At 44.5% G+C, this 288,358-nt stretch overlaps 8 protein-coding genes across 11 annotated transcripts; 2 read left to right on the top strand and 6 right to left on the bottom strand.

The window, feature by feature from the left end:
• Positions 1-6,585: 6,585 nt before the first annotated feature.
• LOC311503520 (rho GTPase-activating protein 12-like) lies at positions 6,586-72,203 on the bottom strand. Of its 2 annotated transcripts, none has more exons than XM_084566282.1 (18): positions 72,103-72,203; positions 68,482-69,263; positions 21,779-22,054; positions 19,966-20,106; positions 19,775-19,855; positions 19,052-19,174; positions 15,922-15,996; positions 15,545-15,606; positions 15,377-15,458; positions 13,172-13,276; positions 12,983-13,081; positions 12,775-12,877; positions 12,576-12,695; positions 12,357-12,455; positions 10,933-11,010; positions 10,693-10,827; positions 9,730-9,835; positions 6,586-8,284 (listed from the first exon to the last, which is right to left on the bottom strand). In XM_084566282.1, exons 2-18 carry the CDS (start codon positions 69,169-69,171, stop codon positions 8,110-8,112), a joined length of 2,550 nt encoding a protein of 849 aa, XP_084422408.1. In that variant the 5' UTR covers positions 69,172-69,263; positions 72,103-72,203; the 3' UTR covers positions 6,586-8,109. The 2 variants fall into 2 exon arrangements, with proteins under 2 accessions (XP_084422408.1, XP_084422409.1); XM_084566283.1 differs by having other exon boundaries at positions 13,172-13,273.
• Positions 69,211-94,133, bottom strand: LOC311503698 (kinesin-1 heavy chain-like; the record flags this gene model as incomplete). Its single annotated transcript, XM_084566562.1, has 27 exons — positions 93,604-94,133; positions 88,140-88,227; positions 87,978-88,051; positions 87,797-87,901; positions 87,665-87,713; positions 87,530-87,585; positions 87,084-87,171; positions 85,473-85,597; positions 85,127-85,231; positions 84,494-84,639; positions 82,244-82,392; positions 81,648-81,847; positions 81,247-81,315; positions 80,767-80,973; positions 80,532-80,675; positions 79,920-80,108; positions 79,690-79,807; positions 79,047-79,102; positions 77,830-77,939; positions 77,643-77,744; positions 77,483-77,543; positions 77,068-77,139; positions 76,338-76,442; positions 76,051-76,258; positions 75,222-75,339; positions 69,851-69,960; positions 69,211-69,263 (listed from the first exon to the last, which is right to left on the bottom strand). Exons 1-27 carry the CDS (start codon positions 93,727-93,729, stop codon positions 69,211-69,213), a joined length of 3,033 nt encoding a protein of 1,010 aa, XP_084422688.1. The 5' UTR covers positions 93,730-94,133.
• Positions 94,134-102,812: 8,679 nt separating this feature from the next.
• gfod1 (glucose-fructose oxidoreductase domain containing 1) lies at positions 102,813-133,852 on the bottom strand. Its single transcript, XM_084566034.1, has 3 exons — positions 132,912-133,852; positions 104,831-105,024; positions 102,813-104,748 (listed from the first exon to the last, which is right to left on the bottom strand). Exons 1-3 carry the CDS (start codon positions 133,162-133,164, stop codon positions 104,008-104,010), a joined length of 1,188 nt encoding a protein of 395 aa, XP_084422160.1. The 5' UTR covers positions 133,165-133,852; the 3' UTR covers positions 102,813-104,007.
• Positions 133,853-139,229: 5,377 nt separating this feature from the next.
• Positions 139,230-194,098, bottom strand: slc12a7b (solute carrier family 12 member 7b). Of its 3 annotated transcripts, none has more exons than XM_084566756.1 (25): positions 193,817-194,098; positions 160,678-160,772; positions 159,901-160,032; positions 158,661-158,807; positions 154,515-154,569; positions 154,250-154,380; positions 153,836-154,077; positions 153,461-153,672; positions 151,344-151,511; positions 151,128-151,226; positions 150,819-150,876; positions 150,391-150,565; positions 150,170-150,288; positions 149,900-149,998; positions 149,384-149,503; positions 149,179-149,283; positions 148,610-148,778; positions 147,971-148,166; positions 147,654-147,823; positions 147,370-147,501; positions 146,890-146,997; positions 144,100-144,275; positions 143,290-143,304; positions 141,609-141,742; positions 139,230-141,302 (listed from the first exon to the last, which is right to left on the bottom strand). In XM_084566756.1, the coding sequence occupies exons 1-25, from the start codon at positions 194,073-194,075 to the stop codon at positions 141,211-141,213; spliced, it is 3,408 nt and encodes a 1,135-aa protein (XP_084422882.1). In that variant the 5' UTR covers positions 194,076-194,098; the 3' UTR covers positions 139,230-141,210. The 3 variants fall into 3 exon arrangements, with proteins under 3 accessions (XP_084422882.1, XP_084422884.1, XP_084422883.1); XM_084566758.1 differs by lacking the exon at positions 193,817-194,098 and adding an exon at positions 180,415-180,810; XM_084566757.1 differs by lacking the exon at positions 143,290-143,304.
• Positions 194,099-200,701: 6,603 nt separating this feature from the next.
• Positions 200,702-202,654, bottom strand: LOC311503860 (uncharacterized protein). The gene has a single exon (XM_084566759.1). The coding sequence runs from the start codon at positions 202,490-202,492 to the stop codon at positions 201,053-201,055; it is 1,440 nt and encodes a 479-aa protein (XP_084422885.1). The 5' UTR covers positions 202,493-202,654; the 3' UTR covers positions 200,702-201,052.
• A 3,738-nt stretch (positions 202,655-206,392) lies between these two features.
• LOC311503697 (serine/threonine-protein kinase pim-2-like) lies at positions 206,393-207,260 on the top strand. Its single transcript, XM_084566561.1, has 3 exons — positions 206,393-206,651; positions 206,723-206,888; positions 206,924-207,260. Exons 1-3 carry the CDS (start codon positions 206,403-206,405, stop codon positions 207,223-207,225), a joined length of 717 nt encoding a protein of 238 aa, XP_084422687.1. The 5' UTR covers positions 206,393-206,402; the 3' UTR covers positions 207,226-207,260.
• Positions 207,261-209,669: 2,409 nt separating this feature from the next.
• aoc1 (amine oxidase copper containing 1) lies at positions 209,670-216,383 on the bottom strand. Its single transcript, XM_084566215.1, has 5 exons — positions 216,216-216,383; positions 214,136-215,674; positions 212,436-212,724; positions 211,264-211,396; positions 209,670-210,753 (listed from the first exon to the last, which is right to left on the bottom strand). The coding sequence occupies exons 1-5, from the start codon at positions 216,220-216,222 to the stop codon at positions 210,484-210,486; spliced, it is 2,238 nt and encodes a 745-aa protein (XP_084422341.1). The 5' UTR covers positions 216,223-216,383; the 3' UTR covers positions 209,670-210,483.
• A 2,694-nt stretch (positions 216,384-219,077) lies between these two features.
• sspo (SCO-spondin) lies at positions 219,078-286,140 on the top strand (the record flags this gene model as incomplete). The annotated part of the gene is made up of 115 exons (XM_084566560.1): positions 219,078-219,130; positions 219,683-219,892; positions 220,724-220,806; positions 222,429-222,599; positions 222,686-222,909; positions 223,037-223,139; positions 223,535-223,693; positions 223,809-223,894; positions 224,086-224,211; positions 224,668-224,824; positions 225,037-225,286; positions 225,368-225,509; positions 225,594-225,735; positions 225,810-225,982; positions 226,608-226,826; positions 226,916-227,081; positions 227,296-227,560; positions 229,190-229,400; positions 229,638-229,732; positions 229,808-230,064; positions 230,263-230,397; positions 230,647-230,849; positions 230,949-231,076; positions 231,347-231,456; positions 231,559-231,708; positions 231,916-232,009; positions 232,101-232,310; positions 232,616-232,821; positions 232,980-233,094; positions 233,282-233,403; positions 233,530-233,685; positions 233,831-234,064; positions 234,306-234,428; positions 234,684-234,781; positions 234,958-235,189; positions 235,351-235,503; positions 235,590-236,003; positions 236,154-236,304; positions 236,710-236,869; positions 238,301-238,349; positions 239,156-239,263; positions 239,385-239,512; positions 239,740-239,860; positions 239,963-240,090; positions 240,172-240,313; positions 240,407-240,577; positions 240,705-240,882; positions 240,967-241,030; positions 241,306-241,327; positions 241,439-241,559; positions 241,866-242,079; positions 242,157-242,298; positions 242,393-242,569; positions 242,652-242,846; positions 242,945-243,010; positions 243,097-243,246; positions 243,506-243,664; positions 243,747-243,911; positions 244,000-244,191; positions 244,283-244,405; positions 244,545-244,674; positions 244,827-244,952; positions 246,294-246,385; positions 246,600-246,797; positions 246,885-247,055; positions 247,151-247,406; positions 247,508-247,554; positions 247,638-247,808; positions 247,892-248,026; positions 248,309-248,445; positions 248,526-248,620; positions 248,739-248,788; positions 248,998-249,168; positions 249,285-249,455; positions 249,544-249,623; positions 249,722-249,891; positions 249,971-250,017; positions 250,188-250,388; positions 250,922-251,092; positions 251,581-251,803; positions 251,942-252,025; positions 252,170-252,390; positions 252,972-253,124; positions 253,205-253,371; positions 253,462-253,607; positions 253,763-253,983; positions 254,215-254,250; positions 254,912-255,076; positions 255,411-255,617; positions 255,802-255,969; positions 256,234-256,368; positions 257,037-257,274; positions 258,919-259,071; positions 259,162-259,208; positions 259,341-259,511; positions 259,607-259,783; positions 260,672-260,827; positions 261,026-261,150; positions 261,951-262,090; positions 262,718-262,764; positions 262,851-263,093; positions 264,828-264,989; positions 265,220-265,336; positions 265,411-265,549; positions 265,701-265,897; positions 265,997-266,167; positions 267,140-267,267; positions 267,487-267,641; positions 269,049-269,095; positions 270,878-271,042; positions 271,695-271,906; positions 272,850-272,945; positions 280,290-280,350; positions 280,921-281,051; positions 285,002-286,140. The coding sequence occupies 115 exons, from the start codon at positions 219,078-219,080 to the stop codon at positions 285,206-285,208; spliced, it is 17,331 nt and encodes a 5,776-aa protein (XP_084422686.1). The 3' UTR covers positions 285,209-286,140.
• Between the last annotated feature and the right edge of the window lie 2,218 nt (positions 286,141-288,358).

The following is a 288,358-nucleotide window of genomic DNA, read 5'->3' as shown; positions in this document are numbered from 1 at the left end:
CCCTGACGAAGGGGAAGGTGGGAGGCGAGAGAGGGATGTGTGGGTGCCCTCCTGGCTCGGCTCGAGCCCCGCGCCGTCCCGCCCCCCTTTACTCATCCGATCTGGGGGCAGCGACGAGGAAGAAAAGAGCGAGCTGATGCCGAGACCCCTGGGGAGAGATTAGCGCTGACAGCACAACAAAGAAGAATTACGCCCGGGGCCCCCTCAAGCCTCTTCGACAAATTCAAATGTAATGTATGGCTCTGACTGCGCCAGAGGAGGATCAGCGTAATATATGATCGACCCACTTTGCGGGTGCGCTCCGTTGGCAGTGATGTAAAAGCGATTTATGCCCGTAAAAAATGTGCAGGCTAATTAAGTAAGACGTTGGCACGGCAGCAAATCCAATGAGCTTATATGAGAGCGCTGGCAAAGGAGTCAGCGGCCCTCCCCCCTGAAAGGTCTACCTGCACCGGGAGAGAAAACTTCTACGAGATCTCAAAGGTTCAGACGGAGAGAAAAAAGGAAAGAGACGTCCGCCGCGTGTCAGGCTGTTGATCCTTTAATTGAATTCTTGTTTGTGATTTGTTTAGGGTCCCCCCCCAACCCCTCCATCCATCCCGGCAGAGTCGAGGGGTAAGGGTCTCTGTAATTACGCACGGCCTTTTCTGCCAATCAGACAGCTGTGCTGAAAAACACCGTGGATGAAATGTCCTAATTACGGCCTCGGTGGAGAACCGGCTCCAGACGTGGGGGAATACATGCGCTGTTAGCGAACAGATTCCAGAGCCAACAGTGTTAATGAGACCCCCCCCCCCCCCCTTCTCCCCTACACCCCCCTCCTCCCTTCACCTCCTTCTTCTTCCAGATTAATCAGAGCACCTAGTTCTTCCTTTGTCTCACTGTCAATACTTACCTCACATCTCCATCCAGGTTGGAAGATCACCTCAGTTCCTTCATCGCCAGACTCACACATAATAATAATAATAATAAAGTCTCCAAAGAGGAAGAGCATGCTCTGAGGAAGGAGGACGGGATGGAGGACGGGACATGTCTCTAATGAGCTGCTGAGGAGGCCGTGTCACAGACCTACAGAGGCTAACAACCACCTCGGTTCACCGAGACGTCGCTCGGCGTCTCCGACAATAACGCCGGAGCCCAGAGGAAGAGACGCTTTAACCACTAGTTGACAGAGAACAAAGTCGGTTGATTTAAGCGCCGCCGCTCCGCCTCCGCATCCACACCAACTAACACCACCACCACCGGCGCGCCACTATTGTCTTTGTCTCCTCGCTCTCTCTCCACCTGCAGTTAATTTCCCTAGACCCTCGTAACAGCTGCTCGCAGGTAGACCTCGGAGAGATGTAACGCCCGGGCCTCGGCTCAATCCTCCAACTCCCCTTCTTTACCCCCTTTCGACGGCGCCTGACAGCGGGAGAAAAATACTGCTGCAGGAGATGCTGTCAGGTCGTCCCCAGGAAGAGGAAGAGGGAAAGGAGGTTGGAGGTGCAGCAGCAGCAGCAGCTGTAACTGTCCAAGGGTAAATAAATAGATATTCTGGAGAGAGGCTATTATCTGTCACGCAGCGCTGATACAGTCTTGCCTTGTATTTATTGCCTACTTAATGGATTTGATTGTATTACTGAAGGTAAGGAGGGGAGGGGAGGGAGGAGGGGTAAGAAAAAAGAAATCCATTGCTAGCTAGAAGGTGCTTTCAGCATCCTGCAATTACCTTATGTAAATCCTGGCCTGGAATGTTGATCCACTGCTATTTAAAATGCATTGAATTTCCATGGAAAATGATCCACTCCCGCCGCCTGAAGCTCATTAATAACGGCGACGAGCCGCGCTGACATTTGGAATACTTACACGCTTACTTAGCGTCGCCGTGCATGCAGGAACACGAGAGCAGGGAGCTGCAGCTATGACAGAAGAAAAAAGGGGGACGGCGCCGAGTCGGAGAGCGACGGCAAATGAGCCGTTCCTGCGACAGGAAGTGGTTCTTCTTCTTCTCGCGCATGATGTTAAGCTTGTTAAGTGTTTTTTTTTTTTCTTTCGTGCTGTCTCTGATCAAGAAGAAAGAGGAGAGCAAGAAGTGTGAAGGCTTCCATGAGTTAGCTGAAGGAAAAAACCTGTTTTACAGCGAGTCAAACACGTAGTACGATGGCTTTAGATCGTTAGTCCTCACAGCTTCGAAGCATTTAAAGGCCTGGAAAGAATTCCGACGAGGAAAGACACCAGTTAGTGAGTTAGCCTCAGAATACGAGGTGTGTTTTAACCAGTCGGACCAAAGAGAAGTCAACTCTTCTGTCCGTCACCACATAAAAAAACACCCAAACCATTTGATTGACCCTGCAGGCAGGTCGTTGCAGGAGCGTAATCAGCTCCCAAGGGCGTGACTCCAGACCAACTTTCCTCCACAGATAATTTGTGGACGGGCTAGAAGCCATAGTTTCTACTTCACTTCTACTTCTACTGTGCAGACTATACTTTCCCGAATTGGTCATCGCCACAGTCTCAGGTTTTCTACTCAGCTGAACCACGTAAACACGGCGTCTGTTGCCTGTAGAGTTAGCGGCATCCTCCATGAGAGGGAGGGGGAGCCGTCGTCAAATGGATGGGAGAAAACGTTCTCTCGTCCTGGGTCTTAAAGTCCTCACGGAGGAGCCTGGAAGTTTACATGGAGTGAAGTGTACTACGAGAACTGCCCTGATGGTTAGCACTGATGCCTCACACTGATGCCAGGTTCTAATCCATGTTCCGACTGGTTCCTTTCTGTGTGTAGTCTGCATGTTCTCCCTGTGTCTGCGTGGGTTCTCTCCAGGTTCTCCAGCTCCCTCCCACCGTCCAAAGACATTCTGGTTAGATTCATTGGTGATTCTAAATTGGCCGTAGGTGTGAGTGTCTCTCTGTGTTAGCCCTGTGATAGACTGGAGACCTGTCCAGGGTGGACCCCACCTCTCGCCCGATGACAGCTGGGATAGGCTCCAGCAGACCCCGCGACCCTTAACAGGAATAAGCGGTTACAGAAGATGAATGAATGAATGAATGAATGAATGATTCCATTCGTCTGAAACATAAGAACTTTAGACAAACGAGAGAATGTTTTGTTGCTTTGCTCTGACAAACACGGCGGATCGTTGCAGGCGGGCTAGAAGCCATAGTTTCTATTTGACTTCTACTTCTACTGTGTGGACTACAGGGGTGTAACGGTATTTGTATTCGTCCCACAGTGTCAAGGTACGGTGCACGCAGTCATACGGCAAAGAGGTCTGAGTGAGTAGCCTTTTTAAAAAAAAAAAGAAAAAGTCGAGTCCTCACTTCAATCCAGGTGGCGGTAACGAGCTAAAAGCTGCCAGCAAACATTATTAGAATAAGAAGAAAAGTAATGGAGAGTGTGGAGTTTCATTTAAATCACCAGTGTGGGAACACTTTGGTTTCCCGGTGCAACATAACGGCGATGGGACGTGAGTGGTGGACCGGACAAAGACTGGAGGTGGTTTTTAGTTTTTTTTTTTTTTTCAGTCTATTGGTGTCTGTTCAAAATAAATGAAAACACCTAGTCTTATATATATGTGAGTTTTTGTTGCTTTTTTTCCCATTGAACCAAACCGTGACCCCACACACTGAGGTACGTACCGAACTGTGACTTGTGTGTACCGTTACACCCCTAGTAGACTATTCAAAATCAGATTTTCTCAGAAATTCAGCAACTTTCCAGAAACAGTCATCAGCCACAGTCTCTATAATCTACAATTTCCTCCTCATTCAGCAGGTTTTCTTCTCAGCTGAACCACGTAAACACGACATCTGTTGCCCATAAAGTCGACTGCACGTCAGCTCTGGTGAGCTTGTAAAGGGACAGAGGCCCAGTTGTCACCAGAGGAACCACAACAGAGGGTCAGTGCTGTGCTACTGTGCAGCATCGCTCCTCTGTATGCGCTGATGGATGGACGCATGTGTCCTCCTGCCGGCGCTGGAGCTAAGGTGTCATCTGTTAGCATCTAAGATTGAATGTGGTTAATGTGGGGGCCTTTGAGGGGAGGGGCCTCTGTGGATCATCCCACAGATACTTGATCAGTTTAGGATCTAGTGAATTTGGAGGCCAGGTCAACACCTTGTGCTGTTCTTCACAGTTCTTACGTGAGCTTAAGATGGCTGGAGACACGTTTGGGGACGGATGACAACTAAAAGCTGTCCTGTTTCCGTTTAATAATCACGATCTTCCAGCGTCTTGGCCTGTCAGACACTTCCTCCACCGTGCTCCCGGTGAAACAGCTAAAGTGTGGAGGTCTTCACCACAGAGCGGCAAAAACCTCCCTGTTCCTCGTTCAGCCACTTACACCGACAGCCCACCTGCAGGAGAAGCCGGTGGAAGCGCCGAGGACCCATCAATGTTTCATGCTCCATAATGGCTTGTTCACATTACCTGCCCACACCTCGGCCTCCACGGAGCGGGCCGGGCCAGCGCCGAGCAGATCAGAGCAGATCAGGGCCTGGAAAAAAAAAATTAGAAAAAAAACAACACTGCGAGCATATGGAGCACTTCAAACACTCAAAGCCTCCTCGGGTCTGAGCCGTGGTCGCGCCCATGAATTATAGAAATGATCTAATTGTTTTCTCATTTGGAAATACTGGGGGCCCTCCTCTCTGCGTCTCAGTTTTAACGGCCTGTGGTTTCCAAGCGGGGCACATGATTCAGTGCTGCCTACCGACCAACACTTTTTTTTTTTCTTTTTTGAATCCAAGGTGGTCTGTGAAGTCAAAACAGAGCCAGGGCTGAGGTAGAAGCTGAACCTGTTGATGTAAATTAACATGTAGGCAAAAAGAGAAGGGGTTGAAATCAGAGGAGCAGAGCACATGTGGTAAATTATTAAAGAAGAAGTTTAGACTAATGTTATGTGGCACCCACTGAGTCATAAGTTGGACTTCTTCAGTATCATTACAACTAAAACAAACACAGATCATAACCTAATATTTCTAACATTGTGCAGGTCTCCCTTGTGGTGACTCATCAGAGAATGGACATGGGCCTTCTGAGGGTGTCCTGTTGTTAGTGGGGGGGGGCCTTTGAGGGGAGGGGCCTCTGTGGATCATCCCACAGATACTTGATCAGTTTGGGATCTAGTGAATTTGGAGGCCAGGTCAACACCTTGTGCTGTTCTTCATGTTTTTTTGAGTTGTTCCTAAAGAGTTTTTGTGTTGGGACGGCTGCTGCCATCAAGGAGTGTCATTGCTATGGGGTGGGGGTGCCTGGTCTGGTCTAGGTGGGTGCTACATGTCTAAGTAACATCCACACCAATGAATGCCAGGTCCAGAAGTTTCCCAGCAGAACACTGAATCGTCACAAGATGGTTTTAATGTTATTTACCTCTCCTGTCAGTGGTTTTAATGTTGTGGCTGATCGGTGTACCATAAAGCCCAATAATCAAGAGCCAGGACTTGTAATCTTAATAATGTTGATGGTTTTCCAGACATGCTGCCGTTAAATAATGTGGAATTATGATTCAAACCGAGACGAGCTTTTCTGCAGCATCATCGATAAACCGTTAATCACCGTAGATCAATATTAGAAGTGCTGATAACGCTGGATCGGTTCGCTGCACCAGATTCCTTCAGAGGTGGAGAATCAGAATGATTGTCCAGCAGATCAAGTTGTCACTTAGCTTTTAAAGCGATAATTGATCCAAATCCACAGAAACACCGGAGGAGGACGTCAGACCTTGAAAACATGGATGTAAAAACGAGAAATGTTAAATGAAAGGCAGGCATTAAATAAATAAAGTTGTGATTAGCAGGTGGATGAGATCAAAATGCTCGACTCTGAGGAAACCAAAGGATGAGGCGCTCACAAAAACAATTCATTCCTGTCATTAGATTAAAGTAAATGCTTATTTTTCAGTCAGACTAGTGACAGAATGTGAATTTAACCTGAAAATGAACTTTTATTCCACAAAATGTTGAAGTTTTCTCTAAAAATAACCTTAAAAACGCATTAAACCTGCATGAAAAACATATTTAAGACTTCTCTTCAGCTTAAACAGCTTTAAGTTCCTATGTTATGATGATATTTCCAAACCTTTTGCACATGTTCCACCCTGTAACGGTAGATATGGATCCTGCAGAAGCAGACCTGCAGGAAAATGAAGCTGGATGCAAACCTCAGCTCTGCAGCTCTGCAGCTCAGCACTCGCTCCGCCTCGTGCTTCTTAATCAAAACTGGCACTGTGGCAATTAGCTAATTAGACATCAATTAATCCACACCCTTCAGGTCTGCAGCCGGGTTTGACCCGAGGAGCAGCGACAGAACCGCCCTCCACACAACGGGCAAATCAGATTAATGGGAGTGGAGCGGCAGAGGTTGAGGCGCGCTGGAGAAATCTCCAGAAACGCGCCGCGGTTCATTTCATAATTAACAGGTAGGGATATAATTGATTGAGACGTGAGAGCTTAATCACTCAATTCAACGAGCAGGATATCGGCGTAGGGCAGATTAATTCAATTATGTAATTAAAGCCGAGGGAGAGGGGGAAGCTTTAGAGCTGATTGAAGGTTAAACTCGGGAGCATTTCATTTCATGAAGACGCACCAGTGTTCACTTCTTTGTCCTTTTTTTATTTTAATTTTTATTATTAGACATAGCAATTTCACAAACAGCAGTTAGCCTGAAAATTACATTCAAAATGTGCAGCTGACCATGCGCAAACACTCCAGATACACCTGCAAACAAAGGTAACAGTCGATCATGTGTGTTGTTTTTGTTTTTTTTAAAGTTTTTGTTTTTAACCCCACAGTCTGTGTATTTTCTTTTAATTCAAATGTACAAAAATCAAAAAATCTTTCACCGGTTCACCGTCAAATCATACACACCTCAGTCACCTAGGTTTCAACAGCTAGTTTCTGTACATATAATGCTCTGAATTTATTTTTTAAAGGCTCTTCTTTGCACCCATTCACTCCCACACAATGACAACAACAACAAACAGCTGATTTACTCTCGCTTCCCTTCTCTGAATACTCTTCAACGTTAGCCGAGGCGAGGGAGGAGCGAACGAACGCCGCTTCGTTTTCCAGTAAACGCTGGGACGTCCCGACGACCACAAAAAAAAAAAGAGGGGGAGAGGGGGAGAGGAAGGGGGGGGCCTCCACCGGCAGCTCAACGGAAACTTTTACTAAAATAAAAAGCACGTTAGACTACAAGACACACAGTTTGCACAAAGTGGCGCACAAACAGACGGAGGGGCTCGTCCTGCAGGGTTCAAGTCACACGGGACGCTTGTGTGTGTGTGTGTGTGTGTGAGATGGGGTTAATGGTTAACACTGGTTAAAAAGGAGGGGTGAGGGGTGGAGTATTTGATGGAGGTTGAGCGGGAAGTCGAGGATTTGTAACTCCACTTCATCCAAGTGCCAAAAGAAAGTCCGTTAACACTGATTATTATTATTATTTATCATTAATATTATTTTCATCTTTTCCACCCGTCCCAGAAGCACGGAGGGGCTCACACATCACAGACGAGGCTCCACGACACAGAAAACGCATCCAGTTCAGATTCAGAGAGGCGAGGAGGAGGCTGTCGGGCCTTTAACGCCTTCGCAGGAGCAGCACGACGCCGGCCGCCGTCCCACCAGAGACCAGGAGGAGGAGGAGGAGGAGGAGGTGGAGGAGGAGGAGGAGGGGAGACGCTGCGACCCGGCTCCGTTTTTATCTATTTATCTTATTTTTATAATCTACTGGCCACAGGGATCCAGTGTATGTAAAAACACCTGAATGCTCAAATCCACGAAATCAAAACGGACGCCCGCACATCGACACGGCACCAAAATAATAATAATAATAATAAACCGTCCCGTCCTGTCGTCCGGCCCAGCCCGGCCCGGCCCGCTACTTGCAGCAGGAATGGCAACTGAAAACAAAAGCGTGTGAGGTCTTATTATACAACTCTTTTTAAGTTCATCTCCAAATCTTCAGTAAGTGCAACACCTTTCGTAAACTGCCAGCGGATGTTTTTGTTTTTTGTCTCCAAACTGCTTGGTCCACAGCAATGTTCAGTTCAGTTCAGTCAAAGAAATGGCGGAAATGGAGAGAAAGTCCACGTGTGACGGAGCGCTCTTCCTCCTCCTCCTCCTCCTCTACCTACCGAAGACGCTCTCGTACTCGAGCAGTATGTGCTCCACGATCTGGTTCTGGTAGACCATGTGGACCGCGATGTTGCCCGTCTCCGTCTCGGGCCGCAGCAGCGTGGGCCCGAACACGATGGCCACGCTCTGGGTCGTCATCCGGTTGGCCTCCCCGTGGTCGATCACCCTGCAGGGGAGAAGAGATTTAGAGATGAGGGGGGAAACGGCTTTGTTCTGACAATCATCTGGTTTGAGAGCAGCCTCAGAGGTTCGTTCTGGACAAACAAAACCAACAACTACACACACACACGCGTCTTTATTGCTGCAGATTGAGCGTAGAGGCACTCGACACGCGCTCCAGCACCGCAGAGCGCTCCAGGCAAGAGCATAATAGCCTTTTTAAATAGAATCTACATCCTCGCATGCAGATGCACAAAACAATAACATATTCATGGAAGAGAGAGAGAGAGAGAGAGAGAGAGGAAGGGAAAAAAAGAGGAAGATAAATCCGCCTGCTGATATATATACACGTAGACCTCCATACACTGAATGTCACGCTATAAATTTCCCCCAAGAAACACCACTTCATAGGTGCTGAATTACAGCGAACACGGCGCCATATAAATGCAAATTGGGGAAAAAAAACCTGCGGAAAATGTCACCGTGAACGTATGACGCTGCCGCCGCCGCCGGTGCCGTTAAGTTTGTGCCGATCGCTCCGAGACAGAGAGAGAGAGTAAAAAAAACTCCTGAACGACGAAGAGAGCGAAGCTGCATTCAGCAATAAAGCGTCAAAAGAGTTTAAACAGAGTTATTTTACTCTAACGGGCTCGTCAGCTGAGCAGTAACACGTCTACTTGTGTTTACTGTAGGTTTATAGTGTAGATAAATATCTTGGTTCATGTTTATCCTTGAAAAATAAAGCAGTTACTGTCAGTTTGTGTTGGTAGAAGCACAAAAAAGACTAAATGTTGGTGTTATTGTTCAGTTTGAGAATAAAAAACTCATCAACTCTTATTTCTTTCTTTAATCATGCTACATGACCTCATGGCTTTAAATTAAAATTAAATAAAAGTTCCTTATTGACTTCAGGGCAGAAACCAGAGCGTCTGACTGTTTAAACATTTGATCAGGCATAACATTATGACCACTTTGTGCCTCCAAATCGGTTGTGACTCATCAGAGAATGGACATGGGCCTTCTGAGGGTGTCCTGTTGTTAGTTGGGGGGGGGCCTTTGAGGGGAGGGTCCTCTGTGGATCATCCCACAGATACTTGATCAGTTTGGGATCTAGTGAATGTGGAGGCCAGGTCAACACCTTGTGCTGTTCTTCATGTTTTATTTTTAGTTGTTCCTAAAGTGTTTTTGTGGCTGCATCCTGCTGGGGATGGCTGTTGCCATCAAGGAGTGTCATTGCTATGGGGTGGGGGTGCCTGGTCTGGTCTAGGTGGGTGCTACATGTCTAAGTAACATCCACACCAATGAATGCCAGGTCCAGAAGTTTCCCAGCAGAACACTGAACTGTCACAAGATGGTTTAAATGTCATCCACTTCTGCTGTCAGTGGTCATAATGTTGTGGCTGATCGGTGTACAGCTTTTACGTTTCACGTTTCTCTGGACGTCTCTCTTACCTGCGCAGGTGTTTGAAGAGGACCTGCATTGTGTCGTGGTTTGGTTTTGGCAACTTCTTGATCAAGTCTTTGATTGAATTCACTCGCTGCTTGTAGTCGGAGGATTCTGCAGCAGAGAAACGAGAAGGTCAGTGAATGAGCGTGAGCATGGCGCCATCTCATGGACGGATTAGGAACAACAACAACAACAAAAAAAAAAGAAAAATACTGCGACTAGTTTTACCTGGGGACCTCTAATAATTTGTCATAACTGCAGAGGTTGTGTCTGGTGTGACTTCACCTGCTACAAAGGTGCATGGAGGAGGTAAAGAAACTGTAAAAAGGTCATGACTAAAGGACGTGTAGTAAATGGAACAACTTTATTAGTTTCAGTTTAGGGTCAAAGGTCGTCTGTGGTTTGAATCCTGTGCAAAATAAAGTAAAAATGACTACCCAAATTAACATAGAGGTCCTGAGATTAAACTACTCCAGCTCGAACTGGTGTCTCCGTGATTTAGAGTTGTATTTTAAGAGTTTCATTTGATGCAGATCCTTTTTTCTGCCTCTTTTCACTTAACAATTATTCAGGATGTGTCATAAATCAAAGTTTGGACGGATGTTAGAGTGTAGAAGTCAAGATGTCGCTGCACAGCGTGGAGAAAAACAAATCAAGCTCAGAACCAAGGATCACGTGTGTGGCAGCATATTTTTTTAGTGTTGGATTTTATTTAGTGAATTGCAAAGTAACTAAAGCTCTCAAATAGTGTAGAGGTATTAAATGTATAATATTAACTGTAGCAGAGGGGAAGGTAGCAGAGATAACCAGCGATTAATGTTGGTAAATTTGAGTAAAACACAGAGTTTACAGACGTAGGAGGTCATTTCTAAGTCACATGACGTTCCCAGGTCAAACTAGTCCCCTGTTTTTGTGTATTTTCATCACGCCAGGCTCTGTGACGGTGACTGAGCGCCGTGGTTACTCACTGATGGCGTTCACGAAGTCATTGAAGGATCCGTATGTGAAGAGCGGCTCTGGAAGCTCCCTGAAGAACATCTTGAGGGCTCCGGTGGTGACGTGGATGTCCTCCCACTTACTGTCGTTCAGATCCACCTTCTCATCTGACGGAGGGACAAGACATGGAGACAGAGAGAGAGAGGACGGGTGAGTCAGGTGACCTATCACATCACATACAGTAGAGCTGCTGTACAGTCCAGTGATTGTACCGTGATTCACAGCAAAGCGGAGCTTCTGGATCACCGCCAGGTTCCCGCTCACTCGGTACAAGCCGTCAACGCTGAGACCTGCGGGAGGAGACAAGGTGGACGGACAAAGAGCGGTGATTGGAGACGACAGGGTGTGTGTTTGAGCTTCCTGACACGCTGAGCTGATCTCAAAGAGACAAACACTCTTCACCCCACATCAGCTTCTAACGTCTGTAGCTCCTGAAGGCGTCGCTGATGCAGATGGAAGGAAATTATAACCGTGGTTCAATCAGCTGAACTGTTATTTGTAAGAGCTGAATAGAGTTAGTGATGCTGCAGAGCCCAGGGGTGCAGAGGTGGTTTTAGAGAGATGGTTATTAAACTCTATGTTTCTTGGAGGATTTAGTTTGTGGAACTTCACGCTTGAGGCTCATTTAAAGTGATGCAGGATGTGGGCACCGTAACCTACGTACGTTGAGCCATTTATACTTGTGCACTCATCAGTCTGTCTCGCTCTGTAACAACGCCACCCAAACACTAGTCGGCGCTGTGTCTTTTATGCTCGTTTCTACTTCCTGCTTCACTTTCAACAATGGAGACTGAAACTTTCGCCAAAATTTCGCCAAATACAAGTCGTATAAATGTTTGAACCTCCTCAGTTAACCTTTCCTCCATGTGTTCCATCTTTATTGATCCAAAACAATCGATTTGACGGACCAATCACAGCTCTGCATCACCGTGGCGCGTAGTTCAATTTCTGGGGAGGTGCACGTCACGTTTAGGGTCTTCGTTGTAGCCGTAGCCTCTAGTGTCAACTAAACGCAGAAGTCTAAACCTCCCATAGATGACGTGCACATCCCCAGAAATGTAAGTGTGCGCCACGGTGATGCAGAGCTGTGACTGGTCCACTTGGTAGTCCACTTGTTTCCGCTTTAGTATTTCTGGCTGCTTCTCCATTTCCACAATTTTCGAATCGATTGTGAATCTGTAAGGTTAACTGAGGAGGTTCGGAGATACAAACATTTGTATGACTTGTATTCGGCGAAATTTCGGCGAAAGTTTCAGACGCCATTGTTAAAATTGAAGCAGGAAGTAGAAGCAAACCCGACTGGCAGTAAAGTGTTGTTACAGAGCAGCCAGACTGACAAATGCACAAGTATAAATGACTCTCACCGGCGTAGGCTACGTACGTAGGTTACGGCGTCCATGTCCTGCAGGGGTATAAACTCCATTTTACGGTGATAGCCTCTGGACAGAAGTCTAAACCGCCGATTATAATACCACTGGGCTTTTAATTTGAAGTGATTACAGGAAGTGTTGTGTACTTCTGACAGGCAAAAGTTATTATTTAAGAGAGGGACTTAGAAATAATAACTGCCTTCTTCAACTAAAACCCGTCACCTACGATGATTAAAGTGGAGCACGCTGATGGCTGCAGCTCTTACCTGTGTTCTCGACGTGGTCGATGCACATTCTGACAAAGTTGGGCACCGACGTGTTCTCCCGCTGGCACAGACTGGTCAGGCTGCAGCCGAACACCTGATCTGTGAAGAAGAAGAAGATCCAGCCGTCACTCCGACTACACGTTCAAACTTTAGCTTGTGCTAACACGAAGCAGGAAACCCTCATGAGCTAGAGGCTAGAGCTGGATAACGTCCCACTACCTTTGATGTACCCTTTGTCCCGGACGGCCTGATACGTGGGTCGGCGCGTCAAGAACTTCTTTAGCTTCAGTCTGGTTTTCTTCTGGTCTGAGGAGTCCATGCTCACAGAGGTCTTCATCACTGGAGGGAACACAGGCGTGATGTGAGCGCTTTTAGTTAAGACGGTGATGCAAACTGCAGCGGCCTGAGCTCGTCTCACCTCTGTTCTTCTTGGAGTCTCGGTGGTCCTTCTCCTTGTCCTGCTTCTCAGCCCCTGGAGACTCAGGCATGTCCTCCTCAATGGCCTCGTCCGACTCCCACGCCTGGACAGGAGAAGACACATATATAACCTCAGGTGTTAGCTTCAGCTCTCATGTTAAATAGAGATTAAAAGTCAGATTAAATGGATAAGGAATATAAAGACTCACGTGTGTGTTGATGGCCTCTGTGAGCGCCCGGTACCAGTCGTTGATGACGCTGTCGATCTCCGACTGGATCAGCAGCTCCGTGCCCTGACGCGTCTTCAGCTGAGGAAGGAAAACATCAAAACGTCAGCGCTGCACGAAATGTTTGGAGACTTTTTATCGGTCCAAAACACTTGAAATCAGGTGCGATACCTCGATGACGTGCTTCTTGCTCGACTTGTCCTTGGAGGCCCAGTCAACCGAACCCCCGCGCAGATCTACGGTGAACTCCGGCTTCGACTGAGTGCTGCCGAACTTCTGGATCAAGGGCGGAGATACGGAGTTAGAGAGAAATACAGAGAGAGAGAGAAGGTCTGACAAAAATATAACTGTTGTTTTAGGACGATCTGTGAGTGAATGAGAGGATGCAGTCACGTCAAAAAGCAGAAATCGGAATAGAAGTTTCTGGGATGCAAATTTCTGCCTGATGTTCCACAAAAGGGTAAAAGCTCTAGAGAAGTAGTAGACGAGGGCGTGAGGAATGAGCTTCAGAGCAGGTTTCACATCCTGGAGTTAATAAATTAACTTGGAACCTCTTTTGTACACACACACATCATTAGTACTGAGTTACAAGAACGGCAAAAACACTGTTACTCCTTGTTAATAACGTCATGTGCATTTTAATAAACACAGCCTTTAGGCTTCTTTTCATTTGTAGAATTCGCTAGCAGTTTAAATACAGTTCGCCTAAAGAGAACGTTTCTAAAGATGTGTAAGTTTTGTTCACTTTAGCTTCTCCCTTTAAAGTCTAGAATAGAATTTAAAATCCTCCTCCTTACATACAAGGCCCTTAAAGGCCTAGCTCCATCGTCCAAGACCTCATTGTACCATATCATCCCAGCAGATCACTTCGGTCTGAAAGTGCAGGCCTACTTGTGGTTCCTAGAATTTCAAAAAGTAAAATGGGAGGCAGAGCTTTCAGCTATCAGGCTCCTCTCCTGTGGAACCAGCTCCCAGTTTGGGTTCAGGAGGCAGACACCCTCTCTATTTTTAAGGTCAGGCTTAAGACTTTCCTTTTTGATCAAGCTTATAGTCATGGCTGGACTGAACCATCCCTTAGTTATGCTGCTATAGGCCTAGGCTGCTGGGGGACGATGCACCACATGTCCTCCTTCTTTCTTCTCTCTCCTCTCTCGCATCCTCCACTTTCTTTTCTCTGGTACAGAGCTCTTGCTCTCTAATTTCCTATCTACTACTAGTCATGCAATTCTGTGCTATTACTGTATAGAATGTTTACTGCTGTGTGTCCCTCCCCTCCCGTGTCCTTGTTGAGATGACGCCACATCATCCGTCGGCTCATTTGAGTCCTTTTATTTCTTGAACACGGCAGATATGGTTCCTTGTTTTGTGCTCTTGTTCTGTGTTGTTGTGTTTTTCTCCCCACTGTGGATGTACAGGACCATCTCTCCTGACTTATGTGCTGACTGTGCGTTTTATAAACTCCCTGTCAACATTTTATACCTGTACCTTATATTTGTGTAAAGATTCAAAAAAAATATCTACATCCTGCCAGTAAAGTTAGATTTAATTTCTCGTCTTTAAATCTGCAGCAATAATTCCAATCACTCTGGTTTCTATGCTCCTAAGGTGACTTCTGCAACACATTTAAACTTCAATGTCCTTCCACTGAAGGTGTTATAATCCTTCTGCATGTGGAAAAATACAGACTCAAGAATTTAGTTTATACATTTTTGTTCAGAAAGATACTTTTCCACTTAATTCCCTCATTTGTTTGAACTCGTGCTTCTTGCATGAGGCTTTGATTGTGTTGCACATGCGTTCCCCACTGTGGGATAAATGATCGTATTATCAAAAACATCATTCTTAGTAATAAGACGTTTGCTAGAACAGAGCTTTCACTTCTTTCGTCAAGTAAAACAGCTCATTTTCAGTTTGAAGGCCTCATTTCATCCGTCTATTCGGATTTTCTCCAGAGTTAAGTTTCCGTCACAAACACAAGAGTCAGTCTCCGGGTCAGTTCAAACTCAAGGGGTAAATAAAAGAGTTGGAGACGGGCAGGAGAAGCAACACATGCACAGATAGTGGAGGGAATAGGGTTGGAGGGGGGGACATACAGCGGCAGCCTGCACAGGCCTATAGTTCACATAGGAGACAGCGGGACGGGGCTTGACTGGGCGCTTCCAGCTGCTAAGAAGAGTGAGGAGCAGCTCTGGGATAGAGCCGCTGCGGTAGTACGACTTCAAGGAGGAGAAGAGAAATAAAACAGAGGATGACAAAACTTCACAGCACAGGTGGCGTGAAGACATAAAGACGGGCGACTATGCAGAAATAAAGAGAGAAATTGTGTAGGAGCATGAGTCTCATGGGGCGGATGGGTGTGTGTGAGGGGGTACGTACCCAGCTGGTGCTGCCCCCCTGACCCTTTGCAAAGAGCAGCGAGAAGCCCTGCAGCACGGTCCATGACGAGGTCCAGCTCTTCCTGTCGGTCAAAATAAAACATGTTAAAGATAATCTGCGTGTGAGAGGTCAGAGAAAAGTTTAAAATAAAATAAAATAAAAACCAACCTGACTTTCTTTCCATTCTCTGTGATTTTGGTGACATTGAGGACTCCACACTTCTCTGAAGGCTGAGGAGAAACAGTGGAAGATAAAACAACCTGCTGCAGCGTAAAGTCAAACTCTGAAGCTCAACAAGCAGATGAGACTAAAAGCTGCTGTGTCGCCTTTATGTCGTGTCCAGTGTCACCAGCAGATGGCGCCATAATGCTACTGTAAAATGTTGACTTGCTTCTTGTATGAGCAGTAAGGGTTCTGTCGTGGTGTTAGGTTGGATGCAGTTAGATGTGGGCATGCAACAGATTTATAAAAGTGTGGTGTCTGTGGATGCAGGAGGATGAGGGGTGCAGTGGCGGTGTGCAAGTGCTGCAAGCTGGAATACTAACGGTCGAGGGGTGCTTAGGAGATGAGGGACAGGAGTCAGAGTCTGGAGAGCTCAGCTTGGGCGCCGGAGCACTCTCCTACCAACAAGAGGCACAACATGATGAGAGGCTGAAAAACTACGGCTGAAGTTAGTGAGGAAGAGGAGGAGGAGGAGAAAATGGATTAAAGGGAATCACAGGACGGTGTTAGAGTGAAGTCAGATCATTAAAACATAAAGATTTGAGTATAAAGAGTTAATTCACAGACATTTAGAGGATTGATGACACATCTCACGTTAACAACAATAAGACAGATAATAAATCAGACATCTTTGATTGGTTGAACTCCTGTCCTGACCGACTCTCGCTACAGGACACGTTGACATTAATCAGAACGGATCTTGATTGGAAAAGAACAGCGGCTCCGGGAGGGGAGGGGAGGGGAGGGGGGGCGGTACCAACTTTATCACGGTAAAAAGAGAGACGCGATCTCTTCTTGCGCGGGTCGGAAGAAAACCGCCGGAGTTTGAAGGAGAGCTGCAACAGAACCGCCACGAGTTAGACTCTGATGTGGCCTTTAAATCATTGAAGGTGAGAATATCTGGATATTTATGAGGATGAAATAACTTCAGTTAAGGCAAAAGATGCTTGTTTTTTGTCCTTTGAACAAATGTACTTGGTTTTTATAGCATATAATCTTATTTAAAGATGATTTATGCTGAATTTAAGCACATTTTCCTACATTATAAGAGAATAAATCTACAAATCTACTTGTTTTTAGTCAACAAACACATTTTTGGAGGTACACTATATTGCCAAAAGTATTCGCTCATCTGCTTTTACATGATATGAACTTAAGTGACATTCTGTTCTTAATCCCTAGGGTTTAATACGACGTTGGCCCACTCATTGATGTTGGACCAGAAGGCCTGGCTCTCAGTCTTCACTCTTATTCATCCCAAAGGTGTTCTATCAGGTTGAGGTCAGGACTCTGTGCAGGCCAGTCATGTTCTTCCACACCAAACTCTCTCATCCATGTCTTTATGGACCTTGCTTTGTGCACTGGTGCTCAGTCGTGTTGGAACAGGAAGGGGCCATCCCCAAACTGTTGCCACAAAGTTGGGAGCATGGAATTGTCCAAAACCTCTTGATATGCTGAAGCATTCATGTATGTATGGCTTGGATGCAGCTGCTCGGCCATGGAAACCCATTCCATGAAGCTCTCTACTGTTCTTGAGCTAATCTGAAGACCACATGAAGTTTGGAGGTCTGTAGAGATTGACTCTGCAGAAAGTTGGCGTCTCAGCATCCACTGACTCTGCTCTGCCATTTTGCTGCAGTTGCTGTCGTTCCCAATCTCTTCCACTTTGTTATAATACCACTGACTCTGACTCTGGAAATTTCATGACTGGACTTGTTGCACAGGTGTCATTCTATCACAGTACCACGCTGGAGTCCACTGAGCTCCTGAGAGCGACCCATTCTTTCACAAATGTTTGTAGAAGCAGTCTGCATGCCTAGGTGCTTGATTTTATACACCTGTGGCCATGGAAGTGATTGGAACACCTGAATTCAATTATGTAAGTGGTTGAGTGAATACTTTTGACAATATAGTGTAGATGTTGGTTCTTTGAGGCTAGATACTTGTTTAAGAAATCTATTGTCAGAAAGATTTCTCTTTTTCTTGTTTTTAAAGCTGGGTTTTTGCAGTGTGATGTCTAATGCTGATCAACATGTCCTTGTTTTACTTTCTATTACTAAACTATGTACAGCAAGTTAACAGCAAAAAACACTGAAAATAAAACAGGACAATAAAGTTATGTTTTTGATAAGGATGCAAACATTGAACCTGGGCAAATGAGGCATAAAACAGTAACATGTCTTTTTTGAAACCTAAGAAACCAGCTTCCTGCAGAACATCAGATGTAAAACACGGAGCCTGTGCTACTTGGGACGTGAACTTTGAAAAATACGAGGAGCATGGGACGGTACCAGTCTTCAGTTCTGAGTACCTGACTAAAAATCTAAACCGAACCACATTAAACTTCTGCCTGCATTTAATATCAGGTTACTGCAGCAGCAGGACTGAATTCATTCATTCATTCATTCTCTGTAACCGTTTATCTTCTCGAACACAGAACCTTCTTCCTGGTTGGCTGCATATAAACAGGAAGGATTTAACATAAAAGAAGTGACGTGTTGCATCGTGGGAAGTGTAGGAACGAGTGTTTTTGGAGCTTTAGTAACTATCTAGGACATCCCAGTCATCCCAGGCTGCTCCAGCTTACCCAGACTGTTTCCTGTTTGTGAGTCACATAACAAACCGAACGCGCCAAGAAGAGCTCAGGAACTGTTGACGAACACAAACCAATTACACGCGTATTAAAGTCAGAAGTCGTGCTGAGAGGTCCCAGTGCTGCCGTTTGACTCTGGACCTTTAAAGAGCATTTAGAGTTTTAAGTGTTGACCAACTTTCAGGACACACTGACATGTCTAACAACATGTATCAGTGTATGTACACAATAGGCACCAGCTTTAGTTAAAAGCGTGTTTTAATATAAAATATACACCAATCAGCCACAACATTAAGATCACTGACAGGAGAAGTGAATAAAATCGGCCATGTTCTTTTGGACCTGACATTCATTCATGTGTGGGACATGTAGCACCCACCTAGACCAGACCAGGCACCCCCACCCCATAGCAATGACACTCCTTGATGGCAGCAGCCATCCCCAGCAGGATGCAGCCACAAAAACACTTTAGGAACAACTAAAAATAAAACACGAAGAACAGCACAAGGTGTTGACCTGGCCTCCAAATTCACTAGATCCCAAACTGATCAAGTATCTGTGGGATGATCCACAGAGGCCCCTCCCCTCAAAGGCCCCCCCACTGACAACATCCTGTTACCAGACACCACAGGACACCCTCAGAAGGCCCATGTCCATTCTCTGATGAGTCAAAATTGTTCTGGAGGCACAAGGTGGTCATAATGTTATGCCCGATCGGTGTATATAATTCACCAGCCTTTATAAAAAATAAAAAGAGACCGATTTAGACTTTTCCTCTGCACAAGGATTAAACTCAGAGCTCGTTTCCGTTGTCAGATTTTAACTTCAGTATCAGACGTCTCCGCTGGGCTCCACCTCACCTTGTCGTTGAGGTCTAAGACGTAGGTGCTGTGCCTCCACTTTGTGAGGACGATGGGATCCTGGTGCTTCCTCTCCAGACTGCGACTCTTAGGAACCTCACCGGACTGAGGGGAGATATTATACTGAAGAGAAACAAAGAGAGAGAGAACAGATTTAAAGCTCACCGTCTACAGAGGTCATCCTAGCAGACCCTTCAGACTCCTACCTCTCCTCTAACTCTCCACAGAACCATTGGACCTTTCCTCACTCCGCAGGCATTGTTTCTCCACTGTCCTCCTAACGTGTCCGTTTATTCCCTCTGAGGACGGAGACGTTCTATTCTGATCTGCACTAACGCCTCCAGATTATGGGGTAAAGAGAGCAACTAATAGGCAGTCAGCCAGAGTTCAGCGCAAACATGGCTCCTCCGTGAGCTCCTCCGACACTCATCCACTTACGGCGGCCTCGAGAAAACACGCCATGACGAGGAGGAGGAGGAGGAGGAGGAGGAGGTAAATTAAAGTGTACTACAGGCTACACTGCAAGAACTAAAGATTAAATACCTTAAGTGTTACCTTTGACCCTCATTTAACTCTCTTTAAGCATTTTGTTCCTTAATCATCAATTGTAACTCATTAATTAGATTTTCTTCCCTGTTCTTGGTTCAGGTGAAAATGAGAACCAGCACAACTCTAAAGGTTTTAGATGAACACAAAAGGAGACTGTTTGACTTCTCATCTCACCTTGGGCAGCTCCCACTCTGACCTGGATCCATCAGCGCTGTAGTAGTAAGGTCGGCCTTGCTCGTCCACGTGTTTGATCCACTGTTAATACAAACAAAAATAATAAAATGAGTATTTAGAGCCACTAGGAGCTGTGGCAGGATGAGAGAGAGAGAGAGAGAGAGAGAGAGAGAGAAACAAACGGCTTCCACCTTCTCCTGGGTGATTTCGGACACGTAGAGGGTGTGTCCGTGTTCATCCAGCTCCTCGGACCAGCCTCTAGGGGGCGACCCGTACTGGCTGTCGGACTGACTGGAGTGGGTGCTGTGGCAGTTTTCCTCCGAGGACAGCGGCTGTGGAGGAGGAGGAAGACGATGAGGACGGTGAGGAAGCCTACACAAAGCCTTCTCCAGCACATCCCAAAGATTCTCAATGGGGTTAAGGTCTGGACTCTGTGGTGGCCAATCCATGTGTGAAAATGATGTCTCATGCTCCCTGAACCACTCTTTCACAATCTGAGCCCCATGAATCCTGGCATTGTCATCTTGGAACATGATCCATTGATGGAATAACCTGGTCATTCAGTATATTCAGGTAGTCAGCTGACCTCATTCTTTGGACACATAATGTTGCTGAACCTAGACCTGAGCAACTGCAGCAACCCCAGATCATAGCACTGTCCCCACAGACTTGTACAGTAGACACTAGGCATGATGGGTGCATCACTTCATCTGCCTCTCTTCTTACCCTGATGGCTCTCCACTATCCTTCCAGTTTTTAATAATGCCTTGGACAGTTCTTAACCCAGTTTTAGTAGTTTCTTCAATCTCCTTAGATGTTTTCTCTGCTTGATGAATGCCAATGATTTGACCCTTCTCAAACAGACTAACATCTTTTCCACGACCACAGGATGTGTCTTTAGACATGGTTGTTGAAGAAATGAGAAGCTACTCATTGCATCAGTTGGGATTAAATAACTAAAGATAATCACCCATGCAGTAATTATCCAACAGGAGGCTCATACCTATTTGGCCAGACAGTGTATGAAGCTATAGCTTATAACTTGTTAGCCTAGCTTAGCACAAAAGGACTGCCAACAGCGAATCTGTTCCTGCAAACTGAAAGACACTAGACTCAGAGTAAAAGGTTAGTAGCTAGCTTGCAGCCTTTATGCTAAGCTAACCAGTTGCCTGACACGACAGATGTAGGCGTGCTATCAATCTTCTGTTTATGTAGCTCAAAACGATAGTTGCAAAAATGAAAAACCTTAAGAATTTACATTTATTCCTGTAGCTGCTATTCCTTTAAAAGTCTAACATTTCTCAAACCACTTTAGTCCAATTACAAGAATCGACAATAAGAGAAAAACAAAGAAAATCCTCCCACTTCAGAAGCAGGAACCGTAAATATTTGACATATTTGAATCATAGTTAGATTCAAATATCAAAATCCATGTTCATTCATTTTATCCAAACACCTCTGACTATATTCCTTTAATATTTTATCCTACAAGCCGTCCTTCTTCAATGATTCACCTCTCTCCTCAACCATCAGTGCAGCCAATCACATGTAATTTGGTAATATCCAGTTAATTCTTATGGTTTAGCATAAATACATTAAATAATATTTGCCTTCACAGGTAAAACAAAGTGGTACTAACTGCTCTCTCTCTGCTGAGCTGAGCCAAATTAACCAGGATGTCTAATAGAGAGATATCTGACATCACCACAGGGGGGCGGTGTTGGATAGTCAGACAGGAAACGACAACCTGACAGGAAACCCTGACTTCCCCATATCAAAGGCACCCTTGTTTCCCTACCTTCAGTAACCACAACAACATTTTAAAAGTCATTTGAGGTGCACCACACCTTCACCGCAGCCTGCTTATTTAACATGCACCGACTGCCTGAGAGTTCATTTAAAGTCACAGACTTCTCCTCAACTTCATGCAGGCTGCTTCTTCACAATCAGTCTAAGTCACGTGCTCTGTGGTGGGTACAGCAGCCTGCCCTGGACACCCCTTACCTCGCTCTCCGCCGTGCCCTGGCTGTCTCCTCGGATGCTGCTGGTGGTGCTGCTGCTGGTGTCCCTGGTGCGCGGCGGCTTCCAGGTGCGCTCCCCCGTGGCCCGGTTGTAGTAGAAGTGTCTGCCGCTCAGGTCTTTGTGGGTCTCCCAGTCGCCGAGGACGTGGAGCGGGGAGCCCGAGGGGACGGGCGGCAGGCTGGACTGGGAGATCTTAAGCTCCTGGAGGTTGGTGTAGACCGGCGAGTCGGAACGGCCCTGACCTGTGGGCGATGTTGTCTGAGGGAGGAGGAGGAGGAAGAGGGGGAGACATATGAGAAACTGATATACTAACTCATTCATACACTTTCTGATTTTTTGTGCCCTGACTTTCTTCAGGAAATTCAATAATATTCCAGGAATTCCATTAAAAGCACCTCCGCGAGATCCAAGCATGTGTTGGCACGGAAAGCGGGAACGCGACCGGCTGAGGTGTTTTCTTGCAGCAAAGTTAACGCCACAAACGTATTAAGCTGCAGAGGCATAAAACTTCACCAACTTCCCTCGCGTCAGATAATAAAAACGAGACGTGGGGAGGGAGGGCAGGGGGGGAGGGCAGCAGTCTCTGCATGGCAGGATGCAGCTGCTGACCAAATCGGATTCTGCATGTGGCTCGCAGACACCATATCGGTCTGATTTGAACGGCAGGAAGCGACCGCGAAAAAAACCTCAGATGGACTCACACAAATTGGGCAATAAATTTATCTGTCGTCTGCAAATCATTTGATTTAATTTGAGATAATGGAAAAAACTGAAGTTGCAGGAGTCCATCTTGACGTCCCAGAAGGGCTCGGCAACATATGCACATCTCAACCTGTGCAGAACCAGCAACTTAGCAAACATACAGCTAAAGACGTTGCTTAAAATTGCGCAACATCTTCCAACTCTGACTGTTTCCCACTGAGCCCTCCTGAATCTCTGCTTGAAACAATTTTGAAATCTAAAGTCAACATAAAAAAAATAATAGGCAGAATTTATACATTACTCAATACACACAACATGAACAGTCTGGGCGGCCTTAGAGTAAAGTGGGAAACCGACTTAGATCAAACAATTTCAGAGGAAACATGGCAAAAAATTATTCAGCGAATTTACTCTTCCTCTATATGCCTCAGACACACTGTGGTTCAATTCAAAATAGTCCACCGTCTTCATTGGACCAAAGATAGATTGTCTAGGATTAAGGCAGGTTTTGACCCTACATGTGATCGTTGCAGACAAGCTCCTGCTACACTACTGCACATGTTTTGGTCATGCCCTATGTTATACAGTTTTTGGCATTCTATCTTTGAGGCATTCTCCAGAATTTGTGGGAAAACAGTGCACCCATCTCCTTTGATTTCACTATTTGGTGTGGCTCCGGTGGGTGCTGCTTTTTCTGGGAACCACTTAAGTATGATGGCCTTCTGCTCTTTGTTGGCCAGGAGACTTATCCTGTTTAAATGGAAAGATGCTTCCCCCCCAACATATGGCCAATGGATAAGGGAAGTTATGAGTTATGTTCATTTAGAAAAAATTAGATATACTGTAAGAGGGACCACTAGAAAATTCTATGTCATATGGCAGCCATTTATCTCCTTTGTGGAAGGCACGGCAGCTATTAACATATCTATGTAACCCAAATGTATGTTTTTTTTTTTGTTTTTTTTTTCTTTTTTTTTTCTTCAGTTTCACTTCGTTATAGTCTTCCTTTTTATTCACCTAGTCTGTGTATGTGTCAATCTGGATGTATTGAAATTTTCTTGGGTTCCAGTACAAGTGGGTGGGGGGCACGGGAAGTTTGTTTGTTTGGACAGGAACTAATCTTGTTTGTTCCATGTGTGAATTGTATTTCTTGTATTTGTTATATTTGAAAAATAAAAAAGACCTTGATCAAAAAAAAAATTGCGCAACGACGAGTTGTTCAAAGCATGAAAAGATGGGGAAGCTCAACATGTCGCACAGGAAAGATAAGAGGAAATAGAAAAGGAGATAAGATCCAGAGCGGCTGCAGAGCGTCGATAAAAGGAGCACGAGGACAATAAGAAGGTTACTAAACATCTTCAGTTTCACTTTCTTTTCCAAGTAACAACTTATCAGATCAAGAAGTACGCGGCCCTGCAGAGCGGTGACTTGGCAGCATCTGAAGGTCACACAAAAAAAAAAGCTTCGTTACCATGGCTACCGCTCAGAGAATTGAATGTAATGCATGCTCTGAAAGATATTTAGGGGGGAGGGGAGGGGGGTTGGAGCGCAGCTGATACCGAGATCAATGCCAAGATTCAGCAAAGAGCAAAAGAAAATATATAAATAATTGAATATCAGAGGCTGTGCCAGCACCACACCCCTCCCCTCATCGCTCCCCCCTCACCCCTCGGTGTTACAGGTGAGGAATGTGGAGGGAAACGCGCTTCAGTTAGGACACAGATGGGACTTCCTGCCGGGTTTTGGAATAACAGGAATATTTTTCACATAAATTATTATTTAATATCCTGCGCACATGTCGGAGCAGAGCAAAGGGTCTGGTGGCGTCCCGCCGGTTTCGGTTAGGCTCACCCTGCTGCTCCTCGATACCGGGCCAACGCACAGCGAGAGGCCCGGGCAACGAGGCAGACCGCAGGGAGACGGACGGTGGTGGAGGTTTGACTGAACTTGGCTTCAAACTCATCCGGAGACAGTGAGCTGCAGCTTTAATTGGCTTTTCTTTTTGGTTTTTTTTAAGGGAATTACGCCGTAATGATGTAGTCTAAATGCACATGATTGAGTGTGGCCTGAGAGCGAGCGCCGGGGTCAAGTCCATTTAGATTCCCACCCACCGCAACTTGTGGAGAAGTAATTAACGTCCACTTTAACGCAAGTTCAGCCAAAACAGTTTTCAGCCGCTCTCCGCTTTTCGGACAGAGTAATTTAACAATCATCTCTGACAGAGTGGAGGGCGCACACAGCTCATTACCGCTCGCAGAAACACGGGTCCACTGTTGATATGCATACCACACATGTCACAATCATTAAGTCTCTTATTAATCACGCCGCCGTTTACAGGCAGGGCTTTTCTGAGCTGCCTTAAAAAGGTGCTTTTGGCCATTTTGTCTTGCGGCGCCGTGAAATTACTGGATTACTGTGTTTAAAAAGAATGTGGAAAAGTAAAGCAGCGGAGGCTTCGCAGGCTGTAAAGGTTGAGCTTAGCGTAGCCAAGCTGCAAGACTTCACAAAGCTCCTGCGCTGTTTCAACAAGCCGAGCGTTTGAAATCTCACCTTACCCACAACTAATGAAGTTCCTCTTAGCAGCAGCTGCACTTACTTCAGTGTAGCAGCATGCTATCAGTTGCTAATAAACACTAAGATGCTAATATAAGGATTTTAGGGCTGCAGCGTAAAGTGTGCAACAGATTTTTCCATTTTTACAACTGAAAAACGACATTTAAAATAATCACACACTAAATATAGTCTTTGCATATTTGTGTTACTCAACAACTACAGTCTGAGAACTTTGCGTCAGCGCTCTCTGGAGGTATAAACCAAACCAGAACCATCTGAAGCCGGTGACGCGGTCCCCCCGTGTCAGCGAGGCCGAAGCATTTCTATTAAAAGAAAACGAGTTCACTGTAAAAGCTAAACCAAAATGAAATAACAGAAGACGCAACATTTGTCCTCTTATAGATAAATGGGCTGTTTCAAAACAGAAAGATGCACCATATGCTGCACAGATAGACGTCTAACACATGTCCAGCTCTTTCTAAATGTTTCATTGAACTCGACATGAAGCGTTTCTCTGGCCGTCACAGGATATCTGCTAATTACGGCCGAGCAAAGTTTTTGTTAGAAACTCATCAGTGTTACCTGGAATCCAATTTAACAGTTTAAATAGAACAAAGGGCAAAGAAATGAAGCGCTGAGGGACATGATGTCCATCTGTCCTGGTCTATATTAACCTAAAAGACGCAGTGCATGTTGAAAACAACCAAAATGTTCAGAGCAGCAGTGGAGCAGAGTTCATGAGTCGCTCATCGTGTCGTGCATGTCACCTTGCACCCGGGGCCGGGCACAAACACCTCGTCGTCATCCTCCCCAGCTCTCCTGTAGCCTCTGAACACACTGAACGCTCGACGCATGGCGATGCACGGCGGCCATCAAGTGTGACGGGACGCTGGCTGGTGTGGTTTCATCTCGCACCCAGCCCCGACCGAGCGCCCACGCACTAAAAACAAAAAAATGAAACTCCCTCTTTCTGTCTGCAACGTTTCGGTCGAATCAGGAGGAAATATGAGAGCCGACTGTGACAGGAGGCAGAGGGGAACAAGATCTTTCTACTTCACACGCATAGACACACACACACACACACATAGACACCACAGCGCACAAAGCCGTCTGACACAACAGGAAGCGCTACTGAAGCTTCCCCTATCAGTGTTTCTGTGCGTTTGTGTCAAACTTTGTGGTGACAGACAAAACTGCTATATATCTATATTTAACCCGACTAGAGCCGAGAGAGAGAGAGAGAGAGTGTGTGTGTGTGTGTGTGTGTGTGTGTGTGGGTGTGTGTGTGGGTAGGAAAGGTGACACCACTGGTCACCAATATGCAGCCCTGCGCTCGTCTTTCACCTCAACAAATAGCTGCTAGAAAACCAACAACTTAAGAATGGATTCAAAAATACTGCAGTGAGTGACAGACGACAGAAGATTGTAGTGATAAGTAAAAATAGAGATATATATATATTTCACTTCATTCACCTGCAGCAGAAGGAGTTAAAATAGTGAAGTGTCAATCATGCTGCGAAGTTCCCTAAACGTTTTGCAACACGTGTCGAAACGCAACGAAGCTCTTTCAACATGGAATTTATCTTTGAAACAACCAGAAGGTCTTTCTGATTTTGTTTTGGTTATATTGCGTAAATTTATCTATAATAATTGCTCAGAGAAAGTTTTACAACTACTTTCTACACTGAAACATTAATTTCTCATCTATTGCTAGTCATGCAACTCTGTGCTACTACTGTATAGCATGTTAACTGCTGTGTGCTCCTCCTCCTCCTCCTCCTCCTCCTCCATCTTCTTGTCAGTGTCTCTGACCTGTAGAGCTCCATACTACATCTGTTGTCATGGTCTCTCTCCCTCCCCTCCTGCAGTTCACCACTCCTGCCTGAATGAACAGTTCTCCAACCTGCCTGTGATTCTCAAACATGTACGCTAGTGTTGTAGTCAAGACCACCTAACCCGAGACCGAGTCAAGACCAAGACCAGAGCATACCAAGACCAAGACAAGACCAAGACTGAGTCAAGACCAAGACCGGACTGAATAAACAGAAGCATTAGTCTATTTGTCATATTGAAAAGTAAATTTATTTCAAACTGTTGGTAAGGACAACTGGCCAATCTTCAAACCCACTTCAGCCTCGCCCCCGTTAAAAAACAAACAAAAAGAAAGTCTCCAAGCTAAGTTCATAACTTGAGAGCCGTGGGTATAACCAAGTTTTTCAGATGGTTATACACACACACATAGGCCTATACATTGGTGGAACAATTTGAATTATTTTTATGTTATCGCTTTATATTAGGCATGTACCGAAATGAAAATTCTAGGCCGAAAACCGAAAAACAAAACACAGAAAGAAACTATTATGCCAACAAAATCCCACGTCTTCTACGACAGAGAGCGGCTGATCATCTAAGGCAGGGATCCCCAAAGTGTGGTGGGGGTGCGCGAGATGAAAAATGTAATGGCGGCGAAGAAGTTATCTTCTTCTACGTACTGTATTTTTTCTTTACGTTTTTGCTCACGTCATTACGAAAATCACTTGGTCTCGACTGGTCCAGAAGTCCAGCTCGACCGAGACCGAGACAAGACCAAGACCTTGAAAATGCGGTCTCGAGACCAAGACCGGTCTCGAGTACTACAACACTAATGTACACTTTAGTCAGATGTATGTTTATCTCCTTCTCCTTATCTCCTATCTTCATCTCTTCTCTGCCTCTACCCGGCCGGCCTCAGGCAGATGTTTCCCTCCATATGAGCTCAAGGTTCTGCTCAAGGTTTCTTCCTGTTAAAAGGGAGTTTTTCCTGACACCGTCGTCTTCAGTCTCTCTCTAGGCACATCAGGCCTGGATGTTGTAAAGCATCTTGAGACAATTTGTATTGTTATTGACGCTATGTAAATAAAATTGAACTGAACTGAACTGAAATGAAAAATCCATCCAGGCTGCAGAGAGTAAATGTCACTTGAGGCATTTCTTCTTTTTTTTTTTTTTCCACCACTTTCATTGTTTACCTTCCAGTACGTTCATTCAGTACATCTCATAAACTTTATAATTAATTCTTTAATGCGGCTTTTGAGCAGAGTAATAGGCGGTTCAGGCTTCTGCGTCAATTTGCCTGCCGTGCACGTGGAGGAACGGTTAACTGAGGAGGTTCGAACGTTTGCACAACTTGTCTTTAACCAAATTTCTGCGAAAGTCTCAGTCGCCGTTGTTAAAAGTGGAAGTAGAAAGAAAAATGAACTGCACTGACAGTTGTCTGCACCGTTTGCTCCTCGAGCTGCAGCCGCACATTGAACTGTTGTATACAGGGTGACTAGTTTTCTATATCCAGATCTGTATATTCTTGGAGAGAGAGAAACGTTTTTTTCTAGGCTACGTGTGAAGGTTACGCCGTCTACGTCCTGCAGAGGCGTAAACTCCGCTCTGCTCTTCTCCAGCTGTTCACATCTTTCTCAGTCCAGTTGCAGTTTAAATCCACGTTTGTTCAGACTCTTTTGCTGTGATTAGCGTACTGAATCACTGAGTTAAAGGCTGAATTGCGTCGCGTGAGATCATTGACCTTTGACCGACAAAATGTACGACCTGAAGCGAAACGTCTTTTCTGGAGGAAACGTTTGTCTGGAGTCTGATTACACTCCTGCAAATCATTTTATGCGACGATGGACTGGAGAGTAACGGCGACGTCATCTGAACGCTGCAGAGTTGAATTAGTTTACAACTGACTGTCTCTGATTGGTTGGAGGACTATATGATGCAGAGGTATTTGTTTTTTATGATTTAATGAAATCAAAATGGACGGAAGAAACTCCTTGAAGCCGTTCCAGAGACTTTCATAGGAACAGGACGTAGAGACGAGCTGAAAACACTGCTACTACTACTACCGCATATAGCCAGAGGCCATGACTGTGGCTGCATTGGGAGATTTTAACACGCGCTTCGCTTTAATGCAACAACTAATAACACATGTCACATAAATATATGTATTTATTCAAAGCCTGCATCCAGTCAAGACCAAAACATAACAGAGAAGTCAATCCTGGACTAAATACAGACTAATGTCGCTCTGTGATGCTGGATTCAATAAAGAGAATAAGTGTGGCGGCTGTATGAGGTGAAAATATATCAGAGCTGCAGCTTATTGTTTTATTATTAGATCAGATTTTCTGTGCTGTCGTGCAACAGGGCTGCATTTAATATCAAAGTGTTGGATTTCAATTTGCAGTCTATAACCGTGTGCTGTCATTTCTTTAAGAAGATAAATTATGACGGGAGGATCCTCAGTGACTATAAATCTGCTCATGCTCTCATAGGCAGATTCCCAGCTGAATGAGATGAGATAGACAGTGAGGGGATCCAGTCCTGGGGTCTCTGACAGGTAATTAAAAATAGAAAGGACCTGCGGAGGGGCGGGGGGAGTTGTAAATCAGGGATGGATGGAGTGAGAGGAGAGAAGAAGAGATGTGCTGTTGAATACAGATCGGCCTCCTTCTATCTGCACGGGAGTGATGAATGAGCGTCAGACCACGGGACGGTACAGTAGCGGCACTGTAGCCACGGTCAGGAGGCATTATGCAGGTCGGACAGCGCGTGGGCGCACCCAGCGTGGCGTTAATTCAGCTCAGACGTCTAATGGAGAATGTGGAGGCGCATAAACGCGGCGTAAACAAAACAACAGAGGAGAACTGTACGATGCAGCCCCTTGAATTTATCACCCTGCCGGGAATACTGCTCCCATGCCTCCTCTCCCTCTCTCCAAGTCTACCCAGCCTCCCTGTCCCGGTGCGCTTGTACAATCGCTAGAAAACGACTGTGCCCGGCAGCGCGCTGTAAATTAAACCATAAATAATTCCAAAGAAGAAGCGTGGGTCAGGGCGAGGGCAGAGAGGACGCAGCGCCGCAGCGGCACATTCAGTCCACTAGGCGTCTCTGTCGAGTCGAGGGAGGTGAGTGGGTGGGAGCCTCCATCAAATGCATGAGGGGAGTAGCGTGAGGGGGAGGGGTTTCTATCGGTGCGCACATGGCAACCCACTCTGCAGCATTTCCATCATTGGTGGCTGCTCCTCACACTCTAAACTCCAGGGCTCGGTCACCTCTCTGCACCAGACGCAGGGCGACAAACCTGACAAACTGCTCTGTGCATAAAGGATTACACCGAGAAATCAAAGAAGAAGACGACCCAGACATGTGTAGAAATGTGTAAACTGTGCAATGTGGATGTTTGGTGACGAGGTAGTAGGAGATTCAATAAAATAAAAATCACAGAACAGACTATGTCCACTCAGGTTAAAGGCTGCAGCCAAACAACAACAACAAACACTGAATGTTTAAAAGAAAAGTTTCCTGGAGACGGCGTCAAGGGAGTTTATGTCAGCGTTGGATGACCAGAACATTTCTGGAGTAGAGAACACAAGGTACCAGCTACCCTCTCCACACTACATTAACTTTGACAGAAAGATTTATTGGACTGAATCCAGTCGACTCTAGGAGAAGACAAGGAAAGACTTTAGGAATCTTTAGAGGAGCAAACTTTATTGAGCAAAGATCGGACTGGGACTCCGATCGGTTGATACAGAATATTTAAAGATCGGCATCGGATCGGGAGGTCGGACATCCCTAGGTAAAAGCCTGCAGAGAGTCTGTATGTCATCAAACGGCACACACTGTCGAACCGTCTCCCCTTGAAAGACGTTCACAGAGTTCAAGTTGGACGCACAAGCGAAGAAAACGGAAGTGGCCGTGTAAAGATGAAAGTAGACGGCTTCAGGGGAAAGTTCAAGCTCTACTTTCACAACCTGACGACTCTTCTTTGCTAACTTGAGCCTGGCAGCAGCCTCATGCCACTTGTACTACTTCGGATAAGTAAAATGCACCACACAGGAGGCGTTTCTAATATTCTGTCCACCAGACATTGACTCAGCACTGCTGTTAAACTAATTATTCCGTCTCCTCCGCCACAGATGTTGAACGAGGTGAAGTCACACCTCAGAGCGTGTCCACATCGCGTCCCTCTAACAGCGTTGCGTAACGTGATTGTGTAATTGAATTAGACGAAAGCAGGTTAAAGGAAGTGTTGCAGGGCGGCGACTGAACGGGACGCATCTGTGTCCATGGCGACGCTCGGGCCAATCAGGCGGTAACGCACGGGGAGCGTTTGAAGCCGGGGCCGCGAGGGGTTAGGAGTGGGGGGGAGAGAAGACGCACCACCTCAGAACCGATGCGTCAATCTACTCCCTCTGTTCTTTTGTCCCCCGTCCTCCCTCTCTAGTCCACTTTCCCTCCGCTGCATCTCTCTCTGGCCATTCTTCCCCTGTTTTCTCTCTCACTCAGCCAACGCCCCACTGCCTCCTCCCCTCCTCCCCCCTGCCTCCGTCTCCCTGCAATCACCTCCTCTCCCTCTGCTCCAGGAGCTATGATGCTGATGATGATGATGGCTGCGTCCATATGACCAGATTAACCTACATTTCCGCATCGCCGCCCGCCAGTCGGACAGCATTTGCCCGCTCCCCCCGTCACATCACATCTGAGGCACTTCACGAGCAGACACCGAAATGCATCAACGTGCACATGAACACCAGAAAAAGATGCTTACACACACACATCCTGCACCTCGCAACCTAGCAACCGGCTCCAGCCTCACGCAGCATCCTGTTAGAAAATTATTAATTGGAACTCGAGTACTGACTCCAGCGTCACATTCGCAGGTCAGCAAAACATGACCAGGGTCCGTGAGGAGGAGTGAAAAATAATCTGAGGAACCCTGAGATGAAAGTGAGTCAGCATCTTCTTCTTTTTTTTTTTTTTTCTTCTTTTCCCCCAGTCGCCGGGATGACGACAGCTTCTTTCATTTCACGGATCAGAGGATTCGTCGAGGCTCACAACCTGACAGCCCCGCCAGCAATTAACCTTTTGGTACTGAGCTGATAACGCTCGGCTAAAATGTCAGTTTGTGTCTGTGCAAAGACGTACAACCCCCCCCCCCCAACACCACCACCACCACCACCACCTCCGGTTCTGATAAAGAGCTGGAAACTTGTTGGAGAATAACTGGTCTAATAGACACGCTGCTGCTGCTGCTGCTGCCTGGATACCAGACAAAGGAAGCTTCAAGGATGCAAACAGAGTTTTAGAGCATCAAACGGTTCAATTCTGCAGAAAACAAGCAGCGATCACAAAATGATTGAGTCTTTGTGTTCAAATGATCCGTTTAACGTCATTTCAGTCAATTTTTCAAATATAATCTCTGCAGGTTTCAGAGCTTCAGTGTGAGGAACGGGAACGGTTTATATTGTGCCGCCGCGCTCTGCCTCTCAAACCAAATTCTCCTCTTGAAATGTTAATGAGCGAGGATTTTGAGGACGGGGGGTGGGGGCGGAGGGGGGGAAGCCTGCGGCCATGTTCGGTCTCGTGTGCACACGTGGGAGACGCCGTCGTTGGCCGAGAAACAAGTCTGCAGCACTGCGCCACGGCACATGCCACAGGAGAAGTGTCACCGTGAATCAAGCGGTTCAAACGTGGGACGGCGCAACCAGAGGCAAACGACAGATCCGGGGGGGGTTTGGCTTCTGTTTGGGGTTAAAGGCGAGTCGGAGCATGAAAGCAAACTAGTCAGACGTTTCGTTTTTAGTCTTTTCTGTTTTAAGAACGTGTCTGGGTGCGTCTCAAATATCACCAGGTCAGTAGATACAGCTGCTACAGAGTGAGGGTGTGCATGTGTTTAAGAGGATGCACGCTTGCAAGGCGGCGAATCGGAGACCATGTTTCTTCACCCTGCTACTTACTGTCAGCGTGTTTGATATGATTTGTGTAACAAGCTGCTTCAGGTGGGCGCCACCTGCGTCCCTGCAGCACCTGGACGTGCTTTTTATCTCTGCGTCCTCTGGTGTGTGGTTCTTTGTCTTTTTTGTTTTTTTAGATGCACAGTTTATTATGGCCTACAAAATATTTGGTTCATGCAACGATAGCACTCACAGGTTGATGCAGCTGGCAAGTTAGCCTCTATAAGTCTTAAAACTTCCTTTTCTGTTCAATAAATCCCAGTTGTTCATTTAAGAAGACGCTGAAATAAGTTCCCAGAAGACAACTTTATGTAAAGGATGAATCTGCGACTCTGACAGAGGAGCTGAAATCAAAGTGAAAGCTGCAGCACAGCTAATCAGGCCCGCTAGCCTCCTCCTCCTCCGTTTCGGACCCTCTAGCTCGCCGCTCCGTTAAAGGTCAGCTCAGTCGAGACAGCCTGCCGTTGGTCACCCTTGCAAATTCGCGGGTCAGAGTTCTCCAGTTGCACTTTAAGTTAAGAACTCATGTGGATTTACTTCTTCAACCCCTGCGAGCTTAAGCAGCTACTTCCATCCAGAAACCCACTGCAAAATGTTCCCGCTTCAAACGCTGCCGTGACCTGGCCTTTACTCTGAGAAGCCCTGAGAGAAAAGGGACGGTGTGGGCGACGGGGTGGGACAAAGAGACGGCATGTCCACATGTGCATGCTGCGCAGAAGCTCCTCTGTTTCTGTTCCCTTTGGGGAGTCAAGGGGCACAGATCTGCACAGCAGGGGTGCATCGACTCCAAGACCCCCGGCAGTCTGTCCAGCCTGTGTGCTACTCTCCCTCCCATCCTCCTCCTCCTCCTCCTCCTTCTTTTCATTTTACTCCAAATCTGGACACAGACACACTCCTTTAAAAAAAAAGCTGCGCCTGTGCTCCCCGATCAAAGTGTGAGACTCGCAGCCAGACTTGTGGGACGGGGTGACAGAAGCCCCGCTGCAATCTGTTACCCGCACAAGCGTCCAATAAAATATATATATATATATATATATATATATATATATATAAAAAAAAAGGAAGAACAGGATGTGATGGATTCTGCGTTCGCTCCTGAGAGGGAACACAGACCGGGAAGGGGACTGATAAATGAATTCTGGCTGCAGAAGTCAAACGACCTGCCAGCGCTCTGACAGCTTCAATTTGTTCTGTTTAGTTGCGGAGAGGTTTCGGAAGAAGGGGAAAAAATATATCGATGACGTGCCGAAGGAAAATTCAATTTCTTTAATAGAACTGGTTTTTGCCAAATCTCACTCTTATTACTCATTCCGAGCGGCCGTCACGGCACAAAGACTCTCTGTGCTCGAAGCGGTCGCCATCAGGTTTTTCCTCCTAACGCAGAGCCAAAACAAACAGAGGGTCTGTTCTGGGCCGACCCCGCTAAACATTCTGACACTTCAGACGATGAAAACTTCATTAATGCAAACGTGTGTGCGCCTGTTTCCGGGTCAGTTTTCCCGGCGTCCGTTACGCAGCACCACAGCCTGGATTACCACCGTTACATGTGACGTGAAACTAGCAGCGCCCAGGCTGCACATGAAACAGATATTTACAGCTGCTGCCTGATCCTTCCACCCGTGCCTCTGGCTATTAACAGACCGGAGCAGCAGCAGACAGCGCCACTGTATTTTAAGAATTTTCTTCCACAATTTTATTTTCTCTCTCTCTTTATTTCCTGGTGGCAGGGAGCAGAGGGCTGGAGCAGAGGGTTTAGCAGCATTCCTCCGTGGCTGACAGCTGACAGCTAAGCCCCCAGTTAATGACTAATCCTGGCCTAATGCCTTCAGCGTGATTGGTTCAAGCTAATTACACTAGCTCCCTTCCCTGGGTGCTGAATGGCTGGACGGGCAGGGCGGGGCGGGGCAGGGCGGGGTGGAGGTACAAGCTGCGTGGACCTGTAGAGCAGAGGTCCTGACGGCAGATGTTTTTAGTCGTTTAAAAGTATTTGCACCACTCAAGAGTTTCTGCAGCGCCGCGAGCAATTAACCTTTTGGTACCGGGCTGACAGCGCTCGGTTAAAATGTCAGTTTGTGTCTGTGAGAGGCGGTTCTGATAAAGAGCGAGAAACTTGTTGGAGAATAACTGGTCTATTAGACACGCTGCCGCCGCTGCCTGGATACAGCAGACAAAGAGGCTCCAAGGATGCAAACAGAGTGTTAGAGCGTCAAACAGTTCAATTCTGCAGAAAACAAGCAGCGATCAGAACGTGATTTAGAGTCTTTGTGTTCAAAGTGATCTGAGAGACGATATTTCTGCAGAAAAATGACTCTAAATTTAATCATTTATTCATATCTGTGAGGTGAACCCTTGTCTTCAGTATCTTGTGCAGCAGCTAAGCATCTGATCAGTCCAGCTCAGAGATCATCCACTTCCACAAACCTGTGTTGTGAAGATGAGACTGAGACAAAACCCTGATTTATTTTAAACATAACAAGGCCCCGAACCACACCTGAGTTTGTGATCCTAGAGGTGCACGCCTCAGATATGTAATATTGGCTCACTTTCCTGAATTAACAAACACAAAAGCAGAATATTTCTGTTTTATTTACTGATGTTTATGGTGATTTTTATGCAGAAATGTAGAAAAAAAATGATTTTAAGCAGCCATGCATTGTCATATATCTTTTAGTCATAGTTTCTCAAATGCGACCACTTTCTATTTTCCTTGTTTTACACCGTAGTAGCTGATATTTGTTGCAATCACATGATGCTACAGCTGCAGCCTATTTGGATCTTCATTCGTTTTTATTCAGTTACTATATTGGCGAGAAGTTTGTTCTCGCTCCTCGGGCTGCGAGAAGTTCTCCCAGCTTCTTCTCGACCCATCAAACGAGCAGAACTTTTTTCTGCCTACGATTGGTCAGAAATTGGAAGTGGGCGTGGTTAATGCGGGAAAAGCGGAAATGCTAGCGGCCGCGCCGTGAGCTCCCAGATGCTAATGTTCGCAACGTGACTGCTCATCTCTCCGGAGTTTCTCATCGAGTATAAATGACCTGGCCAAAACGAGAAGCGAGAAGCAAGAACAAATTTCTCGCTTCTCGCAGTGTATGCAACAAGTTTCAGATGCAGAAGTCCTGAGCTGTGAGGGAGCACTCAACAACAAGACAAAGGCAGTGTGTCAAAGTCTGGTTTCAGTAGCACTGTTTTCATTTCCTGTCCAGTCACGACGATGCAGCTGCAGAAAGTTTCCTTCTACTTTCTTTAACTTTCTCTTCTTTAAACATGCATCTGATTTATGGTTTGTGGTTTATGAGAGCAACCAGCCAAGCCTTGTGGTTACTCTGCTGCACCGTGTACCATGTTGATCATGCTGATCAGACTATTTTTGTGGTCTGGTTAATGAAACATGGATTAAACTGGCGAGTACTGAACAAATAATCATGACACACACACAAAATAAATAAATGCTGAAGGTCAGGTTGTGTCCTCGCCCTGCAGGCCGCTCGTGCTGATGTGCACTCTCCAGCTCTTGAAATTCAGGGATGGGCAAGATATGAATTTGCTAGTCGGCAATTCTAGAGAGACAACAGGAAGCGTTGGAGCTAGAGTTGCAACTGAGGTGCCAAGTCAAACCCAACTGGGGGAGGGCTGCAGCTAAACGTTAGCATCTTATCTCCTTACCCTACACTCTGTTACAGGTTGGATCTGTGAAGACCTCAACTGCGCTGGTATGCAGTAGGGGGTCACCGCTACACCATGTCAGCTCAGATAGCCATTAAAAACAGACACGTTTCAACTTGATGGTCTCGTTTGGAGCAAACACAAGCAAGAAAAAGTCGTCTTTCACGTGACACAGAGCGTAAGTGGATCCTCAGCAGAAGCCTGCACGGGTCAACTCAGACGGGGTATTCTGTTGGTCGCTAATTCGGCGTGAAAGGTCCATTAGCTTCCCGTATCGGTTCTCAAAAACAACACAGAGAGCACCAAGCTCCTCGAAAACATTTTAGTCTTCAGCCCGCACTGTTTCTCTTAGCATAGCATTACCTCACACTGGACACAATACATCTTATTGTACCTCGGTGAACACACTACCAGGCAGCTACATCATAAAAGCACATAATCACTATGTGACAGCTCATTATGCTTTGGAACCGGCTCGTATAATTTAATAAAGAACTCACTCCACCTCCGTCTTTAGCGCTGGACCGGGAGGCAGCAGGCTTGTGGTTTAAAGTAGGTTATTAATATTCCCTCAAATCTTCCTGCTAATCTGCTCTGTTTATGTGGAAACAGATAGAGGGACTCAGAGGGCTTCCCAGGAGGAGAGAGGAGAGAGGGTGGGGGGAAAGTAATCCCTAAAGCTCCAGGAGAAAGTTTTCAAACAAGACGATAACATCTAGAATAATTACGAAGGAAAATATATGAAACGGAGGAGATTACAGAACATCTTTAAACATATTATACTGTCTTTGAGTTTATACGTACAATTAAGGAAGGACTGTGGGTACATGGATAAGGGCTGGACGTCTAATGGGTCACTACTATCGTTTCAGAACCAAGAACAGTGCTGTTTTATGTGTGTCCATCGTGACTTAAGTTACTGTTTATTAATCTCAGCCCTGACGTTAGTTATGTTAGAGGCCGGCACATAATTCAGATTATAACTCCAACCCTGGAAGCTTCTGTCTGTGAAGGTTCTCAGTCATCCAGGTCATGGTATATCCAAAAAAATGTTAACTTGAGATGTTTTGAAGACCTGTTTGACTTGCTTCCGTTAACTTAAAGCGCTAGAACTGAAGAAGCTGCTCGGATGATGGGGAAACGTCTTCACAAAAGTCCAGTTGCCTTTCTACAACGTTTTTTCTTCTTGTTTAGATTTATTTCTTAGTTAACAACTACGAGGAAAGAATACTTTAAAAGGCTCTCATTACAAATGTGAATGTACAAGGCTAAACTCCACTGATGCAAGACCAGCCCTGTTGAGTAGGAGGTCTTTAAAGATCCTTGAGAAATTATCTCTCAAAAATGTGCCCTCAATGTGTCCTGGGAGTGTTCACACCTGGATTATAAACTGGACACTTCAGATTCCACAGGACAGATGTTAACGAACAATCTGAACGTTCAGAAACCAAAATCAACTGACCGTCCTGTCTATGTAAACAGACTTTTACTTCATTCACAACTAAATAAATCTAAAAAAAATAAAAAAAATAAAATAACTGAACAGAAGCCGGCTCTGTGTAATTCCATCAAGTGCTCTGCTAATTAGCCATGTGGCGTAACCATGCTTGCCTGCTGTTGGTAAAAGTCAGATCTGTTCATAATATTTTTCTGTCTCACAGCTGTGATGTTGCTGTAACGGTTTCCAATTAAAGCAATTATTCCAAATTAAGCAATTTTCCCTTTGTGGGTGAATGAAGTCAAATGAGATACGAGTTTATTTTCATGCAGAGGACAGAACTGAGATCTGATCGCAAATGGCCACTATGCTGCAGTCAAACCTAGGACCCTTTACGATGCTACGTGACGGTTCATTTAAACACACGTTGTTATTTCTAAAGAGCCTGAACAGAGCCTGAAGCAGAAGTCACCTCCATCCTGCAGCAGAACAAAGCTGAAACATTCTTCAACGCCGTCGCCACTAAACCAAGTATCTGTTGTCTCCACTCATCTGTAAAGACTTCCCTAAAGGTGTTTGTGGTCGTGAGAGACGAGAAGAACGTAGGCACGTCCACGTATCCCGTTTTAAAACATGTCCAACAGAATATTCTTATAAAAAAATATATACACACTGCACACAAAGGCCTAAAAATGTAAGGGAAAAGGAAATAAATGCATTCGAATATAACTCTCCTGCACTAAATCTATGCGTATTGACTGGTATAATGTTAATTTTTTTTAAATAAAACAGCATCGAAGAGGTGGTAATTCAACTGTGTGATCATTCTGGAGGATGCAGTTTGCGGGGTTTCTGTTATTTAGCCTTTTTATTTAGACTAAAACATCAAAATAATAGGAACACGTGTCAATAGCACTACCACATGAAAACACAGCGCTTTCAGTTATTAGGATCACATTTTGAAGACCGCGACCTTTATGGACAGAAGATTTAGAGCAGGATTGTTATTTTGGGATGCATTCGTTTTCACTAGCGTACCTGATTATCTGCAATTGAGTGTATATCACGAATACTGGAACAATCTGTCCGTACTGAGTAGATTAGGTTTAGAAAAACTAGTGGAGTGTCTGTGTCGGCTCTGTGCATAAATGCCACAGGAAACATGTTGCTGCATTATCATCTCTTACACCAGTGCCTGTTTGAGTGTCGTTAACATCTGAGGTGATTTAAGATCAGATTAATCAAGTTTCTAGGACGCTTCAGCAGATGAGATGAAAATAACAGATCATGTCCTGCAGCTCTCTGCAAGCTCCTCAGCTGAAGCTAATGTCATGTGTGTTAAGCAGCTAGAAACGCTTAAACACATAAAGACTGAAATAAACTAGAAGAGACAACTCAACAGATGCAAGGGAAAAAAATAAATGCATGCATGCACGAGACGCTGTTGCTCATCTTGTCTGGGTCCGGAAAGCTTTCCCAGTGCAGAAACGTGAGCACATCAAGCTGTGACTGTGACAAAAACAGATCGAGTTACTGTGTTCACAGTACAGATGCCAAATATATCAAGAGTCAGCTGCGGCAGAGCAGAGATATCAACCTGTTAGATAACAGGGACACGCCACTAACGTTTCCTCAGCGCTGATAAACGCTTGGCAGATTACTGAAGCCTACATTTCTGCTGATACCGCAGTGATACAACATATATTCCTTTATCGGAACATTTAGTCAAACAGCTAAAAGATTTTCCCATCTGTCTACGATGGAACAAATGTCTCTCTGCTGCCAAACTCAGCAGGAGGTTCAGAGGCGACAGACTTTGTTGCATTCACGACCTCGTCAGTGGAAATCTCCGTCAACGTCCAATGTCCAAACCGTGAGCACACGAGCTGAAGGCAGGAGTAAATATAGATCTATAGCAAGGATAAAAACAGATCAGCTTCATATTTAGACATCGGATTGTAAATTCTCCACCCGACAGCGGGGGCTGGGCTAAAAAAAAATACGCTGCACAAATAGTGTTAAGCACCTGTTGTAAACTGCGATGTGTGTTGGCACACTATTAATAATGTAGCCTGGGGAGAAGCACCACGTTGAAACTCATCAATATACACCGATCAGGCATAACATTATGATCACCCTCCTAATATTGTGCAGTTCTCCAAAACAGTTGTGACTCATCAGAGAATGGACATGGGCCTTCTGAGGGTGTCCTCATCCAAATAGACTGAGGACAAATGAGTTCCTCAGTCTATTTGTCCTGCACCTTGGGAGGAGCAGCCTCTCGCTGAAAGTGTTTCTCTGGCTACTGATGGTCAGAGGGTGGCTGGCATTGTCCAGGATACCCGTTAGTTTTTTAAGCGTCCTTCTCTCCGCTACATTAGCCAGAGGGTCCAGCCTCGTGCCAACCACCGAGCCAGCCCGCCTGATCAGCTTCTCCAACCTGGAGAGGTCTGCTGCCCTTGAGGTGCTCCCACCCCAGCATACTACAGCGTAGGACAGAACGCTGGGGACCACAGACTGGTAGAAGATCCCCAGGAGCTTCTTACAGATGTTGAAGGATCTTAACCTCCTCAGGAAGTACATCCTGCTCTGGGCCTTCTTGTACACCTGCCCCGTGTTGCTTGTCCAGTCCAGCTTGTTGTCTAGCCACAGCCCAAGATATTTATAGGTCTGCACGACCTCCACCTCCGCCGCTCCTATCAGAACTGGTCTGGGGTTGGGTCTGTCCCTCCCAAAGTCAATGACCAGTTCCTTAGTCTTTGAGGTGTTGAGCTGTAGGTTGTTCGTGTGGCTCCAGACAACAAAATCCCTCACCAGGCTCCCGTACTCCTCCTCTTCGTCGTCTCCGATACACCCCATGATGGCCGTGTCATCTGCGAACTTCAACTACTTGATCAGTTTGAGATCTAGTGAATTTGGAGGCCAGGTCAACACCTTGTGCTGTTCTGAAACCATTTTTGTGGCTGCATCCTGCTGGGGATGGCTGCTGCCATCAAGGAGTGTCATTGCTATGGGGTGGGGGTGCCTGGTCTGGTCTAGGTGGGTGCTACATGTCTAAGTAACATCCACACCAATGAATGCCAGGTCCAGAAGTTTCCCAGAAGAACACTGAATTGTCACAAGATGCTCAACGTTGCTTAGTTCTCCTGTCAGTGGTCATAATGTTGCGGCTGATCGGTGTATACAGCTGTGGTGGGAGTCACAGTGTAATCACGACACACTACCCGCAGTAATAAAAGGTGTATTACATCTATCTGACGTTAGAAATAAGTGCAGCTAATCACATTTTTAATGGCTGCATTGTGTTTACGCCTGCCACTTCCGTATAATCCCGCTTACCGCAGACATTTTGAAATGTCACAATAGAGAAAGCCCAGGTGTTACTAATAACATTAATGATGGCTCCGTCCCAGCGAACCGTGACAGCGAGACAATGAGCAGACGCCACAGACGTTTCTCATTTGACATGCCGCAGCAAGGGAAGCACGAGTGAAATTAAACAACGTTGGAATAATATTAATGGTGGCTGCATTCCACTTAGGAAAAGGTCCTGACTCACTAATACAGAGGGACACTTAATGGACCTGGGCCACTGTTCAGATTAATAATTCCAGCTGTGACAAGTCAAAATGTCTGCCGTGAAAAAAACAACTGAAGCAGCTAAATGGAATTCATTCAGTCATCAGTTATATTATTTGCACATGTAGTTTTCCTACTGGGGTAAAAAAGAAAACTCTCTCCCTACTTTGAATATAGTGTAATATATTGACAGTCCAGCATATTTGTCAGAGTGAATAAAAATAAGTCCAGATCTTGTACACTTTGTTCTAACAGTTTCACGACGCTGGGCGTCAGATCTCACAGATGAAAAACTCGCTACTATCACCACAGATGTCAGTAATTCCCAGATGTACAAGATTTCCACAATTGTTTTTACAGGGTGATGTACTGAGAGGAGGGAGCAGTAAACTATATTAACCTGGAAGCCAGCTCTAACTTCCCCCGCCAACGAAATATTTGTGTAGGTAAAAACACTGGTTTGGATTCTTTCTGTTGGGAAATGATTAAGTCCGGCAAAGATCTACAGGCTTCATGTGGTATAATCACACACGTCATCTGAGTTTAACTTGTTTACAACCAAATGGCTCCGACTGGATGTAGGACTATTTGTTTTTTGTTTTTTTCTGTACTACTGAAACATGTCCTATAATTAAAGGAGCATTACCGGACTTTGATGAGAACTGAGAGTCTGGCTGTCAAAACGTCTTGTTCCTCTTCTGTTTCAGTGGAAGAAGAAGACGTAGAAAAATAACAACACCAGAAGAAGATCGCCAGAAAAATAAGAAGACCACTAGAAGAAGATCGCCAGAAGAAGAAGAAGATCGGTGGAAGAAGAAGAAGATCGACAGAAGAAGAAGACGCAAAAGAAGAAGATCAGCAGAAGAAGAGGAGAAAGAAGATCAGCAGAAGAAGAATGGCAGAAGAAGAAGATTAAAAGAAGAAGATGAAGAATGCCAGAAGAACAAGAAGAAGAAGCAGTAGATGCCCAGAAGAAGATCGTTAGAAAAAGAAGTGGAAGAAGAAGACTGGCAGACGAAGAAGAAAAAGATCGGCAGAAGAAGAAGAAGAAGATCGGCAGAAGAAGAAGAAGAGGAAGAAGAAGATCTTCTTCTTCCACGGCTTCTTCTTCTTCTGCTGAGAAGACGAAGACTGCTAGAAGAAGATCGCCAAAAGAAGAAGAAGAAGCGGAAGAAGAAGAGGAAGATCGGCAGAAGAAGAAGAAGATAGGTAGAAGAAGAAGAAGGCCAGAAGAAGGTGACGGCCAGAAAAAGAAGAAGATGACGAAGTAAACTTGTGTAAAATTCTCCACAAACTAACACGAGGCTGACCAACCAGATGGAAACTAAACTGCTGTAATAGAAACACCAGTATCACCTGAGAACCGATGTGGGTGTCATGACAATGATATAAGCGTCAATATGCGTCATTCAACACTTCCATATTAAATTATAAGGATGGGACGTAATAATCCAGTGATGTACATGTTAATTGTCTACTGTAACCTGCAGGCTAATTACAGTCCAGGTAAGAGGACGTTTTAAATGACAGTTGTCCAGCCATTGTCTTTATGTGAATCTTGGCCGACGTGCAGATTGTGAGGGGGCGTTGACGGGGAATGATGGAGCAGAACCCCGCCTGGAGGCAGTAGGTCTCGGGTCTATTGATGCTGCGCCACATGAAGTGCAGAGACAGCGCGGGACACAAGGGGCTCTTGGTACAGAGGGAGACAATGGCAAGTCAGCCTTCAGTCAGAACGGCCCGAGCAGCTGACAATGACGGGAGGATAGGGGAGGTGGCGGGTAAGGGACGGGAATGAAGGGGGCTTGTTGAGGAGAGGTGTGAAGTGTCACACGGGTTGTTCTGCTCCACCGGGAGGGCGGGAACGGGCAGGAGAATAGAGAATAATGAAGACACAGTAGGTGGATAACCGTGGTTACCGTGGAGAAGCGGAAGGAGAGGATGCTGTCATTAAAGAACATTGTTGTAGCTCGTTCTTTTCTGCCCATGCAGCTTCAGGAGGATGGCGAGCACTTCAGCCGTCTTGAAATACAAACGCCTCACGCAAACCTGAAGGCCACCGTCACATCTCACATTATCAGCTCTGCTCAGTGACAGAGTCCATCCTCGTCAGCTGAGCGTTCAAGTTGAACTGCATTTGCCCTGCAGTTAAGAGAAGGTCACATCTGCTTTATACTCTTTGACTCAGTTATAGACTCCGTTTGATGCTGGAAGAAGATCAGGAGTACAACCATGAGTACAACCCTCCTCTCTCTCTCTCTCTCGCTTACGTAACACAAGTCTTTAACTTTGTTAGTTCTCCTAAGGACACTCTACTCTCACCCATCCACAATCCAAAATACGTCAAAACTAGCTTTAGATAAAGTAGAAGACAATTAAACATATATTTCATTTGTATCTCAAGAAATGTTTTTTAAGCCAAGAATAGAGATGTACCAAAAATAAGTCACTGATTTGTATACGGTCAGATAATAGCCCAGAGCCAAGTTTCCTCATTGATTTAATATCTTCTCATCCATCTAAGACCCAACGACAAGAAGCTATTGATCCAAAATACACCAAACAGCTAGCTTTAGTTAAAGTAGAAGCCAATTAAACATATATGTCTCAAGTATTTCACGCCTAATGTTTGTGTTGTTATAGAATCGTGTTAACACAATGCAGAAGAAGCTAACAGGTGGATTTAAGCACGTATTAGCAGCTAAATATATTCTGTAACTGGTCCATGTGGAGCTAATACGATGTGCCATGAATCGCAAAATAAATATGCAAAACAAATAAATAGAAATGTTCCAAAATCCTTAAATTGACGTGTGAAATTGTCCGTAAGGGTTCTTCCGCGTAAGTAGTATATACAACAACTGAAAAAGCTACTTAGATGAGTGGTAAAACGTCCTTAGGAAACACTACAAGTCCAGTTTTCCTTGTTTCTGCCTTTTTGTTTTTGGATATTCACGTGAAATACAAAAGATAAAATCACAATCAGAGTCTGCCGTCGCTGCGCTGCCATCATTAAAGACCACGACAGGAACCAAGACCCATTAACACCTGCTCCACTTTTCTCTCGGCCAAGTAGCCTAAGCCTCGACACATTCGCTAAGCCTCGTTACAGACCAGAACAACAGCTACTCACGATGTAGTGTGGGCTCTTCAGGTATGAAAACATGGTCCAGAAGACGAGAGACGGGTCCGGCTGTTGGGCTGAGGAGGGGTCCTGAACGGTATGTGGACGTGGCAGCTATTGTGACAGCCTCATCGCATCCAGACTGTCGTCACACGGTGCAACAGAGGCCTCGGCGGCCGATTAAAGGATCTTAACAGATCTATTTAGGGCCCCGGTGCTCGCCTCAAATAGGAGCACTCATTAGCTGAACGACCTGAGCCTCTCAGAGACGCAGGGAGGGAGGGAGGAAAGAGTGAGAGAAAATAAAAGAGGAAGGTGAAGGAGAAGAAAGACAGAAAAAGATAGATTGGATTGCTTGACGGGTGGCCGTGCTCAAAGGCCATAAAAAGGTCAGGGTTCGTAACCCTGGGGTCGTGAAGTCGGCGGTTCACACGCTCCACTTAAACCGTGCTGCAAAACTGTTCCCAATGTAGCCGAGAACTAAGAGAAACACGTCTCTGGATCTAATCTCAGCAGCACAAAAACAACAAAAGCCGCGTAAAACTTAACAAATAACATCCAACACGCAACAATCAACAAATTGGCAAAATTCACTATGTTCGCTTAAGAAGATTATCGAGATTAGATTATGGAGCTGTGGCGGAGTCGGACGCCAGCTGTGTGCCAAAACAAAGTGATCACAGCTGATGCCCGGGCGCCTCTTCCAGCGTTTCCGCACCGAGTCCGTCAACGGAAACGTCGGCCAAAACAGATGAGGATGATGACGGATTAGGGGCCATTATCTACATCGTTAGTTTGGGCGGCAGATTGGTGGGAGGAGCTATCCGTCAAGCGAACGTTACGGCTTTGTTGTGATGAGCCAGGTGACGGCCAGTGAGAGTGTTTGTGTTGTGGTGCTTAGTCGGGGGTAAAGAGCCCAAACAGGGTGAAACTGAAACACAGACACAGCTGCAACAAGTGCACAAACACACACAAAAACACACACAATGTAATTACTAGTGCAGAAAATAGAGTGTGCAGTGTGGCCTTATGTTAACAAATGATAACTAAAGCTGTATGTATATTATAATAAGTATATTATTTTATAGTTATATGGGAGATTAGTCTTGAATCTGTCAATCCATTAGTTCACCGACTTTCCAAATATGTTCTGAAATTCACTGCCCTTTTTGTTTTAAAGAGTAAAGATTAGGTCTGTTATTATTATTTGCTCCTTTACTCAACTTTAGCTTAATTTCTTTAAATGCTTGTTTTTCTACATAGACTGTATAAAGACGGACGGTGGAACAGCTCCTCTAAAGTAAAGCCTAGGCAAGTAGAGCTCCCCCTGGTGGCTGGCTGCAGTATAGGTCATAAGCTCCACCCCCTCCATGTTAGTGGGCGGGACTTGGGTCAAACTAAAACACTAAAATACATGTCAAATATTTTTATTTCAAGGATGTTTCAGTCGTTATAGGTAGTTAATACAAAATAAAGTTTCTTTTTAGTTGATTATTTGACGCGACAGAAACAGGATGTGACAAAACTGGCAACCACCAGTTGCCACGCCAACCGTTCCGTAAAGCAGTCCCGTAGGGCCATGACAATTGGAAAAAATAAGTGTATAATCCAACATTTCCTTAGCTAGTAGCTGGTAACTGGAGGTGGAGCAGAGCGTAGTATTAATTAAACTAAAACGTAAGTGAGTCTGGAGGAAGTGTGGGCGGGGCATCGATATCCTGCCTCCACGTGGCTCTCTCCACCCTCAGACCGTACTGATCAGACTCTGACTTCAAAGTCACAAGATGGCGCCGCCCGTATCCCCTGGAAAATAGCGTCAGTTTGGCCAATGAGAGGAAGTGGAGTCCATATTTCTATACAGTCTATGCTTTTTCAGCCATATTGAATGGCAGCGCTTCTTTTACCACAATATTAGAAGTCAAGCTCACCAAGACAGATGACTGATTTTTTTCCTCAGATGCACTTGAATCATAGAAGAAGAACGGGGCGCAATAAGATTTAAAACAAATAGTGGAAATAGTGTAAAGTTTCATCCGGCTGTTCTGGTGAATCAACAGTTATCCAAAATGACAGCGGTCAGCTCAAATAGTTGTGATCAGGGTCAGGTCAGGTCTACATGACAGGTCAACTTGAACTAAAGTAAGGCAAACATTTCCCTTCCAGGTCGGTCTCAGCCCGAATGCTTTCTCTTAGTGAAGGGCCAATACAACCACCTTATAATTATATAACCAAGTATTTTATCTGATGCATCTTTGGATGAGGTGTCTGGCAGCAGCAGTGCACCTCATCATATATCCTAGATGCTTCATCAAACTGAAAATGTACAGAACACTCACTGCTGGTGCTCCATTTTCAATTTGAAATCGCAGTATTCCCGCTAAATTATGACCAATCACAAAAACGTTTCCAGGAATGTAGTGTTTCGGTCATTTTCGACTATTCTCAGCAGGATTTTATATTCAAAAACATCAACAATCAAGACAATAACTCACATCTAGAACCGTAACTGCAGTCCTGCTCAACATGAACAGACTAAATGGTGAATTTCCCGTCACAAAGGTACGGTTTTCTTTCAGCGCCTCAGCTCTGAACCTGACAACAAAGCCAAGTCTGTTTCACAGCTCAGTTTTCATTATGTTCATGTTTGTTCTTTGGTTCCTGCTTTATTTCTTTAGAGAACACTCATTCCCGGGCCTGTGTGCCTGCCTGTGCTCAAACACATGATGAGTCATTAGTGGTAAGAACAGAGTGGGAGCGCCTTGGAGCCGCCGCCGCCGCCGCCGAGCACGCAGGTTGCGGCGCATCAGGGTATTAACCCCGGTGAATCAGGTTAATTGAAAATCAAACACCCTGCGATGAGTGCTTTTATCACACAGCGCCATATCAGGTTTCGGTGCAGATGAAAAATAAGCAGCGGGATGGCGGGCGGTGGTGTGAGTCGTGGGTTGTGTCTGCACCATGCATATGCATCAGCGTGTTCGCGCTCGTGTTGCTGATTTCTAACGCTCCAGATTTAACGATCTGTCTCTCCAGAATGTGACCCAGATAGGCGCTACCCTGCTGCCCTGGAGGTTCAAGTGGCATAATTGCACACACATCTCTCACCCCGTCTCTTCCTCTGCTTCCACACACCGACGTGGCCCTTTGAGGAGTGCCGCAGGGCGCCTTCGCAGCAGGTGAGAGAGTACGGAGGCGTGAGCATTAGCATGTGACCACGGGCTCAATTATTATCACGATCGCCGTCTCCAGAGCTCTGACAGAATCCACGGTGATGGTGATGTGCCACTTAAACACGCGACGGTCACCCACAAGGGAAATGGAAACTTCCTCCGAGACGAAATCCTCGAACAACCAGCCTGTGGTTAACACAAACACACACAAACACATGCACACACACTGCAGACAAACAGGAAGTGTGTCGTGCTTCTGGTTGAGGTGGAAGAAAGACTTCTTCTATTGTCTTCAGGACTGGAAGGTGAGGACAACCTCCAAACAAATATCAATGCATCTAGACACACTGATCAGCCACAACATTATGACCACTGACAGGAGAAGAAAATATCATTGACCATCTTGTGACAATTCGATGTTCTGCAGGGAAACTTCTGGACCTGGCATTCATTGGTGTGGATGTTACTTAGACATGTAGCACCCACCTAGACCAGACCAGGCACCCCCACAAACAATATTCTGTTGCCAGACACCACAGGACACCCTCAGAAGGCCCATGTCCATTCTCTGATGAGTCATGGGCAGGAGCAGTGAGAGACTAGTGCTAAGAGACGAAAGACGGAGGGAATAGGAAAACGAACAGAGGAGAGAAGTGATGGAGGTAGGATGGAGGGAGTGGGTTGTTTTTGGGGGCCAGTAGACAGTAACGACACATCCGAGCTGGGAGAGGCTGACAGCAGGAACTCCCCCCTCCCCACATCAGTAGACTGCTGCACTCACATCTCGTCTACAAAGAGGAAATGGAATTACCTCAGCAGAGCGAGGAAAAAAAAAATCCCCCAAAGCACAGCAGGTGGTCGGGACAGCTCATTCTATTCCTCGGCCTCGGGCGCAGCACAGGAGGAGGCTTCGAGGAAAAATAATAACACAATTGTACATTTACAACACTAATCTGTTTTCTTCTAGTCCTCATAAAAAGACCGTCTAACACTCAGATACACGTAGAGTTTAGAAGCGTCTGCTAATTGAAGTCCTGCAGAACAGATGATGTGGACGGGTGCAGTTCTCGCTGGCAAAGGGTGTGAAACTTACAGAATCATAATGAAAGAAATAAAGAGTTAAAGCTAAGAGAAGCATAGAGATATGAACCATTTTATAGAGATGTACGAAGACAATAAGACAATGCTTCAGATACTAAGGCTTTGTTATGATATTAGAGACGTCTCCTTGGCCATTTTAAGTGAATGTGAACAGTGACGCTCATGCAGCATATATTTTTAATGCTTCTCCACTGACGAAAGCACGAGGGAAAAGAAGAAAATACAAATGTAAAGAATGCATGTATATATACACCGATCAGCCACAACATTAAAACCACAGAAAGGAGAAGTAAATAACATCGACCATTTTGTGACAATTCAATGTTCTGCTGGGAAACTTCTGGACCTGGATGTTACTTAGACATGTAGCACCCACCTAGACCAGACCAGGCACCCCCCACCCCATAGCAATGACACTCCTTGATGGCAGCAGCCATCCCCAGCAGGATGCAGCCACAAAAACACTTCAGGAACAACTAAAAAAATATTAAGAACAGCACAAGGTGTTGACCTGGCCTCCAAATCCACTAGATCCCAAACCGATCAAGCATCTGTGAGATGATCCACAGAGGCCCCTCCCCTCGAACGCCCCCCCCCCCCAACAATATTCTGCTGCCAAACACCACAGGAAACCCTCTGAAGGCCAAGGTCCATTCTCCGATGAGTCACAACTGTTTTGGACACAACACAATACACAAAACTAAAACTGTGCTCTGTTTTCATCAGACAGACACTGGAAAGCAGCAGAACTTCAACTAATCATTAACCTAAACGTACATATTATTTAATAACACTTATAAATTGCAAACCTCAGCGAACATTAGCTTTGCTCGCAGATGTTTAAGCATTTTCCTTTTTCTTTTGTACCAACACGGTTCGCGTCTGCTTTGCCAATTCTCACCATCTGTTACCTCGCTCGCGATCACGATGAAAGAGTCACAGAGAATGAATATCAAACATCTGTCACAGCTGCTCGAATGTGAAGATACACTTGTTGTTTTTTTGTTCTTGTTCATGATCATGTGAACATGTTGATTACTCTGGTTAATGATCAGATGCAGACACTGGGTTGTGTGTAATAATGATTATCGCTGCCTGTTGTGTTGGGGAAAGTGGGCTAGTAGGCTACGCTCATTTAAATCTCCGGCCCCTCTACCCATTAGCCCACATACCATGACTCAGGGTGTTCAGCTGTGTGTGTGTGTGTGTGTGTGTTATGGGTGGAGACGCAGTGATAGAAGGATGCATTGTGTTGCCTTCGTGCAGGTCATGGGTCACTCAGCCCACAGCCTGGAGAGACTGCCAAGCCAGGCGGCCCTCTCCTCTCCATGCCCCCGGTCCCGCTGTATACGCATCCAGAGAAAAAGTTCCAGCAGGAGACCAGCCACTGTAAAAAGCCATTGTTGTGTGCAGGCCATGCCACAGAGAGGGCTGCCTTGTCATCTATACTGCCCAGTCACATGCTCGGGGTCTTTAGAAAAATGACTTGCATCATCAGCTGGCCACTGGCCCGCAAGTCACATTGAAAACATGACCACACGCTGAACCCTGTGCTGCCTGCAGACGGACTTATTCCCCTCATCTGAGAGAAACCTGCAGTCGACATTTAGGTGCAGCTTGAAAAATAAAACTGAACATCGTATGCTTTCGTTATTTTGAGGAGGGCGCACATACACTATATTACCAAAAGTATTCGCTCACCTGCCTTTACTCATTCTATGAACTGAAGTGCCATCCCATTCCTAACTCATAGAATTCAATATGATGTCGGTCCACCTTTTGCAGCTATTACAGCTTCAACTCTTCTGGGAAGACTGTCCACAAGGTTGAGGAGAGTGTTTATAGGAATTTTTGACCATTCTTCCAAAAGCGCATTGGTGAGGTCACACACTGATGTTGGTCGAGAAGGCCTGGCTCTCAGTCTCCGCTCTAATTCATCCCAAAGGTGTTCTATCGGGTTCAGGTCAGGACTCTGTGCAGGCCAGTCAAGTTCATCCACACCAGACTCTGTCATCCACGTCTTTATGGACCTTGCTTTGTGCACTGGTGCACAGTCATGTTGGAAGAGGAAGGGGCCCGCTCCAAACTGTTCCCACAAGGTTGGGAGCATGGAATTGTCCAAAATGTTTTGGTATCCTGAAGCATTCAATGTTCCTTTCACTGGAACTAAGGGGCCAAGCCCAGCTCCTGAAAAACAACCCCATACCATAATTCCTCCTCCACCAAATTTCACAGTTGGCACAATGCAATCTGAAATGTACCGTTCTCCTGGCAACCTCCAAACCCAGACTCGTCCATCAGATTGCCAGATGGAAAAGCGTGATTCATCACTCCAGAGAACGCGTCTCCACTGCTCTAGAGGCCAGTGGCGGCGTGCTTTACACCATTGCATCCGACGCCTTGCATTGCACTTGGTGATGTGTGGCTTGGCTGCAGCTGCTCGGCCATGGAAACCCATTCCATGAAGCTCTCTGCGTACTGTACTTGGGCTAATCTGAAGGTCACATGAAGTTTGTAGCTCTGTAGCAATTGACTGTGCAGAAAGTCGGCGACCTCTTTGCACTATGCGCTTCAGCATCCGCTGACCCCTCTCCGTCACTTTACGTGGCCTACCACTTCGTGGCTGAGTTGCTGTTTTTCCCAAACGCTTCCATTTTGTTATAATAGAGCTGACAGTTGACTGTGGAATATTTAGGAGCGAGGAAATTTCACGACTGGATTTGTTGCACAAGTGGCATCCTATGACAGTTCCACGCTGGAATTCACTGAGCTCCTGAGAGCGGCCCATTCTTTCACAAATGTCTTGTTTCACAGTCTGCATGCCTGAGTGCTTGAATTTATACACCTGGGGCCAGGCCAAGTGATTAGAACACCTGATTCTGATCATTTGAATGGGTGAGCGAATACTTTTGGTAATATAGTGTATATGAGATAACGGTCTAAAATACAATCTGAGGCCGAACTGTCACGTTTAGTCGCTCTTTCCCAGGCTCTAACATCTCCAAGCAGACAGCGGACTTTTCTCTCTCGTCCTCTGGGTGACCCATAAAAGAGCCTTGGTCGGGTAATTGATTATCACAGAGCTGCTTCTGTAGAAAGCAATTCAATTTCCACCGGGCATGTTTTGCCACATTAACGAGAATGCCGCCATTGTTTGGTCGAGCCAGGCGATGGCACGTAAAGGCAACTCCGCGAGCCAAATCCTCCGCGGGTCGCCGAGAGAATCTGAACCGAGGACGGGACAGGAACTGGGGCGGTCGGTAACCCTGAGCCGTGAGGAGGTCCTCCTCTCCCGCTGAGCGGTGCTGACAGGGAGCTGGAGCGTGGACGACCCAACGGGGTCAGTGGGTTTGATTCAGAGCAACAAAGGGACGTTGGAAATGGGCCCTCGTGAACTGATGGGACGGTTCAGAGGAGCTGTTACTGTGGTCAGTGCAGGGACTGGGATTACAGCAGAAAGGTTACGAGCACAAGACTTAGTATTAGTCGGGCAGTTGCTGAAACAAGAGTATGTTGGGTTGTAGTTATTTTACATGTCCCGGTTCAAACCTAGTTTTAACATCCATCCTGGGCAATCTGATCAAAAGTGGCCAGCTATAAGTACCTGTGGTGTTACCTAGCATTAAAATGTACATATAATATTATATATAGCTGTTACCTCTGACGGATTGCTACCGCCATGACTTGGGGAAATTACACTTATTTTGGAACAAGCTGTAAAGTTTCTCTCTTTCACTGAAACACACGCGTTATGTTTTAAAGTATGTATATATCTCTGCCCTAACATTAGTCATTTTAGAGACCTGCACAAAACTCAGATTATAACCCTTAAAACCTCCATAATTTCACTGCTGTGCTGTTTGAAGCAGGGACAGAAAAATCTCGGGTAATAAAGGTACATAAAGATGCCTATTAAGGAAATAGACTTAAAGGGGAACTACTGTTTTTTTTACAACCTGGACCTTATTTCTGGCATAAAATACGATCGTTTACTCATCCATATAACTTTGGTGTTATTTGGAGTCGTTCAGAAGATATTTAAATATCCATATCCACCGTATATCCATATAGTGGGAGTGACTGGGGCACCGAAAAGCAGCCTCTAAATAACACATTATCTGCCGTGAAACTCGTTCATTTCACCAATATTTTGTTATGATACACTAGTGCTATTCCCCATTGAGTCCGGAGTTACCTGTTATCATCATCATGGCTGAATATTTTTCCGACTCTGAGGTTGTGTATACTGAGTATACGGATGAGAAGCCCGTTGAACGGAGGTTGCGGAGGCAGAGAGAGGAACAGCTGGTCAAAGAACAACAAAGCGCTGCACGTCCGCGAATAGATAACAGGTAACTCCAGACTCAACGGGGAATAGCACTAGTGTATCATAACAAAATATTGGTGAAATGAACGAGTTTCACGGCAGATAATGTGTTATATATATTCTATATTTCGGTGCCCCAGTCACTCCCACTATATGGATATATGCGGATCTAAATATCTGACGAACGACTCCAAATGGCACCAAAGTTATATGGGTGAGTAAACGATCGTATTTTATGTCAGAAATAAGGTCCAGGTTGTAAAAAAACAGTAGTTCCCCTTTAACTGCACTCACACTAACATAATGCATTAAAATAATTTCTTGTTTCATATATTTATAAGGACAGAAAAGACATCACGTATGGTAGGCAGTTTTTAAACAAGACCCAGAATGCAATGTGTGTTCACGCTAAGAAACGCAGTCAAATGTGGTCTGGGATCGAATCCCAAACACACACCTACTACATACTAAAAGCTGGTCACTTGTGATCGGATGGACCAGAACGGATGTTAATGCCCGGTCAAAACGGGGCCTTAGTTTTTAGTTCTAAGGTCGTATGTAACTTTCTGCAGCTGCAATCAAATAATCTTCCATGATTTCTGGGTCTGGGTGAGTGCTGGGTGTAAATTTGGCAACTGGACCACAATATTTTCATCCCAACTGCAACAACGAAAACATTTTTAATTTAATAAAGCTTTGATTCGCTTTTATTCTTTTATGGGGGCAGTCTGTGAAGGTTTTATCTAAGGGGCAGCCACTTGGCTCATTTCACTTTGGCGTTGTGAGGAATACCACATGCCAAACACACCAAACTGAATAAAACATCATTCACAGAAATTGCGTTGATCAAATTAAAGCTTAAGGACTAAAATACTGTCACTAAAATACCACAAAATCCTAAGAAATCATGAATTACTTGTGTCTTAAACCTCAGAGATCTTAGTGGAACTGGTTTTAATTACTCCTTAGTTTTATTATCTCTGTGGGAGGTGTCTTTTCTATTGACATCAGCATCTTAAACAGAGAATGCTAAACATATCCAAGGCACTGCAGCCCAGTGAGCGCAGGAGAGTCTGTCGGCTGATTTGAATATGTCACCATGGTTGCAAACACCCACTCATTTCAGATCAATAGTGTCTCAAGAGCCTGGGGATTGGTTGGCAGCTCAACAACAAACCTCTCTACTGGCCACCGGGAGGGGGTCCTTGCCCCGTCCACACAGCGGCCATACAACACCCCCACCCCCACACACACAAGCTAAGAAAGACGGATTACTCGCCTTTCAATTACCACCAAGGGTTTCGAGCGAGAGACACGAGTAAGGAGAATGAATTTTGTGAATTAAGCAACAACAGAGACATGGAACTAAGCAGCCAGTACCCCGGCCATGCCCCTAAAAGCTGTAGGGGACCGACGGTAGGGCACACTCGATGCTGGACGAGGTGTTGTTTTTGTCATTTGCTGCAGCACAATAAAGGGTAAAGAGCAAAAGAACAAGAGCACATAATCACATCGTTCCACAAGATGAGAAATGCTGGGACACGTCGGACGGGGGATGAACAGGAGTTTGAGGGGGGAGCGGTGGGCGGGGGTGGTGGTGGATGGGGTTTAACCCAGGAATGTTCTGTACACAACCCCTTAATCCAGATATGTAAGAAGATTGCATTCTAGTATGTGTGTGGAGGTGGGGGCCGTGTGTCCGGGCCGGGCTGACCTGTAAGCCCCTCTGTCTCCACGGTTGCTGGAGCATGAAGCTTAACCAGCGAAGCCTGTAACACTTATCAGATGATTATGGCACTCTGTCCCTGCTCCGTCTTCGTGGTTTAATCTATGCACAACAATGTTCTGGTAGCCGCCTTCCTACTGGGGCAAAAAAAACAAACAAGACAATTCTAAAATGATCAGATCAGTATCAGGCTTCAGCCAAGGCCGATCTTTTGTAGTTATTTATTTTAGGTCTGACATAAATCAAAAACACGTCCCTGTAGCATAAAAACATCTTCTGTTTTAATGGTGGTTGGAGATGAAGAAGAAGCAGGTGGAGAAGAAAGAGGTAGAAGAAGAAAAAGAAGAAGTACTAGCAGTAGAAGAGGTAGAAGAAGAAGTAGAAGAGGTAGATGAGGCAGATGGGGTAGAAAAAGTAGAATTAGAAGAAGAAGAAGCGGTAGACGAAGAAGAAGAAGCGGTAGAAGAAGTAGAAGAAGAGGTACAAGAAGAAGAAGAAGACGTACAAGAAGAAGAGGTAGAAGAAGAAGTAGAAGAACAGATAGAAAAAGAAGTAGAAGAAGTAGAGGTAGATGAGGTAGAAAAAGATGAAGAAGAAGGGGTAGAAGAATAATAAGAGGAAGAAGTAGAAGAAGTAGCAGAAGAGGTACAAGAAGTAGTAGAAGAAAAAGAGGTAGAAGAAGAAGTGGTAGAAGAAAAAGAAGTGGTAGAAGAAGTAGAAGAAGAAGAAGAGGTAGAAGAAGAAGAGCAAGTACAAGAAGCAGAGGAAGACGTCCTGGGACGTCCCTACTACTGCTACCCTGCTGCACCCAGACTGTCATACAGAAAGCAGAGTAGAGGGAAGTAAATCTGTTGCACTAGCTGATCTTTGCCATAAATAAAAGTTGCACATCACAATACATTCCTTTATAACCGTTGTACTATAAATAAACTTGGGCATAAATCATTTTTTAGTTTCCAATTCTAAAGTCCTCACATGGGACAGTCTGGTTGGGCCCAGTGTTGGCAGCATCTATTCACTACTAATATCAGGGAAATGAAGCATTAATGAGGTGAATCTGTGCGAGCAGATGGTCAGCAGACCTGAGGTCACCGGAGCTCCGCTATCAGATACCCCTTCACTGTGGAGACACGCAGAATAGATTTAGTCTCCATTAGTGGAAAACAATAAAACGCACCCCCCAGGGTGACAGGACGGGAAAGAAAAACCGCAGGGGGAAGTGAAAGAGGCTTAACCAAACATTTTATTATTATAACGGTATTAATTAATTATGGAATTTGGTCCGATTTATGACTTCCTGGTTTTGGAAAAGTGGTGTATTAAAGCGTTAGGAGACATTAAAAGTAGACTGAAATAAACACCCCCATATATGTCTCCACTTTCTTGCATTGGGAAAAACTGACACTACTTTCCTGGGGATACAGGCGGCGCCATTTTGTGTCTTTGGAGCCAGAGTCTGATCAGTACGATCCGATTATTATATAATGCATCAACATTATACTAACTAACTAAAATGACAGAAACCATCCTTGAAAAAAATTTATTTGACGTGTATTTTAGTGTTTTAGTTTGACCCAAGTCCCGCCCACTAATGTGGAGGGGGTGGAGCTTATGACCTATACTGCAGCCAGCCACCAGGGGGCGCTCTACTTGCTTTGGCTTCACTTCTGAGTAGCAGTCTTTGACCCAAACACACATTTGTTTAGCTTCAGATCAGATAATGCATCACCAAAAAAAAAAACAATATGTCAGGAACTTAGGGAGTGGTGGGGGAGAAAAATAAAACTAAGCCGGCTTCTGAGAACTAAATCCTTGCATTTCTTTTAACCAGACTAAACATGGGACCTGCTTTCATAGAACCACAGTTCCCTGAGGTTTGCTTTAAGCACTAGCTGGTGTATATGTTTATGACTGGACCTCTGACAGAATAATCAACGAGCCGTCAATCGACTACACAAAGAGGTGAGCGCGCCGGGCCAATGGCGTTGCAGAGCCCGGCGGAGCGTGGAGGCAACACTGAGACATCCGTTACCGCTGGCATATCCATTTCATTAATGGACACTGGGAGCGCCTCTCTGCCAATCAAACACAAGGGCACTGACAGGGCTGCCGGCCTTGGAAGCTTCCACCATGTGTCTGCGTTTTTATCTGTGAGCTATTTGTGGCCGGCTCTGAGGGAAATGTACAGAGACCGTATGCATCTCCAGAAAAGGTTCGGCGGGACAACACCCCACTGAGATTTAAACCCGTCGGACTTGTGTTGACGCTGTGTTAAAACTGGATTTGCTCTTTGTAATGACTGTTTGGGTACAGAGCTGTAAAGCTGGCAGAAGGATCCAGACTGGTCCACAGTGGTGCAGTGTGCTCGCTCTGTGTCCCCTTTGTTTGGCTCTGTAGCATCTCTGTTCAGCAACAGCTGCTGGTGGAAAGTTCCGAGGACAAAAACACAGTTTCTGGAAAGTCAATTCAGCGTTGCACGACTGGAGCAACACGTCCTCAACTGATACTGCACAAGACTGACAACACAACACGGCCAGAAACAAAACAAAACAAAAAAGAAACCGAGCAGCACAGCGTGATGTGTCAGGTTAATTACACGCTACCACACCTCGGTAACTCCTCAACACCCTTCCACAAGCCTGTACAAAAACCAGCAGCTGTTAGATGACGGTGACAGACCAATTCCAGTTCTCCCCTTAACAGTAAATGGCCTTTGGCGAGACGGCCGCGGGCAGGACTATTTCAGCGCCGATCGATTCGCAGCTCATCCTCTGTGTCTTTGGCAGCCACGCCACGTAATTAATGATAGCGGCGGCACATGACAGAGACAATACGTGGCCCGTGATGCATCCAGACTCCTACGCTCCGGCGCTTTCTCCAGTCCTCCCACGCGCTGGCAACCAGCTGCACCTCCCCTGAGGAAAGTTGTGAGAGCAGTGGAAGCAGAGGATGGCTCACGGACTTTATATATCGCCTGTGATCTGCTGCAGTTAGTCGTAGCGTTTACCGTAATCTGTGAGAAACAAAAGCTGTTACGCATAAAGAACGCAACATGTCGAAGGGCAGCCAAAAACACAAGAGAGGTGGCACCTTAATTATTTTATTGATCTCTGATGGGCAAATAACTTTTGCTATTTTAGGATAAAAGGTAAAACAAAAGTAGGGATTAGGGACGTACCGAATATTCAGCCACCGGAAATTATCGCAGCCAGCACGGGCTTGCCTGGAATGGCCAACATGTCTGCGGTGTGGACATATTTCAATATATCTGAGAAAGACCCAAAATGTGTAATACTGACATTTCAAGAGGGCGTGCATCTGCAAAGAATTTCTCGGGTTTAATTTATCACCTGAAATCCAAACATCCCGATCGCTATGCTGAATATAAGAGGGATGTGGCCGCGGCACAGAAAAGGAAAATCCCTCCGAGCACGCCCACGGACGTTTCTGAAAAGGCAAAGTTTTTTTTTCAGCCGCATTAAACAAAACTTGCAGCAGCTTTAAATGACCATGGAGCTAACGGCGTCATCATCACACAGCGGTTATGGAAATAAAATTAGGACGCCAGTCATTTGAATTAAATTAATAAGATCCATCTGAGGATTTTCAAGAGCAGCGCAGGTGGCTCAGCTAGATGCGCATATACGGTGTGTAGAAGAAGATAACTTCTAGATAAGATAACATTTTTCATCTCGCACGCCCCCTAGAGGCAGCTTGCGCACCCCCACCACACTTTGAGAATCCCTGCCTTAGATGATCAGCTGTTCTCTGTCGTATAGATGTGGGATTTCGTTGGTGCAATAATTGCTTTCGGTGTTTCAGTTTTCTCATTTTCGGTTTTCGGTTTCAGCCAAGAATTTTCATTTTGGTACATCCCTAGCAGGGATCCAGTCATTTTTAAAATGATCGCCTCGGTATCTGGCTTCGGCAAAGCCTAATGTTTAGTAGATATTTATTCTACGTCTACCACGAACTGAAACCACGTCCCTGTAGCGTCTCTTTCTTCTGTTTTAGTCTCGGTTGGCTAGCGTCAAAGCTGCCAAAAATCCAAGAAGACAAAGAGGAACCAAAAATCACGTGTCTGCTGTGTGGAAGAAGTTTAGTCTGGAAAATGAAGTCAGTCAGACAGAAACTTGTACATTTGGTGAGGTGGTAGTAGGTGATCATTACTGAGTACTACCAACTTCATCAACAAACACTGAACGTTTAAAAGAAGAGGAAAGTTTCCTGGAGACAGCGTCAAGGAGAAACATCTTCCAGAGAGGGTTAGGGAGTTTATGGCAGCGTTGGATGACCAGAACATTTCTGGAGTAGAGAACACAAGGTACCAGCTACCCTCTCCACACTACATTAACTTTGACTGAAAGATTTATTGGACTGAATCCAGTCGACTCTAGGAGAAGACAAGGAAGACAAGGAAAGACTTTAGGAAGCTACAGGAGAGGAACTTTATGCAAGATCGGATCGGCTGATTCTGAATATTAAAAAAATCGATAACTTGATAACAAAAGACATGTCTTAGACTGAAGCGTTTTTTTATTAGGATTTTCCTCAAAAGACAAATTCCAGTCCTGAGTATTTTACCTCTGATACAGGTAAAACAGTAGCGTGGGTGAGAGGAAGAAGTCTGGGAAATAAGCTCAAAGACGCACCACCTCAGCGATACGCTGATTGCCATCCCCGAGGCAGATTCCTGTGTAACAGGAGAGAGCGGAAACAGAGCTCAGAGAAAACTCCACTTAAAGCAGCCGTGGCCAGAAACACTTTTATAGGTGGAAAGCGATCTCTAAACGACTTTACCGCTGTTGTGCTCGTGGCCACATACATCTAACTCAGACAGCACTCAAAGACATAAAAAGGCACACAGTTCCCCCGACACCAGAGTGTAAGCACAGCTTGACCTGTCCGCTCAACCAAAGCAGGAGGCCGCTGGGAGGGGAATGACTAGCAGCTGTTTAAAAGGCTCTGGACGCAGCCTGCATCAGTTATGTAACCGTGCACCGAGAGCCCGGCGCCCTGAGCATCATCACTTGTATGCAAACACAGACCTCTGTGGATAACAAAGCAGAGGGGGGTGGTCAAGTTACTTGCTAAATAAATCCGACGCAAGGACACCCACACGTGCTCAACACCATCGAGAACATATAACGCTGCACACGGCAGTTGGTGCCGTCAGTCTGAACAGGCAGAAGGAATCACACGAGAGCTGGTGGTGTATAAACAGCCAGGTGCACCGCGAGGCATTCTTACCTTCTCTGGGTACATGCTGTCCCAGTCCACGAGCTGCAGCATTGACAAAGGCCCAGACAGAGGAACAGAGAGCGACGGGAGTGAGCAGAGGAGTGAGGAGGAGGAGGAGGAGAAGAGGGTGAGAGCGGTAGCGCGCAAATTAAATAGGTGATGCACCCCCGTCATCTGCTGTGTGAATAAACGCCGCGCTGCATCACATTCTGACAGGCAGAGCAGCTTACAGAGCTGCAGCTAACAGGGTAGACCGAGGCAGAGAGGACGCCGTGCAGCAAATATGTGCCATACGTGCACTTCAACGACTTGAACGCTCACGCAGTTTGTAGGCAATTATATCCTCATAATTCATATTTATCGCCACGCCTCAGGCAGCTGGAGTCATGTGATGGGCTTTCCCGCCTCAATTGTGCTTGTGCTCTAACAAAGTTAGTGTCTAGACATGTAAGAAACGGATAAATGGGTGGTGCAGGGCGTACGAGGAGAACATATCTAGCCTCACAAACAAACCGAATGAACTGCTGTAACCCAACTTCTGTCATTTAGCTTGTTTTTTAGTTTTAAAAGGTGCTTTCTTTGTCCTAATTTAATTTATTTCAGGACAAAGTCATTGATTTCTTTGTAGGTCTGGAAGATAATCAATCGATAAATAAAATCTTGTGGTATATATATAAAAAGCATTTTGCAGACAGGAACGTTTGGATTCATTTGCTTGCTGCAAAAAACATAGAGTGCATGTAAGAGTGAAACTGAAACCGAATGATTTTCCGCTGCAGTTGTGTTTTAGGTGAAGCCCTTCCAAAGAATTTCCTTTTTACTAAAACGTATAAGGTCAATAAACTAGTGTTGCTGTTCTTTGTGGCAACACAGACAGAAGGAAGTCAGAAGTACGGGAGTAGTTTTGATTCTTCTCTCAGTTTGCTTCCACACCTCTTCTAGCTCATCGTCCGAGTCTTTTTTTAAAGACGCCGATTCTGCTCTCACTTTCCCAGTTATCCAGGATAATCATTGTAGTTTAATCAGCAACCTAACTGACAGAGCGTTAAAGCAACGCCATGCAACTTTTGCTGAGCAGCGTCAACAGCGGCCTCTGTGGCCACAACTGGTAATTACAGGATTCTTGGTGCTCTAAGTTCAAATGGTGAACGTACTGAAATACAGATCTCAGTACAAACTCGTAATCGTACAATGAACAGCAACAGACAGCTTAGATCAGTGGTTCCCAAAGTGGGGGGCGCACCTCCTAGGTGGGTCGCAGAGCCATTGTAGGGGGGGCGCAGGGCGCGTATTGAATTAGAGGGTGACAATTTTTCGGGTCGCCCGCGAGTCACGGTATTCCAGCAGTATTTTCACTGTTGGTAACGTGATAGGGACGAGATAGAGCAAATAATCAACGGGAGCGAGCGGGTGGGACCGGGACGGAGGACGGAGGACGGAGATTAAATTAAAAAATGACTGAGTGCGCCCAACTTTAGACAACAACATAGGGAGCAGGAAGGGATTTAGGAGTCTTTCTCTCGGGATTTGGCGGGACAGCATTTCTTTGGGGGGGCAGTTACGTGATCAGGATATGACGGGAGTCAGGCTCGGGATGGGAGCGATGAGATGGACAAGTTTTGTACCAAAGGGGGTCCCAGCAGAGAAAGTTTGGGAACCACTGGCTTAGATTAACACAAATTCCTTTTAACGTCCGATTAACAAAGAAACATTCTGTTATTGTGGCCTCGGCCCAAGCGGTAGTCAGGGAAATCAGAAAGGATCGCTGTGGAAAGCAAACAAAATCTAAAGTGCAGTCTTAGTAAATATTTTCAACCTGTGCAGGGCCGTGACACACCCCGCCAAAAATACAAAATAAGCAGAAAGTAGAAAGGAATGAGCGGTAATTGATAAAAGAATCTAGTCCTGAGAGGGTTCTCTAGATAAAAACAAAATTATCTGCATTTACTGTTCAATGTGAACTGAGTTATGAACTGAGCACGAGCTTTATGAGCAGCTTTGATGTTGATACTTTGTGCTTTGATGGAAATTACGTGATTCATCACAACTGAGCATTTGAATCTACTGAAAGCCCTAACTTTAGGATAAATCCCACACCACAGTCTACCACTATACAGACGGTATTAAAAGATAGTGGAGTGAGCATGTGTAGCTGGCAGCTAAACTTCAGATTAACTTGGCTTATGATTAAAAACCACAGACACGACAACTTAACTAAACAGAGCCAAACATCCAGCAAGTGCAACAACACAAGACGTCACAAGCCAGCTAATGTTGTAGCTTAACAGCAAGAAGACTGGACTGTCTTGTACTTTGTGAACGATGAGGCTCTTTTAGAGTATGACAGGACGTTGACGCCGTAACCTACGCCGGTGTGAGACATTTATACTTGTACGCTCATCATTGTGGCTGGCTCTGCAACAGTGCTAGTCGGGTTCATTTTTGTTTCTACTTCCTGCTTCACTTTCAACAACGGCGACTGAAACTTTCGCCAAAGACGAGTCATACAAATGTTTGCATCTCTGAACCTCCTCAGTTAACCTTTCCTCCATGTGTTTCATCTTTATTGATGCAAAACAATCAATTAGAAAATTGCGGAGATGGAGAAGCAGCTGGAAATACTAAAGCAGAAACATGCTGCTACCAAGCGGACCAATCACAGCTCTTGCGGTCTGCGTCGCCACGGCACGTAGTTACATTTCTGGGGAGGTGGACGTCAGGCTACAGCGCTAGGGCCCCTAACGATCCTTTATCAGCCAAGATGTCTATAGACTTATGCTACCACGCTGAGTATCTGATCATATTTTGTCGCCCTCTGTGGCTGCTTTCATCCAAAGTCACTGCTCTTAAAAATACAAATAAATCCAAACTATGAAAAGAAACAAAAAGCTGGAAAGCTGCACCTTGCACGACAGACACGATACTCCTTAACCCCCCGCCCCGAGCCCGATGTCAACATCAGCTCTCGTGGTTGTCTGGGGGCTTTGCAGGTTTAATCCTCTTGTTGTATCACAGAGGCACGTATCAGGATGGGACGAGGGGAAAAAAATGAAACAAATAGTGGTCAAAGGTTAAAGTGTGAAACCACATCTGAGCTCCAGAGACCGCCGGTGTGCACGGTGGGGGGGGAATAGGACGTGGACGGTAGAAGAGAAAGCAAGAAAACAGAAAGAGAGAGAGAGAAAAGTTGAAGAGAAACTTAAAAAAAGAGGAAAGGGAAGAGAATCAGAAGGAATGCAGACAGAAGAGTGAGGAAGCCTCTCGCACGAACACAGCAGATGCACAATTTGCTCGAGTTTAATATTAGATTACAGAACGGCTTCACTTTGGAGGGGAAAGCAGACCTTCATTGACTTAGCTCGCCTGTTGCTGCACTGTATGTGTGTGTGTGTGTGTGTGTGTGAAAGCACTGAAGGCTGGAATGCCAAGTATGCGCTGGAAAACAAGCAGAGGCCTCCTTTTTTTCAGCCGGTCCCGGGAGTAAGACTCTGGCCCGGCTCCAGATGACGCGGTGGAATCGGACAGGAGACGGCGGTGGCGGCGTTGGTGGCAGCGCTCGCAATCGTACGTGGCGTTTTACGAGATGCTAACGTAATAAAGAGCACGCTCCCCCGCGCTCACTTCAAAAGGATTGTTTGGAAATTGGCTGTGAAGAGCCTCGGCCGCAAATCCGAGGCTCCTCTGGGCGAAGGATCCGTTTAGAAAAACATGTAATTAGCAGGTTATTGCGGCGCTGCATGGGTGTTTAGGAACAGGTCGTTTCTCTACAGTAAACTGAACCGATTCCCAGGACAAGCGAGACAGAAAGGCTTTCATCATCATCATTGTCCTTTGCATGAACAATACACGCATTCTGCTTCACGTGGGAGAAACTCCACGTCACTGGAGAATAATGATCCGATTCACTGCGCCAAAATAGCTGCGGTGAATTGATCAAACCTTTTTTTTTCTTCTCTGGGAGTGAATCTGTTTTTAACTTTGCCGAGCCCCAGATAGATACACGTCCTCGGCCTTTTGCTCCGTTGCACAAGTCGGCAAACATACAACTTGGCAGGGGCGAGCCACGTGCTCCCACCAAAGAAAACAACTCCGTCTACAACCCAGCAGATCAGCTCAGACGGCTCCACGGCATCCACTTTTAATGCTCTCCTCCATCTTTAATGCCGACCCTGTAGTGTTGCTCTTTCGCGTCACGGCTCACGGGCCGCGGCTAATCTGCAGATTCACCCAAACATGAAAACACATCCGTCTGGCCTCCTGTCCCCGGATCTCTGCCTATCCCAGCGGGGCCGACGAGCAGCTCTGCAGCAACCCTCCACCACCACCTCCTCCTCCTCTTCCTCCTCGTCCTCTGCGTTCAGACCACACAGCGGGCTGAACGCAGACAGACCTCGGCCTCAACTCAGCTGTTTCCTTTTGTTTTTTAAACCCCTTTGTGAATCTGATGCATTTACGAGCCGGTTATGTCACTGTGGCTGCAGACGTCCCTAGAGCGGACCTTCCTGGAGATTTCTCTGAAACGAGACGTGCGGCTTATTCTGAGGGTAGTGACTGATCCGGTTTGTAATCTCCGGGAATTGCTGGTTTCATTATTGACATGCAGCGCACAGACTACCAGGAGTTACTTAACAGCTTGGCATTATGAAAGACAGGGAGGGTCCGGTAGTGGCTGATACCTTGTCTTGTGTGAAATGGTGTAAAAGCTGTGGTGGTGGTGGTGGGGGGCGGGTTGGGGATCTCCAAGTCTTTTAAATCGGACGGTGAGTGAGTGCAGGGCAGCCCTCTGGCTCCACGATACAAAGCCACAGACACAAACACTTCCAGGGCCACCGCATCGTGCCCTTTAGTGACACATCCCTCCAGAAAGAAAACAACAATCCGGCCTCTAGCTCGATCCCACGGAGCTGCTTCATCCGCTCACTAACCGTTTAAAATAGCCATGTCTCATCAAAAGGACACAACTCAACTTTCCCCAATTTCTAAGAGGATGTGAGTAAAAGTAGGACTCATAAAATAACTCCCCTTGTGTTATTTGTTTTCTGTAGACCTTTAAAATAGTGGAGGAATCCAATATGTTTACGTGAACGCGGCTTTAAATCGTGTGGCTTGTCGCATTCTTTCAAGATAATAAACACTCCATCCACTGGCTACGCTCCTGCAAAGTGAGGAAAAGAGGTTTATTTTGCCAATCCCTTAAGAGCATATTAGCTTTTAGAGGAGAGGGTTGAGGGGAGGAGGAGGGGGAGGTTGGTAACTAGGGTAACTAGGTGGAGGATGGGGCAGCGTGGCCACCGACACAGGAAACTCCTCAAGGAGGACAGGAGCGGACCGTCAGCTGCTGCCACCACCACCGCCGCCGCCGTCAGCGCCTCAGATCAGAGATAAGCAAATTACACATGGAAAGCGTGGAGAGACGCGGAGGCATTAGTCGCCTCCCGCACATCAAATCAAATCAATTAGAGGCGGCCACCTGGCGCTTGAATGGAGGCGTGTCAGTGACAAATCCCTCAGATGGATCCATCTATCGGGGCCCGGTGGCTACTTCAGAGGGAGCGTGGAAAGGAGAGGAGGAGCAGCTGGATGAAACTTATCAGGGACGTCCCGATCGGGAAAAATCACAAAGTTTACTCTGAGGTCGGATCAGGACTCGGATCGGCAGGCACTGCTGTATATTAAAAGACAGTCCTGATGTTATCCTATAGAGTTCTACCTGTAGTTTTTACATATGCATATCTTATATATTTTGCTTATACTGTTGTATTTTTTTTACTATTACCATTATTTTATTCTTTATTTATTTCTACTTTCATTTTATTTATTATTTATATCTGATTTGTATTTATTTTATTATTTTTATTATTATTACTACTATTATTTTATTTCTTCTTATTATTTTAAATATTTTGTTATTATTCCTTTTATAAATTCTTATTTTTTAATTATTTTATTATATCTTATTTTATTTATTATTTATATCTTATTTTTATTTATTTATTATTATTATATATATATATTTTTTTTCATTTTATTATTTCATTTTATTTCTTCTTATTATTTTTCTATTTTGTTATTATTCCTTTTATTATTTTTTATTATTTTTATTATTTTATCATATCTTATTTTATTTTATTTATTATTTATATCTTGTTTTTTATTATTTTATTATTATTATTATATTTCTTTCTGATTCTATTATTTCATTTTATTTCTTCTTATTTTTTATAATTATTTCTTTTATTATTTCATTATTTTGTTTATATCTTATTTTATTTTATTTATTTATTTAACTATCTTACACCTATTTGTCTTTTTACTAGAGCTTTTTAAAAGTGTTTTTATGTGCAATTTCCCTTGTGGATCAATAAAGTCTATCTAAGCCTAATTGTAGTAATTTACTCCCAGTGATATCATGTTGTATAATTCAATTGTTAAATTCTCATATCTTGACCAGATTTTTTTAATAACCACACAGGAGAGATGAAAACAAATATCTGGCGAGTCAGTTGCATATTTTGTTGTAACTCAAATAAGCACCAGCCTCAGTAATCTCGCCCCCACAGTCGGTCTAGACCCCAGCCAGTTCGTCTGCACCGGAGCAATGACAGGAAGCGGCGGAAGTGGGGAACTTTAAAGAATTGGGTTTTTCTGCGGGGGTCACTCACTCCTGGTCGCCTGGCAACCGGCCAAACAGGAGAAAACTAACACGACATCACAAAAGGCACAGAGAGAAGGGGGAGTGGGTTCCACCTGCCCCGGCGACCGCAGACGGCCCAGACCCTGACGGGGGGCTCTGGCCGAATCCTGTCTGCTGTCTGTTCCTTATCCGCCTCACCAGCTCTCACTGTAGCCTGACAACAAAGAGCTGCCCATGCAAATGTAAACGTCTCGGAGTGAAATGTTTATTTTGGCCCGTGTGATTTGACAAGCGTGAAATTAATTCCACGAGAAACCCTCTTCTTGGCTTGACGGAGGCCTTTGGAGCCGTGTCAGCTCTGACCCACAAACCGTTTAACGTCCTTCATGTCTCTGCCTCTGAAGTCCTAAACTGTGCCGGGGTGTGCAACCGTTCTCACTTTCCCTTCCTTCTCACGGCGCGTCGCACATGGAGCGTTCACACTCGCGCAGAGAGAGAGGTCCCCACGGCGGGGCGACCGGGGGCTACAGACTGATCCTCCTCAGATATGACCTAGTTTTCTATTCAAGCCCGTCTCTCTTTGTTCGCTCGGCGGTGGAGGAGGCTGCAGCCTGTGGAACAAAGAACAGAAAGCAGCACTCGGAGCCTTGGAACAAGCAGGCCCTGCCTAGATACAGCCGCCCCAAAAATGGCTCACGAAAGGCAGGGCTTGCTTGGATGCTGCCCGGACTCCCACCGTCTCGAAAATCTCCTCTTTCTACTTTGATCTACCTCCGCTGCTGACGAGGGAGGATAAGCCCCGGTTCCTGCAGTCTTGGAGCCATTCTCCTGGCTCGGGGTGGTGGTGGTGGTGGCGGGGGGGGGAGTGAGACAGATAAAACGGTATCACGGGTGCGGGAGGAGGCCTCGAGTTATCGGTCTGGAGACTGGAAGGTCAGGAAGAGGGAGGAAATTAATTTTATGTTTTCACTGGGGGGGCATCAGGAAGTCTGGATCCCTGCAGATACCGAACCCCCTCGCAGAGATAATCTCTCTCAAAGCATTAGCTGCGGGTGTGACGACACCTTCGCACACCTTCGGCGGCAGCAGCGAAAACAGAAGTGGCAACCTTCACGAAACACAAGCAGCCCTTGTGTTAAATTTACCTGAGGACGCTCAATTACAGAAGCCTCCATTTAACAGACCATTTAGCTTTAATCACCCAACTGCAACAGCTGCCACGCTCCAGAAAAGAAAAACACCCATTTGTACAAGACGGGACAAATTACGCTTCAAGGGCAACAGTGGAATATTTAAAAAAAAAAAAAAAAAAGCAGCAACTGTTGGTGCTTTTGTCAGAGCTGGCTAATGATGCATGAAAGAGTCGGAGCTGAGGAGACGGCGTAGAACGAAGAAATCTCTGAAGAATGTAACTGGGACAAGGGCGGTGATATGCAGCAGGGCCGCAGAGACGAAACTGAGCAGAGGGTGAGAAATAAACCAGAAATAGATGCAAAGAAAGAACGATGCATGAGAAGGGTGAGTGTTTTCTGTTTGGTTAGCAGCAGAGATACACCCAGGGGTGCTACCTCGCTTGGTGCCCTCATAAACTTTGGCGCTGCGACTGATTTTCATGAAAACTGAAGCAGATCCTCGAAGGACGGACGGCCACGTACCTGCATGTGTTCGGTGGAGCTGCTGCTCAGCTCGTCCCCAGACTCCGAGTCGTTGCGCAGCTTCCCGAGCGCCTCCCCCGGCGGCTCAGACGGAGGCGAGGCCTTCTCGCCGTCCGGACTCCTGCTGCCGTGGTCGTTCGCCACCTTGATCGGAGGCGAGTCGGCCCGAGTCCGCGGCAGCGTGGAATTGTTGCCGTGGTGGTGGATGTGGTGGTTGTTGTTGTTGTGAAGAAGCACCAGCTCGGCCACCAGCTTGCAGTGATGCGGGCTCCCCACGTTCTGGTTAGCATCCTTGGGCAGCGCGGGCGGCGTGACGCGGTCGGAGGACGGCGAGGGCGTGGAGGACGGCGACGGGCGCCCAAAGCTGGACATCTCCGGCTGAGGCCTGTTGAGGTTCTCGTCGGACGCCCGGCGGATATCCAAAACGGTGGGCTTGGCCCTCAGGGCGGGTTTCTGCGGCGGCAGGAGCGCCCGCCGCACCTCCTTGACGTACTGCGCCGGCACGTAAAACGCCTTGGTGCCTTCCTCCTTCTTCACCTGCCACCAGTCCTCGTTGGTCTTCTTCACCAGCATGTAGCACTCGCCCTGGCGGATCGTCACCGTCTTGTCTTTGGCCTTGTACTCGTAGTCGTACTCCACCTCGATGTAGACCTGGCCCGGGGCGATGGGCAGCCCCTCCCTGTCAGCCATGACTCCCGGAACGAGGGCTTGAACTCTGACCTCAGCTGCTCAGCGTCCCAGGCCTGGAGGGCTCCTCATGTCTGAGCAGGAGAACGGCTGGACTGCAGGAGAGAACACAGACAAGAGGTAAAAAAAAAAAAACTTCAGGAAGCTTCAAAACATGAACACAAACACTCCTGATTCACGCTCCAAACCTCCCAGACCGTCACACCCCTCCTTGTTACTCACTTTTCTACCACAACCACTAAGTGCTCCTGCTGTAACACACTCACGTTGACATACTCTAATGCTGACTCAAGTAACACCTCTTTCTGATCGCCAAAAACCACAACAGACCCTGATTGCTCCGGTAACCGATGCGGCCGCTGAGGATATCCAGCCCCGTAACCCGATCAGCCTCTGCAGAGCTAAAGGTGATGACAACATGACCCCGGCACACTGATCCTGCGTGCGATCCGGTGACTCCCCGGAGCCCGCGTCCAAAAATAAAGTGTGTGTTGTTTTATTATAGTCCTGCAGTGGCATCGTTACTCATTAATGCAGCCACGGGACGCTTGAGGTGATCCTCTCGCTGGAGCGAACGCAGTCAGAAGACAGCTGGGCCCTCGCCGTCGTCCCTGCCCGGTTTGTTTTGGGACGAGGCCTGTCATTGATCCGTCTGTCAGAGAGCACGCCTTCCTCAGTTAACCTAAATGAACGCCGGGGCCGCCGAGCCGCTTCTCCCCCCTCATATCAGATTCTCCCTCTTCCCTGAAATAGCAGCCGCTGCCACTACCGCCGCCGCCGAGGACCGACATCCTGGAAGAGCAGGTGCTTTTAGAGAGGGCGTGAGAACATGCTGCTCCCCGTCCTTACGCAAAAGAACACATACATGCACCGTGCAGCTCAGACTGACAGCTACACACCCAGAATAGATTTAAGAGAGGCGCCCGGTCCAGAGCGGGAGCCCATGAGAGGTGTTCATAATGAGCTTTAATAGTTCTACTTTATCTGTCTCAACACTATGCAGCGCACACACGCTCAGTGTTACATCATATCAGGGGTTTCTGTCTGTGTGTGTGTCTGACAGTAGCAGCCCAGTCTGGGCCTGTCCCAGAACAAGCTGCAGCCATGATGTCAGCGCACACATGCCTTTATGAATGAGTGTCTGAATGAGTGGGGGACGCGGGGGGAGAGGGGGGACAGCCTCCGTCTGTTTTAACTCGTGTTTAAACCGGCTCACACCATCGGCCGAGGTGCCAGAGATGCAGTCAGGACTCGTCGTCCGGAGGCTCCAGTCACGTACATGATAACAGACCTCTATCAACGCTGCAGCGACAGTCCTCCTCACACACTCATCTCCCGGCGCTGCTGGGATACAGTTTGTGTTCACCGTGTTCTCCCGTCAAGGATGCAAGACGTGACATGACACTGGTGCTGTCCCGTCACAGATAGCTCTATCCGTCTGATAACCGGGACATGTTTGCATCTGGAGCTGGAGACAAAAGATTAATACGGCTCCCAGACGTAGACCAGTACAACTAATGTGAAACAGCTGAGCCAGAAAACAGGAGAACCTAAAAATTTATATCATCAAATATAGAGTCAAGGAGCCAAAAGGAGCCAGACTCCTCTGCTGTCACCCATGAATTAAAACTGACTCCTCAGACACAATACACCAGAATAGAAAAACAACAAAAAGCATACACCTCTGTGATGTCTCAGGGTTCTGGCAGAGGAGCCGGGGGATAGTAAATTTTTGCCGGGAATGAATCCTTGTCACCGCGTGGAGTCAGAGCACGCTGGGAGTCTCAGAGCGAGCCGGCCAACTTGTTGCTCTATGGAGATTTAAAGGATGTTACGCAACCGCAGTCCATCTGTTGATTCAGACCTTGAGAACCACACAAAAAAAAAAACCTGCTGCTCCTTTTCAACATGTGGTTCTTAAATTTGAGCTGCTTTGTATCAGGTATGTTATTCTATAGAAACCCTCACCTGATCCCCAGAAAAATAGAAATCAAGTCTGCTGTTTTTTTTATTTTATATTGTTATATTTAAATGCACTTGCATGTGTGGTGTTGTGGTAAATGACTAGCTGTGATCCTGGCAGAGCATCAAGCCAGAGATCACGACCAGAGCTTTCTGTCTGCACACATCTGCAGCCCAGCCACTGTAGCAGCAAAAACACCCCGAGACTCGGACTGCCTTTGTCCCTGCGCCTCATTCAAAACAGATGTGGCCGAGCAGCATCCACTCCAACATGTGCTGCTGCTGCTGCTGCTGCTGCTGCATTTCGATCCATCCACAATCTATGCGGCTGATTTGCTGCATGTGTGGACGTTAAAGAGCTGGCACGGTCATTTCCTCGACAGACAGAGAGAGAGAGAGAGAGAGAGAGACCTGCAGGAGCCGAAAAACAAGCCCAGCCTGGGTCTATAAACTGCAGGGGCCGAGCGGCCAGAGCATGCATGCGTTCATGCCTGGGAGAGGGGAGAGGGGAGGGGGGGGTGAGGGTGGCATATAGATGGGGGGGCAGGGTCCCTTCCAGCCTGCAGAAATACAACACAAAGGAGTTTAATCCATGTGCACTGGCGACAAAAGAGCCCCGACTCGACATCACCCATGCAGGATTCTCCCAGGAGCGAAGGGGCAGGGTTGGGACCTGAACCGGGGCAAATAGAGCCTGAACGCACCGCGAGGGGAATCACGCACTGATGCTATCACGTGGAATATTTAATTAACCCACCCGGGATGATATTAAAACTAATACTTAATGCATGGGGTTTTTTTTCACAGAAGAGACATTTCTGTGACAATTTCCCCGCAGGTTCACTCGGATACAGCTCCCTCCTCTGCAACAGCGTGCATAGCAACAAAGTAACTCCGACACAAGCCAATCCTCTCACTGACCGAGGCGCACCAGCAGAGAGAAAATAAGAAATACATTAAAAACGTGCCTACCGTAGTGATAATGATAAGAATTAAAAGAAATCCTCCTGTGGTGATTCTCCGTGCTCCGTGTTGTCGCAGAGGTAGTGAGGAGGAACTTTTATTTTTGTCTGTCCTCCACCTATTTCAGCGTCGGCTGCTCCGACTGTGCCCGCAGCAGACCTCCAGTCAGTCGGTTTGTTCGCATTCCCCCGCCTCTCTGCAGGTTGTCAAGCGCCGTGGCAACAGAGCAAAGCACTTCCGGTCACAGATGTCAGAATAAAACTTTTTTAATTTATTAGGGTTAGCTTTGTAAGACAGGGGAAAATCAAAATACAACTCTTGATGTTTCTTCATTATTATTATTATTATTATTATGTTATTTTATTTAGACGACCTATTTCCCCACATGAAGACTTGGCAGTTTATTTTCATTCTTAGATCAAAAAAATAACATTGAAGAACTTGTATTTATTTTATAACTTATATAAATGTATCTTACCTGTTGCCATGCTGTGCAAAATGGAAAATGTTGTCTCCGTGTGAAACTGCAGTTTTCTTTCGGCTCTTATTTTGAAGAGCACATATACCCACTTCCGGTTTCGGTGTGCGTGCTTCCTTCCAGCTTGACGCCTCGTCGTGGTCTTCAACACACCAGCAGACGCTCTTATGGACTGAGTGTCGCTCCCCACCCCGCCCCGTTTGTCAGCGCTGATAGACGGCGTCCAGACCTCCGAGGTCGGCCTGCCCCCTCCCGGTTCAACGCCTCACTGTCCGGTGCTTCCCAACCCCTGGCCCGCGGACACCCAGGAGGTCCCCGAATTATTTTGAGGGACTTCTCCAATAAATTTAGTTATTTTTTTCAATTTCACTTTAAGAGAAAGTCTCTAGAAAATATTATAGAATATTTTATGAATGACAGTGAGCTCATCATATAGGCTAACATAATAAAATGTAATTGGATAAACACACATGTGAACCCCCCCTCTGCTCAGCTGAGCTCTATCTGGCAATCACAGCGGGACGTCTCACCATCTGAGCAGGATCATGAATGATTTAGTGCCCCGATGATCCAGGAACACGGCGCCCAGACTATAGCGGCACTGAAATTAGCCTCAGGCAATGAGACTGCAAGTTTACATTATTTCAGAATTATGCATGAACGTCTCCGCTGTAATTTAATCACGCCAGTTTTTCCTTGTGTTTCAGCATGTGGTCTTACGTCTGCACACGTAAGCAGTGAACGAGGAATTTTAAAGTCTTTGTATCTGTTATTATACCAATTTATACTAATTAAAACCCCTAAAATTCTCCAGTTGCTAATCAAACTAGTGCCTAGCATTCTGTTCGTGCAATACTTTCCACAAAAAATTTAATGTTTTTCATGGCAGGAAATAAATTCACCAAAAACGTGCTTTCAAGTTTCAATTTATTATGTCTAGAATAAAAATTTGGGGACCCAGTCTACAGAAAACCGTAAGTGGAAGAGCGCCACGGCAACGGGCTAATTTCAGCACGACATGAAAAGTGCCTTCAGTCGAAGTGACAAGAACATCTGCCTTGCTGGACCCGAAAATGCGAGAGTGCTGTTCCAGCGTCAAACAGTCCGAGGGAAGCCGAGGAGTTAGTGGCTTTTTAAGATTATTTAAATAAAGGAAAATGTTACCGGGGAAACCAGAGCATGCAGGGAGTGACAAGTCGTTTGAGGTCGAAGTGACGCCACAGCTCTTATTCATGTAAAGATAGAAAAAACTGCAGCTTCATTTTGAGAAATTAAATAGATTGCAGACAGATATTTACAACTGTCTGCACAAAATCAGACTCTTTGTCCTGTGATGCATGTTCAAACAGTATGGCCACAAACTTAACGCAATAAAACTAATTAGATTTAAATGATTAAATCTTTCATTTAGGTTCCTGATTGAAGTGTGTTACTTGCAACTGCTGCATAAAAATGTGTTTTTGTAATAATCATATTTTGACCGGTCAACAAGAGATAAAACTTAGAGGAACGACGCCACTGTTCAGCCCATAGACTGCATATAAATATGGACGTGGAAGCAAGTAGAGCTCCCCCTGGTGGCTGGCTGCAGTATAGGTCATAAGCTCCACCCCCTCCATGTTAGTGGGCGGGACTTGTGTCAAACTAAAACACTAAAACACACGTCAAATAATGTTTTTCGAGGATGACTTCTGTCATTTTAGGTAATGTATATATACGCTATAGAAACAGGTTGCGACATAACCGTGAGAGTTGTAAAAGCAGTTTTTAAAAATAAGTACAGTGTATAATCCAACGTTTCCTTGTAGCTGGTGGAGGTAGAGCAGAGCGTGGTATTGATTAAATGAAAACGTGAGTGAGTCTGGACGGAGTGTGGGCAGGGCATCGATATCGCTTCATTCTCGTACCGTACTGATCAGACTCTGGCTGCAAAGTCGCAAGATGGCGCCGCCTGTACCCCCGGGAAAATAGCGTCAGTTTGGACCGATGCAACGAAGTGGAGACGTGTAGTCCATATTTATATACAGTCTATGGTTCAGCCTTTTTTTTTAGCGCTTGAAAAGAAAAACACAGCAACAACTTGTCATGTTCTGTGCAGATGTTGCAGGGAGGGCAGCACAGTGGTGTGGTGGTTAGCACTGATGCCTCACAGCAAGAAGGTTCTGGGTTCGAGTTGTTCTCCCTGTGTCTGCGTGGGTTCTCTCCAGGTTCTCCAGCTTCCTCCCACCGTCCAAAGACATGCTGTTGTTGCAGGGAATGTTGCAGGGAAAGCTTAAAGCTTAAAAGCTGCACAACCTCGGCTGTACTTATATACAGTATGTACACATTTTGAGACGCCACTAGATGAATGGTGCTGTGGTTCCTGGTGAAAGTTTAGTGTTGGGGTTTGGCTTCATGTTTGGGCTTCTATCAGCATCATCAGAAGCTGTAAAAGACAAGAAATATAAATTACATCTACAGGTTGCCTCTCTGTCTGTCTGTCAATCTGTCTGTCTGTCTATCTGTCTGTCCTATCTGGAGAAAATGTGAAATAAAGGAAGGGAAAATTAAATCTCTCGGGATGTCTGGTTTGGCCAAAGCAGAACTGAGCAATCAATTAAAGTAGAGTGAAGCAGGGGCTATTATGGAACATGGTGTATTCTGCTCTTGCCTGTTATTGCTTCCTCCCTTAATGCCAGGAGGCTGGTTGTTCTGGATGAGGTTGTACCTGTTGACGCTGGAGTTCAAGAGAGAGGCTCCCTGCAGCTGGCCTGGGCGGATGGGCTTGGCTGGGTCAGACACAACAAGGGAAAGAGGGTCACTCACAGAGCAAAGGCTGTCAAACAGCTGATGGCTTTTATATTTTGTTTTACTCAAGGAAAGACAGATATTTGTTTTCTTCTTAAGAGTTGGATGAGGCGATTAATGCCACGCTCAGATCAATCTGCTCAGGTCTCTTCCTCAGTTCAAAAATTGGGCATGAATGTGTGAGTTTTGTTTCAGAGGCTGCAGCCCATGAAATTAGTTTATCATTAAATATAAAAGTTTGAGAGGTAGCCGTGTGTTATTTCTTGATTCACGACATTTCAGAATCTAACACGGCTGGGGTTAAAAATGGGACAGTACATGTTAGTCAGACTTAAAACGTATTACTTTTGTGTTTTATTAACATTTAAAACATTTGTTTCCTTCCATTTCTGATAATTTATGATAAACTTGATGCCTTCTTACACCATCTACATTTAAAAAGCAGCATGTTGGTGTAAAAGCATGAAGGTTTTGGGTTTGAACCCACTGTGAGTTTGTGAGTGCATGAGTTTTCTGCAGGTGCGTCCTCCCACATTCCAGAGACATACACGTGAATGATTGTTTAACTAGCGACCTGTTCAGGGACTTCAACCCCCTGCAGCCCCTCCAAAGATAAGCAGTAGATAATGGTTGGATGATCCAGGAACATGTTAGTGCAAGACGTAGCTCTCTGTCTGCATGAGTCCACCTACCTATGGAGGCTCTCCTGCCCATGTTTTTGGGCTTGGCGGTGTCCTTGATGCGCTCCATCTCCTGCTGGTAGCGCTTACGGTCGCGTGCCGCGTTCTCTTTAGCCTCCTTCAGTGCGGTCTCCAGGGCTTTGACCCGCTCAGCGGTGGCCCGCAGGCGCTTCTCCATTTTAGGGATCTCACAACGAAGGTCAGCGTTGTCCCGCACCAGCTATAAGAGCAGAAACACATAAGACTCCTGTCGCGTGTTGCTGTTGCTGTGTTATTGGTGCGTTTTCACATATTTTTACCTGCTTGTGAACTTTAGTTAACTGCTCCAGGTTGCTCTCCAAGAAGCGGATCTTCTGTTTCTGGGCAGCGCTGCCGTCCGGGTCGTCTGAGTCCATGTGTGCATTCTGTCCAAGCACAGACAAGAGCTTTATCTGACGTGTTTTACTTCAGCATTCATTCATCAGCTTGATTTCTTTCAGCTTTTTATTCAAATCACCGTCTAAAAAGAACCCTGTAACTAACAAGCGTGTTCTAAAGGATCTAATTTGTTGATAAACGAGGCGATAAGCAGCAGATCTTGGACGAGTGCAACAACACAACATACTGTGTGTGTTTCCCAGGAACGCCTGGTCCGCCTGTGTTTATCTCATCAAGCTGCAGCCCGAAGGCTGGAGACGGGGGTCCCGGGTCCCTCATTTACAGCTGCTACCTTTGAAGAATCAGATGGCCTACTTATCGCAGACACTTTCTGTTGTGCTCCCTGGATTCATTAAAATTTCATCACGGTGCAAATTAAATGAAGTGCAGCCGGCGCGTGTATAGCGGAATATGGAGCGGCTCGTCTTCTCCCAGGTAAGTGTCGAGGTCGGGACGACACGGGCTTGTGTTGATGTCGTGTCGGACGAGAGATTAAAGCGCACGCGAAGCCAGACCACAGGATAACGAGTACACGGGCGATTCACCATGGCAACATTCAGAGAACAGGAGGATACAGACCTTCAGCTGAAAGGAACGCTGTGAGGATTTTACCTTTTTCACTCTTGCGGACAGGTCCTGGACAAAGAGCCTCCTCAGGTTGTGGAGTGTCTGCAGCTCTCGGGCCTGAAATACGGCAAGAAAACTCAGCTCAATACGTCCTTCCACCACAAATCAAGGGCAGTAAATTTTGTGATTTTGTATTATTTGTGATTTACACCAAACAGGAGAAGAAAATAACATCGACCATCTTGTGACAGTTCAATATTCTGCTGGGAAACTTCTGGACCTGGCATTCATTGGTGTGGATGTTACTTAGACATGTAGCACCCACCTAGACCAGACCAGGCACCCCCACCCCATAGCAATGACCCTCTTTGATGGCAGCAGCCATCCCCAGCAGGACTTTTTGGGTGAACTCACCCTTTTTGATAAATACACACGTTAAATACTCATGCCAATAACTGACCACAGTCTCCTCCAGTCCCTTCAGGTCCTGTCTGGCCAGCTCCTGTCTGTCCTGCATCGCCCTGCAGCACATTAAAGTCTTAATATGAGCATTTGTAACTGAACACGAGTCATATGTATTATATATTTTTTTTCCTGTTGACTAAACGTGGAGGGTTTACGTGAGCTCCTGCAGCTGGCGGCTCTTCTCCTGGTCAGATGCCTTGAGTTTTTCGTGCTCCACTCTCAGCCTCTCCTGCTCCAGCATGATCTTCTGGTTCAGACTGCACAGAGGTCAGAGACAGAATCAGCGCAGGGCTGTGAACTAAATTTAAAGACAGAAGGTGTTTGGTTGTTGTCTCGTCTTACTCCTGCAGCTCTGTGATGAGCTTCTCCTTGTTGTCCAGCTCATCTCTCAGGCTGCTGATCTGCCTCTGATGGGTCTCTCTGTGAGACTGGATCTGCTTCTCCACTGCCTCCTGAAGACATGAGAGGACACAGCTAGTCACAGATATGAGCTGCCAGAAAGACGTTGCAGCTTACGCACACACAAGAAACAGCTGTTCAGAGCCCTGAGACAAGGTAGTGTGGCCGAGCGGTCTAAGGCGCTGGATTAAGGCTCCAGTCTCTTCGGGGGCGTGGGTTCGAATCCCACCACTGCCAGAACACTTTCTTTAGGTTCCCCATGGGGATAAATGAAGTCTTATCTTATAAAGCAGCAGGTAGACAGCAAGTGTAAACTCTACTGCATTGTTTCACTAAGCTTCTCTAATGTCACCAGATTTATTTCCATCCAGTGTTGCATTCATTTTCCACCAAGATCTTGTATTGATGATGGGAGAGTCTGACCACTGAGCAAAGCCTTCTCCAGCACATCCCAAAGATTCTCAATGGGGTTAAGGTCTGGACTCTGTGGTGGCCAATCCATGTGTGAAAATGATGTCTCATGCTCCCTGAACCACTCTTTCACAATCTGAGCCCCATGAATCCTGACATTGTCATCTTGGAATATGATCCATTGATGGAATAACCTGGTCATTCAGTGTATTCAGGTAGTCAGCTGACCTCATTCTTTGGGCAACATAATGTTGCTGAACCTAAACCTGAGCAACTGCAGCAACCCCAGATCATAGCACTGCCCCCACAGGCTTGTACAGTAGACACTAGGCATGATGGGTGCATCACTTCATCTGCCTCTCTTCTTACCCTGATGCTTCTCCACTATCCTTCCAGTTTTTAATAATGCCTTGGACAGTTCTTAACCCAGTTTTGGTAGTTTCTTCAATCTCCTTAGATGTTTTCTCTGCTTGCAGACTAACATCTTCTCCACGACCACAGGATGTGTCTTTAGACATGGTTGTTGAAGAAATGAGAAGCTACTCATTGCATCAGTTGGTGTTAAATAACTTGTTGCCAGCTGAAAGATAATCACCCATGCTGTAATTATGCAGGTGGAGACTTTTTTATGTTGGTGTCTCTTTGCAAACGTGGAGATATATTTTAATGGCATGTACTTGATGGCCACTCATGATGAGATTACCCAGGTTTGAGGTTAATTCAAGGTGTGAACGAGCCTGATACTGTACCTTTACTTCATTGGCAGACTGAATCTCATTCTCCTTCTCCATGGTGTTAACTTTCTCTGGAATTAGACAAACTACAGCTCTTAATAAAGACATCCATATCTTCACTTATTTACACATTATTCAGAAGCTTTACACTTTAGATTTGCAATCGTTTGACCAACAAAGTGAAGTGGGGGCAATGTTCTCTCACCAGAAATGCCACGTATACCAATCTTGTTGACATCATCTTTTAGAATATCTATCCTATAGCCAAACTCTGGAGATACTTTACAGGGATAAATATGTAAAGAGAGAGGCCAATATTAGTTTAAGAAGGAGGAAAAGTTTGAATCCAGTATAAAACAATGTATAGAATAGATTAACAAATATGACAAATATAACATTACACCGTATATATTAGGAAGAAGATTGGAGCATCGGTCTTCCATTAGAAAACACATCATGTTGGTTGTGTGTGGATGAGGATGCATGTCCTTATAATAATAAAATACTATTATTTTTAGAGCCGTGACGTTGTAGGTCCATTAATATTTAAACTAATCATAAGACAGCAGGCCTTCATCCGTATAGAGGTTTTGTTCTGGGCCTAACACATGTTCCCTTAAGGCCTTTGTTACACAGCAGGAGACACGCTCACGCTCACCCTGGGCTTTGATCCGAACTATTTCCTCATTGAGAGAATCCACATTCTCCTCCAGCTGTCTTTTCTTCTGCTCCACATTCTGGAGGCAGTCTGTCAGGGACTTGATTTTAGCTTCATACTGGGACAAGAGACAAGAGAAGAGAAGAGAAGAAGCAACAGCACGTTAACTGAGCTCTAAGCTTTTACCACTGTGTCGATGGGATCAGTTACCTGTGTTAAGGGGCAGTTACCTGGGAGATGCGGAGCTGGCAGGCGGTCAGCTCCATGTCGGTCTCGTCCAGCTTCTGGGAGCTCTCGGCGTGGATGCTCTCTAGCTGTTTGTTGCGCTTCACCATCGTCTTCACCTCCGATTTCATCTTACTGATGTAGAGCCGGGCCATGGTGAACTCTTCGTCTATGAGGCCGCTGCTCTCTTGTTGCTGAGGGGTCAGAAAAAAAATGACTGGTTAGAGGTTTACTCCTGTGACGATATATTTCTATCCATTTGTTTTACATATTTATACCAAGAAACGCTCTAAAGGGGCATGGTCCACTGTGTTTACCAGATTTTTTGAACTGTCTGAATGTTGGATTAAATAACAGATGAAAGTTTTGTTTTCTGCCGCCCAGTGCAATCCATCTCAATCTGAGCGAGCACGAGCAGACCGTAAGGAATGACATTTTAGATTAAAGGAGACAATAAACCCAAAGGCCGTGGCCCAAAGGACGAGTGTAGCGCAGCGAGAAAAGGTTTCAGATGTTACTGTGAACAAGGCATTAATGTCGCAGTTTGTTCCAACAACAAAACAGAATAAACTTAATTTGTTTCCAACATATTTCTGATTTGAGTGAAAACTGGTAACCTTAATGTCGTTGCTTCCCACAGCGATGCCTATCTCAGCCAGGTCTTTGAGCAGAGACGACAGCATCTCAGTCACCCTCTTCTTCTGGTGGTTGGTCATCTCCTTCAGTTTCTGGAGCTCACAGTCGATGGAGGCCAAGGAGCTCTGGCGGCGCACGATAACACGCTACGTTAGGAACGACCGACACCAATCACCTCCAACAGATTCATGACCCCCGAAGCTTTGACCTGCTTACAGATTTCTGATTCAGCTCCTCGCTCAGAGCCTCAAACTCCTTCGTCTTGTCCTCAACCTCCTGACTCTTCTGGTCGTAGTTGACGGCCAGCTCCTCCAGGGCCTGCAGCACCTCCTTCACCTCCTCCTTGGAGGCCTCGTTCTCCGCCAGGAGCCTGTTTAGCTCGGTCTGCAGGACATCATGGTCACGGCGAGAGGAGGATAACAGCTAAAAGAGGATCAGAAAGTGATGCTCAGTCTCAATAAAGTCTGGAAAGACATTTACAACACGAGATACAAAATCCATTTCTGTACCAGCTGGTCGGTTCCTGTGTTCACTAAGGGTGAGTTAGAGTCTGACCCTGTCCTGCAGGGCTAATTACAGTCTGCTATCAGCTGGCAGACTGGGGTTGTGCAAACAGGAGAGGTTGGAGGGCTGTGGCACAGCGGGAGGGGAGGAAATGGAAGGGGAAGGGGTGAGGGTGGGGGGTTGTAGAGTCACCTCCTCCTGGTCCAACATCTGCTGGTTCAGCTTCTCCACCAACTGAGACTGCTGGTTGATCTCATCATCCTGGGAAAGAAAAATAATAAAACATCACTAATTTATTTCTAACCAACCACGCCACCTGCTGGCGAAAAGAAAGACTACACATGAAAACATGACAGGTAGCAGTTTGTGAGTTAATTTAGTTAGGACAAGCAATATTAGCAATAAAAAAGCATAATAATTCTCTTAGAAGCAACTCAGAAAGAACAAAAGTATAGAAAAAAAACATTACTGGTAAGTGCATCAAAGTCATTATGTGTTGGTGCTTCTATTTCCACAAATGGAAATAAATAAATTAATAAATGTCCTATTTTCTGGTGTTTTCTTGGTGCATTTACACGTCCGGTCATAAACACCTTGTCATCCAGCTCCTTGTACAGCTTGGCCATCTCCGCCTCGTACTTCGCTCTCTCTGCATCTGTGAGCTGGACTCCAGGCAGGCTGCTCAGGGCGGGTTTGGGAGCCGGCTTGTCGTTGTTGAGTGCGGTGTCCAGGGCCTGCACCTCCTCTTTGGCCTTCTCTTTGTCAAACTGCTCCTCCGTCGGCACACTCTCTCCTGCAGGGAGCAGCAGAAAGACGACAAAGCGTGAGAAGATCAGTTGCGGTTCATGTGGAGGCGTGGGATCTATTCCTTCCACTACTCCCTTTATTTTGCAATAGAACATAATTAACGTGTTGATGTCTAACATAAATGTCAGATGCATGATCATGCACATTGCTTGAAGGCGACTACAGAAATATTATTCACGGCCTCACTAATATGGAAACAAAGGATTCTTTCTTTGGTAAAGCCATGGGTGACTCAGCTCTAATGAAGAGCATGACTGAATAAGTGTTTTTGTTTTATGTCATTAAACCCTTTCAAACCAATGCTACAAACATCTGTTGAACCCCATTACAATCTCCAGTCTGTTATCAACAGTGGTAAGGTTTTCTTTTCTACGCAGCGTACCCTTCCTCCAGCGGTTGAGCTCATTCTCCAGCCAGGTGACCGTGGTTTTCAGCGTTTTGTTCTTCTCCTTCTCCTTTTCCCACTTTTTCTTCCACTGCTCTGCGGTCAGCTCCACGTTCAGACACACCGTGTTCTTGATGGTCTTGGCTCTGATGAGACAGAGAACGGTGAGAAAATGGAAGTAGAAGCTTTAGGCTGGTTTCACAGGAGGTTTCATTGTTTCTGTTGTCAGTTATCTTGTATGTAGTTTCAGATTCAGTTGATTTTTATGACTGACTGTTTCATTTACACAATATTTTGAATATTCTGAACATGCTCCCTGAAACACTCTTTCACAATCTGAGCCCCATGAATCCTGACATTGTCATCTTGGAATGTGCCCGTGAACATCAGGGAAGAAAAAATCCACTGATGGAATAACCTGGTCATTCAGTATAGCGGATTCTGGCCGCCACAGCTGGATCCAAAAAGCGCAACTGCAAACACTGCACACAGTCGACAAGTATAGTGTGTCTGCTGAAAGTCGGAGTGTGTCTGGCGCCACCAGATGTTAAACACCAGTTGTCGTGGCCGAGTGGTTAAGGCGATGGACTAGAAATCCATTGGGGTCTCCCCGCGCAGGTTCGAATCCTGCCGACAACGACAAACTATTTTGAACCGTGGAATAACTTTGGAGCACTGTCTTTTATGTGATTAGGTTATATTAAACCTGCATCTTCAGTGAAGTATTTCCACACACTTGATAAACCGCTGCTTGTTTGCTGCAACGACCCACTAGACTCCTCATCTGTCTTCTAGGAGGCGTCCGTGTTCAGTTCCAGCTCCTCTGTCCAGAGATTCCAGAAGTTTTCTAATTTCACATAGATGTTTTCCTTTACTACTTCCTCTTTCAAACCATCTGTCTTCTTCGAGCTAAAATGTTCTCAGAGGAGTGTCCTTGTCCTTCATAATGTCTATTTGATCTAGTAAGAAGTCTAGTAGCAGACTTATATACTAAGCCATTTAAAGTTCTGTATTGACAATGATTTTAAAAGCTTTAAAAAAAAAAACGTAAAGAGCAGCAAATATCCAATGAAGTTTCAATAAAAAAAATTCTTGCGTTGGCCGGGAATCGAACCCGGGTCAACTGCTTGGAAGGCAGCTATGCTCACCACTATACCACCAACGCATGCCTTACACTGAATCTATAAGGAAAGTTGAGCTCAGCCCCAGACTAAGGCATCCATGTTGGTTGGTGATTTGTTTTTTCAACGATCAGGAGAAAACTGCTCTGAATCATCACTCGTCCTCTTTTTACGCATGTTCTGATCTGGAGCTTTAACTAAAAGGTTTTCTTTCCTCTATGTCCAACTCACTGCTGAGCATTTAAAAGTAAAATACCAGCTGCATCCAGCAGATGGTGTTCTCACTCAGCTAAAATATTGAACACAGGCTCTCACTGATGATGTGGCCCAAGACTAGAGTTAACTCTTGTTAGACTTTTGTTTTGACTCACTCATTCAGTATATTCAGGCAGTCAGCTGACCTCATTCTTTGGACACATAATGTTGCTGAACCTAGACCTGAGCAACTGCAGCAACCCCAGATCATAGCACTGCCCCCACAGGCTTGTAAAGTAGACACTAGGCATGATGGGTGCATCACTTCATCTGCCTCTCTTCTTACCCTGATGCTTCTCCACTATCCTTCCAGTTTTTAATAATGCGTTGGACAGTTCTTAACCCAGTTTTAGTAGTTTCTTCAATCTCCTTAGATGTTCTCTGCTTGATGCATGCCAATGATTTGACCCTTCTCAAACAGACTAACATCTTTTCCACGACCACAGGATGTGTCTTTAGACATGGTTGTTGAAGAAATGAGAAGCTACTCATTGCATCAGTTGGGGTTAAATAACTTGTTGCCAGCTGAAAGATAATCACCCATGCAGTAATTATCCAATAGGAGGCTCCTACCTATTTGATTAGTTAAATCCAGGTGAAGACTTTTTCTTTTTGGCCTGCTAAATCTCCAACAATATGACACAATATCCAGTATTAGACTTGAGCTATGTGTGCCCACCATCCACCCCAATCTCCTCTGTGTGATCCTGGTGCATAAGCCAGATGTAGCTTCCCATTCACCCATAAAAAGTTGCGTCTGAACATGAAGACGGCAGTGTTTACATTTGCAACGAGGTAATTTGGAAAAATTCATGCGTATAAATGTAATTTGTGAGAGTGACGCGACGAGGTTTTGTGTGTTCGTGCGCACCTCTGTCCAAACAGCAACGTAGACCTGGTCTCGGCGTCGTTGAACGAGGACGGGGAGCAGCAGATGACCATGGTTGTCCGACAGTTTCCTCCCAGGGAGTCCTGCAGGATCCTGGTCATCTTACTGTCTCTGTACGGAACGTAAGCCTGACGGAGAAAAGACGACGACATGAATCACAGCCGAGGAACGTTACGTCACAAAGCAGCATTTATAACAGTGAGTGTGGTTTGGGTTAACAACAGCTTAGAGGAGCTCGTAATGTGGCTCTGTCACGGCCACATGAACAACCAATAGCTAAAATAAACATGTGCTTTTGGGTGAAACTGAGAAACCACCAGTAGCCCCCCTGTATTAAAGCATGATGTTTTGCTGACCCATCAATCCTCACTGACCTCCTCCCTTCATTGCTCCCTTGTTACTTTGGGCTACTTGTTGATCCATCTCATGTTCTCTAGCACTGCCGCTAGATTTCATCCTCCAGTTAATCACGACAGATTCATTAAATCATCCCTCGTTTTATCCTTTTTGTATTCCTCATTATAAGCTTTGAATCACATTTAATTAGCTATGTAGTGAGAACAACTATAACGGGAGCACACCCCACCCCTTTACTGTTCCCAACATTCGTCTCACCGAACCCTCTGCCAGAGCTGAGATGACATTTCCCAGCGCAGACAACGACTTGTTGATCATCTTGGCCTCGTCCAGCACCGTGCCTTCTGCTCCTGTTTTGCCCACCTTTGAAAAAACACGCAAGGAAAATGAAGCTGAATCCATACTGTATGATTAAAAACAAAAATGAGCTTCTATCCACTGATGCAAGATTACTGCCCTGCTGAAAGGAAGCAGCAGCAGCAGCAGGAGTGTAGAAACAGGCCTCTGAATAATAGGTTTGTAATGGAAAGAAATACATTTGCAGAAACTAGACAGATTACAATAAAAGGGGTTGGGGGGGGGGCAACCACAGTATGAATCGTACTTTTTCACTCCCAGCCAGGTCGACGAGGTAGAGCTTGCCGGTGAGTTTCTGATCAGTCTGACTGTTTTCCTGCTTGATGTTGATGAGGAAGATGCTGTGACTCCGGGAGCTGTGCTCGTTCATGTCTGAGATGCACGGAAAAATAAAACACAGAAATGTTAATAAACACGATGCACTGACTGGTTTTTCACGGCTTTCAATGTAAAAATGAAAAAAAAAGTCTCTTGAGCTTAATACAAATCAACACTGTTAAAGAATCTTTTAGAAATAACAGAGTGCATGACAGGTGCTAGAATAAATAAACTCCAAGTGCTGAAATATTAATTCTGCACTGGTTCGGTTTGTCTTTAAAGATCTTTCAGGAAGAGCAATTATGAACAATTACTTCATAACAAATGGATTCTTTGAACAGGATAAGTAAAGTGTTAATGTTCTGTTTAAATATGCAATAGCTGCCTCTTTGCCACTTGGGGGAAGCACAAACAAGCTGTCGACACAAGCAGTGACATTCTACCACCGGCAGCAAATCTTTTTTATCTCTGCAGACCTCTGAGGGAAATATCCGTCTTTTCTGGTGCTAAATGCGTCCACTGTGTTTGCCGGCTAGTCTCTGTCTCTGTCTGTCTTTGTCTGTGTGCTGTGGAGGGTTTATCTGAGCCGCCTGTTTAGACGCAGAGCAGTGAGAGCGCCAAAGAATTGCAAAACGAAACGAAGATATTGAAGCACCCTGTAAAGATGTAGAGTCGTGCGTGTGATGATTCTCTGTGGGTTTATCACCACCTGCGACATCCTTCACATAAATAGTTTGATTATAGGCAATAAAGGTATCAGGAGGTTGTGTTGCGTAGGTTATAAACTACTATAAACTGAAATGTGTAACAGGGTCACACAGGGAATTGTTATTTATACAAAATATGTTGTACTAACTGTATGTTTCTATACGTAGCTTTCAAAAAGTGTCACTTTTGGCTCAGAGCCCCCTCCTGCTCATGGTTTCTTCTTCTGTGATACCACCTACAGTATATATATTGTTTTCACTCCTCTAGCCTCCTCCCTTTTCAGCTGAGTTACATGGTTCTTGTTGTTTAAAGTCACTTGAATAAATAGAGAAGACCTCAGAGAGCTAGCGGTGTGTCACAGCATCATTAATCCACAACACAACGCAGAAGCCCACCGGCTACAGTAGCATTTTCCTGGTACTCTCCTTATCATCCAACAAAATCATCCAGTTGAGGAAAGCCAAGAACAATCGTTGATGGAGCATCTACTTGTGCAAGAACACATAATAATTACGCATGTGGTCAATTTGGACATTATTAAAATCAGAGAGAAGATCTAAAAATGATGCATTTAATGCCCAAAGAGACCAACACTTTTATTGTTTTGTTAAAACTAGCACTATTTTTAATTTCAGGAAATATTACTTGCATAACGGTGAACGATCGTCAGTTTAAGCCCAGTGTCCATGATTAGAACAACTTTCCTGTCTAGCTTGGTGGTGTCTTTAGCACAGACTGCGTCCCCGGATGATGGGACTGTGAGTCAGGAGACCCTGTGAGGTTGAACCCATGAGAGGCTGCAGCACTGAAGGCGCTCAGTGTACCGACTCACTTGTGACAGCCACGTGTCGGTTGTTTTTGCCTTCGTCTATGGAGTCCATGACCTCCTCAGGACTGCACACAAAACGCTCGGTACACCCCTGGGGACACATGCACACACATCACAAAGTAACGCTGTGTTCGACTTCACAGAGGCACGATTATTAGCAGGGGAGACCGTGACATACTGTATCCATCTAAAACGGAGATTCACAGAGCGAGAGAGAGTGACTTCATTACCTTCTTACTATTTTTAAGATCTGTCCCGATTTCCTCATCTCGTTATTTAAAACTTACATGTAAGGTATACATGTGTCATTGTTTTTCCCATGTTCCTGCATGTCATTCATAACTAATGCATTACAAATGGCTGCACAAACTTGTGACTGCTTGCTTGTGGAGCTTGGGGAAACTATGCTGTGCTTCAAATAAATCAACCAACGTCTCCCCATGTCTCACCTTGACATAGGGCACCCTGTTCTTGTCCTCGTGCACAGAAAGGTTCTTCTTTGTCACTGTGGAAGAGAACGAAACTAAAGCTCCACAGCTGCAATCGAGGAAATATCTGAAACGGCGAGAAACCCACATACATACCGTCCAACAAGTCCCTAATTTTGTCCAGATAGACTTCAAAATACGAAACCTGCAAGACAGATGCTCACCGTGAGACTTCTTGGCATTTTTACAAGCACTATGAGCAGATAATGAGGCGGCCGGGTTACGTACTTTGATGTGAAACTCCAGGTTCTCGTCCATGGAGTAAATGTAGTTGAAGATGTCCTCCACAATCCTCGGAATGATTCCCATCATGTCTGGGTCGTGAAGTTTCCCCTTGAAAATATGACAATTAGAAAAACAGACTCTTCAGGCCTGTCCAGAAAAGGCAGCAGCTGATGCTTCATATTACCTCCATTGTGTGTGTTTTGCCAGAAGATGTCTGCCCGTAGGCAAATATTGTCCCGTTGTATCCGTCCAGAACATCTGGCCAGAGAAGAAGCACATTTGGTATAAAGGTTCGGCATCGTGTTTCCAGGGTTTTGAAACTGCGTTACGCCGTGTTACCGCTTACCTTTGACAATCTTCTGGGCGACGGCGTTGTAGAATTGTACCTGAGTTGTGTTGGACTGGAACACACGGTCAAAGTGGTACGGTTTACCCTGTGAAGAAGAGGCAGCAGCAGTGAGCAACCATGACAAGAATGCGTAGGTACACTGCAGTAGACCTGAAGTTTGGAGGCCACATAACTCCACAGCATGTTTGGAAGTCAACAGCTTGAAACCAAGACAAACAAAAGTTGATCTGGAGTCTCTCCGTTGGGAATTATGCTCCAGGAAAGATCTGCAGGGCCAATCAGATTGTGTGGCCGGGGTTAATCTGGTGATGGACAGAAGACTGTCATCTGAGCCCCATGATGAAATCAAAGTTACCAGACTCATATTCTGAATCTGGCTGACTACAGCCTGTTGAACGTCAGAATAAAGACAGTGACATGTACATGGCTAACATGTCATGATTTTGTGTTTTGACACCTTTCATTATCCCGGTTTGGTTTCCTGTTTTATTCTGTAATCGGCTTTCTCTTTGCATTTATGTTTTACTTCCTGTCTTTTGTCAACAACAAACACAATGTGAAGCGCCCAGACAGTTTTATCCAGGTTTTTTTCTTCAAATGCAGCTGAATGCGCCAACAGATTATACTGGTTGTCATTATCACGCTGAACCAAGGACGAAATTTTGATTTCAGAAGTGGGGGGGACACAAGTATTTTTTAATAAAACTCTAATCTTTCAGTTTGTTCGATTCCAACACAAGCCTCCTCATTCTACTTACTGAGACACTGATCACCTGAACCAAATCTTATTTTATGAGGAAGATTATAAAAAAAACACTGCTGTGATTAAAGATTGAGATTATCCCACCAATAATGATTTCTAAACTCTTCCTAAGTTAAAATATTAGTTTTGTGTTGTTTAAGAAATGTTTTCTTTGCATTATTTGAGGTTTGAAAACACTGCATCTTTTTTGTTATTTTGACCAGTTGTCGTTTTCTGCCAATAAATGCTCTAAATGGCAATATTTTAATTTCAAATTTGAGAGAAATGTTGTCAGCACTTTATAGAATGAAACAAAAATGTTCATTTTAATAAATACATAGCAAAACCAGCAAAACTGAAGATTTTGCAGTGGTCTCATTTTTTTCCCAGAGCTGTATATACATAGACGCCTCATTGGGCGCTGGACCGTACGTCAGCGTCGCCGCCATATTGGAGGAGGCAGCTCTGTCCCGCGAACCAATACGAGTCAATGGAATGAACTTTATTAAGCGTCTTCTGCAAAGTACTTTAAGCATTTACACATTCACACACGAACGTATATATTCTGGAAACCAATAGGAACCAAAAACAACGTCTGATTACATTCTGAGTAGTTAAAGTTACAGACGTCGTTTTTGGTTCCCATCGGCTCCCTGAATATATACGTTCGTGTGTGAATATGTAAATGAGAGGAATTAACTTACAGCACTTTGTAGAAGATGCTTAATAAAATTCACTTCATTGACTCGTACTGGTTCGCGGGACAGAGCTGCCTCCTCCAAAATGGCGGCGACGTTGACGCATCGCAACAACGGCCCAACCCGCCAATTCGGCGTCTGTGGGTGTGACAGCAAGGTGGAGTGACAGCGAGGACGGCCAATCACACAAGAAACGGCAGAGCCAATCGAGGAGCTTGTGGGCGGGGCTAAACTAAGGGAAGCAGTCTTCAGCTTGAGCGGCCGTTTTCCGCTTGGTCCTAGTGCTTGACAAGTCTCCGTTTATATAGCGTAACATTGTTTTTTGACGGTAAAAAAAAATGCAGGGGCCCAAAACGGCCTTTTGAAAAAGTGCAGGGGACATGTCCCCCCCCCCAAAAAAAATAAAAATTACGTCCGTGCGCTGAACATAAACACACAAACAGACCCATCTTTAGCAAATGAGTCATGGTATTGGAGAAACGCAATCTGCTGTTACACATCTGCACAGTCCGATTATTACACTACTACTTGATAATGATATAAAATAACTACACTGTGAACTGAGTGACAGTTTTGGGGGACTCGTTATCTTGTATGTAATGTTATAGAAGTTTACAGTAAGAATTTACAAGCTGATTGATGACGTATGAGACAATACTATAAAGTGGAAAAAGGATAAATAAGAATAACTGATTCCCTGACGTGTTGGTATGGTGCATGGATAAAGCAGAACTATTTAACAAGATAATGTTATTTTAAATCCTAAGAAAAGAAGCTTACATTTATACATAGACATAGAGCATGTGGGGAGAGATACGTACGAAATACAGGATATTAATACTATTTTCATTAAGAACATGGCAGCTAAGATTCAGCGCCGTCCACTGGAAGCAACCATTGTGACCCTTTGGCCCTAAGCTGCTACACCGCAGAGCCAAGAAAAAATAAAATTTCGTCACGAACAGGATTCGAACCTGTGCGGGGAAACCCCATTGGATTTCGAGTCCAACGCCTTAACCTCTCGGCCACCGTGACTGGTGTGCCTATCTGTTCTTTTTCTACTTATATTTCTTTCTCCACCACCTCTGAGTGACATGTCTTCTTTACACATGTTACTTCATCGGCGAGATCATTGTTCTCCAGTGTGACCAGGCTAAGCTACTTTTCAAGCTTATCCTGCAGCAACTGAGACTTGGCAGCTACCTCTTCCTGTCTCACAAACCACTGGTTCTCCAGGTCTTTGTTTGCGGCCATTTTTAATCACCTCCTCCCAGATCTTGATGAATTTGTCATCCTCTTTCTAGAACACAGCGACCAGGTCGTGCTATAGCTGCAGTTTGGTCTTTTTTGCTGGTCCTCTACGGCAGTGGTTCCCAACCTGGGGTCCACGCCCCCCACTGGGGGGCGCCAGAAATCGCAGGTTGTCTGCTCTGAGGTTGTGAGGTTACCAAAATTAAATTTGTGCACATTAAATTTATAAAAAATTAAAAATAAAATAAAAAACACACCCAACTGGATAATCAAAACTCTGTATAATCCAAATTGAAATATATTTTTGGTCCACATTTTTATCAACAGAGCTCTGCTTTTTACACCGATCAACAAGCGGTCGAGCGATCTTCAATGTACGTTCTGCAATGAACGAGCACACACGTATTTTAAAGTCACAAACACGATCGGTTGTTCTGTGACCGGGGTCTCCTTCGTGACGCCGTAGAACCTTTTTTTTTGCCGCGAGTAGCGTAAATTAGCTTCTTCAAGCACAACACACAAAAACAAGCACCTGGCTCTCTTAATTTCTGCCACCTTTGCCGTCTCTGCCCCTTTCTTCTATCATCGCCCAACGCCATTTATTTTTAAGTCATTTATCAGGTCGGACGTCTTGCCCTGGCTTCATGAATTTATTCTCCATCTTTCGACTACTGCGTTGTGTCTGCTGCGTTCCAAGACAACTCGAAAGTAACTGATAAGTCAGCGTTCAAGCTACAGGTCAACTCGGAGGAGAAAAAATAAGTTTGGGATATTGTCACTATTTGCTGAACACTAAAAACATATGCAGAAGCAATTTATGCTTATTTACAAGGAGAATAAGAGCAAAAACCTACAACTGTTGTTTATTTTAGCAAATAAAAGTTTGTAATTAATCACTTTATTCTTTTAGTGCGTGTAGGGGTTGGGGGGGCCTGGCTTGTCTTGGACACAGGCAAGGGGGGCTTCAAGGAAAAAAGGTTGGGAACCACTGCTCTACGGGACGTACAGGTGTTGTTTAAGGCAACAGGATTCCTCCTCCTTTCCTTTCAGCTATTTGTCAGCTAAACAGTTCCTGCACTGGTCACTTTCTCCTCTCTGGCCCCTAGCTGAGCTCCTTGCCTGCTAACTAGCCATCTACAATTGCTCCGTCAGGGAGGCAAATCTTGAGGCACTTGATGCTACTTGTATTCAGCGTATGCACCCTTGTGCATGTGTGTGGCCTCTGAAGAACCTCTTCGTCAGCAGCAACTTACATGTTCAGATGTGTTCATTTCATTTAAACTGGTCTTACTTAACACTTAATTAAGTTGAACTGTCAGTTTGGTGGGAATTTCTTTTAGTTAACCATCTGAAGTAAGCTAAGAGTGGTTAATTAACCATTTATCTATTATTTTTGTTTACAACTGCTAACATTTGAAATAAAACTATTGTCATATTTTAACTGGCAATGTACAACTGTTTATCCACAGTAGACTTTTTAGTTTAAAATTCAATCATTTATCAGTACTTTAAGCTAGTTATTTCAGCTGTTTATCCACTTTTAGCAAACAGCTTCAACTGTTAATCCGTATCATTAGCTAAAAATGCCAACTGTTTGTCAATAACTAATTAATAATTATTTCAAATGTTACCCGTACTTTAAGCTAATAATTTTAGCTTTTTACACAACTTTCATTTGTTTATCTACACTTATTGCAGCTTATATACCGTTCATAGTTGTTTATTCATACTGTTGGCTAGCTAATTTAGCAGTTTGTAGGCCTACACTTTTAGCTTCGGCCTTCAACTGTTAGCATTATATTTATCTGATGATTTCAAACGTTTGTTGTTCATTTTAATTGTTAATCCATTAAGTTTAGCTAATATTTTTTACGTATTTTTTATGTTATGTTTATTGCTAACCAACGTAGCTAACAGGGCTAACAGTCAACGGTTAGCCCCATAGACATATCGTTAGCTGTATGTTTTTTTTACGTTATGATAAGTTTATTGCTAACCAACTGTTAGCCCTGTTAGCTATGTTTTTTAGCTAACGGTTTCCAATTGTTCACCCTTACAATGAGCTGTTAGCAGTACTTTTATACTTTAAGCTAGGTATTTTTCAACCATTTATTCAGTTCTCAAGTTCTTCAAGCTTCAGCGGTGTAAGGCCCTCAGCCCAACTAGGACAACTGAGGCCTACTGGTGAAGCTGGTCACATTTAGGAAAACCCTAAAGAACAGCTTCGACTGATTACATTTGAGAAACGTCTGACACTATATATTCATATCTTTTCCTAAAAGATGTCCGTACTTCCTGCGTAAATCTGTGCGTAAAAGTGCAAAAGACCTTATTGCGCACAGCTTAATCAGTCACTGGAAAGCCCCATAAGCATGAGTTAGATATCAAACACTGCAAAATAGCTTTAAAAGTCAATATAAAACCAATAAACACAGAGTTGGACAAAGATGGAGGGGAACAGTGTGTGTTAATTAGCCAAATCAGCATCCCTGGAGCATTATTCATTTGGGGCACAATTAACAAGAATTAAACCGTCAAGAATTGTATTTTGTTTGGCCCAATATACAACGAGGTGTTAAAGGATGGTCAGTAATCTATTTTCAATATGAGTTTACTTTTTTTTTTTAACTTCAAATTAAGCATTTTACATCATCTCCCTTCATAATTAACGCAGCTGAGTCTAATCCTGCTAATTCTCTGCAAGGCTTCAGTAAATTAAATGTGGAGTTCAGTTTCCCCTCTAATCTAAAGAAAGGTGCCACACACTCACCGCAATGTGCACGCAGTCCTCCCCCTGGAACTTGGGGATGTACTTGTCTCCCCGGGCTACCTCGGAGCTGTTCAGCGGCCTGAAACGGCACACCACCTTGATAGTGCACTCCGCCGCGTCCGCCATCTCCGCAGCAGTGGATGAATGAGGCGCTCCGTCCTAAGTCCACAGCCACCAACACTAAAGCAGCAGGGAGCCACTGGGGGGGCAGACCGCGCCCCTGACAGATCTGGTGCACGGCTGCTGTTTAGCTGACTGGGGAGCCTGTGCTCAAGTTGTCCAAAATGATAACTTTTACACTAAAATCTAAAGTTTGGTGCAGCTGAGGCGTTGGGTTTGAAGATGAAGTTAAAAAAAAAGGAAAAAGGATAATGTTAAATATGTATATAGGCTATTAATTTGTAATGTTACCAAAAAATCCCATTATTGCAAAGAAAACCAGTGTAGGCTTAATAAAAAAAACGTCTATCTACAAAGAAAATAAAAGTTGAGGTAGGTCTTCATTAATCTGAGAAGGTTTAGCTCACTTTATACACAGAGACAGAGTGGATAAAAAAATGATCCTGCTGTGTGCAGAGCTGAACTAAAGAGTAGAGCACATGTCATATGAACAGAGCAGTCACATGGTAGCTTAAGATGTGAGAAACTATTGATAACGGATCCCTCTTTGGGTGCGACTTCCATTTTCTTAACTATTTTCAAGCACTCATTCCAGTTCCTGAGACAGCAAAGCAACCAGAGACTGTAATATCTCCACCACCGTATACTGGTATGAGGATCTTCTCTTGAAAAGCTGTCTTTGGTCTGTACTAAAGAAATCACTCCATCGTCTGTGCGCTCATTGGAAAAACTGCAGTTTTATTTTAATGTTCTTTTTGGGTAACAAAGACATTTCTCTTTCTGAACCAAACGTGCTCTTTAACCTATTGTATGCACGAGTTTCCAACATCTTGTGTCAGAGCAGGGGACGTGCATGCAAAACTTCTGTAAGTAGTTATTTCTGCTGAAGGGGACAAACATATCTTTACTTCCGCAGAAGAATATCTATTGATATTTTTGTTGAATGGCTGCTTCAAAAAAGGATCACATGCTGAACTCATTGTTCACAAACACCAGTAATGTGGTGAGCCATGGTGGGAAAGAGACGCATTTACAATAAAACAGGACAACACATGCTTTTAATTTGGGTTTGGCAGAACGTTTTCACCTGATGCTACATGTTTAATTTATCAGTTAGTCATCAGGTGCACTTAAACCCTTTATCTATTGATTTGTATGGCTTCAATAAAACGTTCAACTGTATATTCCAATGACTGTAGAGACTATGACAAATAATTTGGAAGCTGAAATGCTTTTCTTCCTAGGTGTCTTTTACACTGGTGTCATAGATTTCTGCAGCACGGGGAGAAAAAACAACCTACCATGCCAAGGCGTGGCTCCTGGAAATTTTGGGAGGTAGGACAGACAGGAGGCCAGGTGAGTCAGGAGCAGCAGCTGACAGGTTCTGTCCCGGCCGACTGGGTGAATGGCTGGAGGCTAACAGGCCTGCTGGTCCCTGGCCTGGTAGCCTCTGTGGGGTAGCAAACTGTGAAACAGTAGCACCTAAATGCTTAGAAACTAGATTAGCCAGGAGGCAAATATTATGCTAGCTAGCCAACTAAGGTGACTGATTCAGCAGGCCAGAGACTAGCAAACTCAGGAACCTGGATCATGACTGCTGGAGGAGAGCCTCATGGCTAGCAGGCCCCATGCTAGACTTAGCTTGAAGCTTACTGGATGACTACAAGGAGGCTTGCAAGGTACTGGTGAGATTAGCAGCTTTGGTCTTTTGACACAAGCCAGTACTTGAAATAATTAGCCAAAACATGTGTCAGGAACTACTACACCAGCCTTAACTTGAAGCACATACAGGAAGGACAGATGCAGACCTCTGGGTTCTGTTATTAAATCAGCAGACATGGTACAAATTGCAGTCAAGTGGAACACCAGAAACAAGATAATACCATCTTTCATGAAGATGACGATCAAATATAAACATCTGCAGCTACTTCCTGCATCTTTTGACTGCAGTGGATCGACGTCTGTTGGGGGAACCATTATTGTGACGATGTAGGATCCCTCTTTTGTCCCCTGTCTCTAATATTAGTCACAAACAAAAAACAAAGAGCTGCTTAAGGACAATGTCACATTAACTAACAGAGACTACTGTGGCATGCCCATTTGCACATTGTTTGCTAACTAGCAAACATTTTTTACACTGCTGGCTGTCCTCTCCCTGAAAGACAGGCCATTAGTAGGGCATTAGCTGTTGTGGATGTCTTTGCTGGGAAGAATCCCTCATTAAAGTAGCACCGGGAAAGCATGAGCAGGAGGAAAACTGGTTTTGTTTCAGCCAGATCACATGTCGGCTGATTTAAAACCAGAATAAGTGCACTGGCACGGCCTTTGTTGCACCTTTCCTCTCAGTACGGCACACCCCGAGTTTTCCAACTGGAAAATAATCTGCATTTTGGTACTGAACTCTCTCTGGTGTTCATATTTTCCAGAGAATGAATGAATAAGATAAGAGAGTCACGGTCACGATGGAGAGGACAACAAACACATGGACAGCTCTAACCACAGCAGCAGCAGCATATATGTATGAATATATAGGAAGATGGAGTCTGTAGGAAGAGCTCTCTGCAGAACAGACACAGTCCCATGATCTGAGGCCGTCGACAAGATTTTCACGGGCCTCTTGTGCTTTTTAATGAGCCGTGACATTACGAAGAATACGAAACATCCACTCTACACACTGAAGCTCGTGACTGTGTCTTTTAACTCTCTGGTTTAAAGGGTGCAATAATCACCCGACTGGATGCTGAAGACTGAAGAAGAACAAAGAGAAATCTCAGAGCACTGTGCACAGGTACGTTTGAATCTTATTTTAGTGTATGTGGCATCGTTGTGCATGAACAACGTGCACGTAAAATTGCTCATGCCGTGTGTAGAAGTGATAACTGAATCTGTTTTCATTACTGCTAGCCCAGAGCCTGGAGGTTTCAGGCTCACAGCTACACAAATTTATTTTTCAGTTGCTTTGGTTGTCCACACTTGTTCCGTTATTGGAAGCACTGTAAAACCGACAAGCATCCTAATCTGAGAGACAGAGATTTAGTAAATAATCATTCAGAATATGTTCGCTGCACGGTGTTAGTGTATTGCGTGTGAAACCTGCAGCCTAAATTGAAATGAAGTAATGATTGATATTGATTTACACCTCAGGCTTCAGACTTCCCTTTTTGTTGTCCAGTAGCACAAATAACAGTAAACACTCTGAGTAGTGTCTGATGTCAGTAATTCAATTTGACTGCTGTTGTGTTCTTTAGTATAAACAGGAAAGGTCAAGATGATGGCTGAGGAATGAGGCAAAATAGAGAGTATACAAACAATGCAGCAACATGCACTCGGCGAGCACTTTAGTAGGAAACTGGGCCGGGTCGATTTCTGCTTGTGACTTGGTGCATCGTCGTGCTGGGAGGCTGGACACAGTCTTTAGAAGATGTCAGTCTGTGGCCATAAAAGGATGCACATGGTCAGCAACAATGCTCAGATCGTGATCTTCTACAGCCTCAAGACTGGATGTGTCGCTCAATCTGCTCATTCTTCACAGCACAGTTGTAAGAAATACTTTCATACTTCATCTTCTGTAACCTCTCGTCCTGTGAAGGGTCATGAACCTAACCAGCATGTCTTTGGACGGTGGGAGGAAGGCGGAGTACCCGGAGAGAACCCACGCAGACACAGGGAGAACATGCAAACTCCACACAGAAAGGAACCAGTCGGCCGGTGGATTAGAACCCAGAACCTTCTTGCTGTGAGGCATCAGTGCATATTGATCTGTGCATCAATTAGAAGCGTTATATTCTAATAATGCATCATCCGGAGCAGCCAGCAGAGGTCAGCGCAGGCTTTAAAATATATCACTCTGCACTCACACACTTGAACTAGTTTAATAGAAATTCTTAAACCTTTCACAATAAGATCACACTGCATACATTTAATATAAATAAATAAATAAATCAGAGTCAGTGTGGATGTACATATTTGTTTTATTTTTTTATTCCATAGAAACTGCAGCATTAGACAAGTGCTGAAGCCATGAACCATGTTGCACAGACACGCACTCTCTCATATCCACACAGTCGATGCCGAGCTCTGGTGCAGACACCGACACACAAGTAATAGAGGGGGAAACAAAAACTGCGGGGCAGCGGGAGGGGGCAATTAACTGAAGTGCACCATCATAATTTACAGCAGAACTCAAGGGTTTCATTCCCGTGACACCGGCTGACCTCCTAAAAATGTCGTTGCATCCTTAACGGATAGAAAATATAAATTATTCCTACAGTCAGTACATTCTCTAGAGCAAGAGCCATAAATATGCATGAGAGCTGAAGTTACAGTATGTACAGAGGTCCATGCATCCACGATACACATACATGACAATAAATATTGGATATAGTCACAATACAGCATCAGAGTATCAGGTTAGTATCTGTTTCTCATCTTTGAACACGTGGAGCAGGCAAGAGTCAGCGTGCATCGACCGGACGAGGAAAGGCAGCCACCACCTGAACCTGTCTCCTGCTGGGTTTCTAACAAACGCCGTTGTCTTGGTTACTCCCAAAAGAATGTAAAGGGCAGGAGAAGGAAGAGGAGAGGAAACCATTTTGAAAGGGGGGAGGAAGGGGAGGTCATACAGGAGCACCAGTGAGCTTGTCCTCCAGGCTTCAACCTGACTCACGATAGAGAAGGGAAAAGAAAAAGCTGAACTCTAGAGTCACCCAGTGGAAAAATGAGAATGTAAAGCAAATAAAAACCAATACTGATTGTAAAAAAAAAAAAACACTATGGGGAGGTCATCCTTAGAGGAAAGAGGGGGGCGTACAGAGGATTGTGTTAACTGTGTGAGGGAGGGAGGGGGAGAGAAAACATCCAAGACAAGGCCGAGCATGGCAACGTGGCATCCGGTTGCTAAGTAACGGTCTCCGAGGGCAGAAGAAGCACCCTCGTCTCCAAAATGAACTATTTTCTGCACCGCCCCACCCCGACCTCCCCTCTTTCTTTCTCTCTCTCTCTCTCTGTCTCTTTCTGTTTTGGCGAGTGAAGGCCTTTCCTGAGCGGTTGGCGAAACGCCGGCGATGCAAAGACGAAGCAATTTGCAGTCACACTGTCGACAAACGAGGCGGTGGGAGAGGAGAGAGGTGGAGCTGAGGGGTGGAGGGGGGACACATCATGCTTTGTTTCTCTGCATATCATCAAGCAGCTAAATGATCATCACCTGTGACGTGCAACAACTTTGTCATGGGCATGAAAAATAATAAAATAAAATAAATGATGCGACAAATAAAAGGAAAATCAGACAATATGTTTCCTCATTAATATTCCTATCATCAAATATTCAGTGCTCCAGAAACCAGATATTGCCTCATGTGTTCCAGATGCTCATGTCACATCCTCCTGACTAGCAGTAGTTCAAATCTGTCCTCTGTGGAGGACATTTGTAAACCTGAACATCTCCCACCTACTGCCTTCTACTGAATTAACTCCTTCTGCTATCTACAGAGGACGTTCAGGGTTTTCAATGACACCAAATGTGAAGGGGTGTGGCTTTGTCATCCATCAGTTATATGATATAACTATTAAGATGAAGAGCCTTCTGTTTGCAGATGCTAACGACACATTTGCAGCCAGCAGAGGACGAGGGACGAGCCTGCTGAGCTGTTTGACCGCGTCTCCGTTGACTTCCAACGACGCAAAGTGAGAACAAATCCGACTTTGAAGGAACTCACGCTGGTCTGGTTAAGCCAATTTTATGAGTTACTCTGGGGGTTTTCCTCACCCTGGGTCACTAAACATCCACTCTTATTTTTTTTTTATCACACTGGGTCTATTATGTTTGAAACCTGCCTAATTACAGGAGCTTAAAATATTTAAAAATGGGTCTAACTTCATTATCCTCGGAGGTGGATAAACGTCTGCAGCGCAATCAACAGTGAAAGTGATAATATCTCCGGTGGGAAAATCAGACTCAGTGTTTCCTGAATAACTCTCTCTGTGGAGCTTCAACACCGATGCAGTAGCAAGGACTTGTGCCGTGACCACATTTATATTTATGTAAAATTTCCTAACACAGTCTCTGGGTAACACTTCATTTTACAGATCCAGTTTCCATGCATCAGCAGCTGGTGCACCTCCAATTAATCCTTCTACGGTAGGCTAAATTTGGAAAAATACAGCCAGATGTCAGTAACTGAAATCTACTTCACATATCTATATAGATATATGTGTGCATATGTGATGCTTATCTGCTGATTCTATTATTTTGGCTTCAGCCTGTCCTGAACTGAGCTCAGTGACACTATCATCTCGAGCATGGAGCCACTGTCGCCTCATTTACGTGGATTGTTTTAAAATTGCGTGCACTCAATTAGCATCAAATGTCAAAGTCAGGACTCATTCATTTTCTGTAACTGCTTGTCCTAAGAGGGTTGCGGGGGTGCTGGAGCCTACACCAGGTGTCATTGGGGTGAGAGGTGGGGTACACCTGGTACAACCTGGAGAGAACCCACGCAGACACAGGGAGAACATGCAAACTCCACACAGAAAGGAACCAGTCGGCCCATGATGGATTAGAACCCAGAACCTTCTTGCTGTGAGGCATCGGTGCTAACCACCACACCACTGCTGCTGTTACTGTATGCTAGATGCAATATCTGGTCTCTCACTATACACACCGATCAGCCACAACATTAAAACCACTCACAGGAGAAGTAAATAACATTTAAACCATCTTGTGATGATTCAATGTTCTGCTGGGAAACTTCTGGACCTGGCATTCATTGGTGTGGATGTTACTTAGACATGTAGCACCCACCTAGACCAGACCAGGCACCCCCCACCCCATAGCAATGACACTCCTTGATGGCAGCAGCCATCCCCAGCAGGATGCATGTGTTGCCAGACACAACAGGACACCCTCAGAAGGCCCATGTCCATTCTCTGATGAGTCACCACAAGAGAGACCTACACAACGTTAGGAAGGTGGTCATAATGTTACGCCAGATCGGTGTACATGTATCTATTAAAGGAAAAAAGGGGAACTCATTCACCTCCAACCTCATTCACCTCAACGGGGACAAATAAAGAGCCAAGGCCACTGCAGGACAAAGCCGTAAATCAGACGGTAATAAAGCGTCCCGATGAGGGAGAGAGGAAAAACTCCAGGAGCCTTCTCTGATTCTTTCCTTTGTCTTATCCAGTGTGTGCTCAGCGCCTTAAAGACCCAGAGTCAATTTTTTTCCTTCCATAATCCAATGCACGCCTAAACGCAGGACATAAAGTCCTGGCCACATTCTCTTTTACAGGTTTATATGTCAAGATCTCTTATCTGAGAGAAAGGGGGAAAGTCTATATGCAGATGTGATAAGGCGTTTGGTTCACAAGGGGCAATGATTTCACTTGAGTTATCATAAAGAGAGAGATAGCTTATCAGTGTTGGACCAGGAGGTTTTATTTTAATGCGGACATATTTAGCAATCGTGTTTTTCTTTTTTCTTTTTTTCTCTCCTACAATTTGCCAGTGTTAAATAGTTCTGATATCACAGCAGGGGTAAAACAGGGCAGACGGATACAGGCACCGGACTCAAAGTTATGTCGGAGAGCAAACGTAAAGCTTTTTCTGAATTATTTTGGTCGCTGCTCGGTAAGTGCGGGAAGCTGAAAAGGCCTCAGTCTGCTGTCAATCTCCCAAATACACCCTCAGGTCAGCCCACGACGGTGAAAAACATACAGAATAAATACCTTAACACTCCCTCCAAAACACGTTCCAGTTCCTCGTTTTCATTTTTTTTTTCTCTTTAACAAATAAAATACATACAGTACTTGTTTATTTCTTTAGACGAACGTCGCTGTTTTATAATATTATCATATGTACATTTTTCAGTAGTCGTTACATAGATTCAGCTCAGCTTAACAACTTGAAACCGCACAGAAGGATAGAGATGCATTAATTAAAAAAAATAAAAAAATCAATCGTTTGGCTTGTAGGTCAGTGTTCGCTCCTTCATCTGTGATCTTAAACCTTAAAAATTGCACTCAATATGTGTGACACTTCTTCTTCTTCTTCACTGGTTCTCTTTATAGATATACTGTGTGCAGGTCTGCAGCTGATACCTTTAAGAACACATGTGGTGATACTCTGTAGTATAGTGTATAAGTCAGTGGCTGAGAATATCTTTAAATCTACAAATATATGCAACAAGCTTTTGCAAAAAGTTGTGAAGTTACTCGTCCAGCAGACACATTTCTGGCCACATAGCAACTGTTCGTTCCTTTTATTGTTTTTAGCTCTGTTTGCACCAACTATCTGACTTTTTAGCTGCTGAATGCATCACTATGTTTATCAGCTAGCTGCTGCAGGAGGCAGGAAGTTCATCAGAGCTTAAAGGAGATGTTTGGTTAATCTGCCAGGCTTTTAACTATAATCAAGACATGGGATCACATCACTTTATTTCTCCTTCTGCACCAAGGTTTCAAAAACATCTAATCATGCTGGAACTCACAGTGCCTAGGGAAGAGCGGATTGAGTTCAGGGGCAGGGGCTGGAGGACATCCTATGAGCCCATAGAAGTTGGCTGTAGGGGCTTTGCAGGACGCTCACTCTGCAAAGCACTTTGGGCGTTACTGGGGCATGGGTCACCTGGGCGAGGGTGTCTGTTGTAAGACCCGAAAACACCTGGTGACCCCAGGAAACAACACAGATGATGCATCCCAGTGCATCCAGGAGATGTGGCTTAGAGAGGACCTAGCAGATCTCCACTGACTCCCAGGACGTTTTAGAATCGATTTTAATATCTAATTAATTGCTTTTAAAGCTCTTCATGGCCGTGGATGTGGGTCAACAAGGGGTGACCTTTTAGCACCACACAGGCCAGGACGTATAGTAGCTAGAGAGTCTCGGACAGAGGTCTACTGTCTGTTCCAAGGGGCCCGGCCGAAAACAAAAAGGTGACAGAGTGCTCAACTGTGGATTGATCTGCTTTCGGAAATCAGGTCAGCTGTGATCTCCTTTAAATTAAACTGCTACTTAAAGCAAAAAATACTGAGCTGCTAACATGCTAACGAGCTGAAAGGAACAGCTCGTTAGCTGACATATATTTGGCTCCTTCTTAAAAAAATTAAAAATGTATAAATGTATTGCTGCTGCTTTATTTAATTTAATGTAAATGTTGAGTTATAATTAGTTTGCTTGGGGACTGAGTGCTACAGAGAAGAGTAGCGTAGTCACTGAGAGACTGATTAGCAGATTAGCGCTGTCTTTTTTTTGTCTTTTAATGGCGCCGTTAATTAAACACGTAGCACTGCAAGCCCCTTTGTTAACCGGCTTCGGCGTACTTGTATATCTGAGTATATTAAACATTAGCTGGCAGCAGGGGAGACCCATTGCACTGCAATACGAGGATGAAACCTCCACGTAGCTTAGCTTAAGGCTCAGTGCAGATATGTATGACATGCCACACAGGAGTGAGAGTATCTAACGGCTAAGAGCATCTACTCATACAGGACTAACAAGCTGATGCACAGCCTACTGGAACCACTTAGAGGGATACCATAGTGTATTGTAAACCCTTTATCTCAGGCTGAAAGAGAAACGCTTTCTGCTGCAGACTGTTTATATTGCATACATCAACCAGAAGTTAAAGCCCTCTGAAAATCCCACCAGCCAAATGATTGATTTTTTTTTTTTTTTAATTTCTTGTTCCACACACACAGAAGACTTTAAACATTCACTTGGTAGAACCGGCAAGTATTTCAGATAACAGCAACAACAGAGCGGCACGATTTGAAAAGACTATCGTTCTTCCTTGGCTGTCCTTGTTCGCGGACCCACAGTGTAAGGTGTTGTTGTCTTTCCAGACCCAGTCATAGAGAAGCAGAAGCCAGAGTTGATTAAGCAGCAAGCTATAGTGGGGAGTAGGGGGTAGGAAAGTATCTGCGTGTAAAACGGAAATATTAGAAGCGAAGCCCCGCGGATATCGGATCATACTGATCGACCGACTAACCAGCAACTGGTTTCACTCCCTGATATGCCTCCGCTGTAGCTCGTAATGTTGCGTGAATCGATTTGCAAGTGCTTCTCACCACAAGGTCTCAAGTCAAAAATGGTAAAAATGAAAAAGCTTCCTTATAAATAAATGTTGATTGTTAATCACGTCGATTTTCCTCTACCGATGAGGATGGGGAGACCCCGACGCCTTGGTGTAAAACCCTCTGTAACAGCAACGACACAGCAACCGGAGATGACTTTAAATAAATCCGGCGGAGAAGTTCCTTCAGTGCTTATGGCGAAGCAGGCGGACGCTAACAGTAGAGTGACATCCTACTCCTACGCATGGCCTCGCTGATCAAGTAGGCCGGGCTGATCTCCGGCTCCTCCGTCATGACCACAATGTTCTGCCACTCTCCGCACTGGTTGGACTTCTTGATTGTATCCACCACGCAAAGAGCATAAAGGCAATCCTCAAAAGTGGCGGCCATCGTCAGGGGCCTCCCGTCCCACGTCCGCCGGTCGTCCTGGTCCTGAAAGGCCTCCCGCACCGCCTGGATCATGCGGATCGTCCCTATGAGGTAAGGCGATGGAATGTCACTGAAGGCTTTCTCCGGCAGCGAGGCCTTCTCCAGAGGCGTGGCGTCCTTGAGCAGGAGCTCGGGGCCGCCGCCGCTCCCCCCTCCGCCGCTGTTCTTCTGCCCGTACAGGTCCGTCCCCGTGACCGTCAGCCTCCCGACCGTCCCCACGACGATCACCTCCTGCCGGAACTCCCCGGGGACGTTGAAGTTGAGCGTGACGGTGCAGCAGGCGCCGCCCTCCAGGACCATCTGGAAGGTGCAGAAGTCGTCGCTGGTGATCTGACGGATGCCCCGGATGTGGTCCGTCTGCTTGACGAAGGTTTTGAGGAAGCCGTGGACCTTCGCGGCGCGCTGGCCCGTCAGAAATGTGAGCAGGTCGATGATGTAGCTGCCCACCGAATGAAGGCCGCCGCCTCCCATCAGATCATCACAGCTCCAGTTGTACTTCTTCCCCAGGAGGCTACCGCTGTGGACCTTCAAGACAAAGAGAAGTAGTGGTATCTGAATCAATCTAACCTCAACCAACTGAGACTTTCACTTGTTTCTTTTGACATACCTGGGCCTCACAGACCAGAAGCTCTCCGATGTACCCTTCCTCCAACAGCTCCTTCATCCGGACAAACGCTGGCAAGAAACGCAGCACGTTTCCCATGATGCTCAGCAGCTTTGGGTAGTACTGGGCGGCTGACATCATCCGAAAGGCATCCAGAGGCGTGGCCGTCCTGTCGCAGATGACATTCTTGCCAATACCTGATAAAAGAGAAAAGACAATTTAGCTTTTAATATTTGCCAGAAAACCTTGATTCGCTGTCTTCTTTAGTGGTGACGTTAACATTAAAGTGTGAAGGTAGAGAAGGAGAGAAAGAGGAATAACTCTCAGCAGCGTTTACAGACATAATATCCTCTTGAGCCTGATAACATCCCCTCGCCTGAAGAAACAATGCAGTTCTGCAGAAAGTGGCAACTCCCACCGTAGCTGAGTCAAGATTTTCTCCAAACTTTCTTGGCTCTCTCCTGTGAGTCATGGGAACTGTACGACAAAGTCAAACAAACAAGACAGAGCTTATACAGTATGATCTGTACATAGCCCTGCCCTGGAGCCACAGCAAACAGAGAAGATGCTCTTCCCAAAGTCCTTGAATGCAATTTAAAGTTGAGTTCTAATACTGGCAGGAATGCAAGATGTTGCAGACGAGGTTTACTGCTAATAAAAGGGGGCCTGATGATGAGAGGACGAGCACAAGGAGATGCAGAAGACATGGAGACTAACAGCCTGTAGACACAGCGTGAATAAAACGACTTCCAGAGGCCACTGGTGCCGGCAACACCCAAACACAACTGAGAGGAGAGGTTGAACAGTAAGGTTAGAGAAACTATCTTCTTCTGGCAACTGAATGACCGGCGCTGACTGATTCATGTCATCTGGAACAGATAAGGACTGATTTTGCAGAATAAAGTGCAATGAAACAAATATTTGTTTCTGAGTTTATGCTGCAAAAAGAACGAAGAGTAAAATGTGAAATATGTGAATTGATGCATACTCTGTTACAGCCATACAAGAAAGACAGATGTCACTGATTGAGTATGTTGGTTAACACTGTGGTATACTCTTTTCTACAGCGATCAGCCACAACATTAAAACCACTAACAGGAGAAGTGAATAACATTTAAACCATCTTGTGATGATTCAATGTTCTGCTGGGAAACTTCTGGACCTGGCATTCATTGGTGTGGATGTTACTTAGACATGTAGCACCCACCTAGACCAGACCAGGCACCCCCACCCCATAGCCTTGATGACAGCAGCCATCCCCAGCAGGATGCAGCCACAAAAACACTTTAGGAACAACTAAAAACCCTCAGAAGGCCCATGTCCATTCTCTGATGAGTCGCCACAAGGGAGACCTGCACAATATTAGGAAGGCAGTCATAATGTTACGCCTGATCGGTGTATGTCTGCCAAAGATGTGTCATCCATTTACAAGGGTGCACAATCGGAGGTTTCTTGGCCAAAAGCTAAAGGAAGTGAAGGTTCTCTGCTCTTTATCAGATGTAGGGAACTTAAATCAGGCACTTTCCAAATAATCCATTTGGCTCTTATCCTTAAAACATTTTCCTTAGCCTGTTCCACGTTAGAAAACAAACACTGACTAACTACGACACATAGCATTTTGCAGTTTGCTTTAGTTAGATAAAGAAAGATGAAGACGACCTAAACTGAGCGTGGTGGAAATGAGCCAAGGAGCATTTGAAAGTTGTAGAACATGTTTTTTCCTTTGCTGAAAACCAACTGAACAAATAAAAAATAAAAAAGGTTGGCGAACCCGAGGTGCGTCAGGCTGTGGCTACATTTAAAAGATTTATGCGGACCCGTGTGATATCTCCATGTTCTTGTGGCCACGTATCTAAATGCAGCAGCGAGACGGTTAAAAAGAATACGCATGCACAGTGTAGTGGAAGTATTGCTTCGAGCCCCCGGAGTGCGAACAGCGGCACGCCACTTCCCTCCCCGTCCTGGCCGTGGGGGCCGCGAGTGGAGGAGCCGTTCCAGTGAAGTGAACTTTCCCTGTTAATCTGCCATTAGCTGCAATTGGCCGGGCCAGGAAATTAATCCCTCTGACCCAGTTCTGACTAGCGCCATGGGAGCCCCCCACCCACTAACCCTACCCCTGCAGACACACAAAGCCAAGCAACAACATTTCACCCCCATCCCCTTCTTTTTGGCAGCAGGGAGCACATACAGGAAAGATGCCTTGAGTAAGGCCCTTCTGGGTAAACGCTAAATGCTCAGACTGATTTTTTGGCGCTCATATTCAGCTCAGTGTCCTTTCAGCTACTAAAATAAATACTAAAGGCTTTACGCAGTGTCATTCTAACTCATGACTGCCCTGGCATGTCCTCAGGCTCTATGCATGACCTTCACGGAGATAATAACAGCTCCTCCTCTGATCAGCAATGACCTTTTGCTCCTCGTCTACAAAGCTCTGAAAGGTCAGGCCTGGCTTAGACGGGTCGGCCCGTTGAGTCAGCGGAGCTACTCTCAGGGAGAGGATGCGCTGTGTGTGTGTGTGCAGTAGATTACGGAGGCAGCTGAGCATGAGGAGCAATCACAGGAGTGACTGGAGAAAAGCCGACAGCCCGGAGATAAAATGATGTCGAAGGAAAGTGACATCTGGTAGAGCACGACGGAAAGAGGGAGACGGGAGTGTGAACACAGATCATAAACATTTGTTACACCTTGCTGAGGTTGCTGCAGCCGTAAGCCGGACACGGGTGGATAATACTTCGATCACTTTTAAGAGTTTGGGGTTAGGGGGTTGTATCGCCTGTCCTGGAGCTGGTAGAGATTGTCCTACAGTTTAACTGCTATCATAGCAGTGGTTGGCTGGAGATGACAGCGCGACCAGCGACGTTAACTGCACCGATTGTCACGGTTTCTGGTGAAGTTGGACCCAAACGCATGACACAGGAATGAGGAAGGAGTAGGGAACAAAATGTATTTAATGAAAACGTACAAGCTGCAGGGACGGCCAGGTAATCCTAACACACAAATCCAAAAGATGCTGGTGAAGACCAAAAACTCAAGGAGAGAACACAAGAAGCACACAGGTGAGACTAATGAGGCTGGAGCACTCAAGGAGAAACCAACCCAACAATCAAAGAGGGGGCAAACACAGGAAGTAACACAAGGAAACAGAAAGAACACCAAGAAAACCAAACAGGGTCACAGGAAATACTCCAAACACAGACCCATAACCCTCTGTGTTATTTAGACCAGCTCCACCGTTAGAGAGCGGGGTTCAGTGAGATAGCGACAGTTAAGTGGAGTTCAACTTGCAGGTAAAGGTGCCGGCCGGGTGGGAGGGCAGTAATGGAGCAGAAAAAAACCTCCAGCGCAGCGGCTCAGTCCCTCAACATCAATAATTCATGCACGAGGCACATCTAACCCGGAGACTTTAAACAGAGAGAGAGAGAGGCCATCTTATAGCTGTTACATAAGGGACACAACAACTGAGAGGGTGACACCATTACAAATATAAAAGAAAATATGATGCAATAACAAGGTTTGCATGGTCTGATATTATCAAAGTCATCAAAGATCACTATTACAGAAGCACGAAGGCCGTGTAGTGATTTTATTTTAGAGTTATTTCTATGGAAGCAGCAGGAATCTTGCACGACGTCAGAGCGCCTGGTACCTGACTCTAGTTTACTGAGCTTTCTGCTTCCCTCAGCAGCAGTGAACGGTGGCAGCTCGCCTTCAGGTGTGTTTGACGTGCAGACTCTTGACATCCTGTCAGATAGAATCAGCTAACCTCACAGACTGAAATAAAGTCCCGTCGTCTCAAAGGCCCCGAGGTCAAAAAAAAAACAAAACAAAAAGATAAATCCAAGACAATCTGGTTAATATTGAAATGTAACATCACAGAGCGTGTTTTTGTTTTTTTTTAATCCTCATTTCACATGACTACCGTTTAATAACTCGCAGTCGCGTATCCTGCTCATGATCAGTAATTTGTTAATCTCATTGAAGGGAGAAGAAGAAGAAGAAAGAGGCTTTGTAATTAATTGGATGAAACAGATGACTAACCGAATATGCCACGTGCAGCATGTTAACGTCATTACAGCGTGAACTATCAGCTCCGTGTACAATAGAAACCACTGGCGCCGTTTTTTTTAGTGTACCAAGGCGGGATTTGTCTGGAAATTTGTTGCCTGGATCCCTCAGGCGCTTCTCTCTGGGACTATCTCTTTAGATGAATTTACCCGAATTTGTGCAAATGCAACAAAACCTTTCGGTGTTGAGAACTTCCACTGGTCAGACGTGGAGTGTAACTACTGCAAGTGCACAAAAGCAAACGCCGCTTCCTGCATTAAGAGGCGTTTGTGAAAAACAGGATGTGTGGTTAATAATGTGAGCTGTAGATGTGTACTGCAGACCGGGCCTGGAATCTCTCATGCAACATGCATCAGTTTTCTGCAGTTATCTGATGGCGACGGGATAAGGCTGAAAGTTTTATTTTCATTGCCTCGATCGCGATGATGATGATGAAGCGCCATCTGCCAAACAGCGAGCAGGTTCTGCATCACAGACAGTATAAAGATGGACGGTGGAATTGCTCTTCAAATGTGAAGCCAAAGCAAGTAGAGCTCCCCCTGGTGGCTGGCTGCAGTATAGGTCATAAGCTCCGCCTCCTTCATGTTAGTGGGCGGGACTTGGGCCAAACTAAAACACTAAAATACACGTCAAATACATTTTTTTCTTCCAAGGAGGATTTCTGACATTTTAGGTAGTCAATATAATGCTGATGCATGTTCAAGCGTCAATGTTTTGGATAAGTTTTGTTTTCGTTAGCTATTTGATGCTATAGAAACATGAGTTGCCACGCCAACCGCTCCGTACAGCGTCCCATGAGGCCATGAGAGTTGTATAAAGATCTAAAAAAAATAAGTACAGTGTATAATCCAACATATTTCCTTGTAACAGGTGGAGGTAGAGCAGAGCGTAGTATTAATTAAACAAAAACGTGAGTGAGTCTGGAGGAAGTGTGGGCGGGGCATCGGTATCACGGCCCAGCGCGGCTCCACTCTCGGACCGCACTGATCAGACTCTGCCTCCAAACTTGCAAGATGGCGCCGCCTGTATCTCCGGCAAAATAGCGTCAGTTTTGCCAATGCAAGGTGCAAGGAAGTGGTGACGTATTGTCCATATTTATATACAGTCGCTTCTGGGTTTGAGTTGTGCACGTTTGTTTCTCTTTGGACTTCCTCCCACGGTCCACAGACATACTAGTCAGGTTAATTGGTTATTCTAAACTGACTGTAGATGTCCATGTGCATGTCTCTCTGTCCACCCGTCCAGGTCAAGGGTGTAGATCACTGTTATCATGTGTAGCAAGAAGGTAGGACCCAAACTGAGGACTTTTACTTTAATGAAGTCTTGCAATTGAGGCAACAAAAAGTGCTGCAGTGTTATGCACGTCTAAAACAAACCAGGAACCGTGAGGGAACATGAACAAGCAGGGAACTCAGCAGAAGAACTGACAAAGGGAAAGACAGGACGATATATGCACACAAAGACTAATGAGACTAATGAGGGGAGGAAGAAAACACAGACAGGAAGTAAAGCAAGGAAGAAACTTTTAAACAGAAACAGACAATGCCACGATAACAATGAATGAATGAATGAATGAAAACTGAAATATCAACCAGTCAGCAGCTCATTCTTTGGCGTTAACTGGGATCCAGCAGAGGGCGTTGTTAAAATTCAGATGAGTGGAGCTTCGATGCTTTAAGCTTCATGGCAGGAGTCACCAGTTAGTTGAGAGTGTTGGAAACTCCTTTCTGTGTTTTGTTTATTTCTTTTAATCCACAGATTGTGATATTTAACTGTGCCATCAACTGCGTACATTTATTAGACTCTATTTACTCTGAACTGCCTTTATTGTGGAGCAGAATGAGATGCTACAAGACCACACGGGTCTCCTTTAAATTTCTATTTGTTTGAAGAAGACTTTCTGCAAGCCTTGGAAAATATATGACTGTAAACATCTGGCAGAAATTACTCACATGCATGTTTTCTTTACGCATAGTCATTAACTTATTAAATATTTATGCACCCTGAGCTGGATCTTGTGTGAAACGGAGACCACTGTTTACGTCCATCTTGCGATCTCATTTATCATATGACAATAAAAACACTACGCCGAGTTCCTTTGCTTTAAAATATAACATCACTTCTAATACTTCAGTATCTACCTCCTGTAAGTCCTGTGGATTTTGGATCGCCTCTGGCCTCCTCTAATAGACGAATTTTGCTAAGACAACAGGAGAAAGAACAGGTTGCACTCCTTGTTGGAAAAACACACGGCTACCGAGAAACGAACAGAGCCAGGAAGAGAGACAAAGACGGGCCAAGAGAGAGGGGGAGAGAGAGAGAGAGAGAGAGAGAGCAGCTGCATCATTATTAGTGAAGGCCAACTCTCTCCAGTCCGGCGCCCCTCTCGGCTCGCTGCCACGCACCATCATCTGGGCCTGGCTGCTCAGCTCATAGAGTGTCCTGCTGAACGCCAATATTCACTCACAAACGCATAAAGGCATAGCCTGGACAGGAAGGATAGAAAGATAAGGCTTTGTGTGAGATTTTACACCTCTGCTGCACAGGAGTGGCAGCGCTGAGGAAGGAAAGACTGGAAGTGGCGACTGTGCAGGAAGGTGAGGTTTGGGTTTAAGAGAGGGCGAGGCGTGACGGGTTTGTTCTCAGCGGTGGCAGTGACCGACAAAAACTTGGACACGGTATAACTGAGACATTCAAAAATACTAACCGTACATTTTTAAAAGAACAGAAAAAAAAATGCTTTGTCTTCAGCAAACAGCTGTGCACGAGGTCACGTGTTTCCCTGCTAAATCCATCTCTCACGCGGCCCAACAGCTGGAAATCAGCACATAGGAAAACCAGGTGGATTAAGGAGGATGCTGAACGCATCAGCGCGGCGGGCCTACACAATGGGCCTCTCCGTCCGAGGACGCCAGAAATAGAAAAGCCTGAGGAACCGGTCAGGAGCGATAGCGATCTGCCACGCTGCTCAAGCTCCTGCTCCTGGAGCTCCTGCAGGGTGAGGGGTCAGGAGGAGGCGACGTGTCAGGGAGGAGCATTTGAGCATTCCTGCACGCTGATGAAAACGATTTGTAGCACAATATGATACTGTAGTGAGTAGTGTCATGTTGTGTTAAGAACAAATGAATGTGTTATGCAATGCAAAACAAAATATGTAAGTGCATATTTTGTTTCTGCATACTCGTCGTCTTATAGTCTGGCCCCTAAACTGAATCACGTGCAAAGCAGAGACCACTGTTGGCGTTACATGCACTTTAATTATGCACAAAGCTAATTAAGAGAAAATGCCGTAATAAAATCTGCTTTTAAATTGCAACAGCTTGCTCAGACCTGCACTAAATCTTATCTTCATGAAGGATGTTGTATGTATTCTGCATTAGTTTAAAATAATTGTATTATATTGTGTTGTATCTACACTTGTTTCTATTATTTTGGCAACCCAATTTTAGCCCAAGGCTAACTAACCAGAGCACCACAAACTGCATCCTCCAGAATGATCAAAACATTGGAATTGGTGCTTTGAAGGCAATTTGCGCCTCTCTGGTGCATGAGATGTGCGGATAATTACACGAGTGTATAATACCGTGTGTGGCTGCGCTGTGACCAGACAAAAGGAAGAGGCAAGCAGGGCCTGACAGGTCATAAAGCAGGTCCTGCAGCCACCGAAGCACCGGGAAAAGTAATTAGCTTTGTCTGTTAAGGCCTGAGGAATTGGAAAAGCTCTAAAAACACACATATGCACAGGGAGGGTGTTAACCAAGCGAGGCCTCTGCAAATGTTCGGAGGAAGACGACGTGGCTCTGTGTGGTCTGCCTCATAACAGAAACTAAAAAACACCTGACCAACAGAGAGTTAACCGTCTTAAATGTTAGAGGAGAAGAACATTTACTCTAACGATGTAAGAAGAAAAGCTGTGTGCATTCAGTGGCTTCTGGAAAACATACGAGTAGACGCTCAGAGAGACTGGCCAGGCTCATCTTTCTGCTGCTGATTACCTCAAATTAAATTTAGTTTAAAGCAATTACAAAAGCAGGGAGGGGGTGGAAAAGAGAGACGGACATGAAGAAGTGTACATTCTCATCATTGCATATGTCTCTTGCCGGATACAGGCGTTCTGCTGGCTAATTTGCTGTTACTGTGTGTGACTGGCATGCGCTCCCAGTCTGAAATTACCATGTAAATGTTAACCTCGCTAGCAGAGACGGATGAACGCTGCCCTGAGAAAGCAGAGGCACACAGTCGGAGGGTAAGACCGGAGCTGGTGATCTGCCGAGGCATTTAATGGCTTTCATTTGTTTCGGTAAAGTCAGGAGGTGGACAGTCTGTCTGGTCAGACTTTAATGGACGGGCCAGTTGGTGACAGCAGAGTGGAGCGAGGCCATCAGCTGCACATCAATAATTTATGAAGGTCTTCGGATGAATGAAGCCATTGACCGATCACTGTGAGATAAGACTGTACTACAGAGCTGAGGGCACGTTGTAAGTCAAACAAACAACGTCAGTATTTCTGAAAACAAGGGGTTTTTCTTATTTTTTACAAAACTGTATTATGGTTTTCTATCAAAACAGCAGTTTATAATTTAAATATGTGAAGGAGTGGGTAGTGCATAAAGGCAGCTAGCGGCTAAATAGTTTCCAGCTGATGAATGGTGCTGCAAAAATTTCCAGTGAAACTATCACTCACATCATTTCATTCATTCATTCATCAACTGCTTGTCCTGTGAAGGGTTGCAGGGGGGGCTGGAGCCTATCCCAGCTGTCATTGGTCAAGAGGCGGGGTCCACCCTGGACAGGTCTCCAGTCTATCTCAGGGCGAACACAGAGAGACAGACAACCATTCACACTCACACCTACGGCCAATTTAGAATCACCAATGAACCTAACCAGCATGTCTTTGGACGGTGGGAGGAAGCTGGAGAACCTGGAGAGAACCCACGCAGATGCTAACGTCTGTGCAGCTACAGTGCAGAGCATCGCTAACATCGACGAGCGTGGCCAGCTGCATGTGACTGGTGGACGCTTCACCCCCGTCAGCTTTGATTTGTTGTGCCTTTTGCGCACTGAATGCACACGAAGATGGACGATGGAGGATTTCAGAGGAGCAGTTTTGAAGCTCAGCAGATTTGAGTAGCGCTGGCCGTCGCCATCTTCCTGACTTCTCCTCCAAAAAAGGGTCGGAGTGTGAGTGGATCTGAGGTCGGAGGGTGATGCGAGGCAGGCAGCTAGCGACTTGAGACTACACCCACCTGTCACTCAGAGCAGCACCGCCCCTTATTGTTCAGAATTTTTAGTCTTGGTGTATTTTAAACAGCTGAGATATAGGCTGTAAACATATTTAGTTCTGGTGTAAAGTTAGGAAGTTTAACTCGGTTTTAGAGTCAGCCTCAAATGGCTATTCTCATTCTTTGGTCATGTAGCTGCAAGTGTTTAATATCAGCAACTACCACTGGGTTACTGTTGGGTTATAAAACTGCATTATTCCACCACACTTAAGACGTTTTCCTTAATTTGTTGTGGGAGCTAGCCCTGGAGAATTAATCCTGCAGCACACTCAGATGGACTAAATCTAACTCGCTGACAGGGATGATAAAACAACAGCAGGTTGCATTTGGGGGTCTGTATTGTCCGTGCTGCAGCTCCGGGCCCATTAGAGCCGAACCATGAGTGATGACGAAGCATTAGCCTCACTTAGCCGGCTTCGCCCCTTCAGCTAATGCCCTTGAAGTGCAAGGAGTTTAGCATTCCTAAATGTGTGTAAGTGCTGCCATTAACCCCAGCACCAGAGTGGCTCGCTAGCTGCCGTGGAGATGAATAGTAGCCGAAGGAGTGGTTTGCACACGTGAAAGCACATATGTGGGCATGCGCTGAGCAGGCTGCTACATCGGCATAGTTGTGCTGTCAGCTCCGTTCAGGATGGATAGGCTGATACTATCAAAACATGCATCTGTAGCGTTTCCTTGATAATAATCCAAAGAACACAGCGTTTTTGTTTTTTTTATCAGATCTACTAAAAACATTGCAACACAATGAGATGCCTGAGTTGAATACAACTGATTAGATTTGCAGCTACAGTTTGAAGACACCACATGCAAAGGTAAATGTGTGTCTGTGTGTGTGACAGGCTTCCACCTGCACCCCCCGTGGTCCTCCGAGGTCTAATTAACCGCCGGGCTGAACCGCTAGCTACCCCTCCTCTCTAATCACTCTGACACACTCAGCATCCTAATCAGCACACTTCCCCCTCGTAGCTCATATGGAAACACAACACAACCAAGGACAAATGAAACACGGCTGCTGACGACGACAGAGCCGCCTCACAAAGAACCCCCCCCAATACACACACACACACACACATCCTCCCCGTACCATTTGCATTTTACTCTCAGAACAAGCCTCCGTTCGCCTTTGTCAGGCGTGGGCCGAGCTGAAAAGACCGTCCGCTGTGACGCACGGTTTTTCTTTTTTGCTCGGGTTTAATTGCTAATTTAAAGTGATTTAAAGAGCACTTACGTACTAATGAACGGCTGGAGTGGACACGTCTTGCCTGTCATGATTAATCATGTGTATGTGTCCCCAGTCCTCAATTACAGAAGCATGGAGGGAACTATTAAGAAGCTGCTTCGAAGAGGGGAAAAAAAATTAATAGAGACTGCACAAACATCTGAGTAATCCTGCAGAGAACAGCATCTACTAAGACTGTCATCAATAATTTATGCAGGAGGTAACTGAGTCTTTGTCCCATAGAAACTAATCCCAGTGTTATGCTGACAGAGTTTGACCACAGTGTCTTATACTGAAGAGAAAGGCTGTAAATATTAGATGATGACAAAATAATAAATTGATGATCAGAGATATTTAGTTTGCATGTTCTCCCTGTGTCTGCGTGGGTTCTCTCCAGGTTCTCCAGCTTCCTCCCACCGTCCAAAGACATGCTGGTTAGGTTCATTGGTGATTCTAAATTAGTGACCTGTCCAGGGTGTACCCCGCTTCTCGCCCCATGACAGCTGGGATAGGCTCCAGCGCCTCCGTGACCCTTCATAGGACAAGCGGTTAGAGAAGATGAATGAATGAGCTTTTCGAGGACCGTGGGTGACCCTTGTTTTTCCAGTGTGTCCTGCACCGTTGACACTTGTCCAACTCCTGACGACGGCTTTTCAGGCAACAAGTCGGCTAGCTCTGTACGACGGTGTGCAGCTAGCTTCCTAGCCTCCCAGCTAATAGAAGGTGTTTCGGTTTCCTGAAGGAGTTACTTCCTGTCGTGCAGGTGCAGAATGAACGCACCAGCTCGCCGTTGACCTTACTGTAGTCTTTGCAGTGTGTTAACTTTTGCAACTCTTTGACACCAGGCACAAGCAACGTCTCATTTAGCCTTTGTTGCTGGTAATACCTTGATGTTAGCTTGAATGGCCTGTACCTTAGAATGAAAGTGTGTACTGTAGCTGGATAGTGCAAACTCCAAACTTAACGTCAGATATAAAAGACACAAAACGTTCAAAGGAATGTGGATCATTCTGTGCTTAGATGAACTCTACCTACTACCCCTATAACAATCTCTATCTTTATTGGATCAAGTAGACGCCGTTTAGCGCGCTAACAGTGCAGCGGGGCATCAAGGTTAATATGGTCAGCCACCGCAGTAATCTATACTTCAGTTAAACATTTCTTTCTGGAATAACTGGCTTATTGTAGCTTTCAGTTTAGATCGCTGACGTACTGAAGAGGAGTCTGTTGTAAAACTGTACGGGATGGGATGAGCCAAATGGTTATTACTTTTAGGCCAAATCTAAATCAGGATGGCACTTTTCCCACTTACTCAGTCATCAAAGTGTACCACCTCCTACAATATCTCCCGTGTGCACTGTCCTTTAAAAACTGTCTGCTGCTGCAACACTGCAGATGTCCCCACTGTGGGATAAATAAAGGATTACCTTATCTTAATACAAAAAAAAAAAAGAGACAGAGCACCGTCTAGGTTCAGTACGAGGTGAAACGTTTTCAGAGTGGCCGTTTGGGAAGAGGAGCGCGACCCCTCTTTTCTGTCGGGGGCAATGAAGGGCACCTTTGTGTCGGGACGAAGCTGCCGAGAGGAGAATGAGAAAGGAGGATGACGGAGGATGAAGATGGGAATGCTAATTAGCAGCAGCGAGCTAACGGTTACTGCTCGAATTTAAAATAACGCAGCGCTCTGGCTGAGGAGCACATGACTCCAAAGCTTCTGACCTCTCTCTTCTCTATAAGTCAGGGTCTGGACTGTTGTCATGGTGACGACACCCCCCCGACACCCCACGCTCCCCCCTCCTCTCTGTGTCTGACACCAGAGGTCAAGAAAAGAAAACAAGAAAGAAGGAGGAGACTGAAAGACATGACGACAAGATTGAATTTACTGACAGAAGAGTTGTTCATTTGGTGAGAATTACCATTCGCAACATTAGAAGTCTCAAACTAAATAAAATTTAATTTAATAATTAGCAAATTCTGATATTTGGGAAACCTTGACAAGTTTAGCATCTTTCCTCACCGGGGCTAACGAACTGCCAGCACTGTGTGTTTCCTCCCACCTCTATGCTAAGCTAGGCTAACTATGTCCGGACTCCAACTCTGTTCTTAAAGCTACACTAACCTATGCTTTTGTATTAAAAATGGATTAAATATTTACGACCGTCTGCTTTTTCTGGCTAGAACGTGCACGTTGTTGCCTCTTGTCCGTCAGGTGAAGGTTTACGCTTTGACACCCAGACCCTGCGCAGGTCCTAGCGCCGTAGCCTGACGTGCACCTCCAAAGAAATGTAACTACGAGTTGCGGCGATGGTCTGCTCAGTAGCAGCGTGTTTCCGCTTTAGTATTTCCGCTTTTTGAATTGATTGTTTTGGATTAATAAAGATGGAACACATCGAAGAAAGGTTAACTGAGGAGGTTCAGAGATACAAACACTTGTACAACTCGTTTCAGTCGCCATTGTTGAAAGCGAAGCAGGAAGTAGAAACAAAAATGAACCCGACTGGCAAAGACTGACTAGCGCACAAGTATAAATGCATCGGTGTTGGCTATGTACATAGATTACGGTGTCTATGTCCTGCAGAGGTATAAACCACGCTTTAGTCTTAGACCAGTCTCCTTAATTTGTTTTTAGGCTAATATCAGAAGCTAATTAGATGCCATTTAGCTATTTTGCAAGAAAAATCTGTTTTAGATCTTTTACTTGAAAGTCTTTCGTGGCGCAGTCAGCTTTAACTCAGCTGTGAGCAAATACAGACTCACATGAACCTACAAACCTTTAGTGCAGGAAGTTCCTGGTTATTTTACAAAAAGACACGGTTTCACTCCCGTCATTCTGACAAACATCTCACATAAAATGTCAAACGTGTTGGTTGGGGGGGTCACAAATATCATAGCAGAGATGAAACAGCGCTTCCTGTCTCTATAAACAAAAGCGGCTCCCAGTTCCAGTGTGACCGCTGAGACACGATGCATCACAGTGCGAACGGCCTGAATCACTACTAACATGAGACGACCTCCACCGTCAACCACCGACACATTCCTGCCTTTTCTGAGACAGCGTGACACGTTGGCGCGCTGCCTGTCAAACCTTTTTTGTTTTGGTCTCCTGGCTGCTTCGGAGGATATAACTCAGTTTGGCCGGGGAACGTCATGGCAACGGTGCAACGCTTTAATTATGCTCCTCTGGGGTTGTGAGATAAACAATGTGGAAAAATGCAAAGAACTTCTGCAATTACCGTGACAACCGTACAACATGAAACACCAGGAAAGATATCCAGACTACTGGAAGGTGGAATCAATGACAGCGTCTGCAGAACTCAACAATGGTTCGAATTTTCTTGAGAAAGATTGTGAAATAAGCTCAAAGTGTCCTCAGAGATCCAGATGTGCTACGGTACGTAGCCACCACTGAAGCGTATATGACAGCACATCTGTCATTCTGAGAAGTCCACAGAGGGCAGGAGCTGCCGGTGTGGATTTGAATAGCTGAGCGTGGACACAGTAAACCTTGTCCTCTACTGTATGCAAAAACCAGCCATTTGCATCTTTCCATTTTAATCAAATCCCGCTGTCCATTATCATACCGAGGCGGAGCGGCGTGCAGCTCTGACATGTGGACTCAGCTCGGCTTGATATCTGGGCTTATTGTTGTTTATTTATACTCCGGCTTCCTCCCACCGTCCAAAGACATGCTGGTTAGGTTCATTGGTGATTCTAAATTGGCCGTAGGTGTGAGTGTCTCTCTGTGTTAGCCCTGTGATAGACTGGAGACCTGTCCAGGGTGGACCCCCCCTCTCGCCTCAATAACAGCTGGGATCCAGCCCCCCCCCCCCCCCCCCCGACCCTCCAGAGGACAAGCAGTTACAGAAAATGAATGAATGAATAAACTGATGCATATCCTTGAAGCACATGTCCCTCGTTCTACCTGCAGCACTGTTAAGAATAGCTAACTAGCCTGGATTTGTTTATGTATAGACGTCTTTCCACGATGTGCAGATCAATCTGCCCAGTGTCCATGTGCAGCGTCTGCAGCTACTTTGCATCATGCATGATTCTGTTTTGGTACAGATCTCTGTGCACGTACTGTAAGAAATAACCAAACAACTCGTTTAAAGGCTGACCTCTCTCAGAAACCTCACCGTGCAGCTTTACTGCTCACACAAGCAACAGGTCAAATATCTTTTGAGCTATTCTTTTAGGGGATTAGAGCTGAGAGCTGCTTCCTGTTCCTGCAGCTCATTCCTCTGATGCACCTGTTTCTCTGCTTTTCTTCCTGATCATGCTGCATCTCTCTGGGCGGCTGAGGGCTGAGTTCGTTGGGGTAGACTTGCAGAGATATCGTTCCTGTGCATCGGTCTGACTGAGTCATGGGTAAAAATAAGAAGAAGGGGAAGAGATACGAGTCATACGGTAACATGAACCCCCAAAGCAGGAGAACATTTCTGATGTGGAGATAGAGAGAAGGCTGGGTGGTGCTGGTCTCTGTGGGAACAAAGGGCTGCTTGAGATTAAACCCTGAGCCTCCTGCATGAGAGCAACATGACATTTCTGCCTTGTCGTTATCAGGAAGCGATTGAGAAGAATCCTCAGTGTCACAGAGACGTGTTGTTTCCAGCCTCCGCGTGCACAAGAGGAAGTGAGACATGCTTTGCTGCGGTACACCAAAGTGTCACTTCCTGTTGCAGCTATTTGAATCTAAAGCTGCATGTCAGTGTGCTCTGCAGCCTGAGAGTCAGTTAATGAAACATTTCCATCGTTTGTTCGAGTCTAATATGAAAACAAATAGGATGCAAACAGCTTAAAACACGCCGTAGTAACAACATCAGCCCCAGAGGAGCAACAAGGCCACTCGATCAGAGGCTCCCACCGACAGTCGTGCCGCCTCCCGGCTCTCATATCTGCTACCGCCTCCTGTCCCCGGTCCCTGATGGCCAATTAAGAAACACAGACGGGTCTATTCCTGAACACTGGCACATAAAGGACGTCTGAGCAAGACTATAAAGGAACAGCGTCACCTTGGGAATACGGCGCTAAGGACGAGTAATAAAGATCACGACGTCGCGAGAAGTCAGCGACGCATTACAGGCGACGATCCTGAGGAGTGTGAGGCGGAGGCCGTTTGTGCAAGATGAAAATGTTACGCAAATATGCCTCAGCGCATTTCCCAACCGTGCAGCCGATTACACAGGTATCTGTGTTTTGGCATGTCACAGTTAGCTCACTCAGCTGCTCGCAGACAAATAGTGAGTGGGAGTGTTTTAACAGGCTCATCAGTGAAGTATTTAAGTGAGATCCCGGGTTAATGCATGTCATAACAGGATGCTGTACTGTAGTCACACTAAAAGATCACTTCACGAGGGTTTCAGACACTCCTGTTGGTCCTGATGTGTGATTTTATTGGTGGCCAAAGTGTGGAAGTTCAGTCACATGGTAACAGGTGGTCATACGACGATCAGTCATAACATTATGACCAGTGTTTCTAGTGTTGTGTAGGTCTCCCTTGTGGTGACTCATCAGAGAACGGACACGGGCCTTCTGAGGGTGTCCTGTGGTGTCTGGGAACAAGATGTTGTTAGTGGGGGGGCCTTTAATGAGGGGAGGGGCCTCTGTGGATCATCCCAAAGATGCTTGATCAGTTTGGGATCTAGTGAATTTGGAGGCCAGGTCAACACCTTGTGCTGTTCTTCATGTTTTTTGAGTTGTTCCTAAAGTGTTTTTGTGGCTGCATTCTGCTGGGGATGGCTGCTGCCATCAAGGAGTGTCATTGCTATGGGGTGGGGGTACCTGGTCTGGTCTAGGTGGGTGCTACATGTCTAAGTAACATCCACACCAATGAATGCCAGGTCCAAAAGTTTCCCAGCAGAACATTGAATTGTCACAAGATGGTCAACGTTATTTAATTCTCCTGTGTCTTGTATGTGGCTGCAGAAGAATGCAACATTTTTAAGGCGTTAAAAGTAAATCTGACCCGTAAACGTATTCTCATCAGCAGCACCTTTTCAGACGTGCATCCCTTCCCGTTAATGTGACAGCAGGTTTATTTATAACACGTCTGAATACGCATCACTTTTCCATATGAGCTGGTAACGAGGTCAAACCCTGGTAACACTTTGCTGACAGGTCAGCGCAGTAAAATTAAGATGCACTGATGTGTTCGATGCCTGCACAAAAGATGTAGGGCGCTGGAGGTCAGACGGCTATAATGTGATAATCTGATTTCAGGTATTGTGCAAAACACAAACAATGGAAAAACATTTTGTTCGTGTTTCACAGAGCGGACCAACACCTTCCTCCAGCAGAACTATTAGCTGGAAATGACTGTAATCTCAATGGGTTGAACCTGTGCCACAGTTCAGAAGTTGTGGAAAAACAACACACCTGGGTGTCGGCGTTGCACATCGTCTCTTGTCCCTGTCAACTCTCTACTATCAAACTAAAAGCAATAAATGTAAATGAATAAAAATCACCCATTGACCCGCAGCAGTAAACCTCTGAAGCCTGCTCTACATTCCTCTACTCAAATGTAATAATAGAAAATAAGAGTGCAGAGTTATTCCAAGCCTCTCCTGGCCGTGGATTTAAAAAAACACAATGCGGTTCCTCATCCAAAGCCCGCGCCCCGAGCTCGCCGACACACAACAGTCCCTTATGGGTCCATGCAGAAGAAAGACGGGACTTTGAAGGGGCGGGGACGGGGAGGGTCTCTCCTCTTTTCCCTTCAGGAATGCTCACTTGTCAGGGCAGTGTCGGCGCCCCCCCCTCGTCCAGCCATTCATCTGACGCACAAAGGTAATTTCACAGGAAGACGAGCTTTCTCTTTTGCTATTCTTCTTCACCGTCTCTCCATCCCCTCTTCTTCGTCTCTCTCTCTCTGCCTCGTTCTCACACGCGCTCCCAGGCCGTCATTAGCATGTTAATGGACGTCCCGGTAGAACGCGAACCAGTGGGAAACACAGACAGAGAAGAGGAGGCCTGGGAATGGCAGCGCGTACCTCTCCTATCCAGACCAGAGGCTGACTCCGTCTGAAGAGGTCGGGGAGGGGGTCGGGGTGGGTTGTCTGGACCTAAACCACTCGGAAACGCAGCTCGACCCAAAGGCCGTTAATTCACCAGGCTGATGAATACAAGAGAAGTCACCCTGAAGACAAATGGGGCCTTTCTTTCTGGTCTGGAAAGCTTTCTCCTGTGTCGGTTGCACTCAGTCGTGCCAATCCTAGTTTAAAACTCGACGTATTTAACTAAATTAGACTGAGTAGAAGCTAGTTAGCTAGTTAGCTTTGCAATTTCCAAGTCAAATACCAAATAAATAACACGCCTGACCATTTAAGATTTTAAATGTCAGAAAGGGACAAAATCTTTAATTGTTAAAAGTAAATAAGTGGCACTATGTGGACTTAAGAGTGGTGTGGCAAGAAGCAAGAAGGTTCTGGGTTCTAATCCGTGAGCCGTGGAGTCTGCATGTTCTCCCTGTGTCTGCGTGGGTTCTCTCCAGGTTCTCCAGCTTTCTCCCTCCGTACAAAGACATGCTGGTTAGGTTCATTGGTGATTCTAAATTGGCCGTAGGTGTCTCTCTGTGTCAGGGTGGACCCCACCTCTCGCCCAATGACAGCTGGGACACCCTGCGACTCTCAAGAGGGCAAGCCGTTACAAAAAATGACTGAATTTGGACTTAAAACGGAGAAAAAACATTAAAATGATGAGGTTTTTAGCTTCTCCCGATCAAGTTAGCGTGTATCCACCAAACGTCATAATGTTCAAGGTGTTATATTTAATTTTCTTACTGGAAATAAAGAATCTGAGTTACTTTCTAATCAATATCTTTGAGTATTGCTGCAAAATCGGCATATTGTGCATATGCAAGTCCTTTAAAACGGGTTCAATAAGTTGCCAAAAAGCTCATCGGCGGTCGGAAGCACGGTTGCATAAGAGCACCGGGGCTGGAACATGTATCTGTGATGACGCCGGCTTGCCCTTTATATGCAGCCAGGTTATAAATAGCTCTTTGCCTTTGGGAGGCCCTTCAGAGCAGGTGTCTCGGAGCTCATCAGAGTGAGGACGGTGTCAATAATAATAAAAATAAAACCCGCGCAGGCGTCGTTTACAGCGTGGCGACACCTCAATAAAAAAGCACCTGCACCTGCACGTTTATATGCTGTTACTGTATCATTAAAACAGTTATCTCTCGTGTGTGCGTGGGTGAAAATGAGTTTAAAGTTTTCATGAGTGCAGAGCTGACAAACTTAACTTGCCGTTAATCAGCCTCGCAGTGTTCTCTGCTTTATCCAATTAATACTCCACCTGCTCTTATCTCACTCTCTGTCTTCCGTGTGAAATAATGGGGAAACTATATTTGGCAACGAGACAATCCTATTGTGTTGTGGCCAGGCTTCAGGCAACCTAAAGGACGCCTTCCTGATCGTGTTACAGCTCAGAATCAAGTCAGGTCACGAAGCACCGGCGGTTCTGGTTCAGAGCGAGTTACTGTGGTGGTTGTTTTTGGACACTTGGGGGCAGTGCAACGAGCTGGAAACACAACAAGGACATATTATCATTTAATAAAGTCACCGAGAAAGAATCTATCTTATCAGGAAATTAAAATGCACAAATCTTTTCACAACAACATCATCATCTAGAACGAATTCTCTCGACAGTAGCTCTTCCAGTTTCCCAGAAGATTTATTTCCTTTCATGCCCAACTTTCTGGCCCAACATCATAGTTGGTCGTTCTTTAAGAGTGGGCAAAATGATCGCCAGCTTTCTCGGTATGCATTTAATAGTAGTTTAATAGCATTGCATCGTGTGTTCATTAGAGCATTTTAGACCTAACCTGCTGCTAGAAACGTCTCTAATGAGAGCGGTAACAGAGGATGCAGTACGTATTCATCACCTGAAACTGTTGCACATTTAATCGCTGAGCTTGTTAATCGTGTTCTGGATCAAACGCCGTCGTTTAACTTCTGATAAACATTAGTTCGCGTCCACCTTTGTCCATAGCCGTGAGCAAACACTTAACGCCCGAGTGTAGTGTACACACTACTGTTCAAACGAATGAGCCAAAAGCAAAGAAAGGGATTCTACAAAGGGATAATTACTCATTAAGTTAAAGAACGGGTGAGCAAACTGTATTTTTGGTTTAGGTCTCTAAAAATAGTCTTTAAGGTCAGTTTTTGGGTCCATGGAAACAAGGTCAACGTGTTCTGATGTCTAGTAGGGGTTGAACGACCTCAGATTGACTAATACGTGGTGAAAGTCGACTCGACGTTGACTAGTCGATGACGTTACAACATGAAAACACAGTAGAAAGTAATGAAATCTATATTCTTGACCTGAATACATATCGTAGAAGCTTCGGAGGCTTTTCTGCAAGTTTACTGAAGCTTGAACACGGGCTACTGTTGGACGTAGACCACGCCAACACCATAAACACTCTCACTCTCCCAGCTCTCGCATGGTGCGTTCACTGACATCATGGACAAAAAAATAGATATGTATAGCCTATATAAATCAGCACAGTCTATAGTGTTTAACAGTGCTTCACAGCAGTAAAGTCGACTAGTCGATACAACTCCTAATGTCTAGTAAGGAGGCAGAAAAAAACAAATAAGGACCCACAAGGAGATGAGTAGAAACACAAGAGCACACGAGTACACAAGTGGAAGACTCAACGGACAAACTGAGAAAGGGAAAAGCAGGACTATATATGCACAAAAAGGCTAACGAGGCCCAGGTGACACAAGGAGGAAACCAATCATATGATCAGAGGAGAAACACAGACAGGAAGTGAAGCAGGACAGGAAACACCAAGGAAGAAGAGTATTCAAAACTCAAATCTCACACAGAGCAGCAACACGATCAAACCAATGAGCTGGAGTCATCTGACCAGGTGTTGATATAAAATACAAATCCGAGTAAATGTCCGAACCACCCATCTGCATCTGATGCTATTCTTAGACCCTGCGGTCTGGTCCAGACGTCAGCAGTGAACACGCGGTGCTGACCGGACACCTGATCTCCTCCATCACTGACATCAGAGACCAGATCAGTGTTGCTTTAAAAAATTTTTTTTTAACTTTCATGTGGTCTAGATCTATAAACTGACCCCTGATGCATGAGTAAGTAAACTGGGTCATTATGAGGAAATGATTCTGACGAAGAAACAAACTCTAAGATGTAGTTTTTCCTGTTAGTCACGCAGACACATTCATTACTTTGACCTTTTCAACCCCCACGGCCACCATTTGTGGTTTGTGCTGTACTTCACGTAATGACAGAATTTGTTGCATTTCACAATGACATGAATTGTGAGTCACTGTAGTGAAGAGGGATTTTACGCAAACATCACAAGGCGCCGTTAGCGGCTATAAAAAGACAGCAGCATGCCGTAAGGCTTCCACGTAACACCCGACTGGTCACGCAGAAGCTGATCCAAAGGGTTCCCCCTCCCACCACTTCCTCATCCCACAGTCAACGCAAAAAAAAAAAAAAAGAAATAGCACAAAGGGATGGAAAGTGCACCTGAAACTCTTGCTCGTGTTACGTTTCAGTTCAGCTCTCAGATTCCCTCTCAGCATCTGGGCCACAACCTGCACCGACATCGGGAAAACGTACCCGAAAGAAAGAAGCCCAGTCGCAGAGCTGAGACATCCATTAAAATAGCACCATAAACGTTTAAAAAGTGGAAAATCGGTCCTCGAATACCTTGTTACAGCTTGAACAAAACGTCCAATAGTTCTGATTTGTTGAAACTTCATTTTCTATCATAACATTCGGTTCTTTGACCAAAAATAAAGACGATGCCTGAACTTATGGAGCTGTTAAACACATCTCAAGCTGCGACCTCTGACTTTTTGAGGAAATCTATGTGTCTGTGAAGGTTCTCAGTCATCCAGGTCATGGTCTATCCCAAAAAGTGTTTAAAAAAAGGGTACTGGACTCTGAGTACGCAACTGAAGAAGCTGCTCAGATGAGCGGTGGAACGTCTTCTCAAAAAACTCTACAAATCCAGTTGTCTTTTAGTTTTTTAAACGCTTTTTGGATATGAGGAAATGTATGCAAAAAGCCTTTTGGAAAAGACAGTCGCTTCCAGATTGAAAGTATCCTCAAGGATATATCTGGGAGTGGGAGATGTGTCCATTACGTCCAACAGCTTCAAAGCTGGATGCAGTTTCTTTCTGTTCATGGGGACACCTGAGAACATCTTCACATTCATCTGAACGAGGCCTAAGAACAGGAACAAGACTGTATCCCTGTAAGATATAAGAGCCCTCGTCTTATTTTAACCCAAGAACTCTGAAAAGATTGGAAAGAACTTCTGCTCTCTTTGGAGAAAGTGCACTAAAGAACATCTCATTAGACTCAGCAGCCAGCGTGAATTCCTCCAAATACTGAAAATGCTAATGCAAGCTTCAAGGAATCTCACTTCTCTTGTGGCCGTGGAAGTCTGTCTTTGAAGGCAGATCAGTGTCGGGGTGTTTGCAAGGAGGAGCCTCGCCCGCCGAGACGCACTGAAAGCCTGAGTGACATCAGACGCCTCAGGAATGCCGCAGTAGTAAGAGAGAGAGAAAGGAGGACAAAAAGAAAAATCCCTAAGGAAGGGGAGATGCTGCTCAACAGGACAGACTGGTTCGCCGTAATGAGACCAGGTTTGCTGAACCACTCGGGTAAAACCTGATCAGCACGTGTGACATGGTGTCGACGTGTTTTTCCGTTTTCCTTCTTGTTGCTCTGAGGTTAGTGTTTAATTCTGAACTCATGCAACCAGAGGACACACAAAATACACAAAGAGTGGATAAGAAACATAAACCAACAGTGCATGAACTTAAAATATTCTTTTATGGATGTAAAACGTTCTCTGACACCCACACTGAAAGGTTTTGCATTTGTATTGTTTTATTATCTCTTTGGAAAATCTTTTATATGCGTTTACGAGTTTGCGTCCAGCTCTAGTGAGTCGTAAGTGTTCTCTCATCGTTTTGTCTTAGCAGTTGTTTGGTTGACTCTGCTTCAGGGGTTACAGGTGTATGACCCCTACATCTACTCAGTAGTCGGCCCATATCAGTAGAAGTAACAGGTATCTTATGGTTTAAATCCCTGTAATACCTCATTTCATAAGATTTTGTGGAAGGTTGTTAAGGTTGTTGTATTTCACTTGTAAAATATAAACAGAAATGACCTCCAGCAGAGAATATATCCAGCTCTGACCCTAACATGCTGTGTAAGACAAATACAGATGGACAAATAAACTACCGGTGAATGCTCCCAAAAGCCAAAGTTCACATTCGTTCCAAATCGCAGCCCGTGAGGCGAGCAAGAAGCCGACCGGCCGGCCGGCAGAGTGCTATCAGCTCACGCACGCCCTGACAGAAGAGGAAGTCGGTTGCGTCGGCTGTGGTCAATGAGCAGCCTCAGTCAGCGCCGTCACGCCTCGCGTAAGAGGCTGAAGGTTCGTGTGACGTCTGCTTGGCTGATAGTAGTACGGAGGAATTTTATTTCACAACACACTGTCATTAAAGTGAAGTCCGCCTTTGTTTGCTACAGCCACACATTTCAACTGAATGCCTGTCAGCTGGGTGGCAGCGTTTACCCTCAAAGTATGTGGAACTGTTAGTTCCAGGAAGTTCTTTGAAGGAAGTAAAAGGTTCTTTGAAACGGCTGCACTCCCACTGAGAAGAGAAGGCAAATTAGTCCGTTGATGTATGAAAAAGCTGTTTGCAAGTGAATTTACAACGACCTGCTGCACTCCGGGCCACTAGTTGGCGATATTACATAGGACTCTGCAACAACGATAACAATTAATAAAGCTGAAACACTGCAATAACAGCAACCAAGGAGGAGATTCAGGCCGAGCTGGATTTGCAAAAGGAATCGTTTGAGTCAAAAATAGTTCAACTACACATTTCACGAGCAGTAGTTGACCAATCAGAGATGTTCAGGCCTGCAAATCCCATCCCCAAAGTTCCTGTACTACCCCCAAGCAAAAAACTATTTCCCTGAAACTCAATTTAGACCCAGGTTCTTGATGTACACCATGCTCCTCAAAAAACGTTCCTAAGCTCCTGTGGCGGAAAGGTGGCTTTTGTTAGAAGACGTTTGGTCAAATTCACACAACTCTCTTGATCTTTTTCAACGTCTTTCCTTGTTTGTCGTCTTGCTTTCATGTTAACGTATAATCTGGAAGTTTACTGGTTACTGCGACAACTGTTCACAACTCCACCGTCAGACAAGTTGTGTTGCATCTTTATAAAAACAGAAACAGTATAAATGACGTTTTACCAAATCAGAGTTTTTCGTTTTTTTTCAACTACTTCTCTGTTTCAATCACAGACTGTATATAAATATGGACTACACGTCCCCACTTCCTTGCATTGGTCCAAACTGATGCTATTTTCATGGGGACATGGGAGGCACCATCTTGCGACTTGCGATGTCTGATCAGTACGGTCTGAGAGCGAGGTCCACGATATCGATGCCGCGCCCACACTTCCTCCAGACTCACGTTTTAATTTAATTAATACTACGCTCTGCTCTACCTCCACCAGTTACAAGGAAATGTCGGATTATACGCTACTTTCTTGTTTTTACAACTCTCACGGTCACACGGGACCACTTTACAGAGCGGTTGGCATGGCAACTGGTGGTCGCCATTATGTCACATCATGTTTCAATTTCGGCAAATAACTAAAATGAAACTTATCCAAAAAAATTGACACTTGAACATTCATCAACATTATATTAACTACCTGAAAATTTATTCAACGTGTATTTTAGTGTTTTTGTTTGGCCCAAGTCCCGCCCACTAACATAGAGGGGGCGGAGCTTATGACCTATACTGCAGCCAGACACCAGGGGGAGCTCTACTTGCTTTGGCTTCACTTTTTATACAGTCTAAGGTTTTAACAGTGTCATGAATTCATTACAAAGCTAAATTTAAAATTTATCAACACATCTAAACTAATTAACAGTTTAGCTAATTTTAGGAAAGCTGAAATATTTTCTAAATTCTGCTTTTACAGTGAGATGTTCTGCTGCTTCTCTGCTTTTTATATGAGCAACTTTAAAATATCATCTTTGGTTGAGGGCGTGATAATTAACTGATTAATGGAAAATATATATATACACTGATATGGCTATCAATGAGTAAGTCCAAAGCATGACTTGGCCCAATTATCAAGCCAGAGTTCAGCAGAATTTGCAAACACTGTTTCATGTGAAAGCAAACAGGGACGGGATCCAGGCGAGGAGAGGTGGGCGGAGGAACAGACGGCTCTCACACAACGAAAGCTACGAGCAAACGAGCCGAGAGGAAAGAGAGGAAAGAATCACCACTGACGAGTTCGCCGGCGCGCAGGTTGAGTCAAGTTCACCGGGGCAGGACGGGGAGAGGTCCTGGCTCGGGATCAGCCGGCTTGTGCAACCTTTCAGACGAAGGGGGCTTACGTTTGGACTCTGCACAACAGTCACATGCATCGGCGTGGAGAGAGAGAGAGAGAGGGAGGGAGGGAGGGAGGGGATTTATTTCCATCACCAACGCTCAGCCTGTGATTTATTGTGTGCATGTAGAGTACAAACACTTCCTACTGCGCACCGGGCTCCTTGTTAGCTCACGCTGCCACTCCACAGAGTTTACCGAAGCCAACGAGCAAACAAGGGAGGCAGTGTGAGAATGAATGGAGCAGCGGAGGCCTTATCTTGATAACTGGGATGCCAAGGCACGGCTTTTATACTGGGAGTCACCGGTCACACACACAAATACACATTTCAGTCCGGTTAGACAGGCGGCGCGACTCAGCCTGCTGGTTATCAGTCAATCAAAAGCCCTGCACCTTCACCTGTGGCCCTTACACTCTCTTAGAGCCTCTCCTGATGCTCTCAGGTCACACTGGTCCCAGAGAGGGTGGCGACCGAAAAATGAAAGCGTCTGACACGTTCATAGTCAGAGCAGCCGAGTCCTTTTACTGTTTTGACTCAGAGCTACAGCAGAATCATGAAATATGATGTGAGAGGAGGGATGGGCCCGAGTGTGTGAAGTGAAAGTGACCGTTTTTACACCTTTGAAACAACTCTCCACCTACAGAACCATCTCTGTTCCACAGAATCTCATCCCATGCTGCAGCTTTTCTGCAGCTTTTGAGCATGAACCTCATCGCGACGCAGAACCACATGAAGATATTCAGACTTTAAAAGCTTCGACACACGCAAGATCCTAAGGACGGTGTTCAGTTAAGGTTGAAAGACGAAGAGAAGCTATTCCTGACTTTTGGCTTGAGGGATTTGTCCAATCATTGGATAATTTTTGGAGTTTTAGACGTTTACACGAGTTCTGTTCATTTATTGTTAGGTTTGAGGAGCTTGCACATCCAGAGGGGATGGGAGGTTGGATTCAAGCTGCGGCTACATCACGTCAAAAGGAGACGGTTGAAGTGGTCTGAGCATCTTAAGAGGATGCCTACAGGGCAGCCTCCAGCTGAGAGGAGGAACTCACTGAAGGGATAGCATATCTCATCTGGCCCTGGAAAGGCCTCAGGAAGAACTGGAAATCGTTGCCAAGGAGATGGACGTCTGGAGAACCTAACCTAACCTGTTCCCGCTAACGTCATATAAGCAGACAGAAAAGAGATGGATGGAGTGTAATCGTTGTTGGAGGGAGCAGAGGGAGCGACTCATCCGCCGCTATATTGTTCAGAGATGTTTTTACTTTCTAATGCCTTGCTAATCCAAAAAAAAATAAATGGGTGAGAAGATGGAGAAGGTCTGAGGCAGCCGTCTGGTGACCTGAGAGATCACTCACCTGTCACTTGAACGAGCCTTAATGATTAACCCGGGAAAATTAGCCAAAGAGACTGAAATCGTTTTAGTACCAGGCTGTAAACGCGTTTATTTCTGCTGTAAACTTTGTCATTTTAACACGGAGGCCTAACTCGCTTTGGGAACCGGCCTCGAGTGGCCGTTAGAGGAACTGCAGCCCCGGAGGTTTACCTCTTGGCTTCTAGAGTAGCGTTATGTTTGTACTGTCTGTCTATATGTTTTTATGTAACATGTTGTGAACCATGATCTACAGTTTGTTTTATTTTATTTTATTTATGGTTTATGGTTTGTGTGATGTATGTCATGTGGTGGTCTATAAGTGTAAAGGATGTCCTGCCTCTTAGACTGTAAACCTAGTTTACCTATGGGTACCAATAAAGTAACCTGAACCTGAACCTGGAAGAGACAAAACCAAACGCTGAAGTAATAGCTACTGTAGTGGACGCCAAAGGGAGGGAGGGGTATTTAGTTAGTTGGCTGCAATCTACAACCTCACCACTAGGTGTCTCTGAAACCAACACACTGGTCCTTTAACTCTATTTACTCTATTATTTGGATATTTAAAGTATTCAGGCTGATAATTATAAACGATAAAAGTCATTAAAAGGCCTCAACTTGACTTGCTTCAGCTTCTCATGTGGTTTTATGTTGGTTTTATTTATGTTAACTCAACACCGTCTGAGTCTGAACATGCTTCCTCTTACGTCCTGACAGCACAGCGTCTATCTAGCTGTATAAGATGCAACGCACGTTTTCCCCACATATAAACCCATTTCCTCCTCCGGGCTGCTTTGCATCTCTCGAACCCGTTTGTTTTGTTTTTCCTGTCACAAATCTGACCTATTAGAGCTCGCTGCCAGCCCGAGCTCCGCTGCCAAAAACGGCGAGGTAAATAAAGCCTGTGTGGAGTAGAGGTCGGCGGTCCTCGCCACCATTCTTTCACTGATCTCCAAAATAAGCTGCGTTGCTCCAGATTGAAACTAGAACAACCTCTTTCTTTCTTTCTCTTTCTCTTTCTCTCTCTCTCTCCTTGCATTCAGGCCTCTTCTGCGGTTCTCCTCGGTTTCACAGTTTCTCTAACGAAGGTTAAGTTCTGGGTTTAAGCGAAGGAGGAAGTCCCCTTACACTCAGATTAGCATGCGTCTGGGGTCAACTGAAGGTTTGACAGTGTGGCTTTTTGAAGAGCACGCTGAGAGACAAATGTCAGCGCTGTTAACTGCACTGATCAGCCACAACATTAAAACCACTGATGGGAGAAGTAGATAGCAGCGACCATCTTGTAAAAATCTTTAACATGAAGAACAGCACAAAGTGTTGACCTGGCCTCCAAATTCACTAGATCCCAAACTGATCAAGTATCTGTGGGATGATCCACAGAGGCCCCTCCCCTCAAATGCCCCCCCACTAACATCACAGGACACCCTCAGAAGGCCCATGTCCATTCTCTGATGAGTATGTCATAAGGTCAAAGTTTAAATTTGGTGCACATATAGAGATATAACTCAGCCAAGAGGACACCACATAAAAGGATTGTCCCACTACCTGTTAACTTCTGCTCCCGTGCAGGACAGTAAAGACAGAGCGGGTGCATGTGAAGGTGTCAGTATGAGGGAGGTGTGCCCCAGCGTGCGTGCGTGCCAGACCAGGCCAGGCCCGCAGCATCCATCCCTCCCCCCCCCCCCCCCCCCCCCCCCCCAGCACCGACTCTACGACTCACCCAGCGTTTTGACCGCGATCTGCCGCGTCAGAGGCGGCGGCAGGTTGATGCAGACCAGGTCCACGTCCTGGTGCAGCAGCACGTCGTCTATCCGGTTGGTGTAGAAGGGCACGTTCATCTCCTTGGCCAGCTCCTCCGCCTCCTCCTGCGTCCGGCCCCACAGCGCCTTCACGGCGAAGCCCTCGTTCTTCAGCAGCGGGATGATCACCCTGGTGGTCAGGCTGGTGCCGAACACCCCCACCCCTGGAAGCATGGCTCGTTGGTTTTATGTGTCCGATTTTGGTTGCGCGCGGTTGCGTGTTGTTTTCACGGCTCCGGGTGAAGCCAGAGCTGCTGCTGCTGCTGCTGCTGCTGCTGTTCCTGCCGCAGCTGCTGCAGCTGAACGGGAGGGAAGCGGCGGCCGGGACCGTCAGGTTGGCCATCCACCTGCGCTCAAACCCCCGCTGTGCTGCATTCTCCCTGCTGCTCCCCACCCCGAGATCGAGTCGAGATCAGGCGTTAACTACGGCTGAAGATAATCCAGTCACCTCCCCGGGCTTCCTCTGCGTTAATAAGACGCATTTAAACGCACCATTCCTCTTCACCTCGTCCGCGTCTGACAGCGAGCAGCGCACTGAGTACTGCGCCAAGCGGAGAAGGGCATGTCACCTCCTCCCAGGGCTCGTTTATTCCTCTTCCAGCTGAGCAGTCCTTCAGATTATTCAGCGAGGAGGGTGAGGAATGAAAGAGGGGCAGACATGTGCTTTACGCCGCGGCTGGTTCTCAGAAACAGACCCGTCTCCTCCTGCCTGCTCCCCGGAGGATCCTGTAACAGCAGCGGCGGCAGCGGCACAGATATTATTGTGAAGGCTGGTAGATGCAGCTCTGACAGACCTGAGCTGTCAAGTCACAAACAGTGACCGGAAGCGGTGCTAAGAGCGTAATTTCACAATAAAAGCGCCATAGATTCGCTGTATATAGATGGTGTCTTTACGCACAGAGAAAAGAAAAAGCACTGGAATATATAAACAATAAAATATGTCTATATTTTATGTTGCTTAACTCAAAAACAAATCCCTCGCAAGTGTAATATTAAAACATAACCTATAACATAATGCAGGAAATATATATGTATGGATGTAAAGGGTCAGGCTATAATACTTTATTTAAGAGTAACTTTCATTTCTGTAGACTGCTGTTTATATTAAATAGGATTCAGTCGTTTGTTTTTTATATTTTTTGATTTATAGTTGGTGTATTGACACTTTTAGAGTCGACAGTCAAAACATTTTTATTATTATAATGAGAATTATTATTATTTTTGTAATAATTTTTGGTATCTGTGGTAGTAATTCAGTAGAGAAGATAGTAGTAGTAGTAGTAGTAGTGGGAGTGGTGGCACTTTTATTTTACTGGATTATTTCCGGTTTACTTCTGAATATTTTTGTCACTTGACGCAGCTCCCACTAGGTTCTCCTCCCCAGTTTAACCCTTCAGCTCCTGGATATAAATAAAATAAAATAATTATTCTGAATTTTAAAAGTAGGACTTTCATTTTACTCTCATTATACTTGATGTTTTATTGTCATTCATTAAAAGGAAACTGCTGCTAACTATTCTCTGCTGGCTCCACTCAAACCAAACTCCACTCAGACAGCTGTACATACAGAGGACTGAACATCTAACCCTACAGCGTACTCCACCCTTTACACTGACAGGATGGAGCAAGGCAGACGCCCCCCAGGTTTATGAGATGATGGAGTTGAGCTACTCTGAGTCCTTCAGCAGCAGGGATCAGGAGCCTCTGAAGCGAGGAGAGGATCTGAGTCCACGGAGCGAAGCACTCACACGCTGAGGCCTCACTAAGGACTGCTCCACACAATACTTGATTCACTGACTCAAATCAAGTATTTAGTTCATGTGGACACTAACTGATGTTACTCCCTGCAGCCACGAGAATATCATCCACTCACCAGCAGCATCACGTCTTTGATTTGCTGTCAGCACAAAGCAGGTTTCCATGCACTGATGAAGTCCTGTCCACGTTTTCATAGGCCTTGTCCCCAGAGCACGGATCCTCCTAATGTTGCAGGTTGACGTGTGTGCTTCAGAGAAATTTGCTGCAACTACTCATACACTGTTCATTTGGGGGAAACTTTACCACCAAATAGCTGCAATTATTTGAAACAGCAGCAACAAATACACCTGCAGCATTTACTGCAATATGCAAGCAAACCAACAAATGCAAATTAGCAAGTCTTAGCAGGAAAACATGCTAAACTGTTAGCATGCTAATATGCTGAACTGAGATAAAACACTGTAGCCCAAACACTGGGTTCTCCAAGTTAAACATTTACAAATGCAAGCTGCCGACACGGAGGCTGTTGTTAGCATTAGCATGTAGCTCAGCTCTGTGTGTGTGTCAGCTGTACAGGGCTGCTAGCGTGGCTGGAGTCGCTCTTTTATTTTCAGTGAGTGAGTTGTGTTGCTTTGAAGTTGCATCATTGTGAGACACGATGCTGCCTCCCCTGGGCTTGTTTGACTTCCACCGTGCAAAAAGTGGCACGCAGTCAAAAAAAGGCCCAAGTCCAAGATACGCCTGACACAGCAAAGGATGATTCCAGAGGGAAATGCTTTTATTTTAATGTTGCAGGTCTGATTTTAAATGATATTTGTGCTATTTTAGTTGCTTACAGTTTCGTCCACTCCTGAGGTGTCATCAGGATTTGACTACTAAGTATAAAGTATGTTTTTGTCAGTTGCTCAGCTTCCTCTATTTTTGCATAGATGTTTGTTTTGCTCACCTCTGTTTAGGCCCAATTAAAAATTAAATTTTAACTCAAGCCTACAACCAGAGCCCCTGCCTTTTAAAGATCCGAATGACTCAGCAGGACGTCCGCTGACGGAATGACTCACCAACATTTCAATGGATGGAAAAAAGCTGAATCAATAGAGAAACAAGCGTACAGTATTCCAGTGGAGTGCACACATGATTGTTGTTTTCGTGGGACTGAAACGTCAATGAGATTAGTTTGTTATCGTCGGTCACATTGGTGCAGTCTGGGCACAGACGTCTGGTCTCATTGATTTGATCAACAATGCACGTAGTAAACGGAAGAGAGGGACGGACGGCACTTTGGACTGGAAGATCGCACGCGGAAAGACGTGAAAGGAAACTCTGTAAAAAAAAAAAAAGGTCAAAGGTTGGAAGTGTTCTAGTCAGAGAGATGTAGACGAGATGTGAGGCCGTTCATAAAGTTAGACGTAACCTATATAAGAAACCAGCTGCTTTTTTAAACCTGGTAACTTCCTCATGTTGCAGCTGTGTCATTCATTCATTCATTTTCTGTAACCGCTTGTCCTCTGGAGGGTCACAGGGGGGCTGGAGGAGATTTCTGGCAGCTTATTGAACCCAGTTTAAAGGACGTATATATGCAAAATATGCAGAATTTGCAACTATACTCAAAGATAATGATTAGAAAGTATTTTTTTTTTGGCTCAAATTCTTAATTTCCAGGAAGAAAAATTAAATATAACACTTTGGACATTGTGAAATTTGGAAGATGAACGCTAATGTTATCAGCACAAAACCAAAAACCTATTGCTTTAATTGTTTTTTTCTCCATTTTAAATCCAGTGTCACTTAATTCATTGATTTTCTATAACTGCTTGTCCTCTGGAGGGTTGCGGGAGTCTGGAGTGAGAGGCGGGGTCCACCCTGGACACGTCTCCAGTCAATGAACCTAACCAGCATGTCTCTGGACGGTGGGAGGAAGCTGGAGAACCTGGAGAGAACCCACGCAGACACAGGGAGAACATGCAGACTCCACACAGAAAGGAACCAGTCGAACCCAGATTAGATTAGAACCCAGAACCTTCTGGCTATGAGGCATCAGTTCTTACCACCACATCATATTAAAGATCTACTACAGATCCTGCTAGTAATGCAGCTGCTCTAACTTGAGCTGTAAATTTAGAAAACGTGATGCTGCCTCTGCCTCCTTTCCTCCCGTCACGGTCACGCTCTAATTGAATCAGACGTTGCTGCGGTCTGTTTGTGTGGGAGACGGACGCGACCATGTGACCCGTCGGGGTCAGGCCTTTCAGCGATGGTTAGCCCATTGTCCAGTTGCTGCAGACAGGGAGGTGGATGTTGTTGTTGTTGTTTGGAGTTGCTGAGATACATTAGGATGAGCTGTGTTTGTGGAAATCATGTGATACAAAAATGTGCTTGATTTGGTGTGGAGATATAGTAATATAATCTTTTTAACATCATTAGCCATCAGGCTGCAGCAGCATGAAGCCAGATTAAAGGGAAGGGAAGGCTGCCCTCTAGTGGAAGAATGATGGTAATAACTGATACTGCTGCAGCTGAAAGCAATGAGTCAGAAAACCACTAACACTGCAAGGACACGCTTTGTTTTTGACTGTGACCCCTTAATACAAGGCTCCCTGCAATCTTTTCTCATGCACTGCATTTTTACATGCACGTCAGGACAGGAAAACCAAGCAACTGTGAAAATAGTGATGGCAATGATAACCATAAACCATCTTAACCCTATCAACAATACTCTACAACTCCCTCTGGGTTCTCTCCAGGTTCTCCAGCTTCCTCCCACCGTCCAAATACATGCTGGTTAGGTTCATTGGTGATTCTAAATTGGCCGTAGGTGTGAGTGTGAATGGTTGTCTGTCTCTCTGTGTTAGCCCTGTAATAGACTGGAGATGTGTCCAGGGTGGACCCCACCTCTCACCTGATGACAGCTAGGATAGGCTCCAGACTCCCATGACCCTCCTGAGGACAGCCGTTATAGAAAATCAATGAATTAAGTGACACTGTGGATTTAAAATGGAGAAAAAACTATTAAAGCAATAGGTTTTTGGTTTCTGCTGATAACATTAGTGTTCATATTCCAAACATCACAATGTCCAAAGTGTTATATTTAATTTTTCTTCCTGGAAATTAAGAATTTGAGCCAAAAAAATACTTTCTAATCGTATCGTTGCAAATTCTGCATATGTTGCATATATAAACCCTTTAAAATGGGTTCAATAAGCTGCCAGAAATCTCATCAGCAGTCACAGAGATGGGCTCCAGACTCCTGTGACCCTCCAGAGGACAAGCGGTTACAGAAAACGAACGAATGAATATTAAACGTGTTAATTACACTTTGGCACGGAGCTAAAATCTTCCTCTTTTGCCCATTTGATAATCAAGCGTTCTTCTGAGTGATATGTTAATTAGTCCCACATGAGCTGTTTCACACGAGAGTATGCTGCCATGCAAATAATAAAATAGAATAAAATAGATATGAAGCCAAAATGAGGTAAGATTCAGATTTGGTAGCATATGGGGCGTTTGAGGTGATACGGAGAAAAATACACCCTCCGCATCAGAATCAGAACCAGTTTGCTGTAAACTAATTCAACTCCATGGTGCTCAGATGACGTGTATGACTATATCGCCACGTAAAGCCCCGCCCAAACTGATCTGATTGGCCCCATAATCAGTTCCCAACAGAGAGACACCAGACCAAGTTTCCGTTACAGAAAAATCTGTAAGCATGGGAGGGTGGGTTGGCTGGAAACATTAGCGTTTTAGCATTTAGACTACATGCTAGCCTGCTTACGTTAGCATTTAGCTCATCAGGACTAACAGCTTAGACTGAGGCCTCCTAACAGAAACACCCAACTACTGCGTGGACTAGAATGAATATAGAAAGAAAGTTTAGTTTTACTTCAGCGCTTTTAATAATTACTCAGAGAGGCACAGATACAGTTTACAGGGCTACCTTCTTCTATATGTGACGTGCGCCCACAAGTGACTTCCTGTTCCACCTCTGAGGCCTGTCGGCTGAAACACACACACACACACACACGCGGCGTCGCTCCACGTGTAACGTCCTTCAGCCCCGAGCCTCAGCGGCACCTTGAGGTAGATTCAACAATCTCTGGTCACATTAGAGCTGTGAACACACACACATATACACACACACACACACACACCGCGGGCAATCCTATTTACTCTCTTTATATTTTATTTACCTGTTTTCCTGTTTCCTTTAAGCACAGCTACCTCCTCAGCTCAGTAACCACTTTAAAAACATCTTTCAGTCGTTTCTTTAAACTAAAACAATTCATGTTTATTAATCTCGTGTTTTTTTTTCTTCTCTTTGGTGGCTAAAACAGAAATAGTAACATCATGCAGCGAGTGACAGATTTCATCCGTTCATTCACCCTTGTTGATTCACCCGTGTGTTTTTTTTTTTTTTTCAGGGTGCCACAGTATCATGAGAGCTTTTTTCAGTCTTGTGTGTTGTGCATGTTGTGTTTCTGGTGAACTGGAACAAAAAAAAAAACAACAAAACAACAAAAACAAACTCGCCGTCTACACACAAACCGCCTCCCTCTGTAAAAAGTCACGCTGAGAAATGAACACTTAAAGTAACAGAAGACCGGTGATAATGTAACAAACACTACAGAGGACTAGAGAGTACAGAGGCATACGTTAACGACTGAACAAAAACACACACGATGCATAAGTGATAATCAGAAGTTCACGCCCTCCCTCCCTCCACCCCCCACCCTCACTGAAACAGAGCTGCAGGAAAACACGACTTTCTGCTTCACAAAAATACTGCACGGCTAAAATCTGAGAAGAAACTGTGGAGGTACACGTGAGGAGGGGTGGGATCCTTCTTTTTCTTTCTTCAAAGCGGCTCAGTTTTACCGCTTTGGATTGAAATGCCCTTAAAGTTGCACTGTGAGCTGCATTTTATTTATTATTTTATTTTAAGCAGTTCTGCCAGAAAGTTCCATGATAAAAATTGTGCTTTTCTTTCTTTTGATTGTTTTAATTTCCCAAAAATGCGCTCCAGTGCGGCCGTGCTCTGCTGTAATAATAATAATAATAATACATCCACAGTTTCTTTTAAAGTCATTTTGGCACATAATAATTCACCTAATCAGTCTGGGACTCAGTGATTTTCGTTGGGTAAAATTTCTTTTATAAAAACAACATTGAAACTATTAAACAGAGCTGAACTGCTTCTTGTCGTTTGCACCCGACACCGATGGTAACGTCGGCCGACAGACGGCGTCGCTGTGGGCCGGAGAGCCATGTGAAAAGTACACGAGTTGCTTTCAAGTGCTGAAAGACTGGTAGTGCAAAGTCAACAGTGCTGCGTCTCGCGTCAGTCTGGGACGAATTCCACTAATTCACGCGTGTCAATGTGTTTTAAAAGTAAGCTTTGTTAAATGTCGAATGATTCTGAGGGATAAGGTCAGATTAAATGTTTAAAGCTACAAGCCAATCTATGTGTTTTATTAAGCTACTGTACAGTGTGCTGTCAGACAGCCCTCGGAATAATAATAATAATAAAAAAAATCTATATTTGTTCCCAACTGAGCACTACTTCACACACCATAAATATACACGTTGGTTTGAAGCGCACTATTAGCTATGGCTATGTTCCTTGGTGGGAAATCTGAGCGGCTTCCAGCACCAGGCAGGACAACACCTGGAGCATGTTCCCTAACCTCCTGGCTGGTCCTTCGCTATATTCACTGACGTGGCAAACAACTACTGAACACTACAGGTACACGCTGTCAGCTGCAGCCATGAGGCCTCCCTCCGTCATGCAGTCTGAAAGCTCTACAACCAAACCAGCATATCTTAGCAGCTCCAGACCACCAAAGCTTATCTGCTCCGTATCACGAGCGACCGTTCTCCTGTACAGCCAAAGAATGACTTCCTACTAAATACGTCTTTACCCAAATCCATCCTGTAACATCTCTATCTCCGTGCTTGTTCTTCTTAGGTCCAGTAAAAGTCTGTGCGCCTCCCCGAGTCAAATACACCAAACAATATGAAAGACTAGCAGGTTCATATGAGCAAACACGCATTTCTTCTTTGCTTATCTTTACACAGTGAGCGCCAACTTGACAACATCAACACAAAAGGGAAAGAATATGACAGTGGAAGAGAACAGTACAAGGTTTTCAGAGTAAAATGAAAGATATAAAGTGTCTCTATGCTCTTTTGTGTGCAGGGGTTCTGTGGCCCAGCGTGGACACACACTGTGCTCTCTCTCTCTCGTTCTTTCTTTCTGACTGACTCAGACTGTTTCCTTCATCCAGACGTCCTTCAGATCTTCTGTCAATCACAAGTGGCCCCGCCTTCCAACAAACCCCGCCCTTCATAAAAAAACAAATTAGGCTCCTTTCCCCCCGAAAATGTCCGGTGACCATGGCGACGTGCCCATGTGTGCAGGGTGGGGTGTGAGAGTTATTTTTTTTTCTTTTTCTTTTTTTGTTTTTTTTAGGAGTAGATGGTGATGACCTCGCGGCCGCCGCCCCGAACCAGGAGGACCCGGTTCAGACCCTCGAGAAGAACCTCCAGGAACTCCATGTCTGAGACGGCAGCAGTCAAGGTGGAACTCACACAGAGAGAGACGACGTTAGTGACTAATGACGGATGTTTCCCACCAGTATGAGGCAGCAGAAACAACACTGACATATCATCTACATTAGCTTCTTATTACACATCCAGTCTTTTGCTTTCTGCTTCCAGCTGCAGACAGAAACAATGAGAGTGAACCTGAACAGTAAACGATGAGCCGCAGCTCAACATAAATCTCTGTAAAGTCGAGAGGAGCAGCAGATTCAGAGGATTAATTCATTCTTCATGATCTGACAAACCAAACGCCATAAGGATACAGTTTTCGTCTCCTCCTCTGTTCCTCGGTGGTCCGGGCATGTTGAGCAGAACAAGGTGAGCTCCCTGCGACTTGTTGACCACGACCTCGTTCAGCTTGACAGCTGTGTGCATGCGACGGACATTTGACTGGTTCCTAGTTTGACACGGGGGGTTTCACAGTGAGAGAAAAGGCAGCGGTGGAGAAAACATTAACAGACACAGCAAAGAAGCTTGTTTTGATTACTGTTATAAAAAGAGTCATGGACAGATCTGGTTCTTGTTGCTAGGACACTGGGGACAGTACAGATGTTGGTCCAGGTCATTTATGAGAATGTGGACGTGGTGTATGATGTGACACAGATATCCCATTTCCATACTACATACTGGTTCTAAACAGGTTCTAAAAGTGATAATATCATCTAGGAAAACAATTTCCAGCTTTTGATTTCACTCATTAACTCAGTGTAGAGAATTTAGCTTTAAATAAATTGTATTTAGTGTTAATTGTGGCACAAAGGAACAAGAGAAAACTAACAATAAATCTTTATTAAGTTTAATTAGGCCTGCCAGAGTTTCAAGTTCCTATAAGTTCTTGTTTTGTAGAGTAAATACTAGAACAATACGCTATGGCGCCGAGTATGTAGTGATAAACAGAACATACTGTATAGAATTAGTATGAATTATGGATGTGGGACACTGTTTGACATTTATGTGTTACTAATATTCTATTCAAGCGTGAAACGAAGCAGCCAAATTGAATTCTGTCTTGTTTTAATCATTTAAATGTGTGATTTTCCAGTCGTGACACGTGAAAAACGTCTTTGTTAAAGAGGCCTGTTGTGGTAAAAGTGTGCTGTGGAGCTGCAGACTGGAAAATCCCTCTAGAAATGTCAGCTCCTCAAGTGGCTCCTGCTTATTCTGTCCGGTTTGAATGAATAAAACCTTTATTTACAGCGATGACGGAAAACTCATAGTGGAGCCTCCTGTTTATACGTTTAAAGAACGGAACAAATGATGTAACTGGATGCTTATGAATTAAACTACTGTGTAGAGAAAACACCATGACACACATAAAATAAAACATCAGTAACAGTTTTTGTTAATATTAGATGTTAGTTTCAAACATACATGGGGGGGAAAAAAAAAAAAGGTTTGGTTAGGGGACTTTTGAGTTTCAAAGAAAGAGGCAGCATTTTAAGACTTTAAACTTAATCTTGTATAATAAATAGATTATGTAGGTTTTAATTCATTACCACGGCCACAAAGCACCCCCTGTCTCTTTAAATGCTGCCTCTTTATCATCACCTTCACAGCGTTAGATCACAAGGCAATAAAAGCACACGAACTGCCAGAAGCCAAATTACATGATGGCATTCAAACAAGGCAATTTAGCATAATTCTGCTTTCCATTCTACCGAATAAGAAAAACATTTACAGTTTTATTTCAGGACCAAATTAACCTTTTGGTTAAGAAATGGAAAGCACACATTTTTTTCTCATGCCTACTAGTATAAATTGCACATGCAGGTTAAATCAGAGGAGGCTTCTCCTACAAAGCTGGAAGATGAAGTCCATGCAAACGAGGACGCCACAGATATACGAGCACATGAGCTGGAGGACACTGAACAAGAGCTACAGTCACCACAACACGACAGCAGAACACACACACATACAGCCTAGGGCAAAGAGAATGTGACTTACAGACTCTCCCACTCTCTAGAAGGAGGAAAATGGGACAGAACAACAGAAACAGGCTTAGATGCTTCTACACCAGCTCCGCAGCTCGCCCCGCCACACTGCATGCTTCCAACTGTCCCAAACGACTCACCGCGACACCCCGAAAGGTGACTCGAGTTAACCCCCAGAAAGTGACATGGAGCCGTTTGATGTGTTTTGTTTTGTGAGGCTTTGTGAAAAGGGGGGGGCCTCTAAGTTTCTCCTTATTAATTATAAACTGTGTAAGCCAATAGACGTGGACTGGGACGCGCCTGATGAAAGTCCACACACTGATAGTACGGACAGTATGGGATGAGAAGGTGTTAGTCTATAAAAATGTGCACGTGGTCTGGCCATGCACTACGGCTGAAATGGCTTAATTAAAGTGTACACACACACACACCAAATGCAGCATGAATGCACACGCCATGCACACGGTTGTCCCGTGTCACCCTGTCTGGCTCAGTGCTACCACTACAGCTACACATGCTGCCCTCCTGCACCGAGGCGTTGGCACCATCCTGAAGTAAAGTCACGACTGTGCTTCTGATCGCTGTAAAACTGAAGTGAGTTGAATTCAAAACTCACGTAAAGTAATTCAAAATGGTGCAAATGTCTCTCACAAGGCACATGCAGCAACACCATGTCACTCATCGTTTTACTGGCACATACAGAAGACCTGACACCAAAGTGGAAGCTACAGAAATATACTCTGACTTTATTTAGCTGTTTGGAAACTCATGTAGAGTGTAAATGTTTGTTTGCTGGGTGGCGATCAAGTGAACATGTACTCACGGCTTCATGTTAAACAGGTCGCGCACAGCCACGTTGGCGTTGCACTCGCGGTTACGGTTGCGCTCCGTGAAGAGCTTGTCCTTGGTCCAGGTCATGTGGACGCGCTCGGGCTCGGCGTCGGCCTTGTCGTTTATGGCCGCGTGAGACGCCGTGTTCCTGTCGTGGATGAGCTGGGCCTGGAGAGAGAGCAGAGAGAAGGGGATGGAGAAAACGTCGGAAGAACGTGTGACGTGTGGCGAGGATTACCGGGAGATGTTTCAGGGGATAGGTGAGGAGAATGGAATAAAGAATAAATATAAAAGGGTATAAATGTTGAAAAGATGAAGGCAGGAGGGAGATGATGAGATGTGACAGGACAAGAGGAGGCTACAGAGATAAAACTGTGATGTTATAATAATTGTATAAGGTGAACAAGGACAGAGACACACAGACTACTACACATCAGGAAACTAAGGGGAAGATGTGTCTGTGAAGATTCTCAGTTGTCAGGTCATGGTACACCTAAAACAAAACTAGGTCAGGTTTTTATTTGTGTTTTCTTAACTCCCACACCAGTTACTTAGAAATGAAAAAGCAACTCGAATAATGAAACTCTTCAGAGAAACTCAAACAAGAACAGTTCCCTTTGTTTTAGAGGAAGACAGGAAGAAGGGGAACCATCAACTGTGTTTCTACAAAGTCAGGAGAAACCATGCTGGTGAATAAATGAATTAACACAAACCATTACAGGAACATATTGACCTGAAGGTAACAGTGGGACCTGAATCATATATGGCTGTGGTGGTGACGGTGAAGGTATGGTACCTATATCAGATACAGAGCTTCCAAATATTAACTCATGCTCCAAACAGGTCACTTAAATGAATGTAAAACAGGTTTCAAAGCCTGTGAAGCAGACGTGGTGGAGGAATGATGCAGCACAGCATAGCAGCGCAGGAGTAACGAGCATCGATACTGGAATTAAATTGTTTCTTTGCATTTCACAGGTAATTTGTCCCTGTTTGTGCTGCAGAGTATAGCGTTATAAAACTGCATTCAATGATAAAGTATAAGAAAAAAATATGGAATGCATGAAAACGCATCATATTTATGGTTTCCCAATTAAAATATTCAGTTTAAGATACGATTGCTGGGCAATGTCAAAATGATGGTGACTGTGAGGATGATTAGGGTTAAGGTAAAAAATAAAATAAAAATCACAGAGGCGACAGTATTGTCTCGTGACAAATAAAAGAATAAGGCACTCTCGAAGAAAAGAATTGTGAGATTCGTCAGCAGAGACATGCGTCCGACAGCATAATTATTTCTACACCTTTCTACAACAATACTGTCAACTCTTTGCACTCACACTTCTGGAGTGAGGATGGGTGGGGTCATGGTGGTAATGGGAGGCCGGGCAGCAGTTTCAGGGTGAGACAGGCTGGTGTTCACAAAGCAGCTCTTGACTACGCAGTAAGTAGCACTACTGTTGGGCTGGTCTGGACTTGCGATTTTAACGTTAGATAGGAGCTTTCTGGAATCATGGACCTGCTTCTCTTTCCGTGCCGCTCATGGAGCTATTAGCCGGGGACTTCACCAAAAGGCTTTTCAGACTTCACAATAACTATATCTGGGTTAACTAGAGCTTCATGATGGTGCATTCTACAGTGTAGCTTCAGCATGGATATTGTAAATAAGACACGAGTCGTTGCTTGCTATGAATAAACCCACAGTGAAACATTTCTGGTTTTAGGAAAGGCTGCCAACGTGGCACTAAAGGCATGTCTTAAACCTTTAGGAGAAGCAGGGTAAGGAGTAGCAGCATTAAGTCTCTCCAGCAAATGAGAAAATGTAAAAAATATATGGAATATCTGAGAAGAGTTCTACTGACAGCAAATAACAATGTGATCCTTCCCAAGAGATTGATTAAACCATCAGTATCACCCCTACTCTCTGGTTATACAGTGTTTCTGATGTTGGAGCAATGACGTTGATAATAAAGGCTGATCTATCCATGTTATGATTCAAATGGGAAATGCACCACCTACAACACTGCTAACGTTAATCCCCTCCAGTATTCCTCTCCTATACTGACACATATGCAGTAGATGCATCATAATCTCATGTCCACACTAAACTACAATAATCCAACAATGGGATCAGGATTCAACACTGACCAACCATTTTCTAACATCTGGCAGCTGGTGAGAGTCAAACGAGATAGTCTGAGCCCAGATTTTCAACCATGACGACAGTAAATGTCTTTTAAATCAAATTGTATCTGCAGCCGGAGACGCTTTGTGAAGACGGGCCAGTGTGTCTAATAATAACCAAGGACAGTGGGTTGACACAGTCGGCTACCTCGTCCTCCTGAGTGTCCTCCATCGGTGAGGACTCTCGGCTGAAGGTCGTGCTCTGGGCAGCGGCCGGGTTCTTCCTCCGGATTGAGCTACGCGATTCGTCAGTGATACTCTGAATCTGAGCGGTGTGGCACGGCCCAGAAAGGCGGCGGTAGATGAACAGGGAGAGGGGCCAGTTTTCATATGGTTTAATGCGTGGCCAGGTTTGTGGTTAAACTACGCAGACTATTTTTGTAATTACTTTAAAATCTTCTCTGTATGAAATAAAGAATAAAAGTGGTTGTCGTGACATCGCTGAATGTACACATCTGTAGATATTTAACTTCATCTAGTAATATTAAAGGTCATCTTGGTTCTCTGCTCGTCTTATTAGTATCTAACACACAAGTAGAAAAATAGTGCAGTCATTCTAGTTGAACTGAACTGCAGACACAGACCACGTGTGCTTTACCTCTCTCTCCCTCTCAGTCCTGGAAAGTTGCATCTGTTTCAGCATCTGAGACCTCTGCTCCATCACCAGCGTTTTCTCATAGGTGAAAGCGGAGATGTCGTTATCATGCTGCAAAAGAGTGGAGACAGACACCGTAAGCAGCAGGACCTGGAGAAACCGGATACTTGTAAATGTTGAAAATATCACCTTGCAAAGTCTCCAGGTTTTTTTTTTGACAATTAGAGATGCGGACTCTAACCATCAGCACATGAAAACTTTCCAGATTTGAATTTATTACAAAATCTAATCACTGAAATCCGGCTTCAGAAGAGTTGCATGTCTTATATGTCACTTATGCAGCTTATAATAATGTTCTCTTATGGAGGTGCTCATCCTCAAAATATGAACCCACTGTTTGATGACTACCAACCTGAAACCAATAGGCCCGTATATCAACATCACTAAAAGCTTTAATGCCACTTTAATCCAGTACAATCTCACCATCTCCACTACTTCCACTTCAGCATCCAGTCGCAGGTGATAAAGGAACATCTGGAGGTCTTTCTTCATTTGGATGCTGTTGTCATCCATCTGGGCTACGGTGAAGATGCGCATCTTACACTTCCTCCACACCTGGACGAATGAATCACATGTTTAATATGAAATGAAATGGATCAACGATCATATTAACTATATATTGAAGGATAAGGATGAGGTAAAGCACAAAATGATTCTGGGCGTGTGTTCGGTTTTAAATAGGTTTTAGAGATCAACAATCAGCCAACCTTGTGCTGTCGCAGCAGGAAGGGCAGCAGCATCAGCATGCCTCCGTCATGAACCACCCACCACACGTCAATAGTGCCCTCTCCCAGGCGGTCCTGGTTGGTGGGGAAACTGTCCACATTCTTAGCCACAAGTAAAGCATGATGGGTTGCTGTGGTTTCCCGTATCGTCTCTGGATGGAGAGAAAGAGAGAGAGAGAGAGTGTGTCTCTTAGAAACAAGGCCTATTAATCAGTATCTGTCTATGAGACATTAAATCGTGTATTACATTATTTATATTAGCATTAGCATTACATTGTGACCAGTATTCTGCACTGTACCTATGAAGTTCCGCCATGATTGTGGATCATTGGACTGTTTCCAGTTCCCAGGCCAGGCCATCAGGACTGTGTTGTGCTTCATGCCGCCCAATCCCGCGGACTGGATGAGGTGAGAGACGCCATCTCTGAGGTTTGAAGACACCACAACGTGGCAGAAACCCTTGGTACGCTCAGCAGACATGGCAGACTTGATGTTCTGGAGGGAGAAAGAAAGACGGGATATTTAACATTTACGTAGAGATTGTAGGGAAGATGTATCCTACTGGAGATGATGTCATGGTTAATCAATATCACAGATTTCCTGCTTATTTTTAATAGTACTTGATGGAATTTAACTAAAAATTAACAAACAGCACTCTCGTTAGTAATTAATCCATACAGACGGGGCAGTCTGTGTAATCTGAAATGTTGCTTCTGCCCATGATTGCTTTCGCAGAACGAGTAATCCACTGATTAAAAATGCTTTTGAGGACACGATGAATCAGGTTTAACGAATCATATGATTTGCTCAGTTTGGCCAGTAGGTGGCAGAGTTTCACATACACACCACAGAGCTGCCTGTGGGTCCAGAGGGGAGTTTGACATCAACATACAGAAAAGACAACTAACATTGTTTGGCCACCCGAATTTCCACCATACCTGCTCAGCCTTCTTGGCCTCTGCCTCCTTAGTGAGGTAGGTTCCCTCCATCACATTCCCTACTATAGTCAGGCCTTTCCCTGCCTTCAGCTGAGTAGTTAAGGAGAGCAGACGAGGGTGTTTGACTGCTTGATCTGTGTCCACGTTCAGCAGCACCAACAACTGAGGCCTGGATACATCAAGAGAGGAGGACAATGTGACACGGTGTTTGATTTTTATCCATGCATTTTATCAGGTTTAAAACAAGCAAACATATTTTTCGTGCCAATTTAAGGCCCATAAAATCCTTAAATATAACTACATTGTAAAGTAAGTACTGTGTTTGAGTATCTGCAGTGAGCAAGCCAATATAGTAAGAGAACCGGCAAGGCAAGGTCAGCCTCAGTGTGAAGGCTTATCAGCTTTTTATTTATTTTTTTATTTTTTTATCAGACTACAAAGAGAACCAAGAGATTAATCAAATTCATCCTCCGTGTCTATTCCCGTCTCTCTACGGTCCACCCCAACAGCGATAGCCGGCATTATGTCATCTGTATCCACATCCGTGCGCCACACCCAGAGTCCAGTACCTCCAGTTCTTGGTGTGTGGTGGAGCGTCTTCCAGGCGGATGAGGGCGTAGCGGGCCGCATTAAGAGAGACGCCTCGGATGCCGTCGCCCCACTCCTTCTCCGCCCTGGTGAGAGGAAACAAAATACAAATGTGTGATTAAAAAACACAGAATGAGATGGAATTTGTCTTTATCAGTGACATACTGCAAACAAATTCAATCTTACCCTCGGTATTCAATGTATTTGTAGATGCAGCTAGCGATGCCCATGGCTATAATAGCATAATACCAAGAGGAGATGAACATGAGAGCAAGACACAAGCTCATTCCCAGGAAGGACAGAGCCCTATATGAGGAACAAAACAAAAAAAAAACACATTTTACAACTGACGTTCATTCTTTACAGGCTCGTCAATTCATAGACCTCATTCAAATTGTCTGCATAATCATTTGAATGTGTTAATGAAAATGAAAACAGGTCGGACTGGACACCTGAGAGGCTTAGAACTAAAGTAAAATAATTAAAATCTAAAGCTAACAATAGTGTCGTCCAGCATTGTCCTCCACCTGTGCTGTGGAACTAATCTCTGCAACCATCATCACAGAAAGACGTCTGAATATATATTTTAATCATGGCTCATATCTTGAAATTATAAAACACATATTTTAATATCTTCTTTTTTCACTGTCAAAAATAAATCTGTGCTGCAAAGACACATCATGTCTGAAATAATGAACCCACCAGTGGTAATACTTGAAGCGTGGCCTCCAGTTAGGTGTTCGCAGCAGAGTCTGAACTGCACAGGCCAAGTTGACAAACAGGTAGCACATGAGGAAAAACCTGTGGGGAAGAAGACAACAAGCCAAAAATAATACTCACTTATCATCTAAATCTCCTCTTTATGACCCACCTAAGTGGCTCTAAGAAGTGGAATACCTAAGGGATCACGGGCTTCATTTGGTGATCTGCTTTTATGGAAAGAGAACATCTAATATTACAACAGATACTGACATAGAGAGGATGGGAGCCACGGCGTCCAGGGAAGCGATGAGGATGCCGATCTCACAGATCCCAGCAGTCAGCAGGAGAGCCCAGGTAGGTTCTCCGTTAGCCTTCCCGTGCCCAAACACCTAAGACCACCAGATCCACACAGTCAGGCGTGACAGCTGCAGCACATTAGGGATCAAGTCTGCTTTCACTGTATTTGTGTGTGTTATTTGTGTGTGTCCAACCTGTAAGAAGGGCACAATGCCATCTCGTGCAATAGCCTGCAGCAGGCGAGGAGCACCGGTCAAACTCTGCAAGCCCGCCCCACAGCAGGAGAAGAACGAGCCAATCACAATAACCCAAGGTGAGGGCCACGATAGCGTGCCTATTACAAGGTTCCCTTTCACAGAGTCACCAAATCTGCAAAGCAAAAGGAATCACATGTTTTAAAAAGACCATATTCAGACTCTTTAATGTGCATTACCCAGACATCTTTAAGACACACCGATTTGAAATGTTTGAGATGTTCTAAAATATAATTGTTAGAGCACTGAACGTAAAAGAGAGAAGGTGGAAGCAACATGTGCACCCCCTCTTTTTGTCCCACTCCATAAAACATGTCCACTTACTTAGCACTACGCATGCAGAGTATTTCAAAGTGTCAAACTCTTACTTGTCTCGAAGAAGGACTCCCTCGATACAGGCACCGAACAGGACCACACAGGTGACGTCTGGGAAGCACTGCTCAGGAAAATAAAATGAATCCACACACAAAGCTGACTCCAGACATGACCCACATGTTAACTTCTGGTCAGTATTAATCTTTTGTTATGCTTTAATGCTTGTTAAAAGTAGATAATTTCTGTTAATGACCAATAAACAGAACAACACATGCTAACTTTGTTTATATCAGTGTTCTACTCTATGTGCTTTGATACTAGTTCCTCTGGTATCTGTGCTACAGTGCAAGGTTTAAGGATACAGATGACGGAAGTGGTAGCGATAGCCAGAATGGTCCCAATGGGGATGGACTTCTGAGCGTCCCTCAAGTCACCTGACCGGTTTGAACCAGCCATGATACCTAAAAATAACCAAACACGACATCTTTGGAAGTTAAACTAAACTGCTGCACATGTAAACAGGTAATTAGCACATTATCGTGGGCAACGTGGGAGCGTCGCTTTTCCCGCAGCCTTACCAGTGACAGAGGGGAAGTAGATGCCGACGAGCAGCGTGAAGAAGGTGGCGATATCGTTGACCACGTAGGGCATGTACTTGTCCTGGGCAGGGTCACTTTTCCCAACAGATGGCAAGTTGCTCTTCTCCACCAACATGCCCAGGTAGCCATACTGTGACCACATGTTCTCTACAACAGACAGAAACAATGTTTTTCATAAGGTGAGGTCAAGTTGTACGACATTAAATGATCTGACAACGGAAAACGGGTGAAAATAAATATACATGTCTGGGATCCACAAGAGCATCGTGGCATTGTGGCTTCTGTTTTAGCTCATTGTTAGCCACCTAGAATTTGTGGCAAATCCCTGCAGGGCCCTTCTTGGCTCTAATAAGATCCCCCTTGATGCTGATGCTTCAGGGTTGGATCTACACCTGACGTATGGCGTACCTTGTGTGCACCTTCCCAGAAATTTACCTACAAGCCACAGCCATGCGTGTAGTTGTATTTCTGGGTCTATCCACGTCTCTCAGCGGACTGACAAGCACTGAAAATTCTCCCTGCCCTCTGCCACGATCAGTTCAGAAGTTGATTTCAGTAAAAGCTTCAACTCCAACGTGAGCCACTCAGTTCTGGTACCCACAGTTAGAAGGACACTAACGAACCTAAAACAGCGGCACAGAAATTCCACCTCCAACTGCCATAAAGCTACTTAAGTTTGCCATATTAAACTGGTTTTGTGTCATTAAAGCACCAGAGCACTAGCCTGACGAGCCAGACCCACATTAAATGTAGGGTCTGGGCACTCTCCATAGACAGGGCTCAACCGGAGGGGCGGGATAAACGATTGTCTTTCAAACTCCCTCTCCACGCAATAGGATAGCGCTACAACCAATCAGAGCAACGAAGAAGGTGACGTAGTCAGAGCGACGGAAAAGAGAGTTCCTTGCATGTGTTGTGGAAAAAACTTATCCTAATAGATATTAAATAGTTCTTGTTGCATCCTGTTTTCCTGAGTTCGCCTACAGGTTGAGTTTCTCCTGCATTAATCATTTTTAAGATGTGGATCAAACTTTTGCCGTATCCGGTTGGCAAAACTCCAAATACGTCCTTCTTTTGTAAGAACGACCTCAGTGCAGTTTCTTGTTCCTTTCTCAGAGAAAAGCTTAACTTCAAGTCTTTCAGAGTGGAGGCCAAAGCCGATACGAAAGAAAGTTGTTCACTAGCAGCAGCCATCGCTCTGGTAGTTCTAGCTGTGTGCAGAATAATTCTGTAGGAAACTATGATTTATCTGTTTACAGAGGCGCCTGCCTACCCATGGGTAGTACAACCCACCGGGACAATCAGACACAATGTCTTTTATCCCGTTTGTATCCAGATGCCCGTGTCTCTGCTCTGTGAGATTAGAATTTTTGGCCCCTGTCAAAAATAAACCAAATTAAGAAAGCTTAACCAATATTTAGGACATGCCTTCGTTCTAATCCATACAGCAGGAGTTTATATGTTAATGTATTATACATGCCTTATATGCATACGGTATATGAGAAGGTCAGAAAGGAGTTATTTAACCACAGAGTAAACACAACACACACAAAAAACAGTGAACACCTGCGCATACTTGGCCCACTTTCTTCACAAGAAATATGACAAAAATGCCTTTGCACTGGAGGTCGGCGACAGAACTACTTAGTCACGGCCAGCAGTTATATAACACGAGGAACGCTAAGAATTTGCACTATATTTAACTCGATTTGCCACCCTACAGTCGTATGCTTTCTGCCAGCTGGTCAAGTTGTACGTTCAAGGGTGTATCTGTTCAGACTCAAATAAGAAACATAGAAGACTTTGAAGAAAGTGTTTTTGAAGTGACCTTTTGGATGTAAAATGTAATCACCAGTACATTATTCTAGATATTTGTGTGAATTATTGTCATAACAAATGTATTCCTGGGACAACTCCTTCATGTGAAAGGGACGTATGGACAAAGAACCTAAGAAATTATGCCTCAGACATCATTCATCTTTAGATTTAACAACCGCTGAGTGTATTTTTGATTTGAAAACTGAAACAAGTAGCACTGCAAAGGTAATAAAATTAGATAAATAAAGGTCAGAATGGTCTTTTTATACCCTACCAACCTGAAATGACATCGCTGGCCAGTCCGGGGATGCCCTGCACCACGGTCACATTGTTTTCGACAAAGTAGTCGTTGCAGGTGGCATTGAGCTCGGGGCCGTCACAGAACAGCCTCCACAGCTTGGTGGTGACTGTCAGGTTGCCTATAACCTCGGTTTTAAGACACGTGTCGAAGTTGTGGTTCTGCAGCGTTCGATTCCCCAACATGCAAACGCTGTGTAGAGGAACACAGGATAAACGTTAAAACATCGTAAAATGACATTAATTAAAGTGATGAATGTATTGCTGCACACTGACATGCCATCTGTATGAATAGATATAGTTGGCTAATATAGTCTGATGCTATTCTTGAATATCTTGATATGAATTATACTCACGGAAAATCTGGTGGCTCAAAGATAGTCTTGATGACTCCAGCGTAGATGGCAAGGATAGAGAGAATAACACAAGCCAGGAAGACCAGAGCTAGCTTGTTGACATATTTGACCCCGACAAAGACGACCACGGCCATCAGCGCCAGGCAGCACGTGCCATAAACACGCATGTTGTTCAGCAGGGCGCTCACCTCGTCCTCCTTTTTCTCTGCCACAAAGATGGCTGCTTTAGGCACAATGTAGGTCTGAAGGAGACGGGGACAGACAGGACAGAAAACTATTTAAATATAAAATACAAGCCTGTTCCAGTTTGTTTTGGATTTCATTTTAGTTTCTTCCAGACATTTAAAGCAAAATCAAACAACGGAATAAGTAGAAGACAAACACAATGAAGAAGTACAAACTGGTTTCACTCACCAGTAGAATTTCAATAGTACCCAGAATGTACATGGAGCCGGCAAAGGTCGTCCCAAGGTAGAAACATAGACCGACAGCTCCACCAAACTCTGGACCCAGAGACCTGGAAATCATATAGTACGAGCCTCCAGCTGGAAAGCAAAATAAATAAATGTTACACTCAAATGCTTAAAAGGTGGATCTAGACGTATCCCATCCTGTGAAACCGCTGCTTTATTACATGTCATGTAGTATTTTCTGTAGATCAGCTACTAAACAATCCTACCTGGCACAACACCATTAGTAGCGATTGCACTCATGGAAATGGCCGTCAGCATGGTCTGTGGAGAGATGAGAGTATGGAACAAAAGCTTCAGGATAAATCACAGAGACACCTCATACCTCTGTTGTACATTATAGTTCATAATGTAGTTTTCAAGCAGTAAAATCCAACAAAGAAAAAGAAACAATTCACACACGGCTGATTACACACCCAACACTTCTTTATTTCCATATATTTTCCAGATTTTCCAAACAATGGGATCCTTGGTGAGATAATCCAGCATTTAGTCCATTAAAATCCTTCTTAGGGGCTCTAAATCTTTTGGATTGGTAATGGATATTAGCTTTTCCGTGAAATCAGTCATTGCGGCTGAGGATATTCACTTCAGCCTGTTACCTAACAGTGCTCCAGGATAAGAGGAAGGACAGGGCAGAGGGAAGGGCAGAGCGAGACGAGATAAGGTCCAGAGAAAGGGAGAGAAGAAGATGTGGGTTAAAACTTAAAAAGGATGAAAGACAGAGGGATGGGAGAAAGTGTGAAGAAGTGAGAGAATAAAGGATAAAGGGTATAGAGTAAAGGAGGAGGAGGAGGAGGAGGTAGGGAAGGACAAGGACATGACTAAGATAAACCCTGAGCTCTTTGCTGGATGCCCAGTTTAAAGTGGCAGACAAACTGGAGTAAAGCCAATTAACTGATAGTTTTACCTCCCGCTTCCTCTGAAACCATAAGCAGCTATACGGTAGCAAGGACTTGACCACAACAGTGCAGCAGTGAAAGGCACATCCTGTGGTGAGTCAAGTTACCAGTCATGTTTTGAAAATTCAACAGTAGTGGGACTAACGGGCGTCTTAAGAGAAACCAAATACTGATCTCTTTGAAACCAACAGAATATGTTATACTGACAACATAAGACACATAAACAATTCTCCAACCTGCCTGTGATTCCTCTTACATTTTCAAACTGTCATGTAACATCATCAGTTTGTATCATAAGATTCCACATGTACGCTTTAGTCAGATATGTGTATCTATGACAGATGGATGTTTATCTTGCTGTTCTCTTCTCTCTTTCTTCTGTCTGTACCCGGCTGGCCTTAGGCAGATGGGTTCCTCCATATGAGCTGGGTTCTGCTCAAGGTTTCTTCCTGTTAAAAGGGAGTTTTTCCTTGCCACCGTTGCCTTCAGGCTTGCTCTGGGGGTTTCAGGCCGGGTTTTTGTAAAGCGTCTTGAGACGATTTGTATTGTTATTGACGCTATATAAATAGAATTGAATTGAATTGAATTGAATAAACACAGAACCCTTTACTGGACTATCTATAACTACATAACACAATATCACCTATGTGTAGATCTGGGTGTTGTCATTGACTGTATTGTGGAGGTGATAAAAGTTAGTGGAGCTGAGTTAAATATGTTCACAACCTTTTGCTACAACCTCACATCGTATCTGGTCTTATTCCACATTATAAACATGACAGTACAGTCATATAATAAGAGGCAGGAGTAAATAATGGGAACATAAAAGCAAGTACTTGAAACATGTATCTGGCAATCTTCTCCTATAATGTGAACACTGCTGTCATGAGGCCAAACAAATTATTATTTACAACTATTAAGATGCACGAACTGACCGAGAATCAGTTCTGATATCACATTAATATTTTGTTTATTTAGATATTATGTGGTTGATTTTAATACATTTGGAAACCCAGGTGCTGGAAGTGACCTATAAACAACAATGCTCCTTCTGAGCTGTACACGGCCAAAAGAAAAATGAATAATCATAACATATGCAAGCCGTTGTGTAAGCTGTGCTGTGTATTGTTTTACTAAAAAAGGTTTATAGTCTCCATGTGTTTGTGTGAGGCCTGGTCTCAGTAAGAAGAGCCACTCTCTGTTCTCATTTAAGAAAAACGTCATTTGTAGTAATTTGGGTTCGATAAAATAAAACGGAATCATTTAGTAAGAATCAGGGACTCAAGGGATCAAGAGTCTCCTAAAATAAGAAAAAACACATTAAAATGCGTTAAATATGAGCGGGTCCCTCAAGTTACTTTCAGATATTCTCTGGTGTTGTGTCTGAACCAGACAGAACATGACCTATAAGCAGGTGGCTGATGTGGAACCATCAGTACAAATTCAGATGTGGTCTAAGTAGTGAAACCGAACATTAATCCGTCTGACTAAGCTCTGCTCTCTCATTATGTAACAAGCAGTGATGCAATGGAGAGTAAGCCTCAGCACATTTAGGCTAGGTTTTATTATATGAAAACGGGTTCCCATATTTCTAGGCAATGCATATACTGTGTATGTATAAAATTAGGTAATTACGGTGCATTAAAATATGAATAAATACAATGTGATTCTTGCCTTTGCATATTTGAGCCTTGACTTTGCTGCTCTTGGGCATAGTGAGTGAAATTGATCATGCTAGGCCATTAGAGCATTCCATCATGAGGCAAAAAGCGTTTAACTGAGACCGTACTCGAGGGTTAGGGTTTTTGTTTTTTTTTACTTTCCCTGATTAAGCTGAAATAATCCATTGTCTGGCGAGGGATTGGCAAATATAGCCCCTGTGTGGGCGTGCGTGAGGCTACGTTTCTGACAGTTTGCAGATGGACAGATTACACATCAAGCCCGGTACCATTAGAAGCTAGGAGACTATGAGAAGTGGAGAGTCACGGTGGTTAAATATAGTAGAGTCGACTTCCCCCATCGTCCATTACTGCCGTCAATCCACATTTGTATCCGACCGCCAATAAAAAAAAAAAGCAGCATCTGGCATCAATACCAGTAAAACATTCAACCACATATGCACACTTAATTCATGCACATGTGCTAATGTATTCATAATGCATCAAAGATGTAGTAATGTACATTGAGTTCACCCTTACATAATCTAGCATGTCACTGCTCTAATGACTTAAACACTAAATCCCTTGATTAAGGACGAATAATGTCCACGTCAAGAGTCAGACCTTTGACTTTCTGCTCTTCTATCATCTAATAAAACATACAGTTAAGACCATTTCCATTTTAAAAATAATGCTGAAGGGTACAAGGGCACAGGACGTGTTTCAGAAGGGGAAGCGAGTGCAGTATGATATTTAAATGAACCGCTAATTGTGTTTTTGCAATGCTATAAAGGCCGGTCATAACTCCTCATCCGCCTTTCATATAATGCCAGCTGAGCATTACGTACGTTCTTCTACATCTACCGCTTTCATGCAATATTTTAAAATTATATTTTCAACATTAATCTATCTGTAGTGTTACAGTCTTCTGTCATTCCAAACCTGTATGTTTTAAGATAAGATAAGAAGATAAGAAAAACCTTTATTCGTCCCACTATGGCGAAACTGCAGTTTGCAACAGCATGCAGAAATGACAGAGATATAATAAATAATGAATAATAGATATATTGCACATATTAGGAGTGTTTGTTGTGGAGCCTAACAGCAGCAGGAAGGAAAGACCTTCTGTATCTTTCCCTCACACATGGAGGGTGAAGCGGTCTGTCACTGAAGCTGCTCCTCAGTCCTGTCTCAGGTCACCATGCAGGGGGTGGGACTCATTGTCCAGCATGGAGGACAGTTTAGCCAGAACTCTCCTGTCACCCACCTCCCTCACTGAGTCCAAGGGGCTTACGGTTTACAGGGCCTTTGATTCATTTATTCTAATTAACTGTCTCTTAATCCTGTCAGACGGTTATGGTATACAGGATGCAAATGTTTCAGAGGTAAAGACAAAAAATGAACAACTATATTTATTAAACGGAGGGAATTACTGCCTCTATTAAAAGCCTACGTCCAATAAAGGCCATTTCCTTCCACAGTTAAAGTTAAATCCTAATAATATTTGATTAAATATGCTCAGATCTTTTTAAGGCAATGTTAACTGTAAATTTAAAATACATATTCAATTGTATTTGTAAGTCGTGTTCGCATACATTACATTTCTGGCCCAGAGTAGTGACTGCGAGTATCTGTTTCAGGCTACATACCGCCAACAACCTCAAACAATGAAGACTGGCACGCTGTATGTACTCTAAGAGGCAACAAGCCAAGAAAAAAAATAAAATAAAGCTTGAATGACACTGAAAGAAAACCTTAACAGGCAAGTAATGCTGTTCAAGTACAAAGTACTCACGCATGAGCAGCACAAGCCGACGATAGCCAAGGACTCCAGGATGCCGGCGGTGCCGACGATCCACGTAAGGCGCAGGAACAGGATGACCCCCAGAATATTCTGGAGGCAGGGAAGGTAGACACCCATGAAGGTCCCCATCTGAGGACTCTGAAAACGACACAGAGGAGAGAGGGAGGACACAAGAGAGTCAAGATTAAAAATACAGATATAAGTGCAAGTGTGTAGTGGAGCAGGTCGAATAGAGGCACTCATAAGAAACTAAACAAAACCCCAAGGTTGCAGAGGAAAAGCAGAAAGGACGACAAAGAGGGAAAAAGTAAAGACTACGCCAACAAAAATAAAATTACTAAATCCCAGAGCTCTTTCAGAGATCGCAAAATCAAAAATCCTTCTATGCTTCCATCCCAAAAGATAGCATTCCTCACAAGAAACTAGTTTCACAACAAAAAAAAGAAGCAGTCGACCAGAATATCTGCAGAGATCACCTCAGATAAACAAGCAGCTACCTTTTTAGCCATTTATCTCCAAATGCACAGCACTAGTCCCCAAATCCGGACAAAGAGGGGCGACAATGGTGTCTCCTTCGTCCACTTATTTCTTTAGTAAGATACTACTAGCCAATGGGAGGTGCTAAAGGCCTAATTCCATGCAGGGGACAGGATGGGGCAACTGACATGGGACGAGAGCTGTGGTTACAAAAGCATCTATGTTCTTGTCAAAGAAAGCCCAAACATGAGCATCAAAGGATCCCCGACGAGAGACTGAAAGAAGAGGAAAGTATGCGCTTCTTACAAAACATAGCCTTTGAGATGCTTGTGTGTGTTTGGCCGCAAATTCTCTCTAGTGCATAATGCATTTTTTAAACGTTGCTGAGTCTACAGTAATCCGTCTTTACATTTCTTTTGTTAAAAACTGGAGCAGAATCGGTGAATAAGCGTAGAGACGTTTGTGGAGAAGACAGTCAAACGACTACCCAGAGAGAGAGAGAGATTTGTGAATAAAACAAACAGCTGGGGTTCATCGGTCAAAGAACCAGTTATGTAACGACAGTCCAGCAGCTTTAAAACAACAACTGTTAATATGCAACTGTACAGTATCACAAATGTAATGCATGTAAACAGTGCTGTTCTATTTTTATTTTTTATCTCGCTGTTTAAAGCATTTTAAAATAGTTTAGTTTATCATCCTTACGTTAAAGCTTTAGTACAGGCGCTGCATGAAACACGGGCTTCTGCTTTACCTTGACAGCTTTCTTCTTTGGCCCCTCGTCGTCATCAGCCTCCTCGTGTTCTTGGGCACCCTGCGTGAGGTTGGTGTAATTTGCCAGTTTATTGAGGAGAGATGAGACCATGGGGTTGCTGTCCATTTCCTCCTGTAATCATAAAAAAAATAAAAGTGGTTTAACATAAGAACTTTATCTTATCAACTCACCAGCTTACTTAGTTTGGTTTTAAAAGTTACAGCATTAGTGCATAAATCCACAATCATTTTTAAAATTTCAATTTCAGTTTAGGCCTTTTTTGAAGGGCAGTCACCAAATGCTTAAGGAGGATAAACTCTTCCAGGAGCAAAATAAATAGTGCAATATTTAGTTCTTCGACCGTTCAAAGCGTCTTAGAATAGCAGGGCTGGATCAGCTTCATGCCGAGTGCTGAAAACACCGCCACAGCGTCTAATTGATTCTATACAAGGACCAGTGACCACAGAGCACCAAGGTCTGCCAAGAGCCAGAGCAAAGCAACTGGCATGGGATCAGCTGAATGAACTTGAAGGAATGCTCCAGCTTTTATGTCAAAGACAGATCGTGGAAAATGAGAGAACATTGTTATTTTTAACTCGGTGTGCCTATCTATTTAGCTCACCGCAGCTTCGCCTGCTGCTTCAGCATGCCATGCATTAATGAATGGTTTGAAATTCATACACTAGCTCTAATTTAAGCTTATTACTTACAGATGTACCCTACAGTACACATGGTCTCATTTCTGTCAGTAATAACTCAAGCACGGTGCACAGATACCTCAAATAGTGCCATGTTGGTGCCATCGTAGCTGTTGCCTTTGTCGTTCTCTGTGTTGTTGATAAAGGGACTGTTCTCCTTAGGGACGCCATCACCTGTGGAGACACGGCACAGTTTTATATTGATAGGAAATGCAATGGAGGTTAAACGTGTCCAGTAACCAAAAGCAGAACGACAACCGGCAAATACACACATTATTTACAACCCCCTCCTCCTTCAAAAAAGGGGAAAATGTTAACGGCCTACGTCTGCTCTCGTGACTGTTTATATAGTAACTGGCAATTTACAGTTGAGGGGAACAATTAGTAATGGGCTGAAGGAGGCTCTGTCTGTTTGTGGTTTGGTAGAAGTATATATCTGGTGTGCATGATAACTGACAGCGGCTCAAACATGTAAGGTGTGCACCTCACAGATTAAGAAACGATCCAGGCTACGGTATTCTACACACATGCTACACATTGTTGTTGGTTAGTTGCTATGTCTACAACCTATAATCCAATCTGGAACAAGTACAGCCCCTGCCTTGTGTACCATCAAGGAAGAAGGAAAGAAAAGGGTGGACTCCTTAGGTTACAAATTCTTGAGATGTGGCCAAAAGTGTGTTTTGTGGGATCAGAGCAACCTTGACTTTTGGGAACCCACTAAAGTTCATTTCATTTTATTTCTAACTTTTGTAGATATTGTGTTCATGGGAACAGGATGGAGGAATGGAAAAGGCCTAATGCCAGTCTATACTTAGTAACTCCAGACAGTGACCGTTTATTTACACTTGATCAAATTAAAAGAATTTTATTTTTTGAGTGGAAACTTTAATGCCACAAACTGCTTCTCCTTAGTTTTATACCGTTACAATTATATAATGATTTATTGAGTTTACCTAAACTAGAGACCTATCACCTATTCAGAACAAAACATACATTTATTGGGCTTATACAAAGATTAATCAGATCAGGGGTCAATAAAAACTTGCGAAGTCATATTTAAACACACATGAACTGTACAATTAAACTTATATTAAAAGCAGCAAATGCAGCAGCAGGTTATTTGGATTTGACAGTGAGAAGTTAATATGCTACCAACTATAATGTCAAGTTTACAAAAACGGCCGCCAAAAAAAAAAAGGCCTGTTAGCAGAACAACGAGCAATGAATCACTGTAGTGGATGTCGACAGAAGAGGAAACTGTCTGATTACAAAAAATATCCAGATTTCAACATAAAAACTAATTTTCTCTTGTTTGCCTTTTAGCATTTTTATTAGCTCTTATGTTTTATTCCATTTCTACTACTATAGAGTTTATATTTATTGACTGATTTTACTGTGCTGTTGTTGGTTTAATTCAGCCTCTGGTGTTTCCTCACCTACGATCGTCTTTCCACAGTTATTGCTCTTGTTGTGTGTGTGTCTGTGTTGGTGGCTGGGTGGTTGGGGGGTGATAGTCATGTCACTGCATCATGCAAAGGTATGATTCGATCTCATTTTGAATTCCTACCCCATGAGAAAAAGTACAATGGACAAACAAAGGCCTTTTATTTCAGCCTCAGTGTTTACCATCTCGTCAGTCATTTTTAAAACACAGTTGTTTTGCATCTCCACTTGTCAAACGCCAACAAGATCTTCCTCAGTTGTCCGTGTCACGCATTCCAGCAGCAAAGTGTGAATCACGTTTTTGTCTTTGCTGCTGGGGCCCACAACCTAGACACCGAGGCTCTGAGCAAATATTTTGAAAGAACAGACAGCTCAGGGTGTGACCCTCAGTGGTCAAATCTGGACTTGACAATCTGTCGTCGAGTCCAGATGAAACCAGCGAGGGACCTTGAATCCAGATAAATGTCTGTGCAAATGAAAAAGCTTCTCTTCCCACAACCACAAAAAAATTTTGTTTCATTCAAGAGAAAAATAAGACCACAACATTTATTTTGTCGATAACCACATTTACCAGTTTCTCCCTCTATAAAATCAAATAAAATATGTAACTACCAGGCTGCTGTTGTCTCAACGCTGTGATTATGACTGAGGAACCGTGCCGGCAGCTGAAGTAGATCCAAGCTCTGCCGTGCAAAAAAAGGGGTAATAAAAAGCACTCTGCTGGCATAAGGCTTTGTAAAGCACACACACATAAGACAAAAATTGCTACGTGGTGCTTTATTGACAATAAAACACTATAAATAAAAGACAAAAAGACAAACACTGATGCGCTGCGGTTTGGTGACAATAAAGCTGTACAAATAAAAGCCAATAACGCGACAATAAAACCGAACAAATATGAGGTTCAAATGGAATTTGAAGTGGAAAAATACAACAGGAAATAAACAGAGGTGGCGACCGCAGAGGACGTTCATACCAGAGCGCCCGCAAAGAATGAACACACAAGAGAATAGGGAAACTCAAATCTACTTACCGGGCAGAAAGAGCTCACCTATAAGAACATATATCGCTCTGTGTTCTAGGAATTAAAATGAAATCTTAATCTGCTGATTATTTGATCAGTTAATCACTTTGCCTGGACATTGTGAGAAAAATAGAAAGTTTGATGACTGATGAGTAATTAAAAACACAATAGATGTTTAATTTGCCTTAAATATGCCTTAAACCTTATATATCTTAAGCTGCTCATTAATTGATTAGAATACTTTTCTGATGAAAGCTGCACCAAGATGAACGTCTGTCCTTAAATTCTGCTTCTCTTGTAGGATCTTACAGTTAGACTGAAATTATCTAGACATAGAAAGACATAGGACACTTTTTCCTTCTAAAATTATTATCCATATTTTGAGCTCAATTATTCAGAATGATTTCTTCCTCTTAAATTGATAATTTTACTGACTGACAACAATATATACTCTAGTTCAGATTAATTTCTAACTTAGATTTTAGGCTTCTTGCTCCATTAAATTAATTTCGGCACTGCCTCGAGGTTGTACAATAAATATTAAATGACCATAAACCAGTATTGTTCACTTTCCAGCCCCTTACATCACTCACAGCCAGTCTCTGCCCACCTCACTCACTCATCCGTGGAGCTGCGGTGGGAATTTCACGGCTAACTTTTACTGCTTGATCCAGCTGCAGGGGGAATAAGAGGCTTGCAGCGTGGGCTTAGCGCGGCGTTAATCACAGCGAAAGTCATTATGCCCTTGTCGCTCTTTAAAACGCGGCCCGACTCGGATCTCGGGACATAATAGGTGAGGGCACAAAGTTTAATTATATGTGCACAACAGGGAATGAAGATAATGCCCAAGGTGAGGATGGCGAGGAGGCGGCTATGTTTGGACCGGCTTGTCAATCTTCAGTTATCTCTGTTAGATGCTACGCACCACAGGTAATCATTGTCTTAAATGACACTGGCTAAATCCTCTTTGAGACCAGGCAGCAAGGTAAAACACAAAGTACTCTTTCTAAATTAGGTGGGGTTACCGTTTTTAGAATACGCCCATGTGTAAGGTGGTTTAGACATTAATCAGGAAGGGAACAGAATGATTCAAGGTGTGAGTGCCTTAAGTAATAATAACAGTAATATAGTGGCACCCTGCAGATTTAGGTGGCATCCCACGGTCAGGAATTCATTGGAAGATTATTTTATCAAACCATTCTCAGGGTCAAGATATTAACTGAACAGAAAAGCTCCCAGTGTTTGAATAAAATTGCACAAATCTGGTCAAAGTCACAGTGCGGCGCTGCCAAACATGACTGATGACTTCATCGTGTTGCAGCTGTAGATAACTTTTAGTTTGTGCTTTGGTATCCTACGCTGGTAAAATTCTTAAATATTTATTCAGATATTCTCTACGTCTGGCTTTGCTATTTTACCTAATATGAGATATTAATGTAATTGGCTCAGGGATACATTATTAGAGGGAATGAAAGCTGCAATCTCGTGCTCCTTTAAGCCAAAAAATATTCCAAATTGTCCATGTGTGTCAACAAATTTATCCCACCCTACCTCCACGTCATTAAATCCTCCAATGACCTCAAGTTGCACTTGCACATCACTATTCCAAACAAGGAATAAGCACCAGCTGCCACAACCCCCCCCCCCCCCCCCCCCCAGTAGATTTTGAATACTGCAATTAGTCCAGTAATAGTTAGCAGAAGATTATGCGCTTATGAAAGGCACAGGGAAAAAAAAAAAAACAACATAAGCTGAGGGGAATGCAAAGGAAGATATGGATGATGTATATCTGTACGTTTATGTCTTACATATAATCTGGAGTGCTGAAGTGTGCTGTTGTGTGTGGCAGCAAACGGTCTTAAGGGACATGGTCTAGATTCATATGCAGTGGCGATGATAAGACTCTGGCCTAGTTAACAGATGTTGGCCTCTGTGCACGTTACACATGTCGTCAACCTTGGGCTAATTCAATCTGCTTGCTGGAAATGTATATTAATGTCAAAATATGATCAGAGCTTCTTCCTGAATGTATAATAACTGAATGAAGAACAGTCTGGGTCAACAAAAACACCAAACATCACTCTTGTAACACCGTTTCAGTCTAAATTTGGGGGAAAACAGCTGGTATGCTGACTGACCAGGTACATGCTGCTAAAAAGGGAGTCTGCTCTTGACTCCAATACCCATCCTGCTTTGCACAAAGTCCTTACATCATCTGTTCTTATGTCAGTTTAGAAATGCTGATGCTTAAAGGGAGAAAATTATGTAAAGGGTTGACAAACGTGTGGCTGGGTATCAGACGAGAAGGAGAGTGGAAGAGTGGAAGGATGAAAATGCAAACTACAATAACTGTGTGTGTGTAATCATTTGTGTATGAGACTAATATAAAAGGCCAGCTTAAGCGATCTCTATCTCTATCAGATCTGCTTGTGTGCAAAAATGTGGACACATAAATAACTGGTGCAGCATTACTGAATATTTTCTAGCACCACTCCAACAACTGCAAAGGTCAAAGCCTACCCAACAGAGGACACACAGGAATAACACCCTATTATTCTGCATATATATAAGTATATTTGCATCCTAACAATAAAATCCAATGAGGTTGAACATTTTTAAAAGATGTTGCAGTCAGTTTCTTAATCATGTCATGAGTAAACATGTCCCACTCTCTTCCCTAAGTCCCACTCCAAAATATAACTCACCATTCACAGCACTTCACGTAACAAAGACCAGTTTTCACTGCTGTTGAAACTGAACTGAACAGTGTAACCATTGTCTACAGTCATCAACCAGGTTGTCCAATATAAAGTGTATGTCTTGCTTTATCTTGGAAAAAAAAACGTATATACCTTTGATAAATGTGTGGGCGAAAGAGATGGCATCTTGTGTTGTACTGGAGAGGTTGACTTATATAACTAGAGGAAAGGCAGAAGGATTTGAAAAAGGTGCGGAGACCGTTACTGGAGTTTCTTAGGAATAAGCGTGCACAACTTTGACATTGTTGTGAGGAGCTGAGTGCTTTGTGGTGTTTTTGTTATACCATTATTTTCTTGTTTCATTATTTTATTTGTTTATTGTCATTTTAGTTTTGTTTAATATGTACACTGTCTTTGTCAGTGTTATTGTGTGTTTGTATGTGTTTAATATGTTTAAATCAATCAAAATCAATCAATAAACTATTGTTAAAAAAAAAAAAAAAAACTAGGTTGTCCAGTGAAGATGTTTTGTACTTTCTGCAGCCGCTGCAGGAAGCAGTGCTAAACACACGCTACCTATCCAGCACCAAACCGCAGACAACGCTCGAGACAAGCGTGTGAAAAGACAAAAGACGGATATTTAGTTGGAACTGGTGAAGACCAAATGAGAACCACTAGAGTTTCATCTGTCAGGCGGCTATTTATGTTAATAAAGCCACTGACGGCAACACCATAACTTAAAAGGCTGAAGCTGATATAAGCTAGCCTGACGAGCCAGACCCACATTAAATGTAGGGTCTGGGCACTCTCCATAGACAGGGCTCAACCGGAGGGGTGGGATAAACGGTTGTCTTTCAAACTCCCTCTCCACGCAACAGGATAGCGCTACAACCAATCAGAGCAACGAAGGAGGTGACGTAGTCAGAGCGACGGAAAAGAGAGTTAAGAAAAGAACGACCTCAGTGCAGTTTCTTGTTCTTTTCTCAGAGAAAAGCTTAACTTCAAGTCTTTCAGAGTGGCGGCCAAAGCCGATTCGAAAGAAAGTTGTTCGCTAGCAGCAGCCATCGCTCTGGTAGTTCTAGCAGGATGGGGAATTCACGCGTAATTCACGGAAGTTATGGTCGCAGGTCAGTCGTCATCATGTTAAGCCCGCCCACCGACTCGTGATTGGCCCGGTCCATCTTGGATTTTTCGAAATCTCAAGTCAACGGAGAGTAACTAGACTGACCCTGGAAGCAAATGTAATTTGCTGCCGCTAGGGGCGCGTCTAGATTCTAGGCTAGCTATAAGCAACTGGATGCAGGAAATAAAAAAAAGAGAGAGAGAAAAGGAGGAGAAGGTTGAAACCTCTTGAGTAATTGTTGATGAATGAATGCAGGTGTATTTGATGGTGAGAGCTCTGTGTGCATGTGTGCAAATGTTCCACTTCTGCAGGTGGTGAGAAGAGACTCCCTGTGCTATAGCGCATTAGGTGACCCCTAGAAATGTGACATTGCTAAAGGGTACATAGCACGCAACTGGCAATGGTCATCACTTCACATCTCCTATAACTGACTCCAGTCTACCAATGAAGATGTCAGTACTTACATGTGTATAAGTGCTAGCACTGAAATGCGGGATAAAAGGGAGCAGGATAAGCAAGAGTGCAGCTGGATCTGAAAATCCTCTCCATTGGTTCATCCCAGACAGTCATAACATCTGAGATTTAAAGAGCAATCTTTCTCATCATAGCCAGTGTTGTTACATAAGAGAGCGGGAATCCCTGACTCTGCTACAGCGCACTGCACAGTGGAATGATAATGATTCAGGACAGCAGTTCGTCCTTTGTCACAAACGGTCAGCTGTTTTTTTTTTTAGCTGCCCTCTTCTGCCAGCGTCAAAGTTCTTCTCAGTGTTTCGTGTTTGTCATGATATCCCCGGCTACAGATTCTGGTCAGAAGCTGGGACTGAAGTCAGACTTCATCAGCACAATGTTTACTGACCGGTGCAAATCTACCAGCATGTACAACACTGAGGATGCGCTAACGGTCCCGGCTCAGCCTCTCTGGTCACTGTGGTGATAAATGACCGTGCATCCTATTTATAACCGTTAAGCCGCACACTGTGACGGCACTGTAAGCTGCCTAACCTTACCAGAGTTAGCCCGTGGCTCGCCGTACCAAGAACATCGGAAACAGAGATTAAAAAAGTGTCAGCAGCTCAAAAGTCAAAAGTGCTTTAACTCCAGGGTAAATGCAAAAAGAAACTAGATATTAGCTTCGAGACCAAGAAGCAGCAGGAACTAAGAAGCAAACTGATTTATTTTTTTTGGCATTGCCATCACTACATACATTTTTTAAGGGTGAATATACAAACTCAACTTAAAAGAGTTCAGGCCACGTCCTGCCAACGGATTCATACAAGACCATACAGCATTCAGATATCATGACTTCAATTTCCGTGAGTCATAAACCAGACAAATACTAGTTCTAATAATTAAGGTGAGCTACAGAAAGTCCATCAATAATACAACTATTCCTGTAAACGGAAATCAAGAGATTTCATTTGCTCAGATATAAAGGTGCTAGCTAGGGGTACTTCAGTCGAAAAAACTTACCCTTCCGCCGAGAGCCTCCCTTGGGCTCCATTCTGAGGAGCGGTGCTGAAAGGGGGAGTGGAAGGGAGGGGGGTCCTAGCAGTGGTCTCTGGGGAACTCCAGTAATAGGGGTCCGAAGACTAGAGGTACTGCTAGTGAGGTGCAGAAGTAAGGAATGCTGCCTGTGCTATGTGGATAATGTGAGGATCAGCTATTTCTGTGACAGTGTGTGGGTGTTTGTGTGTGTGTGTGTGTGTGTGTGTGTGTGTGTGAAGAGTGGCCTGTGACGACGATGTCAGCGGCATCAGCCATGCATCACAGAGCACTCTCACCCTCCCACCGACAGACAGACCGGTGAGCACGCGCACACACGCACACCACTTCCCTCTCGAGCTCCTGATCCCGGCCAGTGCATGAGGGTACACACACACATATACACACACAAACACACACAAACACACACAAAAAGGGGAGGAGCAAAGACAGCAAGTGTAGCTGTAGTAAAAACAGACAGATTTAGGTGAGTGTGGCCGGAGGGAGACGGATGGATGAATGAATGTACACACATGTAACACAAACGTTTTTAGAGACTGTATATTTACGAGCTCGTGACACTTACAGAGGTCAGACAACACTTGCATTCGCAAAGTTAAAGCTGTGCAGCGTATCATCCTGAATCAATAAGTGTTTACTATTTTAAACTGCGGGTGCAGCCTGAGAGAACAGTTTTATTTCCCGTCTGACCCCCTGTCCGACCTTCAGGGTGTTGTAGGTGGAGATGGAGATGGAGTGCATAGAAGTACACAGCTGGAACCTTTGACAACGTGTTATATTACTGTAGTTGGACACGGGTTCGGAACTGTGCCACACATTTTAACAATGACTGCGTTTACATGGTCTTTAGTATCCCGATTTTGAGGCTTATCCCGGCTTTGAGCATATCCGAGATATGGTGTTCATATTCCCGTATACATGATAAATACCAGAAACCCGTTTTCCGATCGCTGTATCCTATCTGCGCATGCGTGTTTTACGTCTTTTTCAATGTTTTCCAACGCGACCTAACTTGTTCAACGGAGCGAGGTGGAAAACCAGCGTCACGTAGCTTTTCCGCAACAGATTTGAGTACATAAGCATGTCGGTGTTTTCTGCATCTAAACACGTCGTTATGTTTAGTTCTTTCATTACTTTAAGGGAAAGTTCTGTCTCTTCGTCGCTCCAAAAGTGAGAAGTTCTCGTTGCCGCCATGTTGTTTGTATATCTAGCGCGTCACTTGGCGTCACTCGCGCCTGCGCAGACAGTGGGCAGCCGTCAGAGATCGGGATAAGGTGTATACATGCTCCAGTATCCCGGCTTCTATCGGAGTACTCCAGGTAGCAAAGCCGGGTTTCTTGAAATCGGGAAATGGGCATATCCCGATTTCTGAATTCGGGATATGGTGTTTACATGGACAAACACAAAAACGGGATACTTCAAAAACCCAATCAAAGCCGGGATACTAAAGACCATGTAAACATGGTCATTAATAATGTTTACAATTTTAAAGGTTATGTTTACCATTTTCTAAATCTGTCTTAACAATAGTCATGAACCCAAATAAACATGTTTTGCTAAGGGATCCCTTATAATGCACTTTAGGTTTAAGTGATGGGAAACAGAAATTCAGTTCATTTACATTCACAAAATGTAAATGTAAATTTGCTTCATTCTGAAAAATAAAAATAAATAAATTCATTCCACTGTGCTCTTGTTGCCCCATATAAGAACTCTGCATACCCACTAAATGTTTCACAAATTAATATTTTAAACGCTAGCTCTATCCATTTTTTCCCCCATCAATCACTCATGTAACGTGCATTAGGTTTATATTATACTCTTGTTTATAACAGATTTATATGATGCATGTATGCTTTAATCAGATGTATTAGGGGCAGTATGCCATGACGCTTCAAACAGGAAGTTGACTAGTCGACGACCACGTGACGGTTTATATAGGCCAAACATATCTGCAGAGCACAGTATCGCTGAGTGAGAGCCGCATATTGTCGGCGTGACGGTTTTTAACGGTGTCGACGTGGGGCTACAGTCCACAGCAGCCGTGTTCAAGCTTCAGTAAACTCGCAGAAAAGCCTCGGTAGTTTCTTTTGTGTGAAACACTACGATACGTATTCAGGTCAAGAACATAGATTTCATTACTTTCTACTGTGTTTTTATGCGTGAAGTCATCGAGTTGTTGACGTCGACTCTACTTTCACCAAATATTAGTCGACTTTAAAAAATCCAAAGTCATTCTACCGTATTTTTCGGACTATAAGTCGCACTTTTTTTCATGGTTTGGCTGGTCCTGCGACTTATACTCAGGTGCGACTTATATATTAAAATATATAATTTCACGTGTTCGTTATTTTCACACTGACAGCCGCGAGAGGGCGCTCTAGGCTTGTGTGCCAGTATCTGCTACTCCTTTTACCCCTGCGTAATAGCGGCGGCGCGCCGTCTACCTCCGAAGTTCGCGGAGTTGCTTAGAAGTGACGCGGAGGATGAAGAATTCAATGGATCTAGTGATTTGGAGTGAGATCGAGAGTTTGGTAAACTTGTTATGTTATGTTGTTTATGCTATAGTTATCTGAATAACTGTTAAGATGTTACGTTAACATACCAGACACCTATTCAGCCCGTTGTTCTCTATTCTATTGTTAGTACTATAACTTGCCTTTCAAGATTAAATGTGTTCTTGGTCTCTGATTTTATCAAATAAATTTCCCCCCAAAATGCAACTTATATATGTTTTTTTCTTCTTCATTATGCATTTTTTAGCTGGTGCGACTTATAGTCCGGAAAATACGGTAGTACTCAAGTAGATGGATCACCCCCCATATGATCTGGGTTTCTTCCTCTTAAGTGTTTCCTTGCTACCCTTGCCTTAGTGCTTGCTCTGTGGGTTTCAGGCTCTGGGTTTTGTAAAGTACCGTATTTTCCGCACTATAAGGCGCACTTAAAAGCCTTTAATTTTCTCAAAAAACGACAGTGCGCCTTATAATCCGGAGCGCCTTATATATGGATTCATTCTGGTTGTGCTTACTGACCTCGAAGCGATTTTGTGTCGTACACGGCGCTCAAAGCCGCACCGCTTGCAGCATTACGGCTACCGCAGTCAGGAGAATCACGGAGCAATGCTCAGCAATGCAGGACGAAGGCAGAAGCATTACACGAGGTGAAAATCATTATAAATCGGGTCATGTCGAGAGCTGTAGTTACACGAAGGGAGTTTTGGTCGGTTCTGTACGCGCCAGCATGCGGGACTTGTAGTTCGTTTAATTACGTATTTTCCATAGCGTTTTACTGAACTATCTGGCGACAAACTGTGACATTCTTGACATGTAAAATCATTTTTTATTCTGAAAAACAACATATGTATAATCCAAGGCACAAGTCGATCGGGACCAGAAAATAATTTATCTTTCGCCATAGACTGCCGTTCATATTTTTTCAAAAGATAGGTCCCATAACCCGGAAGTAGAGGGGGCGGGACTTCGGCTCTCTTAATGCGCCTTATAGTCCGGTGCGCCTTATATATGAAAAAAGATCGAAAATAGACCATTCATTGACAGAGCGCCTTATAATCCAGTGCGCCCTAGAAAATACGGTATCTTGAGAAAACAGTAATTGTTATTAACGCTAAATAAATTGAACTTGAACTGAAACTGAAATTTGCACATAAAGTTAATGTGGCTACCCCAAAGCAGCATTTAACAGTGATTACGTATATGAATAATCTACATACACATATCAACAACACTTCCTGGGGGCAGCAGCCATTCCCAGTAAGACAATGCCATAACACCTGTCCTAGAACAGCTCAGATAAAAGAACTGTTGACCTGGCTTCTACATTTCCTAAACTGATCAAGTATCTGCAGGATGTGCTGCAACAAGCCTGATCCATACAGGCTGTTCCCCCCAATCCACAGGACCACTCAATACCCACGTCCTGTTCCCAGATACCACAGGACACCCTGAGAAGGCACGTGTCCATTCCCAGTCAAGGCACAAGGGACACATACATACACAATATTAGGCAGGTGATTTTAATGTTGAGGCTAATCAGTGTACATCTCTTGGCAGCCACAGACGGGACAGACAACAGTAGACAGAGCTCTGTCTCAGCCTTTACCTAAAAGGTCTTGTGAACCTAGCACTCTGCAGTCTTCCTTGGTATTGGCTGCCCATTAATCTGTGTCTGTCTAAGAGCATGTGAAGTAGCACTAATCACTTAACCAGATTAGGCTAATCCTGGACTTTTTATAAAACACAGAAGCCACGTCAAGGCTCCAGGGTGGAGGAAGATATCGCTTTGAAGACGGCAAACAAAGCGAGGCTCAATTTCTGCCGCCGCCCTCTGGCCACCGGCCGCATGTCAGTCAAGTCAACGTAAGCCCGGAGACATGTGAGTCATCAGGCTGGGCTGAGTAATAACGGAGATCTGACTGTGACAAAACTCTGATTTTAGGGAGCAGCTTATATATATATATATAACTTGTATACTAACAGACCTGTACATTGTTAAAAGTAGTTTCCGTCCAGCTTTCACCAGCACACGTGAAGACAAAACTAAACATCTGTTCCCAGCGCCGTTAAACTGACAGATGCATCAAGGCAAAGCTTAAAGCGGGTTTTCAAATCACACAGTGAGAAGGATTAAGTTGTGTCAGACTCCACTTGGTTTGATGTCAGATGGCTGCAGATATAGTGACTGTGTGTGTGTGTGTGTGTCCGTGTGCATATAAATGTCTACATGTTGCATTTAATGATGCCCTAAGCCTTTAAACCTGTCAGGTAAACAAGATGGCCTGTTACGCAAGTAGGGAAGGACAGAGTGTTAATGACGTGGTATCAGTGTCTGAATACAGTCTACTGTACCCTTATTGGACACTTCAGAACATCATACTATGATCATACAGCAATCAGCCATAACATTAAGACCACCTTCCTAATATTGTGTAGGTCTCCCTTGTGGTGACTCATCAGAGAATGGACATGGGTCTTCTGAGGGTGTCCTGTGGGTTGAGGGGAGGGACTTCTGAGCATCCTGTTGGGGGTGGCTGTTGCCATCAAGGAGTGTCATTGCTATGGGGTGGGGGTGCCTGGTCTGGTCTAGGTGGGTGCTACATGTCTAAGTAACATCCACACCAATGAATGCCAGGTCCAGAAGTTTCCCAGCAGAACACTGAACTGTCACAAGATGGTTTAAATGTTATTCACTTCTCCTCAGTCAGTGGTTTTAATGTTGTGGCTGATATACTATGATGGGGGAATTGCTACAGGATGTAGGCACAGTGTTCAAGTAATGATTTGTCAATTGGCCCCTCAGCCCGTAGAAGAAAATATTAGTATTTTTAGTTATTTTATATCACAGAATGACTTCAGATATAATTTAAATTCTCGCTGAACTTGCACGTGTACGTACCAGAGAAAGAAAGAGAAAATGGGTCAGCCAAGGCCGATGAGATCAATGTTACTTAGCGCTGCTTACACCTGAATCCTCACTGCTTGAGTAAACATTAAGCATGAGATGAGTAAGTAAAAAAAAAAAAAATAGTACATTATGTGCTACTACTACTAAATCCTTAACAAAGCAGTACTTTCCTGATTTAGAGCTTGAGCATTTGGTGCTTTATGAGAGGAATCATCGACTAAATCAGATAAATCTTTTGGTGAATAATCCAGGACTGGATTAGGACAGGACAAAAGAACAAGTGAATGAATACATGAATTAGTTTATTGATTAAACATCTGTAAATGTGTATCAATGAAAGATATCAGTAAGACTTAATACATGAGCAGAGATGAGATTGAATGGGAATTAACAACGTGTTAATGAGGTCCACATGAGTTTGTTGACGTCCTCATGTTCTGCTGAATGGACGAAAACTGGTCAAGGAACCCTATAACCCTATAACAAAAGATTTAAATGTCCTTAAGATGTCTCAAACATCCTCGACACTTGAAACAGCATAAAACGTTGTACTTTATATTCAGTTTTACGCAAAATCTACTGTATCCACAATTGTGTATATGGACGTCTCCCTTCCCTCTTGGTTTTCTAAGGCTAGTTAATGGCCTCCAATAGAAATTAAATTACAACCTCAATATGAATGGTGCAGGAACCACTGTTAATGTATTAGCTGGTACACAAGAGTAACATAATCCTAGCTATAATGTGGTCAGCACTCATTTAGCAGCACTTACACAACATCACAAAGTTGCGCTAATCAAGTGCCATCACAAGGGAACGCAGTTACACACTATTTGGCTATTTTAACTCATTTGTCTTGAACAAAAGCGCAAATGAATCACGCTCAGGTGAAAAAAAAAAAACAAAGAAATCCTGTGACTTCATGAACAGGCGAGGCATTTTTCCCCAGAACTAATCAGTCTCCACCCAAAGCGAGCACAACAATGTCCTCTTTTTTAACCCTCAGGCAGAAAATGGACCACGGAAATCACACACACACACGCGCCCCACCCTTCTACAGATGGTGTCATTCTCTCGCAGTTTGAAGGAAACGGTGCAGCACGTGTTTAGAATGAATTCTGAATTCTAGGATTTGGACTAGAATCACCCCAGACCTGTGTCTAAGCCTTCTCTCATAACTCCCAGCGTCTTTAAATGCAGCCATAGGAATTCAGAACGATATGACGGGCTCTCGAAGCCAGATGTTGGTTACCCTACCGACATCTGGTTCTGAGAATATGAGAACGTTAAATAAAAGGGGCTGGGAAGGTTATTTTAACTAATTGAGGCGAGGCGAGTGGACACTTGCTATTTTAGTACTTCTAATAAAATATTATGAGCATCTAACGGTGTCAAAGCTGGTGTCAGATTATTATTATCAGCAAAGGGAAACTGACTCGTTTTACCTCGACAGTGAGGTCAGATGTCACCTCTTCCTTTGGCAGGCATGCCGCGTTACATTTCAGCTTTCAGCAGAGGTGTTTTTTGAAATAACTTCTGGTTTTTGTGATATTTAAAGTTAACCTGGTCGTTACCATCCTACGTTTCCGCCCAAAATTTGATTTCGGTCTCGCACGGAGTCTGGCCCAAATCGCACTTCCGTGGCTCGCGTGTAACCGCGCCAATCAGCGAACAGTTGAGTGATGACGCGGAACTCGCCTGCCGAGTTGCTTGTAGTCCAGCGAAGCTTGTAGTTCAACAGCATAGCAACAATGGCGACGGAGGAAGAGACGCTAGAAGCCATCCGCGAAGTTGTCTCAACTCTCGAGAGCATCACGGAATTAAAACCAGAACAAGAGGCTAGTCTTGTCAGTTTTATAAATGGCAAGGACGTCGTAGCTCTCCTTCCAACTGGCTTTGGGAAAAGTTTGATTTATTTAACTGGAAGCGGAAGTGGTAAGCGTAAGAGCCTGAACTCCGGCGCACAATATACGTCATTACCAAACGTTGCTGATTGCTTAAGGGAACTCCAATGATTTTAAACCTCAAAATAAGCATCCGCCCATTACGGAGACAGATTCCTATTACATTGGGCCGGACTAACGTGCCAGACCGAAATCAAATTTTGGGCGGAAACGTAGGATGGTGACGACCAGGCTAAAATTAACGTGAGATCAGCATAAAATACATCTTCTATTTTACATAATCTCTCTGGCTTCTTACCAGCGACCTGGTGAAAACATTTAGTAAACAATAATTTCAAGAAAATGAGTGGAGATGTATTAAAACTGATATAAGCAGAAAAGCAAACAGCTCTTTGTAGTTGTATATAATATCTAAACTAGTAGTGCTACACATGTAATAACGGAAATGCTGGTAAAGGCCAGACCAGACCAGACCACATCCCTTCGTGGGTTTTATAGTTATTAAACTGTAGCTTGCTTTTAACACCTTTACCAAGAGCTAATTTCATGTTTTATGAAGTGTCAAAACTAAGAGGAGAATCCCACAACAAGGTGAACACTGGCCATTACGTAAACATGACAATAAATGATACCTCTGCATTGTTAGGATTGTATACAGAGTCAGAAGATAAGCTACTGGAGGACTTCACCGTGTTTGTACAGTCTATGGAAACTGAGTATGTAAACAGGTTTTATGTGAGGGCCTCACACCAAACGACAGCTGACGGTGAGAGGACAGATAGTGGGAAATAGACAGCCATAAAAAAACATGTGCATGCCTACTGGTTAAGAGCTTATCAGAGCCAACATATTGAGAGCAAGGAACTGGTGAGAATGAGATCACTGAACAGGATATAGGAAGTAGCAGTCAGAAAGTGTAGGATTGAATAACCGATCAGTAAAATGAAGTTGGCCATTTTTGCTAAAACGCCTACGATGATCAGGTCCTTTTTACTCTACAGGGTATGTGCTCCGTTATCTTTGTCAGCCTCAAAGCGTTCTTCAACATGTATACAGAACACACATGCTTTGGATTCCCTCTGGTCAATTCCCCATTGGGTTTATCTACACTTTGAGGTTTAACATAGCTGAGAATGTGCTCGTTTCAACTAAATAATCTGCCGTGACGCTGAGCAACAGTCTGATACTGATGCAGATGAAACCAGCAGAGTTGGAGGCAGCAGAAACACAGTCGAGGGAGTCGAGGAACACGGCAGGACCAGGCTGGACACACACTGACTGCTGTATAAATAATCTAAAACAGAGTTTCCAGGCTGCTCCTAAAGGGCTACAAGGGTATAAACTGAGACCAGGACCAGTCTGTGCATGAGTGTGCAACCCAGGAACTGACCCAAATGGTACTAAACCACCATCATTATTTAGTCAAAAAGGAAAATATAGGTTTACTTTAGAAAGGTTGGAGAAAAATTAAAAGACAGAAAGAATATTTTGATAATTTTCAATAAAAAAGTAGAACTTTCTCTGATCCCAGCTGCTTAAATTTGGAGGATGTTTGTTTTTTATGATCACATCTTTCAGAACTGATAATCAGTTTATTATAATCCCTATAAATCTTGAACTAAACATACGTTTAGTCACAGTTGGGCGTGTGTCATTCATTTATTTAACAACTACTCCAACCTCATCAGACAGACGTCACAGTACGTATATGTGACAGTTTGTTGAAAGCGAATCATACGAGCTGCTTGAAAGCCACATTTACGTAACTTTCAAAAAGTAGAAAATTACACAGTTAACATGAGGGAGAAACAGAAACATTGACTGCCACATACGGACTACAACTTTAAACAGAACCAGATCTGCCTGAAAATAAACAGGAAACACATGTCCAGGACAGACTGGGCGAAAACAGACCAACGGACAGAGGCACGTGAAGTCACCTGCTTAGTTTCAGCTTAAACAAAACTACAAATAAAGTTATACTTCCACAAAGCCAAACCTCTCTGTAACTACTATTATTACTGCAGCAATACGCGCCACATCAGACCTACTCTGTATTCTACTCTGTATATTTGCAAGGTGTGGCTTGAGTAGGACATCCAGAGAAGCACAATAAAAACATGCGAGGCATTACCATATCATTACATTCATTTATCTGCTGTCCATACATTAGTTCTGCACTCTTCTTTTATTCCCAGTCACCTCCCACAGAATATTTGACCATTGCATACACTCTGTCTTGCTCACACACACCAACCATCCCACTCCACCCACTCCCACTGACATTCTAGTCACTCCCCTCTGGAACACTGTGTTCTGTCCAAAATCTGTAAGGCTTTTGCAGCAGGAAAAATAAGACACGTGGTAGCTGAGATGCATTAATCTAAACAATACGACTGTTTCACGAGGCTGCTTAGGAAGACAGGAGGTCAAGGAAAATGCCCCAAAATAGAAAATGTAATCCAAAACTTAGTCTCTCAATCACAAAGCTCGAGCTAGCAACTAAAAATTAAAAATTACAAAAATACAAATAAATTTTCTCTGAACAATACTTTGACAAACAAAAAAGTCTACCACACCTCAACCACACAGAGCATCTGTGTTTCCATTAACTCTCTATGTAAAAAAGTTTTACTACATGTCAATAACAACATTTTGAAATGTAAACATCTATTCGCTTTGTCTTTGAAAGGAGTTAAGGGAAGGTAAGGCGTGGAACAGCAAAGGCTTCGAACTCGCCCTGAGCTCGGTTGGATTCATTTGGTTGAGATTTGCATTTGTTTGGTTAACCTAGAAGGTCTGGAACAGCTCCTGTTTGATTTGCTTCCATTTGAAGAAAAGGCTGAAACCTATTTCTCGAAACCCAATTTAAAGTGGACTGAGACGAATGATGCTGAGGCCTCAACAGGAAAGGAATGAGAGCAATGGAATTAGAGGAGGACAAAGAGGAAATTCACAGCAAATGAGAGTAGAATCAGAGTCCATTACATTACGGCGCGGGGGTGGGGTCTCACCTCCCCCCACTCGGCCAACGGGAAGCGAGCCAGCGGCCTAATCAATAACAGTGACTGATATTTGACTCTGTCCTGCTGCCTGCACAAGCTCAAGCTCAAGAGCCAGCAACATTAATGCTTTCAGGGAGCCTCCCTAGAAAATACAAAACAACTTTCAACCGGTGTCCCAGCCCGCCCAGTGTGTTGGCATCGTTTGATCATATCATAGTCATCAAGTTCTCACTAAATCAGACAGCTTTGACAAAAATGTATGTAATCTGTCCTGACTGATGAGCTGGATTTGAGGAGACAATAGAATAGATTTCCTTACAATGGTTGCGTGTGGTCCTGATGCGTCTACAAGCCTAATTACAGGGCATATCATTTTGTGGCTTTAGATCAAGTGCATGGCCTAAATTAAATGCCATCCACCACTCACTCACACGATGTTGTTGTCACTCCAGTCTTCGTCAGAGACAAGCGATTTGCATTGCGTACAGACAAGCACAGGGGAAAACCGAAGCAGTAAGATATCCTGAGCAGCTAGCCATCATAATAAAATCCAGTTCTCTCTCCTACAGTCTATAAACTCTTGCTCAGCGTGAAGCCATAATTGCAGCACCTCAACAAGAAATTAAATACTGGGAACCGATTTGCTCAGCGCCACGTAAAGTGTTGTAAAAGCAGCAACCTAACTAAATACGGACTTGAAAAACACGAGAAGTCTGTTAAATAATCCTCTCTGGGTGTTGTGTTGTGTGAGCTGCATGTCTGCACACAGGTTGATATCAGGTAGATACTATTCACAGAGAGGAGGGAGAACGTTTTGACCCAACACCAAACTATGATGTAATATCGATCTATAAGTCTAGTTGGAAGATGTAGTCTGAGGATTAGGAGATTCAGACTGGCAGGTCAAAGATAAGCAAACTCACGTTCACAAAGTTGGACTTCTTCCAACTACCAGCCCGATAACGGCACGTCCTAAATAGGTTTTTTCCAAAATACCAAATATATATATAGTATGACACGCCTGAGCGTTGTGTACTGTTTTGTAATCGTTTGTTTGTACTACGGCAAAGGTTCACTGCAAGGTCCTCAGAGGGGGAGTCAAAGTGTAGCTTGCATGCCAACGGTAATCAACACGGAGAGATGTTAGGAGATGCAACAGTCACGAGCAGTTAGAGGATATGTGCTGGGACTGTTTTTCCTCTGCAACCCTTGGAAACAGTGGATAAGATGAAAACATAACAAATCAGAAGAATAAGTGTTTGCTGAGAGAGGGGCCAGGCGAAATACACTGGAAACAAGGCTACAATAACATAGCACCGTTACACACCGCCGCTTGTAGAGAGAGAGATAAAGTGGAAGAAAAAAAGAAAAACAGGTTATGTAAAAAAATTCATGTCAAATTCCCCCGAGTGGCAGTAGCGTGTGAGGAAAGCCCTCATCTCACGCAACTGCTGGAAAATGAACAAGCCTTCCCCAAAATCCAGTCTTTCCTGCACATTATCCACCCACACGCGGCCGCAAACAGTTTTCATCCGAAAAATACAGTCAACAATAAGCCACGCAAGAAGAAAAAATCATCATCTTGCACTGTGAGCAAAGCCTGGAGCTTTGTTTGGATATTTAAAGATGTGTGCCTGGTATTATCCACTGAGCTGCATGATGGACACAAATAAAGTATCTGATCTCACCTGTGGGCTCCCCCTCTTCCTCTTTCAGAACATTGTTGTCATCTACATCTTCCTCCTCGTCGCCTTCTTTTGCCTTCCTTGTGTTGTCCTTCACTGGGACCACAGTAAAGTTGGTGGGCATTTTTACACCATGTGCTTCCTCTCAACGTCTCTCTGTTTGTCACACTCTTATCTCTACCTCCTCCTTCTCTCTCTCTCTCTCTCTCTCTCTCTCTCTGTTCTGCCGCTTGTCTTTCTTTTCCTCCGCCCCTCTTCCTTCTCGCTCTTGTCCTCAGCTGCTTTCTTCTTTTTTGTCAGACTTACTGACCCGGTGTACTTTACTCCTGGGCAGACGCCGAGGGTTAGTTCTGAGTTTTTGTTCCTATCGCTAGGACTCTGCTACCCACCCATGTGACCCCGACCCCCACCGCACCAACTATCCAAATAAGGAAGAGCGAGCCTGCCCCGCCCCAGTGGGGGCCGTACAAACAAACACCCTCGCAGAAAACATGACATGCATTTATGCTCGTCACTGAGTGAGAGCATATATGCGGCTCTTTGCTCTGTGCCTGGGGGGGGGGGGCAGGACCCTCGGCCAGGAATGCTGCTGCTCTGTCCCACGCAAAAAAAAAGCCGGCAATGTAAGCCTTTGTTCAAAGAGAGGAAGAAGTCCTGAGCTGCCCCATTCAGGAAAAATTTGGCACACACACACACATACATGTGCACACATGTACGCAGCCTCACTTCCTATGCGGTGTTATTTGACCCCATGTGCTCAGTGAGAAGTGGGCCGTCCTGATTTAAAGATGCATGCCGGCTGTCCAAACACACACCCCTATGGAGAGTTAGCACACACGCTTGCACATGCTAACACACGTTATGCTAAGACCAGGGGACGAACAAGTGAGGAAGGAAGTATGGGACACAAATGACGAAGACACAAAAGTTTCCAGAGAATTGTGACACCGTTGTCTGGTGAGTAATTGTGTTCAGGAAGACAACTTGTGTTTTGTTTTTTCAAAATGCTGCATATGGCATTTAAGTGAAATATAAAACGTCACCTAATCCGTCCCTTTCTTCAAATATTAAATGAAGCAGTAAAGAAAGTACTAACCTACTCGTTGTCTACCGTTTCTTAATCTTAATCATCATCTCTTTATAGTCTGTTGCTTGGAGCTGCTATATTACTGCTAATCTGCCACATGACCTTATTACTAATCCAAAAACATGAGTCATTTCCTGCACTGACAGTGACACTGGGTATTAGGTTTCACACCGACTGACCAAGACCCCTGTGTTACAGGAAACACTATCGAGGGTTGAGCTACACCAATGATCAGTTGTTTCATAAAGCTACAGCCCTGGAGCTCAGCTCGGCCAATAAACACATGGAAACTCACCCAGAACACGTTACCCAGCCCCCTCCCTCACTTCTCCAACATAAGATCAATACAGTCAAGGGGGAGAAGGGTGGAGGCTACAGGAAACAGGAACAGAGGAAGGGAACAGAAGGGAGATGGGCCAGGAATAATGAAAATCCACAGGACGGCACTGAAGTTCTCTCACTGTTGTTTGGATATAAATGGGCTTTATCCCTATTGACCAACGATAAAGGAGGAGATTTAAAAACATCTCACAGTTCCAGTAAGTGGGCGTGGTTGCAGATATGTTGCTGGAATCAGGCTACATCACTTAGCAGCGTCTAAAGCAGCAGCTACCACTTGTGCTATCTCTGGAAACGTTTTTTTTTTTCTTCGAAGTTGAAAGGAAGGCATCAATCAATACTGCAATCTGACAACTGAAATGTCCACTAAGTATTATGGTGTGCTAAGGTAACAAAGACAGCACTTATCTACTCACTGCTCAGTGGATAAGCAGTGATGTAACTGGCATCTGCTGATTAAGTGGTCAGGCAGACAGGCAGGCTGCTTTCTCAGGGACAGTCGGTGCATCCAGGGCAGCAGGACAATGTTCCTTTTGTGAGGGAGCTTACAAAAATGCATGAGGGGAAACTGAAAGCTAGGCTAATACACCGTGACATAAGTAGATCATAGACGGGCACAAGGCATAAATATGAAGGCACTGGAAAACAAGAGTTATTATGATAAACTTAATTCCATAACGTTTCGAAAAGAATAACAGAGGGAGAAAAAAAATTATCCAATACTATAAGAGATAAAACAAAAGTGTACCAGTTTTCTCAGTATTCATTTGGCTTACAACCACTGCAGTCATACACTGAGGAAAGAATATAATTTACTGCAGAATTAAACCTTTAATAAACGCGACTGTAGCTTTTACAAAATGGAATCCATTCATCAGAAGTCTTACACTGACTTGGGATTCATCCAACCTATCCGAGCTTCACTTCTATGCTAATAGAATAAACTATTAAGAGATGATTCTCTTTACAGTCTACAAACTTTGTGCAAATAAATCTTGTGGATCAACGGTGCTGAGAATGATCGCCAGTGTCAAACCCGTAGTTGGCCAGTTCTGTAATTGTGCTGAATTATTTTTTAAAATGTATTTGTCCCACCGTTTGTCAACATCCCCAGTATACAACCCACAGTGGTGACGCTGATGTATGAGACATATCAGACATGTATCATCCTGTCTGCTGCACTTAACGTAACTGAGCCCTTCATTTTGTTTATTCCCTATTAACGTTTTTGTTAGTCATCTTTAACTTAGATAATAATATACTAATAATAGTAAAAAATAATTCTGAACTTCAAAAACTACATTGGGTTAAAGTATTTTGGTTTTAGTCCTGAAAGATGAGACAGCAAACACAGATAAAGTTGTGCACATGCACTCATTTAAAGTTTATCACTGACCTTTACCCAGTGTCTTCCACGACTGTGACTCCCTAAACATGATTTCAGTCCCACCATGACTTTTTTTGTCTTCCCAGAAAACCGCTGAACTGAGCTTAACTTTTTTTTTTCTTTGCACGCTCAGATTTCTTACCCCAAAATAAATGTATTGATTTGTTTTCCACAGAGGAAGACGGGTAGAGATTTGGATTTGCCACACACACACACCAAGCACAGGCCAAGGACAAAAGTCAGGGTGTGGAGACGAGTTCAGCACTTTCTTTTCATGGACATGTACTTTCTCTCTAAGCAGATAATTGCATCTGTTGTTTGTATTTCACCTACTTTTCTCAAATCTCACGCAACGTTTCATTTAGCTCTGTTCTGTCATGTTTTGAGGCTCTGTAACGGTACTAGACCGTTGAGGCGTTAGCTGAAAAGGAATAATAATAAAAGGAACGACAAAGTGAAACAATCAGGACTTTAATTTCGTTTAATTTCATCTAAAAGCACAACAAATTATACAAAAGTAAAACCTTTGACTGGCAGGTTTATGAGAAGAAGGTAAAAAAACTTTGTTGCTGTTAACAATGTGTTTATTTTACGCAATAATATCAGTTTAGTGAGTTTGAGTCTTTTAAAATAACTTAACTCTGTAAAGGTTAAAGCTACCAGTGTATTTTGACGGCAGTAAGGTCAGAAAGTGTCACTTATACGACATCACCTTTAAGTAATATTCAACCAGTAACTGAGCGTGCCCTCTGGAGGGGCTAAGAGAACGGGCACCTTTCCTGTGAACATTGTGAATTTAGGTGAAGGCCTTTGTCATCTTTCCTTCTCTTTATTACTCCTCCTGCCTGACTGGCAGAGAATAGAGTACACAGGAAAGCCTAAAATATAAACTACAATGGCTCAATTGTCGACTAATATCATATGTACATCCAGCAAAAATTAAGGGTAAAACCAATGTCATGCAGGTTTTTAGTTGGCGCTGTATTCTGGCTTGTTTTCAGTTTGGCTCGGCTGCTGTCACTCTACAGGAGACAGCTGAGGGCTAATGCTGACACTCTATTGCCCCCAACTGATCACATGTGGAAATACATCACTCAAACCACCGTCTCGATAAAATATGAAGAAAAACAAACTATTTATCCTCTGATTTGTATCCACCATAAATCAGAACACCCTGCAGCATTAACAACAAACATGTAATCCACCCTAAACTGGAAAAACCTGCTGTTTAACAAGCACTTGGGAACAAATGTCATAGATCATAATTAGTCAGACTTTCCTTCTATCTTAGGTTGATATTGTGATAGCACAGTGTAGTAAACGTTTCCATTGTCCAGTGTTGAAGACATTTAAGGTGATAATGGTGGAAAAATCCCACTCATCACAGTCAGCTGTTTGAGGTAAAGCATATTACGAAAGGAAAGGTAAAGAGCGCTGCATCATTGGCAGTCATGGGCAGCCGCACCTCAACCATCTCAGGTAACAGCACACTTGCCTGTCATGCATCCGTTAAACGCCGTATTTGACAGCAGTCTCAGGTGACACTTTCCTCTCTTTGGAAGGAGAAGGCTTTTCCCATTTACATTTCGTTTTAACGTTCTTTAAGTAAACGCCATGTCCTCTGTTGTCAGAGCTAACTTTTGATCTTGGTTGTGCAGCAGCAGCAGCAGCAGCAGCAATCAAGTTAATATAAGACAAGTTTGTTAATAAAAGTAGAAAGCACAATGACACACTGCCCTTAAGATGTTTTGTTTACCATTTTACACTTTTATTAACATTTAATCCAGCTAAAGCGTTGACACATATCATTGTTTCTGGCTGTAACAAGGAAACAAGCAACTACTGATTGTCAAATAACCACCTGTGTTGTTATTAAATCACGTTAGATGTAGTTTGTTGCTTATAGATGGATTTTGTTTAATTCACACAAAGCCGTTTCCCCATTTGGTTGGTTGACTATACCTACACATACATGGGAGCAGCATTGTTACCCAAATCCCTGAAAGATTATTAACAAATGTCAAACGGTTTATAAGTAAATCCCGTAGAAATACGTTGACAGTATCTTATAAAACATACTAGTCCTCTCTAGAATAAGCAAGGATCAATAATCCATCCGTCAAAACACAACCAGGAAGAAATATGGTTCTTAGTCATCTGTCTTTAAGTGGCAGGTAGCTGAACAGAAATATCAGCCAATGAGCTTGTTTGGCAAAAACAGAAGTTGACTCAAGTGTTTTGTTTTGTCAGCTCAGTTCCTTTTTGGGTAGAGACAGCTCAGCACGTGTCACGACAGAGACTGGAAATGATTGACGCATCTACTATATCTGTTTCATCTCTGGTGTTTGACTTGACTGTGGTCATTAGGGGGCGGCTCGCGACGGGGGCGGCGCTAAGGAGGTTATCCTTAGGTTCCCCATTCAGAGACAGGCGGAACATGATCCTCACACGATGCGTCTCTCTACACATTTCTGAAACCCGATAGTCACTGACGCCACTGCCAAGTAGCTGCGTGACTGTACCTAGCTGGACGAAATAACGTGAACACTTAATCAATGTAACACAGAAATTAAACAACGAGCTTTTGTTGAGACACTGGTGAATTCTGATATGCAGTTGTTATTGGTCATTAAATAAATACTTTAATAAATAACCATTAAAGGACTAATGCATCATTTTAATTGGCTCACTCGTCATATGTGCTCGTTGATTTGAGGTGACACTACAATTCTTTGCCAACTCATGTTGTAATTTGTAGATTTTGTTCTCCAGAGGCCCTAATTTGCTTGATTGTGTACTACAACAGTGTTTACTGCTGCACGAAAGGCAATAAGGACAAAATGACTCACAATAAATGCCTGACTGTGCTTGGCCGCCCTGCAAATAGCAACTGCCTAAGAGCTGGAAAAACCCCATGACTACCAGTCCCAAATGTGGAGAACCTCTAGGGGAAAATTATGTTATATAGTTTTTCCCCATAGCATCTGTTCAGAGCCTGCTCAGGAGCAACCTGCACCCCTGACGTACGGAGATTACATTGGCTTACGTTGGTGTGCTCCCATTTTTTTTTTGCACCAGTCTGGTTAGCAGATATTGGTTTGATAAGTATTATTTAAGGAAGTCATCATCAATTTTTTTTTTTTTAGAACCTGATCCCAAATGTGGACCTTTACTACTGTGTCTGCCAATACGGAGCCAGATCCATTAACTTATATTTACTTTAATATGGATTAAATATGCATCAAAATGTGACAAACCAAATACAAGGGGTTAGGTGCTTGCTCAAGGCGCCGCAGCCATGGAGACGGGACACCTCTAAACCTCTAAACCACCTCCAAAACTTTGCGCAGAACGGCCCCAGCTGGGCGTTGAGTGTGAGGCGTCAGTGCTAACCACTACACCACTGTGTGGTTCCTGAACACATCCAAAATATCGTACAAGACAAACGATACAGTGCTTTTGCATATTGCAGATATATATCGTCATGGGTTTGTATGTCAGCTGATAATTGTCAGAAGAGAAATGCCAAACTAAGTTGGAGGTATCTGCATCAACAAATCCTACCTCAGTCAGTCTGTACATCACGTTTGCTGGCCGCCATCATCACATGGCTTCAACAACATACAGTACAACTTTGGACTGCACACACATGCCAACTATATCCTGACCACAGCTGCAACATGGTGTGAAAGAAAAGAAAGAGAGACAGAAAAGTAAAGTAAATGATTTACTTACTCACCGTCATGTGTTCATAAAGACACCAGTGTTATTTGGTCGTATGGGTACAGTGTCAAACAGATAAAGGGTGATGTCAAAGCAGAGATTTATAGCGTTTATGAATCTGGTGAAGACATCAATCTCCTCAATGCACTAATAATGTTTTGGTTTTGTGTAGCGATCCCTTCAAGTAAGACAAGAAAGATGTGACCCCGCATGCCTTGAGGTCAGTGTCGAGTACGTGTAAGTGTGTGTGCAGCTGAAACTGACACTAAGGCTCCCACTGACCAGTCACCCCCAAGTCAGCCAACTAAGCACACTGGGGAAGTTAAATTTACATTATGCCATTTTGAAAAACGGCCCAATGTAAATGAAAAAGCGCCCAAAAGAGAAAGTTTCTGGGGCACAGAAGAGTTCTCTGTCTGACCAGAGAACGACACGCACACCCTTTTCATGAGTGTTGTGTGTAAACAAGTAACAACTGGACCAAACATCCTATAGAGGGGTAGCAGGACTAGCAGGGGAGGTCAGGAGCAGATATATAGTGGTCGCCAGTGGCCAGTTGGTGTCCATGTGCTGACTGCTGGGCTCCAAATAAAGCCGAGGGCAGCACCTGACACCCACGGTGCATGCTTTTAAACATGAATGCACACACATGCATGCATGCAGTCATAATGGTATCTGATGAAGAGATCCTGACCGAGGGCCAGTAACACTCCATCCACTCCTAACTGTTACCAGCGTCTGTACTGTATTTACTTGATAAATAAACAGTCTTTGAACTATATGTCACATCCATTTTCTCAGTTTGTCTGTTTCTGAGAACATCACAACACACTCACACTCAAAGATAAAGTATGCATTACTATTAACATCAAAGAGACCGAGAGACCCTTGTCATGCAGCAGATGGTCTCTGTATGTCATCACTTGGTGACGTCAGATTTTGAAATGTAACAGGACTAACCTACAGCACATATGTGCATAGGGAAGGTCATCAAACTAAATACTGGACCCATTTTCACAAACATTCTCACATATATATATATATATATATATACAAAACATAAAGTATTTCATGTTAACATTTATTTTCTAATAAATCAGATGTTATTAAAGGAACCGTATGTAAGAAATGTATATCAATTAATCATAAAATGGCCCTGATATGTCACTAGACATGAAGAAATCATGTTCATTTCAAATACTTACATCACTGACAACAGTGGTCCGGCCAGGATATTGTCATTTAAAAGTGAGAGTTGCAGCCCTCAACTGATGTTGATGTTGTCATGTTGTGTTTTGGCCTGAGGCGCCACCCTCAAGCTATCTACCAATCACGAAGTCAGTAGAGTTTCGTCTTCCGGGTTGCCAGCTCTGCTCTAGTTACCGCAGCTGCAGCTACGAACGTGTCGGATAAAACATGTATAGTGTTACTAAACCTAAAAGACCTCGTTATGAATCCGAAATACGTCGTGACAAAGTCCGGAATGGCGTGGAAGTGACCCTCGACTTCTGGATGCTATATTCTACCATGTTTGTTGGTACAGGCTAAAAGCCCCGTGCTTCCGTACATATAGACGGTGGATGTTCCATGGTCGCCCGTGCTAAATGCGTTCATAAAAAGCTTTATATCGCACCACTAGCAGGGTATGAAAACAATCTACGTTCCGACTGAAATGTGGTATTACAGCACATCTTCACGAAATATTTGGCTTATCGCCATTAGTAAATTTTTGCGATAACATAATTACTTCGCAAAACATCTCTCATGAAGCATAAAATTTATTAACAGAAAAAAAAAAAAAAAAAACTTACTGTGTAGGACTCGTCACTTGCCGTTGGAAGCTCCTTGTAGCAGCCTACGTTCCTGCTGGATCGGGCAGCTTAGCTGGCAACCTCGAGTCAGGGGGGAGGGGGAGGGGATACACCGTTCTACAGTGTTTTGAAAGTGATTGCAGTACCAGGTTTGGCCACAATCCTACATACGGTTCCTTTAAACTTTAGTCAAGCTATGTACGGACGTTAGCTGTGTGAATATGTAAGGTTAGCAAATGGAATCAGGAAGTATGTGTCATTTAATTCCCTTATAAGCTTATAATGTGTAATCTTTGTGTAAAAGCACTTGTGTGCAATACCTACCTACAGTCTCCAAATCCAGCCAAAATAACCCTGATAACAAAACACCGGTTACTTTTTTTTGACTTGATAGGACACTATACACTATACCTCACTCATTTAAATGGTTTGACGCTGTAACTTTATGGTGGAGCGAAGAACATTTAATAGCCACCCTTGATACTGGTTATGAAAACTATGAGTAACTCAACCGAAAACAGCACAGAACAAAAGGAGCGTGTATTACTGCCAGAGTGCCTCAGCCGCCACAGGTTGCCTACTGCGCAGCCGCTCAGTAACAGGTCCTGGTGGTGTTTTCCAAGTAAACACCTCTGCCAGCGTGTGAAATGTCAGAGATGAGAAACTGACAGTGTCGCTCCGTGTGTGATGTTACATCAAGTTTAAATCCGACACCTCTTTGGAGACCCTCATCCTCCGCGGAACCTCATTTAACTTTCACCGCCTGCTTAATCCCCCATAAATCCAAATGTAATCTTAGTCATCCTTAGCATCTGAGGAGGCGAGCAGTCTGAAACTGATTCATGTCGTTTCATTAACTACCCACTGTATTTATGGCGTCTCTGGCGGAGACTCTGTTTGCAGAGCCGTACGCTTTAATACATCGGTTTATTGGTGGAAGCATGTTAATCTGTTTACTCGGTTTCCACACAGACTGGCCGTCCTCTCACGTTCTAAAGGCTGACCGAGGAACCAGAAAGGCCAGCGCAACAAGCAGCAACTAACTAACACACAACAGAATGTTCTTTTCTATCATTTCCATTTCTTCATAACCACCGCTTCCTCTTTACAATATCTCTTACTTAATCTCCTTTGTTGCGCAACCTAAAGGAGGAGTACAGTGAAACAACGTTCCAGTTCAGCTATACTGTCAAATTGTACAAAAGAGGCAATCTTGAACATTTCAGTTTAATTTAATCCCTGTTCAGTCACTATTGCCAAACGACATAACGTAACCGTGACTGCCGACTATGTCCCTCTGATGAAAGCGCTGCAGTACGTACAGCATGTTTACATTGTTATGAGCTGGGCGACTGCGGTGACGTTCCCGGGAACAAGGCCATATGAAGTAATCTCTTTAAACAGACATGTTTGAAGAGATATGTCTGGACGTGGCAATAGATAAATAGTTATGAGCCAGGAGGTTCAGAGATTGTGCTAATGCGAGTTGAACTTTTCTTAGTGCTGAAGCCTCACGGGAAAAGATATGCCAGTGAGTTGTTCAAAGATTATTCCGCAAAACAGCTTCTTTGACTGGAGATGAAATATTTCAGGGTGAACAGGAAAAAGGGGGCAACCTTTCTCAGTCTCAGCCTGGGTTTTACAATCAACAGAGCTCTTCTCTGACGAAAAATAAGCACCTAAAGCCAGAGAAGCAAACTTAAGATGAGCTTTATTATACGTCTTTGACCTGTATAGTTTCAAAAAGGAAACAAAAACGTATTTCTCTGTTTTAGATCACGACCAGTTCGCTTTACTCGGAGCATTAACGTGTTTTCTATTCGAGACAACAAAGTCCAAGTGTCCAAGTGTCTCTGTGTGTTACTATAAATACTGAACGGTAGTGCCTCGGCGATGGAAAATGTCTGACCGTCCATTATCTAAACTAATTTTCTGCCACGGTTATCAGCTTCATCAGTCAGGAATTTCATTTGGCCGACGCATCCACAGATCAGTAACTACATTACAAGAAAAACAAGCAGATATCCACTGCTATCAGTCATCTATTGATTGTAACACAATACCTGTCAAAAATAAAGGAAGTGAGGAAATTGAAAACTAAATAACCCGTATAAAGAGGACAGTGTTTAATAATAGGATATCTGGGCGACCCGTGACTCCTGGAGTTACGATGGTTTCAAAGGCTTTAACAGTACCAAACCTACTGTGAATCCTTATTTAATTCATTAAGATTAGTTAATTAAAATGTCAAAAGACCCATCACAGCTTCCCCCAAAGAGGGAGAGACCAAAGCGACATCTTCAAAGTGGGTGTTTCCAACCAACCCCCAAAAAAAACCAAAGATATTAATCTTACAGCAGCAAATCCATGAAGCTAAATACTTTGAATGTCTTTGTTAACTTTTTTAATAAACACAAATGGTGGAGGAGCAATAACTGCTATCAAGTTGACAAGCGCATTCTCAAACTGCAATACCACCCCAGCTGCACGCGTCCACAGAGGAGACACTATTTTCTTCGGGGGTCATGTAACAAATACTCCGGGGGATTAAAATGTTTGTTGTTGAAAGCTCACACACAATAAACTTCTATCTTTGTCTCGCCGAGAGAAACGCACGGCAAAGGCCTCGACACGCCCCAAGCACTGCACGCACACACGCGATCCCCAGCGTGCACAGACACACACGTGTGTGCGCACTTATCTTCCTCTTAGAAACGGAATCAGAGTCGGAAAGAAATTCTCTCCACGCATTAAAAACTCGACAGGCAGGTGCCAGCTTGTCATTGTGTTATAGGAGAGGAAATCATGTGGAAAACTTTTTTCATGGAGACTGCATGTGCCTCGCTCTGGGTTGGCCAGACATCCAAACAAACACGCCACCACCATTCTGTAGAGGCAGAGGCTTATTCTGTCCAATAAAATTGCACATATTATGTATATAATGTGACTTATTTCCTTGTTTCTATTACAAGCAACACAGGTCAACAATAAATGCACATTTTCCTTTTGATTTCAACACATGCTGACGTATTTCCGTATTCAAAAATCATCCTCAGTGTCTTCCAAAGAGCCACAAGCTGACTTGATATCCACCCAGCATCTTGTACTGGCCCTGGACATTTTAGGAATCTAACATAACTCACATTACGTCAATAGCGACAATATCCTGTGTCACAACGACTCATTGCCAGCACAACAATAACCACAAGTGCGATCTTTTACTAATAGGTCATCTATATTTTCCTTTTTAAGACCACAAACCTCACTCTGGTCTGTGATATCGGATTTCCAAACATTATTCCTATTTCACAGTGAAATAGGAAAGAGTTCAGTCGTGGAAAGGATTAGATTAAACAATATATATATAAACACAATCTGGGCTCCTAGTACAAAACAGGACAAAAGTACAAGTCGGGACACATTTGAGCTGCTCAAAACACCTCAACAGACCCGTGTGTGCTCAACCGATCGCCAATCAATGCACACAACAGATTGCCTGAGCACACACTAACCCATCAGCACCGTGTAATTTAGCACGCTTGCTTGGACAGTGTGCCAAGGCAATTATTCTTGCACCTTCCAGCCGTCGACCTGTTGCTATAGAAGCGCCTTGTTTGCCAGCAACTGGCAGAACGAGAATATAATGAGTGCAGACAAAAAAAAGATGGTGGAGAGTTTAGTGATAGAAACAGTGGGCACATGTTGGATTGGGGGGAAAAAACACCACAACGGAAACAGCTAGTCAGATATCAAATTAAATTTTAATTTCAAGTGCAGTGGTGAGTTTTTGTGCAGGATTATTAGGTGAACACTATGTCGAAAACTGGATATGAACCGGTACTACTTGTTTGTTTATTTCGTGCTCTATCTACATCGTGAAAAATATAGTAATTCAAATGCTAAAAACTAAATAGAAAGTAAAACACTTAAACGTGGTTCTTTCAAGTCGGTGGAGGGGAAATGTATATGGAGGACCTCAATTATGTCAGTGCTAACATTTATTTATTAACAATTAGCAATTTATGCTAGCTAAATCGAACAAGTACCATTCAAAGTGGACCGTTTGTTAGCCGTTTGGCTAATTTTTCACACTAAACAAATAATAATAATAATGTTTTAAAGTACTGAAACTTTTTTTTATTTTTATTTTTTTAATTATTTATGTATTTATTTATTTTGTGGCCCACATTATTACCATCAGGTGCTCTACATTGCTTTAGCTAAGGTAAAATGTCAGCGCTAACATTTATTTAACAATTAGCAATTTATGCTAGCTAAAGCTAACACGTACCAACGTTCAAAGTGGACCGTGTTGGTAGCCATTTGGTTATTTTTTCACACTAAACAATTAATAATAATAATGTTTTAAAGTACTGGAAGCTTTTTTTAAATTATTATTTATGTATTTATTTATTTTGTGGCCCACATTATTACCATCAGGTGCTGCTTGTCTACATTGCTAAGGTATAATGTCAGCGCTAACATTTATTTAACAATTAGCAATTTATGCTAGCTAAAGCTAACAAGTACCAACGTTCCAAGTGGACCGCGTTGGTAGCCATTTGGTTATTTTTTCACACTAAACAATTAATAATAATAATGTTTTAAAGTACTGGAAGCTTTTTTTAAATTATTATTTATGTATTTATTTATTTTGTGGCCCACATTATTACCATCAGGTGCTCTACATTGCTTTAGCTAAGGTAAAATGTCAGCGCTAACATTTATTTAACAATTAGCAATTTATGCTAGCTAAAGCTAACAAGTACCAACGTTCCAAGTGGACCGCGTTAGTAGCCGTTTGGTTATTTTTTCACACTAAACAATTAATAATAATATTAATAATACTGTTTAACAGTAATGAAAACTTTTTTTTTTTTTTTTATTATTTGTTTATTTATTTAGTGGTCCACATCATTACCATCAGGTGTTGCTTCAGTTTTTGGGGGGTACAGTCGGTTACATAACAGCAGCACAACCAAAGCCAACGGCTAATCCTGTGGTAGATAGGTGAGATAAGAAGTGGGACAGGGAGTTTGTGACAGGCAGCTGGCTTACCGTACTTATTAGGCTCCCTGTTGTACTCCAGGATAGGCACTACAGAGTTGGGGTCCTGCGACTCGAACACCGAGTCCTCCAACGGCTCCTTTTCCTCCCGAGTACCAGCGCTGCTGCTGCCGCCGCCGCTGCCGCTGCCGGTGTCCGGCGCCGGGTCAGCCACAACCGCGTCAAAGTGAACCCCGACTCGGGCGACCGCCCCACCTCCACCTCCACCTCCTTCTCCGTCAACAGGGACAACCACAAATCTTTCCCCCATGTCGCTTTCATCCACTTTTTGTGACCTTTTTTATTTTTTTTCTTTAAGCGGAGGACCAGCGAGCCCCGTCCGGCTTCCCCTTAGCGGCTCACGTTCACTCAATGGGGGCGAGCACACACAACAGACACACGCTCACGCGCTGATCAGAGGATTGATTACAGTACAGATGTGCCCGCCCCCCTCGCCTTCGCTGATTGGCTGAGAGCGGAGAGGAGCGCTGTCAATCACCGCCAGTAGCGAATCAGAGTTGTTCAAAGGTGTCAAACTTTGAAACGAGTGGGTTCTCACATCTTATACATCCCACAATACAAAACGTACAAAAAAATAAAAAACAAATACATATATATTTTTTTTTTCACCTTTTTATGTTAAGTAGTTGTTGGTTTAAACATACTCTGAGGCATATCCTAAATATATCTACACATATAGGAGCATAAAGTAGAAAACAATAAACTTTACATATAGAATAGTTATTGGTTTAGACTTACTTTGGGGCATATCTGAAATACATTTATTGTGTCTTTATAACTTTAATAGGTCACATCACTCCTTAAAATAGTGCATGTGACACAGTGTCCCTGCACCACAGTGGAGTGCATGAGCTGGCAAGTCACACTCAACTCATTACAAGCTTCTTTAATGATCTCAAAACGATGGGGTAATCAACACCAACCCTGTACATCCTCTTATCGGTGTCTCGCCAAGAAGTAAACTCAATAAGATCAGTCTAATTTAAAAAGTGGCGATGATTTAGTCATTTGCCAACACCTTGCCATAATAACTTTGGCTCGTTGTTACGGCTCAGAATAAATGTTTTGTCAATATCTCCGGACAGAATGACCTGTCTTTTTTTTCCGGGTGGTTTTGATACACAGTCTCCAGGAACAGACCTCAAAAAAACTCCCTGGGACATTTTACAAATTATAAATAAACAACATGTTATTGCATTTAAGCATCTTGAGTTTTTCCACCACTTTGAATCTGCAGAACAAAAAAACATCTGGTGCTAGAAATCCCTGATCAACCAGATCCCAACCAAATTTAATTAATTGTTCCTTGGGTAAAGACCCATCTGTTGGCCAAATTTAAGGGAAATCCATTCACACGTCACTCAGACGAAGGAGAAGAAAAAACTTTAAAAGTCTTGAAAAAATAACCCTTCAGAAGAGACATTACATAAGCAGCGACTTTGTAAAAACCAAATGGTTGCTTAAGTGACCAACTGTGACTGTAACAAAATGGTTTATGAATCATGGAAATGTCAGGTAAGTAGGTCAGACTGTAGACCTTTTGTGGATTTGTTCCTGCAGGATTCAGCTCTCGCTGTGGTATCTCGTTAAATATATTTCCAATGAGCTTTTTAGACAAGACTCCGACTGTTTGAGAGCGTGATGAATCAAGAAATGAAGGAATGAAATTAAAGCCCATAAAGCTTTAAGAGAGAACACGCTACTCATTACTATCAGGGGGGGTGGATGGGTGGTCAGGGGGGACTCAGCCCCCCTCCTCCTCAAGCCTCCGTTTGAAGTGACTGTTGACATTTGTTGTTGGAAAGTCAACCACACGACCACAAAGAGATGCTGAATAACCACATACAGACACTTAAAGACCACAAAGAGTCACAAAACACCAGAAAAATACACAACATAACCAAAAACACATACAACACAACCAGAGAAATGCACAAAACAACCAAAAATTGATGCATTATGACTACAAATGAACTCAAAGTGACAAAAAGTGACACATCAAAACTACAAATGGACACAAAAGAGCCGAAAAACTACAAAATGACCCAAAACAACCAAAGAGAGGTGTCAGATCACCACAAGGACCTCAACGTGACGAAGACGTGATGAAAGAAAACTACAAAATGACTCAAAACAACCAAAGGTTTGAAGTGACTGCTGACATTTATTGTTGGAAAGTCAACCAAACGACCACAAAGAGTCACGAAACAGCCAAAAAACTAAACAACATAACCAAAAAACACATACAAAACAACCAGAAAAACACACAAAACAACCAAAAATGGATGCATTATGACTACAAATGAACTCAAAGTGACAAAAAGTGACACAACAAAACTACAAATGGACACAAAAGAGCCAAAAAACTACAAAATGACTCAAAACAACCAAAGAGAGGAGTCAGATCACCACAAGGACCACGAAGTGACAAAGAAGTGACAATGAAGTGATGAAAGAAAATTACTAAAGGACACAAAACAACCAAAAATCTGTGCAATATGACTATAAAGGAAGTCAAAGTGACAAAAATGTGACCCAACAAAACAAATGAACACAAAACAGCCAAAAATAGATACAAAACTACAAAAGGACTACAAAAGGACACAAAATCAAAGAGACACAACTAAACTACAAAGCAATGCAACAAAACTGCAAAGAAACACAAAACAGACAAAAAGAGATGAAAAAGAAATGCAAAATGACTACAAAGAGACACAAGATGTCTTTGTATTATAGTTTTATATCATAGAAAGCTGTTCACATGGACTCATTCATGCCGTTTATTAATCATGACTTTAAAACTCTTCACATACCCTTGTTCTTTAAAACCACTCTGCCCCCATTAAAACGTGTCTAAACTGTCCCTATTGCTGTGTATATTAAGTTGCTCTTTCTAATAGACTCGGGCCGCAGTCATTTTCTCTTCAAGCATCTCATAAACCCTCCTCCACGGCCTTTCGTTTACTTCTCAGCTATCCAAAACTCCCCAGGAAGGACTATTCTGGACCAACTCCAGGAGACCACTCAAACAGTAATTGCTTGAAGAGTGTTACGTGGACTAAAATAGACAGCTGGCACACCAGTTGGATGGCCAAGGGCAGGGAGGGCGAGTGGGGGTGGAGGGTTTGGGGGCTGAGGGTGGCTGTGTTGGAGTTAAAAGTCAGTTTGTGATTAAAACCAAATCACTGGAAAGTGTTTTACGCATTATGTAATGTATTTTACGCTTTAATTCTTTATGTTAATCTTGCCTTGTACAGTCTGACTGGATTAATGCATGAAGGGTGGGTGAAGCTCAGCGTGTGATGAAAATACAGAGCTGTCAGAGTAACTTGTAATCCTCCATGTCCGTGTTGTTTTGCTCATCTGCAGCTCGACTCATCGCCACAGGTCAGAGTGATTTACAGGATGGACAAAATCAACGGCGGATTACTTTTATTTATTTATTTATTTTTAAGCTGGGTGAGAACTGATGTGGCCTTTACTGCACAACCACAGCTGTAAGTGTTCAGAGTGACAAAAGGTCAGATTTTGTCTTCGGGCCACTCTCAGCATCGCCTCTAGTAAAATGTCTAGTAAAATAGATGGGACGTCCAGTTCTCTCGTGGAAACTAGCTATGTTTGTTCAGCCATTAAACAGATCAAGGTTCATTTGTGGTTTTCTTAAATAGTATAAATGTGTGAAAATTATTTGATGAGTATTAGAGAAGCCTGTTTCTGTCTGGAAGAGCAGACTTTATTCATTGACGAGAGAAATTGCTTGGTCACAGTAGCTCAGTTGCACATTAGAAAACGCTCCTGAGAACCACAAGTAAAAATAAAGAATAAAATAAAATAAAAATCTAATAAAAATAAAATAAAATAAAATAAAATAAAAATAAAATAAAATAAAATAAAATAAAATAAAATAAAAATCTAATAAAAAATCTAATAAAAATAAAATAAAATAAAAATCTAATAAAATAAAAATAAAAGTAATAATCCAGTAAAATAAAATAAAATAGTATATGCAAAACTGTACAAAATTTGCATACGAACATGTACAAGAAAAAGGAGTCAGAAGTAAATATATATTATATACATAGGAAGGATTAATATGCAATAATGTGCATTAACATTAATAACATGGAGTTATCTGTTACAGAAAGGTGAGTTATTGAACAGCTGGACTGAGCAGGGTATGAATGACGTCCTGTAGCGTTCACCATATAGAATAAAGTATAAAATATAATAATATTTCTCTCAAAAATGGCTTAGGAAGTGAAAATGTATAATCTCAAATTATTTAATACTGCAATTTATCCCATAATTATTTATATTTAATCCAAACTCTGACCTCATAATTTTGATTTAGTAAATCAAGCCTTTTCTCATAATCCAAACTCAGTAGCAGACTGGATCACTGTATTATTGTTGAACCTAAAGTGACAGATGCAAAACAACTAACAAGCAGACAAAAAGGAGACACCAAATGACTACGAAGGGACACAAAACCAAGAAGAGACGCAACTAAATTACACAGACACAAAAAAAATTACCAGAAAAGACATGAAAGACATAACACAAAGGGACATCAACATTCAAAGAATATATTCAGAGAGGCCTAAAGAATAAGATTCCCAAGCATAGCACATTTCAGTCCCAGTGGTTCTGTCTGCAGCGTGGTGCATCACCCATCTTTAACATTTAGATTATTCCAGTCTGTCACTCACTGCAGACTCATCCAGCTGTGATTCACATGCACACACTGTTTCTGTCACACACACATACACATTGTGACTTTGTGACACAAGTCCAGATGTAAACTGTACTCATATCTTCGTTATCGCTCTGTAGCGCACACACACTCACATCTGTCCCTTTTGAATAGTGCAGCCCGTGGGATCTCGTTACAAACAGCCATCTGCCCGCTGACAAAAACAAGCCCCGTTAACGTCTCTAACCTCTCCTGTAATCACTGCTCATCAGCTTCACTCTGTCATCTCTGGAACTGACCTACAATTTATTGGTCTTGTGGACTTCACCTGCTTTTTATTATCTTTTGGCAACAAATTTAAACTAAACCCCAGAAAACGAAGCCTTATATCAGTGATTAGTCATTCTATTCCAATGGTTCCTTTCTGTGTGGAGTTTGCATGTTCTCCCTGTGTCTGCGTGGGTTCTCTCCAGGTTCTCCAGCTTCCTCCCACCGTCCAAAGACATGCTGGTTAGGTTCATTGGTGATTCTAAATTGGCCGTAGGTGTGAGTGTCTCTCTGTGTTAGCCCTGTGATAGACTGGAGACCTGTCCAGGGTGGACCCCACCTCTAGACCAATGACAGCTGGGATAGGCTCCAAGCGGTTACAGAAAATGAATGATTAATATTATTATTGTTCATTTTTTAGTTTAAACTGCAGGTAGGAGAAGTCGTTTTACTCTTTGGTACTGGGTTGCTCTTCCAGGCGTGGCAGCGGGGGCCTCTGCCCCCCACAGCATCTCTAGCCCCCCTCTGAGATTTGTTCAGTCTTGTTCAGGATGTGTGGCTGATGACCCACCGCTGTCTGCTGTGTCCGCTGTGTCCGCTGAGCACAATGATAAACCAGTGGGGGGCCTATTTCAGACCAAAAAGCATCTTTTCACGCTACAGCGCTGACCCACATCCACTCCCGGCACGCATCATCGGTTCCTGTAATTTCACCAACACAGCTGAAGCCTTACAGTAAATGACTGTGGAGGAAACGTTATAAAGGACTCAGTGTAACTGGACACTTTAGACCAGGAAGTCTAGAGGAAACAACTAAAGTAGTCAGTGTCATTAACTGACTTTAAAGGCTTGCATGAGATGTTTATTCTGGACAAAGCACCAGTTGATAAATTGAATTTAAAGGTAAAAGATCATGTTAAGAGTAGACACGGCTAGAAAAGGGTATATGAGTGTTTCATTTTACATTAGAGATCTGTGACAGTCTGTGGGATGAATGTCTCCCACTGACGCGCCCTGACAACAACAAATTCACCTCGGCAGCCAGTTTGCTCAGGTCCTTCCCAGAGGGCAGTTGCTATGACGACACAGTGGGATGAGAGGGGACTGTTTGTGTACTGCTGATCCGTATTTTATAATGAGACTCCTCGTGCAGTCACACAAACTCTGCTCGCCAGGTATTATCCTAATAACAGTCAAGATTTTTTAAATCAAATGGAACGTGTGCACGCGTTATTCCTGCTCATTTCTGCAGCCAGTCTGTTGAGTTAGAAGTAAAAGTGCATGAAGCCACAATTAACAAACTGCATAAATAAGCTTTCTATAATATAAAACTATAATAAACTCTCCTTTTGGCTATTTTGTGTTTCTATGCAGTTTTGTTGCATTGCTTAGAATACACTTTTTATTCTCTGTAGGTTTATACACATACACTATATTAAATTTTATATTTTAAGACATTAATACGACCATTTATATACAATAAATCTGTTTCTTTCTATCCTGGTGATGCTCTCTGTTGGTTCAAGTGTCTAAAGGACTTTAAGCTACAACTCTGCTCATGTCTATAGAGGCTTATTTTTACAGACTACAGCCTGTCTTTCTGTTTCAGAGTCTCGCCGCATGATTGGATCTTGTGCTGAATCCTCTAGGGTCATTAAGTCTTCTCTTCAAGACAGTGAAGAGAGTATTTTGCAGTCTCTACTTGCAGTGCGGTCATGAAGAAGCCTATTCACCATAAAGAAATTCCTTCTGCTCATTCATAAACCTTGTGTTCCCTCGTCTACTCATTTCCCCATGCACAGCAACACCTTTACTCCTCGCAATTTGGGCTCTCTCTGTTAAAATATCTCCACACGCTTCTTTATATAATGGTGTTAACCTACTCAAATTAAGGCTGAGGCTTGGGTCTGTACTGTAGCATAAATTAGTAGCATTATTTTATCCAAAGCTGAATGTACCATAGCAAAAAGCCTGAAAAGGTGATTAATGTGTTGCCCTCCCAAAACCGTACAGTATGGACTGTAAGTCACAATGAGCTTGTTAAACTGCTCGGAGCAAACACACGAGCTCCTTCATGGTCTCATGTTGCCCTCTGGTGGATTTAGTCTGCACCTGCACAGAACTCTTTTGCTTTTTATGGGGTCGCTGCGGCAGAGTGTCTCCATGGAGGAGTATAATATTCACCTCCCATTGCACTCTCTCTCTCAAGAGTTGTACACCATCACTATTCTGTGAGGTGGAATAAAAAGCCTTTATTGCTCCAACATTTAGTCACTGTTCCCTTCATCTACATCAACACATCGATGTACCCTCAGGGATGTTCGCCAAGCAAATAATCTTTTACAGCGAGAGCACCAGAATTTCTCACCAGTGTGGCAGCGCAGGTGTTGGTTGTAGCTACTCAAATCGGCGTATCTCTTTCCGCAGTGTTCACATTTGTGTGGTTTCTCGCCAGTGTGGGTACGCAGGTGTCTAACGTAAGTGCTAGAGTGGGCGAATTGCTTTCCACAGCGTTCACACGAGTGTGGCTTCTCCCCGGTGTGGACGAGGAGATGTCTCTTGCAGTGACTTATGCAACGAAAAGTCTTCCCACACTGTTCACACTGATATGGTTTTTCTCCAGTGTGGATACGCAGGTGCCTCTTATAGTGACTGGCACCACTGAAACTCTTCCCACATTGTTCACACCGGTGAGGCTTTTCTCCAGTGTGAACACGCTGGTGGTACTTGTAAGTACTTAACAAAGTAAAACTGGCTCCACACTGTTCACACTGGTACGGCTTCTCCCCAGTGTGAACGCGCAGATGTGACTTGTAATTACTTAAGACTGTAAAACCTTTCCCACACTCTTCACACTGGTGTGGTTTCTCTCCAGTGTGGATGCGCATATGGTCCTTGTAACTACTTAAAACGCTGAAACTGTTTCCACATAGTTCACACTGATACGGCTTCTCCCCAGTGTGGACACGCAGGTGTGTTTTGTAATTACTCATAAAATGAAAACTCTTCCCACAGCATTCACACTGGTATGGTTTCTCTCCAGTGTGAACACGGAGATGTGTCTTGTAATTACTCAAGCGACTAAAACTCTTTTCACACTGATCACATTGGTATGGTGTTTTCCCAGAGTGGACACGCTGGTGTTTCTCATAATCGCTTAATAAATGAAAACTCTGCCCACATTGTTCGCACCGGTGCGGCTTCGCTCCAGGGTGGAGCTGTAAGTGCATCCTGTAACGACTCAAGCGACTGAAACTTTTTTCACATTTGTCACACTGGTATGGCTTCTCTCCAGTGTGAACACGCAGATGTGTCTTGTAATTATATAAGCGACTGAAACTCTGTCCGCACTGGTCGCACTGGTACGGCCTCTCTCCGGTGTGGACACGCTGGTGTAGCTTGTAATCACTTAAGTAACTGAAACACTTTTCACAGTGGTCACATATGTATGGCTTCTTTTCAGTGTGGACACCTTGATGTCTCATAGAAACATCCGAGTTTCTGAGACCTTTTCCACATTGTTGAGATTGGCACAGTCCAGCGCAGTTACACAGGTGTTTACTGTATGAAGTCTGGCTGCTGAAAGGTGTCCCACACTGGTCACAGCTGTGTGGTGCTTCTTCGCTGTGGTTATCCAGGTGTTGCTTGTATGAATCAGGCTGGCTGAAACTGCTGCCACAGTTTTCACACTGGTAGGTTGAATCCATGTCCTCCAAACAGACCTGAAGAAAAGAGCAAACCGGATCTTCTGGCTGTCCCTTCTACTGACCTCCTGAGTCCTTCAGCTGAAGAAAATGGAGACAAAGAAAAACAGTCCTAAGTACAGGTCTGGGACATTTTAAATAATATGTGAACACAATGACAACCTTGTTATTTTAAAGGGTTCAAAAGTGACTCTTAAGGTGATGATAAAATGAATGTATACAGACCCATCTGAACATCTATGTGAATCAGGAAGTAATTTTTCTTTCTTTATATATTCAGGCTTATTTATTATATCTCACCTGTTGTGAAGACTTGAGGTCATGCCATCAGTGTCAACGCTAACAATTTTCTTGGCTCTGAAATGATCAAATACAGAAAAATCTGATCAGAAACAGACACTATAACAACAGAAACACATCAGCTGGAAGTTTCTACACACAAATATACAGACATTTTGAGTGTTTATTTATTTGAACTAGAAGATAAACTGAACCTTCATCCCCTTAAGAGTAACAGACAGACACATATATTTACTAACAGTCATATCTTTTTAGTGAACGTTTTAAAATGCTTGTCAGTAATAGATTTGAATACGTACCTTGTTGGTTTCTTATTTATACTGAACATGTCGACAGTGTTAATAAGGACATTTACGTTCGAGCTAACACGATGTGTAGTTGTCAGTTGTTGAGCAACAAAGCTGCACATCACATTCAAGCTAACAGGTAAAAGTTAGCAGAAAGATACCGGAAGGAACCCGCTGCATTAATACACCTTGACTGAAAAGAAAATGTGAATCCAGAGTGTTTTAAAATAGTAATAATTAAGACACGAACGAAAAAAGTGGGAGGGGTCGGTTTGTTTACATTTTGAACAGAATTCGCTTCAACTTCCGGTGTTTCTTCTTCTACGGTCGATATTAGCGGTTGACCCACCAGCTTACATGAGCATCCCTCTCACCTACTGGACTCGAGTGAGGTTGATTGCAAGGGAAAAGAAGAGAAGAAGTATTCAGATCAGTAAAAGAAACACTACTACAACAATGTAAAATAATTATGAGTAAAAATCCTGCATGAAAAACGCTTAAATAAAAGTATTCAGCAGTATTCACCCCCAACTATAGTTAAAGTACAGTATATTATGTGACATCTTTACATTATTATCATTGAAGTATCAGTGTGTGAGCAGATTCTACGTTACACAGAGCCCCAAATGTTTGTTGTAAATATCTTGTGGAGCCACGTGAACCGTGAACCGGGTCTACAGCAGCCTGTGGTCATGAGAGATATGTGTGGATCATTATTGGTCACTTGTGCATGTAGAAGTTTGGGAAGATCTGTTTGCAACATCTGGGGAAGTATGTAACGACAAACTTGGTTCTGACTTGAACCAGTCTTAAACTAAAACACAAGCTACAGGGACCGTCAATCATTGAGCTAAATGAATGGTTGGAACAATCAAATATCACATCGGAGAAGAGCCTAACACTGGTCTGGATTTATTATTTAATTGCATTTCAACCTGTCAAAGCCCTTAATAACATGTATGATGACGAAATAAGACCAAACATTACCACAAACTCTGGATTCAGACCAATGAAAGTTTAAGTCACGCATCTCTGTTAAACTGTGAAGAGTGTGTTTTACTTTAAAATTGACTTAGGCCTCTCAGTAGGAGCATAGGTCTGCTGCACCTTCTATCCAACCAGCACCATTAACTGCATATATAAATATATATAGATGACAGCAGGAACATCTACGGAGTGTTGTGATCTTCTAGATTCTATATTCTGAGAGTTTTGGTCAACGGTACATTCTGTGTCACAGTGATGTCACAGAATGGCCAACATTCTAACTCACTGGTTCAACTCGGAAAAGCCACAATTACTCAGTGATCTATGCGCCAACTGTCGGCCGACAGCGTGTCTGAAATCGTTTCATTCCAACATCGTTTCAACTTCCGTTGCTTGTTGTATCTGTTGAATACCATGCCCTATAACGCTGCACACGGCTGGAAGACTGGTAAACATCAAGGTAAGTGTGAGACCCTGGCGAAGAGGTGGGATGGACAGTAGGTGACCAACTTTAATTTCCCTATTTTGTCAGCACTGTAGGACATACCCACCAGTCAGTACAAAGAACAACCTGACCATGTTTCAATAGCTGAGAGCAGAAATGTAAAGAATACAACAGTGAATGATTATTTTCTTGTAACTGAGAGAAGAAAAGGGGGAGAGAGAGATAGTGGTTGGTTCACATCCAATTTCAGCTATTCGTCATTGTTATTGTCTCTTAATATATTAGTTATTTTCCCCAGTCCTTTATGAAGCATTATTCCTTCTTTTTAAGGTCATGAATAAGATTTTCCATCACCAGTACGTCTTCTATAATTGACACCCACTCTTTGTAATTTGGTGCTTTAGTCTTAAGTCAGTCCTTAGTAAGAATTAACCAGATAATTGTCCCTTGCATGCACAAATGACCAAGATACAAGACAAGACAACTTCTAGGAATCACATATATCCTTGTACTTCACAAAGAACTGAATAAATTTGAATTCTAAGCATCTTTTGTGATTTGCCTTTGACAAGTTGTTGTAAGCAAACACTTTATTGATTACTGATTAGTTGCTTCCGAAAAACAGGTGCGCTTCCTTTCATCTTAGATGATGACTCCAACACCAGCAAACCCTGCCACAACATGGTGGAGGAGAACAAAGAGAGGAGGAAGAAGAGAAAGAACAGCCATGACAAAGAGCCCCCGAAGAAAAGAGCAAGGTGTGCTGAGGACAGTCCAAACAAGACGATGGGTAGCAACAGAGAGGCTGGGAAGGCCAGACTGAGTTCATCATACAGAACCCTAGCGCCAAAGCGGGACGTTGACTTCAATGTGATCAGCAGCACATCTTCATCAGAAATGCGTCACCTGCCCTTCCCAGTAAAAACCAGCCGAGGTGAGCTGAGTCTGAAAGAAGCCTGTGTCTCTATCCATTTCTGCTTGCTTTGGGATTTTTGGCAGTTTTGCAGGTAGTTAACAACCGCACTTTAGATTCTGCTTGCTTTCCACAAAGTTCATGCTGCTTTGATCACTTCCTGATTCCCCAAACTGTGGTTTGCTTCGAGGTCATAATATCAGAACCTGCGTGTGCTGATACCACCTCATGTTTGTACCCTAAAGATGAATCCACAGCCAGCAGCTCATTGGTTTAGATTTAATACAAAGGCTGGAAAAATAAAGACAGTGAGCCACCAGCCAGCATCTCTAAAGGCAACATGTCTCTTAGTGAGGCTACTAATTCCTGGAATTAGCTTCTGATTTTGTATATAGCCATGGGAGTCTTATCAATCCTATCACTCAAGTCTCAGCAAGAAGGCAGAAAAGCCTCTAAGGGCTTAAGTATTTAATATGGTGATGTAATCAATACATATCTGTCAAAATGATTGTAATACTAACACATGCATGCCTCTGTGTTTGTGTGCAGATGAATTTAAAGCCAACTATATCAAGCTTTTCAAGATTGGCGAAGGTGGTTTCGGGGTCGTCTATGCAGGCTACCGTAAAGCAGATGCTACACCGGTATGTCTTGCGTCCATATTTTCCTTCTATGTCCCGTGCTCAGACCCGCTGACACACACTTACACATTCATATCAAATAAATCACTGGTGTTTCTGTCTTGCAGGTTGCTATCAAATACGTTCCTAAGGAAAGGGTCAACTACGAAAGAGTGGTATGTGATTACACTCATGTCCAAAGAAGGGACCGTTATGATGTCTGTTGCAGGACCATTTTCTACTAATTGAATTGCAATTACATTTTGAAATGGGTTATCTTGTTTTTTCACTTCTTCTTCATGGATTTTTCCTTTAGGTTCAGAATGGAAAAGTGTACCAGGTCGTCAAGGAAGTTGAACTCATGGCAAAAGCAGCTGGTGGAGCTCAACCCTGTGGGAGATCTGCTGCAATCGCTCTGCTCGACTGTTTTGATCTGAAGGACGACTTCATTTTCATAATGGAAAGACCGATCCCCTGTGTTGATCTCTACGACTACCGAAGGGCCCAAGGAGGCTACCTGAAGGAAGATAAGGCCAAGGTACTGAACGGGACTATGCATAGAGTTATTTATTGGCTATTACTTACAGCACCACCTTCACAAGGGTTCAAACTTTTATTTGACCTGACATGATGTCCACTCTGCTCCATTCACTCAACTGTTTTACTCTACTTCTGTTACAGATCATCCTCAGGCAGATTGTGGATGCTGCCATTGAAATACACTCAAGAGGAGTCTTTCACAGGGACATCAAGGTAGAAAACATCCTCATCGAATCTGGATCTGATGTCCCTCGTGCGAGGTTGATTGATTTTGGTTGTGGCTGCTTTGTGAGGAACGACTCTTATCGTTACTTCAGAGGTAGGTTTTCCTCAATCTCCTTAATCAGCTTGAACTGGTCATCGTTAAAGCAAACTTCTTCGCCTCACTTTCTTGTCTCCCTCCATCTTTGTGTCTACCACTATGCTTTCTTTTAGGTACCCAGTCATTTGCTCCTCCAGAATGGTTCCTCATGAATGAATACAAGGCCATTCCCACAACTGTATGGCAGCTGGGAGCCCTGTTGTACAACCTGCTGGATCATAACCGTACATTTAGCACAGAACAATATCTTTATGTGGGGACTGAATTCAACTACAGTCTGTCCAAAGGTAAGACACACAAACTGCAAATAGGGACACAATGACGCTAAGACCACTAGGACTAAGTGGAGCTACCACTTAAACCTCTGCTCTCTTGCTTTTTAGAGTGCCTAAATTTCTTGGCTCTGTGTCTGACTGAAGACCCAGAGAAGCGTGCAACCTTAGAAATGCTGCAGCTCCATCCCTGGCTCAAATGATCTCGGTCAAACTTCAGCACCCTCGTCTTCCTTCGCACCAGACAGAACAACTAGCAAGGACAACGGCAAGCATCGACAACTTTAGAGGCAATTTGATTAAGATGACTGTGTCATTTGACTCCTCATAAAACATTTACAAGCACCAGATTTTTATTTTATTGTCAGCAAACCACACGCATTTGTTTCTACATTCCCATTTTAAATCTTAAGTAGATCAACAGATTAAACAGCTTATGGTCTGGGGCACTCATATATTTTGATCTTATCTGAGAACATTTGAGAAGTATGCAAGTACTTTGACATCCGTCGTCAGCTCAACAGTGAGAAAAGAAAAAGACCCTACCCCTGTTACCATCGGGTGGTAGGTTTGGAGATGGTCTATAAGTTCCAGGGAGTGCAACTAAACACTTTGTCAACTAAGCTGCTTTTATAGTTCTAGCTGTCACCTTCTTTGCTGTTGTGATATTGTGATATTGGGGCAAGCTGGTGGAATGGACGTGAACCGTGTAGAAGCAGTGACGAAGCAGTTGTTGAGAAGGAAGCAGAAACCCTCTCATTGCCTTTACGTTGAACTGAGGCCATGAGCATCAAACCATCAGGCTCCACATCACCCACTACCTCTAGCTTCAACTGACTGTGACTTGAGAACAGATGCCACTTACTGTCATATGCCTCATCAAAACAAACTGTAAGTAATTCTCTTGCACATCTTGTACTATTTATATATACTGTATATTCTGTCCTTTTGGCTGGCCTTTGCACATTTTACCCTAGATACCTGTGGAAATTAATTAATTCATTTATCTTCTATACCCGCTTATCCCTGTTAAGGGTCGCGGGGGTCTGCTGGAGCCTATCCCAGCTGTCATCGGGCAATAGGCGGGGGTACACCCTGGACAGGTCGCCAGTCCATCGCAGGGCCACCTGTGGAAATGACTGTTCTATTTTATTCTATTGTTCACAGATTTCTAAAGTGTTTTTGTGTGTGCCTGTGTCAGGCTGCATCCTGTTGAGGATGGCTGCTGCCATCAAGGAGTGTCATTGCTATGGGGTGGGGGTACCTGGCGTGGTCGGGGTGGGGGTGCCTGGTCTGGTCTAGGTGGGTGCTACATGTCTAAGTAACATCCACACTAATGAATGCCAGGTCCAGAAGTTTCCCAGCAGACTGTTTGAAAGCAAAGGAGACCAAACAGGGTATTTGTCTGTAGGTACAAATTTGATCTTGTATGCTGAAATGTTTTGGTGAGATTTAAATTATGCCATAGTTTGGATTTCTTATTTAGATTCCACCAATCAGAAAAGAATTCAGTTGAACCTTGGTGAGCTCTACCCACTGTTTGGAGTCAGTGGGTACACCATCACAAGAGCAAGAAGGCTTCACGTCTTTCAGAGTCTATTTGTATATGTAATTTGCCTTAAATGGCTCATCGTCTTTGAAATGCACAGGCCTGCATCTCAGGTTTTACCATTTAAAATTTTCCATGCATTTGGAGATACTTTCTGTTTTACAACTATTCATGAAACCACTAGATGGCAACAAGTCTCCATCTAAGCTCTCAGGCTCTTTATTTAATCTCAGTATGGTTTCTTTTTGTTGTTTTCCCTTTACAGTGGTACATTTGCGCAAACTTTACAGAAGATGCATTGTAATGTACAAGGCTTAATATACATGTAGTGCCTTGTCATTAATTTGAATGTTTGATTTCTCAGTTTCAGAAAATTACAGAAAAACTCACAAGAGTTTCCCGTGCTGTAGGGGAAACTGCAGCATGGGAATAAAATAAATATAACTAAAATGTCACACTACTGTGTTTAGGTATATGTGAAACTATGTATTTAGAATAAATAAGCTTTGTTCTATGTGTGTGTGTCCTGTAGTGGTGACATCAAGACCACCATTGCCATGGGTACGGCTGAAGGAATGTTTTTTACCCAGTTCACATAGCTTTTTTTTTTTGTCCCCTTCTCCCACGACGTCCATTCACTAACACGTGCATAGCTCTCATACTATCCCACTTTTACCATGTGCACTGTAAAACATCAGCACACACTTATAAAAAAGGGTTCGACTGTGAAAATCCTGACCGCATTTGTTGGTTGGATTCTTTTTTTCCCTTGAACCAAAAAAAAAAACACTATTTGCCCTTCACACAAACTAACTCTGCCACTTCAGAATCCACCTCTCCCCTTGGCAGTTATATGTAGTTTTCTGGCAAACATAGATCTGTGTTTATGAATCGTCATTTAACACAGACCGGTTTAAATAAAATAAAATAAAATGCGCGCAATATGATCACAGCAGTTTGATTTATTTGACATTTGCATAAAACTTTTGGGTGAAAACTGTAAAGTGACGATGTTACGTTAGGAATGCACACATAAAAGACAAAGCCGTTACATGTGTTGTTGATTCTCTGTTCGTTGTACGTAAAGATTGGTTTCCAGGGGCAACGGCACAGCCATGCGGTGTCCTAAAGTGTTTGCTGGGAAGGATCTGGAATCGGGCTGTTTGCATTTTAAGACCTGCTGTCTCCGCAGCAAAAAAACATTCCCGCCATGGGGGCAAGCGGTGTCGCCGAGGGGCAGCAGTTTAAACCAAGCAAGGCGGATACAGAGCATCCTGCATCCTGGATGCTCACTGCAGCTAAACCTCATCCATGGAGACCCGACATGGGATTAAAAGCTCTGTCAAGGGCTCATCTTGCCCCATCTGGCTTGAGCTGGTTTGCTGCAAAAACGTTAATGTCAAGTTCCTTTTTTTTCTTGATTTTGCACAGCAGGAAAAATACAGGAAATAAGTCAGACATGCATGAAAATATATTAGTTTTAGGATGTAGGTGCTTTGTGTAGAAAAATAATGGGATGTATAAAACTAGAGATCATAAACGGGGTGTTTACGATGTCCTCAGTGTCAACTTTTCCCTTTTTAAAATGTTCCTCTATTTTATTTTATCACATGAACTTACTGAGATATGAAAAAGAAAAAAAAGTAACTTAGTTTTGAATCATTCTGTCTATATGTAGTTTTTGTGGTTAAATCTAATATCGTCATTGTACATTTTATTGTAATACAGCAAAAAACAAACAAAAAGTAGTGAAACACTTCTAGACTCCCAGATAACTCCCGTTATAAAAGAACGGCTTGTCTGTCACACAGTGACCTACGACCTCTGGCGTCCATCTCTGGATTTTGGGCTTGCCGTCCTGGCCTGGCCGGACTATGACAGTGCTTCTGGATGCCAGAGAAGGGTCTTCATCGAAGAAGTTGAAGGGACGGAGGAAGAAGCCAACTGCGTTGCCGGGTGTTGCGGTGTTGGGGATGTCTTCTGAATGAGGCACATGCAGGAAGCCCACCGTCACCCAGGCTACCAGGTCCTGCACACAGAAGAGCAAACATTACTTCAGAATTTTTACTCTAGAACAGATAAGGTGCTTTTTTTTTTGTTTTCAACTAAAAGTGCAAACACAGGAAAATATCAGCATTCATTAGTTACCAAGATAACAACCAGAACTGATGAATAGATTATTTTAGGAACCTCTTAAAAAGAACTACCACAAAAGATGCTGTCCATTAGCGAATTATGACTCATTGCATCAGTAGAAACAGGGATCTTTGAATGTCATATGGCTTTGATCATCACCAAATCTAAAAAAAAACCTGCTACAATGCAAACAAGAAGGATAATTAGTTTGCTACCGAGATAAGAGACTGCGCTGGTCAACTTACTGAGACTCATTGAAGATGTTAATGGATGTTAATGTCATTAAATAGCATGAAATGGGTTGTTTTCAACATCATGGACAAGCTATTATGCCCTGATGTTCATCCTGTGACAGGCATGAGGAGGAAATGAACATTATCTAAGTCAGTATTCAACACTCCACCTGGTTGACGATGTCTTCGTTGTTGCGGATGTAGTCCTCAAAGGACACAACAGGTTCCCAGGGGTTGTTCTGGGCGTAAATGCTGCTGCTGGTGGCTTCACTATCTTTATGACGAGTCACTGCCAGAGGATACCTGAGGAGAGACGGTTCACCCACTAAATGAAAGGCAGTTTTGTATTTATCATTCTGACAACTGATAAACAAAGAATTGTCAATGAGTCAGGTCAAAAGTGACAAGCTCGCTTACTTGGCCTTTGAATCTTACAACCTCATTTAGTGGTAATATTTAACTTTTTGTTGTCAAGACTGGCTACTGCCTTTTTGTTAATAGTTCACTTAAGTGACTGTTAAAGTTAGTCCAAATTTAGCAGCTTTATGTTGTTTACAGTTTAATACTTCAGGATATCAGGAAAGAGAAAGGTTTTGATTGTTTTACCACCACTAGATGTGTGTGCCCTAGAGTCTTGTTGTGGGAGTGATGTGCAATTCCCATGACCTCAACATAGTTTGAGCCCAGGTATACTAGGGCAACATGCAACTGTGATCTCCTGGCTCTACTATTAACACTCGGGGCTCTGGTAGTAATTGTGGTAGCCTTTCTTCTTGAACACTGAAGAGCATGAACTACCACCAACCATTATTTGTCTTTGGTGATTCACATTTTCTTTTTTTCCACAGTTTTGCTTGGGAACTCATTGGACAATGCTTTTAGTACAAAAACAGAAGTTCATAGAAGTTGGATCCTGGTATCCAAGTAGCCTTAAGTTTTCTATTTTGGAAGCACACCCTGGAGAAATGTTTGTGTTGCTGTCATCTCTGTTGGTGACAATCCACACAATTTACAACTTCCTCACCCTCACAGAAGTCAAGCTTTTGTTGTTTTTCCAGTCACAACATGCTTTCACAGACTTTAATCTTGGACGGCATATTGCTGAACTCCAAACCATGACTCGGGTCTGACCTCATTTCTAATGAAGCTCCCAATCCAAAGATTACCTCTTAAAGTCATCCATTGGGTCAATCATTAAACATAATGCATATGGACTTTGCCCAAATGCACCAAACATACATATCTCTCTATGATCCTAATGCAAAGATATCAACTATGACTGAATTGAGGAAACACATGTATAAGATTATGAACTAGGCATTCTGAACATTTGGTTCGTTACCTTGACCAACTGATGCCATTCTCTTCTTTCCAGCCTCTTGGAAGGACACTGTGGGCATGCGAGTTAAACTGAATACGATAGCCCTTCTGGCTCCCCCATTTATTCTTCTCATTGGGGTTGAAAAAGTGCACATAGCGAGGAAATTTTTTGCCGAAGCGGAAGGCGGCGGATCGCTCGGTCTTGTGTTCTGTCCTGTGGAGCTTGGACTGGACAACAAAATCCTTCGGGCTCCATGGATTTGTGAAGTTGACATATTTCAGATCCAGCGTCTCAAAGCTGTTTTCGCGACCTGTGCCATAATGAAGGCAAAAAAAAAAAAAAGATCAGACAAGTCAGATAGGTCAGGAGATAAGCAGTCTATTGCAACGTTTTTCTTTTGTATCATAAATCTCTGTAGTTAATTCTCTCAGCAGACTTAGAATAATTTAGCAGCAGTGACAGACAGACATCTTTTACAAGCTTATGTTAGTTATTTACTTGAACCATTGCCTTGATTGCAGTCAGCTTTGTGAAAGCACAAATGTGAAAGGCCAAGACGGTTTCCTTTATGATGGGCTAAAGTCCAAAAACTGGTCTGGCATCAGCAAAAGTCTGCTCCAAAGCTTAGCTGCACTGTATAATTTTTACTGTGTATTCATCTTTTGTAATGAACCTGTATATTTCTTGAAAAATATTGCATTTTAGCATGCACCGTCAGTTGCATGATCGCCGGACTATAGTTTAATTACATTTTTTAAGCAACCAGTGGATGCATTTAATACATTTTATCAAACAAAAGTTGGGGAAATATAATAAAGAAAGCAAATATTAAATGGACTGTTCTATTTCTTTGAAGTAGTGCTGTTTGAGGAACCTATCTGTAGTAAGTGGTTACTTTAACATGTTAAATTGGATCTGAGCTAATGTGTTCACACACCAAAGTCATGCAATACCTCAAACAAACAAACTGACCAGCAACACTAGACCAGCAGCTCCTGTTTTCTAAGGGGTAAAACTACTTCCCCATAGGAAAAGGCAGTGTGACTGCAAGGTAAAGCACCGAACATATTCTAAATACAGCGTTCACTAGTATGGCGAAAGAAATCCTAAATCCTAAATCCTGAAGACTGATCAGACCTCTGTGCTTCTAAAAGCTGGGGGTGTGCCGAAAACCATCTACTGTTGGTAGACTGGACTATAAATATGGTAGATTCATGGATGCAAAATTACTAAATGAACTTAGATAATGTGTGAACATGTTGTCCTGAAACCACGGCCTCCTGAGGATTGTTTTCATTGTGTTAAGATTGTGGAAAGGGGTCAGCATGTTCCAACGTCCCAGCGATAATATCACTGATTATGTCAACGTACGTAAGGATTCAAGGATTATTTATTTTCATTTCAACACATGTTGGTACATGAGGTGGAACGAAATTAGTTTCTCTGGTCCCAATTCAAGCCAATATATATACTAAAACTATGTGTGGGGTTTAAACTGTTTGTTTTTTGCAACAAACTCTGAATTCACAATTCTCTGGGTCTGTGACTTTCTTAGAACCTCAGACAAACCTCTAAATCCTTTAATGATCAGACTATTAAAGGATGGGAACTCATCTTTTCTACACCTTTGAGCTGAGTTGTTCATTTTTTTTTTTTTAAGTACAAACTGTCTCTGTTTATTAAGTCCTTTAAAATGGGCCTAACTTTACTTTAATACTCACCAGCAATATCCAGGTCCACTTTGTAATGGATCAGGTGTGTGTGCAGGTTACCCAGCACATAGTTGTACACCTTCGTGCCATAGTGGAGACCATTAGGCGTAAAGAAAGTGGCGTGAATGTATCCGGTAGCGCTCACCTTCACCTCTACCACCCCGTTCTGGTAGAACAGGAAGTCCCAGATGTAATCATAGTTGTAAACCGTCGAGGTTGTCCGCAACACCAGCACGGTGTTTTCCAGGCCCGCGTAGAAGTTGTATCCCCCTTGAAAGTTAGAATTGAAATGCCTTCTCAGCGGCATAGCAGTGGTCATCTCAAAAACACAGAGAGCGTTTTTGTGGCGCACTGGTTTGTCAGTGTCATAGAAGTGGTAAAGGTCAACAAAGGTGGCAATTTCGGGGCAGTCGATTCCAGGTGCCAGCTCAAAGGTCGAGGTGCCCATAGCCCAGCCTGCATCGATGTACTTTGTTTGCATGGCAGCAGGGGTGTCACCTGCATAGAAAGCAATAGCTTCCTGGAGGCTGATCTCATATGCAATCCTTTCTCCGTTAAAACGAAGGTCAAAGACTTGAAGCCCAGCTGATGAGCGGACCCGGTAGGCAAAAGACCACCCAGCGTATTCAACAAAGTTGCGGTCAATGTGATAGCGAGGGCCCTGGGGCTCCACTAGCTTCGGCCCGTGGATGTCAGTGGGAGTGTTGGTGTGACCCCGGGGGATGTAGGTGGAGAACAGGTCATCATCATCATGATCTGGCAGTTTTACTTTTTCCACCTCTCCTGATTCATACTTTTCTACCAGCTCCTCAACACTGTCAAAATACATGCCGCTGTACCAGACCTTCTCAACGGTCCAGTTTTCTGGATCCAGGTCCTTGTGGTTGATCAGTACCTCAAATCCAACCGGGTGGATGAAATAACCCTCCACAAACTTCTGCAACATGATCCACGTTCTCCTCTCGCCTGGACCCAGCCCACGGGGGGCTATGTCTGAGAAGGTCAGGCAGCGGTTAGAGCAATTGGTGAAAGAAAACCCTCCCGTTGTCTCATACAGGAGCTTGTGAGCTTTAGTTGTGATCTTCTCCAGGATGTCACCAACGTGGTCATACTCTGCAAGGGTAATAGGCCTCGAGTCGAACTCTATAGGCCTCTCCCCCTTGAATGTCTTCACTTGATGAGTCTTTGGGGATGGCAGAGGACTCACAATGTACTCTGTTATGTTGGGGTTGGTCTGGTTGCCAAACTGGATGATCACACGAGCTTGGCGTGGGGGCCTGGCATGCCCGCGGTCGAGAGCTCTCAAGGCCTCATGCTTCTTCGGCAGATGAAGCTCCATCAGCAGGATACTATTCTTCTTGAGGGTCTTGCTACGGGCTTTAGTGAGTTCCATTTCTGGAATACTGTGCAGGTAGGCCCGGATGGCCTTCATCTCCCGTACAGAGAGGTCAGCAAACATGGGGGCACCATGATGAGCCCAGTCTCTGGATCTGGAAGCACTACAGATAGCCAAGCATGCCAGCAGGAGCAGACAGAGAAGCTTCATGGCTGTAATAGAGTGAGAGAAGACTATCAAGGATGAAATTAGTGAACAAAGGAGAAATTGTCATGTTAAGGATCTATTAGTATTTATGTTTATGTTTATAGAAACTAGACATTATACTTAAAGTAGGATAAAAAAGCATGAAAAAGAAGACGAATCAAAAAGTGCCCAGTAAACAGCTGGCTCAGGCATGTTTTTTTTCTTCTTTTCACAGCTGAATAGACAGTTCTCCCCTGATCCCTTTATCTTTTTAGCTTAATTATATCAGTGACACACACACACACACACACACACACACACACAGTGCCAACCCCAGCTACAGCACATACACCGTCGTGTTCCTGTCTCTGTCAACTCTGCTCTGTTCGTGCAGCAAAACATCATGATAAAACGCGTTCATTTCAAAACTCCCATCGGTGCCGCTAGTCACATTCTTCAGAGATTAATTATAAAATACTTCCTTAGTAGCATTTATGTATGATATGAATGATATATGACATTTGCAGCTGTGTATTTTCAGCAAATAAACAGAACAAACTACTGTACCTGTCATCCTGCAGTCGTCCTCCTGCTTCAAAACAGAGTTGGTCCACGCAGTCCTCCTGATTTCAGCTGTAGAGAGGTCCTTATGATAACAGGAATCGATGCACTGCTGATTATATTTAACCGCCTACTTTGCAGTGACGATAGCTGATTGGCCAAGAGTGGGTTGTATATGTGATGAAGCAACCAACACGCCTTTTAGATAATTAACGCCCCACAAGGCCAGGTCAAATTTATTTGCACTGCAACTGCACTGCAACTTCCAGGTTTAAGGCATTGCAATGTGAGTTAAAACGGATTACACGTGAAAAAATAAAAATGGTTTTACAAAAGACAAAATAAAGAGATAAAAAGAAATGTTTTAGTCCTTCACTCAAAATTACTGAGAAACAGAGCAGTTCTGGAAACATGGTTCATAAAATCAAAATGGATCCTCTCCAACATTTACTTTTGACTGGGGACTCTAAGCTGAGTCGTGTTTTGGCCCCTAAACCAGTGATTTGAAATGACATGTCAAACCAGATCCCAGTGTAAATATCTGAGAACTGGAATGGTGCAATCCTCCCTCCTGGTCTTTGTGAGGCCTTGTGTTAAGAATCAGCTGCAGATGTCTGCTAATCTTTCTAGGGACTTGTAAAGATGCACACAAACGTTGCCAAATGCAGTTGAGCAGTACCGTGGAAAAGAAAGGAAGCGATGAGGCCCAACGCGGCAATGATCCCAAACACATACCGAATAAAATGTTATACTGGGAGTCGTTAAGAACCTGCGCGTGACTCTAAATGACTGACCTGCAGAGGAATGCATACCGAGTTTCCTTCAAATTTGTTGGCAGAAACTTATCTGTGTAAATGTAAATTAATTTACAATGGATGCACAGAAAACAGCTTCAAGCCCTTGCCTCTTGTGAGGAGCTTCTCAGGGAATATTGTACATGAAAAACCCCAATGAACAGCTTGTAGTTTCTTCTTTAGAACATTGCGCAAAGACGTTGGTTTTGATTTATGTTTTACAAGTTGCAATGCATTTATTGGGGCAGAGATGAACTTTGATTTTCCTTCTGGTCACAAGTGAAAACGATAAAGCCAAGATAACCATTGTTGTCCTTAGAAACTTGCTGTATCAGTAAACTTAATTTCTCTCTTTTATGCAACTTAACAAAATATTCTCATTCGGTCTTTAAGGATTGTGATCTTGGAAAATCATCTTCTGTCATCTGGCGAGAGGCATTGTACACCCTGGACAGGTCTCCAGTCTATCACAGGGCTAACACAGAGAGACAGACAACCATTCACACTCACACCTACAGCCAATTTAGAATCACCAATGAACCTAACGAGCATGAAAGGACCCAGTCGGGCAATGGATTCGAACCCAGCATCCCACAGATGCTTGATCAGTTTGGGATCTTGTGAATTTGGAGGCCAGGTCAACACCTTGTGCTGTTCTTCGTGTTTTTTTGAGTTGTTCCAAAAGCGTTTCCGTGTCTGTGCCTGTGTCAGGCTGCATCCTGCTGGGGATGGCTGCTGCCATCAAGGAGTGTCATTGCTATGGGGTGGGGGTGCCTGGTCTGGTCTAGGTGGGTGCTACATGTCTAAGTAACATCCACACCAATCACAAGATGGTCGATGATATTCACTTCTCCTGTCAGTGGTCTTAATGTTGTGGCTGATGTGGCTTCATACCGCTGTGCATAAATGTAGGTTCAGACTGTAAACTCTACATCTTGTTTCTCCTCTCTGTCTCTATCTCTACTCACCCTTCTTCCCATAAATGACAGTGAAGAACCAACACAGTGACTCAGCTCATTGTTATCTCTATCGAGCTGCACAATGTTGCCAAGGTTGCTAAGGACAGTTAGCCGGGGGTTCGTGGATAACAAGTAACAAAGTCAATTATGACACACGGCTTTGCTTATGCCATTAAAGCAAAGCCTTGGTGACTACAGTATCTTCCCCTTCCTTTCCTCCGAGTCCAGGCTAAGCCAAGCGGTACTGTGGTGACAGCTGTGTTTGAGCCTCCGTGCTTCGGGGTCAGGAGGTCAGGCTTGAGGTATTGGTGAGACTCAAAGCCTCTAGTCCCCATCTCTGTTGACACGCTTCATTGAATAAATGCCCCCATCATCCTTCCCGAAACGCCTCTCTTTACAGGATTAGGCTCTGACAAACACCTCTTTATTCTGGGTCTGAGGCTCCACCACCCCCGCCGTCACCTACAGTGTCCTGTAACGTTTGACTGGGCGAACCGTGAGGATGTTTCCGTCACAGGTCCGGTGGCCAATGGCCTCCGCCCCAGCTGTGACCTTACCACACACATCCAATGGCAGCAGGCTCAAATGCTACTGTAACTCCCAGGATTCACTCCCCGCGTTTAAAACCCTACATCTGGGGCTTCGCCGCCTCAAAAAGCAAAAGTGTCACTACTCTGAGAACAGTATCACATACTGCTGGAAAGAACACAAAAGCAAATCAGTAAAGACAGAAAGAAGGGAAAGTAAATCCCAAAACTAAGAGGACTATTTTTGGCAGAAAGATTTCCCAAAAGCACTTCAGAGGTAAGTGCAGCTTTTGTTAACTGAAGATATAATTATCTTGTAGTGAGAATTAAATACGGATTGATTTGATAACACATGATGAGAATATATTAAAATTAATCTTAACATTATGTCATTGCAACTGCCTGAATTTTATTAAATTGCTACGGCTTCCATTGAAGTTGTCTTATTTTTTAATTTTTTAATTTTTTATTATGTTCGATGCAGCATTGGCGATTTACAATTTATAAGTAGGATGATGTTTAATTTAAAATTTAAGAAGCATTTTTCTATTTTTTTTTTGCAGGAGTTTTAAATAAAAGGAGACAATTATGCAGACTTTAATTCTGGCTTTATTTAGTCTGCAGAGAGTGATGGGAATGGGGTGAGTATTAAAGCAGAGTGCACAGTAAAGAGTAATTCATAACCCTGGTTGGTTAAAGCCAGGGTACACTAATATTAATTCATGCTGAAATATATTTATATATATATATAAGAATGCCTCTCCATTGATTAGTTATTTTGCTCACTTTCATTACTTGTTGAAGTAAATATATTTTCTTTTAAAGTCTACCCGGTTTAATTGATCTGATCTGTTTCTTCAGCAAGGAACTTCTATATCAGTTGCAAGCAAAATGTTTGTAATATTTTTAAGCAGTGACAAAGGTGTGAAAAACTGTTTGTATAGTCAGTATACATATTCAAACTGCCAGTGTTGTGCTGATAAATTACAGAAAACAGAGATTTCCAGACTTGGAGTAAAAGATCCAAAGTCACAGAAACAGCAAAGATAAAAGCGTTATTTATATAAATATCTGTATAATTACATCTATTTATATCTATATATATATATATATATTTATTATGAAGATATTTATACGAAAGAGAGTGGAAAGTTAGGACACTCACAATATCAAATTTATGCATCGTGTTCCAGACACTGGTGTGAACACACGGTGGAAGAGAGAGTGGAGCGAGTCCTGTCCCCACGTCTGCAGCTCGAAGTGAGCTGTTCCGAGGTGTACCAGTTTAACATCCAGGGCTGGAGGCTGGATGTGGACAGGATGCGCACCAAGCACGGGGGAGACGACGGCATCGCGCTGTACTACAGACAACAGGGGCCCAAGGCATCCTGTTTCTTGTATAAGTAAGTGAAAAGTTTCAGTGATTGTCAGTCCTTTAAATTGTGTTTCTCTTGGGCGGTTTCATGACTCAGGATGTTTCATTTCTTACAGGGGTATTTTTTTTTAATTATCGGCGCATAGCTGGGAGGTGTAAGGAATTGTGTTACTCAACACTTTTGGTTAGTCATCGGGTAGCAACCTCTGTGCATGCCTTGCAAAATACATTAACGAGTGATGCCGTGCAAGAGGAACAGTCTTTTAAAAACTAGACAAATTACCAAATTATTAATTCTAATTAACTTGCATATGAGTGCATAAGCTACTTTTCTGAGAGTATATTGGGGTAAAATCAGCGAGCTTCCCGGTAGACAGTAAAGGGCTGTGCCAACTATGGTGAGATCACGTTGCTCCTCTTGTTTCGAAAAAGAATTGCCTTATAAGTTATTTGCACTAGTTATTTTATATTTTGTGTTATACGTAGCTTTTATGTTCTGTTTCTAAGATTTTACATTTGGGAGGACGGCAAAAGAAGAATTTCATTGTAGAGGGAAACATGCTTCTCTACTGTGCATGTGATGATAAACTCTTTGAACCTTGACTCTCTGAACCAGTATCACATTGAAGATCAATTAATTAATTTTGCTTGTCTTTCAACGGAACCTGTTCTGCACGACATGTTCTCACTTGTGGCGACGCTTGTAAATCTCACCGGGACGGGTGAATTTCAAGTCTCATGTGAATGTGATGTGAAGGAAAGCACCTTTAGTCTACAGTGGCCAGGATGACAGTTGCAGGAAAGAGAACATAGTGTTCGTGAATATACTGACTTGTTTCCTGATGTTGGTTCATCTCAGACCCCCAGAGATGGAGACTCAGATGTTCAACAAGACGGTGAGGGCCTGCTGTGAGGGCTGGGGTGGACCACGCTGCTCTGAGGGTGAGGACCGGAAACCAATGAGTCCATTCCGTGTGGACATCAAGGAAAAAGCTTACAAAATAAAAGCAGGAAATGCAAGAAAAAAATTTACATATTAAAATATACAAACTCAATACAATGACATCAGATGCACAGCAAAATAATAATACCATTTTTTTTATTTGTTAACATCATGTAGAACCTTTTACGGCGTACGTCACAACTACGTCAGGGCGGTTAGCTGGAGGCAAAAAGCCACAGAGCAGAATATGAGGCAGGCTACTGCTATCAATGTGTAATTTTGCTGTGATTTAGGGTACCAGAATCGGAGGAGTACTGTTAATAGCTGCAATTTTTTTTTACCACATATTAGCTGCCACTCCGAGTCAAAAAATATCGCAAAAAAACTGCGGTTAAACGCTATAAAACTAAAGGAATGGACCCGAGCATTTAAAATAGCAAAATAGCATTTAGCTAGCATTTAGCTTCTAAGCAAGCGTTAGAAAATAATATGCCGCGCTGATACCTCGATAGCAATTTTCATTTATTTCAAATTTTGCTAAACATAACACAGCTAACAACATTTTGCTTTACACCATTAGCCTTTATAACTATTATGGGGAAGTGTGTTTGAAGATAATGTGTTAGCATATTAATCTAGTAAAGGACAAAGTCATTTAAACCAAAGAAATAGTTTTATTTACGACTTTCAGGACAAAAAAAGACAACTAGAAAAGGACATTTGGCCAAAAGTGTCCCCTTGAACACCACTGGTCATTGGCTGCAGTCATTAGCTCGTGTGTTTCTAGAAGGTTCAACCTTTCATGGCAGTTAAAAACAGAAACTCACTTAATTTAAGCTTTCTTAAATAGCACCATCTAACCATAACCGTCCAAAGCGGTTTAATTTAGGTAAAAAAAAAATGCATAAAGCAAATATCCTGCATAGTTCCTTGACTTTAATAAGCAGCAACTGTAAAATAATTAAGTGATTTAGTGATTACCCGATGCTTCCAACGTCCAGCTCTTCTTTGACGTGCGCACGCGATCGCATCATTCGCGCGCATTTGTGGAAGGCGTGGTTACGGCGCTGCTATTTCACCTGGCAACGAGAAATACTGTTTTCTGATTGGCTGACGGGGCGCTGATGATTCAAGTAGAGCGGTCAGCCGTTGGTTCGGTTCGCAATAACCCAAGTATGACGCAGGTTTGTTTTCCAGCCTTGCCGCTAGCTAGGCCGAAGTTAAGTTTTGTTCATGACCATTCACGGCATAGTTATAGGCATTTAAAGATTTATATGTCCTGCAATTTCTCTTTAGTGTCCACGTTTGGTTTCTGCTTTTCATTCAGATGAATATTAATTATTATTATTTTTTAACACTCGTGGTTCAGGAGAGTGAGTGGCCTTACATATTCAGATAAAATAACTTGTGTTTTCTTCCAGTACTGTCTAACATAACAGAGTTAGCTAATGTATGTCCAGCGGATTGTTTTGCCTCCAGCTAAGCCCCGCCCACTAAAAAGACTCACCTTTACTAACTCAAAAAGAGTCTATTCTCTTTTCCAGCTATTTCTCGACTGTGACTACACAAGGATATTCCTTTCCAAACGCTGACCCTTTTATCTCTGCCCTATGCCTCCCAGGTGTAGGTGCGCGTGGTCAGTGCTACTCTACGTGGAGTTGTGAGGAATTCCCCGGAGTTCATAACTCCTCGCTCATGCCCATGGAGCAGTGCTGCAGCAGCTTGTGGGGACTGAGTTGGAAGAATGCCTCTGACCAGAGCTGCTTGTCTTGCACCTTCACACTCCTTCCAGGTTGGAGAATATACAAAGACGCACAGAGGAGCTAGCCAAGCATTGCACTGAATTTCCCCTTAATTGATTTCTCTTCTTCCCTCCAGACTCCCAGTCTTCTCCTCTGGTGCGTAGCGGCCTGCTGGGCAGTGCCAGGGTCCCTCAGGGTTCGGCCACCTGCATGTCCTGGGGCGGAGCTCACTACCGCACTTTTGACAGGAAGCACTTCCACTTCCAGGGGAGCTGCACCTACCTGCTGGCCTCATCCACTGATGGCACCTGGGCTGTTTATATCAGCACAGTCTGTGATGGAAGAGGAGACTGCAGTAAGGTATTATTTCCCACCGTTGGCTTTGTCAGTAACTCCATGGATCTCAACTGCGTGCCAAAGAAAGTTGGTTTGCCCTGTGGCGTTTCTTGTGTTTACCACTGTGAAAAAAAAACCTGTCTGCTTTCAGGCCCTGAGGATGATGCTGGGACTTGATCTGGTTTCAGTTCATCACAGGAATTTAACCCTGAACAGCAACCCTGTTCCAAACGGAGTGCCAATTTTCCAGAATGGTAAACTATCCCCAGCTCTCTCTCCATCTGTTTCTGAGTTTTTTTTTGTCTCTGATACTATTACCAAAGAAATCCTCCCTAAACTCATGACATATTTAACTGTACTCATGAAAATGTACTTAAATGAAAATGCTTCAGTGCTATAGACAGTTTATATTAATATTTCTTCATCTTTTTGCATCATTTGAATGTTCTCTACGTTAGTAAAGTCAGAAGATCTTGTGTGTGCATACATGCAACGCCTACAAATTTGCCGAGATCTTCTACATTCAAGATAACGAACATAAACAACACTTTTATTGTACGGTGGCTATGCAAAACATACCTCGCTAATCCGAACAATATTTAGTGTGTGATGTACTTGCTGCTGCATTTGTACTTCTTATTTCTTGCAGGAGTAAGCGTGCACTGGCTGGGGGACTTTGTGTTTGTGGAGAGTGGACTCGGGGTGAGGGTGAAGTTTGACCTGGCTAACACGGTGTACCTGACGGTGACCGCCGAGCACCTGGCAGCCACCAGAGGGCTCTGTGGAGTCTACAACAACAACGCTGACGGTGAGTAAAATGCAAAACACTCAACGCACACCCTGCAGCTGTTTTCTTGTCGTAACTTGAAGTTAAACTCCTTTGCATTGCGTTCATAACATCTTCGTGTCTTTGGCTGCCACAGATGATTTCACTACAATGGCTGGAGTTGTGTCCCAGTTCGCCGCCAGCTTTGGCAACTCATGGAAAGTTCCTGACCAGAAAAATGAAGTACTGCACTGAATACATCTCCTGTCTATTGCAACATTTCTATTTTTCTTTATGAGGCACTTGTGCTCTTGGATTTCACATTGGAAGCTGTCACTGTGACGCCTCTACTGGGATCCAAACACAAAAGCAACAAACCATCTGGTTGTTGGAGACACTAAATGGCCTCTCTCTGTGTCCCGTGCTTCCCTCAGGCCTGCAGCGATGCAGCCGAGCTCGGTCACAGCTGCGACGTCGCAGGAGACCCGGCTCAACGGAGGCAGGCGGAATCAGTTTGTCACCGACTGCTGGAAAACCCCTTCACACACTGCCACCCTAGGGTCAGACGCTCCTCACACACATCCTTGTGGACATTAGTGATGTTTTAATCTAATTTCCTTTAAAGCCAAGCCTTTTAAAAGTGAATAATTGATCAGGGTTCACCAACTGTCAGAGATATGAATCTGCCTTAAATACTGACAACTGACTACGGCTTCCTGGAAAGCACTAAGTAACAGATAAGTGTCAGGCAGAGCCAAGCTACCGTTACTTGCTACACATGTAATGCATATATTTAATCTGCATGGTTCCATAAATTGCCTTCAGTTCACACCCTGTTTCTTGGTAAGCCAGAGATTTAGTAGATGAAAGACCCTATGAGCAGGATTTTATGAAAGAAGATAATGTTGCAGGGAAGAATTAAGTCTGGCACAATTTGTTTTTTAAAAGGGTAAATGACAAAGGTTGATTATTAACTGACTCACAGTTGATTCGTTTCATCTCTGTGTGTCTTTCAGCTGGACCCAGCGGCCTACATAGACACTTGTCTTTACCTGTACTGTAGCCTGCCACCCAAAGAGAAGGAGGCGGCAGTATGTGACACGCTGGCCAGCTACGCCAGAGAGTGTGCCCAGCAACACGTCATCGTAACATGGAGGACAGCCGCGCTATGTGGTAAAGAGATGCAGCGGTTTCTTCGGTTTCAAACAAATAAACAGGAAGGAAATCTGACGGTGCAACAACTTATAAGAAAATATTAACCGTCTGCAAGCATAGTCTTGTAGAAGAGACATGCCAGTTAAATATAGTACTCATGCATAAGCATACGAAACTATCAGGATTTGCCACTGACTCTGCTGTTTTCATTATTTCCTCTGTCTTTCCAGGTCGTGTCTGTCCCAGAGGTCAAGTGTTCTCCGACTGCGTGTCCTCCTGTCCCCCCAGCTGCACTTCTCCCCAGCCCCAGCCCGCCGCAGCCATGGGCCAGTGCAGGGAGGAGTGCGTCGGTGGTTGCGAGTGTCCTCCGGGTCTCTACCTTCACCAGGGACTCTGCCTGAGAAGAGACGATTGTCCATGTTTCCATCGCAGACGCACCTATCAGTCAGGGGGCAGGATACAGCAGAGATGCAACACCTGGTAAATTGGGAAATATGTGCGTCTTTCTTTCACCTGATTCCGTTTTTACTCATGTTACTTCCTCACTCTTGACCCTCTCAGTGTGTGCAGAGGAGGCCAGTGGCAGTGTACTGCGGAGAAGTGTGCCTCCCAGTGCACCCTGACGGGGGCTCTACAGGTGACCACTTTCGACAAGAAGAGATATTCCCTGCAGGGAGGAGATTGTTCCTTCATTGCCGTGGAGGTGAGACCTACAAAATGTAATGCACATTTATTACAAGGTGCATTTGTGTGTGAACCACATCTTCTTTGTGCTGTGTGTGTTCAGGACTTTGTTGACCGGAAGCTGGTGGTGAGTGTGCGCTGTGGGGAGTGTACAGCAGGAGGAGTGGAAGGTGGAGGAGGACTGGGTTGTCTCAGAGAACTGTCAGTCACAGCACTACGCACCACAGTCACTATAACAGACACAGGTGAGTTAGTCAAACATACTTCATGGGACATATTTCTATCTGATTGGTTATAAAGTTGCTATGGTTACTTCCAGGTACAGTGACGCTGAATGGCCAGAGGGAGGTGTTGCCTGTTGTGACTGGGGACCTGGTGGTGCGCAGGGCCTCCTCTTTATTTCTCCACGTTCAGGCGTTTGGAGCCCAGATACTCTGGCACCTAAATGGACCCCTGGTCCTTGTCACCCTGCAGCCGGGCTTTGCAAACAAGGTGACCTCCACACTGCACCTGATCTTTTCATTTCACCTATAACTGCAAGATTTCCAAACTCTATGATCTAGCAAGTCCATCCAGGTCATGAGGGCAACTGCGCTCCTAGAGCTCTTTGAAGATTTTTCATCCCTCTTCTGAGTAGCTTCTTCAGTTCTAAAAGAGGTTTTATTTGGGGTTTAAATAGGAACATCTGTGAGTGTTGCCCACCTGCAAATTGCATGACTTGGCTCTGTCAGTGACCTGTGATTGGAGGAATCTGTCCCCAAGAAGTGTTGCAAGCAGCTGCCGGCTTCGACCAGCGCCGGAAGTGGTGAATACTTCTCTAATGGCCCATTATCAGCCGGAGACTCTAGTCTCCAGTCTCATAATCCACCTCCCCTGTTCAGAGAAGTATTTCCAGTTTGACATAGATGCCTTTTTTCACTCCTCTTTCATACCATCTGTCTACCATGTGTCCTTTGTCCTTCAGGTGTAGGTGAACAGCTGAAACTTGCATTTGTAAATAGGTTGTTTTTTTCTCCTAATGCACAAGTCGGTTCATTCCTCACTGTGCTGAACTACATGAAATTTTGCATGGACTCGTTCCTTTGTTTTGGTGATGACTGTATATGTTACATTCAAGGTGCGAGGCCTCTGCGGGACACTGACCTGGAACCAGCACGATGACTTTACCACACCGGAGGGAGACGTGGAGAACAGCGTGTCATCCTTTGCCGCAAAATTCACGACAGAGCGCTGTTCTTTGCCCGGAGGAGCTCCACCTGAACCCTGCTCCGCCTACACCCAGAGGAGACACCACGCAGAGACAGTGTGCGCCATCCTACACAGCTCTGTCTTTCAGGTCAGCGTGCATGGAACCGTTCCTCTCGTGTTTCAGGCTCATCTTTTTTTGTGGTTATCACGTTAACACCTCCCCTGCCGATTCTGTAGGCGTGCCACGACGTGGTGGAGAGAGAGCCTTATTTCCGTCTCTGTCTGTCAGAGGTTTGCGGGTGTGCTCTGCAGAGGTCCTGTCACTGCACCGTCCTCACGGCCTACGCCCGACACTGCGCTCAGGAGGGTGTTGCGGTCCACTGGCGCAACCTCACCTTCTGCCGTAAGTGGTGGACCCATTAGTTCAGCGGCTTTCAAGAGTTTAAGAGTTTTATGCACAGTACTTTTTATTTTATTAGTGAATTCAAGGCTACAAAGTTCAAGTTAGTCTAAGATTCTGTATGTAGGACTTGATTAGGTCCAAAGGGACAGCTTCAGACTGACCAGACACCAGTATCTTGTGACAGCACTGAGACGTGGCTTTCCTTTCTCTCCAGCCGTCCAGTGCTCAGGGGGTCAGGTGTACCAGGAGTGTGGTCACGCCTGTGGGGGCTCCTGCTCCGACCTGCGACACGGCTGGAGCTGCGATGACAGTGGGGACGGCGGAATAGGCCGCAGAATGTGCGTTCCGGGATGCCAGTGTCCTCCAGGGCTCATGCAGGACCACCAGGGCCAGTGCGTTCCCATCACCTTGTGTCCCTGTGTGCGAGGAGACAAGACGTATCCGCCTGGGGCTGTGGTTCAAAACAACTGTAACACCTGGTACGTAGTAGAGAAGCATTTCAGGGTGTGAGTGCACGTTTAGTATTCCTGGGCTAAAAATGTAAAACAGAGAGCTGCATTGTTTTGCACATTTCATTCACATGAAGAGGATTTCTTCAGTGAATCTTCAGTCATTGCATTTTGTCCTGGAAGTGGCTGTGGACCATCGACTGGAGAAGACGGCGCAAGAAGAATCCACGACAACGCGTCTCAGATTGACTCTGGCTTGGTTCAAACACTTTCTAGCAGATAGAATATATTCATTCCACCAGAAAAAGGAGCAGATCACGTGCTTGCATGGCTGTGAGGAGCTAATATTTTCCAATTATTTCCGATTCCAATATGACAGAAAATTCCTTTCAAGCGATTATTCCGGGACGTTATTATGACAACCGACAAAATACAGCAAGACATGTAAACACAGACTGCAGAATTTCACATCTGTTAAATATCCTTACTATCGTACAGATGCTGCATTCTTGCAGTTAAGCCCGACGGACCAACTGAACCTGCCAGACGGAAGAGTAAATTACAGAGGTTGCTTCACGGCAGTCTCTTTCTAACCCAGTTGTGTAGAAGAAACTTTAACTGCACATAATAAAACCTCGCTCTTTTACGACTATCTGCATGCGGCTTTTATCATGTGCCAGTTATGATAAAGATTTATTTCTTTCCTTACTGCCACCAGGACACAGCGTAGAGGCAGCTGTAATATAATATAGGTACATAGTGCTGATTGCGGTCCTGTGATATGAATGCATTTCACTTTGAGCGGGTCTTGATCCTGCACACTGATACACATAGCTAATGAAGCGGCTCAATCTGCAAAGCACCGACAAATGTGTCCCTGTTCGGCTTCAGCGACGCTGTGAAGAAGGTCAGGGGTCACCGTGACGGAGTGAGTCAGTGTGCACTACTACGTTTGCACAGGAGAGGAATTTATGCCACTAGGTGTAGAGTCTGCAGGCTGTCATCCCTGGTGGTGCAAGAGCTCTGATGAAATCACTCTATGTTCCTGCTCCCTCATACAGGATAGGTTGATTTCATTGTATTTCTTCACTACATAATCACAGTGATGATTACTCTACTGGTCCACATCCATTATTAATAGCTCAATAAGGTCCTAGCAGTGCTAGAACGCCACTGATTAATGTGTCTCGCTCAGGTTTGATTGCATGTGCGCGCGAAGATTTTTCTTCCTGCCTCCGGTATCTGTATGTTGACCTGAGTATTTGCGATGTGGAAACATAGCTAATTATTACACAGGTATAAGAGATCACACATAGCAACCTTGGCTGATGATTCCAGAGAAATGATTAACGTCAGACCTCAGCACATTTTCTTGTTGCACCATCTCGGTCGCTGAATAGAGTTTAAATTCCATAAACGTGTGAAGCCATCTTGAGCAAGGATTTAGATTTAGTGTTTCTAGAGGTCACTGGGCTTCTTGGCTCCACTTAAATACATTGCATTTGTGTTATTTCTGATATTTCTGTGCACGTCTGTGTTTGCCGAATCATTCTGTTTAATGGCACGGTTTAAATAAGTTTTAAAAGCCTCTCACGTCCGCCTGACACAATAAATGTCATACGAATCCTGAAGTGGCTCACTCTTCTCTTCCTCTCGCAGTGTGTGTGAACGGGGGCTGTTTAACTGCTCTCAGGAGCGCTGTGAGGAGGTGAACCAGTGTCCCGGGTCTCTGGTCTACTCTCCGCGCTCCTGCCTCCTCACTTGCTCCAGCCTGGACCCTCCCGGCCAACAGCAGGAGTCCGGCATCACACAGTCGAGCTGCAGAGAGCCACTGTCTGGCTGCGTCTGTCCTCAGGGAACCGTCTTACTAGTGGGTGAAATATACAATATTAGGAAGGTGGTCATAATGTTATGCCCAATTGGTGGAATTTGGATATGGATTGCCAAGAGGAACGACAGCACTGTGCATTGTATGAATGGCAGTTTCAGAGAAAGATATCACAAACTAAATCTAAATATTTGAGTGGCCCCATTTGTTCTGGTTCCTAATCATAACCCCATATGAGTTTTTACCTCTGTACTTTATGTTTTCTAATCTTTACTTCAGGATGATCGCTGTGTGCTGCCAGACGAGTGCCCGTGCCACCACAATGGTCGACTTTATTACAGCAACGACACCATCACTAAGGACTGCAACACGTGGTAATGTATGCAGTTCCCCCTATTGCATTCCCCTAACGTTTAATTATCTCAGCTCTGCTTCATTCTCTCCTGCAGCGTGTGCAAGGAGCGACGCTGGCACTGTGGCCAGTCCGTCTGTGCTGGCGTGTGCGTGGCAACCGGTGACCCGCACTACGTGACGTTCGACGGACGCTGCTACTCCTTCCTGGGCGACTGCCAGTACGTGCTAGCGAGGGAGAGCGGCGGTTTGTTCAGCGTCACGGCGGAGAACGTGCCGTGTGGGAGCACCGGGGTCACGTGCACAAAGTCGGTCACCCTCAGCTTGGCGAACACCGTCATACACCTGCTGAGAGGTAGGAAGGAGTGATGGTGTGGAGGCGATACATTAGAGAGGTTATTTTTGAGCAATTTAAAAATAGTTTTCAGTGTCTGTCTGCTCTTGAGGAGGTCGTTGCTTCAAAACTTCATGTACCATTTCCAAGGAAAAACTTGCAGTGTTAGGGTTTCTCTCTTCCTGTAAAGATGTAATCTGTGTTGTCTCTGACATTCAGGCAAAGCTGTGACAGTGAACGGGATGCCAGTTACACTGCCAAAGTCCTACAGCGGCAGCGGCCTGACTTTGGAAAGAGTTGGCCTGTTTGTCTCCCTCTCCTCCCGACTCGGGGTCACTTTGCTGTGGGATGGAGGTAGGACACATGCATCAACTCCTTATATATTCATTCGCATTTATTTATATTTTCACTCTCTTCATGCTCTCCGTAGGCTGCAGACTTTTAATATATCCGTAGACCAGTTGTCACGGGCCTCTACCACTGTGAACATTATAGAATTCATAAAAATATTGGTAGTTTTATGTATTCTATAATGTGCACAATGGTAGATACAGGTGAATGAACAAATCAACAGTTCTCAGTCCACATGTTTTTTTTTCCAAGGTATGCGTGTTTATGTGCGTTTGGCGGCCCACCTGCGGGGTCGGGTCGGGGGCCTGTGCGGCAACTTTGACGGGGACGCGGAGAACGACTTCACGACGCGGCAGGGAATCGTGGAGTCTACACCCGAGCTCTTCGGAAACTCCTGGAAGGTCAGCCCCTCCTGCCCCGACGTGGCAAACCAGGACCTCCGGGACCCGTGTGCCGTGAGTCCACACAAACTCACTCACCTAAGGAACGTTTCAGGTCCCTGTTTCTGAAAACAAACTCACATGCACAGTTCTCACATGTTTTTTTCTTTTTAGCTGAATGCCCACAGAGTGACGTGGGCCAGGAAAAGGTGTGCAGTTCTGACTCAGGACCTCTTCTCACTGTGCCACCCCGAGGTGCCCTTCCAGCAGTACTATGACTGGTGTGTCTTCGACGCTTGTGGGTGAGTGATGCCACTAATCTACACATGGTATTGCCACGTTATGTCCTAGTAAAATGTTTAACCTTGGTCCTTTATTGCCACCAGCTGGGAATATGCATTAATGCCCTTGAATCTGCAGAAATGTGCATTGCTCCATGTTTATGTCGACAACAACAGCAAAGCAACAAAACATTGCTCTTAACCATAAATAAAAATCACTACGAATGTGGTTAGGATACTCTGCTTATCACATTAGATACGGTTTTATTGTTTTATATTTGTGTGTTTCAGCTGCGATGCAGGTGGCGACTGCGAGTGTCTCTGCACGGCCATCGCCGCCTACGCCGAGGAGTGCAACCGTCGAGGGGTCTACATCCGCTGGAGGTCCCAGGAGCTCTGTCGTATGTCAAAGTGTCACGTCGCGGCCCCCTGCCAACGCTCGGTACATGTTCACCGCCATGCAGCTTCACTTCTGTTTCCCTTTGTTTACTCTTTCTCTGCAGCTCTGCAGTGTGAGAATGGGTTGGTGTACGATCCCTGCGGTCCGGCGTGCTCTCTTTCTTGTCCCAGCGTTCAGCAGAATCCCCACTCCCAGTGTGGAGCTCTCTCCTGTGTGGAGGGTTGCTTCTGCCCTGCTGGCACTGTCCAACACGGTAAGACCAACTCTGTGACGTTATACTTTGCTGGAACGTTTTAGCGGTCACATTACTGACTGAAAAAAAGAAATTGAAAGCTGCAATTGTGCTGAAATATGCTCAGAATCCCACTTTAACCTCTTTCCATTGCCATGATGCTCTAGGTGCAATCTTTATTTTAACTTGCAAAGATTTAAGCATCCCAGAATTGGCTCTGTTCAACAGGCGACAGCTGTGTAGCGTCCACCCAGTGTCCATGTGAGTGGGAGGGCTCCATGTTTCCACCTGGAACCACCGTCACCCAACACTGCCAGAACTGGTCGGTCACGCTAAAAGCTCATGAAGAATGTTCCGCTTCATTTTTTTTAAAATAGGAAAGAAAAAAATGTATTCCTTTGTTTTGTTTCCAGTTCCTGTGAGGACGGTTTGTGGCAGTGTGACGGCGTGGCTTGCCCGCCTCCCTCCCCTCCCTGTCTGGAGTCAGAGTTTGCCTGCGCCGGGGGCCGCTGCATCCCCTCTCACTGGGTGTGCGACAACGAGGACGACTGCGGTGACGGTTCGGATGAGGTCTGCCCGTCCACCTGCTCCCCAGACCAGTTCCGCTGCACCAGCGCGCCGAGGTAAACTCAGAGGAAGGCAGTGTTGGTTGGTCGCCGCTGGACAACTCCTAATTTATCACAGTTTACATGAAAATATTGACGGCATGAGTTTAGCATATAATAGTGACACATTAAATGGCCTTAGAGCTGCATCTATGTCAAATTTCTGAAGTGTTGAATGTCATGTGATCTATATATCTATAGATATGTTAATACATGGTAATTACATGATCTTACAGGGCTACTAGCTTATGTTTAAGTCAGGTGTCTTTGTCCTAGAGTTACATTTCTGACGTGAATTAAGTGAACTGACCCCAACCCTGCAGTGGTCCATGTTTGAACCTGGCTCTGCGTTGTGATGGCCACCCAGACTGTGCCGACCAATCGGACGAGGAGTTCTGCGGACCAGTGACCCCCGTGCCCCTGTGCCCGCCCGGGGAGTTTCAGTGCGCGAACGGGAAGTGTCTGCCGGCCAGCCGCGTGTGCGATGGACGGCTGGACTGTGGCTTTGCTGATGGGTCCGATGAGCAAGGTGCACTATCAAAGTATTAGCGTCGGTATCTAAAAATGTGCTCCGCTACCGTGTGTCTTATCAGCAGTTTCTTTTACTGGCTGGTGGTTTTATGCTTCCTCTTATTACTGCGTTGCACATGTGTGACTGTGGGATTTATTGCTCCTCTGTCGGCCCAGACTGTGGTGTGGTGTGTGACGAAGGGGAGTTCCTTTGTGCTGGAGGGCGCTGTATTCTCTTCCTCCACCGCTGTGACGGCCATGATGACTGTGGGGACCTCAGCGATGAGAGAGGGTGTGTGTGTGTTTACGATTCTCCTAAAAGCTCTGGTGCTGGGATCCACGCCCGGCCGTAGGGGCTTTATAAAGACGTTTTTTCAAGGATATGTTTTCATTTTGTCTTGCTTTCTAGAAGCATTCATCCGCACAAACTGGGACACTATTAGCTGTCGACATTGTCTAACTTTTTGGCTGATTTGTAGGTGTGTGTGCGCGCCAGGAGAGTTTCAGTGCCCAGGGGACCAGTGTGTCCCTGCTGACAGAGTGTGTGACGGACACAGAGACTGCCCCGCTGGAACAGATGAGGCCGTCTGTCCAAGTAAAGGTGCAAAAATAAATAAATAAATAATACAAAATCAGCTAAATACTTCTTTTCATTGAAGCTCCGTCCTGCAAAGTTTTGGTATTTAGCCACAGACGTGATGTGATGTTATTATTCTTCATGTGGCAGTGACCTGTGCTCCGGACCAGTTCGCCTGTAACGACGGCACATGTATCGCCGCAACAAAGCTGTGTGATGGCGTGACGGACTGTCCAGGCAGAGAGGATGAGAACAGAACCGACTGTGTCATAACACCATCGCTCCCACCTGTCACGCCCACTTCAGGTAATCATGGGTTTAAAGTTTATAGACAATTATTTCTGCAGCTCATAACCAATTAAACTCAACTTTTTGGCTCCATCTGATCTACAAGATAAATTTTCCTGAGCCGATGCCACTTGATTCCTCTCAAACGTCTTTGTTTCTGCAGCTTGCAGGTCCTATGAGTTCAGCTGTGCCACCGGCGGGCAGTGTGTGCCTCAGGCCTGGCGCTGTGACGGAGAGACGGACTGTCTGGACGGCAGCGATGAGCACCGGTGCGCAGCTCCGTGTGGCCCTGGCCAGGTGCCCTGCCTCAGCGGGGACCAGTGTGTGGATCACCAGCAGCTCTGTGACGGGACCCCGCACTGCAGGGACGCCTCGGATGAGAGTGTCGACAACTGTGGTATGTTAATGAAGATAGTCATGTCAAAAGAGTCTTGACCTTTCTACAATTTATTTTCCTCCTCATGGGCCAGACCCATAGTCGGGTAGATGTTTTTTCAGTGTGACTGTAAAGCACTTTCGAAATCAGCAAGACCATTTACCAAAATACAGGTTCCACTCACTCAGTCTACTCCAGAAGAAGACAGTTTTTGTCTAAACGACGCTTTAATAAACATTGCCAACACTCTTCTGTCTGCTAGGCTCCACTCGAATACCTCCCTGCCCAGGCAGCTTCCCGTGTGACAACCGCACCTGTGTGAACATGACACAAGTCTGCAACGGCATCCCGGACTGTCCACGGGGCGACGATGAGTTGGTGTGTGGTGAGTTCTCTGGTCGTGAAATAAGACGAAGACAGAGAGAGAGAGAGAGGTGAGAAAGGAGAAAGGGACGGAGCAGGGGACGAAAGAGAGGAAGACAGGAAATAAAAAAAATAATGGCAAACCAAAATGAAGGAAAATGAACTATGCTAAAGGTCAAATAAAAATAAATAAAGAGAGAGAGGGATAATTTAATGATGATGAATTCTCTTTTCTTTGTCATGTTTATCAATTTATGTGAACTCTTCTTCTGTGAAGATAAAACTGTCTCGCCGGCGCCCCCTGGCAGCAGGAACACCACTGTCACCTGCCCTGAATTCACCTGCATGGACGGAACCTGTGTCCCCTTTAACTCAGTAAGTCTTAGACCAACATCACCACAGTCCACTTCACGTGTTTAGGTTTTAGTACTTGGTAAGGAATAAGAATAAAAAAAATACAGGGCAGCTGCTGTTCTTTTGTTATTTTTATGCTTTTAAAACGTCTTGAAATCATAATCAATCCTCTTCTCTCACCTGGCTCTATTCCTCAGGTGTGTAACGGTGTTGCCGACTGTCCAGACTCCTCGCTAGCCCCGCTTGGAGGCCCCACGGACGAGCAGGGCTGCAGGACTTGGAGCTCCTGGGGCCCCTGGACCCCGTGCAGCGCCTCTTGCGGGACGGGCTCCACGACCCGGGAGAGATCCTGTCCTCCAGGGGACCCGCTGCGCCACTGTCGGGGCCAGGACGTCCAGAGGCAGCAGTGCTTCAACACCACCTGCCCTGGTACAGAGACGGACGTAGAGTATTAACATAAGATATGTTTGGCTTGAGAGTTGGTGAGAAAGAGGGTGCATTAAACCTGAAAGGTGTTGTCATTCAGCACATTTTAACCAGTGTGTCTCTTTTTCATTATACTAAAATGTGACTGCTCTCCTTCCCTGCAGTGGATGGACAGTGGTTGCCATGGGTGAGCTGGTCCAACTGTTCCAGTGGTTGTGGTGGAGTGCAGGTCAGACACAGGGGCTGCATCCCTCCTCGCTATGGGGGCAAAGACTGTTCCCAACTCCCTGGACCATCCAACCTCCCTATGGAGATCGGTAAGGTTTTTATTCAAGAAGCCGTTTGGATTTCATTATGTGGCGGGTTTCACACTTTCCTTCTTGTGTCTCCTGTCCCATTCAAGAACCCTGTCCTAATGATGGATGTGAAAACACCAGCTGTCCCACTGGCCTGGTGAGACACAGCTGTGCCCCCTGCCCAGTGTCCTGTGCCCACATCAGCAGCGGGACAACCTGCGACCCCTCAGCACCGTGCTTCTCAGGTCAGTCAGGACAATACAGCACAGGAGGAGTCAGTTTATCACCAGTATTTTTCTTAATAAATATGCCTCCCCCCCACTCCTCCTCTCCTTCAGGCTGCTGGTGTCCAGAGGGTCAGGTGATGAGCCATACACAGCGATGTGTGTTACCAGAGGAGTGTGCATGTGATGTGGCGGGTGTGCGCTACTGGCCGGGCCAACAGATAAAAGTGGAGTGTGAGATTTGTGTCTGCGAGAGAGGGCGTCCTCAGAGTTGTCAGCCCAACCCGGACTGCTCAGGTGAGTCAGAGTTTTTACACACACATTTGGTATCGTTTTATCGTTTTCACTTAAACGATGAAAAGACTGAGGTCAAGCTGTTTGGGCCTAGTGATGCCTCCAAGGTCCATGCTGATCTGGGCCTTTAAATCAATACTTGTCACACTGCAGTGCACTGTGGCTGGTCCTCGTGGTCTGAGTGGGGGGAGTGCTTGGGGCCCTGTGGTGTCCAGAGTGTCCAGTGGTCGTTCCGCAGCCCGAATAACCCGACCAAGCACGGAGACGGGAGAACGTGCAGAGGAATTTACAGGAAAGCTCGCAGGTGAGAAGCTTTCACCTCCTGGGGCCGTTAACTACTGACCTTCTCTAATGCTCAACCTCCACACTCATTGTAGAGCCCCTGCTTCTCTGTTAATGCCAAACATCTTGGCAAATGCTAACCCGGATGATTAGACCAGCTCTTTACCTTTCTATACCGGAACCATCACCTCGCATTGTTGATGTGTATATGTGATCTGCAAGGTTTTTGATGGCAGAAAAACCCACAAAAAGGTCAAGGATAAACCCTGTAGAGCCTAAATCATTTGGAAGCATGTTTTACTTAAGAGGAATTCTGAATGAGGCGACTGCAGCAGCTCTTAATTATATTATAGTCAAGTTAATTCTTATAAGCAGCTCATCCCATCAGTCCCTCATGCATTTCCTTTTCCTGTCTGTGTGTGTGCAGGTGTCAGACTGATCCCTGTGATGAGTGTGAGTATCACGGTCGTTCCCATGCAGTGGGAGACAGGTGGCGGTCAGAGCACTGTCAGCTATGCCACTGTCTTCCCAACCTCACGGTGCAGTGTTCCCCTTACTGTCCATATGCGGTCACCGGATGCCCTCAGGTAAGAAGGGAGGTGTGTGTGTGGGACATCATGTAGGTGCATGTCCCACAAGTTTTGCATGGGCATTTTACACAAAGCATGTTTCTGGAAATAATTTTGGGGAAAAAAAAAACATTTTCCGTCTTTCGTGATATGAAAGTGACATTAACTATATAACTGACCTCTATTACATCATTAGCCGTGTTAATTTTGACAAACTTTGCAGGTTTATAGTGCGACCCAGATGTTCTTCTGCTGCTTCTTTCCTTATAGCATTTAATGCAGATGAGTTTAGTTCAAAGAATGAACCCAGTCCCCCTAATATCTCCACTGAATTGCCACCTTGAAAAAAAATAAAAGAAATAATATTTTGCACTAGAAAATAAAAATAAAAACTGGTGCTGTGATTTTTTGTCTTTCCTGCAGCCGGAACCGGTTTCCTTGTTTCCTTACATTCCTTACATTTTACCTTTGATAAGATCTGGCATAGATGGCGCGTGACATTGAAAGTGTACTGTTGACAGAGCTGCTGTGTCTCCACCTTCCCACAATCCCGCCACCAGCTCAAAGCTTTAAAATCTGGTTTTCTGTTCTTAAAACATCTCCAAAAAGAATCTAAAAACTTGCTGGAATAAAATGCCAATACGCACTCTTGGACTTTATATTAGAAACTGAAACATTACCAGTAACTAAAGTCTTTAAAAATATTAAAACGATGTTTAAAACATCCAAGCTAGCTAGTGATATGACACTAGTGTCATTCTCCTCCGCACATCCACCACAGTAAGTGTTTTAAAGCATTCTTCATGATTCCTGTCTAATAAATGTTTTTCTGTACAGTTAAAATCTTCCCCCGTAAAATAAAAAAATCCTCAAAACTGACTTTGCCTCGTCTCCTGAACTGGTGGCCCTAGTTTAGTTTTCTATGTAACATCAGAAAATATTATTGACAGACCCGTAACGTCACTGAATAAAGGCCATCTGAACAAAAGATATGTTGGATGGGATCAGGTGCTGTGTCATTCCACAGTTTCTGCAGGTCGCTGAATGAGACTTGAAGCATTTGTCCATTTGTTGCTTTTATTTGTCATTAGAAAATGTCATACAGTTTGTCTTAGATCTCCTTCCATGAAATGTTTAGTTTCTGTTGTGGGGAAAAAGGTCATGCGTATTTTCCGTTGACTCAATTAACGCTGGTTTTAGGAGAGTGCATTGACCGTGTTCTTCTGTTCGAACGCCCACGTTCTGTGGAAATGTGATGTCAGTACTTTGTGCGTGCTCAATCATCAACATCTTATCCCGTGTCAACAGCCTGATTCACAGTCTCTCCATCACAATCCACGGCTTTGCTTCCCACTCATCTCTGACTTTTTTCCTCCTCGTAGCTATGTACCATGGCAACCTCTATCGCTCACGTGTGACTCAGCTCAGTTTTCTTTGTTTTGTGTGCAGGGTCTGAGTCTGGTGCCCGGAGAGGGCGACAGGTGTTGTTACTGTCAAGGTAAAATCCTTAAACTTTGGTTCTGCTATTTACTCTGAATAAATAGTTTCAGATTTAATGGAAAATGAAATGATTTGTCTTTCCCAGTTAGACACAGATAACTGCCCTACTTGGTTACCAGTTCTTTTCAGTGATCGTTAACGTCATAAAATATATTTTGCAATACGTGCTGGCTCAACTTTTTTGTACTGTTAATTAAATTGCATATATGTGGCCTTTTTTTCTGCAGTTGCTTGTAGCGAGGAAAGCCAGTGCGATGTCTGTCAATTGTAAAGTGTAAATTACACGGCAACTGCTCTACCATATTGCTCCAAACACTGAGGTCTTATTATAATAATGCAAATTTCTTGTAAATCAGTGTTTCTGTTATTAGCGGTGTGCATGTTGTTATTTTTTTCAAGGAGGCTGCTTCCTCGTTTCTTCTGCTTTTTTCTTTCTCGAGAATTATGGGGACTATGTTGGTAATTATGAATCTCAAAGGACAATGAGATTTATTTACTTATTTATTTGTTTATTTGGTGAGGACAGTGCAAATTAATGAACACTTGGTACAAATACATGACCACTACGTGCCAGATTTAGCTTTTAGCTTCTAGCTCATATTTACACAACGTAAATATGAAGGATTTAGCAACTCAACATTCCTCTGGAAAAACTCTACGGAAACCTGCAGTTCTTGCACAAACTTAAGCCAATAAAGCCTATAAGATCAGGCAGGTTTAAAATATAACGTCTTGTTCATTTATTGCACAGTTTGCTGTAATAATGTGTTCGCTCTGATGTTTATATTTCTATTCGACCACTAGGAGAAAATGACACCATACCTGTGACAATTAGCCCCGTCACCGTGACCTCCAAGCCACCAGAGGGCACTACTACCCCTCTAGTACCCACATATCCACTTCCTCCTGGAGGTTAGTGTATGTTTATGTGTGCAGTTTTACTTTTAAATGCATTTTCAACATATGTGTGTCTACCATTTGAGGTTCATCAGTTAATTTTCTTGGGATCGCACCTCCTCTGATTTCTGGTCAGATGAGTGTTGGTCTCCTCTGGGTGTCCAGTCTCTCCCAGCCTCCAGTTTCAGTGCCTCGTCACAGCAGGAAGGTCACCCCCCTGAGGCAGCACGGCTCCACGGCTGGGACCCCCACAGGGACCTCCAGGTATTTTTGGAGTTTTGGATTTAAACTTTTTACCCGTCAGTGCTGGTGACAGTCTGGTAGGCCTGGGGCATTTTCAGGTTGTCTGTTTGTCCTGTTTATCATGAATGTAATAGGATGGGAACACTTTGGGGGGAATTATCTCAAGAATGACCTTGTTTTGAACATAACTTAATGATTCATCCACTAATTAAGACAAACTCCCTTGATCCACCTAACCTTATCTTCAGGGCTGGAGCCCGGAGCCAGAGGAGTATAAGGATCTACCACAGCGGAGACCTGAGGGCGACACCGGCCACACACAGAGCCCCTACCTGCAGATAGACCTGCTGAAACCATACAACATCACTGGTAAACATTCATCCAGGAGAACAGATGGAAACGCTGGTGTAGTGCAGATTGTTTTATAAATGTAATGGATGGACTGTGCTCTGTCCCCCTACTCTTCTACAGGTGTGTTGACCCAGGGGGGCGGCGTGTTCGGGACGTTCGTGTCCAGCTTCTACCTCCAGTTCAGCCAGGATGGAAAGCAGTGGTACACGTACAAGGAGCTCGTCACTGATGCGCGGCCCAGACCCAAAGTACATTAACAAACCAAGTCGAAGCAACTTTCATGTATACTTTAAACACAATAAGGTGATTTGTCGTTGTTCTCTCTCCAGGTTTTTCTCGGGAACCACGATGATCGAGGGGTGACGGAGACCCGACTGGACAGGATAGTGTCGGCTCAGTTCATCCGTCTCTTGCCCCACGACTTCCAGAACGGCATCTACCTTCGACTAGAGATCATGGGATGTGGCGACGGTTGGTAGATCGATGAATGCCACTTTGTCAGCCTCGCATAAATTCGTGCATACGTTATTCCAAAATGTTCTCCGCTCTCTCTTTTCCCCTCAGGTGATCGCTGGTTAACGTCCCCGACTCCCCCGTCGCCCGTCTCCCCGGCAGGCGGCTGCAGAGAGAAAGAGTTCAGGTGTGAAAACGGTCGCTGTGTGCCAGCAGGTCCTCTGGGAGTCGTGTGCGATGGTGTCGATGACTGCGGGGACGGATCGGATGAGAAGCACTGCGGTGAGCTACTCAGCCTGACTCACTGACATTTGACACGGTTTCTGTTTAGTTATTTATTGTTTGTGCTTAACCTTTCTTCAATGAAACACTCCAAAAATGAACATAAAAGGTATTCTTAATTACGCAGGTACGCAGCCCTCCTCTACCACCACCAGTCCACGCAGCTGCCCTGCTGGTCAGTACTCCTGCCCCCCACCAGGGGGCTGCATTGAGGCAGGGAAGCGTTGTGATGGAGTTCCCCACTGTCCCAGAGGAGAGGACGAAAACGGGTGCCACCCCCATGTCAACACCACGCAGTCAGACAGGTGAAAAAAGAATAACTTAAATATTACAAGCTTTGTCTTCTCTGTTGTATTTATACCTATTTATTGTTGTGTGCCGATTTTTAGGCCACACACCCCAACTCCGGCTCCTCTGAGGACTCCATCTATGGCTGCTGTCACTCATCCCGCCCTAAAACCAACAGTAAGGAAGCATTTTAGAGAAACACCAGATGTTATTTTCAGATTTAGCGCAGTCAAAGATCGATATCTAAAATGGAAAGATGTGCTTTGGGATTATGCAAGTGTTCTCAAGCATGTGTTCATCATATCCCATTTCTGTTTTGGGTAATTTAAAGTTGTAATTTAGCCGCTTGCAGGATGGATCAGTCAAGATCCAGAGGTTGTGAGTTGTTATGTTAAATCATTAGAAAGTAATTATTCTTATCTGATCTCATGTGTTCACAGAGTGGAAGCCCAGGATATCGTGGTGAGTGGTAAATACTCTTAATCAACAGTTGTTCTTTTGTAGAGTTGTTACCTATGTGTTCATTTCTTCTGCATCTTGAATGTTACTACGCATCCCCGTCATATTTTGCAGGAATCTGCTCCTCCCCCCTCGGCCTGGAGGACGGGAGAATCCATTACGGTCAGCTGACCTCATCTTCACATCGGGAGAACAACCCTGCCGACGCTGGACGGCTGAACATCGTCCCGAACGTGTGAGTGTTCAGATTTTTGTATGATTGTCGCACCTGAACCATTACAGTGGCCTAAACATGTGACATACAGTAGTTTATGTGCGTAAAAAGACGAGGTGCAGAGATGAGACCAGACCATCACCATTTGCATCTCCACAAAACATTTCCTTTCCTCTGTATGTCTCCCTTAAAGGCTTATCTACTCTGCCGACTCTTTTTCTAGCCATTCTTAATCAATATATAATTCCCAGTTGCCAAAAGTTTGCAGAGGAGCTTATGGAAGATACACAAAAATAACCAAAATATAATATTCTCTCGTACCTACAGTCAGGTTATGGAGCCTGGTTGGAGTCCCTTGCCTACAGACCCCCAGCCATATTTTCAGGTGGACTTCCTGGAGCCCACATGGGTCTCAGGTGTGGTGTCACAGGGCAGTGAGAGGATGTGGGGCTACCTCACTAAGTACCGCTTGGCATTTGCCCTGCACAGCAGCCTCTTCACCGACTATACTGAGAACGGGAAGCCTGATGGTCCTCTTAAGGTATTTGCAGTATTTTTCTCCTTAAGTCCTCGGGTTTGTCTACCCAAATTCAACACATATATTTGGTTGTTGTGTAGGTGTTTGAGGTGCGGATGGTCGGCAGGACCCCTGTGACCCGCTGGCTAGATCGTCTGGTCAGAGCTCGCTACATGCGCATCATCCCCGTAGAGTTCAGACACACCTTTTACCTGCGTGTGGAGATCCTCGGCTGCAGAGGAGGTGAGAAGGTCTTTGCCTCACAGAACCAGCGACGGTTTGCACAGCCTGCTTCACATCAGTGCACAAGAAGTAACTGTCTGCTCTGGTTGTGTAGACGAGCTGGTGACTCCCAGCGGTGTGACCACGTCTCCCTCTGGGGGTGGGAAGGTGACTGTGCAGCGCTGCAAGCCGGGCCAGTTCTTCTGCCAGGACAGTGAGGAGTGCATCCCTGTATCTGTTCTTTGCGACGGGCGACCAGACTGCAAGGACCACTCGGATGAGATCAACTGTGGTAAAAAAATAAACACAGTCTTTTTATTTAATTTTTTTATGTTTGTCTTCTGTTTACGTGTCTTCATCCTCTTCCTCATCAGGTACAGCACCAACCAGAGGCTATCCAGGGCTGCAGAACCAGACCAGCTCCACAGGGAGACCAGGTTTCCATGCTAACGCAACAACTGGGGCCCCAGGCCTTCATACCACAAGGTCCCAAGGTGGCGGTCCCGGCGTGGCAACACCTGGGGTCACGGGACCGACAACTCTCCGTAAGTTCACAACCCTAAATGCTGGTAAACGCTGTCTCAGTTGCTCTTGTTGTATCTTCTCTACAACAAGTAGATTTTAGATTTGACTAATTATTCACCCATCCACCCAGGGGTCACAACAGGTCACCCTGGACTGCATCTCACCACATCACTCAACTCTGGTAGACCTGGTCTTCAAACCACAAAAGGTGATACACTGGTCTCCAGTTATAGATAGAACATAGACCTTTTTACACAACAGAGAACGTAACGTCTTCACTCCACTGATTTACAGCCCCGTCGGTCACTACCCATGACGACGGCCTACCCAGAGTGCTTTGCGTGGAGGGCCAGTTTGCATGCTGGTCATTTGGCTGCGTGGACTCGGCGCAAGTGTGCGACGGGAGACGGGATTGTTTGGATGGGTCAGATGAACAGCGTTGTGGTAGGCATCAGGAACTTGTCAGAAACAATATAATTACTTCAATTTTGCAAAGACCATATGTTTAGAATAGTTAGATAGTTAGATAGTTTAAAGTAAAATACAAAATTATTAAAAGAGGGTGGGATGAAAAGGGATGAAAAGGATCAAAGGGGAAGGATGATGAAGTTTTGAGGGGAAATAGTGTGGCATGGGGCGTGGTCTAGTTCCCGAACTTAAGTTCTAATAATTTGTCATTTGTTTTATTACCGTGTCCCATCAGGCACCACAGCCAGGCCTGCGGTGACTCCGCTGCGCCCCCTAGTACCCAGCCCCTGCTCTCCCAAGCAATTCTCCTGCGCCAGCGGGGAGTGTGTACACTTGGACCGCAGGTGTGACCTGCAGAGGGACTGTGTGGATGGGTCGGATGAAAAGGACTGTGGTGGGTTATACGTGCACCTTAAAAGTGGTAGACGGCTCAAAACTGTATCTTTTTACATACTTTCACCTGTCCTCTCGTCTAGTGGACTGCATCATGTCCCCGTGGACGACGTGGAGCGCCTGCAGTGTGTCGTGTGGTCTCGGCTCCTTGTTCCGGCAGAGGGATATATTGAGGGAGGCTCTACCTGGAGGGTCCTGTGGCGGAGCTCAGTTTGATAGTCGAGGCTGCTTTCCTCAAGCATGTCCAGGTTTGTGCTCCTTAGTCTCTCTTCTCTCTTTAAGTCCACAGTATTTGATCTAAACACGAACCACACTTGTTCCTCTCTCATCCTGTAGTTAATGGTCACTGGTCAGAGTGGACAGAGTGGTCGGAGTGTGACGCTCAGTGTGGAGGAGGGGTCAGGCAGAGGAACCGAACCTGCTCCGCTCCTCCTCCTAAGAACGGTGGATGGGACTGTGAGGGCATGACCCGGCAGAGCCAGAGCTGCAACAACCAGCCCTGCACCAAAGACACCGGCACACAGACAGGTGACCATGGTCGTCAAATGCTCTGATCTGTTTGATTATATATTCGTTATTCGTTCATTCTGAATGATAAACTGACTGACCGGTTGTTCAGGTTGTGTCAACGGGATGGTGCTGGTGACGGAGGAGGACTGCCAGGCCGGGAGAGTCGACCCCTGCCCTCCTACCTGCTCACATCTCAGCTTCACCAACAACTGTACTGCAGCATGTGCACAAGGTAGGACACACAGTGTGTTTGAATTTTAATATCAGTGCCACTGAACACACTAGACCATTGCCTAGAATTAAAGTTGTTCACATAGGCTCTTTAAACGGCAGGAGAAACTGATGAAGGCATTAACTATGTCTTTCTCCAGGTTGTCGGTGTCCCCACGGGCTGTACCTTCAGGACGGACGGTGTGTGAACGCCAGCCAGTGTGTCTGTCACTGGGAAGGCAAAGCTCTGCAGCCAGGACAGGTGATCAGCAGGGACCAGTGTACCACATGGTGAGATTGGTGATTTTATGTCATAAACTGTGTTGATGCACAATCATTATGATTCTTTCGAGCATTTTCTTTCCTTACACCGTATATAAAAGATTTGATTTGTACGTAAGTGGAACAAATCTGGTTGCGCTGCTTGTTTTTTTCACCACCAGTTTATGCAGAGATGGCCAAGTCACCTGTAACACATCCAGCTGTGTGGCGGCCTGTCAGTGGTCAGCCTGGTCATCGTGGTCACCATGTGATGTAACCTGTGGTCTGGGGCTGCAGCAGCGCTTCAGGTGAGCTTGTTTGATTCAGTTTATTTCTAAAGCACACTTTAGAAACGATTATCAAAGACCCTTTAAGCATCTTTGTTTCACTCTTTACTACACCAGAAGTTTGATTAGAGCGTATTTAATTAATAATTCTTCAGTGTTTTGTAGACTCTTATCCATTGCTGCTGTATCATTTACTGTTTGCACCAACAGAGCAGCTTTCTAACAGACACTGCTAATTATATCTCAGTTAGGAACAGACATTTTTTATTGACCTATTATCTTTATTTTCTGGCATATATGTTTGGACATTGATTTTAATCGTAGCTGTTGGGTGCCAAAACATCCTGAAGTTACAGTTATATAATGAATATGAGCTTAAAGGTCAAACACTCCGCTTTAATTTAAGAGTGTTTTCATCCAAACGGGAGGAAAGATGCAGGGGTATGCATAACTGAAATAGACCTAACTGTATACGATACTGTACTATACTATAAAATGTTGGATATTTATATTAAATGCCTCATTTTCATGCTGATGTGACGTCAGCTCTGCATTAAATTCCTCATAGAGTACTGTTCTGCAGACATAGCAAGCTGACAAAGAGTCTACCTGAGATTATATCGTGTGCATTCAGCCCCTTTAAATTGGATTTAAAAATGTGTTTATATATTCCTTTAAGACTAAGTGTGGTATTAATGCATTTTACATGATGTTGTTTTCAGGTTTTTAACAAAGCTTCTTTTTTAGGAGGTGGTTTTCACACAGTGCTTAGGTTTTAAAGAGTGTCTTACTGTATGTCTTAATGGGTTAATGTAGTCCAGCATACAAATAACTGACAACAAATGAGCATAATACTTAATAAACAGAGACGTCCTTCTGTAAACTTTGTTGCCGCTATCCACTTTCATACACAAGGTCTGATTCATGGTCTAAATCATGAATAATAATAATGATAATAATTATGTTCCTGCTGTTTAACCCATCAACTCATTCACACAGTAGTAGTGTACAGTCAGGCCAGTGGGCTGCAACCTCTAAGCAGACTGGGGAGCCATTTGGGAGTTAGGTGCTTGCTCAAGGCATAGCAGCCATGGACATGAACCTGGGCCCCTTCGGTCCCAAGCTAACCACTACTCCACAACTCCACAAAAAGTTGCCCCCAAATAAAAAGTAACTTAGGAATAAAGAGCTAGTAAAACTCGTTTTCAGACAGAGGCTGTCCTGAGGGCTACATAACAGAATGGATGAGATGAATAAGATTTCTTTTTTAAAAACGAATCATAACCAGAATAAAGAAATAAAGAGATTTAATAGATTTGAATGTGACAGAGGTGAACTCATCCCCTCACTCTCTCGCCTCAGGTCTCCGGTGATTCCAGCGGGAGCAGCCAGAGTCCAGCCCTGTCCAGGGGACTCCTCTGAGGCCCGTCGCTGCTCCGGCTCGTGCCTCCCTGGTATAGAAACTCACATCTCAGACACACTGAGTCAGTCACACCGGTGTTGTCACATGTTTGTCTGCAATGAAAGTTTTACAAAGCATTTTCTGGTAACATGTCGGCTTTTTATAGTCCACAATGTTGAATGTCTTACATACAGCATAATAAAGCCAGTTTCTAAACACACCTTAATGGTAACACAATGACTCAGTGTCCTCCTCTCGTTGTGCAGTCTCACCAGATGGTGTTTGGAGTAAATGGACCAGCTGGTCCGAGTGCAGCAAGACGTGTTTCAACCATGTAGATGATGTGGGAATTAGACGACGATTCCGTAGCTGCAACCAAACGCTCGCGACATTCAACCGCACTCAGGCTCTCTGCGATGGAGACAGCGAGGAGCAAGAGCCTTGCAACACAGTGCAGTGTCCAGGTAGGACAAATGTAGACGCACATTCAGAAAAACAAGACTTTCCATAAATCATACAAAAAAAACAAGACATAAACTATATACCTACAGTGCATGGTGGTTGGTCAGCCTGGTCACTGTGGTCTCAGTGTTCTTCAAATTGCGACTCTGGTGTCCAGACAAGAGAGAGATTCTGTAGTTCCCCTGCACCGAAGCACGGAGGTAACAGCTGTGCTGGGCCTCACATACAGACAGGGGACTGCAACTCTCACCCCTGTTCAGGTACTGCATGTTTACTACTCATAGAGGGTCTTTTTGCATCAATCGCGTTATGTTTGCAGTCCCCACGTCCGTTACTCCAACTCCTCTCCTCTCAGGTGTGTGTCCGGAGGGCATGACGTACATGACAGTGGCCGAGTGTGAGTCTCAGGGCGGTGCGTGTCCGCGGGTGTGTCTGGACATGACGCCCGCGGAGGTCCAGTGTGCCACCGCCTGCTACGACGGCTGCTACTGCGCCCTGGGCTTCTACCTCCTGAACAGCAGCTGCGTGCCCCTGGCGCAGTGCCCATGCTACCACCAGGGGGAGATGTACTCAGCCGGCGCCTCCCTGCCTGTAGACGACTGTAATAACTGGTACCTTGCTTTACTAGTGAATCAAATTAAAAATCATCCAAAAAATACAGCTGCTGTTGGAATTTAATATCCCCTGCCCTTGTATCGTGTGTCTCAAACAGTACCTGCACTAATGGAGTAATGGAGTGTGGGTCAGCTCCTTGTCCCGGTGAGTGCTTCACTGTGAGGTTTGTTTATTTGTGTCTGGCGCAGTTCGTCTTCATCCTGTGGTTACGTCCGTGTGTTTTCTAGTGGACTGCGGCTGGAGCAGCTGGACACAGTGGAGCGCATGCAGCCGAACATGTGACGTAGGTGTGAGGAGGAGGTATCGCTCGGGAACCGACCCTCCTCCGGCCTTCGGCGGTCGCCCCTGCAAAGGAGACAGAGTCGGGATCGACACATGCAGCATTGAACCCTGCTTTGGTGAGACGTACCTGTGGTTGTACATAGACACCATGGTTTAAAATGTAATTAAGTAAATAAATCCAACTGTGATGCTTCTGAAGGTCTAAAAGAACCGTGGAGCTCGTGGTCGGCATGTTCGGTGACATGTGGAGGAGGCTACAGGACGCGGACCCGTGGCCCCATCAGAGTTCACGGCACCGCGCAGCAGTTCAGCGCCTGTAACCTACAACCCTGTGGTACGACTGGAACTACACACTAGTCTGACACTGTTAGATTTAGTGTCTCAGCTTTCTAAAAGAGGACATTCCAAGAACATAACATCATGTACTTAATAGCCCTCACATATTTATGGCATAAAACTGTGTCTTTATAATGTTTTTGTAATAATCTGAACTGAATACAAACTGTAGCCAGTAATGCATATCTTTAATTAATCAAACCATTCAAATGTGTGTTTTAGATTATGCAAAGAGAGTTTTAACTGGTTTCTATCTGTGCTGTATCTATCGCTGTGTCAGGTGAAAGCAGGGTATGTCCTCCAGGCCAGAAGTGGAAGCAGTGTCTGACAGGAGCAGTGTCATGTGCAGAACTCACGATGGACCTCAGCAGGAACTGTACACCAGGCTGCCAGTGTCCACGGGGGACTGTCCAGCAGGTGGATGCATATGTACACACACACAAACACACATACGGAGTAGTTATGGCCTCATATCTCACGGTCCTGTGCATTCTCAGGACGGTGTGTGTGTGCGGGAGTCTGACTGTCGCTGTGATGTTGATGGAAAGCAGCACAAACCAGGAGACATTGTCCCGTCAGACTGCAACAACTGGTGAGTAAAGGTGTCTTGAGTTGCTGTGTGAGCTGTAACTAAGTGCTAATTTGTTGCGTCTGTCCTTCTAAGTACCAAGTAGACGTATAACTGATACAGCTTGTGTGTAATATTTCAGTACATGTGAAGGAGGACGACTGGTAAACTGCTCACGATTCAGCTGTAATGGTAGGTAGCACCACATTTTATTTATATGTCAAACAGCTACAGGTGTTTTCTGCTGTGCTTTGCCTTTTACTCATTAGTATAACATTAAAGTTGACCAGTTTTGTATTAGCAATAATGTTGTAAAGAATAAACAACGACATGCAGTATTACCCACTGTCCTTTCACCTCATTGTCCCACACTGAATCACATACTCTCGCGCTCTCTGCAGTTGACGGCCAGTGGTCCCTGTGGACTCCCTGGGGTCAGTGCTCGCTCTCGTGTGGAGCGGGTCTCCAGTCTCGGTACCGGTTCTGTTCCAGCCCCAAACGCTCTGGCAGTGGGCTCCCGTGTCTAGGCCCCCACAGAGAGGACCAAGTCTGCATCATTGCCCCATGTGACCGTGAGTTTAATATTTTTGCCCGTTTGCATTGAAACTGAAACTCTGACGATCACTGTGCATGAAGTTTGCATAAAGTTTAATTACATTTACCAGAATAATTTGTTGGCTCTTCCCAGGTGACGGCGGTTGGGGTCACTGGAGTAACTGGACGGACTGTACCAAGTCTTGCGGTGGAGGGGTGCGAAGCCGGAGGAGAGACTGTGACAGTCCCAGCCCGGAGGGGGAAGGGAACTACTGCGAGGGGCTGGGGACTGAGGTCATAGCCTGTAACACCGACCACTGTCCAGGTACTTTTATTCGTTGAGGCTGCAGATTTAGCTGCCTGTGTTCAGTTTAGATTCAGTGTCAGTGACATGACACCGTGTTCTTTTCCAGTGGCGCCGTGTTCCCAGGTCCCGGGCACAGTGTTCAGTAGCTGTGGGCCCTCCTGCCCTCGCTCCTGTGATGACCTGGCTGTGAGTATCGCCCAGCGTGACTCCTGTTTTCACTCAACACCACTAGAGTAACATCAAGTCATACTTTACTAACCTTTTGTTCTTTTTCTGTCTTGCAGCACTGTGAGTGGCGCTGTGAGCCAGGGTGCTATTGCACAGAGGGGAAGGTCCTGTCTGCTAATGGGACGGTCTGTGTAGAGAGAGAGGACTGTCCCTGCTTGGACCTCAACACTGGAAACAGGCTGGAACCAGGAGAGACCACTGAAGCCCCTGATGGATGCAACAACTGGTCAGAACAATACACTACAGGCACATGGAATACATGGATGTGTAGAGTCAATGAGAATCATTCTGTTCTTGTGTTTTAGCACCTGCGAGGCCGGGACATTGAACTGCACTAGAGAGCAATGCCCAGGTGAGTTAAGAAAGCTATATAAGAATTGTGTGATCTATAACACAGAATAAGGTGATACATTTTATTTTAGGTTTCATGAACACACCAGGTCAGACAACATGAGGGTCAATAAGAGATATTTATTAATCGAATTCAGTTATTATAAATTATGTGTGTCTGTGTTTATCTAGTGTCAGGTGGCTGGTGCGAGTGGTCAGAGTGGACTCCCTGCTCCAGGACCTGCGGGGCAGAGTCAGTGTCCCGCTACCGGAGCTGTGGCTGTCCTGAGCCCAAGGCTGGAGGGGAGCCCTGTCCCGGAGAACAGGAAACACACAATGGGATCGGAGTTCAAATCCAGAGACAGCCCTGCCCCGTCATCACTTTCTGTCCAGGTGAGATAATACCTCTGATTTAGGACTACTGGGGCCAGTCCACGTGTGAAAATGATCTCTCATGCTCCCTGAACCACTCTTCCTGACTTCATTCTTTGGACACATAATGTTGCTGAACCTAGACCTGAGCAACTGCAGCAACCCCAGATCATAGCACTGCCCCCTCAGGCTTGTACAGTAGACACCAGGCATGATGGGTGCATCACTTCATCTGCCTCTCTTCTTACCCTGATGCCCCCATCACTCTGGAACAGGGTAAATCTGGACTCATCAGACCACATGACCTTCTTCTATTGTTCCAGAGTCCAATCTTTATGCTCCCTAGCAAACTGAAGCCTTTTTTTATCCAGTTAGCCTCACTGATTAGTGGTTTTCTTAAGGCTACCTATTGTTTCACCCTTTGTTCTTTGGTATTGTATTCTATGTCCATGGACAGATATATCATCTTCTTGTTTTCCTTTTCACTTGCTGATTCTCTCTCAGTTACATATATCTTTTTTTTTATTTCTCTCTTTCTTTTCCTTACCCTCCAGTCCACGGTTCGTGGAGCCCCTGGTCACCGTGGTCGGAGTGCGACGGCTGCGCGGGCTCCACAACTCGCACCAGGGAGTGCAACAGTCCTCCCGCCAGATTCGGTGGCCTGCCCTGTCTGGGAGAGAGCAGGCAGAGAAGGGGTTGCCATGACAATGTCACCGTCTGCTCAGGTCGGCGTAATAAACGATTGTATATTTACTGTGGGTGTGTGTCCCTCTCAGCATAGGAGGAACAAATCAGTACGGCGTTCACTAAGAAGCCTGTTGAAACGTAATGTCTGCCGGAAAAGGGAAGATTAATGTTGTCTCTGGTTAGGTTTGAACTCCCCCTGCCCTCCCATTTGTCTGAACATGTCCAGTCCCCACTGAATGGTGGCAGGGATTACTGGTAAATGCAAAAGCCAGACAAATACTGTCCGTAGATCATCCCACTACAGGACTGAATTTAAATTATTCATAAACAGTCAAGGAGCTTTTTTTGTTCTTTTACGTTGTGATCAATCTCAAGATACTGACAATGATTTCTTTTCCCCTCCTGGCTTTCCTCGTTCCAGATTTCCTTTTATAACGTCTCAAACACACACATCATAACACCCATTGTTCCGTTCTGTGTGCTGATTCTCATGAAACGTTCCTCCTCCTGTCTTCTTCTTCTGAAGACTGCGGTGGCGGCCAAGAAGAATGGCCCTGTGGGAAGCCCTGCCCTCGCTCTTGTTCAGATCTCCATGGCGACACAGAGTGCTTGGACTCCCCCGGGTGCAGCCGGACCTGCGGTTGTCCCGGCGACATGGTGCTGCAGGATGGGGCGTGCGTGGCCAGGGAGGAGTGTCGCTGCAAATACCACAACGGCTCCGCTACGGGTTTGATGCGCTTTCTGTTTATGTGAAAAAACAGTTAATTTGAAGTTATGGACAAACTGTGACGTGCAATCAATAGAGTTATGTCTTTCTGTTGTAGAAGTGGCATTTGGTGAGTTAAGGGTTTGCTTTGTGTTATTGCACAAGGTGGTCTGGATTCTAGTAATGCATCATGGGAATGGCCTGGAGGATCTGACTGGCAGTTCGTAAATCCTGGAGACAACATTATCAGTGACTGCAAAAACTGGTACAGCCCAGCTGAATAGCTCTACAATGTCAATAATAAAATCAATATATATCAGAGTGATGTAGTTTTAATGTACAAACACTAAACATTATGAATCCTCTTACTTCCCTTTGTTTGTGTGTTTCTTTCATCACTTTACCTCAGTTCTTGTGAGGCTGGGGTTCTGCAGTGTCACTCCGTCCCCGGCTGCCATGTCGACGGTGGCTGGAGCCAGTGGGGCTCCTGGACTGAGTGCACCCTGCCTTGCGGTGGAGGAGTCAAGTTCCGGAGACGCCTGTGTGACAATCCGTCTCCTCAGAGCGGTGGGAGAGGCTGCCTGGGTGTCGCCGAGCAGCAGAAAGACTGCAACGTACACCTGTGCACAGGTAGTCGGGTCATCTGAATGTCTTGACATTTTAGACTTTACAATAAAACAGTGACACAGGAACACTTTATACCAGTCAGCCAAAACATTATGACAACTGCTAACAAATTAAAGAAAACACCACAGACTGATTAAGATGAAGCACATACACTGATCAGCCACAACATTAAAACCACTGACAGGAGAAGTGAATAACATTTAAACCATCTTGTGTCAGTTCAGTGTTCTGCTGGGAAACTTTTGGACCTGGCATTCATTGGTGTGGATGTTACTTAGACATGTAGCACCCACCTAGACCAGACCAGGCACCCCCACCCCATAGCAATGACACTTCTTGATGGGAGCAGCCATCCCCAGCAGGATGTAGCCCTAAAATGGTTTAGGAACAACTCAAAAACCTGGCCTCCAAATTCACTAGATCCCAAACTGATCCAAGTATCTGTGGGATGATCCACAGAGGCCCCTCCCCTCAAATGCCCCCACTAATAACATTCTCATGTTATGCCTGATCGGTGTATAGATAGGTGTGTGAATACCCACCCAGTTGTAAATAGATATATAACATTAGAATAAATGTTCTAGACTCGGTGGGCCCGTGGCTTCCCTGGTCTCAGTGGTCCGTGTGCTCGGTCAGCTGTGGCGGAGGGCAGCAGTCCCGCGTTCGTCTCTGCAGCTCCCCCCCTTGCAGCGGCCTCAGTCGCCAGAGCAAAACTTGCAACACCCACGTCTGCCTTGGTGAGCCCCCGTTTCCTGTTTGCCGTATCTGCATGAATCCATAAGACCCATCAGTGTGCTAACATCATGTTACTGTGCAGAGGTGGGCTGCCCTCCCGGCAGGCTGTACAGGGAGTGCGAACGAGGTGAAGGCTGTCCCTTCAACTGCGCTCAGGTCAGTGGCAGGGAGGGCTGCTACTCTGATGGCTGCGAGGAAGGCTGCCACTGTCCCCCACGCACCTACCAGCACCAAGACGCCTGCTTAACGGTGGGTCCTGAGCAACTTAAGCCTTCTAAACGTAGAGTGGATGTCTTTTTAAACTGAAACTTTTGGGTTTCTGTGATTTGTGTGTATCAGGAGTGTCCGTGTCTTATGGATAAAGAGTTCCTGGCCTCTCTGCAGAGTGTCTCCATCACACCTGTCTCATCTCTGCTCTTCCATAACATCTCAGAAGGGATGGAGCTCCAGTCTGGGGATACATTTGTCCACGACTGCAGCACCTGGTGAGCAGAGAATCATGGGAATGTTTACCCATGGTTTCTTAGTAGGGTGTACATATGTACTGTAGGATTTTAAACTGTGAGTGCTCATCTCATTATAATTAAACTCTTCAGATCAGTAGCACTATCAGCTCACCTCTCCCTCCTGTTTCCTACAGCGGCTGTGAGCACGGCAGGTGGAACTGTTCCTTGGAGCACTGCCCGATCGATGGCGGCCTGTCACCGTGGGGCCCCTGGAGCCCCTGCTCGCTGTCCTGTGGCGGTCTGGGATTGAAGACTCGCTCCAGGGGCTGCACACAACCCACCCCGGCCCATGGAGGGAGAGACTGCCAGGGGCCACGCCAGGAAACAACCTACTGCCAGGCCCCTGACTGTCCAGGTACGCAGGGCGGGGAGGGGGGGCGTTGTTTGTGTAGAGTTGGATCTGGGACTGCGATGAGTGCACACGTTTTGTTCAAAACTTGATAAGACTATTCTATTTCTGACTTCTACAGGCATTTTAAAATGTCCCAAAACATAGTATCATACAAACTACCGCATGATTGATCATGTACAGTATTAAAATGAATCTGCTTGTAATATATATATGTTTTTTTGTGTTTTTTGACAGTTATCATTGCTCCAACAGAAGAACCTTTGATACCAGGTGAAATACCAGTTTCTGTTTTTCAGTTGAACGTTTAAATTATTTTTCAGTAACAAAGACCACACCTTAATTGATGCAAGGAAGTCTATTGGTAGACTGGGTGAGAGGGATATAGATTGAGGAATGATGTAGACGTAGAGGAACCTGGGGAGTGAGTCTTAGACAGGGGGCACATCTCAGGAATCTTTATGCTCCTTGTCTCCCTGGTTCCTGTAATAAAAAATGGAATAGGAAGACGAGAAAGAGAGGGATGGGGAGGGTTGAGAGCTGAGATGAACAGAGAGAGTTAGATACATCTTTTTAGGTAACAGAAGGAAATTACAAGTTACAAGAACTTTTCTTAAACTCATACAAGATTCTTTCTCTTGCTTCTGCCTCCACTTTCTTATTTGTCTGTACTGTTTCATACACAACGCTGTGATTTTTATTCTTTTCCCTCACAAGTCAGTGAGTTTATATTTGAATGGCGTCGTCTGTATTTATCCTCTTTCCTTTCCTCATGTACTTGTTCTTCTTTGCACTAAAACAAATGGAAAAAGTCTGGCGTTGTCGTTACTTCTAGGTTATTATTCTGTTGTGTTACTGGTCCGTCCCGCTTGAGATCAAATTGGGGCTGTATGTGGCCCCCAGACTAAAATGAGTTTGACACTCCTTGCTCTAGATGAAGACTCTGGCTTCTCTCCGTGGTCATCGTGGAGTCCCTGCACCAAGACCTGCACCGATGCTCTCAGTCCAGCCACCAAGTCCCGCCATCGACAGTGTGTCCAACCTCCCTGCTCCGGACCCTCTCACCAAGAGAAGGCCTGCAACTTGCCTCAGTGCCCGGGTACAAACAGCACCGACACATCTGTTTCTCTTTTACCTCTGACAGCCTGATTGATGCCAAATCATTCCTGCTGACTAAAAGCTTCAGTAGCAACAACGTCAGTAGTGAGGTTATAAGAGTCAGTGGGAGCCTTGAGTTTCTGCACTTATATGCTAAAATAAAAACTTCAGATTCAAATGCAGTAAAAGAGGTAGGTAAGAGCAGGGTACCACCCAATTTTTTTTGGCCAGGCAAGTGTTTTTAAAGTGAACTTTATAGAAAGTGTAAGAAATGTAAAATTAAACAGTGGCTACAGTAATAATTTAAGTCTCTTGCAACGTTTCCTCCTGTGCAGACGAGGTATGTGTAGGGGACGACTGCGCACGCCGGAACTGTTCGTGGACAAGGTGGGGGGAGTGGGGCTCCTGTTCTCGGTCCTGCGGAGTGGGCCAGCAGCAGAGGATCAGAACCTTCCTCAGACCCGGCACCAACGGATCGTGGTGCGAAGACATCCTGGGAGGGAACCTGGAGCATCGCTTCTGTAATATCAAGCCCTGCAGAGGTCAGATTATTAGAGAAAACGAATCAACTGAGGATCTTCACGCTTCCACATCTGATCCAATAAATACAAATTAAATTTTTCTGTCAATCCCAAAAGAAAAAAGTCTCAGTTTTTGTAAAGGTTAAAGTAAAGGTCAGTCTGTAATTCCATCATACTTGTGTGTGTATGTGTCTGGATGATGTAGTGGATGGAGGCTGGTCCCGGTGGAGTCCCTGGTCTCGCTGTGATAAGCGCTGCGGCGGCGGGCGCTCCATTCGAACCCGCTCCTGCTCCAGCCCTCCGCCCAAAAACGGCGGGAAGAAGTGTGAAGGAGAGAAGAACCAGGTCAAACCTTGCAACACCAAACCGTGTGGTGAGACTGACCCAGCATGTACACACACACACACACACACACACACACACACCTTTGACGCTTAAATCGCTGTGACCTTAGCGTTAGTTCACCCTCTGCATGGATGAGTGCTCATTAACTCCGTTGTTTTCTGAGGGCCAGTCTTTGTATTCAAAAAAAGGCAGCACAGCCTGTGATCAGCATTCTTGATGAGGCGTGTTGTGTGGAGGAAAGCGCCTGCGGCATCATGGGAAAATGTATGACCTTCTGTTTGTGCATTGTCAGAGGAGAAAGGGTGCCCGCCGGGCCAGGAGTTCGTGCTGTGTGCCAACCAGTGTCCACAGCGGTGCTCGGACCTCCAGCAGGGCATAGAGTGCCAGGGGAACGCTGAATGTCAGCCGGGCTGTCGCTGCCCTGAAGGTATTGAATCTGCTATCGTTTTATTAAAAGATATGCCTCTGTATGTGTGTGTGTGTGTGTGTTTGCATATCTGAACACTTCTTCCTCCCTAAAGGTCCTCTGTCTGCTGGTATTGTGCAGATAATCATGTACAGTGTGTGTCTGTGTGTGCCCTTGTGTTCATAGGTGGTTATTTTAGGCGTCACGGTGCTGTTAATCCAAAATAAAGGCGTTTTTATAGCACTGTGGGACATAGACGTTGTAACCTACGCCGTACACTGGTGCGAGCCACTTATACTTGTGAGCTTGTCGGTCTGGCTGCTTCACTTTCAACAATGGCAACTGAAACTTTCGCCGAAATGTTCAGAGATACAAATGTTTGGATCTCCAAACCTCCTCAGTTAACCTTTCCCCGATGTGTTCCATCTTCATTGATCCAAAACAATCGGATTATCGGATTAGATTCGACCAGTGTTGGAAACTTTGGCTAACGGACAGATTTAGAGGCTAGCTAGTAAACAAAATTGAGCAATTAGCAGCTAAAGGTGTTTAAAAAATTGGCAATACTGGCTTAATTAGTTCAGCTCTGAAAATAAAAAACAAAGTTTTGCTTAATGAATATGTTTTATGCATTGTGCTCATTAATTCAACACCTGGTTTAAATAACTTGTGTGTGTGTGTGTGATCAGGTCAGTTGCAGCAGGACGGGGCATGTGTGCAGCTGTGGCAGTGCGACTGCGTGGACTCACTGGGGCAGGTTTGGGCGGCCGGCAGCTGGCATCAGGTGGACTGCAACAACTGCAGCTGCTCCGACGGGCAGCTCCTCTGCACCAACGACAGCTGCCAGGCCGCCTGCGTCTGGAGCTCCTGGTCCAGCTGGGCGCTATGCAGCGTTTCCTGTGGGCCGGGACAGAGGACCAGATACAGGTGATGAAGACACACACTCAGAAGTATTCTTAGTGGAACACCCATATTAGTACATATCTATTTATTTGGACTAAGTTCAGCTATTTACAGGCTCTTTGCATAACAAAAATGATGGTTTAAATATAATCACTGTGTCTGCGATTGTAAGTTAAGTTAATTACTTTCAGTAAGTCAAACTTTATTTAAAGCATGTTAAAATCAGACTACTCGACCTTGCTTTGAATATTAAGGAATAAATTAAAGGATTAGATTAAAGATTAAAGCAGCAGATTCATCAAGGCTGCAACTCTGAACAAATAAGACACAAATTTTCACTTTTAATTGCTTTCTAATTTTAGAATTTGATTCTCCTACACAGTTTCTCTTTAATTTTATATCATCTTTCATTTAGCTTTTATTCTGAACCAGGTCAGCTTTGCGTTGTTTATTTTTCCCTGTCTCTGCTATGGTTGCTGTAGTAGAGAAGCACGTTACGCTCTCCTCCTGTCTTATATTTGCTGCTTTTCCAGTTTCACCTTCACCTCACTGGAATCATCTCACTAAATCCCTCTCGGCCATCTCACAGAATCCCTTGCTCCGCTGGGCTGAACCTTCACGTCCTCTTTTCCAGTCGTTCCTCCAATTGTTTTGTTTGCTGTCATGGTTTCCAGTACTGATACACACACCCTAGTCAGAGACCATCCAATCCGCTCAGATGATCGGATTAGACTCGACCAGTGTGGATCAGATTGTTGACCTTGTGCCCTTTAAGCTCCCAGAGTACAGGACGTGATCATGAGTAGAATAAAAGTTAAGAGACTTGGACTGGATGGGGACAAAGACTGTGAAATCCCTCTTTTGGGTTTGAGTATTATAAATAGACAGCTGTTTGATTCATCAAGTCCAGGTTTGACAAGTATTAATGAAACCCAGTTTCACCATTGTCTGGATGGAGAAAACATTTCTGAATAAAACGGTAATCTCAGAAATTTGAAAATGGTGTTTAAACTGTAGAAGTAGGAGCTGATTTTGGTCACTACTTGCCCCAGTCTTCCTGTGGACTTGGTTTGTCTCAGTGTCTTCTGTCTCTTGATGTCTAGACCATAGACTGTATATAAATATGGACAACATGTCGTCACTTCCTTGCATTGGCCAAACTGGCACTATTTTCCCGGGGATACGGGCGGCGCTTCCCCCAGACTCACCACCCTTGCTTTATGGAGCGGTTGGCGTGGCAACTGGTAGTCGCCATAATGTCACATCCTCTTTCTATAACGTCAAATAACTAATTAAAATGAAACGTATCCAAAAAATTGACATTTGAACATGCATCAACATTATATTAACTACCTAAAATGATGTGTAATTTAGTGTTTTAGTTTGTCCCAAGTCCCGCCCACTAACATAAAAGGGGTGGGGCTTATGATCTATACTGCAGCCAGCCACCAGGGGGAGCTCTACTTGCTTTGGCTTCACTTTAGAGGAGCTGTTCCGCTCTGTTTCCCTACGGCTGTATATTTGGAGCATTTTTTCTTTGCACCACACTGTGGCCATATGGCTATAAAATGCTGGAATCAATTTAATTTCGCGTGTACTCCCTCATGGCTTCCAGTTAACTACAGCATAAAAAAAAAGCACTGACAGTTTCTTTGTGTTTGGTGCCAGGTCTTTTATCCCGGAGACCGAAGGGGCAGAGTGCCAGTTTGAGGAAGTCCAGCATAAATCCTGCAACCCAGGACCCTGCCCACCTCTGTGTCTCCACGACAACCAGGAGCTCGGTGTGGGAGACACCTGGCTGCAGGGAGAATGCAAACAATGGTGAGATTAAATTATGACAAATATTCAGCTGATAAAGAGTTTCCACTGAAAGCAGGAGATTCCACTCTCTACTTTGTTTTGTGTCCCCAGCACATGCACCCCAGAGGGAGACTACTGCCAAGACATTGACTGCAGAGGTAGGTCACTATATCTGTTTTAATGACAAAGAGTACATGCAGGTGGCCTGAATATAATAAAAAACTACTGCAGTTTTCTTTCTGGTGTGTAATAAAGTTGCCTGCTGAAGATGCTGGGTGTTTGTTTTTCAGTGGACGGTGGCTGGACGCCGTGGTCAGTGTGGTCTGACTGCTCAGTGACTTGTGGTCGGGGCACACATGTTCGAACTCGCGCCTGTATTAACCCCCCACCACGTAACAACGGGTCTCACTGCAGCGGGCCAGAGAGAGAAACCCAGGAGTGCCGAACCCCTCCCTGTCTGGGTTTGTATAGTCTCTAAAAGTGTGTATGTATAAACTGAAGAAAGACAAGTTCTATGAGTGCAAATGCAGTTATTGACGCCCCCACTTGTCTACAGATGACCTTTGCCCCTGGTCGCCATGGTCACCGTGCTCCCAGACCTGTGGGGCGGGGTCTGTGTCACGACGCAGGGTGTGTGTTTGCGAGGAGGGAGGAGACGCAGCGTGTCCCCCTGAGATCGAGGCCAAGAGGAACAGCGAGGAGACTCAGCTGTGTTACAAACGGCCCTGTCCAGGTACAGAGAGGCGGTCAGCTGGGTGAACTGAAGCCAAATCTATTAGTGCGTGTGCCATGTAACATACACCGATCAGCCACAACATTATGACCACTGACAGGAGAAGTGAATATCATCAATCATCTTGTGACAGTTCAGTGTTCTGCTGGGAAACTTTTGGACCTGGCATTCATTGGTGTGGATGTTACTTAGACATGTAGCACCCACCTAGACCAGACCAGGCACCCCCACCCCATAGCAATGACACTCCTTGATGGCAGCAGCCATCCCCAGCAGGATGCAGCCACAAAAACACTTTAGGAACAACTAAAAAAAAAAACATGAAGAACAGCACAAGGTGTTGACCTGGCCTCCAAATTCACTAGATCCTAAACTGATCAAGTATCTGTGGGATGATCCACAGAGGACCCTCCCCTCAAAGACCCCCCTCACTAACAACATTCTGTTGCCAGACACCACAGGACACCCTCAGAAGGCCCATGTCCATTCTCTGATGAGTTACAACTGTTTTGGAGACCTGCACAATATTAGGCAGGTGGTCATAATGTTATCCCTGATCGGTGTAAATTACACTGACTGACACACTCAATTTAGGATTCATACCTGGATCAGACAAAGTCTATATAGGGACCATTTCTTCTTTACATATTATTAAATATTTCCTGATAAAGAAATGTTTGAAGATGTGCTCAGTAAATCTTTTATGTGGGTCACATGCACAGCAAACACATTCAGACAAGATCTTGTTATTTACTCCAAGACCAGCTGAATATTCTGGCTGCAGGCTGCATGCTTGGACTGAATTCTGCTTCCACTCTTCACGGCTGGTTTATATGAGCTCAGGTACAGGTTTGGATTATGTTTTTTTATTTTTTTATTTTTTCGCAGGCTGCCCCATGTCAGCGTGGAGTGTTTGGTCCCAGTGTTCCTGTGTGTCCCAGAGGCAGCAGCGCTACCGTGTCGCTCTGTCCTCAGCCATCAGGGGGCAACAGTGCACTCCTGTAGAAACACAGAGCAGGCCATGTGATCTGAGTCAGTGTGATGGTGAGTTAACTAACAGTAGACAGTAGACAGTTCTTTGCACTGCTTAAGGTGCACTTCTTTTATTTTTTTCTGCTAAAATTTCTCCAAAAATCCAACGATTGACTCAAGCAATTCTGTGCATATTCTGTAAATACAGTATGTGTCCTTCTGTGCATGTTCATGCCACCCTATAACCAAATGCCTTCCCCCTCTTTGTAGACTGTGAAGCTCCATTCGTGTACTCGCCGTGCGGTGCTCCCTGTGAGAAGCAGTGTGCTCTGCAGGGCCGTGAAGACCTGTGCTTGGGTGTCCGGGAGTGCACGCCTGGCTGTTACTGTCCACAGGTTTTCTCTTTAATTTAGTTCATTCACTGTTGTATTTATTTTACTATGTTTGGTATTTATTTAATCTTTACTTTGCCACGTCTCGTGTGCTCTGCCCTTAGCTATATGCTGTTGTAACTCTGCAAATGTCCCCACTGTGGGATGAATTAAAGGATTATCTTGGATTATTTTAAATAATGTTAAATTTAAATTTGTCTTCAGTGCATTTAAAATATATTCCGTCTGCCATACAAATTCTGCTCCTTGTCCAACTAAGAGGGATCACAAACTCCATATTTGCAAGGATCTAGCAATGTATGATGGTGGATGACCAATATGTAATAGTGTCAGACGTGGTCCCAGTTGGACAAGTATGCAGCAATAGCTCCAGTGTCACATCAGAGCTGAATTCATCTGGAGCTAAAGTATACATACGCATATATTTGGAAAGTTAAAAAAAATTGTCTGTGCTACATATTGTTGTTACTACATCATTTTAATATGAGTTGTGATGACAGTTTTATAAAGTTGTTTGGCCCAGATCAGAAGCTTCCAGCTGCGTTTTATTGCAGGAACATTTTCTGACGGGCCGATGACACGTCCATGTAGGAATGGGGAGGGGACGGGATAAATATAGAACAGAGACAAACTCATTTAAAACTATAGACTGTATTTATGTTAGGTGTCATTGATTATAGCATAAGTACACTACACATTATGTTTCCAATGGGAATGTTTTACCTTTTTTTGTTGGCCTCTCCAGATGGACCAGTTCTGTGCCAGTTCTTCATTTTCATGAGTTGTGTGTCCTTCCCCTCCAGGGCCTGCTGCAGCAGAATGGTAGCTGTGTTCCTCCAGAGCAGTGTGGCTGCGTCCACCTGCAGGACCAAGCTTCAGGACAACCACCCACACCTGTTACCATCCCTCAGGGGGCCACAGTCACCGTAGGCTGCAGTACCTGGTGAGACCCCGGCTGATGAGAACAAATGTTTCCTGTGTTGCACCAAACCAACCAGACAAGGGTTTTTATCAACACCTGTATAGTGCTATTAATAGTGACTGGGCTAAACACTGTCTGAATACAGCATGGGTGCAATATAAAGGATTTTGGCATTGTTACCACTGTATACTGATCAACCATAACATAATGACCACCTTCCTGATATTGGGTCAATCTCCCTTGTGCCTCCAAAACAGTTGTGACTCATCAGAGAATGAACATTAGCCTTATGAGGGTGGGCTTTGAGAGGAGGGGCCTCTGTGGCTGCTGCCATCAAGGAGTGTCATTGCTATGGGGTGGGGGTGCCTGGTCTGGTCTAGGTGGGTGCTACATGTCTAAGTAACATCCACACCAATGAATGCCAGGTCCAGAAGTTTCCCAGTAACCTATGATTAATGTTATTCACTTCTCCTGTTAGTGGTTTTAATGTTGTGGCTGATCAGTGTATGTGCTTCATCTTAATCATTCTATGGTGTTTTCTTTTATTTGTTAGCAGTCTTTCTGTTTGTCTTTTACATCATCTTGGATCTCTGGCTCCATTTGATATATTATTAATATTATTTATTTGTTGACTTCTCTGCTCTCTAGCCTTTGCCATGATGGGACTTTGCAATGTGACACGAGAGAATGTGAAGGTAAGAAAGCCAAATAATGAGAGTAATGAAACGACCTTCTTCTGGAATAACTCCTTCATCTTGTCTCTCTCTTTTCTTCCTCTCAGTCATTCTCAGCGAGTGGTCACAGTGGACTCCCTGCTCTCCTTGTGTCCCATCTTCCTCCCTGCAGCACAGTTCTTCACTGTCAGCTGTTATCAACAATGGCGCCAGCATGGTGTCAATCCAGAGGCGGTTCCGGGCCTGTTTGGACCTGGATTCTGGTCTTCCTGTCACGAGAGAGGAGGAGAGCCAGTGTCCAGGACCGCTGGCAGAGGAGAGGCTCTGTCCAGATGTTAACATCTGCAGAGGTAACGGTGCAAAGATACTCACTTCTTATCTCTAGAAATGCAGTCAGTTCCTAAGGTTTCGTTCCTTGTCAAGCTCCGGTTTCTTCTTTTATTCTACAGCAGGGAATAGTAATGAATGAAATGGATTTACTCCACCCGAGTTCCTCTTAGCATGTTGCAGCAGTTTGACAAGCATGGCAAAATGAATTACAGACTGGGTCAGAGGGTGATGAAATTACTCCAGCATGTATTTCTACGAGCTTTAGAGAAGAGAGGAAGATCTGTTTTAAAAAAAGAAGAAAATATATAAAACAATTCTGTTTCAGTCCTGCCTTGAATAGAACAGAACACCCAATTAGGGACTGAACGACTTCTGATTTTTTCGATTTATATGTGGGGAAAGTCGAGTCAATGTCACACATAAAAACACAGTAGAAAGTAATGCTTTACAATGAAATCTACATTACTGACCAGGATATATATCAGTAGTCCATGTCAACACCATAAACACCATCGGTCTGACACTGACAATATGCGGCTCTCACTCAGTCAACTCTTGCATGGTGCGTTCAATGACATCAAGGACAAAAAAAATCCACCCTACAACCACAGCAACAATGTAAAATAATAGAACACAACATAAACACATGAGCTTATCAATACTGTTTGCTTCAGATATGTGTAGCCTATATAAATCACTGTCAATAGCATGTAATTGTACTTCACAGTGTGTTATAAGATAATATAATGTAGCCGGGATAAAAAAAAAGCGGTATAACTCCGAAATCTTTTCCGTGTACTGCGGCTAAAGGTACAAGAAATTTACCTTCAGATAGTTGATGTGCAGCCTCCTTCTCTCTGTTACCGCAGGACGTTTGGTGAAGCTGTTAACTCACTGCTGTCCAGAGGATTTGAACCGTTCTTCTGCTAGTGTTAGCGTTAGCCTTTTCGGATGCATTACAGTAGTACTTTAGTTGTATTACAGGACTGACATGTCACGGTAGTATGGGCTTCATCTTTAGTGAAGTATTTCCACACACTTGATGAACCGCTGCTAGTTTGCTGCAACGACCCACTTCACTTTATTAGTAAAACTCAAGTCATTTAAACTGAACACTCGACGTATAGGATGACTCACTTCTAAGTGTTTAGTGCTTGTCAATTCAATGCAGCCAGTTCTAATTAATAATTGACATCAGTAGACAGTTAAGACCTTTCAGTCCGTATTCACACTGAAGAACTGCATTGTGCATACACACATATCTCATTCTCATTGTTCCTCAGAGGAGTGAAAATAAAAAAAAGAAAAGATTTAAAAGGATGAGTTTTATGTCCATGTGTCCGTGGGGACACATGAGGTTGATTGGATTTGGTTTTGTCTGTGTGTGCAGAGAATGATTTTTGAACTCAGGCCTTTTGCGCTCACTGTAAACGAAAGGGAAGGCGTCAGAATAAGCATGATGCCCAGTGGACCTTTGGTTTGATTTGCCTGTCAAGATAATTGGAGTCTTGTACTTTGTAGTAAATTGGGATATCTGAGATAGTAAACAAATATTCTCTTAAATATGTGTACATCTGACACATCAATAGTTTGACAATACTAAAGTCCGTAAACACAAACACTTTTGTTATTGTAGATGATGATGACGACCATTGCAACAATTACAGCTATTAGAGCTCTCATTGTGATAATTACAGTCATTATAATTAGGGTGAGGACGGAGGGAGGTGGCAGTAATCACTCGTCCCTTCCAGATCTGTGTAACTGGAGTGTTTGGAGTGCGTGGACGGCGTGCGCCGAGCCGTGCAGCGGTGGAGTCAGGCAGCGCTACAGGCGACCCCTGGCCTCTCCTGCAGGACCCGGTTGTAGGAGCCAGCAGACGCAGAGCCAGAGCTGCAACACAGGCCTCTGCCCAGGTACAGTCACACTTTAATTCAGTGTCACATAAAAAATCAGCAAGAAGAAGAAGAAGACTTGTTTAACCAATAATACTGAGATATGTCTCAGGAACTGTTGCAAACTGAAGCACGGTGGTTGCAGCAGTCTCCTGTTTGCTTTTTTCTGTTCACCGTTGACCCTGGTGTCATATAAATTAAGTTTTGCAGCAGCTCGTGTTCTAATCTTTGTCATTTTTAATATTTCCTAGGCGAGCGCTGTGAGGACAGGGGCCGGACGTACCAGGAGACCTGTGCCAACCAGTGTCCTCGCAGTTGCACTGACTTATGGGACCATGTCCAGTGTCTCCAAGGAGCCTGCCACTCAGGTAAACATTAATATATGCGCCTCCTCTTTTCCCCTATTTCTATTTCTCTGACTCCCATCTTTCTGTCTTCTCAGGTTGTCGATGTCCTGAGGGACAGCTGTTGCAGGACGGCCATTGTGTGCCAGTGGCTGACTGTCGCTGCGGTATCCCATCAGGCAACGGGACACTGGAGTTCATTCCTAAACAGGAGCTCACCATTGACTGTAACACCTGGTGAGAGCAGCTTTGAATTTTATTCTTAGATGTGAAAGGTCAAAATTATAATAGTGTGATATTAGTAGAGGATGTGTCACATTTAGAGGAGACGTGTGTTATATTTATAGTTCAGATACCTCTTAATCTTTTTATCTCATCTCATCTGCAGTGTGTGTGAGAATGGCACTCTGGTCTGCACCGAGCTTCCCTGCCCAGTTTATGAGCCCTGGAGCCCATGGAGCTCCTGCTCAGCTTCGTGTGGGCACGGCCTGAAAACAAGGACACGCCACTGCCGGGACACCGACGGCGGTCCTTCCTGTGCTGAAACCACACAGACAGAAAGCTGTGATCTGCCATCTTGTCCAGGTCTGAGACACGTCCCAAAATGTCTGATATCCTACTACATTAACCACAGCAGTGAATTTGATCATTCTTTCTTTGCTGTTCCTTTCTCTTTCTCCGTAGCGGATTGTTTGCTGAGTGAGTGGTCCTCCTGGAGTGAGTGCAGCGCCACATGTGGTGGCGGGTTGTCGATGCGGAACAAGACAGTCCTTCAGGAGCCGGAGCCTGGTGGGACAGCCTGTGTTGGACCGCTCGAGCAGCACACTGTCTGTAACACCAACAGCTGCCTGCCTGGTAACACAAACACACACGTCAGAAGCTGTAAATTTAGCACATTTATGGATTATGTTTCCTATGAACAGTAAACTTAGTTAAAGTTAAAACCCGAACCCCATCAGAACCGGTACCCCTCAGAGAACAACAGGCCTTTGTCCCTCTTCTGGAGACACTGACCTGGTTTCATCCTCAGAGGAACTCATGGGTCCGGTTTTAATCCACTGGTTCTGGAGGTCAACAGGACCAAAGCTCTCTGAGTCTGTTTGATTCTAGTCAGGTCCTAAAGTGTTCTGCTAGATTTAATTCCCCACAGAGGTCAGTATGACTCGGGGACCACCTGATGAAACTGTCACATCTGAAGAACCGGACCTGCTGGAGGTTCTGTTGAATAGGTTCATTGGTTGAATGCAGCTCAACAGAACATGAGTTCTACAGATTCTGACCCAGAGTTTGTCTACAGAAAGAGTTTGTCCCTAACCCTGAAATTACGTGTAGATGCAGAACCAACAGAACCCTGACATTTCATTTAGAACCAGAACCCTGAACTCATAAACACATCTAGAACCATTACAACCAGAACCCTGAACAATTCTTAACAATTTTCCAGTTGTTTCATGGTGCTTACGTTCTAAAGCACCCACACCTCGGCACAGCCCCGTGGGAAGCTGCCGTTGTTTATTTGCTGCCACCTTTCAGTCCACTACGACCTCTCTGCTCTCAGTGTGTGTGTGTGCAGCTCATCCACGTCTTTGGACAATCAGACCCACAGACCTGCAGCGAGAGAACACACAGAGCAGAGAGAGAACAAGGAAGACGACAACGTCACCTGACTGCCTCGGCTCTGATCTAACACATCGTTAGCGGCCAGGGGCTACACATATCTCAGTATATAACAGTAGAATAAGACACAGACTGAAGTACGAGAAAAACATGCATATGTCTGTATGGAGATGTGAGACGCGTGTTGTTGTTGGTTTGCGTGTATTGCAGAGTGTCCCGGCCGTCAGGTTTTCAGAGACTGTTCAGGTTCCTGTCCATATAGCTGCGAGGACCTGTGGCCGCACACTCAGTGTTTACCTGGACCCTGCACACCTGGGTGCACGTGTCCCCCTGGACAGGTCAGCATCTCTTTGACACTATATGTATTTTATAACTTGTATATCTTACATATTAGATATATTCTATATATTAGATATTTTATGCAGTATACATGAATCCTGTCTCTGTGTTATGGTGCTACTAGATACCAAATCCCTTGTGATAAATAAAGCATCTATCTATATATCTATCTATCTATCTATCTATCTATCTATCTATCTATCTATCTATCTCTATAGGTGTTGTTTGAAGGCTCCTGTGTGTTTCATGCTGACTGTCCCTGTTCACCACTCTCTTTGCCGACGGATTACCACCAAAGCTTGAATGTCAGCGCTGAGGGCTCTGAGGCTCTGATGCCGCCAGGAACGACCATTCAGCACCTCTGCAACACGTGGTAATAAACTACACTCAGTTTCACCTGTTCATTCACCGAGTTAACCACCGGAGTCGCGTTGTTAGCGGTTAAACCTCTAGTATCTGGTTCTGCTCAAGAAGCTTTAACTACTCTAACTGAAAGGTCAGGTAGTCTGGAGAACATGGCCCGTGAACCCTCAGGGGACTTAAATGCCAGGCTCACCAATAGTACTTAGCATTAAGGAGGCAGCAATGATGATGATAATGGCTTTTAGTGAGACATTTACACAGAGGTGGCTTCAATGTTTTTTCATCATTAGTGCTTCTGTTTAGTTCCTCAGAAGTGTGTACTTGTCTTGCCTGTTAATGAGGTATTCACCTTTCCTTTAGAAGACAAAAACAAAACATTGTTAGACTAGAAGGCAGATAAACTTCTCCACCTACACATCTTTTGAGGGGTAAAGCTCTTCTATTGGGAACTGATTATACTCCAGAAAAGATCTCCCCAAACACTCAAATTGTAGGGCTGTCCTATAGACAGTAAGATGGACGGTGCGACCACCAGTTGCCGTGCCAACCGCTCCATAAAGCGAAGCTCCACCTAGACCAGACCAGGCACCCCCACCCCATAGCAATGACACTCCTTGATGGCAGCAGCCATCCCCAGCAGGATGCAGCGACAAAAACACTTTAGGAACAACTAAAAAAAAACATAAAGAACAGCACAAGGTGTTGACCTGGCCTCCAAATTCACTAGATCCCAAACTGATCAAGTATCTGTGGGATGATCCACAGAGGCCCCTCCCCTCAAAGGCCCCCCCACTAACAACATTCTGCTGCCAGACACCACAGGACACCCTCAGAAGGCCCATGTCCATTCTCTGAGGCACACAATGGAGACCTACACAATATTAGGAAGGTGGTCATAATGTTATGCCTGATTGGTGTATTTTTTTTTTTTTTATGCCTCATGTTTTCCCAGCTTTTTAAACTGTGTCATTGTGAATCTGCTTTAACTTAATTTCATGAATGAATGATGTAGTATGCTTCATCGCTAATGCACAGAGATCACGCTACGGTAAATTATTATTATTTTTAATGACATGTGAACCATCAGTCAGTGAAAAAAGGTACCAAATTAAACATTTTTATTATAATATTTGATCTTGAAAACCATCATTATTCAGACATAATGTGTTTTGTACATTATATATGCCTTAAAAGCCCTTTATTAGGTCATTTCATACAAGTTATGTGACAGTTAAACCATAAAACCAACTAAAACTACTTGGTTAGGTTTCACTTTTACTGAATTGAAAAACAAAGGCCTTTTAATAAAGTACAGAGCAAGATCATTATATAAAGAAGAAATGAGACCATCAGCAGCACCACCGTACTGTATGTAACTGCTTTTTCTCACTCACTTGACTTCTTTACTTTCCTCCAGTGTGTGCCAGGCTGGAGCGTTCAACTGTACGTCAGATGTCTGTGACGGTGAGTGATCCCCCGTCACAGCTGCATTTCTTTCTCTTCTAGCAATGGAAGCAGCCGCGGCGGTAATCATTGGTTGAACCGTCAGATGTGTCAACCTATCTATAGTCAGGGACAGCTGCAGCAACAGTTCGCTCAAATAACGGACTGACAGTCACATCAATCACAGCTTACGGAGGACATTACTGGCTTTTTGTTTCATAAACATTCAATACCATCTGTTTTTCCCACACTTAATTATACTTCATCATAAGTGCACTACAATTTAAATATCTGTTTAAAACAAATAATCCAGATTCCTACACAGCGTCACGTTAAGGGTTTCATGCAGTTCCCTTTCTTGAATTTAGATCCGCACAAACCGCTGAACTTTAATCTGCTTAATGACGACAGCCCCTAACAGAATTTGCAACAATTAGAAGTAAGCCCTGCCCTCAGAGCCTTCTCAAATTACACTGCACTAGGGGATTCATGGAAGACTTCCCAGAAATGTCTTTACTTTGGGCATGGGCGTACAGCTCCGTCTTTGACTGGTGGCCATGGATGGAACAATCATGACAATTAAATATTATACAAACAGGGCGGCACAGTGGTGGTTAGCACTGATGCCTCACAGCAAGAAGGCTCTCCGGCTTCCTCCCACCGTTCAAAGACATGCTCGTTAGGTTCATTGGTGATTCTAAATTGGCCGTAGGCGTGAGTGTTTCCTTGATCCCCTTGCTGATTGCCTCTGCAGTGGATTTAAGGACCTGATCGTGCCTCCATCGATACCGGCCCTAGCCCTCGCCTAATAATGCCTTGGAGCTGCGTTCTAGTGTCCCTGGGCAATGCGAACCTCACAACCTTCCAGGTTCCAACGCTGCTTTTTATAACCACTACTTTACGGCTCCTTCTAAAATGATCTCGACGAGGATGGGATTCGAACCCACGCGTGCAGAGCACAATGGATTAGCAGTCCATCGCCTTAACCACTCGGCCACCTCGTCACATTTTTGCAGTCGCCCTGCATTTCAGATTCAGATTCTAAATTGGCCGTAGGTGTGAGTGTGAATGGTTGTCTGTCTCTCTGTGTTAGCCCTGAGATAGACTGGAGACCTGTCCAGGGTCCACTCTCACCTACGGCCAATTTAGAATCACCAATGAACCTAACCAGCATGTCTTTGGACGGTGGGAGGAAGCTGGAGTACGTGGAGAGAACCCACGCAGACACAGGGAGAACATGCAGACTCGACACAGAAAGGAACCAGTCAGCCTGGATTCAAACTCAGAACCTTCTTGCTGTGAGGCATCAGTGCTAACCACCACACCACTGCCTCTATCTAAATACTTGTTTTTTCAACCCCATTAAACCACAGTAGGAAACAATTCTCCGCCCAGGTCTCATTAAATCATTCAAGAAGAAAAAGGACACAAGGAGGAGACGTCATTAGCAGGGCGCCTTCACACCTCCAAAGGGTGAAAAGCTTTAGGAAATAGTGATGAACATATGACATTTCTGTTCTTTGCAGAATGATCATGAACAACACTGGATGCATGCACAAGAAGTTGAGACATTATCATACGCAATCCAGCAATGTAAAACCTGTTTAAGGGTTGTGTCAATCTTTATTTACGCCTTAGAACGTAGCTACCTTGAAACATAAGTTTATTTCTGCCTCACTGCTCCCTCTCTTCGTTCACTCTCTTTCTTACTCTTGTTCTCTTTCTGACGCTCTTGCAAACCTCTGATTAAAGTCTCGATAAAGGTATTTACTCTAGTTCATTTTCCTTCTGCAAACCTTCTAGTGGACTGTCAGTGGTCCAGCTGGTCCCAGTGGAGTCCGTGCTCAGCCAGCTGCGGGTCAGGGCGACAGAGCTCCTCCAGATTCGTCCTGCAGCCGAGCCGGTACAGCGGCGCCCCGTGTGAAGGCCTCAACCATCGCACCACGACCTGCCTTGCTCCTGACTGTGGTGAGTGGAAGTTTTATCACAGGACCTCTGTGTTAGGAGAAATAGGGTAGGTCATTTGCGGTCCCCAGGTAAAACTAGTCCTGTGCGAATAGAGCTTAAGGGTTGTGCTGTTTCAGTCAAGACATAACACTAGTGATGAGATCCAAAGCTAAACAGTAGGTGGCAGTATTGCGCCGAAAATGCACTTACATTTATAAAAGAATTTCAGGTTCATAAAATATTTTGTAAAAAGAGAGTTCATTAAATGTTAACGTTTACATTATGTACTTGAATTTATAGGTTATTATGGTAGCTACTGGTCTGGCCCCCTTAAGAGTAAATGGTGCTATGTGTGGCCCCGAGCCAAAATGAGTTTGACGCCCCTGCTCTAAACCTTCTCCCACTCAGTCACCAGTGGTACGCCTCAAGATTTCTGTCATCCTAGGGCCCATGCATCTTACAAATGGAACAAAATCATAAAAAAGTGAATGATTCTTTGTAATTATTTGTATTATTCATGTCAAACTGATCAATTCTACTCCTACTGTTCACAACGCCCATCCCCCACCGATTCATCATCATTAAATTCTTTCCACTTTTTTCCAATCTCCCCACTCTACCATCTTCCTCTGTATATTTTCCTCCTCCTCCTCCTCCTCCTCCCCCCGTACAGCGTGTCCTGACGGGGAGCAGTGGAAGAGGAGCCTGTCAGAGGAGGCCCCGCTGTGCGAGAGGAGCTGCCAGGACATCTACTCCTCCTCCGCTGTCAACTGCAGCCGCTCCGCCGAGGGCTGCGTCTGTCGAGAGGGCCTTTACCGAAACCAGGAGGGCACGTGTGTCATCCCCGCCCTCTGCCCCTGCCATGACCAGGGCGTCCTGCGGGAGGTACGCGCACACGCGCTCTGGCTTACACCTGAAGTCAACAGACATCTGCCGAACCAGAGAGCCTGCCAGCTTGTTCTCATTGTACCTGCCTCAATGCGGGGTGTGGCTGAACCGGGTTCCATCCCATTCACTCCCATTGTGTTATTTACTCATAAAGAAGGGCCTATTAGCAGATGAGTGACAAGCCCCGCGGACCACATTACACCACAATACCTCTCCGGCCCTCAGCCACATCAATTATGTAGGAATCGCTGTAGAAAGGCGGTACTCTGACCGCAACTAGGCAAGGCTGCCAAAAATTATTTATGAAGGAGAGGGTATTATAGGATTATAAGAATTAATCATACTCTGACAAGAGGTCAGCTCCCCTCTTCTTGATTTTATTTCTTCAGGTGCTGCTTTTTTCCCTGCTTTTGTTTTCTAGTTAAATCATTCATCCTCTAGATCTATCTTCTCTTCATCCCTCTTCTCCTTCTGTCTTTCTTCCTCTCCCTCCATCCCTGCTTTTCTGCCTGTCTACTCTTTCGCTCTCTCCCTTTTTATCAGCTGCTGATGATTAATATCCATATAAAGACCCTCTATGTTTTTTTTCTAATCAACCACCTCATGATCATTATACGACAGGCTCACTGTGCACTGTAAAAGCAATTCACAGTGAAATGCCTCTATATGGTTAATCCTGAGGACAACCACTGCTGCCCGCAGACAAAACATAAAATGTAATTAAGGCAGCGTAACTTTATAACCTTATATGCAGAGCAATGCAGTGCAGTCAGAGGCTTGGTGGATTTTCTGCAGAAACAGAACTTGAGATTTTACCAGCTTGCATGCAGCGTACTGGGTTAAAGTTAAAGCATCAACGTAGTTACTCACTGCATTTAAAAAATAATCTGCGTAATGAATATAAATGCTGTGTATGTGTGTGTGTGTTTGTTTGAGCCAGGCAGGAGCAGAGTGGGAGGAGGGCTGTCTGTCATGCAGCTGTGTGAACGGGAAGAAACTGTGCCAGCTGAGGTGTCCTCCCCTGGACTGTGATGAGGTGAGACACAAACACTGGCGTCAATGTCAGTCTGATGATGTATTTGTACGCTTTAGACACCTTTTTTTTTAAAGATCTTAGCTGCAGAATCTGCTGGGAGTAATGGGTGGTAACATAAAGTGAAGCCAAAGCAAGTAGAGCTCCCCCTGGTGGCTGGTTGCAGTATAGGTGATAAGCTCCGCCTCCTCTATGTTAGCGGGTGGGACTTGAACCAAAATAAAACACTAAAATACGTCTTAGCTTCTGTCTCACTCACTACCTCAGTAGGAGTAGAAACGAGAACAACTGGCAGCTGTCAACTTTTTTAGTTAAACCTAAATTGGTGAGTAATAAGTGGGCGTGGCCTATATCATCAGATGCATTTAAATTACATAAAACATTCACTATTACTGTAGCGCCACCTTGTGGTTGAAACGTGTCAATTACTTCTCAAAAATCCTTTTTTTTTTTGGCCGTAATATTTTTTTATATATATATATATATAAAGTCTTATCTTTGCACCACCTACCATTTGGTCCCCACACCATAATATTAATAATAGTAATAATAATCCAAACAACTGGTTTCAGTGCTTGGACCCTTTATTACACGTACGGTGCCACAACCAGACAATCCAGTCAAACTAATCAGCTATAGACACATATATGTTCTATTAACAACATCCCTAAATATTGTTAAAACCAGTAGTAAGTACTGAGTCAGTAGTAATTAAGTCTCACAGGAAGGTTTCTGTGTACAGGTTGATTTAAAATTCTCCGCAGTCGTGAGGTCTGTGTTATCAGTTTTCCTTCAGCCAGAGTTGTTTGGAGGAACTTTTAATTTTGAATTAAGTAGAAAAGTATTTTCAAAATCACAACCTAATAAATGAAAACACAGGTATGCTGTCGCTTTCTGGTCGTCAGCGATGATTCATATGACCTTAACCATAAAATTAGACGTTTGAGCAAATGCAACCAGTGAAGTGAATGTTTATGAGTAATAAACAGTTTACTTGTAGCAGTCTTCCATGTGGACATTTTCTAAAGGCCTTGGGTGTTATCGGAAGATTTCCAGTCTCTGTATTTATGTCAGAAGCCCTGCATTTTTATCCTTGAGGTTGTTCTGACTGCAAGGTTGGGTACCACTCATGTTGGGTAACAGCTGTGAATGGTAACGGGGCAAAATCACAGTGACTAGACCTACACCGGTGAAATCAAACGTTCACAGATATACAGACACGTGCACATAGTACAATAAAAAGTCCTTGCGTCACAATTTCCTGTAGGTGCTGAAAAAGATGTGTGGCTAAAGTCTGCTAGTTCTAGTTAATTCTGATCTTCTGCAGATGTGCTTTGCACCCTCTGCATAAAGACACGACTTTGTCTCCAAGACAAACACACGAGTCCATCCAACCTCTGCTGCTACCCCAGGGTGGTGCAGCACACACACACACGGAGTCTCTGGTGGTCACAAACATCTCAATTACTCTGAGCGAGGGGGAGAATTCTCAGCTCCCTCAAGAACATGTGGGATGTTCTGTGCAAGTCAGTGGCTAAAATAGATCAATACCTGAGTGTCCGATCCTCCCACAAGGCTGCACTTTTTCTTTTTCCATGCCTGCAAAACACTGACTCCTTGTTTTCTTACAGTAGAAATTTGTAGTCAGCTTTAATAACATTACAAATCGAAACTCATCTACTATGAAATACCCCTAATGGCTTTTCCCAGCAGCATTTTGGATATGGTTATTGTAGTGTCAGTCCTGAGGAGTTTCTAGGGACCAGTGCTTGTTATTGCTGGTGATGGACACTTGACAGAAAAGACCGACTGCCTGTGTGTTGCAGACGATGCTCAGTCAGTCACAGAGATGAGTTAACACCTGGTCGTCTAGCAGGAGACACTCAATTATGCATGCGCCCTCTACAAGTAGAGGCAGATAGAAAGAGATTCTGTCCGGTCTTTTCTGTGACTGCGTCAAAACAAATATTGTTTGTGGCATCTCGCTGATGCTGTCATCATGTTGCTTTAGCAGTGAATCTCCTCACGAACATCCTTTTGCAATTCTGCTTCCAGCTGTCTTTTTGCTTTTCCTTGCTCCTCGGCCATACCAAATTTAAAATTATATCGTCTGTCCCTGAGGTTTCTGATAGCTACGGCTCCCCATTTCAGTGGGAGTTGTAAATAATCTCACCTACTGCTATCAGGTCAGTGAAATGCATGCACGATAAACACTGTAACTTAAATAAGTGAGATGAAGATGCACGGGGGAGACAAGTCAGTAATCTTGCTAGGACATGGTTGAGCTCACTTCTCTCACTATATAGAAGGAAAGTGGGCGAGTTTAATATAAGAAGGAAAGAGACAAAAGGAAAGTTAAAGCAGTTGATGAGTTGAGATGGTTTATTATTTTGTTTGAAAAGGAGAAAATGACATTTATGAGTAGGTTACTCATCCCTCATGGGGAAATTCTTTCCCTGCATTTAAACCCGGTCTCACAGCAGTGTGTACACCAGTCTATCACAGGGCTAACACAGATTTAGAATCTGAATCTGAATCTGAAATGCAGGGTGACTGCAAAAATGTGACGAGGTGGCCGAGTGGTTAAGGCGATGGACTGCTAATCCATTGTGCTCTGCACGCGTGGGTTCGAATCCCATCCTCGTCGAAACCATTTTAGAAGGAGCCGTAAGCAGTGGTTATAAAAAGCAGCTTTGTGAGGTTCGCATCGCCCAGGGACACGAGAACACAGCTTGAGCAGCTCCAAGGCATTATTAGGCGAGGGCCGGTATCGAAGGAGGCACAATCAGGTCCTTAAATCCACTGCAGAGGCAATCAGCAAGGGGGTCAAGGACACCCTCACACCTACGGCCAATTTAGAATAACCAATGAACCTAACGAGCATGTCTTTGGACGGTGGGAGGAAGCCGGAGTCCCAGAGCCTTCTCGCTGCTGGAGCCTATCCCAGCTGTCATTGGGCGAGAGGCGGGGTCCACCCTGGACAGGTCTCCAGTCTATCTCAGGGCTAACACAGAGAGACAGACAACCATTCACACTCACACCTACGGCCAATTTAGGGTTAGGGTTTTGTCCTTCCTTGACGAAATGAATGTCCTTGGCGGTATCAGCTGTCCTTGATCCCCTTGCTGATTGCCTCTGCACTGGATGTAAGGACATGATCGTGCCTCCATCGGCCCTCGTCTGATGCCTTGGAGCAGCTGCTCAAGATGTGTTCTCGTGTCCCCAGCTATGGACATGGGCGATGTAAACCTCATGACCTTTCAGGTTCCAAAGTTGCTTTGTATAACCACTACTTACGTCTCCTTTTAAAAAGGTTTCGACGAGGATGGGATTTGAACCCACGCGTGCAGAGCACAATGGATTAGCAGTCCATCGCCTTAACCACTCGGCCACCTCGTCATATTTTTGCAGTCACTTTCGTTTCGATTCGGAACATCTTCTGATGCACAACCTTGGACACATCCTCAGTGTTTCGGGTCTTGCAACAGACACCCTCTTCCAGGCGACCCGGCCGAGGCCTCGATCAGACCCCGGCCTGTGTCCAAGTGGGATACTACCGCCCCCACTGCTCTCCCCTCTTCAACCTGAGCCTACTTTACGGTTGTTGCTTATGGCTTTTCTTCGGTTGGCACCTCAGAGACCACAGTTGTTTTGTGGCCTCAGAGATCAAGATGATGTCAGGACTCAATGTGGACTAGGTGATGTGTGGTGGAATCTTCATCGCCCAGTCTCATGCCGTGGAGAGCAAACCAACAGAGCAGCTTTTCGGTGTTCTCTCTGGCCTTTGTCCTTCCTTGACAAAATGAATGTCCTTGGTGGTATCGGCTGTCCTTGATCCCCTTGCTGATTGCTGATTGCAGTGGATGTAAGGACTTGATCGTGCCTCTATCGATACCAGCCCTCGCCTAATGCCTTAGAGCATTGTGATGTGTTCTCGTGTCTCTGGACACGGGACCTCATGACCTTCCAGGTTCCAGGGTCCTTCTAAAATGGTTTCGACGAGGATGGGATTCGAACCCACGCGTGCAGAGCACAATGGATTAGCAGTCCATCGCCTTAACCACTCGGCCACCTCGTCACGTTTTTCCAGTCATTTTCGTTTCGATTCGGAACGTCTTCTGATGCACAACCTTGGACACATCCTCAGTGTTGTTTCCTAGACTCACAGGGTGTTTCGGGTCTTGCGACGGGCACCCTTTTCCAGGTGACCCGACCGAGGCCTCGATCAGACCCCGGCCTGTGTCCAAGTGGGATACTACCGCCCCCACTGCTCTCCCCTCTTCAACCTGAGCCATCTGGATGCTTTCTCTGCTGCCTCCACGTTGTTGCTTATGGTTTTTCTTCGGTTGGCTCCTGTTATGTCCAGTGTACCGTAGGCCTTGCTCAGGGTGTGGCTGGCAAATCCCAGACTGCCCACTTCCACTGGCATACACCTGGTCCTCCACCCATTCATCCGACTCTGCTCCACCAGCTCCTTATAGTTCTCCCTCTTTCTCTCTTAAGCCTCCTCCATCCGCTCCTCCCGGGGCACTGTTAGCTCCAGCAAGATCAGTTGTTTTGTGGCCTCAGAGATCAAGATGATGTCAGGACTCAATGTGGACTGGGTGATGTGTGGTGGAATCTTCAGTTGCCTCTCTAGGTCAGCTGTCATCGCCCAGTCTCGTGCCGTGGAGAGCAAACCAACAGAGCAGCCTTTCAGTGCTCTCTCTGGCCTTTGTCCTTCCTTGAGAAAATGAATGTCCCTGGCTGTGGCTTGGCGGTATCGGCTGTCCTTGATCCCCTTGCTGATTGCCTCTGCAGTGGATTTAAGGACATGATCGTGCCACTATCAATACCGGCCCTCGTCTAATGCCTTGGAGCAGCTGCTCAAGATGTGTTCTAGTGTCCCCGGCTATGGACATGGGCGATGCAAACCTCATGACCTTCCAGGTTCCAAAGTTGCTTTTTATAACCTCTACTTTACGGCTCCTTTTAAAAAGGTTTCGACGAGGATGGGATTCGAACCCACGCGTGCAGAGCACAATGGATTAGCAGTCCATCGCCTTAACCACTCGGCCACCTCGTCCTGTTTTCGCAGCTACCCTGCATTTCAGATTCACGTTCAGATGACAGTGACATGACTGTGTTGTACTTGAAGTCCGAGGTGTACAGGGTGAATGGGACAGGGGAAAGGAAATCTATTTGATTAGCAAGCGTATCTTTTCCAAAATAAACTGAGAGATTCACTGGGAAGTCAGGATCAAGCTCAGTTTTAACATTTGCATGAATAAAATGTGTCTTTTCTCATCGTGGATCTTGTATCAGATGCCAAACTGAGTATAATCTGTGTTTTTTAGAATTTTCTTTGTCTCTGGTTTCCTATATTCTTCTTTGCTTTTCCTTATGGTTTTATTAGTTTGTGTATATTCTCTTAAATTTCATCTCCCTCAAGGAATAGAAAAATAAAATTTCTGAACAGACCCCTTAGAGATACTTCTCACCATAGTGATGTGGTTTGGAAAAAAAACAAAAAACTGTCTCATCCTTGACACAGTAAGCTGAATTTATATCTTTAGCACACTGTCACTGTATAAAGGCCGAGGTAAAAATAAATTCTGCTGACATCCAGAACTTAAAGGAGAAGCTGATTGCACTGCCAGCTCCACGGTGCACTCGGCCTCCTCGCTGTTCCACCTCTGGTGTACACAGGTCTTTACCACGGTACAGCCTGTCTCTGGAGGGACGCCGTATTGTGTAACCGGTCCTGCTTGCATCCTTAAATCCCTCGCCTCCCCCTTCCTGCTCCAGAGTCATGCCTCGGTGAAAGCACTCCTTATCCTGGCCAATATGAAAAAAGGTCATTTAAAGCGCTGTGTTCCCTCACCTGAGAATTGGTTCCTGTCAGGGTACTCTGTTATTTATTAGTCGGCTCCAGTTAAGCGTATTGCTTGTTTAAGGCTGAAATCTCTTGGCGTGCCTCTGCTACTCTGCTGGGAGCCCCTCTTCGGTATCGAAGCCTCTGTTGTCATATCAGGCGATAAAAGCTTTCAGGATGTTTTCCCCTCAAACACTAACTCCTCTTATTTCTTTTTTTTTTTTTTTTTAGATGCCAGACACATTAATAGAGCTCTGGTTTCCATCTCACAGCCACTAGACAACATAGATTTGACTACCCTTTACTTTAAGTCGGAGTTCCCTTTTATTTTAAATAACCCCGACTCCACACTCCTCACTATTTCTATCCCCCAAGTGCATTTGACACATTAGATTAAACTTAAAGGGTTTAAAGGGATGCTCTCCATGACCTGCCACCCTTTAAGTGAGTGGGCTCCTCCATCCCTGAGGAGAGGCCGGCGGCGGCGGTGCAGAGTGGGAGGAAAAGTCCTGAGGGTGAACAGTTAGCAGCTGTGTGTGTGTGCAGACGGGTGAAGTTTCCGGGGATGTGCCGAGGGCGGTGTTTGCAGGGGCGCTGCTGCAGCCAGCTGTCAGACGGTGCGTCTCTGCATGCTAACAGCGGCTATTCTCAGAGCGGGACATCACAGGGACACCCTGCTTGTCTCTGGCCTGTTCTGGATCTTTCTTCCTCAGCAGCTTTAGCCTGTCTCTCTGTGTCCTGTGTGTCCCTCTACGTCACAGTCTCTCTCTCTCGCTCTCTCTCTCCTGTGCTATTTTTGGTCCTCATGTCTCACTTTTTGGCTCTTACTTCGGTTCCTTTTTCTCACCCGTTTGCTGGTCTCTCCATCTCTCTCTCTCTCTCTCTCTCATCACTTGCTCACACCTTCCCTTCCTTGTTTTGAGAAAACTGAACTGTGGCGCACACCTTATTGTTCTCTCCTCTACATCGTCTATACTCTCGGATCCCTGAGATTCCATTGCATCCCAGGTCTAGATCAATCTTAATCCTGCCCGAATGAAAAGCAGCAGGGCTCTCAGCGATAAAGATTTGGATAATCTGATTTTTAAAAGTTGATGCTGCGTCTTGAATATTTGCTTTTGGTTGTGCAAATGCCTGACCTACTGTGCAAAGACCTTAACTCAAGGTCGACTCGCTGAGTATCTTGGTAACTTTCCACTACCCACTGCCTTTCCTAATGTGTCTTTTCACTGTATTGCATTTCAGTTTAAACCTGCACAGTTTCCTGCTTGTTTTATATGTTCTAGTGTGAAATAACTTATTTTCCTGATTTTGTTAATAGTCAGATTTTGCATTGTTTGTGCACAGTTCAGCTGAATGCATATACAACATGTGCACTGTCTCATGCCCGATAAACAGTGTTATCTAATAAGTCAAATAATGTTTTTCTACTATGTATCTGTCTGTTTTTTTATTCAGTATTTGTATGAAAGCTTTTGTCTTCTGTTCCTTAGGGGGAGGTCAAGGTGGAGGAACCAGGCAGCTGCTGTCCAGTCTGTAGGAAGCAGTTTCCAGGTTAGTAAAACATGCAGAATACAGAGAATAACTCCTCAAAAATCACCAATCAGCACGGAGACGGTGTTAAGATTATATTTGCAGTGCAGAAAAGCAATTCATCCCGTTACATTATTCGCTGTCATCTCTAAACTCTCTGCGGAGGAAGCGGAGTGATGCTCTTCATCCGCGGTGATGCAAAAACAAATGGAACAATTGAAAAACGCCTCTTAATGTGAGGCGAGCGATCCTCGGCCGCGGTTCATTTGATTCCGTGTCCTTGCTTCCGTTTAAAATGGCTGTGAATGTTCCATAGTTAATTTTAAAGGAGGCTAAAAACTAAGAGCTGCTGTGCCCAATTAGTGAGAGATTACATTACTTTAATCTCACTCCCAGTGGAGGAAATGTCACATGCTGCGAGGGGGCAACGGCAATGTCACCGTGCTCTCTGCAAGCCGCTCTCTGACTCCCTTATTTTTATTCAAATACTTTTTCTTCCTTTTTCGCCCGCGGTTTCTAATGATCCCTTTTGCTCCCTGCCATCTCATTTCGCCTTCTCTTTCCTCCCCTGTCTCCCGCGCTTCCACCCAGGTGAGCCGGTTCCAGAGTGCCGCCGCTTTGTGCAGGTCCGGAACATCACCAAGGGAGACTGTCGGCTTGACAACGTGGAGGTCAGCTTCTGCAGGGGACGCTGTCTCTCCAGGACAGATGTCATCCTGGAGGTAGGGAGAGCAGATATGAACACACACACACACACACACACACACACACACACAGAAGAGAACATATTACTCTCTAAACACCTTAAGGCAGTATTGAGTATTGACTCCAGCGCCATCCAGACCAATATGACAACAGTAAAAATCAATAGAGGCAGTGATGTCGACTGAACTGAGCCACAACTGATTAAAAAGGCTGTTGCTTGTAATTGTTTGCAAATTGCCCACCACGGCACAGTTAATTGTTTTTAATCATGCACTGTCATGGTGGACGCTACAGTTTGTTATTTATGCACCATTCATTGAACGAGGGAAGGTCTTCCAGGCGTAGGTTTTGCAACATGTGTATAAAAAAAGTGCCAAGGATGCGCTGAACAGTTTTGTCCCAACAAAGCAAAACACGCTGTAAGCGAGAGAATAATCAGGATTATAGTTTTAGCTCCGTCTCTCTCTCTTTGTGTGTGTGCACAACAAATTGCTCATCTGTTCGGCTCCCGAAGCGCGGACCTGGCATCTGAGTTGTATATGTGTGTTTTTGTACAACAAAATTAAGCTGAGCACTCGGCTCTGTGCAGCTAATCATCTGCTGAGTGTGTCCCTGCTCGCAGAGAGAAACCCTGCAGCTAACTGTCTCTGAATGTGGAAAACTAATGTGATCATTTACCTCTTCTCATCTGTGGTTACAACTAAATATAGACTCATATAGTTGACATAACAGCAGGTAAATAAAAATGCATCATTTAGTAGCTGAGTCACTAATGATTTAAATATGAATATTCTGAATATGAGTCTTGTGCAGTGTTCACGTGCAGACCCTATTACCGACTCCTTCTCGTTGTCTACACCCTCTGCTCTTTTCCTTGTTTTATCTTTTTTCTCCGTCCTCGTAAGGACAGCGAGCTCATCACCTCGTCACCATGGTGACTTTGTTCTCTCTTGGCATCCATACATCGCCGCTGTAAAAATAGACCCAGTCATGCTGGGAGATTAGTAAAAATAAACAACAGCTCAGCCAAATGTGTCATTACCTCCCGTTGCTGTGGCAACCGGGGGGGGGGGGACGGTAAGCGGTGACTAGGCAGCGGAGAGAAGTTCCCGTTCCTGTTTCATTGATCAGCGAGACCGGGAGGAAGCAGAAATTCATCACAGCGTTCGCAAAGAATCGCGTCCCCTCACACACACACACACACACACACACACACTGTGGGCTTGCGAAGCGCTAATAAGTGCTATTTTTCACAGTAGCAGCAGTTGTTTTTAAATCTTTGATTCTGCACTCTCTCCCCTCTCCTCTCCTCTCCTGTTATCTATCATTCTTTGTTCCCATCCTTCTCCTTCTCGGGTCTTTGTTGCATTAATTGGACTCATGAGTTCCACTTCCAAGACGCGACTGAACCTTCTACCAAGCAAAATCCCAAGTTGGTGACAATGAAAGATCGCCAGAATAACTTTGGTGGTCGCACTAAGCAATATTTTTTTTAAATTTAATGATGCCTCGCAGTGGGAGCACCCCTATAGCTCACCTGGTTGAGCGGGTGCCCCATTAACTGAGGCTATAGCCCTCACCATAGTAGCATAGTTTTCTAGTTCGTCCCAGCATATTGCTGTTGCCCCACCACTTCATGTTTTTATATCCAATAATTTCTATCCAGATAAATGAAAGGCTGCTATAGTGGCTCTCAGAAATGATAGAACTGCTTCATTAAGGCGCCAAAACAGAGCTTTTCCACAAAGGGCTCCACAGCATATGACAAAAAGTTTTCTTTAGGAATGTCCTCATACCAGTGCAAGTATTGGTATCAAACCCATAGGACCCACCACAGGACACCCTCAGAACGCAAATGTCCATTCTCTGATGAGTCACCACAAGGGAGACCTACACAATATTAGGAAGGAGGTCATAATGTTATGCCTGATTGGTGTAAAGGGTTGGATATGTGGTTCATACTCCAAGAGAAACATGACTTCACTTTCATTTTAGCTTTTATTTTGTCTCCAGGGGGAAATATCTGATCTTCAGCTGCTTAATATTCTGTTCCATCGCTGGCTCTGCAGTACGGTGCCAAGAAGCTAGCCGACATTATGTTGGTCAATGTTTTTTTTTTTTTTTTTTCAGTGGAAAACACAAACTGTTAAGATGAGTGGGAGTGTACTAGGTCAGAGATGACAACAATTACCTGAAATACACTAAAAAGCTGTGTTAGTCTCCGAGCATCTGCAGAGTCAGGGGATAATAGTGTGTGGGTTCATCTCTGTAAGTGACACTCTCACATTGCTCAGGCTCCATTTACATAAAGCTACATGCATTTGCAAATGCCTCCGGCCACATTAAAATGCCAAAACAACACAGGAAGACAGAGGAGCAAAGCAGCCACAGAAAAACACAGACGAAGAAAGGTTAGAGTATTCGTGTCTCCACAGGGGCTACCTGTTTTTGTATTTCTTTTTTCCCCCCTCTGTGTTTATAACAAAAAAGTCTGGAGTCATGGGTTCATCACAGAACGACCACAGGTTAAGTTTCTTCTTTCCTTCCTTCATTTAGTTCAAGGAAACTAGGTCTGTCTCTTCCAGCTCATTGGCAACACTTCCCTGAGCCAAAAAAATACTTCTTTTGGGTTTGATGGCAGCTGGTGAAACAGATTAGAGGAGAAATTACTGCCTCAGATTCTATGAATATAGGCACAGTACACCAGTCAGGCATAACATTATGACCACCTTCCTAATATTGTGCAGGTCTCCCTTGCGGTGACTCATCAGAGAATGGACATGGGCCTTCTGAGGGTGTCCTGTGGTGGGTCCTATGGGTTTAATACCAATACTTGCACTGGTATGAGGACATTCCTAAAGAAAACATCTATCTAGGAGGGAAGGGGCCTCTGTGGATCATCCCACAGATACTTGATCAGTTTGGGATCTAGTGAATTTGGAGGCCAGGTCAACACCTTGTACTGTTCTTCATGTTTTTTTTTAGTTGTTCCTAAAACGTTTGGTTTGGCTGCTGCCATCAAGGAGTGTCATTGCTATGGGGCGGGGGTGTCTGGTCTGGTCTAGGTGGGTGCTACATGTCTAAGTAACATCCACACCAATGAATGCCAGGTCCAGAAGTTTCCCAGCAGAACATTGAACTGTCACAAGATGGTCGATGGTATTCACTTCTCCTGTCAGTGGTCATAATGTTGAGGCTGATCGGTGTAGTTTCACTATGTTCTCATAGACTTCAAGGCTCTTCTAAGGTACATAGGACATAGACAGCATACCTAACATACATAGCCGACACTGGAGCAAGTTATTTACACTTGTACTCTTGTCAGTCCTGGCTCACTCTGTAATAACTCCACCCAAACACTAGTCGGCGCTGTGTCTTTTTCACCAGTCGGGTTCATTTTTGTTTCTACTTCCTGCTTCACTTTCAACAAATGGCGACTGAAACCTTCGCCGAAGACGAGTCGTACAAATGTTTGTATCTCCAAACCTCCTCAGTTAACTTTTCCTCCATGTGTTCCATCTTTATTGATCCAAAACAATCAATTCAAAACTTGCCGAGATGGAGAAGCAGCCAGAAATGCTAAAGCAGAAACTCACTACTTCCAAGCGGACCAATCACAGCTTTTGTGCACGTCCCCATTTCTGGGCTGGTGCACATCAGCTACATTGTTAGGGTCTGCGTATGCTCTAAACCTCCGTGGGTGCACATCACCCATCCTTATTATTATTTTCATATTCTTAGATGCATCTCAGGGAATTATTGCTGTTGTCTGTTGATGTGTGGCAGATATATTTTTATGACAGCTTTGTCCTCAATGTACTGTAGTTCATACAGTCTAATCTTATTCAATATAATCTTGTTCTAATTGCTCCCCACTACCTTATCCCTCTGGCTCTCCTTTCTCTCACCTCATCCACATCCTCTCTCCTTTTACTTTCCTCCCCTCGTCTTTCCTCTATCCACCCAGGAGCCCTACCTCCAGTCAGTGTGTGAGTGCTGCAGCTACCGCTTGGACCCACACAACCCGGTCCGTTTCCTCAGCCTGCAGTGTGAAAGTGGAGAGAATGAGCCGGTCGTCCTGCCAGTCATACACAGCTGCGAGTGCACCAGCTGCCAAGGTGAGGAAATAATAGGGCCGGATGGATTTGCATGTCCTTCTCTCGTGTCAGTGTGAGAACCAACATTTGAATTCATGTAAAAGTGTTTTCACAGAGCGCACACTCCTGGCTCCTTCCGAACAGAGAACCCTGTTCTTCAAATGTGGCTCAGCTAATGTAATTAGTGCGTTCCTTAGTGCTGTCTCTTTACTCCACAACAATAAGACCACATCCCTGTCCTCTTCTGCAAAGACATCTCAATATCATCTCCCTAAAGGGTCGTCAGCAGCTTTGTACTGACTCAAATCAGTCCAATCCCAAATTGAGTTCAATACCCTGATTGGTATCGGGGCCCATCCAGGCATTTTTAAAATGATCGTATCGGATTGGTATCGCGATCTTTTGAAGTAATTAATTTTAGGTCTGACATAGAACCATAACCGTGCCCCTGTAGCGTCAGAACGTCTTCTTCCTCTTCTGTTTGATTGTTTTATTGGCTAGCATCCATGCTGCCAAAGAAAGAAGAAGAAGAGGAAGACGACTTTAAATTATGCAGTCGGCTACAGCGAAACAAAAGAAAGAGAAACGTTTCCTGGAGACAGCGTCAAGGAGAAAAGTCTTCCAGAGAGGGTTAGGGAGTTTATGGCAGCGTTGGATGACCAGAACATTTCTGGAGTAGAGAACACAAGGTACCAGCTACCCTCTCCACACTACATTAAGTTTGACAGAAAGATTTATTGGACTGAATCCAGTCGACTCTGGGAGAAGACAAGGAAGACAAGGAAAGACTTTAGGAAGCTACAGGAGAGGAGATTTAGGACAGTTAAGATCTGGATCGGATCAGGAGGCAAAAAAACTTGATCAGGACACTGAGCATCATGTGGATCTGAATTTCATTGCGCCTAAGGACGCGTTATTATGGCCTTTAAATGAGGTCAGGGTTTAACATTTTCCAGAGGATGACAGCTAATATATATAACTCAGAACCCAAGGAAGCCCAGTTTGTAGTGTGACGATGTGGAGCTCTTGAGTGTGAACGGGCCCTGCACAAGGTATTTTTAGCACCTGCTGCACCAGCCCTCATTTAGGTCAAAAAAGCAGCATTACCTTTTTGTCTCAGATTGAAATGAAGCAGAAACCGTGCTCTCCTCTCAAACCAGCGGCATTGTCCTGGTTTGAAAATATCTCCTTCGTCACGACCGACTGCAAAAGAAGAGCTACTGTACGTGACACGACGGCAGCTCACAGATCATGACAGTCTCTCAGTCACTTTCCATTAACGCCAGGATGACAGACGAACATACGGCCGCCGACGCCACATTTCTGCAGATTGGCGCGTGAAACATACGTTCGCCTTTCCCCCGCCATGAATAATTCAATCACGGATCCCACCTCTGAGGCAATTATGTGCTAATCCATTCATCAACATGGCTGATTGCGTTAGTTAATTGGATGAAGCCACATACGACACAGAACACCCCCACCCCACCCCCGGCTCATATTCCCTCCCAGTGCTACAATGCGGCGGACACCGAGTCTGACGGATTTGGTTGTTACTGCGATCAATCTTTGATGGCACGTAACCACACATTCACACACACTGATCTTTTAGTGTCTTACACAAACTGAGACTCATTACAGAAACGAGACGACTTACATGAAGGCGTTTTGAAATGTTATTGACGCTATAAGAATAAAACTGAACTGAATTTTTTGACTGCTGCTGGGAGTTTTTTGATATATTTAATTTCATAAGTGTGTTTCAAATAATTGAATTGACTTTCATCATATTTCGAGCCGTGTTCAGTCCATAGGAACTCTGAAACCTAATTTTAACGTCATGTTTGCTTGACACACATGAGGAGAAGCTTCCCAGATGTTCTCTCTAACCTCAGACATGCACGGTAGGGATACTAATGAGATTATTTGTCCCAAATAATGCAATCAATTTCAAAATACATAAACTAATAAGCCGAGGAGACGGGGAACATGCAGTGTAAGTGACAGAAAATGTATTGCTGTTGGTCTTATGGTTTCAACAAGTGTTATTATTTACTGCTCTCGTCTGTATTCTGTAAAAAACTGATATCAGCCTGATGTTACTGGGACGGTTTTAAGATTAGATCTGTTAACGCATCACACTAGCAGATAAACTGAGCTGAACATTAGCACCCAGGTCCCGCCAGACCACCAGATAGTAGAAAATGGTGAATCAGCTCGCAATAAATCAGCCCAAAGCTCCCGGAGTCTGGGCCCAGCTAGAGGTATCCCAAAATATATTGAGGCATGCTGTTCTCTCACATTTCACAATAAAGATAAAATACTGCTGAGACATTTGATCTCAGTCTTTGTTTTTTTTTTTTTTTTTTTTTTCTGCAGAGAAAGCAGTTTTTATTTTGATGAATGTGTTCAGTTATGACTCCATCTCTTTTCTCCACAGGTGGTGACCTGTCCAAACGCTGAGCCGGTATGTTGAGTGTGTCTGGGTGAGAGAGAGAGAGAGAGAGAGAGAGAGAGTGTGTGTTTGTATGGATGGATGGAAAAGGTCCCGAAATAAGTTCCTGCTCACTGCTGTGTAGTCCTTAGTCATCATATGACTGAATGCTACTGCTGATCATAGAGTTGTTCTCTGATTATTCTCCACTCTGTACAGACCTTCTTTTTTTTTTTTTTTTTTTTACAACTCTGCATTTGTAGATTACAATCTAAGTAAGACCCAAAAATGTACAGTAATATATGTACCAGCATTTGTCTTTAAGTTGAATTCTACTGTTGTTAGCTCGATGTATTTTCCATGTTTACGGTGCAGTTCTGATAGACTGATCAATAAAACATCTTCTGCACGTAGAGAATACCGTCGCCTCTCTTTTGTCCGACTTGCATGATTTTTATTCTTGACAGCTTTTAGCAGCATTTACGGTAACGGACCAGGATGTGGCTAAAGGCCCTCTCCTGGTACTTGCACTCAATTTATTTTAAGGGACAATTTGCTACAGTTCTTTGCAGATATCTAGACGGTGCTGATGGTAATTTTAGTCAATGGAAGCAATACATTCCTCCGTGCTCATCGTCCTGCTCACACAGCTGTAACTGTACCGCCTACTCGTGAAGATGTTCTGCACACAAGCAACCTGTCAATTTGCTGGTTGAACGTAGCATCACATGATAAACATGATGTTACTCACTGGTCGTCTGCTCCGCTGGCCTTTGGTTGTCAAAACCTTTGT

The sequence above is a fragment of the Chelon labrosus genome, assembly GCF_963514085.1.
Source record: "Chelon labrosus genome assembly, chromosome: 18".
NCBI classification, from domain to species: domain Eukaryota; kingdom Metazoa; phylum Chordata; class Actinopteri; order Mugiliformes; family Mugilidae; genus Chelon; species Chelon labrosus.
Note: the sequence above shows the minus strand (reverse complement) of the source record. Positions and strands in the feature narration are given on the sequence as shown.

Bases quoted from the DNA above. Each gene is read 5' to 3' on its own strand.
- LOC311503697 (XM_084566561.1), top strand. From the start codon at position 206,403: ATGGCAAAAGCAGCTGGTGGAGCTCAACCCTGTGGGAGATCTGCTGCA. The intron at 206,652-206,722 runs CTTTTATTTGAC...CTTCTGTTACAG, and splicing joins CACCTTCACAAGGGTTCAAA to ATCATCCTCAGGCAGATTGT. The intron at 206,889-206,923 runs GTTACTTCAGAG...TCAATCTCCTTA, and splicing joins TGTGAGGAACGACTCTTATC to ATCAGCTTGAACTGGTCATC.
- gfod1 (XM_084566034.1), bottom strand. From the start codon at position 133,164: ATGCTTCCAGGGGTGGGGGTGTTCGGCACCAGCCTGACCACCAGGGTG. The intron at 105,025-132,911 runs GTGAGTCGTAGA...CTCTTTTATCAG, and splicing joins GATCGCGGTCAAAACGCTGG to GTATTGGCAAGAATGTCATC. The intron at 104,749-104,830 runs GTATGTCAAAAG...TTTGTCTTGAAG, and splicing joins TTCTGGTCTGTGAGGCCCAG to GTCCACAGCGGTAGCCTCCT.
- LOC311503520 (XM_084566282.1), bottom strand. From the start codon at position 69,171: ATGGCTGACAGGGAGGGGCTGCCCATCGCCCCGGGCCAGGTCTACATC. The intron at 20,107-21,778 runs GTAAGGGGTGTC...CCTCCTCCACAG, and splicing joins AGGGCACGGCGGAGAGCGAG to CCGCTGTCCTCGGAGGAAAA. The intron at 12,456-12,575 runs GTAGTGGGACGT...TCTTCTTCACAG, and splicing joins GGACAAAGGGTACATCAAAG to ATCAGGTGTTCGGCTGCAGC.
- LOC311503860 (XM_084566759.1), bottom strand. From the start codon at position 202,492: ATGGATTCAACCTACCAGTGTGAAAACTGTGGCAGCAGTTTCAGCCAG.
- slc12a7b (XM_084566756.1), bottom strand. From the start codon at position 194,075: ATGGGGGAAAGATTTGTGGTTGTCCCTGTTGACGGAGAAGGAGGTGGA. The intron at 149,504-149,899 runs GTGGGTTCATTA...TTCCTCATATAG, and splicing joins CGCTTCAAGTATTACCACTG to GGCTCTGTCCTTCCTGGGAA. The intron at 147,502-147,653 runs GTTGGCTGATTG...TCATTCGTCCAG, and splicing joins TCCTGCTGCGACAGCACAAG to GTGTGGAGGAAGTGTAAGAT.
- aoc1 (XM_084566215.1), bottom strand. The intron at 212,725-214,135 runs GTGAGTATTAAA...ATTATGGCACAG, and splicing joins AGTGGACCTGGATATTGCTG to GTCGCGAAAACAGCTTTGAG. The intron at 210,754-211,263 runs GTGGAGTGTTGA...TTCTGTGTGCAG, and splicing joins ACGAAGACATCGTCAACCAG to GACCTGGTAGCCTGGGTGAC.